Consider the following 288,358-nt stretch of genomic DNA (forward strand, 5'->3'; position numbering starts at 1 on the left):
CAATATTGTCAGGGTTTGGAGGTAATGTACTAGAGGGTATGTAGGCATAGAATCTGTTTCTGGTAACCTGAGGATATTCTGCATATTTGACCATTGCTCACAAGAGTAGAAATTATATTATATAAAAGTTATTTAATATTTCTATTGTTCTTTGTAGTTTGCAAAGCACTTTTTCCATGTGTGTGCCCTTTGTTCCTACCATAGCCCCCTGAGAAAGTAATCATTCTACCATGTTTAGATGAGGAGACTGAGGCACAGAGGGGCTGAATGTCTTATTCAAGGATTCTCAATGTGTGTCATTATTAGGCTTGGAATGAAGACTCCCAACTCTGAAGCACATGTTCTTTCAACTGTACATTGATGCAGAAATTGCCTAGCCATGGTCACAAGAAGGCTAGGAGGAAGAGTCCTATTTGTGGATGTTTCTAATTTTTTGTCATTACCAGGTACTATGCAGGGCCATAGATCTATGAAGGACTCTGTGGAAAGAACACAGGAAGATTACTATCTGAAGCCTGCATTAGTGATAAGAAAACAAAATTGCCAGTTTCTGCTTTATTAAGGTGACCTACTCCCTCCAAGCCGGGAGGGGAAGTTTGCTTTCCTTAGCAGTTGCTGTGTAAGTATAGTTAGAGGTTGTGTCCTGAAATTCTAAGGAATTATGTTAAGTAGCATACCTGCCTTTCTCCCTGATACCCCACCTCCTGCCTAAAGAAGTCAGAATTGAGGCTGGTGAGAAATATACATATGTTAAACAGAAGTTAATCCAATAAAGAAAGAGTGTTGGAGTCTAAGAGCCAAAGCTAACTAGTTAGGATTCTAGCCATGTATAGATTCCTTGAAACAGACCTTAAAAGATATTGCAAAAAAATTGAATCACAATGTTTATCTTTAAATACTTGTTAGCAGCTCCTAGATCATGTTCTTAGTTTTTCACAAAAGAAAAAAATTAAGGCCTTAATATGCATTTTAAATAATTTTCTTTAGTGACCCTGCATTTTTGCTTGTGGAAATAATTTTGTTCCAAAATGTAAATCAATCATGAGTTGATTTACCCCTGAAATCAGACTAGGAAATTGGTAAGAAATAATGTGCTGCACACTGTTCATCCTCTAAAGGCATCTGCATGAACTCTGGCATCCAGCAGTAGGATTCCATCATCCTTTAGAAGCCTAACAGAACAAAAATTCTAGGGATTAGAAATGTGTTATTTTTTTTTCAACAAGATAATATCAATGTTGAAATGACTGATACTATTAAGTGATATTTTATCTTCATTAATTAATTTTAGTAAGCCCTTATGCATTTCTGATAGTTAGATACCTTAGGTAGTATTGTTAACTATGTCTTCATTCTCCCTTACTTCCCCCTCCCTCCACTTTACCTCCCAGGACTCTCTCATTAACCAAATTTCTTCAACTACAGGGAAAAAGTGATAATAAAAAAACACTGTTGTTTATACTAAGGCCCCATGGACCAAGTGTTTAACTTTTCCCAATGATATCTGAATTTTAAAGCGATAAGAACAGAGCAGATATATGGAATGGAAGGAGAGAGAGTTTTGGACAGGGTTTGTATAAGTCTCAAATTATATGACTACTCACCATCTCTAATATTCCCAGGATACTTGACCATCAATGAAGTACTCACTGACCTTCTAGTTGATTTTGGTCAGCTGAGTGCCTTCAAAATACTTAGCCCTTCTTGTGCTATTGTGGAAACAGAGGGCTAAAGCAACAGTACTGATTTTTAGAAGATTTAATTGGAACAGGGTTATTAGATCATTGGTCCTACACTTTTTGGTAAATATAACACCACCTGTAATTAGTATCTCCTGGTTCTCATATTTTGGGTTATGTGGTTAGCAGTTGAATTTCTACATCTCAAGGAAAGTTCTCTGACAAAATGTTCAGAGAAGTTAGAGCTAAAAAGTCTTCCTGGCCTCATCCACAATAACCTCTGGTCTCTTTTGATCTTGACAGTAAGGAGTTTGAGAGCTAAAATGGGTTTGGTGTGTGCTGGGGAGTCATGGAAGTTTAACATATCTTTGTCTTCAGCCCTGAGCCAGTGACTATGCCAAGGGGAAAAGCAGGAGAACACACTGACTCATCTGAAGAAGTTAAACAGAAACAAATGGACTAAAGGTTACGGACCATAAAACATCAGGGGTTGAATGATGCTTTTTCCAAAGCAATGGGGAATCCTTCTTTCTTGTTATTTATACATACGCAATAACTGCAGCAGCAGGCCTAGGATGTGAGCCCAGGGCCTCAGATTCAGGTTAGTCCAAAAGCTAAATGATTTTAAGTCAAGTTTTAATGCTAGGCACAAGCACTCTGTAATGAATTAAATTTTAGCCCAAGTAATTAGGGAATGTTTCTGAAACATTGGACTTATATTTATGTCACTACAATTCTAACATAAATTTTAAAAACATGTCTCACTCATGTGCTGTACTAGGCTTCATGATGCATTTCTAAATTTGTGTATGATTTGAATATATGAAAGAATTTATACAAGAGTGTTATTTAAAATTATTAATAAATGTATATAATTTGTACCTATTGTAGATTTGTTGTTTTACTTTTTTATGTGGTCAAAGTTGATACAAGTCTGTATAGTTAAGATCATTTAAAGAATGTTTTCCACTTGGGGAAAAGTACCACATGAAGATTCCCTTTCTCCAAATAAACAAACACCTGAGAAGAAAATATATATTAATATACTCTTATTTGTACTTTTTCTCCCCTATTAAATCCATTGGTATTTCCATGAAAATTTTATTGAGAAAACTTATTGTCTTTGGATTTTTTTCACATCTGTAAGGAATTTCCTTTCTTTGGTAGAAATCTAAACATAAACCATGGTCTTTGTGGTCATTAGTTAAACCATAATGAGACTACTCCTTTTCATTATTTTAAGGTACCCTTGAAAGTCTTCTATTCCGAGAGTTAAACAGTGTTTAATGGCATGCCATCTAGATATCTAAGGGTGCTTTCTGGTGTGTGTGGGGAGTGGGGTACTGGAGATTAAGCCCAGGAGCCTTCTACCACAGAGCTACATCCCCAACCCTTTTTATTTATTTATTTATTTTGAGACAGATTTTGCTAAATTTCTGAGGCTAGCCTCAAATTTGCAATCCTCCTGCCTTGACCTCCCGAGTTGCTGAGGTTATAGGTATGTGTCACTAGAGCGAGTGCTAAGGGGTACTTTGAAATAGAAGAAGAAAAAAAAAGTTAAGCATTTCTTTGTGCTGAAAACTTTATGAACTTAATTTACTCTACCTCAGTTGATATTTAAATTTTAAAACTTGTATTTTCTTTCTAGTCACATAAGAAACAGATTTTGTAACTCTATTGTGGGAAGCCATCCTTATTTAGCAGAATTAGACTAGGCTGAGCCATGGGACACAGAGGCCTGATTTCTAGGAACTGCCAGGAAGTATGTGGCACTGCATGGGAGTAGTTCCCTGTCTCTTCCTGGAATTTTCCCCCTAAGAGAAAGGCTTCCCTAACTCCACCCTATCCTGTCCATCACAGAAGAAGCTCCTCTCAGTCCTTGCCCCCTTTACCTGTATGTTTTAAATAAAGGAGTTGGGCGAGTAACCTGTTGTAAGAGGTCAGAGCTGGTATGGCCACACCTGTCATGTCCCCTCTCATAGAGTCTTATGTGTTTATTGAGTAGATAAGTTTTTTGGGTAATAGAAAGAAAAACCACTAACATCCTCCTCCAGCAGTTAACCCTTTTCTCCTCGCGCCAGACGTGGCAGAGAGGACCCCGACACTCTATAACACTTTATATATTGATACGTGTAGTTCTGTGATGTATATGAATTAGAAACTACCCTAAGGGAACAGTATTAATTATGGCATAATTCTAAACAAATTAAAATTTTAGGGAAAGTAAATACACCTTTGATGAAAGTCTATCAAACCATTTACTAGACTATATCATCAAAATTAGTTGTATTCATTTTCCACAGGTGTACAAGATACATATTTTTAAACATTCCATTTGCTGCTCCATTATAATTAAATCAATAAGATCAAAGTAACCATTGTGCTCAGTTATGTTTCAAAAGTTTAACTAAATTAAAAAGACCAAAATATTTTCATGAAATGATAGTGTGAGGAGCGTTAATCAGTAGGTTGAAAATCAACATTTTAAGTGAATATTGAAATCATAGTTTCACCTATAAAATTATCAAGGCAATTTTATAAAGAAATTGTAGTAATTGTTGTAAGGCTTTCTAATACTTCTGCTTACAAAATGGAAGCCATCAGACAATATTAAATTTAAAATGTTTCTAGATTGTATTAATAAGTTGGTTTGAAACCTTGTATTCTGAATTGAACACTGCACTTTAGATAGTCGCAGAAAAAAACCAGGCAAAGTGTTTTCTTTTTATGTAATAAGAGTTGGCCTGGGTAATAAAGGAAGTGTTTTGGAGGAAATCTTGTGTGATTTCCTTTGTGTTGTCAAACCAATTGCTAAAATTGTATGTCAAAACTGTTTCTTCAGTCTCTGCCCCATGTAAGAGTCTCAGCCCAGTCCACATTCATTACCATTCTAACCCAGTCATATTAAACTCATGATAAATTTCTCATATACACCAGCCTATATGAACTATTTTGGCTGGTACTGTTTCTTTTATTTATAACATCTTTGAGAGTGTTTATTCCTTTTTTACAACCCTTTGATGAAGGAAAGTGTTTCAATCCTTACTCGTACCTGCATTTTGGCTAATGAATACCTTTCTTACTGCTATATTTTACTGTAAATGCTTTTTGGTTTCTGTTTTGCCTGGAAGACTCTGTATTGCTTGAGACCAGGAGCATTTGTTCTGTGGCATCGGCATATTGCTGGTATATTGTGGATGCTCACTAAATGGTGGTTTACAAGAAAAGGTACCAGCAAAGTGTTGGTTTGTGAACTTATTTGGTGAAGTATCATAAGAAATCTTATGTGCAGTGTGTAGGACTGCTGTGGCTTGTTCCCCAGAGAGTCGCGTGCTGGAGGCTTGTTCCCCAGTGTGGCAATGTTGAGGTGGTAGAAGCCTTAAGAGATGGGGCCTAGTGGGAGGTGATTAGGTCTGAGGATGGATTGATGCTTTTCTTGTGGGATTATGTTCTCACTCTCACAAGAAGTCCCACGAGAGCGAGTTGTTATAAGTGAGCCTTACCCTCCCCTGAATCCTCCTTCCACATATGCCATTTGACATTCTTGAATGCCATTCACCATGCAGCCCTCACCAGAGCCAAGCAGATGCTGGCACCTTGCTCTTTAATCTCCAGAACCATGAGCTAAATAGAACTAACTCTCTCTTTTCTTTTTTCTCTTCTTCTCCTTCCCCTCTTCTCCCTCCCCCTTCTCCTTTTTCTGTGTGAGTGTGGTATTGGAGTTGAACACATGGTCCTGTGCATGCTAAGCAAGTGCTCTATTACTGAGCTACATCCCCAGCCTCCCCCAGCTGTTAATTTTGTTTTGAGACAGGGTCTTATTAACTTTCCCAGAATGGCTTCTAACTTGAAATCCTCTTGCCTCAGCCTCCTGAGTCACTGGAATTATAAGCATATGCCCAATACTGGCAAACTCCTTATACAGTATCCAAGTTCAGATATTTTGTTAGAGCAACACAAAATGAACTAAGAGAAGACTAATATTTCTTATTTATTCAGAATATCTGAGAAACCCTTGAAATTATATGTTGTTTTGTCCATGAATGTAATTGTGAGGTTTTTGTTTGTTGTTTTAGAGAGAAGATCTGTACATTTAATCATAGTCTCAAAAGGATCTGTGATCCCAAAAGGATTAACAATTACTTGGATGGGGATTACTTCATGTTTTTCAGCAATAAAATATCCTCCCACTGAAGGCAAATTGGTACAATTGGTAAATTGGTCTTGATTCCAAAATTGCACTTCTGGGAATACTTCATAAGAAAATAACCTAAAAAGCAGAAACTTCTGCACAAAATTTTTATTTTCCAGAATTGTACACAGTTCCAAACACTGGGAGCAGATTTTAGATGTTTGACAAAAGGGATTTAGTCTAATGCATATACTTGGGATAATGCAAAGTTATTAAAAAAGATTGGGAATCATTATTAAAAACAGAATGAAAGTAAGTAAAGAAAAATGGGATATTTGAATATGTGCATGAAATTTCACTCTGGCATCTAATTTAGAGAAACTCTTTTGTAAGCACCCCAAAATCAAGATTTCAAAATCTTTGTTGCAGAATTTTTTGTTATAGTAACATAATTGGAAACAGCACAGATGTCTGTCAGCAGAACAATGGATAGACTATAGTCAATTCATAGACTTTGAAAAAAATTTTATGCATTAGTGGAAAATGTGTGAATTACAACTATATATGTCAATATGGATGGATCCTCAAAACAAGATGTTGAACAAGAAAATAAAGTTACAGTGAATATATACAGATAATTTCTTGTGTAGAAATACATAGGTAAGAAAATCTATGTAATAAAAACAAGGGATTGATTGATACAAAAGTAAATTTAATTTTGGAAGGGATGGGGGATACATAGATTACTTTGAAAGTCTTGATAATACTCTATTTCCTAAGCTGTATGTGGGTACATGGAATTCATTGTACAGTCATCCATTGGTATCCGTGGAGGATTGTTTCCAGAACTCCTTGAGGATACCAAAATCTGCAGATGTTCGAGTGTCTAATATGAATGGGGTAGTATTTGCATATAACCTATGCACATTCTCCTGAATGCTTTAAATCATCTTTTAAAAATGTGTTCTTTTTAGATATGTATGACAGTAGAGTGTATTTTGACATATTATACATACATGGAGTATAACTTCATATTCTCTGGTTGTACATGATGTAGAGTTACACTGGTCATGTATTCATAATGATCATAGGAAAGTTATGTCCAATTTAAATCATCTTTAGGTTTCTTATATTCCTAATAACTTGTAAGTGTAAATAGTTGTTATACTGTATTATGTACAGAATAATGACAAGGAAAAATACCTGTCCACGTTCAATTAAGACACAATTTTTATTTGAACATTTTTGATCCATGACTGCTTGAATCCATGGATGTGAAACCTATGAATGTGGAAGACTGAATGTATTCTTTTGAAAACAATGTGTATGCACACACAGGAATATATGTAATGTTTCATAGTGGAAATTTTTAATAAGGCATAAACTGGTGGATGCAATATGTTGAAAAGATATACAAAGAAAGTGTTTGGAAGGAAACACCATAACTTGGTGATATCTATGTTAAAGAACAAAGAAACAAAACATTGCATTTCACAATGGTAAAAGAATAAATTCATCAAGAGGATACAACAATCCTATATGTGTATGCAGCTAATAACAGAGCTTCAAAATACATGAAACAAACCCTGATAATACTAAAAGGAAAAATAGACAAAACTGCAATTATATTTAGAGATTACAACACCTCTCTCAATGAATAGTACAAATAGAAGATTATAAGGATACAGGATACTTGAACAACACAATTACCAACTTTACCTAATTGGCATAGAATGCTCCAACCAACAATATCAGGCTGTACATTCTTTTTGACTGCACATGGAACATTTACCAAGATAGACCATATACTAGGCCATAAAATAATATGCAACAAACTTAAAAATATTAACTGATATAAAAGTTTTCTGATCATATCAAAATTAAATTGAAAATTAATAGCATGTATCAGGAAAATTCTGAAATATTTGAAAACCTACTTCTAAATGATACATAGGTCAAATAAGAAAGGAAGAGAAATTAGAAACTATTTTGAACAGAATGAAAATAAAACCACAGCATTTCAAATTTGTGGAATGTAGCTAATAGGCACTTAGAGGAAAATTCATAGCATCACATGTCTACATTAGAAAACAGGAAATTTCTCAAATCAATGAACTAAGCTTCTGTCCTAAAAGAGTAGAAGAGGAAGAGCAAAATAAACTCAAAGGAAGCAGAAGATATGCAATAAAAAAGAGCAAGAATTAATAAAAATAAAAAACAAGAAAGACAATAGAGCTGGCAATAGAGCTAAAAGCTTGTTCTTAGAGAAATTCAACAAAATGGATAAACTTCTAGCCAAATGATCAGGCAAATCAAAAGAAGAGGGAGAAGAAATACACACACACACACACACACACACACACACACACACATCAAAACAACAACAAAACCCAATATCAGAAAAGAGAGGGGAAATCACTGTGGATCCTGCAGACACAAAAAAGTGATAAAAGGAATTTTATGCAAATAAATTTGATGACTTAGGCGAAAGGCACTGCTTCCTTTAAAAAATACAGTCTACCATCCTCACTCAAAAAGAAATAGACATCCTAAATTGTCCTATATTTAGTACAGAAATAACTTGTAGTTTAAAACCTCCCATAAAGAAAATTCCAGGTCCAGATAGCTTCACTGGTAAAATCTAGAAATATTTAAATATTTATTACATATATTAGAAATTATTTTATAGATTATATTAGAAATATTTAAATATTTATTATTACCAATTCTACACAAACTTTCTCAGAAAAACTAAAGAGGAAGCAGTATTTTCCCACTTGTTCTATAAGACTAGCATAACTAGCAAAGACATCACCAGAAAACTAGAGCCCAATATCCCTCATGAACATAGGCATAAATATGTCTAAGAAAATATAGCAAATTCAATAAAACAATATATAAAAAATAGTGCTTCATAGCAGTTGGGTCTTGTCCCAGTCAGTATAACATTTGAAAATCAATCAATGTCATTTACACAGACTGAAAAAGAAGAAGCACATGATGGTTACCTCAACAAATGCAGAGAAAGCATTGGACAGAATCCAGCATTCATTCAGGATAAAGATGACCGTGATGATGATGATACACTCTTGTGATATTGTGATACAATAAAAATATACATTTTTGTCTTTGTCTGGTTCCTAGTCACAGATCCTAAAACCCTTGAAATTTCCAAAGTGATAACTTTTATTTTAAATTTTAGTTTTCGTCCCTGGCTGTTGAAATAGCTCCAGAGTGATAAAGGTGAAAGGAACATCTTTTATTATTATGTCCACCACACTTGAGCTAATGAGATGACTTTTGGAAAAGCCCCTGAAGAAGGGGACATTGTTTGCCAAAGGAGCCAATTTCACAATTAGAGGGTTGGAACTTTCAGCCCCACCTCCCAACCTTTGGGGAGAGAAGGACTGGAGATGGTGTTTAATCACCAGTGGCCAGTGACTTAATCAATTGTGCCTATGTAATGAGGCCTACATCAAAACCCTAAGTGACGAGCTGGGGATGTGGCTCAAGGGTAGAGCACTTGCCCAGCATGTGTCAGGCCCTGGGTTTGATTCTCAGCACCACATATAAATAAATGAATAAAAAATAAATATCCACATCTAAAAAAAATTACAAAAAAAAACCCAAACAAACAAAACAAAACCTAAGTGAAGGAGTTTGGAGAGCTTCCAGGATGATGAACTCATGCAGGTTCTGGGAGGGTGGCAAGTCAGGACTGGGTGTAGGAGCTCTGTGCCCCCACACCTTGCCCTATGCATCTCTTCCATTTGGCTCTTCCGGGGTTGTGTTCTTTGCAATAAGATATAATAAATAAAGGTAAGCATAAGTAATCTGTGTTTCTGAATTCTGCAATCCATTCTAGCAAACCAGAGGATGGAGTCATGGGAACCCTGAATTTACAGTTAGTCAAGAGCACAGGAGGCCTGGACTTTGGATTGGCATCTGAAGTGGGACAGTCCTGTGGGTGGTGTCCTAAACCTGTGGGATCTGATGTCACCTCCAGGTGGACAGTGGCAGAATTACGTGAAATTGTAGGACACCCTGTTGGGGTTCACAGAGAATTGGAGAATTGTTTGGTGTGGGAAACCCACACATTTGGCGTCAGAAGTGAAGTGTGGGCGGGTAGACAGAGCTGTTCCCCTCTTTCATCTCTGCTCTCAGATTTTCTGTCCATTTGGAGGACCAGTGCTGTCTTCATCTTTGTATTTCCATTGCCAAGCACAGACCCTGGTTCCCTCCAAAAACTCAATATTATGTCAGTAAGTGAATAAGTGAATCACTGGCAAAGATGTCTATGTATACTACAGTGCACAGGATTTCAGTGAGTGCAAAGTTAAGCCCAAAACCAAATAGAGTGTTGCTTCTAGGAAGCACCAAGTCACTTGTAAGCAGGGATGTTTGTGAGTGACCCTGAGAACATATAATGCAGACTTCCCTTCAGTGGAAAAGTGCTGACGAAGCTCATTCCGACGAGCCCAGCCCTCGCTCCTGGCCTGCAGTGCACATCCACACGATACGGCTTGGTGCTGCCCTGGCAGCCGGCAAACTCCTCTGATATGTGGGTGCTTCGGGCCCCGCCCCTTCTTGCCCTTATTTTCAGTAACTTGCAGAACCAGCAGGCTACATCTCAGCTTTCTAATTCCCCCGTTTTCTAAATGAGCCATTGTTGTCTTTAATCACCATGGCTAAGGGATTATCCAGCCTCATTTTAAGAAGCTATTTTTGCCAACAGATGAAGTTCTTCCAGACAAGGATAAAGACATTAAGAATTGTCTATTAAGATTCTGTTTTAGTTGAGATAATAATTTGGGGGTAATTAAGCAAATTGTATAGACTCCAATGGGCCATTAATCCCCATAGGAATTGTCTGAGACGGAGAGGTCTGCAAATTCTGGAAAAAAAAAATTAGAGTTTGGCAACAGCTGCATTTTGAATTTCCTTGTGTTAAAATGAAAAGGTAGCAATGTTAACAGGTACCGTCTTGGGTAGTAACTTCACAGTCAGGTACAATGGTGCACACCTGTAATCCCAGTGACTCGGGAGGCCGAGGGAGAAGGATTGCAAGTTTGAGGTTAGCCTCTGCAATGTAGTAAGACCCTCTCTCAAAATAAAAAATAAAAAGGAATGTAACAGTGGTAAAGCACCAGTACCAAAAAAAAAAAAGTAACTTCATTTATTTTTAACCTGTATCTCACTTTTTTGTATTAAAACACAGAGATCACCAGGTGCAATGGCACACACCTGTAATCCCAGCATCTTGGGAGGCTGAGGCAGGAGGATTGGGAGTTCAAAGCCAGCCTCAGCAACTTAGTTAGTTAGCAACTCAGCAAGACCCTGTCTCTAGATGAAATATTAAAAAAAAAAAGGGGGGGTGTGCTAGGGATGTGGTTCAGTGGTTGAGAGCCCTTGGGTTTGATCCTGGTACAAAAAACAAAAACAAAAAAAGCAAAAAACAACAAGATCATTACACCTTTAAGCATACCAAGGAGGAAATAGAAGTATGCCAGAAAATTTAGGTTAAAGAGGCTATGTTCGCAATTGACACCCAACAGAGCTATGAGCTTCCCAGCGACCTGCAATGAACACTGAATGCCAACAGAAAATCTCTTTTTCTGGGTTGTAAAAATAACAGGTTGTAGCACAAAGAAGATCTGCTTTTGAAGCAAAGAGATATGTCTTCCAGTGGAGGCCTCACAACTCTAGGATCATGGGCGAGTCAATAGGTAGCTCTTAGCCTCATAAAAGGAGTAATTCTGCTGACCTCCAGGGTTGCAATGAAGTTAGGTGAAGTCTTACACGTGAAGCATCCAGGCACATGCAAGGCCTTCCATGAATGATAGTTCTCCTCTTCATTCCCTTTAACAGGTCCTCAACAAAACTTGACCCAAGAATGCAGTGCGATTCTTTTTCTAGTGACTGGAGAATTGGATCAGGTGCCATGCGGCTTGCTGTTTGACTAGAAACCCAATCTATAACCAGTACTGGAGTAAGGCCACTCCTAGGTTTTTGGTACATTTGCAATGAAATGAGATGCTTTTTTAGGCTGAATTGCTGCTGCTTCTGTTTTGAGCGCGTGATCTGGTGCCAGGCGGCTGAATGAGGCAATGTGGCATCTCATGGACATTCTGCGGTGCCACCGAGATCCATTAGGAGTTGCTGTGTTTGCCTCTGGGAAATGGGTGGGGAGTGGAGATTGTGAAGTGAGGGAGTCACAGCCCTGGAGTCTGCACATTTGGGGTTTAATTCATGCTCTGTTATAAGTTTACAGTGAACTTGGGCAGCCCACTGAACCCATCTGGAGCTCAGTTTTTCCACTGGTACGTCCAAGAGGTTTACTGAAATGTTCTCTGTGACAGCCTTTTCCATTCTTGTATTCCATTATGTGGGAAGGAAAGGGGATTGGGGCATACATTTGTTAATTCTGGTTAACATTTATTGATTCACTCTTTCACCAACATTTATTAAACACCTGTTATCTGCCAGGCACCATAGTAGACCCTAGGAGACAGAATTAAGAGTCCCTGTTCTTCAAAGAAGAGACACAAAAGAGGACATATGGTACAATTCCAGGTATCTGAAACTGTAGGAAAGACAAATCTACAATGACGGAAACTAGGTCAGTAACCTGCCAAGGGAAGGGAGATGGATTTAACTGGACCACCAGGAACCTTTTTGAGCTGAGGGAAACGTTTTATAGCTATGTTAATGTGGTAGCCACTCGCCTCATGGGGCTATTTAAGCTGATTACATAAAATATTTAAAAGTTCAGTTCCTCTATCATGCAGCCACATTTCCAGGGTTCAGTAGCCACATGTGGTTAGTGATTATGGGACACCAAAAATTTAAAATATTTCTGTCAACCTAGGTAGTTCTATTGGAGAGTACTATTGATTATATGGTGGCTACATGGTGTATATTTTGCCAAAACTCATCAGAATGTATACTTAAATTGAATACATTTTATTGTATATAAATTCTATCTCAATAAAAGTGACTTGAAATACAGTCTTTGCCTCAAGGAGCTTATAGTATCACAAGAGAGGTGGCCAACCTAACAGTCAGTTATGGAGCTGGTGTAATGAAGATAAGTTCAGGAAGATAAGTTCAGGGTGTTGTGGGAGTCCAGAAGTGGGGGCATCTCTCAGATGGGTTCCCAAAACTTCCTCTTGAACTGTGGTTGGGAGAACCCTGGGAATTAGGTATAGAAGGGGAAGGAATCAGCCGGGCACAGTGGAGAACGCCTGTCATCCCAGCGGCTCAGGAGGCTGAGGCAGGAGGATCGCAAGTTCAAAGCCAGCCTCAGCAAGGGCGAGGCGCTAAGCAACTCAGTGAAACCCTGTCTCTAAATAAAGTACAAAATAGAGCTGGGGATGTGGCTCAGTGGTCGAGTGCACCTGAGTTTAGTCCCCGGTACCCGCCCCCCCCCAAAAAAAAAAAAAAGAAAAAGGAGGGGAGGGAGTCATGGTGGATGACAAACCACTAGCACTCAGAGTCCTTCTGGGAGTGAGGAACAGGCAGGCCTTCTTGGAATGCACTCGGACCTTGTCAAGCAGAGCAGAGGCTGGAGTTGGCCTGCACTCATCCCTTGTCTCAAAGTACCTGTGCCGTGCACCTGCGGGTGTGCCAGGCAGAGAAGAAGGTGCCTGCAAGAGCAAAGTGGCACCCTCAAAGTTCCTCTGAGGGTTCCCAGCCTTCCTAGGTCTCGGCCTGCCCTCTGATGTGAGCGCACTACATTTAAGGGACAGGCGAAGTTTACTGTCCCCTTCTACAAGTCTCAAGGCTGTAAGTGCTTCTTTTAATCTGCAAAATGTCCAGACAATTGATTAATTCAATTATCCTTCTTCCCCGAGAGCTACTGCTGTTTTACATATTCAGATGTACAGCTGGGGAGGTGCTGGAAAGCACTCTTTGCCATCTGAGGATAATTTTTTTCAGGAGCACTTGGCTCTCTTATAGCTAGACCCTGGGTTTCCATGCCCAGAGATCTGGCCATGGTACTGAGGATCATCAATTTAGGCAGGGAGATCTTGGCCTGAGATGCATCTACGCCATCTGTAAGTTTCAAAAAGCTCAGGAGCACCAGCTTTTGGGAAACAAAACGGAAATCCAAGTTCTTTTCTCTGTCATTAGCCTGCTGTGTGACTCTGAGGAAATTGGTTTCTGTTTCTGAGCCTTAATTTCCTTATCCACAGAAGAATGACTACACACTTGTCTCAGAACTGTTCCACAGGTCTCAAGAAGTGAGACTCAAAGTAGTGTGCTCTGCTGTTCACAGGTTTTAATCCTGCTTTTTCAGGGCCTGGATCGTACCAATAAAACACCTTTCTCCATCAGAGGGATTCCATCCTTTCTCTGTGTGCCCCTAGAAGCTTACGGTTGTTTTTCTTGTATCAACAGAGTACTTAGGATGTTTCACTTTGCTGTATCATTTGTGCACTTGAGCCAACTTCTTGAGGGCAGGGATTCCAGCGATCCATGAGAGGCCCATGGCTTAGTGACTAAGAGCACCGGCTTTAGAGTGAGACGTGTGTTCACACTGCAGCTCCCCCACCTAGCTGCTTAGACGGTGTCAAGGAAGATACATTTTCTCTACCCTCTTAGGGTTAGTACTTGGAAGTCGGTGAATTAAATTGACAAAAGGCAGATTAACAGGAGGAAAGGCATACAGTTTTTATTAATAGTTATATGTACAGGAGTTCGCAGACAAGAAGTAAAAGCCAAAGCAGTGGTTAGATGTGGCTGTGGGTGCTTATATGCTGTTTTTTTTTTTTTTTTTTTTTTTTTTTTTTTTTTTTTAAATACTGGGGATTGAACCCAGGGGCTTAACCACTAAGCCACATCCTCAGCCCTTTTTTGTATTTTATTGAGAGACAGGGTCTTGCTAAGTTGCTTAGGGCCTCATTAAGTTGCTGAGGCTGGTTTTGAACACACAATCCTCCTGCCTCAGTCTCCTGAGCCACTGGGATTACCAGTGTGTGCCACTGGACCTGGCTTATGTGCTGTTTTAACAAAGGAAAGGGAGTTTAGACTTCAAGGGATGACAAGTCCTGGGACAGTGACTGGCGAATCTACAGGGGAAACTAACAGAGGGGACCAGAGATTCATAAAGGGAAACACATGCCTTGCTTTTAGGCAGAGAAAAGGGAAGGCAGAGAATTCCTCCTGTATTTTGCTGATTCTCAACTGCTTTACTTCAAAACCATCCCATGCCAAAGTAGCATATTTTAGGAGGACATGTTTGGATTTCCTCCCGTGGCCAGGCAGATCCTTCTCCTCTCTGAACCTCAGCTTTGTCAATTATAACACTGGGCATAATCAGTCCTTGTTTTATAAGACGATCGTGAGGATTGAGTGTGGTCAGTACCGTGCCTGGCACAGAGAAAGAGCTCAATACAGGGTGGCTGATTTCAGTTATTAATGGAACATCAGAGCTGAGGGGACCTTGATATTGTAGTCTGAAGCACTCAGTATACAGAGAGCTGAATTCCAAGTCTAAGGTCCTCTTCTTTTCATGTGGATTACCCTCTTTAGTGCAATAATCCACATTTTACTCCCTTGATATGCGGTATTGCTCCTTCCTCTTCCTAATCTCTCAGTTCTTTTAAATTAACACATAATAACTGTACACATATGTGCTATTTCAGTACGTGTGCCTGTGTACAGATCACATCAGAGAGATCAGCACTTCTAGTTCCTTAATGCTTTTTGTTTGGAGACTTGAGCTCCTCTCTTCTACTTGTTCTCGAACATCTTATAGGTTGCTGTGAACTATAGTCACTCTCCTCTTCCTATCTGGAGGCAAAGTCAGGCTTGGGGTTAATTTGACAAATTGGCATTGAGCACCTACTGTGTGCATAGCTTTGGGCTAGATGTTGACCCTGGAGGCATCAGTGGCTAGATGCACCAGCATGCTTTGAAGAAGACAGTGAATACTCATTGGAACTGGCCCCTAACAAAGACTGCTAATGTCAAGGTTCGGCTGGGATAAGTTCTTGAAGCAAGAGAGCAGATTGGTGTTCCAGAAACACTGCTGACCTTGAGACTAGACAGACCTGGGCTTGAACTTTGGTACAGCCATGTATTAGAAGGGCAGCTTGACAAAATCTAGATCATGCAACAAAACAAATATGATAGTAAGGAATTATAACACAGAAAATAAAACATACATCCACAAGTCCATATTGATGTGAATAAACAATCAAATATATGAATAAATGGGGGAGAAGAGACAGCTCTTCCAGACAGTAGAATTCCAATTAATAAACAGAGAAAGAATGATGGGTATAGAAAATGACCAAATGGCACATACCATTCCCAAAAATTGTTTTGGGTTAGAATTTCCCAGAGATGTTAAAATCAGTGGATGACACATGCATCTCAGCTAAAGCATTAAACTCCAGGATATATAAAGAACTCAAAAAACTTAACACCAAAAACCCAAATAACCCAATCAATAAATGGGCTAAGGAATTGAACAGACACTTCACAGAAGATATACGATCAATCAATAAATACATGAAAAAATGTTCAACATCTCTAGCAATTAGAGAAATGCGAATCAAAACTAAGATTTCATCTCACTCTAATCGGAATGACAATTATCAAGAACACAAGCAACAATAAATGTTGGCAAGGATGTGGGAAAAAGGTACACTCACACATTGCTAGTGGGACTGCAAATTATGTAACCATTGTGGAAAGCAGTGTGGAGATTCCTAAGAACACTTGGAATGTACCCACCATTTGACCCAGATATCCCACTCCTCAGTTTATACTCAAAGGACTTGAAATCAACATACTACAGTGACACAGCCACATCAATGTTTATAGCAACCCAATTTACAATAACTAAACTATGGAACCAACTTAGATGCCCTTCAACAGATGAATAGATAAAGAAAATGTGATATATATATATATATATATATATATATATAAATAAATATGAAGGATATGAAGGAATATTACTCACCTTTAAAGAAGAATGAAATTCTGGTATTTGCTGGCAAATGGATTGAGTTAGAGAATATTATGCTAAGTGAAATAAGTCAAACCCAAAAAACCAAAGGTTGAATGTTTTCTCTGATATGCAGATGTTAATTCACAATAAGGTGGGGATAGGGAAGAACAGAGTTACTTTATATTAGGTAGAGCGGAGTGAAGGGAGAGGAGGGGGTATGGGGGAAGACTGATAGAGTGAAACAGACATTATTACCTCATGTACATGTGTGACTGCATGACAAATATGATCCTGCAATATGTATAATCAGAGAAATGAGAAATTACGCTCTACGTATGATCTATCAAAACGTACGAATGCATTCTACCGTCATGTACAACTAATTAGGACAAATAAAATTTAAAAATTTAGGGAAGAGATAATGAGGGTAAAAAAAAAAATCAGTGGATGAAAGTAGGAAGAATTGAAAACAGAGTCTCATCTATCTCGTCCTATAGTCTTTTTAGTTACAAAAGAAAAAAACAGTAATTTTACCAGAAAGAAATTTGGCATAATACACTTTGGCCAAGAGATGAGAATAAATCTCACTCATTAAAGAGTCCTATCCTGATCTGTACCCCGAGAAGGGCACAGCATTGCTTCAGCAGTGTTCTTGCCCCAAAGTGCACAGCTTGAATTTAATCATCAGGAAACACCACACACAAAGATGCCTGCCAAGAACTTTTAGGAAGTGTAAATGCCATGAAAGACAAAGACAGAGCTGGGAGTGGTTGGAGGACAGGAAGGAGAGATGAGAACTCACAGCAATGTGGGATCCTGGATGGATCCTGGATCAACTCAAGGAAATTAATGAGAAAAGTGACTAAATTCAAACAAGGTCTGTAGTAAATGGTATTCTATCAATGTAGCTTCTTATTTTTGACAAGTGTGCTATGGTTATGTACGATTGATATTTTAAGAAGCTGGTGAAAGTTACATGAGGAATTCTTTGTATTATCTGTACACCCTTTTTTAATTCTTAAATTATTTATAAGTGAAAAGTTAAGAAGAGAGAAATGTGGCCTTGTGTTGGTCTGCTTTCTGTCATTGTAACAAAATACCTGAGATAATCAGTATATAAGGAGAACAGGTTTATTTCTGCACATGTTTTTGGAGTTGTGGTCCATGATTGCTTGGGCTCAGTGCCTCTGGGTCTGTGACAGCATAGTAATCATGGCAGGAGCATATGGTGTCAGCCAGAAAGCAAAGAAGAGAGAAGAGGGACCAGGTCCTAATATTCCTTCAGGAACCTGTCCCCAAAGACCTAACTTCCTCCAAATAGGCCCCGCCTCTTAAAGGTTTCACCCCCTCTCAACAGTACCATGGACTGACTGGGGGCCAAACATGTAGGACTTTGGAGGACATACGGACAGCATTCCTCATCTGTAGAGCAGGGTGGTCACCCCAATTTGCTTCATAGTGTCATGGGGAGATGAGGGAACAGTGCGAATTAACAATGTGAATGTGTTTATCTATAAAAAGTTATTCTTGCTCTTGGTAATGGCAAATGAGCTGCTAAAATTTCAGCAGGGTTCCACCCAAATAAAGAACTTTTAGATGCAAGCTCTTTCCAGCCATTCAGTGTGACCTTGTCCAAGGAAATAATAATGCCAGCTTTGTGGTTGGATGGCCGCTGTCAAGGAGATGGCTTCAGACAGTCCAAACAGCTGGCGGCAGTAATACTGCCTCCAGGCTTGGCGGAAAAAAAAAGCCATAGAGAGACAGACAGGGCAAAGGCCCCTATCTGTGATCATGAAACTCTACTGTAGAAGAAAAAACAACTTCTCACATAGACTTTCCTTTGTTCAACTGATTCTATTTTCAGTTTCCACGTTCACTAGAGGGCTTAGCACATAATCCAGGAACATGGTCTTGCTGAATAAGGCAATGGATTAATCCTAATGAAAACCCTTACAGAGTTTTTCTCCTTTATAGTTTACTAAGTATCTTATTAGAAAATGCAACCATGTGAGTTTGACGTTATCTGCGTCACTTTAACCATGGGAAATCCAAGGTGCAGCAAGGGTGAGAGATCTCCAGGTCACAGGATCGACTGGAGTCAGACTGCCCATGTCCAGTCCTGCAGTCACACTGCCCACGCTAAGATTCACCTCTTAGCCACCCTGAAGCTGTTACTCTAGGAACAGAAGCCAACACATCACTTAAATATCGTATTGTTTGGTTGTAGACCTCATGTCTGAATCCTAAATTCAAAGGCGAAGGAAAAGAAACAAATGGGAAAGACAAACTGTACTTTAAGAAAGAACCAGAATTATAGGGTGCTCTGATCCTGTTGTCAGGAGCCCCAGATCTGGTTCCATATGACAGTAAATTTACTGTTATTAATTTGGGCGAGTTTACTGATTGGGCCTGTTTACTGATTGCAGGTGCGTGTCTCAACGGTAACAAAAGATCACTAAATGAGAATTTGGAGTGGGAGTGTGGCTGACCACGTTGCCTCTGGGATGAGTTGCTTCAAACTGTGGGTGCAAATTACAGCTTGCTTTAGGATTCTGCAGGTATAAATTTTCTAAAGCGAGGCAGTACCGATTTATCTGAGTTTAACTCAAGAGGAAGACTTTTAGGTGTATTGAGCCCAAGGTTCTAGAAAAGTAAATATCGGGTAACAAACTCTGAGCTGCGGTGAGGCACTGTATCCCCATCTCCCGCTTAAATTAACGGACCAGGGCCAGCATTTACCCTCAACAAAGATGGCGTCGGGTCTGGTCTCGGCCTGAGTGCCCTAAAAAAACATGGCACCTAGCCGCTCCTTCCTTAGCTTTGAAGGGCCCGAGCGCAAGTGCTTTGCCCTTAGTTAAGATGGCGCTTGCCCACCTTTCCCTGCCCGGCATCTGGCCTGGTCAAATCGGCTTCACTGCGCGCGCCTCGCTGACCCCGCCTCATTTCCGTAGGAAGAAGCGGCCGGAAAGATGGCGGCGGCTGCGGTTTGAATTCCAGCGGCGCCGCCGGAGTCCCAACAAGAGCTGGGTTAGAGGGGGCGGGGACCTGGGGAGCCAGGCGGATCGCGACAGCCAGGGGTACCAGTGGCGCCGTCGCCACAGACACCAATGCCACCATTGCCTCTGTGCCCATGATGGACTCGGCGTTGAAAGAGGACGTCACCCTCTCTGGGACGCTCAGCGGCTGCAGGTGCGGCCGGGGCTTTGGAGGCCGGGGTCCCCACTGATGGGGGTTCTCCGTAACCGACCTTGGGGTTTGATATTGAGGGTGCTTGAGAGTGTTGGCCAGGGGCAGTGCATGGGGTGGGTTCTTTCGGGGAGGGTCTCTGGGGGCCCACCTGCTGACACTGTGGGCTCTGGGGGTCCCCACCTGCACTGCACTAGACTAGTATTTTGGGACATACTTTTGTAGAGGTGAAGGACAGACAGGTAAGGGGTTTTATAAAAGAGTGGATTGAGAGGGTACCACTTGGAGTATGCCATCAGTGGGGGCTAGAGGGAGGACAGGGGCCTTGAGGCCATTGATGATTCATTCTGGTTTGGGGGTTTGCATTCATTATGAGGAGTGTAGCCATTATGTCTATCTAGATTTTGCTTATGGGGGTCACAGAGTGGCTACCCTGGACAGAGGTAATGGAGTGTAGTGGTTGAGAACCTTGGCTGGAGATACACAGAACTGGAATCAAACCAGCCCTGTAAGCTGACTAGCTGTGTGACCTCGGTAAAGTGACTTGATCTGCTTTCCCATCTGTATAATGGGCTGGTGGTGATATCCTCCCATTATACTTGGTGTGAGGACTAAAAAAAGCAATACTTGCCCAAAATTTGCTTGACAAGTGTAGGACCTGGCACATATCAGTGCTGGAGAGATGATACTATTTTGCCTTATTATTACTACTAAGGGTTGAGTAGGCCTTATTTGAAATGCTTAGAATCAGAAATGTTAGGATTTTTTTTTTTTAAATTTCTGGAATATTTGCAATACATAATGAGATAACTTGGAGATGGAACCCAAGTCCAAACATGAAATTTATTCCTGGGTGCGGTGGAGCACACCTATAATCCCATTGGCTCAGGAGGCTGAGGCAGGAGGATCACCAGTTCAAAGCTAGTCTCAGAAATTTAGTGCAGCCCTGGGCAACTTAGTGAGACCCTGTCTCTAAATAAAATATAAAAAAAGAGGGACTGGGATTGTGGCTCAGTGGTAGAGCACTCGCCTAGCATGCGTGAGGCACTGGGTTTGATTCTCGGCACCACATATAAATAAAATGAATAAAGTAAAGGTCTGTCAACATCTAATATATATATGTGTGTATATATATATATGTGTGTGTGTGTGTGTGTGTGTGTGTATAGATATATACACACACACACAAACATAAATAAAAGGTCTGGGGATGTGGCTCAGTGGTTAAGCACCCCTGGGTTCAATCCCCAGTACAAAACTAACAAACATGGAATTTACTTATGTTTCATACACACCTTATATACATATCCTGAAGGTAATTTTGTACAGTATTTTTTTCCTTTTTTTTTTTTTTTGTACAGTATTTTTAATGTGCCTTTGTTTTGACTGGGACCTGGGACCTGAGGTCAGGTGTGGCATTTTCCTCTTTGTGGGCTGTCATGTTGGCACTCAAAAAGTTTTGAATTTTGGAGTACTTTGGATGCCGGATTTTCAGATTGGGGATGTTGAACCTGTATTATCAGTAGTGGTAGAAATCAGGAATGTTGGCTGAGAGTGACCCCAATGGACCTGCCCCTAGTGGTGCACAATCTCTCCTTCTGGTAGCAGACCTGTTGGAGCCCTAGACTGCTCCAGGCTGGGTTCCTTTGGTCGTTCTGGACTCCTGGTTGAAGAGTGGATAGGAGGAAAAGGAAGTCTCTTCCCTGAGAACCTGTAGTGTTTCTCCAGTTCTGTAGGACAGGCTGCTGTTTTTAGTCAACAGAGCCTAATTGAAAGGTGACCATGTTATTTATTGTGCAAACCAGGATGCTTTTCAGAGTGAAGTGGGCAGAGTTAATATTTATGCCTGGATAGCAAGATAGACATAAACAGGTTCTATCTTGGGCAAACTGGAAAATAGTTACTATGTTTACTTATTTGTTTATTTATTTTGTTCTTCTTAATTATACATGACAGAGTTTATTGTGATACTGTGTTTATTGAGAACCTGCTGGGTATCAGACAGGGAGCAAGGCCCTTTGCAGCTCCTGCCCAATTGGGTCCTATGAAAGTTCATCCTGTTCTGTCTCTCCATTGTATTAGCACTGGCTCTCACCAGGAGTGCCCTATCTTCCTTCACACCTCTAATAAAGTCTTTAATACTACACTTGAAGCTTTTTTTTTTTTTTAACATATTATCTGATCTTTTCATCTCAGTGTTGGTGGGTCAAACATTTGGACTTTGGGACCCAGACCTAACTGGGTTCAAGGCCATTTCTTTCACTGACAACCCTGTGACCCTCAGTTTTCATCATCTGTAAAATGGATTGATTTAAAGCTCAGGGTTGGCATAAGAATTAAAACGACTCTATAAGGGTTTAACCCATACATGACCCACAGTAGAAACTCAGTAGATCTGCAAGCACTCCTTTCCTTCCCCACCCTGCCTTCGCATGACCCAGGTGCTGCCTGCATACCTGGTAACTGCCCTTCCCCTCCACGACTCACTGCCACTTTCAGGAGTGAGCGCTTTCATAGGGCTTCTGGAGTCCCTCATACTCTGGCTCATCTGCCTCTGTAGCCCCCCTCCCTGACTTCCCAACCCCGCCTCCTCCCGAGCCCTTCTCCCAGGCCTGGCTGCCTTGTGGTGCACTGCCAGACGTGTGCACTTGTCGATCCTGCTGTCTGGATTGCCCTCCCCACTGCACTTTGCCCTTGGTCCAGTTAACACTTGTTATTTTTCAGGTCTTAATTTAGGTGTCACCGCTGGGAAACCTTTGCTGACACTTGTCCTCCTCACCTGGGCCCTCTGAATCTTTCCAACCGCCCTCACCTGTCATGACCTCTCTTAGCCCTTATTGATCTCACTGAATTTTGTTGACCAGGACTGTCAAATAGGAATACAACATAAGGCATATATGTAATTTAAAAAGAATAAAAAGTTGTTTTTTAATTTTTTTAACTTTCTTTCTTTGTGGTGCTGTGGTGGAACCCAGGACCTTGCATGTGCTCAGCAAGTCCTCAAACACTGAGTAAAGTCCCCAGTGGAAATGGGTGAATTTAATAATCTATTAATTTAGCCTAATATTTCCATATATTATCAACTAATTTGTAGTAAGTACTAACGAGATATTTTCCATTCTTTTTCATTCTTACTAAATCTTTGACATCTGTATGAATTTTGCACTTATCATACAGATACTTATCATACGGAAGGGCTTGAATCCAAGCCCTTCTGAACTTGGATGAACCACATTTCAAGTGTTAATGGGTCCCTGTGGCTGGTGAGTCCTGTATGGGACACTGCAGCCTGTTAGCTTATTTGTTGCCCAGATCAGCTGGGGACCCATTTGAGAGAAAGGACTACATTTTGTTTATCTCTGTAATGCCAGTTCCCAACCTGGTATCTGGCACATAATAGGGGCTCAGCGATTACTTGTTAAATCACTGATTAACAAATATCCCCTTGTGTCAAGTGGGATCACTGAGGCTCAGAGAGGTGAGTTGTCTGGGGCGTGCACACCCACACAGAGTACATGATCACATTAGGACCACAGAACAAGCTTACTGACTCCAAAGCTGTCCTGCTTTCCAATTAGTTCTCTGAACTAATTCAAGGTTGAGAGGATTTAGGGAGGATCTCACAGAGCTCCTGGCACTGAAATGGCTCTTGAAGAGTGGCAAAAATGTCCTTAAAATGTTCCTGAGAGAGGCAGAGTTTCCATTAGGTGGTCACATGCAGGAGGATAATCTCTAGGATAAAATCATACCTTTTTTACTCTAATATACTATTTTTGAAGGACCCTTCTGCTTGGTAATTTCCAAGGCCCAATTTTAAAATCTAAACTGGAGTCCGGTTTGTCCTTAGACTGATGTTGAATTAGGCCAGTGTACATCATTCCCTATTAAACTGTGGGTACCCCAGACCGCTCTAGCCCTGTGAAATTTAGGCCCAGAATCTGGCCACAGGGACCGTGCTCAAACCAAGACCCTTTAGTAAGTCCTGCCTGGTGGCGTGGAAAGAGCGTGGGCTTGCTATTCGGGGGACTGTATAAACCCCGTTGTGACTAGGTGCATGACCGCGTAAGCCGCTTAACTTTTCTGAGCTTCAGTTTCTCTTTGATGACAATGCCTACTTTATCGATGGCTGTGCTAATGACGTGGGAGTGCCTGGCACCTACTGGGGAGAGCGAATGTTGGCTAGTGGGTCCTACCGTTTTCTGCCAGGCTCCTCTGTGCAGGCCCGAGTTTGCCTAGTGACCGTGGACTCCTCCGGTGCATGGCCGTTCAGTGCCTGCTGCCGGGTTAGGAGCAGACCAGAAGCGTCTCGCTGTCAGCACAGTGTGTGCTTTGGGCAGAGAAACGGGACGCTAGAAGGAGGGGGTCGGGAAAGAGGCTGGTGGGTTGCAGTTTCTGGTGAGGCCTTCTGGGGAAGGCTGGAGGGTGGCAGAGGGCCACTGGCCGCGAGGCTTGAGGGCAGCACCAGCTCATCCGCGTGGTGGAGGCTCAGCACCTATTTGCTGAACACAACAAGTTTGGTTGTTTGTTTCTTTTTTTTCTAAAGATGCAGACCTTATAATATAGGTCCCATATTTAGTAGTGATATGATGCTTTGCAATCACTGAGAAAATGCACAATTTGGCATTATGTGTTAATGTAAAAAAATGCCTGTATGTTTTTTTAAGAGATTTATCAAGATATAATTTATGTGCCATAAATTTCACCCATTTAAAGTGTACTGTTTTTTTAGTATATTGACAGAGTCGTACAACTGTTTCCGCCATCCAATTTTTTTTTCTTTTGGTACTGGGGATTGAACCCTGGGGTACTGTATCACTGAGCCACATCCTCAGCCCTTTTTATTTTCAGACAGGGTCTCACTCAATTGTTTAAGGCCTCGTTAAGTTGCTGAGGCTGGCTTTGAACTTGTGGTCTTCCTGCTGCAGCCTCCCGAGTCTCTGGGATTAGAGGTGTGTGCCATCATGCCCAGTTACCGCCATCCAGTTTTAGAACCTTTTCATCATTCAAAAAAGATAGCAGTCACTCCCTCTTCCTCCACTGCTCCACTGTGCCCACCTCAGCCCATGCAACCACTGTCTGCTTTTCTTGATTCCCTGTTCTGGACATTTCATATAAGTGATGTCTTACAGTATATGATCTTTAGGGCTTGGAGTGTAGCTCAGTGGTAGAGCACTTGCCTAGCATTCCGGGTACCCTGGGTTCCATCCCCAGCAAAAAACACACGCACAGAATCTTTTGTGAGATTCATCCATGTTGTAGCATGTATCAATATTCCATTTCTTTTTATGGCTAAGTAATATTCCATTATACCCAGGTACCACACATTGTTTACTCATTCGTGTTCACGAACATTTGGGTTGCATTTTTAAAATCTGTTATGAATAGCATTGCTGTTATGTACAATTTCTTATTCTCCTCGTTACAGTGTTGGGGTGGAACCCAGGGCCTGCTGTATGTTAAGAGCTCTACCGCTGAGCCATATCCCCAGCCCTCTTTATTTTAATTTGAGACAGGGTCTGACAAGGTTGCCGAGGTTGGTTGAACTTGCAGTCCTCCTGCTTCAGCCTCCGGAGTAGCTGGGATTATAGAGTTGTACCCCCATGCCTGTGTTTGTCCACAAGTTTTCACTTCTTGGGTGTGTGCCCAGGGGCTTGCTGAGTTTTCTGGGAACTCTGAGTTTATCATTTCAGGCACTACCCAGCCACTCCAAAGTGGCCACACCATTTATCTCTTCCACGAGCAGGGTTTGAAGCATCTAGTTTTCTTTACATCCTCACCAGCACTTGTTATTTTCTGTCTTTTTGACAACCTTCATTGGCACAACCTTCAATGTTATCTCATTGTGGAATTGCTTTATATCCCATAATGACTAATCATATTAAACATTTTTTCATGTGCTTATTAGCCCTTTGTGTTTTCTTTGGTGAAATGTTTAATCAAATCCTTTGTCCAGTTTTAAAATTGTGCATATGTTTTGACCCAGCAGTTCCACTCCCTGTTATCAATCTTAGAGAAAGCCTTATGCTTGTGCACAATGAGATCTGTATAGAGATGTTCATACAGCTTGTTTGTGCAAGAAAAATGGAAACAAATTAAATTTCTGTCAGAAGGAGATTGGGTAAATACCCATCCTTTCAAAAGTGCCTTCAGACTGTTTGCAACCCTTTGGTAGCTCATGAAATTCAATTTAGTAGGTTGCAACCAGACCTTTAGAAAGTAGAAAAGAATAGAAAGTAGTTCTGGAATTAAGAATTCTTTTATGGATAGTGGTCAGTTTGAGAACAGTGTGGTGGAGTGCTGTGTAGGAGTGACAGATATTGACACAGACTCATCAGTACTGTCATCAGAGCATCTTCAGGACACGTTTTGAGTATAGGAAAAAGTTGCAGAATAATAGGTATAGTTCATCCACATGTGTTTTATTTTTAAGCCAGAAAATAAAACCATGTCTCCGTGTACGTAGATATCCAGAGAAGGGCCTCAGGGGATACGGTACGCATCTTCCTGCCATCAGCGGTTACCTCTGAAAGGAATCTGAGGTGGGAGTGAGGAACTGGCATGAGAACTTGAGGTGTAGCTATAGTTTTGTATTTTTGTCTTTCTCTAATTAAGAATGAATCATATGGAATGAAAAAGGAATTGTTAAAAGGCAAACAAAAGCGCACTTGTTAGTGTGATGCTTCCGAACGTGATGTCCCGTTCCCTCCATGGCTCTCCTCACACTGTCAATGGAATGCTTAGTCCTGGATTCCCGTGGAGTGAAAGGACGATTGTTGCTGCAAATATAAGCACAGAAGGCGAGGGCTCCCCTAGGGTGAGGATGGAGCAAGAGGAGAGGTGGTGCAGCTGGGCGGGGCGCTCGCTCACTCAGCGCCCTGTGCCAAGTGCTGGAAGCCCTCTACCTCCGCGCATTGGGTCCCCTGCCACACCCCAGCTGTTGGGGACATCAGGGCAATGTAGAGGTACAGAGCGTGGGATTCGAAGTCAGGCGAGCTTTACTTTTCTGGGCCCATGTTTTCTCATTTTAAATAAAATGGCAGCATTTTAGAAAGTTGCACCTGCTAAGCAGGCTGCAGAAGGGTTAGGCGGGAAGCTGCCTGTCCCATCTTGCGCAGGACACCTGCACAGTGAGGGCACCCTGACAGGGTGGGTTTCTTCTGACTGCTTAACTTGGCACATGAGGAAACTGGCACTCCGCCATGTGTCAGGTCCACTTAGTGACTTTGGGCAGCCCTGGCATGGATGGGGCCCCAGGAAGCAGGTCTTGGCTCATAAACCCTTTGTGATTTTGAGTAGGTAAATTCCCCTCCTTGCTGGGCCTCATTCTTCCGTCTATGCAACGATGAACTCATGTCTGAGCCCTCTTTTGATGACCTTGTTTTTATTTCCAGGGGCTCTCCACGAGGCCCCAACCGGTTCTAAGACTAAGAGTGAGTGAGTGATCAGAATGGGAAGAGGGGGTTGCCTGGGGCTGAAGGTATGGTTGGAACTGACTGGAGGGTGTAGATGACAGATAGATGGCATTTTAAAAGCGGGCAGGTAAAACCCAGGTGGAAATTTGGCAGCAGCAGCGTTTGCCTGTTGGAAGCTGAGACAACAACTTTGTCTTTATCTGCCAGGTAGTTTTCAGGTGAGATTGACCTCGGCATGAGTTACTCATGGGCCATTCTAGCCAGTGGGAGTTAATGTAATGAATGAGTGAATCTCAGACAGAGAATCTAGGACCAAAATCCAGGGTAAGTCTGCCAGAAACCTGGTATGTGACCTTGGGCTTCTGGGCCACTTTCTGCATAAGGTGGTAGTTGAACTTGATTGTAATTTTTAAAATTCAGGAAAATGTAGAAAATGTGTAGAAAATGGACTTTGTCCTCTTGGTGATGCTTATTGGAAGAAATTTAAAAAATAGAGAAAATTAAAAAGGAAGAAAGCATCTCTCATTTCCCTACAAATGATGACTTTTAATATTTCAGTATATTTCTTTTGTCTGGGTATGTATCTATGGCCTACCCATTCCAAAAGAGGATTTGGGGTGACGTTTGTGTACATGCATGTATTTAGGATTGAGTAATACGCCGAGTTTTTAAAATTTATCTGTATAGCAGACATATTTTATTTTCTTTTATTTTCCTGATGTTGGATTTGGGTTTCTATGATATTTTCAATTTTTGACTCAGTTCTGAACTTAAAGGTAGATTCCAGCTCCATAGTTTGGTGATCAGGCAAAATTATCAGAGGGCAGAATGCTTTCAGATTTAGAAGTGGGAAAGAACAGTCTGCTAAGTCAAGCTGAGCCTCCTTTAGCTCAGAGTTTTCAGACTGGGACAGGAAGCGTTATTGGGCCGTAGATACAAAAGACCCGGATTCTGCACTTGGTTTTGCACTTCATGGCCCTGTGACTTTGGCTAGGGTGCTGACATTGTCTGGGCCTCAGAGCCTTCCTCTGAAAAATGCATGAACCCTCAGGGAATTGGGCAGTTCTAATGATGGTAAATATTTCATAAATTGTAAGCACTATGTGTTTCTAGATGACAGTGATGTTTTCTCCTGTTCATGGAGGGCCCACGATATGCCAGGTACCTTGCTGGGCACTTTGTATCCTGTGTAATTGCCAATTGCTTTATGAAGTACTGCTGTTCTCCTGTCACAGCTGAAGGGCGCCAGGCTCGGAGAGGTACCTCCACAGAGGCTGTGCTGGAGCCCAGGGCGGCATCAGTTGTGTTAAATCATCCATTTATGGGCTAGTTTTCTGTCAATGTCCCTAACTCCTCACTGAACCTTTTTATATAACTCAACCAGTAAACTTCTTGGATCCGTGGATTCTGCATTTTTGTTTGACATTTTGTTTGTCTTGGTGCGGGGGATCCATGATGTTCTAACTCTACCACTGAGCTGCACCCCAGCTGTCCAGCATTCTTGAGACGTTGTATTGGAGCCTGATTCCTAGAGTTTTAAACTTTTTGATTGTATTGGCATTGTTTTTATTTGTATTTTAAAAAAAAAAATTTTAATTGTCGATGGACCTTTATTTTTATTTTTTTACACGTGGTGCTGAGAATTGAACCCAGTGCCTCACACCTGCTAGACAAGTGCTCCACCGCTGAGCCGCAACCCCCAGCTGGTAATGGCATTGTTTCAGCCAGCTTTTTCATTGCAGCGACCTGACAAGAACAATTTTAGAAAAGAAGTTTGGTGCTCGTGGTTTGAGAGTTCTCAATTCATAGACAGCTGTTTCCAGGTGAGACAGAGCATCATGGTGGAAGAGTGTGGTGGAGGAAAGCAGCCCAGGATCTGACTACCAGGAAGCAGAGTGCAGGAGAGTGCACTACCCTCACCATGGACAAAATATAAACCCCAGAGACTTGCCCTCCGTGACACACCTCCTTCAGCTACATCCTGCCTGCCTGCAGTTACATCCGGTTCATCCCTCCCAAGGGATTAATGCACAGCTTAGGTTAAGGCTCTCATAACCCAGTCAGTTCATCTCTGAACTTTCTTGTCTTGTCTCATACATGAGCTTTTGGGTGACACCTAATATCTAGACCATAGCACGCATATTTATGATAATAATGTTGATGACAAAATCAATAGCTGTCATTTATTTAGGACCTACTATGTGCTGTGTTTATGTACATGAACTGACTTAATTTTCATAGGTGGAACGTGGCAGTCTACTCAAAATCAATGTAAGTACCTCTTACTTGGCACAGTGCCTCTGCACCTGATATGCATTTGGCACACAGAACATTAGACAGGTGAAGGAAGGAATGAATGACCCTGCTAGCAGGGGTTGCACAGCTCTGAAGTTAGAACTCGAACTCAGTTCTAAGGCAGAACTCAGCTCCAGTGCCTGAGCTTCCTGTTCCTCTCAGCTGAACCTCATGATTGTCACATATAGTCTAGGCAGTTTTAAGCGTCTCTGTTATTCAGACCTGGCTTATCCCTTGTCCCGTATGTTCTTTCCTAGTAACCTTACTCCTACTTTCCCAGCTGACCTGGATGGCATCAGCACCTGCATTGGTTTGGAAAATGGAGGTAAGCATGCAGAGCAAGCATTTTTTGACTGAGAAGGAGGGAAGCAGACAGGGGCCAAGTGCTGTGAGGCCTGGGGCTGAGCTTCCATCCCCCTGGGGCCTAGAGCCTACCAGGCCTGGCATACAGTGGGTGCTCAGCGTTTTATAGTATAAATGTATTGATTTGCCCTCCTCCTCCCTTCATATATGCTGGTGAGAGGAATTCCTGTCTTAGGCTGTACTTCATGCGTGCTGTTGCCTGCTGCCACGCCTGTAGGCATCCGCTAGGGTTTGCTGAACCCGACAACTGCATGGAAGCTGGACATCGAATTGGTGACTAGCCCTGGCATGGGGTGTCTGTTGTTCTCCAGGCCAAGTGTCTGGAGGCCTGAAGAGCCGTCTGAACGTGTGCATGCCAGGGCCTTCCTGGCAGCTGCTGTGTTCCATGGACCGGCCACGGCCCAGCGTTCCTGCACTGGCCATCCTTCTCACAGCTGCTGGACCATAGGAGATGTGGCTGAGTCAAGTGGGGCCTTGTGCTTAAGTGGATTATGAGGTGCTGTGCAGTCAGGTCTTGCTAAGTGTTCTTCAGCATTTTCACTTTTGGAAAGAGTGAAGTCTATCCTCAGAGTCTGTGTGGTTAGTGCTAGTAATTTGCCTTGTTGAAATATCTTAGATTTTTTTTTTTCTATTTTGGGTACCGGAGATTGAACTTAGGGGCACTTGACCACTCAGCCACATCCCCAGCCCTATTTTGTATTTTATTTAGAGACAGGGTCTCACTGAGTTGCTAGCACCTTGCTTTTGCTGAGGCTGGCTTTGAACTTTTGATCTTTCTGCCTCAGCCTCCCCAGCCATCGGGATTACAGGCATGCGCTACTGTGCTGGCTCTTAGAGATATCTTGACTTTGATTTTTTTCCCTCCTCCAGAGTAATGAAATAGATATGTGCAACATGAAGTTTTTAGAGCAGCCAGGAAAAAAGTCACCATGTTCATTTCTGGAGAATTCTGTAACAAATAGGCCATCCTCAAGTTTTCCTTTGGAACCTGTTAACTTAAAAAAAAAAAAAAATCCCATAAACCTGGTCTCCGCTCTTCCTGCCTGTAGGTAGTTAGAAGCAGAAAATTATTAGGCCCCTTCCTTAATTCAGCCGATGGTGTACACTGGCTTCATGCCACACTCTGGGAGTGAAGCGCTGGGATTCAACCTTGAACGTCATTCCCTCAAGCTGAGAACACTGACAAACAAAAAGTTATGATGAGACATCGTATGATCCGTGTCAGGAGTGAAGAGAGATTTATGGGGTCAGAGTCAGGTGAGAGTTTCCCGAGAAACTGACACAGAGCCGAGACTTGAAGGAGTAGGATCTTGGTAGGGAAGAAGGAGGGTCAGGCATCTCCAACACAGGAGGTAGAGCGTGGCGTGTTCGAGGAACAGGAAAACAGACCTGTGTGCCTACAGCTGCCCTGGCCACTCCTCAGCCTCTTTCTGCCGAGTGGTTTCTGAACACTGTGCCCACTCCCACCTGGGGCCTTTGCCTGGGGGTTCGTCCCTCTTATCTGATCTTGGGCTCAGCTCAAAGCTTGTCACCTTTGGCTCTCCTGTGGCCTATGTAGTGTTGCTTTCACTTCAGTTCGTTTACTCCTGTTGACTACTTTTAAAATGTCCAAAATGAAACTAGTCCTCGCCCACTTCTGTCGTCCTGGACCACAGCACCAGGGCTCTGGCCTGCATTAGCCTGTGCTGTCTTGACGGTCTGGTTTCTTTCCTTAGCCCCTTGCAGTCTGTTCTCAGCACTGCAGCCAGAGGAAGCTCAGAAACCCAAGTCTGCTCTTTCGCTCCCTGGCTCACGATCCCCAGGGGCAGCTCAGTCCATAAGAGAGCCCACAAGGCCACCTGCAGCCTGTCTTCAGACCTCTCCTGTCTCTTCTGCCATGCCCTTTGTTTACTGATCTTTAGCCACTGTCTCACGGCTGGTCCTCACCTCCCAGGTGGCCCAGGTGAGGTGGCGCTCTCCACCTTAGGCTTCTCCCTGAGCTTGGAGCATCCTCCCCAGGCCACGGTGCTTCTCTTCAATCTGCCCTGAGTGGCCTTCTCAGTGAGCCTTTCTCACAGTTGCAGTCCCCACCCCACCCCTGGCCTTTCTCAGCCTCACCCACTTTGTCTTTGTGGCTTTATCACCTTTTATTCCGTAATTGCCTGATACTTTAGTTTGTGGCCTCTTTTCCTCTGAATAGCAGCTCCATTTGTTTCCTGATATGGCCACATCCAAAAACTGTCCAGCAGAAAGTCGGCTCTCGGTACCCCTTTGCTGGGAGAGTGGATTTGTTCATTTATTCCACACACTTTACTCAACACCTGCGAAGCACCAGGAACTGGCTCAGCGTGCTGTCAGTTGGTTGTCCTCTCTTGATTGGGAACTCTTTGGGTGCAGGATCTTGTCTCCTTCATATTTCCCCTAGCACACAGGATGGTGCTTGGTGCAGAGCAGGTGTTTGGTAAGTGTTTGTTGAATTAAGCTGTGTTAAGACTTGGGTGCTAGAAAAATCAGTACTCACCTAAAGCAAGGGTCGACAGTTGGCACCCACTAGCTACTTTGGAGGTAAACTTTTATTGGAACACAGCCTTGTTGTTCGAGAGTTGGCTGTGGCTGTTCTGTGCTACAGCAGAGGAGTTGAGTAGCTGTGACAGATTGTAGGCTTTGTTTGTAGCCTGCAAAGCCTAGAATGGTCATCGTCTGGCATTTTAAGGAAAAGTTGGCCAGCCCCTGCTAACAAGTCCGTTTCCATGCTTTGTTCCAGAGTCTGACTTGAGAGGGTGAGGAAGCGCGTCGTACCGTCTGCTCTGCCGTGTGCCTGCTGTGTTTTCTGGGTTCATCCTCCAATACGCACAGTTACACTGGAGATAGTTTAAGTACCTTGTCAGTGTTTGAAATAAACTGGTTTAGGGCTTTCCCTAGACTCAGATCCTTCAATCACAATAGGCAGAAAGTGCCAGCTTGGTACATGTGGAAGCTACTCATGTCTTCTCTGGGTTCTAGGCTTTAATGGGAATATTGGGCAGTTTGCATACCATGACGTTTTCCTGTGTCTGTTTTGCCTTTTTCTAGCGCTCCCGCACATGTTGGAAGAAAAGGTGTCTCCCACCAGAGTACGGAACATGAAGGACTTTGAAAATGTAAGTGGAGATGCCAAATTATTATTCCTAACAAATCATGCCTGCTGCCGCTATCCAGCCAGACCCAGGAGAGAGTCTTTCCTGGGAACCTGCATTCTCTGTAGTACTGTTCCATGCGCATGCCATCAGCCTTTCATAGGAGGGCCACATGCAGCTCCTAACGGCAGTTTCCAGCTTTGGGTATTCGGTGTATTTCTGGTGTCCTGAAGATGAGGATTTACCATACTGCACGGTTGAGGGGAGCTAACTTTTGGTGAGGGCCTTGCAGTAATCTAAGGTGCATTATTTATGGCTTCTAGGTAGTCCCGCTACAACTCTAGAGGTATTTTGTATTACCTCCACTTTACCGACAAGGAATCCTAGCAGTGGGAGAGCCTTGTTTCAGGTCGTGTGATACGTGAGGGGACACAGAGCTGGGATTGGAATCCATGGTTTCCATGCCATTATTCTTTCCGGTGTCTTGCGCTTCCCCTTGCATTTTGTAGACTTGGTTGCCCTTCAGTGGGCCGCGAGCAGCCTGCACACAGCGCCCAGGAGTGATTGTGTGCGAATGGCTTGCTCGGTGAGAGATTCGCTTTTGATGCTCAGCATCTTCCAGCGCTGTGTCATTCATTTGTTAGCAGAGGGGGTTTGTTGTCAGGCAACAGCAAAATAAGGTTATTTTCCCAATTCCAATTCTCTTTAACAAGTTACCTGCTCAACGCTCCCATTTATCATGGGAAGAATTAGACCCTTCTTCATTTGTAACCAAATGAAATCCATACTACGCAAGACACAGGAGATATTTATCAGAGAGAAGACGGAGGGCACAGAGAGAAGGACGCGCCACAATTATGTTTCTCTCTCCCAGTTGTCTTTACAGAACAGAGTGGTGCTGTCTCTGGATTTAATTTAGAATACTCATTACTGCTAATAGTTATCTGCAAACCACCAGTGACCAATTGAAGAAATGACTTGTCAGATCTCTAATGGAAACAAGTAATTTTTGAGCTTTGAGTTGTTATAATTTCAGCTATACAGTGCCATCTATGCTGTGGGTCTAGGGCCTCAAATGCATGAGATTTGATTATTCCATATTGTGTATAATTAAAATATATTCTACTTTTAAATGATCGTTCCTCTTTTATCGTGAGAGTAATAATAGCTACTGTTTATCGAGCTCTTGTTCTAAGCTGGGCATTTTAAGTGTTAAACTATATATATTACTTTACTGTTAAAGCAGCTTTGCAAGGAAGTGATTATTTATATTTGAAGGGCACTGTTAAAATTTAGCAAAATAGTAGAATTTTGGTTGCACATTTTGTTGCCTGCCTTTTGAACGGGAAGGAATCCTGAATCCAGCTCTCTTTATTACATGCAGGAGAAACTGAGGGCTGGGGAGGCAGCGTGGCAAAGCCTTTCTCAGAGGAGTTCGTGCTGCCTGAGTCTGACCACAGCTTCCAGAGCCAGGTTGCCTATTTGTGCACTCCTGCTCCGTGATTTTGGGCCTATCACTTAACCTCTCTGTTCTTCTTTCATCTTTAACATGGGCTTAATAGTAGCCCCTCCTTCACAAGGTAGTCTGGAGGATCAGTAAGCAGGCCCGTGTTCCAGCACTGTGTGCGTTCTCCATGTGGGTTGTCTGTCCTTCTCGTTATTATTATTCTTGTTATTGTCATGTTTCTCCACTCTGCCCTGTGATTGAAGTTTCACTTGCTCAGACCGTTCTTCACAGTCTGTATCCAGTTTTTCTTGAAGGTGAAAGAGCCTTCTATGCCAGTATGTTTTAGGATTTATGTTTTTTCTTTATGACTGTGGTCCTTTGGCTGCTGTTAGGTTTTTATGGCATTAATATTTTTTATTGTACATTTTCAAGAGCAAATTCTGCAGCTGAAATTGAAATGACCACACTGTTCTCAGTGTCTCCCTTTCAGGTCTTTATAGGTCACTGAAGTTTTTCCTTTGGCCTTAGCTTCATTTCGTAGCTCAGGTCATAGATGTCTGGGTGGTGGCAGTCTGAACTTTCTGTGGGATGCTTATAAAAAATACTTGTGGTATCCAAAGCTAATTTTAAAGTCAGTGCATGCTAAAGAAGGGAGTGAAATGCCTTTGATTTGAAGAGGAATTTCATGACTCTTACCTAGTTTCAGATGACTGATGCCTGAACATTAGCAGTTGCATTTAGCTAGAGTCTGGTAAGACCTAGGCCCTCTCCAGTCTTGCCTGGAGTTTATCTGTTCAGTAAACAGTGCACAAAATATCCCTGTGCCAGGCTGTCCCCAGGGGCTGGGGAGCCTGCAGTGGGTTAAGAACAGGTGAGTGTCCCTGCCAGGAGGGAGGATGGGTAGGAAACTAGTACAGTGATGAGGTGTGGAAGTGCAGGTCCCTGTGGGGCACGGGGCGGGTCTGCACCTGCTGGGGGATTCAGGGAAGCTTCCTTGAGGAGCTGCTGCCTGAGCTGGGCAGGAGGGGCAGGTAGGGACTGGACAGGTGGCAAGGGCTGGGAGATACCGGTCACGAGGACTGGTGAACGTGTGAGTGGGGCAGGCACGGTGAGTTCAGGGCGCTGCGCGTGCCCTTGGCATGTGAAGCCAGCCGGGGTTCCATCCTGCAGGCTCTTGAACGTTGTGCTGCTTTGTCTGATTTTTGTCCTGAAGGTGAAAGGGAACCGGTGATGAATTTTAATCTGGGGACAGAAAGGACCACAGTGCTTTCAGAAGATGACTGTGAGGAGCAGAGCCTGGAGCAGAAGGCTGGTGACTGGACGTGGGGTGAAGGGCTGCTGTGGTGGTGTGGACCAGACGGGGCTCAGGGCGTGGGGTCGAGCCTGGGCTGGGTCAGGATGTCAGCTGGAGGAGCTCAGGCGCCATGTCACCCAGCCAGCCCTCATGTGACACGTGGAGGCTGGAAGCCCAGAGCGGGTGGGACTTACTCAGCCTTTGAACCTGGGTCTTCTGGCATAAGAAATCCTTTCTGGTGTGTTCTCTGTGCTACACCAGTACTCGCTGATACGTGGAAACCACACTGCTCCTTTGGGTCTTTGATAGCCAAGGTCACGATAGCTGTGGGAAGGCCCTGTGGTGGGAACTTAGTGAGCCAGCTTAGTCTGCTCTGAAGCTTGTCTTATTGGCTCTTTCTAGATGAAACCTTAGGGAGCTCCCTAATGGGGGAGGCCTGGGAAACAGCATTTTGTGAAGGCCTGAGTTTTTCTGCTCTGACCCATTCTGGATACTCTTTCTTCCTTTAAAACATTGTTTTGGAACTGGGCCCAGTGGTGCATGCCTATAATTCCAGCAACTCAGGAGGCTGAGGTATAAGGATTGTAAGTTTGAGGCCAGCCTTAGCAACTTAGAGAGGCCCTAGACAACTTAGCAATACCCTATTTTGAAATTTAAAAAATAAGTAAATTTAAAAAAGGGGTTAAATGTAGCTCAGTAGTAGAGCACCCTGGGTTTCAATCCCCAATGCAAAAAAAAAAAAAAATATATATATATATATATATATATATTTTTTTTTTTGGGTAAATGGGGAAGACCCAGAATTTGGTCTTCATATATATCCAGTCCATATGACTATCCTTATCAATATGTAGAACAGTTGATTTTGGCTTTTGACAAGGGATGAAATCATTAGCTTTCCATCTCATTACTGATAGAATGCATTATTTAGTGACTGTGTAATATTTCATAAAGGCTTGTATTAAAATGGATAGATTAAATCACCATTTACATAATTGCCTACTGTGGGACATTTCAGGTTGTTTCTTGTTTCTCGCAATTACAGACAAAACTGTGAAGAAGCTTTTTATTTTGATGCCATTCCATTTATTGTTTATTGATTTTACTTCTTGCCCTTTAGGGGTCTTATTAAGGAAGTCAGTTCCTGTGCCAGAATGTTGGAGCCTACCTTTGCTTCTAGTATGTGCAGGGTCTCAGGCCTAATTCCTAGGTCTTTGATCCACTATGAGCTGAGTTTTGTGCAAGGTGAGAGATAGGGGTTGAATTTCTTCTACTACATATGGATTTCCAGTTTTCTCAGCACCATTTGTTGAAGAGACTTTCTTTTTTCCAATATATGTTATTGGCACCTTTGTCTAGTATGAGGTGCACGTGACGAGAGAGCCTACAAAATGGGAGAAAATCTTTGCCACGTGCACTTCAGATAGAGCACTAATTTCCAGGAAATTCTATAGCTCTATAAAGAACTCAAAAAACTTATCACCAAAAGAAAACCAAATAACCCAATCAATAAATGGGTGAAAGAATAGAACAAACACCTCACAGAAGAAATATGAATGGTCAACAAACATATGAAGAAATTTTCAAAATCTCTAGCAATGCAAATCAAAACTATACTGAGATTCCATCTTACTCCAGTCAGAATGGCAGTTTTCAAGAATATAAGTCACAATAAATGTTGACAAGGATTTGGGGAGAAAGGTACACTTTTACATTGCTGATGGACCTGCAAATTGGTGCAACTACTTTAGAAAACAGTATGGAGATTTCTCAAAAAACTCAGAATGGAACCACTATTTGACCCATTATCCCACTCCTTGGTTTATATCCAAAGGAGTTAAAATCAGTAACTACAGTGATGCAGCCACATCAATGTTCACAGCTGCTTAATTCACAATAGAAAAACTATGGAACGAACTTAGGTGCCCTTCAGTAGATGAATGGGTAAAGAAAATGTGGTATATATACACAATGGAGTATTACTCAGCCATAAAGAAGACCGTCTTTATGACATTTGCCAGCAAATGGATGGACATGGAGACTGTCATGCTAAGTGAAGTAAGCCAGTCCCAAAAAGCCAAAGGTGGAATGTTTTCTCTGATAGGTGGAAGCTAACTCACAATATGGGTGGGGGGTCAGGGGGAGATAGAAGTGCAGTAGACATGGGAAGTGGAGGGAAGGGAGGAGGGATAAGCAAAGGAAAGACAGTGGAATGAATCTGACATAGTTTTCCCATGTACATATGTGAAAACAACACAGTGAATCCCACCACCATGTACATCCACAAGAATGGGACTCTAACTAGAAAAAGATTTCCCATGCTTGTATAATTATATCAAAATGGATTCTGCTGTCATATAACTAAAAAGAACCAATTTAAAACAAGAACAAAAACAGGACTGATACAGGTTTGTAATTTTTTTTTTTTTTTAGGGTATATTCCTGGAAATGGGGTTTGGGGACGTCAAAGGTTCAAATATAAATCATATGCAACCAACAGTAGATTACAGAGCAGAACTGATTTCAGCGACTTCCTCTCTGAGGGAGAGGGAGAACCCTTAGCCAGGCAGGCCTGAAACCCTTGTCTGCTTCTGTTCCCACCTGGGTCTCCGTCCTTGTCCTTCGCTTGGCTTGTCTCGTATCCAGCTGCCCAGAGGTGCTGACCTTCTTGTGTTGAGACTCTTGCTCCTGCTTGTTGAGGCAGCTGGTTAACTCTGAGTCTCACCGGTGGTTTAGCAGGGAGGTGCATCTTTAGACTTGCTGCCCCATCTGTGCAGCCCCGAAGCTTTTGGAAGGACTGTGACGTGTAGGTGCAACGTGAACTTGAGATGAGGACTAGGTTTTAGGTCTGGCTCGGCCACCTAACTGACCTATGGCCTTGCCTCAGTGGCTTCCAGAACCTCATGTTAAGTAGGGCCGATGGAGTCTTTCACTCAGAGTCGTGAGAGGGTTTCACGAGCTGTGGTCTGGAGTGCCCAGTGTGAGACCTGGCCCGTAATGGGCACTCTGAGCACTGGCGTCCGCTCCCGTCTCAAGTTCAGCCTGTTGTAGCTGCTGCCTCTGGGGGCTGCCTCATCAGTTTTCATTTTGTGCTGATCCTTTTATGTTTCTTTGACTTTGGAATAAAGTCCCTAAAACTTCTTGCATGACCCCCGAGGTCCTGCCTTGAACAGTCGACAGCTCCTTGTCTGAGCTCAGCATGTTCCCCTCTCCCCTTGTAACTGCCCAGCCACGTCCAGCATGTTCCTGTTTCAGGGCCTTCAGCACGTCCTACTCTGCCAGGACACCCTCTCTCCCTTTCCTCCAGCGGCAGCTCCGGGACCCGACGCCTCAGCTCTAAGGTAGCCTGGGTAGAGAGGCCCGCCCCCGGCTCCGCTCTATTCTCTGTTGTAGCGAGCACGGCACCCCTTTTCTGCCCTGGATTTTTTGATAGTGTATCACTCTGTCTTCGTGTGCTTGCCTAATACGCGTGTCTCCTCTGCTGCACGTCTGTTCTCACCTCTGAACCTCACAAGGTGGTAGACGCTTGGTAAATATGGGTTGATTGGATGAGTACACGAGATAGTAAAGCTTTAAGTTTGATTGCTTTATCTGTCGGGTAGGGAAAATAATATTTGTCTCACAGGCCTGTGAGGTTTAAATACCATGCCAGGACAGGGCTAGACTCAGGTTTTCAGCAAATGGTGTCTGCTGTAATTAGTGTTAATTGTCAGACAGCAAAGCTGGAGGGAAGGGGTTCGTAATGAGGTCATGCATGCAGAGCGAGGTCACAGGAGGGAAGCAGTTAGGAGGGCCAGGCGAGGTGAAGAGTGGGGTGGGGCTGTTGGGAATAAGCAAGAAAGGGGGTGAGCAGAGCAGTGGAAAGTGCCGAGGAACAGGTCTGTAGCTGGCGGCGAGGGTCACAGCCCCTCTCTGGACACCCTGCACACAGGGCTTTGCAGAGTCCAGCACTCAGAATGGGTTTGGCTCGTGGCTGAGGCGGCTGCAGGTGCTGCGTAGGTCTGTGTGGGAGCACGGTCTCTGCTCACTGGATTGAACTCTGAGTCCCTGCGTGTCTGGTCATGCCCTCCAAAACCCTGGCCAGACGGCGGGCTGGCAGTGAGCATTTTTATAGTATTTTTGAAGGCCATTTGGAAACACATTTAAATAGTCATAAAAATAAAATTGCTCTTGAGCTCAGTAATCTGTTTTGGGGAAAATTTTCCTAAAGAAACAACCCAGTAGAAGGAAAAGACCTGTTCGTGAGGGTGTTTGTTGCCACGCCGTGTATATATTGCGAAACACTGGGGTCAAGGGAACTGTATTTTATGTTTGTCATCGCTGACTTCCTGTGAGAAACTTTGTTGAGGGTGTTTCACAGGTGAGGAAGCTGAGGCTGGAAAGATGAATGACTTGCCCAGGAGCTTGATTTAACTGAGAAGCTAAAAGAAGTCGAGTTCAAACCTTGTCCTTCTGCTCGTAAAGCTGTGCAGTCCCCACAAGTGCAGACTGAGTCTGTCAGTGCTGATGGAGAAATGGTTAAATAACTGTTCATCAGTTCAGTGGGCTCCAGTGCAGAAATTTTAAGTAATACTTAAGTATAATTCTGCAACAACATGAAAAGTACTTAAGATGTAATCTTAAGTGAAAGCAATGGAATATACAAATTCACTTATAATTCTACAAAAAGGCATCTTCATGATCGGAGGCTGAAAAGCTTTTGAAAAGAGTGGGTTTCATAGGCAATTATTCCAGGCATTGTTTGTGTTCCATTTTAAAATTTTGTTATTGCTACAGTGTTGTTTGTTAGTAAATAGATATTCGCCTAGTAACACTGTTCCTGATGATTTGAAGATACCAGGGACAGTGTTGGCCTCACAAACTCATTCCAGTGTCCTCATGTCACTAACTCACTTGACTGTCTTGGCAGAACTACCTTCATGCAGTATTGTTTATCAAGGTGAATTTTGGGCAGCACGAGTACGTGGTTTTGTGTGCTAGGTGAGGTCTCACAGTTTGTGTACTTGCAAAGAGAGTGAAAGAGTGTTGGCAACGCAAAGATCAGCTTACTGAGGACTTAAGTGAGACATGGATTCCTTTATAAAGACACACCATGTTTACTGCTTGCTAAGTGCTGGACTCTGCCAGGTACTTAGCTCATTAGTTGTCACAGCACCCCTGTGAGGTAATGGATTTTATCCTCATTTTACAGAAGAGGCAGCAGTGGCTCCAAGATGTTAAATAATCCTCCCAAGGTCACAGGGCTCACAAGTAGCAACACTGGGAGTTCAGTCAGTTCTGCTTCCCCAGAACCCTTGCTGCTGGCCCTGCTGTCTTGGGAAAGGTGATCTGGTAGGGGGAGCTTCTGCTTTGCAGGCTGGTGAAGATGCTGGCCAGTGTTATGGTTCAGATGTGAGGTGTCTCCCAGAAGCTCATGTGTGAGACCATGCAAGAAAGTTTAGAGGTGAAATGATTGGGTCATGATGGTTTTAACCTAATCAATGCATTATACCCCTGATAGGGATTAGCTGGATTTTAAGTGTGGGCAGACAGGTTGTGACTGGAGGAGCTGGGTCCCTGGGGTGTGCCTTTGGGGTACATATTTTGTTCTGTTGCATAGAACTCTCAGCTTCCTGGTGGCCATGGCCTGAGCTGCTTTCTTTCACCATGCCATTCCGCCATGACGTTCTGCCTCACCTCCGGCCCCAAGGAATGGAGCTGCCTATCTATGGACTGAGATCCCTGAAACCGTGAGCCCCTAAATAAACTTTTCCTCCTCGAATTGTTCTTGTCAGGCCTTTTGGTCACAGCAGTGAAAAAGCTGACTAAAACTCAAGAGTTAGGCACCTTGCTTAGATTTCATTTGAGGCAGGGCTGGGTGGAGTTGCTGTGACTCTTTTTTATGTTGCGGGTTTGAATTTTGCTTCCCTTTTGGGTGGAGCATGAGGCTAGGCTAGGTTTTTGACAGAGTGGAAGCAGGAGGAATTGGGGACAAAAGCCCGAACGAATGACCAGGAGCTCCTGCAAAATCTTTCCCTCTCTCCAGCCTCAGAAAACAGCACCCTCAGTCATGTTGGGATTGTTCCCATTTCAGATGGCTGCCGTTCCACAGTGACACTTGGGCTCCAAGGGCTGGAATGTGGCAAATGCGGCCCTTGCTTGAGCTTACTTTTGAGCATTATGTTTCTAAGTCATGCTTGGTGGGTTTTATATTTGGGGTGTTTATTCCTACTGTGTGGTAAGTTGTTTTCAGTTCTTCCACGTCAAGTATTTTTTTCCTCCCTTGTTTTCATAGAGGGAAAAATACACATGAGAAAAACCTTAATATGGTTTAAATTCTTATGCTGTGCTAGGCATTCTACTAAACATTCTGGTTCATTTTTTCTAATAGTAACTCTGTGAAATAGGTATTTTTTTAAAAATATTTTTTAGTTGTACATGGAGATAGATTTATTTACTTATTTATTTATATGTGGTGCTGAGGATTGAACCCAGGGCCTCACACATGACAGGCAAGCACTCTACCACTGAGCCACAACCCCAGCCCCAGAAATAGGTATTTGTATAATTCCATTTTTATGGATGAAGGAGCTGAGGTGCACAGTGAACTTGACTAAGGTCACATACCTAGTCTGCATTGTGTTCATTGAGTGTCTGCTGTGTTCTCCATTCTCTGCTAAAACCTCTGAGAAAACAGCCATGAAAGATGAAGTTCCTGCCCAAGGAGGGATTATATTCATTCAACAAACATGAAAATAAATAAGAAACGTGTATATAAATAAGATGAATGCAGATTGTGAACAGTTCTTGCCAGAATATAAGAATTGTGTGTTGGAGAGTGCCAGGGTGGGTGGAGGTGGCCACTCGAGGCAGGGTGGCTCGGCAGTGACATTTGAGCTGAGATGGGAGGGATGAGACCCAGCCACCTGGCTTTTATTACAGGAAGAAAATTGAAGGACAACAAGAGCTTGGTTTGTGAGAACCAGAAAGGAGGCCAGTGAGGCTGGAACACTGTGAACCTGCTGGAGAGGCAGCAGGAGCTAGATCTTGCAGCTCTTTGTGGCTGTGGCAGGGAGTTTGAGTCTGAGTGATGTGAAAAAACAATGGAAGGTTTAAGCAGGGCAGTGGTAGGAACAGAACTGACTCCGAAGCCTGCGTGGATCTCGTGACATTGTACTGCCATGACCGTCTGTCCATCCATCCACCCACTGGCTATTGTGCTGAATGCACAAGATGGCTGTGGCTCCCTGTCTCTCGGAGGGGTGGCAAGGAAGGCAGTAACCGTGGTGCAGTACACAGTGACCGTGTCTGTGCTGAGGAGAGTAGAGGGCGTGTGGAAGCATTTAGAAGGTCCCCAGCCCAGCAGAGAAGACTGCGAAACATGCTGCTTGTGTTTCATTTATTCATTTGGGCCTCTCTGGCTTTTGTGTGACCTTCTGAAGGCATATTTGCTTTTCTCTTATGTTTTTTTAAACTTCTTTACCTATAAATAGGACAAACATTCCTTCAAGTGTTAAGAAGAATTTTAGCATTATGTACAATGTGGGCATTCTAAGCAACTGCCATAAATATTTTATTGGTAGCTGAGTAATAGAATAAGTTTTCTTTATAGGAAGCATCTGGTGGGATAGACTTTTTTGTTTGAATGAATGTTTTATGTGCTGTTTCCTTAAAACATTTAAGAGGAGGCTTTAATGAGCCTACCAATTGTTTCATGTGCTGTTCTTGTTAGCCACAAAATTGAAATCATAAGCGGTGCTAACGAGAGGGCCAGGGGCAGACAGTTTGAAAATACGCTGAATGTAGAATATGCTTATCATTTGCTCCAGTCCTAAACCATGTTTATTAAAAAATATTATGTTATTCCAGTTACTTTTTAAAATGCTGAGAAGTACCCAATGAATGTATATAGGCGGAGAGGTACTAGCATCCAGTTCACATTTTGCTATATTTCATTTTAGTTATCTTCTTAAACAATTTTATTGAGATATAATTTACATAAAAGCACAATATTAAGCGGTCTGTGAATTTTGATAAATGTGTATGAACTATTGTAATCAAGGTAGTTTCTTTGTGTGCATGTGGACAGTTCTAGGCTCATGTAACAATCACCACAATCAGAATAAAGAACAGTTCCATAAAGCCAAAACATTCTCTTCTGGTGCTTCTTTGTGGTCAGACCCTCTCTTTGCCCCAAACCTCTTGGCAACTAATGTTCTGTTTTTCCATCCCTGTAATTTTACTTTTCCCAGAATGTCATTTAAATGGAATCGCACAGTGGGCAGTCTTTTGAGACTGGCTTCTTTGTCTTGGCACGTCTCTAAAATTCATTCCTGTCCCTGTGGATCATGGTTGTTGAGGACTGTTCCTATTTTGGATGCACACTGTTTGTCCGTTCACCCCGTGAAGGACATTTGGGTTCCTTCTAACTTTTGGTGATTAATAATAAAGCTGCAGTAAACATCTGTATGCAGGTTTTTGTGTGACCATAGGTTTTCATATATATTTTTAGGATAAACATCTAGTATTGCTGAGTCATATGGTAATTGTAGGTTTTTGGTAGGAAACTGCTGAAGGATTATCTGGCGTGACTGTGATTTTGCATTCCCGTGGCCAGAGGAGGGTTCCATTTGTTCCATGTTCTCATCAGAATTTGTATGGTCAATTAAAAAAAAAATCATCCATTCTGATAGGTGTGTATTGGCATTTCATTGTCATTTTAATTTGTATTTCCCTAAAAGTTGAAATGTTTAAAATCTTTTCTTGTTCCTATTTGCCATCTGTATTTCTTCTACTGTCACATTTCTGTTCAGATCTTTAGATAAAATGTTGAACAGGAATTGTGGGAGTGGATCTCCCTTTTATTACTGACCTTAGGGCAGTAGAATTCAGTTTTTCATCCTTAGTTAAGCATGTATTGTTTTTAATAGACGTATGGCGTTTTTTTTTTGTAGATGTCTTAGCAGATTAATGAAATTTCCTGTAATTACTAGTTTGCTATAATTCTGCACCCCCACCCCATGAATGGGGTTTATCCCATGCTTTTTCTGCATCTATTGATATGATTGTATTATTTTTTATTCTTTATGCTGTTGGTGTGGAGGATATTTTAGTCATTTTTTTCGCTGCTGTGACTAAAAGATCTGATCAGAACAATTTTAAAGGAGGAAAAGTTTATTTGAGAGATCTTAGTCCATAGAAGGCTGGCTCCATTCCTTGGGGCTCCAGGCGAGGCTGAACATCATGGTGGGAGAGTGGTGGAGGGAAGCAACTCACATGGTGATCAGGAAGCAGAGGGAGAGTCACCGGTCAGATACCAAGCCATGCCCCAATTTCCACCTCCTCCAGCCATACCCTACCCTTTAGTGACCACTCAGTTAATCCCTATCAGGGGATTAATTCATTGATTGGGCTAAGACTCTTGTGATCCAATCATTTCTCCTCCGAACCTACTTTCATTGTTTCATACCTGAGCTTTTGGGGGACTCCACATCCAAACCATAGTGGTGGATTACATGGGTTGACTTTCAGGTAGTGCATTAGTGAATTCGTTCTGTTTATGTTCATGAAGACTTTAGTCTGTAGTTTTCTTGTAATATTTCTGTCTAGTTTTAGTATTAGAGTAGTGCTGCCTTCATAAAAACAAGTGGGAAAGATTCTTCATTTTCTGATTTTTTTTTTGGTGGGGTGGGGACTGGGGATTGAACCCAGGGGTGCTTACCATTGAGGTATATCCTCAGCCCTTTTTATTTATTTTTTATTTTGAGACAGGGTCTCACTAAGTTGCTTAGGGTTTCACTAAGTTGCTGAGGCTGGCTTTGAACTTGTGACCCTCTTGCCTAAGCCTCTTATTACAGGTATGCGCCACTGTGCCTAGCTCTCATTTTCTGTTTTCTGGAGAAGATTGGGTGGACTTGGTATTGTTTTTCCTGTAAAGATTTGGTAAAAATCACTACTGAAATCATCTACATCTGAAGTTTTCTTTTTTGTAAGACTTTTAAGTACAAATTCAAATTTTACCAGGTTATCTTTTATTTGGTGAATCAGGTTATCTGATTCAGGTTATCTTTTATTTGGTGAATTTTGAATTGTTATTTCACTTAAGTTATCTAATTTATGTGCAGAGTTGCATACAATATTTCTTTCTTTATTAATTGTCATGGGATCTGTGTTGATGGACCCTCTTTCATTTTCTTTTGTCTTTCCTTTTCTTGGTACTGGGGATTGAATCCCAGGCCTCATGCATGCTAGGAAAGTGATCGACCACTGAACTATACCCTTAGCCCTCTTTCATTTTTTATATTAATAATTTGAGTCTTCTTTGTTCTTTGCCAGTCTTGCCAGTTATATGAGTTTCATTGATCATTTGAAAGAACCTGCTTTTAAAATTGATTTTTCTCCATTGTTTTTCTGGTTTCCATTTCACTGATTTCTGAAGTTTATTATTTCTTTCTTCTGCTCACTTTGGGTTCAGTTTGCTCTTTTTCTGGCATCTTAAGGTAGAAGCCTGGATTGATTTGAGACCTCCTTCTTTTCTAAAGCATTTGATAGTACACATTTCCCCATAGCGTTGATTTACCTACATTCCACAAATTTCAATATATTGTATTTTCATTTTTGTTTAATTCAAAATGTCTCCTAGTTTCCCTTGAGGCTTCCTCCTTGATCAATGAATTGTTTAGAAATGTGTCATTTAATGTCCAAGTATTTGGGAAATGTTCAGTTTTCTTTCTGTTATTGATTTTCAGTTTAGTTTCGTTATGGTCAGAGAACATAGTTTGGTTTCATTTCTTTTAAGTCTCTTAAGGTTTGTTTTGTGACCCAGGATATCTTATAAGCCTTCCGTGTTTGCTTGAGTTACTGGGTAGCATTTTTAAGATATAAGTCATCCTGCTGGTTGATACTATTGTTCGAATCTCATGTATTCCTACTGGTTTCTGGTCTACTTTTTTCTGTGGATTGAGAGAGGACTATTGATATCTCCAATTATACTTGAGGATTTGTCCATTTCTGCCTCCAGTTCTATTAATTTTTACTTCATGGATTTGAAGGCATGGTATTAGGTTTGTGTACGTTAGGACCTTAGGGCTTTTCATCATTATGTAATGTCCATCTTTGTCCTTGAATAATTCACTTTGCTTTGGAGTCTGCAGTTTCTGATGTTAATCACCATTTGAGGTTTCTTTTGTTTGGTGTTCACATGGTATGTATTTTTTTCCATTCTTTTACTTTTAACCTATCTCTGTCATATTTAAAGTGAGTTTCTTGTGTGTGGCATAAAACTGTTTTTAAAATCTGTTCTCATAGGCCCTGGGTTCAATCCCCAGCACCACCAAAAAAAAATCTGTTCTCACAAGCTCTGTATTTTAGTTGGTGTGTTTATTCCATTTACATTTAACATATATCAAAGCGTGCTTTGATTTAGACCTATCATTTTTAATTTGTTTTCTATTTTTCATTCTTTTGTGTCCCCTTTCAAACCTCTTTTAGGTCACTTGAATTATTTTTGTACTCCATTTAGACTTATGTGATTATTTTTGAACATATCTCTTTGTATAGTTTATTTAAAAACCATTAAAAATTTTTAGTGGGTACTTTTGAGATTATTCCACACTCCTACACACACACACATACACACGCACGCACGCACGCACGCACACGTACACGAGGAACTTTACTTTTCACCATAAGTAAGATGTGGAAATGTTACTGCTGCTCATTCCCAGTGTGTATTACGCCAGCATACCCTGAAACCCCTCCAGACTGTGTTACAGGCTTGCTTTCACCTGTCATGTGTAGAAGTTTCCAAGAGCTAGCTGCCTAGACGTTTACTACTTGCTTTTCTTTTCTCCCATTTCCAGAGTGTCATTTCCCTTCCGTCTGGAGAACTCCCTCTGTCACTTCTTTCAGAGCAGTCATGTGCTTTCCCTTCGTGTGAGAATGTCTTCATTTTACCTTCTTTTCTCAGGATATTTTTGGTGGATATAGAATTCTGCGTGGTGCGGTTTAATGTTCCCCCTGCCTCTGGCCTCCGTAGTTTTTTTAAAAAAAGTTTCAATTTGTTCTTTTTAGTTATACATCACAGTAGAATGTATTTTGACATATCATACATACATGGAGTATTTAGCCCCTGTAGTTTTTTTCTTTTTTAATAATTGTAGTTGTAGATGAACAGATCCTTTTATTTTATTTGTTTATTTTTATGTGTTGCTCAGAATGGAACCCAGTGCCTCACACATGCTAGGCAAGCACTCTACCACTGAGCCACAACCCCAGCCCCAGTCTAAAAATATCTGTTTGGCTCTTTTACGTTTCTTAACTAAGACTTTATATCTTTTTATTTATTTTTAAGACTGTTCATCCTTGTGTCTTGGATCATGGTTTTATCTGTTGCAAATATCTTAGACATTTAAGTTTAAGGTTTTTCCCTTTTGATATAGTCAAATGCATTTATTTTCTTTTCACAAAAACCTGACATTGACTTTATTATCCTTATGTTAGAATGAAGAACTCAAGGCTTAGAGAGGTAGCATGTCTAGAAGTCAGTATTAAAGAAGTATATTGAACTTATACTGTGTTGTCTCAAAGCCCCTGGTCTTTGTGGTTTGGCTGAGAACTGAGCTTGAGAAGTGACTTTGTGAATGGGAAGGGGACAACAGACACACGACTTTATGGTGTGGGCAGATACACAGGATCTAGTAAAATATCTGCTCTTTTTTCATAATACATACAGTCTTAGAAAAGAATGTATTCATTTATTATTACTTCAAATCTATTTTATTTTTTATTAAGGAATTTAAATGGTACAAAATTTAAGAGGTAAAAAGGGTAAAAAGCATGTGTTCACAGCCTCGAATATAATGTTTTAAATTATAGTCACCATTCTGTGCAGTAGCTCACTAGAGCCAATTACTTCTAACTGAAACTTTGTACCCTTTGACTAACATCTCTCCTTTCCCCATTTATACCCTCCCTCTCCTGCCTTTTATTTAAATGGTAACCTGCCATATATAATCTATGCTATAGTGTTATTTAATAATGAATCTTGATGATAATGTCCTATGAATAAGCCAGTAATCGCTCACTCTTTTTAACGACTTTATAATATTCCAACCAAGTGAATATACCATAATTTATTTAATGATGAACTAGTTGACTTTTTAAAAATTAATTTTTAAAATTTGTTCTAATTATATATGACAGTAGAATGCATTTATACATTTTGATAGATCATACATAAATGGAGTATAATTTCTCATTTTTCTGATTATACATATTGTAGGATCACATTGGTCATACATGTACTTGAGATAATAATGTCTGTTGCACTCTACTATCATTCCTACCCCCATATTCCTTCCTCTCCCTTCACTCCCCTCTACCTAATCTGAAGTAACTCTATTCTTTCTTAGCTATTCCCCGTGCCCCCCATGGTGAATTCGCATCTGCATATCAGAGAAAACATTCAGCCTTTGGTTTTTTGGGTTTGGCTTATTTCACTTAGCAACTGTTATTCTCCAACGACATCCATTTACCAGCAAATGCCATAATTTAATTCTTCTTTAAAGCTGAGTAGTATTCCATGGTGTGTATATATATACTACATTTTCTTTATCTCTTCATCTGTTGAAGGGCACCTAGGTTGGTTCCATAGTTTAGCTATTGTGAGTTGAGCTGCTATAAACATTGATGTGTCTATGTTTAAGTCCTTTGGATATAAATGAAGGGGTAGGATAGCTGGGTCAAATGGTGGGTCCATTCCAGGTGTTCTTAGGAATCTCCATACTGCTTTCCATAATGATTACAACTAGTTGACTTTTAATAATTTAAATTAACCATGAACTTTTTGACTTAAAAACATTTAGCCAGGTGCAGTGGTGCACACCTGTAATTTCTGCGACTGGGGAGTCTGAGACAGGAGGTTTGAGAGTTCAAAGCCAGCCTTAGCAAGAACAAGACCCAAAGCAACTCAGTGAGACCCTGTCTCTAAATAAAATACAAAATAGGGCTGGGGATGTTGCTCAGTGGTGAGTGCCCCTGAGTTTAAACCCCAGTAACCACCCCCACCTGCAAAAAAAAAAAAAAAAACTTTTAAAGCTGAAGTGCAACATACATATGGTAACATACACATGTGTGAACTAGTTCAGTGCGTTACCAAAAAAAGGCTGTGTACTGTAATCATCACCGATGGAAGAAATGAACCATTCAGCACCCAGACATCTCCTCCGCGGCTCCTTCCAGATGCCACCCACTTTTCCTCCCTAAAAGTGACCACTACCCTGGACTGATTTCCAGTCCCTTCCCAGCCTGTGCCTCTTTCTCTTTCTTTTTTTTTTTAAACTTGAAAGTCAAGTTTATTAAATATATTTACATATACACACTCATTAAAAACAGTGCCACAAAATACATAGGATGTTAATAGTAGTTATTGCTAAATAGTAGTATTATTGAGGATTTTTTTTTTTTAACATTGTATACACATGGGATACATCTTGTTTCTCTGTTTGTACATGGCGTCAAGGCATACCATTTGTGTAATCATAAATTTACATAGGGTAATGTTGTTTGATTCATTCTGTTATTTTTTCCCCTTCCCCCCCACCCCTCCCACCCCTCTTTTCCCTCTATACAGTCCTTCCTTCCTCCATTCTTGCCCCCTCCCTAACCCTAACTCTAACCCTAACACTAACCCCTCCCACCCCCCATTATGTGTCATCATCCACTTATTAGCAATATCATTCGTCCATTGGTTTTTTGAGATTGGCTTATCTCACTTAGCATGATATTCTCCAGTTTCATCCATTTGCCTGCAAATGCCATAATTTTATCATTCTTTATGGCTGAGTAATATTCCATTGTATATATACACCACATTTTCTTTATCCATTCATCAATTGAAGGACATCTAGGTTGGTTCCACAATATGGCTATTGTGAACTGAGCAGCTATGAACATTGATGTGGCTGTATCTCTGTAATATGCTGATTTTAAGTCCTTTGGGTATAGGCCAAGGAGTGGGATAGCTGGGTCAAATGGTGGTTCCATTCCAAGTTTTCTAAGGAGTCTCCACACTGCTTTCCAGAGTGGCTGCACTAATTTGCAGCCCCACCAGCAATGTAAGAGTGTACCTTTCTCCCCACATCCTCACCAACCCCTGTTCTTGCTTGTATTCTTGATAATTGCCATTCTAATTGGGGTGAGATGGAATCTTAGGGTGGTTTTGATTTGCATTTCTCTTATTACTAGAGATGTTGAACATTTTTCCATATGTTTGTTGATTGCTTGTAGATCTTCTTCTGTGAAGTGTCTATTCATTTCCTTAGCCCATTTGTCAATTGGATTATTTGCATTCTTGGTGTAGAGTTTTTTGAGTTCTTTATAGATTCTGGAGATTAGCGCTCTATCTGAAGTATGATTGGCAAAGATTTTCTCCCACTCTGTAGGCTCTTTCTTCGCATTGCTGATAGTTTCCTTTGCTGAGAGAAAGCTTTTTAGTTTGAATCTATCCCAGTTATTAATTCTTGCTTTTATTTCTTGTGCTATGGGAGTCCTGTTGAGGAAGTCAACATGTCAACAGCCGACATGTTGAAGCTCTGGACTTACTTTTTCTTCTATAAGATGCAAGGTCTCTGGTCTGATTCCGAGATCCTTAATCCATTTTGAGTTTAGTTTCATGCATGGTGAGAGATATGGGTTTAGTTTCATTCTGTTGCAAATGGATTTCCAGTTTTCCCAGCACCATTTGTTGAAGAGGCTATCTTTTCTCCATTGCATATTTTTGGCCCCTTTGTCTAGTATGAGAAAATTGTATTTATTTGGGTTTGTGTCCGTGTCCTCTATTCTGTACCATTGATTCACCTTTCTATTTTGGTACCAATACCATGCCGTTTTTGTTACTATTGCTTTGTAGTAGAGTTGAAGATGTGGTATTGCGATACCCCCTGCTTCACTCTTTCTGCCAAGGATTGCTTTAGCTATTCTGGGTTTTTTATTCTTCCAGATGAATTTCATGATTGCTTGCTCTATTTCTGTAAGGTACATCATTGGGATTTTAATTGGAATTGCATTGAATCTGTATAGCACTTTTGGTAGTATGGCCATTTTGACAATATTAATTCTTCCTATCCAAGAACATGGGAGATCTTTCCATCTTCTAAGGTTTTCTTTAATTTCTTTCTTTAGTGTTCTGTAGTTCTCATTGTAGAGGTCTTTCACCTCTTTTGTGAGATTGATTCCCAAGTATTTTATTTTTTTCGAAGCTATTGTGAATGGGGTAGTTATCCCGATTTCTCTTTCTGAAGATTCATCGCTTATGTATAAAAATGCCTTAGATTTATGTGCATTGATCTTATATCCCGCTACTTTACTGAATTCACTTATGAGATCTAAAAGTTTTCTGGTGGAATTTCCTGGTTCCTCTAAGTATACAATCATATCATCAGCAAATAGGGAGAGTTTGAGTTCTTTTCCTATTCGTATCCCTTTAATTTCTTTGGTCTGTCTAATTGCTCTGGCTAGAGTTTCAAGGATGATATTGAATAGAAGTGGTGAAAGAGGGCATCCCTGCCTTGTTCAGTTTTTAGAGGGAATGCTTTCAGTTTTTCACCATTTAGAATGATATTAGCCATAGGCTTAGCGTAGATGGCCTTTACAATGTTAAGGAATGTTCCCACTATCCCTATTTTTTCTAGTGTTTTGAGCATGAAGGGATGCTGTATTTTATCAAATGCTTTTTCTGCATCTATTGAAATAATCATGTGATTCTTGACTTTAAGTCTATTGATATGGTGAATTACATTTATTGATTTCCTGATGTTGAACCAACCTTGCATCCCTGGGATGAAACCCACTTGATCATGGTGCACTATCTTTTTAATATGTTTTTGTATGCAATTTGCTAAAATTTTGTTGAGAATTTTTGCGTCGATGTTCATTAAGGATATTGGTCTGAAATTTTCGTTCTTCAATGTGTCTCTGTCTGGTTTAGGTATCAGGGTAATATTGGCTTCATAGAATGAGTTTGGGAGGGTTCCCTCCTCTTCTATTTTATGGAATACTTTGAGAAGTATTGGAATGAGCTCTTCTTTAAAGGTTTTGTAGAAGTCGGCTGAGAACCCATCTGGTCCTGGACTTTTCTTTGTTGGTATGCTATTGATGACTTCTTCTATTTCATTACTTGAAATTGGTCTATTTAAATTGTGTATGTCCTCCTCGTTCAGTTTAGGCAATTCATATGTCTCTAGAAACCTGTTGATGTCTTCAAAATTTTCTATTTTGTTGGAGTATAGATTTTCAAAATAGCTTCTAATTATGTTTTGTAATTCACTCGTGTCTGTTGTGATATTTCCTTGTTCATTCCGAATTTTAGTGATTTGGGTTTTCTCTCATCTTCTCTTTGTTAGTGTGGCTAAAGGTTTATCAATTTTGTTTATTTTTTCGAAGAACCAACTATTTATTTTGTCAATTTTTTGTATTGTTTCTTTTGTTTCAATTTCGTTGATTTCAGCTCTGAGTTTGACTATTTCCTGTCTTCTACTACTTTTGGTGTTGGTCTGTTCTTCTTTTTCTAGGGCTTTGAGCTGTAGTGTCAGGTCGTTTATTTTTTGAGTTTTACTTCTTTTATTAAATGCGCTCCATGAAATAAATCTTCCTCTAAGTACTGCTTTCATAGTGTCCCAGAGATTTTGATATGATGTTTCTTTGTTCTCGTTTACCTCTAAGAATTTTTTAATTTCCTTCCTAATATCTTCTGTTATCCATTCATCATATAATAGCATATTGTTTAATCTCCAGGTGTTGGAGTAGTTTCTGTTTTTTACTCTTTCATTTATTTCTAACTTCAATCCATTATGATCTGATAGAATACAAGGTAGTGTCTCTATCTTCTTGTATTTGCTGACATTAGCTTTGTGGTATAATATATGGTCTATTTTAGAGAAGGATCCATGTGCTGCTGAGAAGAAAGTGTATTCGCTCTTGGTTGGATGGTATATTCTATAAATGTCTGTTAAGTCTAAATTATTGATTGTGTTATTGAGATCTATGGTTTCTTTGTTCAATTTTTGTTTGGAAGATCTGTCCAGTGGTGAGAGAGGCGTGTTAAAATCACCTCGTATTATTGTGTTATGGACTATTTGGTTTCTAAAATTGAGAAGGATTTGTTTAACATACATGGATGAGCCACTGTTTGGGGCATAGATGTTTATGATTGTTATATCTTGCTGATTTATGCTTCCCTTAAGCAGTATGAAATGTCTTTCTTTATCCCTTCTGACTAACATTGGCTTGAAGTCCACATTATCTGAAATGAGGATGGATACTCCAGCTTTTTTGCTGAGTCCATGTGCATGGTATGTTTTTTCCCATCCTTTCACCTTTAGTCTATGGGTATCTCTTTCTATGAGGTGAGTCTCTTGCAGGCAACATATTGTTGGATCTTTCTTTTTAATCCAATCCGCCAGTCTATGTCTTTTGATTGATGAATTCAGGCCATTAACATTCAGGGTTATTATTGAGATATGATTTGTATTCCCGGTCATTTGGTTCATATTTAAAATTTTATTTATTTATTTATTTATTTTTTGACACATCTTGGTTCCTCCTTTATTTGACAGTTCCTTTAGGGTAATTCCTCCCTTTGCTGATGATATGCTTCTTTGTTTTTTATCTCTTCCTCATGAAATACTTTGCTGAGAATGTTCTGTAATGCTGGCTTTCTTTTTGTAAATTCTTTTAGCTTTTGTTTATCATGGAATGATTTTATTTCATCGTCAAATTTGAAGGTAAGTTTTGCTGGATATAAGATTCTTGGTTGGCATCCATTTTCTTTCAGAGCTTGAAAAATGTTGTTCCAGGCCCTTCTAGCTTTTAGGGTCTGGATTGAAAAATCTGCTGATATCTGTATTGGTTTCCCCCTGAATGTAATTTGGTTCTTTTCTCTCACAGCCTTTAAAATTCTGTCTTTATTTTGTATGTGAGGTATTTTCATTATAATGTGCCTTGATGTGGGTCTGTTGTAATTTTGTGTATTTGGAGTCCTATAAGCCTCTTGGACTTGATTTTCCATTTCATTCTTCAGATTTGGGAAATTTTCTGATATTATTTCATTGAATAGGTTATTCATTCCTTTGGTTTGTTTCTCTAAGCCTTCCTCAATCCCAATAATTCTCAAATTTGGCCTTTTCATGATATCCCATAGTTCTTGCAGATTCTGTTCATGATTTCTTACCATCTTCTCTGTTTGTTCAACTTTGTTTTCGAGGTTAAATATTTTGTCTTCAATATCTGAAGTTCTGTCTTCCAGGTGTTCTATCCTATTGGTTATGCTTTCTATGGAGTTCTTAATTTGGTTTATTGTTTCCTTCATTTCAAGGATTTCTGTTTGTTTTTTTTTCAATATCTCTAACTCTTTATTGAAATGATCTTTTGCTTCCTGTATTTGCTCTTTTAACTGTTGATTGGTGCTATCATTCAATGCCTGCATTTGCTCTTTCATCTCATCATTCAATGCCTGCATTTGCTCTTTCATCTCATCGTTTGCTTCCCTAATCATTTTAATTATATACATTCTGAACTCCCTTTCTGTCATTTCTTCTGCCATGCTGTCGTTGGATTTTATTGATGTAACATCTAGATTTGTTTGGGGCATTTTCTTCCCTTGTTTTCTCATATTGTTCAGGAATCAGTGGGTCATTAAGATATTGCAGATTTCCTCTATCGACTTATAATGTCCTTGAAGATTGCTAGTATATCCCCTCTTATCCTTCAGTAGCCTGAAGTCTTGGAGGAAGTTGATAATGCGGAGCTCCACGAAGAAGCTGCCTCTCTAGGGGTGGTGACCCTCAGGTGGTGTATATTCCCTGCTAGTGGGCAGAGGTGCCTCCACTTGTTGACCAATGGTCATTCAACAGGGAACTAGGCTGCGGTCTGAGGCAAGTCCTGTTTGTGCCTGTGTCTCTGGTTTTACCGTCCCTGTGGGAAACCTCACCTGGCAGGGAAGACTCACCCAGTGGGGACGTCTTGCTGATCAGTTCCCCTCCTAGAGGTTCCCCTGAATCTACAACTACCACCTGGGTTGGGCTGTCTTCCCCTGCAACGTTCCCAGGGGCCCGGACCTACCTCCTGGGCCTGGGAGCCTCACCCTTCGCAGGCGAGTCTCCTTAGGCTGCCTCTCCCAGAGAATCTGCCCGCAGTCCTGGAAACTTCGCTCCACCCCTAGGCGTGTCTCTGTGCGGCTCTTCCAGCAAGAAGCCACCTAGCTCCTGGGACCCTGCTCTGCACCTAATCGCCTGGCTATGCGGCCCCTCCTCTGAGCCGCCACCTGGAGCCCCGTACAATAGCTCCGATACCCAGAGACCCGCCACACACCTCCTCCTCCGGACAGCGGCCGGGTTTCCGACATAGTCACTAGGAGCCCAAGCAATTCACTTCGCGTCTCCTCCTCCCACCAACCGCCCGTAGCCCTAGGCAGTCACTCCAAGTCCAAGTGACCCGCCCTGTTTCTCCTCCTCCTCCTCGGGGTAGCCCCCCAGGTGTTCAGGAGCAGTGGCTCCGAGACCAAGTGACCCACCACGCTCCTCCTCCAGGCAGGCCACCGGTGTTCAGGAGCGGTTGTTTTTAGTCCAATCAACTCACCACTTGCCTCCTCCTCTGGCAACCGCCTGTGGCTCTGATGCAGTTACTCCTAGACCAAGTGACCTGCCGAGCTCCTCCTCCAGGCAGGCCACCGGTGTTCAGGAGCTGTTGTTCTGAGTTCAAACAGCTCGCCATGCAGCTCCTCCTCTGGCAACTGCCCGTGGCTCTGATGCAGTCACTCCTAGACCAAGTGACCCGCCGCGCTCCTCCTCCAGGCAGGCCACCGGTGTTCTGGAGCGGTGGTTCTGAGTTCAAACAGCTCGCCACGCAGCTCCTCCTTTGGCAACCGCCTGTAGCTCTGACGCAGTCACTCCTAGACCAAGCGACCCGCCGCGCTTCTCCTCTTCCTCCGGGCAACCCCCCCCCGTGTTCAGACGCGGTCGTTCTGGGTCTAAACAGCTCGCCACGCAGCTCCTCCTCAGGCAGCCGCCCGGAGCCCCAGTGGTTGCTCAGAGTCCAAGCGCTGTGCTGAGCCGCCTCCTCTACGATGATCCCAGTTGTCCGTGTTTACCGCTCCAGGAGGGGGAGGGGCGTCTCGCCGGGCAACTCTACTTCACAAAGTTCCCTGTGTTCCGGGGCTACCGCCCCATCCGGGACGCCTCCCCAACAGGAGAGACTCACCCGGCGGCTTTGAGTTGGTCCCAAGTCTCTCACTATCTCCTCTTTTGAATCTTGCGTCCTGGAGCAACGTGAAATGCAGCCGCCCCCTAGTCTGCCATCTTGAAACCCTTCTGTCTTTCTCTTTCTTATGGTGCTAAGGAAGGGTATCTTTTTGTAAGGCAGAGACTCAAAGGTAAGTGAAGCAGAGAAGGAGAAGGTGGGGGACAGTGGCAGGACTTGGAAAACATTGAGCTATTTAAGCAGCAGACATGAATACTTGAGGGAGCTGGTTTGTGTGTATTCTGTTCTTGGAGTTAGGTTAGCCATCTCAGAAAATCTTGCAGACCAACCAAATCAAAGAAATCAAATATTTTCTTTGGGCAGTGAGGTTTAGTGACAGATTATAGTCACTGGAGACACCACAGGGTGGGAGTCCCGGCTCTTAGCTGGTGGTGTGGTCTTGGATCACGGGTACAGCTGGGTGTGTTTTCACCGTGTGCTTCAGGACCGAGAGACTGTGGACACCAATCTAGGCCAGTGCTTGTTGACCTAATAGGTTCTCAGGATCAGCCCTCTTCATGTGCCCCACAACCAACTTTTAATTTTGACAAATTTCAAACTTGTGGAAAAGTTGTAAAATGGTACAGCAGTCTAAAATCTTCATCCAGATTCAACAGTTAATAATTTTTACATTTGCTCTCTCCCTGTTTCCTCTCTCCCTACTCATTAGTTGCAGACATCATGACACCCCCTTAGTACTTCAGCATATGTCTCTTCCTTAGGATCTTATCCTACAAGATCATAATGCTGTAATCTGATAGCAGGTTATTACCATCATCATATAACTGTTTTTTTAGTTGAGATTCTGTTGCACTTAGTAGTCATGCTTCTTTAACCTCCATTTATTTACAGGAGTTCCTCCACCCTTTCACCTTAACTTGTCATTAGACGGTTGGAAGAGTTCAGGTCTGTTGTTTTGCAGAATGTCCTTCAACTTAAATTTGTGACTCCTCTCGATTAGATTTAGGTTAATGGCTGTAGACAGGAGCACTTTACATAGAATTAATTGCTCTCACTGATTTATTTCAGTAGAAACGTGATGTCAGTTTGTCCCATCAATGGTGATAATAGATATATTTTCTTGATTAAGCTGATATACACAAGATTTTTAAGTTGTAAAGGTACCTTTTCCTTTGTAGGTACTAATCCATCTGTGGGAGAATATCTTGGGACTGAATATCCTGTTTTCTAGTGATTTTTCACCTGATGCCTTATATTACCTGAATTAATTATTACTTTAGAAGTTGCATGATGGTGATTGTCTGCTCCTGTTGTTCTTAATTTGTTTACTGGATTCCATTTGTAGAGGAGAGCCCCTTCTTCCTTCCCTTGCTTTCCCGTCTCATTCCATCTAATGTGGGCTCATGAATTTTTTCTTTATTTAGTTGTTCTTTATTTCTGTCATTTTTCGTTTTGGTGCTCAAATTGTTCTAAATTTGGCTGCTGGGACCTACTTGATTCTTCTGGGTTGATATAACTGTAGCAAAGGTAAACTCTGGTATTTAACATTTGAATTCATTTTGTATCCTGGGAGCTGTGGGGATTAATGCAGGACCCGTCAGTTAGATGCGCTGCCTTTTGTTTGCTTTAGATAACCCTTCTGTGTTCATTTCCCAGCAAATCACCGAGTTGAAGAAAGAAAACTTTAACCTGAAGCTCCGCATCTATTTCCTGGAGGAGAGAATGCAGCAGGAACTTGATGTCCCCACTGAACATGTCTACAAAACTGTGAGTGGCCCCCTTTGCTGCCTTCTCTTCTGTCTGTTCTCACAGTCATCCCAAGCAGATATTTGATTGATGTTTGTTCTTAGAGTCAGCATGATAGATGGACCTGCTTTCACTCAATTTGGATTGATTATGGGGAGCATAAAGATGCTAGGCTGACCCTCATATTAAGCAAAGAGGCACATGATTAATTTTAAGGAAGTTCCTTACTCTCTTTTAAACGTCAGAATTTTGAGTCACTGTCTTTATTTCAGTTGCCTTTTTATAATTATTTATTTGGAAATAGGCAGTGGAATGGTAGAAAGTCCTGCTGTTACCAATTAACTGGGGTAACATCAGGCAAGTCACTTTACTCCCTGGGCCTGTTTCCAGAATTGAGTGATAATCCCTGTGTCATAGAGTTGTTTGTGTGGATTAAAAAGGGATGACAGATGAAACGCTCCAGCACACAGTCAGTGCTGGACAATAATCAGCATGGTCTTATCAAGGCTTCCTTTGGCCACCCAAAGTTAGTTTTGTCAGTTTTTCTGTGATTTGACTCTTCTGTATTCCCTTGCTCTCACTTAGAACTGTCAGGAGAAAAAAAAAAAGTCTATTCCTATTTGAAGTCTTGACCTGGAGGTCTTTATCTGAAAACAAACCTTGGCTCTGAAAGTTGAAAAAGGAACTTGGCTTTCTTGAAAAGACATGAGTATAAACAATATTTCGGTGCCCATTTTTTAGCTTTTTCTGGTAGATTAGCCCTTGGCCTGGGAATTATTCCATCTTTTCTCCTCTGAAGTTTGTACCAGTTGAAACTTTTGAGGAGGAAAAAGAACTCTCCTTGAATTTCAGTGGAGGGACTTAAATGGACTTTTTTTGAAGAGGGATTGTTCTGTCCTCAGCCTTGCAGGAATTGAAAACCTCCCTTCTCCCTGAAGGCACAGTTTTCTTCCTTCGTAGGGGTGGGGTGCACAGATGGCAAGGCTGTCCCCTTTTCCTGAAGGGAGTGGTGATGCAATCAGAATCTGAAAGAAAGAGCGGTCGTCTGAAGCGTTTTTTGTGTGAGTGTTGTGGTCACAAATCTTGGAACTCCTGGGGTGATCACGGGCCAAGCTGTAGCAGGTGCCTGTCAGGCTTGGTCCTGGCTTTTGTGCGTCCAGGACAGCCCTGTGCAGTGGCGGTTGTCCTCGTCTTATGGGGGAGGAAACAGGCTCAGGGAAGATCAGTAATTGGTCGATATCTTGAGTGCAGAGATGCTGCCTCTCTGACCCATCGTCTGTGTTGATGGGCGGATAGTTACCTTCCCCACCCCCGGTTACCTTTGTGAGTAGGTGCCCATGATTCAGAACTCAAAAAACGTAAAAGCTACATACTGCAAAGACACTCTTATCTCCTGGGCCCCTATTTCTAATCAATATTATTGATTGATTGAGTGTGTGTAAACCTGTTGTACATAAGAACACGCACGTTCTGCGCTGTGCCTTGCATTTTTTACTTAATGATATCTTAGCTATCTTTTCTTTTCTTTCCTTTTTTTTTTTTTTTGGTAGCAGGGATTAAACCCAGGGGTACTTAACCACTGAGCCACATCCCCAGCCCTTTATTTATTTTTTTAGATTTTGAGAAGGATCTCACCAAGTGCTTATGGACTTCTGTAAGTTGCTGAGGCTGAACTTGGGATCCTCTTGCCACTGGGATTTTAGGCCTGTGCCACTGTGCCCAGCACTTAGATATCTTTTCTTAATAGTATTTTAAAGACTTTACTTGTTTTTTAAATAGCTTTATAATAGTTCATTTATAAGTAAACTTATAAAGAGTCCTGACTTTTGGTTTGGAAATCATCATCTTTTGTGTAGGCTTATAACCTGAGATATTGGGCCTGGGAAGAACAGTCTCATGGCCATGTCAGGCCTCCGTGTTTAAATCTGCTGGGCTGGGGCCGTTGGCTCATCGGAAAACAAAGCTCTTAGAATATATAGTGTCCGCTCATCACTGCAGCCCTGTGTGCTGCCCTTCTGAGAGCTGGAGAAGGTGCCCTGCGTCTGGAGAGTTTCCACACTTTTCACAGAGCCACACTTCAGGCACTCAGTGTCCTAGCCTGTCGCAAAGGTCAGTGTCCTTTAGAAAACGTTGTGCCCCATAGATGACATCTTCACTTCTGTTGTGTACAGTGAAGAGAGTAATGCTTGCTTCTCTGCTGTGTGCGTCAGTCAGTCCTCGGAGCCCCTCGCGTGTGGGCTTTGTGCTTTCCACTTGACATCCAGGGTCTGAGAGGAGCTCTCTCACCCTGACCGTGTGCTGGAGAACAGGCGCAGGCCATACCTCCAGATTTGGGCCCCTGGAGAGCATGAAGGCAGGCCTGGGTCGGTCGGTTTGCTCCAGGGTCCTCAGTGTTTCTCCTGTCACAGGCACAGGGTAGGTGCCTGCAATGGGAAGGAGTGAAAAGCCAGTGTCCGCTGACCGTGGTCTCCTCCTGGGGAGTGTACAGGTGGAATTGAAAGCTGTGGCTCCTTCTGCTCCCATGTCCAGGACTTGGATTATGTCAGTACTTTCAACCTGGAGTGACAGTTTGGCAGGAAGAAGGGAGGAACATCCTCTGAGATTGTAAATTTTACTGGAAAATAATAATATTATTATTATTAATTGTTACTATTATTACTATTATTATTATTATTTGGTACTTGGGATTGAACTCAGGGATGCTTTGCCACTGAGCTATATCTCCAGTCCTTTTTTAAAAATTTGAGACAGGGTCTAAATTGCTGAGGGTGTCACTAAGTTGATGGACTTGTGATCCTCCTGCCTCAGCCTTCCTAGTCTTTGAGATTATAGGTACGTGCCGCCACACCTGGCTTGTTATTTTTATTTGAAATAATACATGTGTCATGGAGTAGAATATAAAATTGTTATTAATTATTAAAGTAAAACAGGAGAGTGAATTTAGAGAAATCTTGGATTTATGGCAGTCCTCTGCAAACTCTGCACCCTGAGCCCCTATCTCTGCTGCATGCATCATCCTGAAATTCTGTCTGGGATAGATGTGGGGATAGGTTTGGGAAGCCCACCTCTGCTCCACTGTCTCACATTGTGTTCCATCTGCCTAAGATCCTTTCTGAATCTCATGTGAGTTGTGGTGTGTGAGGATGATGTGTGACTTGCTTTGTTCCTGTCAATTAAGAGCACATTGGAGAACACTGTTCCTTAGCATCAGTCTGCTCCGTGCAGTGTGGCTTTTTTGTGAGTGCCCCAAAATCTTATATCTAAGCCAGACAGACCATGATGTGGACTCCCACTTATCCATTCACAGTTTTTATTTATTTTGTGTAAGCTCTAGCATGTTCCCACTGCTACAACCACCACATGCATGATTGTAAACAACCAGAAGTAATTGCCTTGGAATGGTAAAAGCAAACTGTAAATTTGCCTGGTGGAAGGCAAACAATTTTTAAATCAGCCTCACTTGTATGACATTTATGCCTCGATATTTGAATGCTCTGGCTGTTAGAAGCTTGCAGCATTTACATAATTGTTCCAAGTCTTGAGAAACCCAGGGCTTTTTTTTGAGACCACCAGTGTTTAATAATTCCCTTTTCCCTGTGCCTTGAGGCTAATGAGGGCTTCGGATCTAACATCTGCTGTTAAAAGCGTCACTGGGTCTGTCGCTGGGTCTGCTGTGTGAGTGGTCTGCCCACCATCGATGAGGTTGTGAATCTTACATTGCTTCTTTTCCTTCTCTCTCTTGTCTGGAAGAACATTGAGCTCAAGGTGGAAGTAGAAAGTCTGAAGCGGGAGCTCCAGGAGAGAGAGCAGCTGCTCATCAAAGCCTCGTGAGTACTGTCCTGCCGCCACGCTGGGAGGTCACAGGGCTTCTCCTGGTGGGCACTAGGCTGCTCAGTAACACAGAACCAACTGCTTTTCTAAGCCACTTGTTCTCTGACTGGCCTCCAAGGACTCCAAGGAGGAGTCCTTTATTTAATTACTGATTTTTCAATGAACTAACACAGAAAAACGAACAGGTCTTAGGTGCAGCATGATGAGTTTTCACAAAGCAGACACACCTGGGGAACCATCGGACCAGGAGGCAGAACATTACAGGCTTCAGAAGCCTCCTGGTGCTTCCCCCTAAGGTAACTACCGTTCTGGCCTCTCTTGTCACGACTGCTGAGTTCTACCCGGTTCTTAACTTTATATAATTGTAATCATACAATAATGTATTCTTTCATGTCTAGCTTATTTCCTCAGCAATATGTTTGTGAGATTCATCTGTTGGTAATTATGTCAGTGGCTCATTCATTCTCATTGCTGTAAAAGTCAAGGGGACTTGAAGGGGTCCTGGTGGGCGAGGCAGGGAGGCAGAGAGTGGGGCTTCAACTAGAGTAACTATTAAAAAAAAATATGCTATTTGTACTAGGATCATGGTAATGTTTTGTTTGAAAGGGGTTCTTTAAAAAAGATTTCAAACATTTTGGTATTTCCATTAATTAGTTCAATATTCAAACATTCCTGTATTTGTTGAACAGCAGTCACAGTTCAGAGAACACAGCCTGCAGTCGGCTGGTTCTCCATCCGTCTATCAGCATTTATTACGTAATGACTTGGGTCACATACCGAGGCTCTGAGGAGAGACACCCCACTCCCAGAACTCACTGGAGCTGGCTGAGTGGACCCTCCTGGGAACAAGTGGAGCGTGGAGGGCATTTTGGAGGGAAGTTGGGCTAAGTTGGGCTCCAAGAGAGGGGAATGGGACTTGCCATGGCTGCCTCACTGAGGCGGTGAAAGCTCAGGTGGGCACGCTCCATTTATCCTGGCAGCAGGGCTCCTGCTGGGCGTGGTGGGCTCTTCAGCTCGGGGCACAGCTGCTCTGTGCCAGGCCAGGATAATTCCTTTCATTCCACAGTCCTGTAGCTGGAGGTTGGCCTGTGTCAGCTTTGAGCAGAGTAGAGGTTCCCAGGCCCGGGCTCCTCCTCTGAGGCATGCTGAACTTGCACAGGCAGCATTTTCTGAATGTGTAAATGAATTAATAAATATAAGCAGATTGAAAGTTCTCGTTGGTATTTATTTATTTTTGGAAGCACGTCATTCTCGGCGGTGAGGCGAATCTACTTTCCTAGGCCTGAAGATCGGTAATAGAATTTGGTGTGTTTCCTGCTCACAGCTGGCCCTGCAGCCTTGACCAGGCCTTGACCAGGCCTTCTCGTTGGCTGAGTGTGTGCCCGGGGAAATCCCAACTGACAAGGGCTCCTGTGCGCGCCTCAGGGCCAGCACACAGCATGGAGTGATGGGGCCTTGCACACACGTTTGTACGCACACATTTCCAGTCTGCCTAGCCTGGTGTTCCAGGCCCTTTGTGGTCTGACCGGCAGACGCTGTGCTGGTTGTGTGGACTGTTGTGTGCTGCACTGGACAAGGTTCCTGAGGATGCAGAGGTGATGATGAGGCTTGTGTTCTAGTGGAGGCGATGGTGGTAAAGTATTTACAATAATAAATGTATGAATGCAAATTGGGAAAGAGCTAGAAGGAGAAAATAAAGGAAGCCATGAGAGTTTAGAGCTGTGGGAGTAGGTATGTAGGTACGTACCAGGTGACCCTGTGAGGTGGCACTTGAAATGAAATCTGAGGCATACGTAGGAATTCGGCAGGTGACTGGAGGGAGAAGGGTTGAAGGAGAGGGAATGCATGTCCGAGGAAATGAGAAGACCAGGACCCTAGTGATTTTGGACCCTAAGATCACATGAGCAAGTGACACAGCCAAGAGTTTTGCTCTGGAGAAGGTCACGCAGCATGCTGGGTGGGAAGCGGGTGGTGGAAGAAGTGCTAGTGGAAGCAGGGAGGCCAGTTAGGACGTGATCCAGTAGGCAAGGTGAGAACCAAGTACTGAGTGGTGGCGGCGGGGAGGACACTTAGGAAGCAAAGCCAGCCGGCCTCAGTGGATGAGGAGGCGAGGCCAAGGCTGATGCCTCCCTGGGGTTCAGAGCATGAGCTCTGCTCAGGATCGTTGCTGGGACTTCACCACTTCAGTCTCCTCTCCGCCAGCTCTGCCCTCGCGCGTTGAGGGCGCCACCGATGCTCCTGTTCTGTTGCTCTGTCCTCGCCCTGGCGGGCTCTTCCCCTTCTTCTCTCCCCAGCCCAGTGCCTTTCCTGCTGCCTCGCCCTTCATAAGGTCTGCAGCGGTCACAAGAGGCTCTTCCAGTCCGCATCAGTCTCTTCACAGACTTTCTGGCACGAAATGACAAGTCCATGTGCGTAGCACTTTTGAGGTTGAGAACACTTTCACATCCATTTATGTTCCATCGTTCTTCTGAGCTGAGCAAATCTCACGAGGTGCCCTCATTTTATAGAGGAGGGAACTGGGGCCTGGTGACGGAAGGGCTATGACCCCTGGTCAGAAAGATCAGAACTGGGGTTAGTTCCCGGACGTGGCACTCAGCCACAGGCTTCAGATTGTTGTTTTTGATTTTCATGCGTGGACACAGCATACGTGTAGCATCTCCATGGCTGTCCAGTGCCAGCATCCCCCCCATACTGCACGGCGAGCCTTCTCCAGCAGCACCATCATAGTGGAAGCCTGATGGAAGATCACCTTTACTAACATGCCTCCCTCAGCTCTCTTTTCCAGTGTATGATTTTTGGTGAGGGTGGAAGATGGGACCTACTATAGGGAAAGCCCTTGCTTTTCCCTGAGAACTATAATTAGAAGGGAAAGAATCTAGAGAGATTGTTGAGGATTCGGGATAATGAGAAGAGAGCTGGGATGTAGCTTCATGGTAGAGTGCCTGCTCAGTGTGTTCACTGGGAAAAAAAATAAGGAGGGTAGTGTTTCTAGAAAGTTCTTTCTTATGTTGGGTAGAAAGCTGGATTAAACCCATTTCCCTGTAATCTCCCTAATCTCCCTGTTAGCCCAGAGTCTATAAGAAAAGAAAGGGTAGAAGGAGGGAACTAACAAGATTTAGATTCTGCTTTGTCCCAAACCCTGTTCCTGGCACTTAACATGCTTTTTTGCTTTTGATCTTTGTAACAGTTATGTAAGGCAGCCAGTGTTCCATTTGAGTGAAGAGAAAACTGAGGCTCAGAGGAGAGGGGGAACTTGCCTGAGTTGGTCACTGAGCTGGGTCTGATCTGGCTCCAGAGCCCACTCTGCCTTGCTGTGAAATAAACATATGTGTTTGCTGGTTTTCCATTGTTATATTTATCAGTTACAATAAGGGGGCATTAAAAACAAAAGCAGTCATATTGTTGGGAGTAAATTTTATCTCTGTAGCTTTAAAACACAAACAAAAAATAATAATTCCATTAGCAGAGGAAAATTGTACCATACTGCTGAGTATAAATTTTATTGCTACAGTAACTGTAAAATACAAAGATGATAAATGAAAAGTTGGAACATTTATTATTGGGAATATATTTTATTGGTATAACTAAAACACAAACAAACTGAATAATACCAGTAGTTGTTAAAAATTGTAGTCAGCCTCTTGACAGTGTATATGATTCAGGCTGTAAAATGTCAAGGTTGGATGGAGACTGGCGGGGGGATACTGTGCTCTGGTGGGTGGGGTGAGGGCAGGGGTCGCAGAGGGGTGTGATTTTACAGTGGAGGCTCCATAAAGCCCCAGGGGTAAGATGTTTGTGAGCTGCTGGTAGCAGGAACTTGGGGCTAGAAAAACCCTCTGTCTGGGCTCAGGATGGAGGGCACATGTGGCATCCTTTCAGCCCTCTCTTGCCCCTCGAGGAGCCTTAGAAGTGATCGTGAGTCACTGTGAGTTTGAGCGAGTACTGATCCAGAAATGAGTTAAAGGAGAGGATGCTGAGGACACTTAATGGCATTAATCAGGAGGTGGAAATGATGGCCCTGGTTCTGGGGGGCGGGTGAGCTATTCTCAGCTCAGACCCCAGCAGAGGGATGGCAGCAGACCTCCCGCAGCAGCTCAGCAGGGGCCAGGGCTGCTCTGGCCTCAGAGGCAGCAGCCTCTGCCTAGTGCAGAGCACTCACATCCAGGGGGAGAGGCACCTGCACGTTAGCCATTAATTCTAAGAGGTAATCATCTCATTTTTCACATGAGGAAACTGAGGTGTAACAGGTAATTTACTGAGGCTAGGTAATGCACCCAGAGTCATGCTGGCAATAGAATAGAGCAAGCATGTGGAAGCAGATCTGTCCGGCCTTGGAGCCTGAGTTCTTTACTTCCAGTGTTCACACTGAATTCCATTAACATGATATCATGACCCGGGGCCTTCTCAAGCCTTATTGAGAAAAGGAAAAAATAGATATAAATAAGGTCCTTATTTGCCGGCAACTCCAGATTGGCCCTCTTGACTCTCTATTGTTCTTGGTAAGGAGGTCACATGGCCTGGACCTGTGAGTGCCTGATCACAGGACTCTCTGTTGGGGAAATTTTATACACCCTTAAAGTAGGGCATGGGAGGCTAGTGGTGAAGACATTTTTTTCTGTTGCAGTTTTTCTGAGAAACCAGCTTTAGGTGGAGCCATTTCCTCTGTTATCCTGCCTTCTAGAAACCTGCAATCATTTAGAAATCCGACAGAGTCTGAGTCTGAGTCTACAGATTGGTGTCTGACGCTCTTTTCTCGTGGTGTCAGTGGTTGTGGCCCAGATCTGGCGTGGGTGCCGTCCCCACACTGATTGTCCTGCAGAAAGGATATTCCCAGGGGCCGTAGCAGTGGCCTTGTGTATTTGGTGTCATCTCCTCTTTTGCTCTGAGAGGTAGCTTGAGCTCCAGCAGATGGACTGAGCTGTACTTAAGGTGCTGTTCCCTCTTGTTTGTACAGCATGACACTGCTGTCCTTAGCCCTGTAGGTGCACTTTGGTTGCATATTGCTCCTTGGCACGTTGGATGTCAGGCCAGCTTTCCTGTACCCCTGGTGGATGTGACCTCTGCTTGTCTGAGAGCTTCCTGGTGGAAAATCTGGCAGTAACTTTTCATGAGTCTTAAAAGTGTGCTTGCCCTTTGACCCACCGATTCCCTTCCTGGGAATCTACCCCCAGGAAATCACTGGATGGTAAATGTACAAGGGTGCTCCTATCCTAACACCATTGGGCATATTAAACAATGACACTAATGTTCATTGAATGCTTACTTTGTTCTAGTTGCTGTTCTCAGATTTTTATGAATATTATCAAACATGTTAAATCAGAAAGTTTAAATATTTAATATATAAGGAATTGATTTAATAAATCATAATATATTTCATACTGTGAGCTGATAGGTAGCTTTTAAAATGATGCTCTAGATTTTTATTTATTGACCCAGAAGAATGTTTATAGTGTATTAAGTAATAAGGTCAGTTTACTGATATGTATTAAATGGCTTCTTTGTATACAAAATGTCTGAAAGGCTACATACTCACATGTCGACTTAATTGACAACATTATGCACGAGTCTTACCTTTTCTTATCTTTGTTTTGAAATTACATTAAAAAAGAAGCAGCAGCTTGGCTTAGGGAGGTGGGAAAAATGACTAACAGATATTCCTCGTCTCTTGGAAGCTGCCGAAGTTCCTGTCAGACTGTCACCCTAATGTGTTTTGCCCTCTGCCTCTTTCTGCAGCAAAGCCGTTGAGAGCTTAGCAGAAGGGGGTGGCTCTGAAATTCAGCGGGTGAAAGAAGATGCTCGGAAGAAGGTGCAGCAGGTGGAAGATCTCCTCACCCAGAGGATACTCCTTCTGGAAGGGGCAAGTCTGCAGGCTGGAGGGACGGCTTCGCACTGTGGGTTGACGAGTGATGGGCTGGCAACGGTGTTGCTCCTGGACTGCCAGAGTTTCAACGGGCGCCACAGCCACCCTCACCCTTATCGAGCGTCTCCTGGGTTCCCTCCCTATTTTAGGCACTTCACATTTATAATTCATAACCATTCTACCCCGAGAGCTGGCTGCCGTTGTTTTCATTCCCACATGAGACACTGAGGTTCACCAAGAAATACAGGTCCAAGTTAAACCCTGGGTTTAGACCCGTGACTCCTGGGTTTTAAGCCTGTGCTCTTTTAACCACACCGCTCTGCTTACTGTCTAGCTTGGTCCTTGCATTATAAAGATGAGGAAGCTGAGGCCCAGAGAAGGGGAATGTCTGCCTAGCCTGAAGCTCGCTGAGCCTGAACTGGATCTCCTGGCTGTAGCCATGCCTGCCTGTCCAGCTCCTGTCGCCCCTGCCCGCCTCCTCCCAGCCACCCTGCCAGTGCTCACTGACTGTCCTTTCTCTTCGAGGCCCTGTGTGTAACTTCTCCTTCAGCTTGTTCTCAATTATATGTTCCCTGTGATGGAAGTCAGAATGCTTCCTGGCTAAAAAAGTCCTGTGTCCTGGGTCTTATAAAGTTTTCCTCCATTTTAACTAATATTGAATAATGTGGGTCAAGCATCCTTATCTGAAATGCTTGGGATCAAAAGTGATTTTGATTTGGGGTTTTCTTTGGATTTTGTAATATTTTAAGTTATATAATGAGATATCTTGGGGATGGGACTCAAGTCTAAATAGGCAGTCCATTTATATTTCACATTTACTTTATATACATAGCCTGAGGATAATTTTATACAATATTTTTAGTGTACTTGTGTTTTGACTGACCCATCACATGAGGTCAGGTGTGGAATTTTCCACTTTTGACATCATGTTGGTCCTCAGACGTTTCAATTTTGGAGCATTTCAGAGTTTGGATTTTTGGATTAGGGATTCTCAAACTGTATTACTTAATTTCTGGTCTTTGGAGTTGTCTTATTTCAGTTTTTCTGCCTGGAACTCTGGTATCTTTTTAGTGGATACAAAGAGAAATGACTCCCAAAGGCACTTCTGGATATAAAAAGCAGAGGCTGTACCTTGCAGCTCGCGGTTGTCCATTCAGGCTGTGCACATCAGCTCTTGTCCTCCCTTGGGGCACGTAGATCTTACGCTCTGCGAGAAACTAGTCTAAGCCAAAAGTGGAAGAGCGGGATCTTTGAAAGAGGGACTTTATGGAGTTTAGTGAAAATATAATGATGATGCTTTCAAGTGACGTGGCTGTTGACTTGCCACCTGGTTTCCCCATTGCATGCTTCCCAGTGTTTCCGGGTGCCAGAACCCTGGTACTTGCTGTCTTTTTCACCTTGGATGAGGCATTTTCCTTTCCCGCGCCTCTGCCTCCGTGAAGCAGGGAGAGTGACACCTGCTTTAGTGTACAAGCATAACAAGAGGGGCTGAACCAGCAGTCTGTGGAGGGCTGGCCGTTGGGCGGGGCACCCTTGCACGCTGCCTGTGTACATGGACTTGGTCAGTCCTTTCAGTAAACTGAGGGGGTAAATAGTTTCACCATCCTTTTTCTCCTTCTTTCTTTCTTTCTAAACAGAGGATGAAGCAGGCAGAGTGGCTGAGTCATGGCTCCAGTTCCTGGGCGAACACGTCCAGTGTTCTGGCTGCCAACCCGCATTCTAGAATGCTGTTCTGTACCATTTTGGTTATAACATTTTAGGGTTGCTGAGGATTAAATGTGATATAAATAAAGCTTCTTGCTCAGAGCCTGGCATTTAGTAGGCACTTAGTAAATAGCAGGCTTTGTTGTTTGTTGTCTTAGAATATGGGCGATGATTTTTGCCAGCTTTCATTGAGACTAACAGGCAAACCTCCTGGGGAGACAGGCTGGGGGAGGGAAAGGGCAGGGAGAAGGAAGCCAGCACTTTTAGAGCTTCCTGTGGTACAACAGGTTTTTAACAGAGTTTCACAGCATCTCTTTGATGGGATAGTGGTTATTCCTGTTCTGTGGATTTTTGAAAGGTGAGGCTCAGAGAGGTTAAGAGACTGTCTGAAGTCACATAGCAGATAAGTAGGAAAGCTGAGTTTTGAACCCAGTTTGAGTTGACTTTTATCTTTGCAATATAATCAGAGACCTGGGCCTGCTCCCAGGTCACTCCCGTGAGCACTGGCGCCTTTTCCCCTGACACAGACACTGCGTGGGTGATTTGTATAATTTCCTCAGTGGGTTCTCTGAATCTCAGGAAGAACATAAGAGTCTTTCACCACCTAAATCACTTTGGAGATATAGAAAATGTACTTTAGAATTGTGTGGTCATTATCCTAAAAAGAAACGGGGGCTGAGGGTGGGATGAATTTGTATGGAGATTATGGTGACTCTTTAGAATTTATGCATGTTTAGTATCGAGAGGTACATTTCTCCTTGTTCTCATTGAAGCTGTAAATATTGATCTGATTTTTCAAAACCAAAAGTACAGTTCTTGTAGAGTTGATTCTTTTCCATTGGAAAGGCCTATTACTCTTCAGGATACAAGAGGGAAAAATGGCTGGCAAATGTATTTATTACCGATTCTTTCCATGTATAGTACAATTCAGGGAGGGGAAATGTGCCGGAGAAAAAGTCATAAATATTTATATTTTAATCCAATTTCCTTTCAAAATGTTCCCAATTGTATTGAAAAATTGCATCAAATGCATTTAATTTAACTCTAGGATGTGAAAGCCGCCCAAGCAGAACTGGAAAAGGCCTTTGCAGGAACAGAAACAGAGAAGGCTCTTCGGCTGAGTTTGGAAAGCAAGCTTTCAGAGATGAAGAAGATTCACAAGGGGGACTTGGAGGTGGCCCTGGTCCTGGAAGAGAAAGACAGGTCTGGCTCTAACCCTGGTGAAATCCTAACGTCTCATTATCTGTGGCGGGAAAAAGGATTGTTCCTTTCCTTCCCTTCTTCCCTCCATTCTCTCCTTGTTCCTACGGATGTGAGTGGCTTATGGGAACATCTTCAACACAGTGAGATAGCAGACTGGGCATGACGTTGGGCAGGAAAGAAAAGGAATAGGATGGTGACATGGGGCAGAGACAGTAGATCGCTTTCATGTGGGTAAGTTCTGCTTAGATACTAAGTCTAGCATTCAGTGTTAGCTTTAGGCTTCCTGGTAACCAAAGGAGAAAAGGAAAACAGTGGTGAGCATGAGACTCACATTCCTCCCTAGGTAAAACAAGCCAGTAGCTCAGGAGAATCCCAGTTGTACTTGGCACTGTCTGAGAGAAATTTATCTTGTGGTTCTTTCGAAGGGAACAGTAAGTGACTATATCTCCATAATAAATACTGGTGAATATTGTGTGACCTGTTTTCTGTTATATCTTTTAATGCTGCCAGGAGACCTAAATTAGTACAGAAAAAGAGGCCAAAAGCAAAATAATGTAACTCAGATATGGAGTCTGCTGGAGTCCAGAGAAATGGGTGGGCAATAGGGCCTTTTAGCCATCTTTAATGCTCATCGTACCTTGCAGCCAAGCTTTTGATAAAAACTTGTTAGAAGAAAGTTCACATTTTATTCTTTGTACCTTGAGCCTTACACTTTGATACTCCTGCCCTGTGTTGGTGATCACTGAATGGAAGGTTGAGTTAGATAAAGGTCAGACTGCTGGCTAACCTGTGACCTATCTGTCAAAGAGTGGAACTTGTTTGGAATTTGATGGAAATTGTTCCAAAGTGAATGAACTAACTCCAGGGGATGCTGACTGTTCCTTTTCTTGGTCACTGATGCCCCCTGCATTGACAGCCCCCCCAAATTCCCTGCAGCCCACCCTGTGATTTGTTTAGTTCTTATGTCCAAATAGCTTTTACTTCTGTCTTGGTGTCACCTTTTGAGATTTGTGTCTGCTACTTACTTTCGTTTATAAATTGGGAAATTGGATGAGCAAACCTTTCAGGATTGCCTGTGAAAGAGGAGAGCCCCTGGTCTCCATTTTTAAGTACTCTAGCTTCTGCATTTGGAGGAACTAGCATATTGAGCATGCCGTGGCCTTTTCTTAGCTTTGATGAAGAAAATGAAATTTTGCGATGAGGAAACTGAGTTCTCTGTGGACCTCAGTGGAATAAGGATCATCTCAGTGTACCTATTCGAGTCCTTGTGTTTTTCTTGATCATACTGCTAGAAAGAGAAACTTCCCTGGAGTGGGGTTTTATCCTAAGAGCATGTGAGAAGCCACTGAAGAGTTAGGGATGAAGCTCAGGCAATGGCAGAATCAGATTTAAATTTAGAGACGCTTCCTCTGGGGGGTGGATTCCCACTGGGTCTGGTATAAGACTGGTTCTCCAGCTGGGACAGGCTTGGCAGACAGGAGATGGTGTGACCAGCACAGGGAAGAACTAAGAGTGGAGGGGAACAGGCAGAGATGGAGAAGGTGGGGTGGACGTGATGACTGAGTGGATTTGGGCTGGGGAAAAGGCTGGTTGTGCCCCTAGGGCCACTTTGGAGTTGGAGCAGCTGAGGGACAGGAGTGCAGTTTGCTGAGCTGGGGGAGAAGGAAAAGAAGACGTGTTTGGTGGGAGAATGGGCAGGTGCCTCTTTCACTCGGGACCCTGTGGGTTGAGGGCTCTGAGTGAGTGAGTGGAGCTGAGGAGGTGGGTGGTCGGTGGACGGATCAGAGCTGCGTTGGAGGACGAGCAGAGTCAGGCTTGAGCACGGCCTGGGCTGTGCATGTCCAAAGCAGAGGTGTGCACAGTCCTGTTTATCTGGAGCTCAGGGTGGAAGAGGCAAATCGAGTCTCTGTTCTGAGCGAGGGGGCAGGGAATGCTCGTCGGGAGGAATCCTGGGGGTGCTGGGCCAGGGAGTGGTGTGTGCGAAGCCTGTCACACAAGCCCGATCATGGAATCCCTGTCAGGTAGTCCCTGTCAGTCTTGCTGCAGAAGCGTGACTTCTGGGTTTTTTGGGGGAAGAGGGAATTTGGGAGGGTGAGTACTTACTTTTGTCTAGCTGGTATGTTCTCTGTGAATGTGGCTGGTCAGTCAGGGCTTTGCTAAAGGCTGCATCTTCCTGGGTTCCTGTAGGTCTGTCTAGATGGGCACAGAAGTCTGGTTTGTCAGTCCTGTGACTGTGTCTGTCTCAGGGATAGTGTCCCAGGTGCACTGCCAGAGACTGGCAGCCAGATGCCAATTCCAGATTCGTGTTCAGGGTTTGACACTTTGTGGTGAAACTCGAGATGCAGATCTGTGTGCTTCCCTCCCTGAAGGCAGTCCTGCCTACCAGGCTCAGTCAAGGTCAAAAGGTTAGCACTGCATTGGAGCAGGGGTCCCTGGTTATGGCCCTGTGAGATAGGTGCCAGGCCTGCCAGGTGGCTCGCTGTTGGGCCTGTTGGATCCTGAGGCCCCGGCCCCTCACCTGGGTGGGCACTCTCAGTGTCCCACCACCTTTTTCAGAGACACAGGTTGTAGTTTTGTCACTTTATTTCCTTCAGTCTGGCCTTTGCTCTGTTTGTATCCTGGAGGCAGTCGGCGTTGGAGAGCCCTCCAAGTTGAATGTGGCCAGCAGATACATTTCCCTTCTTGGGTCTACACAGTAGTTTTAAAAGCTTGGATTAGTTGCCAGTGTCTAACAGATTGTCACGTGAAAGTCTGGATTTCCAGCTTCTCTTGAAAATCTCCAGATGCCACCTTGATGCATTGAGACTGCCGCTCCCGGGGGATGAGCCGAGGCTTCAGTGGCCTCAGACCCCACAGGCCTGCCCCACTTTTTTCACTTCCTGTCTGAAACTTGCTTAATGGTAACTGAAAAAAAAAATCAATTTTATTGAGTTATAAATTACATACAATACAAGGCATCCATTTAGAAGTGTATTGCTGGATGACTCTCGACCTCTCTGTTGGTGATGTGATGATTCCCAGCTGGACCCCTAGAGGGCAGTCTTACTCCTCCCTCCACATTTGTGGGGGCATCATGCAGGTGCTGTCCGGTGCCCCATCCCAGTGCATTGCTAGCCGTTCCAGCTGCTGGTCTCCTCCCTCACTTTTGCTAGGGAAACTGGGTGCTTCAAGAGGCCACTCTGCTGTGTTTCTAATCCTTTACTCTTACTAAACCGAGTTGCTTTCTAGGCTTAGCTACAGAAAGCGCCTTCTGAGGTCCTCTGCCAAAATGCTAACTGTTGAATGTTGGAAAAGGTAGTCATTATAACAGCTCTTAGTTGTTGAGTTCTGCCACATGCGTAGGGTTGTTTCAAATGACTCAACTGCAGTCCACGTGAGCAAGGTGTCCCGTTTCATAGGCAAGGAAATGCAGACTCAGAGATGTCAAAAACTTGCTGTGGTCAGGGAGCAGTTGATATGGGGACTTTGGTGACTCAGTAAAGAATGTGTGCATTTCTTCCTGATGGGGGCACTCGGGCTACGAATGGGGAAGCAGCTTAACCAGTGTGACCAGATGGGACGGATGGGGGTGGGGCAGGGCTGGGAAGGACATTCTAGGAGCAGCTTATGCACAGGGATAGAAGCTCCTTAGCCTGACTTTGGAGAGAGCTGGAAGTGAGGCTCCTGCATAGCGTTGGAGGGTGATGGTTTCCTGTGAGATGAGACCGAGACTTGGATATGTTGTCCAGGAGTTTGGCCTCTAACTTGAATGTATGTCAGTATGTTTAAAAGCTTTGCCCTGAGGAGCTGTGGAGGATCACCCTTGTTTTCTCCACACTCACCAGAGCAGCTTTCGATCAGTTGTGTTTGCACGGGCTTTGGTGACAGATTTCTTTTGGAGAGAGGATTTCTTGACCAGAAAAATAGTAATCCACTGCAGTTGGTGGGGGCTGTTGAGGTCTTTGAACAGGGGTGTGATCTGACCAGTGTGGCTGCCCAGAGTTGAATCCACTGGGGCCAGGCTGGAGGCAAGGCGACCTGTTAATGTCACACAGATTCTGGCCTTTGACATCTGATCTGCAAAATGTGTTTCTGTTTCTGTTTAGTCATTGGACCTGTCTATTTTGAAGATGTCTGGCCCCATTTCCTGCCTCCTCCTGCTCCACAGAGCTAAGAGAACAGCTTAGAATTAATATTTAAATTTTGTTCTCTTTTAGACTGATTGAGGAGTTGAAGCTGTCTTTGAAGAGCAAAGAAGCTTTAATTCAGTGCCTTGAAGAGGAGAAATCTCAGATGGCATCTCCTGATGAGGTTGTGTCATCTGGAGAACTCCGAAGACTTTCTGCTGCTCTGAGGGAGGAAAAGGAGAGGGACACTGAGGTGAGGTGACCGGGCACCACGGGGGCTTTAGCAGATCCAAATCCTCTATGGGAAATGGACTGACCTTCAGTCTGGGTGCTTCATACATGGTCAGCTTCCAAATATGAGTTCCTGTGAGCAGAGACAGCCTTTGTCAGGCCCCGGCATTTTCTCCCTGCCTCACATGAAGAGTTGATTAAAAAAATAGTCCTATGCCTGCTGGCCTGTTTCACCAGGTGTTCATCTGTTGTTGCCTGGGGACTCTATTTTCATCCTTTGGGCTTTCGTAGGGTAAGACAGTGGTGCATTTTGCTTGTCTGTTTTACCTTTGTGGTTAGCGGCAGGCTTGAGGCCAGCTTTGGTCTGAAACTTCAGAGGTGGTGGGGGAAGGGAGTAACCCCCTGCTGGGCCTGGTGGCATGGGAGGGGTTTATTGGACCACCTCATTCAGTCCTCCCAGCCACCTGGCCGGGTGGAGATCCCAGTCCCCTTGTTGAGTTTAGAACCAGGCTCAGAGGAGTTGTTATATTTTTTCAGGCTCCAAGAGGTGGGTTACTGGTAGCTGACCCAAATCCTTAGACCCCTGCCCAACTCTAGGTGAAGAGGGAGTCCAGGCTAAGAAGTGCAGGCAGGTCCTGGTTTAGACCTCCCATTCTTTTATTTATTTACTTATTTATTTTTTCAGTTGTAGGTGGACAGAATACCTTTATTTTATGTATTTATTTTTATGCGGTGCTGGGGATGGAATCCAGTGCCTGACATGTGCTAGGCAAGCGCTCTACCACTGAGCCACATCCCCAGCTCCTAGACCTTCCATTCTTGCTGGAGCAAGGGTGGCTGCTGCCTGCAGGCATTCACGGTGGGCATGTTCTGGGTGCTCGTGAAGGGCTTGATTCCTTTATGGAGCAGGGCCTTTGTCTGTGGCCCAGCAGTGAGTTCTTCAGCCTCACCAGGAAATGACCTTGTCTCCTCTCCTCTTAAGCCTCCCTCCTGCTCCCTGGGCCTGTCCTTCAGAAGGCCCTTTCATTTTGCCCCACAGTCCCTTGGTTTATTGACTGTGGGCGTTGGTGATCATCCACTGTGGGTTATCTTCAGATTTTTCTTCACTCAAATCAGGTGGAACTTTGGGTGGGGCAGAAAAAAGGAGGGTACCCTTGACTTAATGAATCCCATAGCAATGGGGGAAAGTACATACACGAGGTGTTCATTCTACTTGTTCTAGGGAAGGTATTGGGGGTGGCATCTCTGGTCTAATAAATACCTTTTCTCAGGCTGCACAAATGGAGCATCAGGAGAGAAAATATTTTGAAGAGAGGATCCAGGTATGTTGATGTTTTTAAAATTTATTGAAGATTTCTCCTATTCTTGCTTCTTGTTTTATTCCAAGTGTGATAGGCAATTCTGTCATTAGCTGTCAGTTATTGAATGCTCCTGGGTGCTGTTAAATACAAGAATCTTTAGAGGGAGTTTCTCAATCTTTTTTTTTTTTTTTTAAATTTTTTTTAGTTGTAGATGGACACAATACCTGTTCTTATGTGGTGCTGAGAATCGAACCCAGTGCCTCATATGTGCTAGGCAAGTGCTCTACCACTGAACTACAACCCCAGCCCTGAGTTTCTCAGTCTTTGCAGTAACTCTGTGTAGACATTCCCATTTTACAGATGGTATCTGAGACTTGGAAAGGTGAGGTCACTTGCCCAGGATCCATAGCTGGGAAGAAGTATGGTGAGGAATCAGACCTGCCAGTCTCCATGGGCGCCCCGAGTCACAATAGCTGGATTTGTGTTGTGCCCACCAGCATAGAAAATGCTTTCATGTCCACAGCCTCATTTGATCCTCACAGCAGCCCAGGAGGGAGGCAGCAGTGATTATCTTTAGAAATAAACTCGCACTGTAAATGTGAAGTTCAGTTTTCATCAAACCAAATTCTCTGCTAGCTTTTGTAGCATTAAGGAACGAAATTAATGATCTGTTATTTCCCCCCAAATAACCTGGTAGAGTTTCAAAGCCTCTGATGTGACTGCATTCAGGTTTTGGAAGGCACTGGAGTCCTTCCCATAGGAATAGCTGTCATCATCTCAGCTGAGCTGATCCCCTTCCCTTCACCCAGCCCTGTTGCCGTGAGCAGCAGCACAGTAACTGGGAGCTGATGCCACTGCGTTCAGCTCGACTTGGAAACATTAATCACAGGTTGACAGGAATAAGATAGAATAACTGCATTTGAGCGTGCTCTTAAAGATATATTTACAGTGCATTTTGGTTGCAACGCATCAACTTAGTGAATCTTTTTCTAATCTAATTTAGGCACTTCAGAAGGACCTGAGAGAAAAGGAAAGAGAAATTGCTACAGAGAAGAAAAATAGTTTAAAGAGGGATAAAGCCATTCAGGGCCTAACCATGGCATTAAAATCAAAGGAAAAAGAGGTATGTCTGATACACTTGAAGTGAGATTTTTCTTTATTAGTTTCTGTGACTGGCCTGTTCTACCCTGAATTTTTAGCTTTAGGTAAAAAGTTCATAAGAGAGCTGAGATAGCATAACAAGTGGGGAAAGAATCCTTTATTCAATTGGAAAACCTTTTGGTGTATCTAATCCAGTTCTGCCCAAGAAAAATATTTGTTAAACATTTAATTTAAATTTTCTAATAGTCACATTAAAAGAAATATAAAGAAATAAGTAAAATTAATTTTAATAATATGTACCTCCCAAACATTATCTTTTTGACATATAATCAATAAAACAAAGGTCATAGTAAGACAGTTAGCATTTTTTTCCAGCACTAAGAGTTTGAAGTCAGTCCACACTCACCACAGTTCATGTGGCCAGTGACTACCCTACTGATTTTTTGATGGCCAACAGAAAATTGAGATAAAGGAGTTGAGGGAGGCAAGCCTGGGACTGAAGCAGTTAAAGAGCTACCTGGTTGATTGCCTTTGGGATCCAAGGAGGCGGCAGATGCTGTCTTCTTGTCATTAGAGGGAACAGTTGTGTCCCAGTGACTGTGCTAGGCCCCGCATGGAGGAGAACCCTAGCTCTGTTCGTAAATCAAGTGGGGAAGCAAGAGTGATAGGCGTTACAACTGGGAAGGGCGGCAGAGACAGAGAGGCCATTTCGGACAGAGGGAAGATGGTCAAGTCATAAAAGAGCCCACTGTAAGTGTGTGGCACCAGAATCATCTTGGGGTTGCCGGAGCTTGGAGTGGAGAACTTAGGTGAGAGAAGCAGCTGGGCCAGCCAGAGGAGGAGGAGCTGTGCGCACTCAGCTGCTCAGGTGGCGTGCCACTGAGGGCACTTGAGCAGAAGGGTATGGTCCGTTTTCATTAGAGAGACCTCTGCAATATTTGGAGAACTGTAGGAGGGAGAAAATGGAGGCAGATAGGTCAGTATCCCTGGTGAGAGTCTAGGAAGGCTGCGTTACAGCAGCGGTCATGGCTAGGAATGGAGGAAGAGGGGTATAGTCAAGAAGTAAAATTAGGAGTAATCAAAGATCAGAAAGATTAGAAATAAGGTTGAGGAAATCTGGTGTTTGGATGTTGGACTTCAGAGAAGGGACAGTCAAGGGTGACTTTAGGTTGTCTGACTCGCATATCTAGGGACATGGGGGTGCCATCAGCTCATGTCATAGTATAGAAAATGGAGTGTGACGGTGAGATGGGGCAATGGTGGAGGTGATGAGCTGTTGAGAGATTACTGACCTTGAGGAGCCCTGGGCCCTCCAGGTGAGTTGTCCGCAAGGCAGATGGATCTGCAAGTCTAAAGCTTGGAGAGTGTTATTGACCTAAAGAGTTGACCTGGAGTTCCCTGTCTGCAGGTGGACATTAAAATTCCAAGAGTTGACCTGCTTATCCAAGGAGAGAGTGGAATGGAAAAGGAGGCTGAGGGTGAGACTGCAGGGGACTGCAGAATTTCAGGGACAGGGTCAGGAGCGCACAAAACAGGCAGCAGAAATGGTTGCAGGAGCAGGAGACTGAGCAGGAAATGGGTGCTAATGAAGCTAAAGGAATGCAAGAGTTTGAGTAACCACCAGTGTCGGTTGCAGCAAAGGTTTGGCTCTAGAAATAGCAGCCACCATTCATATCGTGTTGAGAATTCAGGGCCCAGCTCAAGCTGGGGACCGTCAGTGCCTTGAGGAACAGTCCTGGGTGCTGGCAAGGTACAGTGTGTGTTTGCAGGAGTTCATGGCTGACCCTAGGGCATAGGAGGGGGTCACTGGAAGACGAGGAATTCTGAGACGAGGCAGGCCAGGTGGTTGGGTGGTCATCTCTGTGGACAGTAATAGTAGTAACACCTGCTGTGAGCTAAGCACCATTTGAGCAACAATGCATATTACCACTTAACTCTAACAGCAGTATAGTTGAGTGAATGGTGGTACCTTCATCTTATTAAATACCTGAGGCGGGATAGCTTTATCAAGAAAAGAGGTTTATTTAACTCAGTTGTAGAGCCTGAAAATCCAGAATTGGGCAGCTGCATATGTTCAGCCTGTCTTGAGGACCTAATGGTGGTTGGTAGGAGCTTGGTCCAGAGGAAGAGATCACATCTCCAAACAGGAAGTCAGAGAGACTGGGGGTCCAGAGTCCCTTCCAAGAGCATACCCCCAGTTGATGGAAGGACCTCCCACTGGGCTATACCTCTTAAAGGACCCACCTTCCAGTATTGCCACACAGAGGACCAAGTTTCCAGCACGTGAGCCTTTGAGGAACATACGCAAAACAACCGAAGTTGAGGGTATTGAGTTTCAAAGAAGTTAATTCATCCAGCTCATCAGTGGCCCAACTAGAAATCCCACCCAGGTCTTTTCTGACCACAGAGCCCTTGGACTACATGATGGAGCAGGAAGAGCATTTGGGCTGAGAAGAGAGAGGAGAGCACAGTTGTATACTCGGCTCCCATTCCTTACTTTTTGCTAGGTTGAAGACCTTAACTCTGAAATCAAAGAGCTCAGTGTTGCCTTTGCTGAGGCCAGAGAGGCCCTGCAGAAAACACAGGAAGCACAGATCCTGAAATTCCAGGTAAGTGTTTGCTTTGGTTTAAGGGGATGTTTACTCTCTCTCGCTGTTGGGAATTGAACCCAGGACTTCAGGCATGCTAGGCATGTGCTCTACCACTGAGCCACACTTCCAGCCATAGTGAATGTTTCTTTGATCCTTACTCCAGATGAGGTCAGGGCTTTGCAGCTGAAGGGAATCTGGATGATTTGAATAAGGAGAGCTGTGGGTGGTCTTTAGTGATAGAATCCGTCCAGTCTGTGTAAGGGGAAATTCTCTGCCAGCTTTGGGAGCTTCTCCAGTCCCCTCCTCAATATGATAACAGTGACAACTACTCTCAGAGTTGGAGTGCTGAGTTTACTCTGTGTCAAGTATTAGTGCAGTACATGTGGATTATCTCATTTAATCTCCCCAACCCTGTGAGGAAGGTAGTTATCCTCCCCCTTGTATTTGTGAGGTTTTTGAAACTCAGCAGGGCTGTGAAGCTTGTTTACTGCCACACAGCTGGCAAGTTGTGGGACCAGGATTTAAATGCAGTAATTGTGAATAACAGCAGGCTTTTATTGAACACATACTTTGTGCCAGGCCCTGCCAAGGGCTCGCCATAGATTATCTCAGTCATCTGTCCAGCAGCTCTGTGAGGGAGGCACTGTTAATATCTTGTTTTACTGCTGAGGAAGTCCAGGTTGACAGATGAAAGTAACTAGCTAGGGTCCTCATGCAGGTAAGTGATAAAGCGAAGGTGTGAGTTAGTCTCTTGCACAGCCTGAGCTTTTGCCTGCCATCCCGAACCTTCCCTCACCTGGCTGCTTCAGTCCTACCTGCTTCTTTCTGGGTTTGGTTCCAGGCCCTTTTCTTTTGCTAGCCCCCCATATTGTACTGGAGGAACTCCTATTTTATCCCCTTGGTCTTCCCTCCCTCTCCCCCTGATTTCAGTTCTGTGCTTTTAGTCATTCAAGGATTTTCTTCCCACGTTTCTGGTATGGTGTCCCTCAGCACAGTAGGTCTGTGCTGCCCCAACTCTTCTTCCTCTCCCTGCCCCCGTGCTGCTTCCATTCTAAGGTGGAAGTTAGAAGTTAAATCCAGGACAGTTGGATTCCTAATCTTCATATCCCACGCCTTATCTTCTGCAGAGCGTTGGTTCACAATAAGAATAATTGAAGTGATTTGGTTTAAATCACGGTATGTTAGGAGTGTAGATGACTCTCTGCTTTTGTGAATCTTGGACCTGCCCTCTCCCACTGTGTTGACAGTACTTGATGAAATGGAGCTGAAATTACATTTTACACTGTTTTTTCTCCCCTTGCTTAGAAAATAACAAGCTTTAAAAGCTGAATCCTTAGGAAAACCATCCAATTTTCCATTGCTTAAGAAAAAAATATATATGTTGGCAATTGATAGCCAGAGACCAACATTCTTATAAGCTTTGTGGTATTCTACTTATTATGTTAGGCCTTGAAGGAGAGAAAGGAGTCGTATGAATTTAAATGTTACCCAGATTTATTACATACATTTATTAATTTAATAACCCTTAGTCCTAGTTGAAAGACATTCAGAATACTTAAGTCTTACAGTGCACAGGGCTCAGGGACCGTTGTTAAGTCCTGAGGTTACGGGCTGTTTGGAGAACCTTCTTTGAATCTTTATCCAAGAAGATAGTGTGTTTGTGAATGGTAGAGAGTTTGTGTCAGGATTTGAATACAAGTCTGCCTCCAGAGTGTGTTTTTTCTACTACTCTGTGTGAATAAATGTACACAGTACCCATATATTGATTTTTTGTTTGAGGGGTGTACATGGTTTTCACAGACTTGAAAATATTTTTCCGTGTATTGGGACATTTTGGATATCATACGTTCTGAAGTAATCCAGCATGAGTAGAGGAGCCAGAGTTCACAGGGCTGGCTTCAAGCCTGACATTGAAGTGGCAGTAAGGGGGAGTTAAACTCTCGGCGTGGTTGCCCAGGCACAGACGCAGAGACATGAATTCTGATCCCAGGTATGACTCTGTGCATTGTGGGCTGCCCGGCACGCCTCCAAACCCATTTAAAAAAAATGATTTCCAAATTGGAAATAGCATCCCTCTTCCAGCTATTAAAAGTGAAATGCACAATGTAGGAAATTTATTTTTACTATTTTTACTTTTTAAAAATTTATTCATTTTTTGGGATAATGAGTATTGATCCCAGGGTTTTTTTTTTAAACCACTGAGCTATAGCCCTGGTCCTTTTAATTTTTTATTTTGAGACAGGGTCTCACTAAGTTGCCTAGGCTGGCCTTGAACTTGTGATCCTCCTGCTTTGGCTTCCCAAGTTGCTGGGATTACAGGTCTGCATGTTTTTTCTTTATCTAACATTCTTGCCAAGGTAGTATAGATAGAGCTACTGTCTTTTTTATTTTGAGATACTTGAGTCACATGTGGTGTAGATGTCTCTGAATTCTTTACTCGATTATCAAAGGTAACATCACCTCCCAGGTCACACAGCTGAAGCTGGCCTTGAACCCAGGGCTCTGACTTTCCCTTTTGTGCTCAGCATGTTTCCACACAGTTTGCAGGAGTGATTTGTTTAAGATTATATTTGACCTTCAGTTTCTGACCATGGTTAATGGGACCAAATATTTGCCATTGAACATCATTCAGAAGAAGGTAGGAAGCCTTCCAGAGAAGTAAATCAAAAAGCTGTTTAGGGAAAATTCAACATGGGCAGTGTTATGAAATGAATAGAATCAATGCACTTGAATTCTTTTGAGCTTAGATTTTTAAAGAAGCTTCACCATTGTTATTTATGTGGAAGTTCTGCAGAAGTTTCATCAGTTGATAATAACTATTAATATCAACCATGTTTAAAAAGTGCCTAACTTATGTTCCTATCTCTATCCCTGCCCCCAACTCATTCTCCTTGTTTCTGGTGTTAATTGGATTCCTCACTGGTTCCGGCAGGATAGTGTAGTATTGGGGAAAGAAGACAGTCTCTGAGTCATTTGAATCCCAGATCTAATTGCTGTGGTCTGAAGACAGACTAGTCAGTTAGTAGTTCTGAACTTGTTATTTCAATGGGCACAGAAATGTGTACTTTCACAGTGGGTATGAGAAAGATAGATAGAATATATGTAAAAGTGCTTATTTAGCTCCTCTTATAAAATCAGTGCTTAATAAAACAAAAATAAAATCAGGGCCTAATAAAGCACAAAAAGGTAACTTTTAACTTGTTCCAGAGGAACATTTTCCAATCATTGTATACTTCCTTTTATTTGTTGAGTTTAAACACTTTTTGGGGGGTGGGGTTGCTGGGGAATTGAACACCCCGGGGTATTTAACCAAGGAGACACATCCCTAGCCCTTTTTATTTTTTATTTTGAGACAGGGTTTCACTGAGTTGTTAGGACCTTGCTAATTTGCTGAGTCTGGCCTTGAGCTTGCAATCCTCCTGCCTTAGCCTCTGGAGTTACTGGGATTATAGGAGTACATTATCGTACGTGGATGTCATAGACATTTAAAATATTTTTGCCCTTATGACCTAGGTTTCCCACTCTTTATTAATTTCAAAAAAATAAAACCAGAAACTTCTATAAACTTTTATGTTGCAATTTGATTGGTACTCACTCTTATTTCATGTTGCTCTGTGTCAAATAAGCAGTTAGGGAATATAGGCCAGATGCCTGGGCTTTAGGTGGACTGCAAACAGCTGAGGTCTGAGGCCCCCAGGTTCACTGTGCTTGCAGTTTACTTCCTGCACAACTGGGTTGACAACCTGAACAGCTAAGACCTGGAAAGGCCAAGAAGCTGGGGCTATTGTTTGAGTCTGAATTGTGACTTTGAAAACTCAACTGTCATTTCCTTTTGAATTCTTAATTTCAAGTATTAGTTTAAGAACAGATTTATTAAAAACTTTTATTTTCTCCTGATTAGAAGATTATGCATGCTTGCCTCCACCCAGCAACTAGAAAGAACAAAAAAAAAAGAGAAATTTGGAAATCACCCACCCAATAATGTTTTTCTTCTAGACTTTCTTCCATATATAGATTTTTAAAGATCATTTAAAATTGGGTTTTCTTTTTTGTATAACACGGTAACTTGGAAATATTCCCATGTTATTGATTCTTTGTAAATGTAGTCTTCAGATTTCATTGTGTATATTCATCATACTTTATTTTTGCATTTTTAGGGTTTTTTAAAATTTTTTACCCAGAAGCCAGGAATCATATTGTGAGAAATGTAAATAAATATAACCCTATCTACATTGAGTACATGTATATAGTATAAACACATTCACATTCATCCCAGTAATTCCATTCTTTGAATTGAATCTCAGAAGACCCCAAAATATGGAGGGTTATATACAAAGTCATCATAGAATTGTTACTGAAAGCTCAGGGTTATATTTATTTACATTCCTCCCAATATATTTCCTGGTTTCTGGGTGTTACCAAAAGCTTGATCCTTGTCCCCAATGCCAACTCAATAATGAGGACACAGTTTTGAGAAAAAGGAAAAAGAAGTTTTATTCCTTTGCTAGCAAAGGAGAAACTCAGGGACTCCTGTCCCAGAGGCTCAGATTATGCCTATCAGGGGGAACAGAGGATTTTTAAAGAGGTGATTCAAAGGCTACATTCCACTTGTTCTCTGTCCATAGTTTTAATTCACTCGTTAATTTGGGAGACAGTCATTTCTGAGATCTTCTGGTGCCATCCCCAAAGTCTGAATTACTTTGTTCCTGTGGAGGGGGTGTGCTCAGGGACAGATAACTGCCTAGGATGGGGAAGAAAAGTAAACCTGTTTCCCCTGAGATTAGGGAGGAGGAACTATTAGGGAGGAGCAGAGAGAGGGGAAGAGAAAGAAACATGTCCTTTTAAAATAAGTCACAGTGGCAGAGCAGCAAGGGCCATATATATCAAAGCATCAAGTGGACCAATGTTCCATAGTCAAGAACGACTGTGAAGAGTCCATTCACACAAGCTCATTAGCCCCAAGTTATCTCACTAAAACAGTCTTGCCTGATATCTGAGAACTTGTTTTAATTTGCTCTTCTTGATTATTGCTGGGTTAGAACCTTTTTTTTTTCATATTTGTGATCACGAATGTGTTTTTTTCAGATGAACACTGTATTAATGAAATAAAGATGTTCTTGATACATTTAACCCTTGAACTTTGTGGAAATTATAGCCTTTCGAAGTGGCCTTGGAGGACTGGGGATAGCTCAGTTGGTAGAGTGCTTGCCTCTCATGTACAAGGCCGTGGGTTCAATCCCCAGCACCACAAAAACAAACAAACAAACTTTAAAGTGGCCTTGGAACTATCATGCTGACCACTCCTTGTCCTCCAGATGATTCTGGATTTAAGCCATCCTAACAGGGCAAGTGCATAGATCCATCACTCCTTTTCAAGTGAAGCTGTGAAGCTGCTGATTTTCTACCTTTTTAAAATGATAAATTGTTTTTTTAAGTCATTTTGAAAGTAACATGCTCAGTTACCTCAGAACATTTGAAAATACAGAGAAATGAAGAAAAAGCTAGAGTTAGTTACTGTTAACATTTTATGCTTTTCCTTCTTCTGTTTAAAAATACTTCTTTTCACAAGTATATGCTTCTCTTCATATCAGATCAAAATGTAAACATCCTGTTAGTCCAAAATCTTCATATTGTTTATGCTTTGAAACCTGAATGTTGCCTATGTTGATCTTTCTCTTTTCCTTGTTCCCCCAAGGCAAAAAAAGGAACAGATTTCCTGGTTTGTTTAATGAGGCATGAAAAGCAGCTCTTCCCCTCTCCCTCCCTTTCCAGGGCTCTGAAGACTACCAGGCTGCTCTGACCGAAAAGGAAGCCCTGTTGGCTGAGCTGCACTCAGAAAACCTCACCAAGACCTCCGACAACCACAGGCTGCGGAGGAGCATGAAGAAGGTCACCCAGGAGCTGAGCGACCTGCAGCAGGAGAAGGAGAGGCTGGAGAGGGACCTGGAGGAAGCCCGCTGCGAGGGGAGCAGGGGAGCCCGCACCATTCAGGTGAGGCGCCGGCCCGCGTGGTGCGTTGGGGCTGGGGTAGCGCGGCTGCTCTGGGTTGTAGGGAGGTATTGGGTGCAGAACACCGTGCAGAACACAGGAAAATGGGAAAAGCATGCAGAAGATACGTCACTCAGCTTCCCACCTAGAAGCCACCAGTCTTAACTGTTTGTTGTTTCAGCCCTTTTAATTCTCTCTTTGCTTCTCTCTGTTGGTATCAAGGTGAAAACAGTTTCCTATGCTCTTTTTATTCAGAGTTCATTCTTTGCAAGTTGCGATGCCCTGAATGTTCTTCAACAGTTTGTTTCCGCGTCCTAGTTCATGACCTGGATGTGCTGCGGCGAATTGAACTAGTCCCTGACTGTATAGCTTTTAGGTCGTTTTACTTTTTTGGACTTGTAACAAATGCTGCAGCAAACATCTTTCTATGTAAATATTTGCATGAATAATATTTAGCCACTGATTGTTTTTGATAAAGGTATAATTACTGGGTCAGTGAATATTTTACAGACTTTTAGAGACTCAAATTGTTCTGGAACAAAGATTGTACCAGGTTTCTCTGTGTCATCTTTTTAAAAAGCTGCATTCCATTCAGCATTGGGTATTAGCATTTAAAAATTCTCTGTAAATTTGGTAGGCTTATTAAATTTCAATTATATCAGAATGTAAGTATTCAGCATCTTTTAATTTAATTCCTCCTGAGAGTCACAGCCAGATACATAGCCTTGGTGCAGACAGGCAGGATAGGGCCTGAATCTGAGTGGTCACTGACACTCAGGTTAATTGAATTACCTGCTCCAGAGCTTGGGGCAGGCAGTCCTTAGGGCAGAGGGCTCAGAAGAGAGCCGTGGGTATCACTGGCTGGTTCTTTGGGCGTTGCTTTTGGCAGGGCTGCCAGGATTAGGTTACAATCCTAATGTTAAAACCATACAGAGAATTGAAGTATAAATGTTTCTGTATTTTAGTAACATTTTTAATAAACATTAAGAGAACAGCAATGGAAATTTAGAGAAATAAGAAAATGTTAGCCACAGTTTCACCACCTTGACAAAGCAACTGTTTCTGGTTTTACACTTCACTGGGGGTGCTCCTAGGCTCTGTCTAATCAGTGACTAAGCCCTGTTCTGTGCTTTTGGAGCACTTGTCTGTCATAGGCACCTTCTGCATTGTGCAGGCTCCAGAACGACCGCGCAGAATGGTGTATTCATTCACTGGTGGCTTTCATGTGATGACTCGATGATTTCCTCCTTTACTGGACACTTCTGCTGTTTAAATAATGCCACAGTGAAAATCTTTGGGTATAAAACTGTTTCTACTTGAAATCCTTCAGGCAGATTCTGAGGAGTGAGATTCCTAAGTCATATGGTGCAAATCTTTATGTTGATTAATTACGATGCCAGATATTAGTGCAGAGAACTGGCTCAACTCAGGCTGCCACCAGCAGTACTGGAGTATACTGGATTGTTGCCTGCCATTTGCAGGCCTGTTTCCAAATTTGTCAGTGTTCCTGAACACCAATTGCATCACGTCTGGTTTAGCTGCTTGGGAAGGCCACAGAAGGTTTTACTTTTCTAAGGAATATGAAATCTTACACATGACAAAATGTAAGGCAGTTTAACATCTAGAGCTGATTCACGTAACTTACTGTATACTTGGTGCAGGAGATCCTAGTGGGCTAGAGGAGCCAGGGAGACCTCAGAGGAAATGACAGATGAGTTGAAAGAGAAGGGCAAGCCTGGAGTAGCAGGTCTTACATATGAGGTAGAGAAAAACCTGGCCAGAGCTCCTTTATAGAGTTGAAGTTTTCATGGTTCATTCTAATATTCTTCACTGTTGGATGACATTTTTTGTTTGTTTGTTTAAAATAGCCCCCTGCCCTGTCATCATAAAAATGTTCACATAGTAAACTTTGGATGGTGGGGAGGTGGGGAGATACAAACACACGTGTATTTATACGTTCTTGTATACATTACGTGCTTCTTTTTTTACTTTATCACTTGGTCAGCATTTGAAATCTCTCTAAAACGTTGTTGGTTCCATGATTCACTTATATGCATAAACCCGGTGCTTCTAACAGAATCTCGCACTGCTGTTGTCATGAAGATGCATCCCTGCCTAACGTGCACATTTTCGTAAGGAAGTTGAAACATTTGGCAAGGACTGGGGGCAGCATGGTGTGAGAGAGGGGTTGGGGTAAGTACACACTGAGGGGGGCTCCTTGCAGGTGTCAGGGGCCCAGCGGAGCCAACTTTGGTGAAAGGGAAATGCATCGTCTTGCCTGGTGAAGCTGCTGGAAGGGCTGGCAGTATCTGAGAGCTGGCTGCTTTTTCTTGCGTTGGTTAACTCCACGTCCAAGTAGTAGGACTCCTTGCTGCCAGTCCTGCTGGAATCACAGATCGGAGGACTCTCACACTCCTCTGCCCCGCAGTCGTCCTGTCAGGATGGCCAGACAGGTGAGGTACTGAGAAGCCCAGCGTGGATCACGTGCCATCTGCTTTGGCAAGAGAGCGTGTGTGCACACGTGTGCACCGTCATTGGCAGCCTCCTCTAGAGCCACATGTTTGGAGGGGATGAGCGGATGCCCAGAGAAAGCACTACTTGGTTGCTAGGCCCTGGGCAGACCAGAGCAACAGCTGTGCACGCCGAGTGCTTTCCTCAGGTCAGTGTGCCTGGGACTCAGCTTCCTGGCTTCTCGTCGTGACTCTCACACATCAAGTCCTACACGTTTCTGACAGGATGATTTGGGCAGGGTTTCCTTCTTCTCACATATTTATTGCATCCCAATGGTCGTGTGCTTCATGTCTGGTTATGGGCTAAGAATTTGGCTGCGCCCATTTCATGAGAATGTGTTGCATCAGATTGTGGGGTGTAGATTATGGGGAGGCTTGCTAGGGTTCTGATTTTCCTTCCTGGTGGAGGATAGGCACAGGTGGAACATAAGCTTCTAGCCTTGCATATTTCATCACTATTTCTCTTTACTGGACTCTAATTAATTAACCAGACTGCCTCCCACTTGCCAGCTGCTACTGGTGTTCTTTTGGATTGAAACAATCAGACAAAAACCCAGACCTCTTAGTAGCTTCTCCTTCCCCCCTGGCAAAGCAAAGCGATCATTTATACATTTGGCAGTATTGGACACTTGTGCAGGCCCTCTCCTGGGTGTGGGCATAATTCCATAACAGAGTTAGGGACATAACAGAGTTAGACTACCCTGGGAGCACAGAGAAAGGAAGTGGCCCCCAGGACCAGAGAAGACTCCTGAGGACAGTAACTTTGGAACTGGTTCTGAAGTTTGAGTTGAAGGTCAACAGATAGGTAAGGCAAAGGGGGATTTTGTACTGAAGGCAAAGGTTCAGAGCTAGAAGAGAGTATGGTTGGTTTTGAGGAGTTGGGGCTGTAATGAAGGGCCATGGGCTCTAGGGCCATGGCAGGAGATTAACCTGGAGAAAAGTTGACTTTCAGAGGGCCTGGGATACAGAGTTTGGGAGCTTGGACTTGACCTCTAGATGTGGAGCCCTGAGGAGGGGGTTTTAAGCAGAAGATTGACAGGATTGGATCTGCAGTTAGGAAAGACCAGTGGGCTGGATGTCCACAGGATGGATTGGTGAGGGACAGCCAGGACATGAGAAGATGAGAAGAGCTCTTACCTTCACACATTAGCCAGGTCTGAGAGGCCAGAATGCCGAGGAGGAGAGCAGGAACCTGGCCCTGTGCAGTGGGGTGCACAGGTATGGCTCCTTGAGCTGGTACACATTCAAAGCTTCCCTCGTGAGGACTTCCGTGCTTAGCTTTGGGTCTCTCATGTGCTTTCTTGAACTTCACCACATCCCACAGGTAGGATGAGGAAAACATTGTTTAAAAAAATGTCCAAAGCACAGTGTTGTTCTCAATCCACATTCAGCCCAGTTTTCAACACCTTCTTCAGTAGTGGACGCTGCTGTTCGGTGCTGGAAGTGCAGTAGGCATGAGCGTTAGCTGTGAGTCACACCTTGTAGTTGATAGTCCATTTTCTCATGTGTGGCCCATAGCCTTGTGTTTGGGCACAGTGAATGCTATTTCCATTTTGCAGATTCATCTGAGCCTCATAATTTCAGTGGCGTGACCATGGAGTTTCCCTAAGATGCCATGTCATGGCGGTGGTGAGCCATCAGTTAAGAACACTGTACTTTTGGCAGAAAGGAAAAGTTTTACATATTCAGCAGACCAGCAAATTATGTTCTCAAGAACACCAACTTGATGTATTCTGATTATTTGAAGATTTGAAAATTGTAATTTATTCCTTTCTCTGTTTCAGAAACATTCGTGAAAGTTTATAGAAGGTTGTGACATTAAATGTGATTAAAAATTGAGGCCTCAGGATCAAGGAAAAACAAGGGCGACTGGTAAAACAGCAGCACAGAGCGAGTATGTGAAAACGTGTTCTGATGCTCTGTGCCGCTGAGGAGGGAACTTAAAATTCAGCTGGTGGCTCCTGGCAGGGAGAGTAAAAAGGGAAATTCTGTTACAAGGTCTCCAGTGCCTGCAAGACAAACATGTGAAGATGAAAGGGTTGCTTTTGCTGCCACTGGGGCCTGAGAGAAGAATCGCCTCTGGTGGGTTTCTGTAAGAGGACTGGCAGTGTACAGAGTCTTCCACAATCCCCACTCCATCAAAGCAGTTCTGCAGGGCCAGATCGGTGCTGTCCACATCACTGAGCTTGTACGCATTGAGGTTTTCAGTCCCCGGGACTGTATCTAGCTGTTTCCTGTTATTCTCTGTTCTCGAACAAGATCTTCAAAATCAGTTGGAAATACTGCAGCTGGGTTTACAGATGAGCTCTGACTTCAAGTCTGCACAGAAGACCATATTGGGTGGTCCTGGTCTCCATGACAGTCCACAAATTCTCTTTTGGATGTGATCAAACCATCCTTAGCTCATGCCAAAAGCATTTGTTGCCAGTCTTATTGTGCCAGGTCTTAGGCATTTGGGGGAGATAGTGCTTTTGCTGGAAGCACACTTCGGTTGGGAGGCAGATGGGTCAGTGCATCTGATCGTGCATGAAGAGGAGAAGTTGGGCCACAGGGGCTGGTCGCCATGCCTGTGATTGCAGTGACCCTGCCAGTTGGCTCCGTGTGGTTCTGGTAGAGATGCGCAGTTTGTTTAGCGCACATTCATTGAGTAATTGCAATGGTGCGGGCACATTATTGGGCATGGTGAGTGCATGCTTTCGCTTTTAATTTACAACGAGAAAGGTGGAAAAGCGAGGCTCACAGGTAGTCCCTTGCATTGTGTTGTACCTCTTTGTGCCAGAGGACCCATATTGCTTTTAGGAAATTCAGGAGGCCTTTGCAAAAAGCCAAACGAACACCCTGTATTCTCATTGTGCTCACGGTGGTGAAGTGTCCTAGCCTTGTGAAGCAGGCGGAGATGCTGCTGGGATTTTCTCTTGCCTGCTCTCTCATCTCTGACTTTGATGTATTATTTGGCCCCAGAGACTTAAGACTCTTCCTTTTAGCATGACACATTTTTTGAATGTGTATGTTTGGTGAAGGGTGAGAGAACTCTTTATCTTAGATTGCCACTTCTGGCTCAGGTGCTCGGTGTTCTGTGGTGAGGAGGAAGAGGGAGGCATAGTCTTCTTGTCTTTCTGCACTGCAGCCTCTGTGAGGCCTCAGCTGAGCTGACACCTCCACACATCTTATAATGCTCTCATCTGTTACAGGGCCTATTGTCTGCTACCCTGAGGAGTGCGTGCTTTAGTACCTGGGCAGTTGGCCCCATGGGATGCATTTGTTGGCTAAAGCCCCCAAATCTTATTAAAGTTGTACCTGCACCCAGCTGGCTATCCCATGTGCTTTCATGGAGTGGTTTAACTTCAGTGAGTTCAGCCTGAACCCCTCTAGTTCTCATATCGCTCATTGTTGGATGACTTCAAAGGACATTGGGATGGCATTTAGTACATCTCTTGGAGAACCGTGATAAAAAGTGGTGGCACCAGAGACAGTGTCTCAGGTGGTTGGTTAGGCTGAGAGTACAGAATTGTGGTGGTGTGTTACCAAGCTCAGACTCTCTCCTGTTGTTTTATAAATCAGATGTGAAGATTTTAAGTTGGCATCCTTGTAGAATAATGTGCAGTTTAAATGAACTGTGTTGGAAGAAGTTCTGTCCCTGACAATTCCAGTTTCTTATGAGACAGCCTGAATGCAGAGACACTGGAGTCATGCTGGATTTGAGTCCTGGCTCCATCACTCACACACTGCCTTTCTGAGCTGTGGCATCCATTTCTTATCAGGAGAACACGGATTAGTTGATGGGGTGTAGCCCTTAGCATAATACGTGGCACATCATAAGTGATCAATGAATGGAGAGATGCAGCAATCTTAGTAGATTTCTTTGGAGTAGTGGAAGTCAGTGTGGATTTGAGTTGGAATTGCAGCTTCACTTAGAGGTGCTTAACCTCTATGCCTGCTACTTAACCTCTCAAAATGAATGTTTACTTCCCTAAAATGTGGTTGATTTTTATCTAAGTTAGCATTAAACAAATGAGTAATACAATTTAACACATGAGAAAATGCCTGCTGTGATCCTGCCTTGTACAGAGAAGTAGACGCTCAGCTCAATCAGATTGCTTCTTTCCTGTTTTCTTGCTGTTAATTTTGTTGCAGGTGCTGGCTTGGGACTTTGAATGACAAACCACTGCCTGTGAGAATCTACTGGACACTGTTGGTTAATAAATATGGTCTGCCCTTTACCAGTCAAGTCACCAAGCTATACGTTTGTTTCCTCCTTGATCAACACTAACCTCTGCACTGAAGAAAGTGCTGTCTGTTCCTGTCTAGCCGATTGATCCCACCAGCAAGAGAGTCAGAATGCTCTTGGATTAAGAGACTTGGGAGTATCTCAGTGGCTCATGCGTGAGGCTGCTGTGATTTTAAAAGACTGTCCCCATCAGTTTTCCTGAGGAATTGCTGTAGTCTCCATGGGGTACAAACAGGGAGACCTTTCCTTATCGCTCCTTATTTTCTTGTTTTTGTGCCAAGCTCTGTCCTGGGCACTGGGAGAACTGGACTGAATCAAATAGGCAGTCTCTGAAGGTATCTAGTGGGGAAATGTAATAGAAATGTGGACAGAGAACTATTTAAAATGTAGCATGGTGAGTGCTGATAACAGGATGGACTAGATGCTTTGGGAGCTCTGAGATTGGAACTGTGCTGAGACCAGAGTGGCGAGGAAGGCTTCAGGGAGGAGGTGGGTTTGAGCTGGGACTTGAAGGATAAGGACCTGTTTTCCCCAGTGAGTGGGAGGTAGAAAGCATTCCTGGTAGAGGAAAGGCCTATGCCAAGGCTTGGGCATGAATGAACCTGGCACTTGGGGAAGAGAGGGTGGGGGCTGGAGGAGGGGCAGGTACCCCCGGTGCATCCTGCAGGTGGGTCCTGCCCAGTTTGAACTCAAGCTGCTTTGTTTCTTCTTCCCGGGAGTTCTGGGAAGTCTGCATTGAGCCACCTGCTCTGAACTTCTGCAGTCTGTGCAGGTGGCACCAGCTAGATGAGGTGGTTGCCAGCTCTCCATGACAGCAGGACTGTCTCACTCCAGTGGCTTCCATTGTGGTTTTTTAAAAAAATCATATTAATTCTTTGTTGAAATGAACTCTTATGGAGAGAGAACCTGAAAATGGAGCTGCACAGGGCGAAGTGGGGTAGGAGGCCTGGCACCCTCTGCTTCCCCTCTGGGACCATTACTGCCACAGCCCAGGAGCAATGAGGCTCCACAGAACGTGGCTTGAACACCATTTCTTGAACTGATTCTGGAAATTCTTCTCACATCATTGAGTACCTGTACCTCATTAAGATTTTGGAGAAATTTCCTTTGTATATTTAAAGGTAACCACTGAGTGCTTTGACAGGCTTTCTCACAGTGAAACCTGATAAGGTAGAAATTTGATGGATGAGAACCTTCTCATTCTCCATCTGGCCAGAGATAAAACGGACTAGCTGGCTGGAGAAGGAAGTGTGATGGCCTGCCTTTTCATTTCTAATGCAATTCTAAGATTGGAGGGATATTTTATTTTTCAAATAATCCACTTTTTAAAACCAGCTCATCTGCTGTAAGAGAGCCCTGATATGCAAAGGCAGCTCTGAGCTTAGTCTTGGCCCTGAGTGCACCTAGGAATCTTCAAGGAAAACCGCCTATTGGTGTAGAAGTTCACACCTGTCAGTCAGTGACCTCATGCAGATCTTGCCGTGGCAGCTCCTGCTGTAGAGCAGGTGGGAGTCTGATGAAGGGGAGGGATTTTCAAACTTTTTCTAGTAACCCTTGTTCATAAGCCAACAAAACAGTTGCACCCAAGGGACTCTGTAGATATCTTAGTATTAAAACCAAATGTGAATTTGTATGCTCTTCCCCATGCCCACTGTATCGATTTCTGGAGGGGCCCAGGAACATGTAGTTAGGTGATTCTGCTAGCTAGCAAGGTGTCAGAGTCCCTGATCCTTGGATTTCTTGAACTCAGTTTGAAATACCACTGGAGTGATAAAAAGAATGCATAATAGACAAGTTTTATTTTTATTTATTTTTTTATTAATTTTTGTTTTTTCTTATTAACACATATTGTGCAGATTAAAGGGATTCACTGTGATATGTCCATACTGTGCACGTCATGCACTGATCTAACATTAACCCACTGTGTCTGTCCACCCTCCCATTACCCTGTCCCTGCTCTTCACCTGCCCTTTCCCATTCCTTAGTAATCCTTGTACTTCCTCTCAAAGTTTTTATTCTTTAGTTTCCACATATGAGAGCTAGCATGTAGTACCTGTGTTTCTGTGTCAGACTTGTCTCATGATGTCTTCCAGCCTCCTCCATTCTACTGCAAATGACAGGGTTTCATTCTTTTTTTTTGGCACCAGGCATTGAACTCACATTCAACCACTGAGCCACATCCCAGCCCTTTTTTGTGTTTTATTTAGAAACAGGGTCTCATTGAGTTGCTGAGGTCCTCATTAAGTTTCTGAGGCTGACTTTGAACTCACGATCCTCCTGCCTCAGTCACCCCTGCCACCAGGATTATGGGTGTGTGCCTCTGCCTCCGGCTCAGGGTTTCATTCTTCATGCTGAGCAGTACTCCACTGTGTATTTATTGTACAGTACTTTCTTTATGCATTCATTTGTTGACAGGTACCTAGGCTGATTTCATATATTGGATACTGTGAGTAGTGCTGCAATAAACATGGATGTGCAGGTGCCTTTTTTGTACGCTGACGTTGTTTCTTTTGGATGCGTCTCCAGACATGGGATAGCTAGATCATATGATCATTCTCTTTAGTTTTTTAAAATTATAATTATCAGTACATATTAATTACAGAAAGTAATGGGTTTCATTGTGACATTTTCATAATGCATGTAACATAGCGTGATTATGTTCACCCTCCCTGTTGCCCTCTTTGACCCTGCTTCTCCCTCTCCTTGACCTCCTTTCCCTTACCTAAGAGCCCCCTTCTACTTTCATGTCATCTTTTGTCCCCCCTAGATTCCATATCTGAAAGAAAGTGTGCAGTGCTTGCTTTGAGTCTGACTCACTTGCTTAATATGATGGTCTTCACTTCCATTCATTTCCCTGCAAATGATATGATTTTGTTTTCCACTCTGACTGAATAATACTCCATTATGTGATTATACCACATTTTCCTTATCCTTACATCCATTGATGGCATCTAGATTTATTATATGAGTTGGCCATTGTAGATAGTGCCTTGATAAACATGGATGTGCAGATACCTCTTTTATATGTTGATTTTGATTTCTTCTGGTATATACCCATGAGTGTGTGGCTGGATCATATGGTAAATCTATTTTTTAGTTTTTTGAGAAACTTCCATACTGTTTTCCATGGTGGCTGTGCTGATTTACATTCTCAGCGACAGTGTGTAAGTGTTCTTTTTATCCTCATCCTCACCAGCATTTGCTATTTTTTGTTTTCTCATTGTAGTTTTGACTTGTTTCCCTGATGACTAATGATTTTGAACATTTTTTTGATGATATTTATTGGCTATTTGTATTTCTTCTTTTGGGAAGTGTCTATTCAGATCATTTCCCCATTTTTTAAAGTTGAATTACTTTTTTGTTTTTTTTTTTTTTTCAGTTCTTTATATATTCTGGATATTACTCCTCTGTCAGATGAATAACTGCCAAAGGTTTCCTCCTCTCTGTGGGCTGTCTCTTCACTCTTGTTTCCGGTGCTGTGTGGAAGCTTTCTATTTTGAGGTAATTCCATTTGTCAGTTTTTGCCTTTATTTCCTGTGCTTTTGGAGTCCTATCCGGGAAATTGCTATCTCTGCCAATATCTTAAACTGTTTCCTCTAGCAGTTTCAGATGTTACATTAAGGTCTTTGATCCCTTTTGAGTTGACTGTTTTTATGCCGCATGAGGATTAGGGGTTGAGTTTCAGTCTTCTGCATGTGGAATCCAGTTTTCCCATATCATTTGTTGAAGAGGCTGTCCTTTCTTCAATGTGTGCTTTGGGCACCTTTGTCAAGAAACACTTGGTTTCAGATGCATGGATTTATTTCTGGGTTCTCTATTCTGCTATTCTGTTCCCTTGCTGTGTCTGTCTGTCTTTTTTTTTTTTTTTTTTTTGGTGCTGGGGTATTTGCACCCAGGGCCTCTTGCATGCCAGGCAAGCACATTGCCACTGAGCCACATCCGCAGCCCAGTGTGTCTGTTTTTATACCAATACCATACTATTTTTGTTACTATGGTCCTGTAGTATGTCTCGAAATCAGGTACTGTGATGCCTTTAGCTTTATTTATTTATTTATTTATTTTGCTCAAGATTGCTTTGGTTATGTGGGTTCTTTTGTGCTTCCATATGAATTTTAGGATTTTTTTCCCTAGTTCTCTGAAGAATGTCACTGGTATCTTGATGGTGATTGCATTGAAACAGTAGATTGCTTTGGAAAGTATGGGCATTTTGATTATATTAATTCCTCCAGTCAATGAACATGGCAGATCATTTCACCCTTGAGTGTCTTCTTAAGATTCGTCTTCAGTATTTTGCAGTTTTTATTGTAGAGGTCTTTCACTTCCTTGATTAAGTTTATTCCTAGGTATTTTATTATTTTTTTGTGGTTTCTATGAATAGGATTGTTTTTGTGATTTCTTTCTCTGCAAAATCATTATTGGTTTATAGAAAAGCTACTGGTTTTTGTGCATTGATTTTTATCCTGTTACTTTGCTGAATTTATAAGTTCTGATGGTCATTTGGTGGAATCTTTGAGTTTTTCTCTGTATAGAATCTCATCATCTGCAAACAGAGATAATTTGACATCTTCATTTTGTATTTATATGACTTTTATTTCTTTCTCTTGCCTAATTTCCCTGGCTAAAATTCCTAATGCCATATTGAATAAGAGTAGAGAGTGCACTTGTCTTGTTCCTGATCTTAGGAAATGCTTTCAGTTCTTCCCCATTCAGTGTGATGTTGGCTGTGGTCTGTCATATACAGCCTTCATTATGTTGAGGTCTGATTGCTCTATACCTAATTTATTTAGGGCTTTTATCATGACGGGTACGTTGAGTTTTATCAACTGCTTTTTCTGCATCTGTGGAGATGATCATATGATTTATATTCTTCATTCTATTTATGTGATATATTATTTATTGATTCGTGTATGTTGAACCATTCTTGCATCCCTGGAATTAAACCAACTTGATCATGGTGTCTTATCTTTTTGATTTGCTGCTGAATTTGATTTGCTAGTATTTTGTTGAGGATTTTGTGACTATACTCACCAGCGACATTGGTCTATTCTTTTTTTATTGTGTCCTTGTTAGATTTTGGTACCAGGACAATGCTGGCCTTGTAAAATGAGTTTGGAAGTATTCCTTCCCTTTCAATTCCATGGAAAAGTTTGAGAAGCATTGCTGTTAGCGTTTTAAAAGTTTGGAAAAATTTGGCAGTGAAACCATCTGGTCTTAGATTTTGCTTTTGTTGGGAGGCTTTATTATTGATTTGATCTCATTATTATTATTATTTTTTTGGGTGCTGAGGATCAAACTCATATTTGTTATTGATTGTTATGGTTTAGATATTGTGTCTTCAAAAAACTCCTGTGTTAATGCAGGAATATTCAGAGGTAAAATAATTAGATCGTGGGAGCTGTAACCTAATCAGTCCATCCTAGTTCGAGTGGACTGACTGGGTGGTTACTGCAGGCGGGTGGGGCATGGATGGAGGAGGTGGGTCACTGGGGGTGTGCTGTGGAAGGGTGTGTTGTTCAGTTTCCATGTATTTATATAATTTACCACACTTCTCTTGCTGTTGATTTCTAGTTTGATTCCATTGTGATAAAAAAGGTACATGATACGATTTCAATTTTTTGAAATTGTTAAGACTTGTTTTGTACCTTAATTGTGGTCTGTTACAGTGAAAGTTTCTGGCACTGATGAAAAGAATGTGTATTTGCAGCTGTTGGATGAAATGTTCTGTAAATGTCTGTTAAGTCAGCCTTACTTGATATATATAGTAATCTCGGTTGGCACTTCTTTTCTTTAAGGACTTGAAATATATCATTTCATACCTCCTGACCTGTAGGGTTGATGTTGAGGAATCTGCCGTTAGTCTGATGGGGTTGCACTGGAATGTGAATTGGCGCTTTTCTCTAGCAGATATTAAAATTCCTTCTTTTTGTCTTACACTTTTGACAGTTTGGCTCTAACGCGTGTGGTGAGGATCTTTTCTGGTCATGCCTGTGTGAGGTTCTGTAGGCCTCCTATACCTAGATGCCCATGTCATTCCAAGATTTGGGAAGGTTTCCATTATCATTTCATTGAGTAGGTTTTTTGTGGCCTTAACCTTCATTTCTTCCCCTTAGGGTAGCTAATGATGCAGATGTTTGATTTTTAGTGTTATCCCAAAGATTTTGAATGTTCCCTTTACCCCTTCTTATTTTTTCTTTTATTTCCGTCTGAATGTGTTACCTCAAAAGACCTGTCTTCAAGCTCTGATATTTTTTCTTCTGCTTGGTATAGTCTGTTGTTGAGACTTTCAACTGAATTTTTGAATTCTTCATTTCCAAGATTTCTGATTGGTTCTTTTTCAGAATCACTATGTCTGCTGAATTTCTCATTTATATTATCTTGCATTATCTTCCTATATTCACTTAACTGTTTATCTGTGTTCTCTTGGATCTCTTCGTTTTAAGAATCATTCTTTTGGATTTTTTTAACTGGAAGTCAGACATTTTGATAACTTTGGAATCTGTTACTAGAGACTTATGATCTTTTAGCGGTTAGACTGGGTTTTAAATCCTTATTCCACCACCTTTTACCTGATAATTAGGTTAAGTGGCTTGAACTCTTTGAACTTCAGCACTATGCTTGATAAAATGGGTATAACCAGAATATCTGCTTCTCAGGGGTGTTGTGTGAGTTGAATGAGATCCTGGGTAAGTGCCCTGCACTCTTCTGAATGCTGTAGAGTTTTGCAGACCACATTGGTGGATGGTGTTTTGGGAGGATGCTGGCCAGGGCCAGACTACTCAGGGAGGGCTTTGTGGAAGAGATGGCCCTTGGGTTGGGCCTTGAAAATAGTATGCCACCATCTCTAGGTGTAATTGGTGAGAAATTAATGACATTTTTTTCCAGGTGGAGGGGACTGAATGGACACAGAACCTGAAAAGTGTGTGAATAAGTGCAGGTGAAGGGACTGGTTGGAGATGAGGCTTAAAGATAAACTGGAGCCTCTGCAGGAGTCTGGAAGGAGCTGCCCACTATGAGGGCTTTGTTTTACAGTTATCTGGAGTCACTGAAGGGTTCTGAGCAGACACGAGGATCAGAAGTCACAAGTGGTTTGGTGGGATAAACCCGAGGCAGGGAGACAGTTAGAAGCTGCATGTCTCCTGGTGAGCTGATATCTGAAGAAGGCAGTGGCAGCTGGATGCAGGGAGAGAAGGGACCCAGTGAGTGACGGGGAGGGGCGCTTTGTCTCCCGATACTGCAGCTTCTACTCTTTCTCCATTTGGATGCAGCCTGAAGTGGGGAGCTACTAATCATATTCAGAGTCCAGGATATTCATTGGGCCATCCTTATTAATGAGGGGTGCAGGTGTTAACTGTATATTCAGGCAAGAACCTAGGTTCTAGATTTGTTTCTTCCTCTTCAGGAATGTGGCAGGCTGACTTCCTCATTCCTCAGTCTTCCTCTTCTATCCAATTTCATAATCCAATTAGGAAGCCCCATTAAGGTGCACACACTCCTCCAGGAACAGTAGCAATAGCAGCAACGCCTCAAATCTTAAATTTTATAAGAAAGTTCAGCTTTGGATTTGAAATTGTCAGAGTTGTACTTCAACTTCCGTTCTGCTGTTGCTTCTTAGGTATGGCCCCTTTGGGAACTCTGGGATGGTAGGAGGGGTGATAGGGCAGGTCTGAGGCTCTTGGACGTGAAGAGCTCTGAATCCTCACTCTTCCTCTCTCATGTGCTCTCTACCCAGCGTGTGCTGTGCTGAGGTCTGGGTGACCCATTGGATGATAAGGTGTGTGTGAGGGGGAGACCCAAGCACTGAACCCTGTGGCCTTTGGAGGCAACCAGGGTGGGGAGAGAGGGGGTGAGACAGCACCATTTGCCCTGCCCTGCCGCTGTGCTGGGCACCTGTCCTGCATTCTCCCGTTTGACCTTCAGGACCCTAGGAGCCCGCATCACCATCATTTCTGGAAAGGAAATACTCTTAGAAATTTAAGTTCCCTACCTGTGGTCACACAGCTGGTTAGCAGGAGAGCTACGATTCAAGGCCAGGTCTGTCTGCCTTCACAACCCAGGAATATTGAAGTAGAGTTGGGGAAACAACCTGAGATCATCAGTTTTCAGTTCTGATTGTTTTGCTCAGGTAAGACATGCCGTGTCCATGCCTCCCCAAAACATTTATTATGATTCCATGGGTTGCGAGTGCAGGAGCCCTCGGCTGTCTTTGTGTTGCCATGGCAGCCGCGCCTCCTCAAGGCCACCTCTGCGCACACCTCCTCCCTTCCCAGTGGCCTCTTTGCATTGAGCCTTGTCTGACTGCTGTTCATAAGAGGTGCAGCATCCTTGTCCTGCCTCTTTCATTTGGAGGAGGGCCTCAATGTCAGTCTGGATATTCCATCAGCCCAAGTCCTTGAGAAATTAAAAAGTTCGCTTGGGATATTGGAATTGTTGACCATGAAAGCCCAGGTCACAGGCTGGTCTTATACTTCCTTCAGTCTTAGCAATAGTGCAGTTGGATGGAAAGAACACAGAATTTGGGGTCATGCTAGTTTGGTTTTGAATTTTAGCATTAGAAATCATTTGTAAAGTTTTGGCAAAATCCCTCAATCTCTGTGAGTATCAGTTTCCTTTCTGTAAAAGCAGCATTAATGGTACTTACCACACAGCATTCATTGAGGTTTGAGTGATTTCATGGAAAAAGCCTTGGCGCAAGCTGGGCTGTCACTGGTGCTCAGAAAATGGTGGTTTCTATTACAACGATTTAAAAGGAGAGATGGTTTGTATTCATGGGTGTATTGAATTTCCTCAAGACTGATGATGTGTGGGTCCTGTCCCCAGAAGTATATGCATGGACAAATTTGCATAGGATCCCAGGGTCCAGTCAGTGGACCTGGGGTTAAGAACCCTTAATCTTGGGGAGTGGCAGAGCTACCGGTCCTTTGTGGAATTCTGTTGCAGGTCATTTCCATGTCCTCTGTTATGTTTGGAGGACACATGGGAGAAATGTGGCACAATACAGGTAGCCTTTTATTACCAGGTTAAGAAGTGCTTAGCCTAGGTAGCTGAATTAAAAATTTAAATGCAAATGAAAAGGAGAATAGAGTAAAAATTACTGAGTTCACACATATATGCTAGAATTTGAATTAGACATTAAAGTATGGATCTGACAAGTGTATGTAAAATGGAAGGAACGGAGTGTGGAAGATGATGTAAATGGACTTAACTGAGCATGGGAATAGTGCACACTCTATAGGGTATGATACCTGAACATTTTAAAACTAAGAGGAAGACTACAAAGCTTTCACAATCAAAATACCGTAGTAGTGGCATAAAAATGGATAGATAGTGTCCTCAATAAATGGTACTGGGACAACTGAATATTCACATGCAGAATGATATTGGATCCTTGTCTCACACTACATAAAAACATCAACTTAAAACGTAAGACCTGAAACCAAAACCACCAGAGGAAAACACAGGAAGAGCTTCACAACATTGGTCTGGGCAGTGGCTTTTTGGATATTATCCTGGAAGCACCAGAGACAAAGGCAGAAACAGACCAATGGGACTCAGCAAACTGAACAGCCCACTGGGAGGGAACAGGTAACGGTGGAGAGACGGCCTGCAGGCTGGAAGGAAGTATTTGCAAACCCTAAATGAATAGGGAACTCAACTCAATAGCAAGAAAACAAATAACCTGAGGAAAAAGGGGGAGGGATTAGTAGACTTTTCTCAAGTGAAGACATACAAGTAGCCAACTAGTTTATTAAAAAATGCTCAACATCCTAATCATCATGGAGATACAAATTAAAATCACAGTGAGATGCTCCTCACATCTGTTAGAATGGCCATGACTAAGAAGATGAACGATAACAGTTTTCATGGAGGATTGGAGTAAAGGAACTGTTGTACACCATTGTAGGAGTGCGAATTGACCTAGCCTTATGGAGAACAGCATGGAGGTTCCTCAGGCACCAAACAGCACTGTCATGTGATCCGGGAATTTACTTCTGAATATACACTGGAAAGGACTGAATTGAAGATGTTGGACAGTCCACTTGCCTATTCATTGCAGCGTCATTCATAGTAGTCAAGAGTATCTGTTACCTATTGATGCATGGATAAGGAAAATGTAGTCTGTTTTTAAAGTAGAATACTATTTAGTTACCAGAAAGCATGAAATCTTTAATTTGTGATAGTGGATGAACCTGGAGTCTCTACAGGAGTAGCAAGAATGGTGGTGACCAGAGGCTGGGCCTGGGGGTGGAGGTTGGGGGCTACTGACCAAGGGGCATGACGTTTCTTAGGAGAAGTAAGTTCTCTAGATCTGTTGCACAACATGCTAAGCATAATTAATAATTATTTATTAGCATGATTAATAATTATATTTCAAAGTTGCTAAAAGGACATATTTGCATTGTCCTTACAAAAAGTACTTGAAGTGATGGATATACTAATTAGTGATATAATCATCTCCCACCATGTATACATATATCAAAACATAACGTTTTACCTCCAAATATAATTATTATTTGCCAATTAAAAATAAAGACTTAAAACAATGTGATTAAAATAAAATTTAAAAGAAGGCATGATCTCTCTAGGATGGCATGCAAATTCATTGTGACTTTAAAGAGATATACCTAAAAGGCTATCTTAACATAAGATCTTATAGATAGCCTTCATAGTAGTTTTCAGAGGGAATTTTCTGAAATCAAGTGTCAGATGAGATCATTGCAGTGGATGGGATCACTGTATTAGTGGGTGATGCCAGAGACGCCAACCTGTGCCGTGGCCTCGGGTGAACTGAGAGGCTTTGGGATCAGAGAGCTGGGGTCAGGCAGGTGTTGTTCCTCACTTACAGACTAGAAGCAGGGCTGGGGTGTGACTTGGTGGTAGAATACTTGCTGAGCATGCGCAAAGCCTGGGTTCATTGGATTCAATCCCTAGCACTGCAGAAAAAGAAAAAGAAAAAGAAAAAGCAATCTCATCTACCTCATTCATTTATTCATCCAGTAGATGTTTATTTAGGGGTGTTATGGTTATTTTTTACTATGTAAAAGTTATCCCAGATCCTATTGAATAATAACTTTCTTATGTTTCATTTCATTGGTCAAGGATTTGTGCAGGGCTCAGCTGTGTATTTTTCTGCTTGTTGTGGCTCAGGTCACTAATGGTGTTCAGCTGGTGGGTGGGCTGGTCTGGAGAGTCCATGAATCTTCACTCACGTGTCTGGTGTCTTGTTGGAATGACTGGAGATGACTGAAAACTAAGCATAACTGGGGTTGTCGGCTGGGGCACTTGTGTGAGGCTCTCCAGCAGAGCAGCATCAGGGTTCGTCATCCTCTTGGATGAGGACTCACAGGGCTCCAAGAGACAGGAGTTGGAAGCTACCAGTTTTCTAAGGCCTGGGCCCAAAATCTGGCAGTGTCCCTTCTGCTGTATGGTTTTGGTTGCCCCAGTTACTGTGCTGCCAAGATACGATAGGAGGGAACACAGGCTCCACACCTCTCCGTGGGGGGAAACGTGGGGGGAAAGGGAAGTTTGTGGCACCTTTAATCTGCCACAGTGCCTCCAGTGTGCATGGTACCATTCTCGGGACTGGCGATAGAGGGGCAAACAAAATACACAAATGTTTCTGTGCTCATGGCACTTACAGAATTTGCACATAAACTAAATCCTAAATTGGAAGCTGTTGTGGGGAGAGTGAAGGAAGCAGTCGGAGAGTGAGGCTGAGGTGGGGTACCCAGGGAAGACTGAACTGATAAGGTGACAGTGGGGCACAGACCTGAAGGAGTGAGGGGCAGCTTGAACTGCAGGCAGAGAGCAGCATGCATGGGGTGTGAGTTGGTGTATCTGTGTTGTGTAAGAGCAGCAGTAAGAAAGCCAGGGTTGCCAGAGCAGGGACAGTGGGGTGAGCAGCAGGAGAGGACAGTGAGGTGTGACCGGGCAGCCCGGGGGAGGGCCTCGTAGGCCGTCCCGGCTTGTGAAGATGCAGTTGGCAACTGTGAAAGTGTCTGGCACATGGTCTAGAACATCATAGGTCTTGCACACAGTAGCTTCTGCTCTCAGTGGGCCTGGATCTGGCCCATCCATGCCACACTCAGCCACTCAGCTTCTGGCACTGGGGGATTGGTAACATGACCGCACAACATAGTCATGAAGGCAGAAATATATTGAAGTACATTTATTGAAAGGTGAGTCCTTATTCCTCTTCTCTAATAGCTTTAGTAAGATAGATGGACTTTGCCTTGGTAGATTTTCTGATGTGGGGGGAAAATGAGTTTGTGTAGGTTTGTGTCCGTATACCTTAGGCCATTTATTCTTGAGAGATCAACATTTTGTTAGAACTGTCCTTGAAAATATTGTCATCTTTGGCCAGCAAGGACATTTGGCCCAAGAGGAAATACAAAGAGCAGTCAGATACATAGAAACATGGTTGGCAATCAAGGAAGGGAAATGCAAATTCAAATACTTGAAGAACCATTATATCAACTACATTAGCAAACATTTAAGAAAATGTTCCTGGCCAGGATATGATGAGATAAAAACTTATACTTTGGGGTGGTATTTTAGCCACTGCCTTTTTGGAAGATAGTTTGTCAGTTTGTAGAAAGAATCCTCAGAACATGTTCTCTCTTGACCTAGTAGTTCCGCTCTTGGGGATTTAACTGAGAAATTACATAAAAAGTTAGATAAGGACTGTAATAATAAAAACCCCAAGGAGGCATAATAGCACATTGCTGTTTGTTATATGTAAGAGCAAATGGTTAGACACATGGTGACTTATTTGCTAAAACTAGTAAATCTGAAGATGATGTGGAATCTCGCCAAGTAACCTGCCTTCCCTTTCTCTTGGACTCAAAGGATAGCGGAGCCACATGGCAGTGCTGGGGCACTTTTGTGGACCTCCCTCATCTAGAAACTTAAATTTCAAAGAACTTTTCTTGGCTTCATGCTCTCTTTTTGTTTTTAATTGTTCCTTTTATGTCCTCATTATTTAATTTCTGCATTTTCTTTGTAGGTCATGGTATAATGTAATAAATAAAAATGGGAAAAGGTCCAATCCAAAGTTAAATCTATGTAAAAATTCTGGCTGCAGATGGATGAGGACTGAAAGGAGCATTCACACCTTGAAAACGGCTTATTTTGTCGATGTGACTGTATTAAGGGAGAACATTTTAATTCTATAATTTTAGAATTCTCTTGTGCTTTGGTATTATAGTCAGCCCTCTGTATCTGTGGGTTCTGCATCCATGACTTCAACCAACCTTGGATGGAAAATGTTTGGAAAAAAAGTTGTGTGTGTACTGAACACATATAGACTTCCTTGAACACATACAGACTTCCCCAAACAACAAAGTGCAACAGCTGTTTACATAGCATTTGCATTGTATTAGGTACCGTAGGTAATCCAGAAATGATTTGAAGTGTACAGGACGATGTATGTGTTATATGCAAATAGTTTGCCATTTTACACCAGGGACTTCAGTGTTCACTTCTGGTGTCTGTTGGGGGTCCCTGGGATCCTCCAGTGTAATAAAATACCCCTTCTTTCCCCATTAGAATTGAATTCTCTTTACTGTTTACAATTCATGTTAGGTTCTTGGTGAGTTGTTTTGCACTAAACATTTAGGGCAATCATATCATTTTTACCCAAGGAAAAAAATTAACATTTAATTTTTCAAATTAAAAAATTTTTAAAAAATTAACACTTTATTTTTAAAGCATTTTCTTTGTTTCTTCCAAACATTTGATAGTCCCTGATTTTGTGATGTTACTAGCCATTGATGAATATTTGCAAAATGGTGATAATCTAATTTCATTATTCCTTCTTTTGTTTATAGCCGAATACTTCTATTAAGAGATACTTATTTTTCATCATTTATTTAGTTCCCCTTAGGTGCATTTCCTCCAGAGGCTGTTGTGTTAGCTTTGTATTGCTGCCGCAGCAGACTATCACAAACTTGGTGACTTAGCAATACAAATTTAAAATCTTACAGTTCTGGAAGTCAGGTCTGAATGAGGTTTCTCTAAGTAAGGTGGCACTGGGGCTGGGCTCCTCCTGAGGGCTTCAGTGCACCCCTGGCCTTGTTGGTCTTGTCTGGGCGCTAGAGCTGCCTGGTTTCTAGTCCCACAACCCCTCTATGTCTTCATGGCCAGCAGTGGTTGGCAGGGTCTTTTCTGCTTCCTTCTTCCACTTTTAAGGATCCTTGTGTTTCCATTCAACCACCGGGGCAATCCATGGTAGCATTTCCATTTTAAGGTCAACAGACTAGAAACCTTATTTTCACTCATTACCGTATTCCCTTTTTCCATGTGGGGGTTATGATGTGGACATCTTTGCGGGGGTCTGCTATTCTGCCTATCAGATTGAGGAAAGCCCTTTTTAAAAAAAATCATAAATTCATGGATTTTTTGATTTTTTTTTTTTTTTTTTTTTTTTTTTAATAAATTCTGGAGTTTGAACCCAGAGCCTAGTGTAAGCTAAACAGGTGCTCTGCCACTGAGCTACAACCCCAGCCCCTGGATTTTTGATGTATTTTAATTGTAATTATCTGTATTAACATTCTAATTTTTCTATCCTTGGACAATAGAAAAAACTTCTTCTAGTTGGTTCCTGAGTTTCTTGGATGGGAATCCTGTAGTTTTGAGAGTGTGTATAAGAATTACCTAGAGGGCTTGTGAAAACACAGATTGGTAGTCCTGCCTACTTCAGAGGTTTTGGTCTAATAGATCTGAAGTGGGACCCTCAAATTTGCATATTTGTTGTCTGGTGATACTAATTATGCTGTTTTAGGGACTTAATTTTGAGAATTTCTCCTTTAAGGAACTGGTGGCGATTATAGTCTGGATACCAGGGAGGACACTGACGCTGGCCTTATTCAGTGGAAGGAAGGAAGTAAAATATAAGTTTACTGAGATTTCAAATTCAAATTTAGGCTTACAGATTTTAGTTTCTAAGTTTGCATTCTTTCTTATGCTTCTTATGAGATTAATAGTTACTTACTTAATAAATTTATATTATATATATACACAAATTTCAGCATACCAGTACCAATATTATTACTTACAACACGATTAATGAAAATAGTTTAAGACTTTTTTTACAGTCCCTTTTGTCTTTAGAGAAGTATCCCACTAGGGATATACAAATTACTCTTTCTTCAAGTTATTAAAATAATTCCTATATGTTTGTGTAGCTAATCAACTCAATACCAAATTAGGTTGGTTTGTTTGCTGTTTTTAGTTTAGGGGATTTTTATTTTAACATAATTATGTAAACATTGAAATGGTTCCAATGTCACATCTGTAAAATGAGTTGTAACTTATATTTCTGTTTCTTCTACTTTGTTCTCTCTCTCTGAACCTTACAGGCAACCACCATTTAATTTGTTTTATAGTTAAATAAATGGTAGTGTGCTGTCCATACTTATTTCTCTGGGGTTCCCCTCTCTCCCCTCACCCCCACTTAATGTATTCTGAAGGTTTCTTTAGGGCAGTATATTTGTAGAGAGTGTTCTCATTCCTTTTCCTTTATAACTCAAGAGTGCCCCATTGTGAGAACACGCCATAGTTGATTCCTCTGTTGGTGAAGGTTTGGGTTTCACAGCCTTTTGCTATTATGAATTGTGCTTCAATATTACAAATTATACATATTTTAAGGTAATCAAGATTGTATATATACTGTTTTTTTCCTCATTTTTTAACATTATAACACTATCATTTCCCATTTTATAGTCTTTATAAATAGTTCCATATTCCAAATTCTTTGTAAATAGTATCTAGAAACTTTTTTTCTGATTATGAAAGTAATATGAGATTACTTGGAGATTTTAGGAACTCAGAAGAATAAAAAGATAAAACTAAAAAACACCCCCTCCCTCTGTGTAGGCACACAGTGATTATTTTAATGTGTTCCCTGAGGACCTTGCAACTTTTGTGTAAGCATTTAGGAGGCAGCCAGCCTCATATTGTATATACAGTTTGGAATCCTGGTTTGATTTTATAATTGTGCTTTTTTTATTCCATACTATTGGAATAAATTGTGCTTTTTTACTCCATACTATTATAATTTTCTCTTTATTATGTTTTTGTTGTTGACTCTAGTTTCTGGTTTTTCAGCATTGTAAATAATATTGTGATAAATATGGGTGCACAAAACTTTTTCTAAATTTCAGATATTCTTCATGTTGGCTTTTTCTTTTTTAAATTCTTAGTTGTAGATAGACACAATACCTTTATTTTGTTTATTTAGTTTTTTTATGTGATGCTGGGGATTGAACTCAGTGCCTCAAGTGTGCTAGGTAAGTGCTCTACCACTGACCCACAACCCCAGCCCTCAAGTTGGCTTTTGTAAGATTCTAAATGAGCCGGAAACGCATTGATTTAGTACATCAAAAACTTTTTCTCTTATAGTGATAATTTGGCAAGTAAGAGATTGTTACCTTGAAATTTTTGTGAAATAAATTTTATTTTTTCTTTTTTTCCTGATAGGACCTGAGAAATGAAGTTGAAAAATTATGCAGTGAAGTCAATGAAAGAGAGAAAGCAGTGGAGAATCGTTACAAGAGTCTTTTAAATGAAAGCAATAAAAAATTGCATGATCAAGAGCAAGTAATCAGACATCTGATAGAAAGTGCCAATCAAAAGGACCTGATGCTTCAGGTACCATAACTTTTTTTTTTCTTTTGTTTTTAAATCTTTAGATTTAGCATGGTTTTTAGAAACTGTTTTCTAGGAACTGTTATGATTATAATCTTCATTGCTGTGTCTCAGAGAACTTTGGATGTCATTTATGTCATTTGTGTCTCAGCCATGAGGGAAGTAAGAGAAACAGGAAGCTCAGAGAGCGGAAGAACTTGTCCTTGGTCATCTGATGAGTGGCAGAGCCCTAAGCCATTTTGCTCTAGAGTCCACTCACGAGGTACCTGTGGGTACTTGCTGTTCCTTATTTGGGCCATGCCCTTCACTCCTCTGGACAACTTCTTTAATTGCTCCTTTTGGTCTTGGAATATCTTTCTTTGGTAATGTAGTGAATCTTTGAAGCACAACTAGACTTATAGCTCTAGTTATGGGTTGAAAATGTGTTCAATTTTGCTTCCTACTGAAGTCTCACTAAAATAACGTGAGCGAATAAGAAGGTATAAAACCCACAAGAACTAACATGGACAATGGGAGCAGGTACACTAGCCAGCGTGAGTTGGCACCAAAAGTTTGGATGAGAAATGGATGGACATGTACCTGCAGAGGATTCAGCTATTGCCACTCTGGGATGGAAAGCCAAGAGGAGCAAAGTGACTTCTATCATGGCCCCAGGAAGGCTTAGTAGGTGCTGGATGTAGTTGGTACTTTTGAAACAGTAGATCATGCTGAAATTCTGAGCAGTTCTAGGTGACCCTCCTCTTCTCAGCAGCAGCAGATGTGTGGAGACCTTAAACCAGAGAGACTCTGGCCCTGGGTCACCAGATGCAACTGAGAGCAGGAGTGGGCCCTTGGGATCAGAGTGGGAGGAGGAGAAGTGTACACACCAAGCCTGGAGGTTCCTCTCGGGAGAAGTGACCCAGCTGCTGGCAGTCGAAGGTCCTCTATCCAGAGAGCCGGTTCCCAACCTGAGCATCCCAGCGAGGCCACCGTTGATATGTCCTTTCCACACTCGTAGAGCTCTGAGCACTTTTATTTATGAAAAGTAGGTGGATGACCTGAATTCGGCAGATAGGCATAAGTGTTTCAGAAGAAAGACAAAGGCACAGAGGAAGTGTAAACAGGGCAAAGGTAGATAGCTTTGAAAACTCCAAAAAATTAACTCTGTAACTGGAGTATGTACAGCTCAGTGGTAGAGTGCTTGCCTAGCATGAGTGAGGCCCTGGGTTTGATCCGCAGCACTACAAAACAACAACAAAAAATCAGCCCACCAAACAAAAGACTACCCCTGTTAAATCATTAGATAAGAAATAAGACCAGGATCTGATATAAAAGATATCTAAAAAAGAAGAACTACCTATTGGAAATGCAAAGTATGATTGTAGATATAAAACATTTAACAGAAAAGTTAGTTATATTACTTATGAATTTCTTATGGAAAAAAAAATAGTAGAGTTAGAAAAGTTGGAAGATAAAGTTAAGTCTTCCAGAAAATAGAATCAAACAAACAAAAACCTGGACAAAAGGGTGAGAAAAGTTAGGAAAATTGGAGGCATGGTTCAAGGGGTCCAAAATATGACTAACTGAAGTTCCAGGAAGACACAACAAGAAAAGCTGAGGGAGGGAGATTTCCGAGAAATTGGAGACCATGTCCTAGAATGGAGCCAGCTGTTCTGCATCGCAAGGGGATGAGAGAGGACCCACACTCCAGGGCAGGTCATTGTGAAATTTCAGAACACAGGGATAAAGAGAGGATCCGAAAGGCTTCCAGAGAGAGGAGAACACAGGGCACACACCAAGGATGGGCTCAGATGGCAGCAGAATTCCCAGCAGCACCCCTGGACGGCAGAACAGGGAGTAATGCTTTCAGACTTTGAGGAACCACGGCTGTCAGAAGTCTAAGTGCAGAAGAAAGTGTTCTCAGATGTTCAGTGTCATGAGTTGTCTACCAACTGTGTGCTCTTTGCAGAAAGTTCTTGGAGGCCGGTTCTGCACAAAGAAGGGAATAACCCCAAAGAAAGAGATGTGGGACCCAGAAAGGAGGAAGTCCACCTGGAATGTTGTCAAGGGGAGCCCCAGGGTGACAGCTGAGCTCCCTGTGTGGAGAGCTCAGGTTTGGCTGTTGAGGAGCTAGAGTTTCAGCTGGGATTTCTCCAGAAGCTTACAAGGAACCCATCAGTTACCTGATGTCTTTGACTCCACTGAGCAGAATTTTCATGTTCTTTTAGAAAGTTTGGAAATAAATTTACATTTAGCATATGATTTAGTTTTATGGATCAAGTAAACAAATAGAATAAAATAGTTTTTAATTCCAAGATAGCAAAGAATTGAACATGAGTGGAAAAGTAATCATGGAGTGCTGTATACTGAACAGTATTTACATGGCTGTAATAAGTGGGGCTGGGCACAGTGGCGCGTGCCTGTAAGCCCAGCAGCTTGGGAGGCTGAGGCAGGAGGATCATGAGTTCAAAGCCAGACTCAGCAGTGAGACCTAAAGCAACCCATTGAGACCCTGTCTCTAAATAAAATAAAAAAAGGGGTGCAAATGTGGCTTGGTGGTTAAGTGCCCCTGAGTTCAATTCCTGGTACCAAAAATAAATAAATGTGGAATATTGATTTAATTAATGATATAATTGAGGTGCAGATGATGTGAGAGCCAGATCTTTAGACTTCTATGATAGGAACCAATAGAGAATCAACTTAAGAAGTCAAGAAACATGAAGGTGAATGTAATCTAGAAATGCGGAAGTACATAGGAGAAGGAGATGAGGAGGTGTTTTTCTTTCTGGGCGTGGGGCTTCAAGGAGAGAAGTAGGGAGGGCAGAGATTGCTCTTTTCCAGTTAAGCCTTCCAGTGCTGTTTGAGTATCAAACTACATGTGTCAAAGGGACTTAAAAATGAAAGTGGAAACTGTGGTTCAAGCACAGCTGTGTTAAGGCAGTTCTAGAAAGTCAGCACTCGTGGTTTGATTCCTGGTTCTTCCTAGTACAGTTCAGTGGATTCTCAGAAGACTTGCCTCCTCTTTCTTCTGTGTGTTCACCTACTGTCTCTGAATGTTTGGCATAAGTTAGTTCTAGGAGCTTAGGGACAAGATGTGGTTCCTGCCCTTGATTTCCCACAGAGAAGGAACAGAGCCCTAGTTCTGGAGTCACCCGTCTTTAAATGCTTCGTAATAGGTTCTATGCTTGAACTTGGCCAAAGATCAGAGTAATGTCCTGTCCTGTTGTTGGGTTCAGGTCTCTGAAGGGGTCAGGGAGAGGAATTTATTGTGTGTCATCAAGAAAGAGCCTTTTGGGACTGGAGTTGTGACTTGGTGGTAGCGTGCTTGGCTAGCATGTGTGAGGCCCTGGTTTCCATCCTCGGCACCACATAAAAATAAAATAAAGGTATTGTGTCTACCTACAACTAAAAAAAAAATAAATAAATATATATAAAAAAAAGAGCCTTTTGAGTATGACCAGACCCTAATGCTATATTTAGAGTCTTGTTTTTCTCTTCCTGAAAGTCAGATCTCCTTGTGGATGTGATCAGCTTGTTTTGTCATGTTTATTATGTTTCAAGATAAACTTGGTTGGGTTTTAATATACAAGCCCTCTGTTCATCCCAGTAGGCTGGCAGGATAGGAAGCAGACTTGGGATCACACCCTGAGCAGGGCAGGCCCAGGACTGGCCCTGTTTCTCTCGGGCAGAGCCTGGGCATTGTCTTCCACACCCACCAAAGGATAGAGTCACTACGGTGGCAAGTCAGGAAGGCTCCGAACGACTGGAGCCATCCTCTACTCAGCCTTGCCGACAGGCAGCTTTTCTCCGAGTTGTAATAATGTGGAAATGGAGTTGCATTACAGTTTTATAATTGCCTAATATTTTGAGATGATGGAAATTATTTAGGGGACGTGTGGGTATTGTGACAAAATAAAAAGTCTTCCCCTCCAGGGTTTAGGACAATCTCTTAATATTTTTTCTTGATGAAAACTTTCTTATGATTTGTTTCATTTCCTTAGAAATTCAATGAAAAAGATTTGGAAGCAGTACAGCAGAACCAGTATTTAATGACTGCGGAGGATCTCGAGTTCGGGAGCGAAGGCTTAATAACAGAAAAGTGCTCTTCTCAACAGTCACCAGGCAGCAAGCTCATCTTCTCTCAGGTAAGCTTGACTGAAATTGGATGTTCACATGCGAATGTATTCATATTCTCTTCTGAAATGTATTTGATAACTCCTCGGATCTAGCGATCCTCAGATGTCTTCTTGCTGATAATTGAGCTTACAACAGGCAGAACAAGGAGTTCTCCGTCTAGCCACCTCAGATTAGCATCCTCCAACTGAGCGTTTGTATTTGCACTGCACACAAAACTGAGAAATCACAGCTTGTTAACAGAGGAGCCTCCTGTTGGCTCTCCCAGGGGTCACCTCTCAAGAACTGTGTGGTCCCAAACCGTTGGGGAATTCTCCTGGTGAGATGAAGTGAGGAGTCGCCCGGCAGGTCCTTCCTTACCTAGCCCCAGCTCACCTCTCCTGTCTCATGTTCTCATCTCCAGCAGCAGCATATACTGTAGATTCCTGCGGACACCCTCTTTGTGCCTCTGCGCGGCCTGCTCTCTGCCCTCTGCCCCGGGTTGCTTTTCCCTCCCTGCTCACCCGCTGACTCCTGAGCAATCCTGCAGGTGCCACTCTGCTGTCACCCTCCCTGGGGAGCTGTTGCTGACCCTGTTGAGTGGTGAGGCCTCTTCTGTCTGACCCACAGCCCTGCACAGGGCCCTGCTCCTCATGTTGGTGTTGTAGATCCCACCTTTCTGCTCTCTCTCCCACCCCTGAACCCCAGGGCAGCACCGGGGTTCTCTCATCCCTGACTCCCAGCACAGCCCAGTGCCCGGCTCTGTAAATGTCGGTTGAGTGAGTGAATAATGCAGCTAGGCAGCCAGATAGGGGAAAGGAAAGGAGTTCGCTGTAGCCAAGGTTTGTTTTTATAACCTGCCTCTAATTAAGTTCATATGTGCAGAAGACGGAGGACTCTTATGCAAATGAGTTCTCTGATGAATGACTCTGATTGTGACTTGTGGTTTTGTGAAGGGTGATTCTCAAAATAATTAGCAACTGGAGCAGCATGTGCACCAGGCCTCAGAACAGACTCAGGCAGGGCTGGAGGAGTGGGGAGCTCAAGGCCTGCCCTTTGCCAGGCACCCCGCTGAGGTTCCTGGATCAAGGGCAGGCCCCAGGGAGGGGCCAGGGCAGTGGGGTGAATGGAGCGGATAGGCCAGGGCTCATTGTCCAAAGTGTCCAAGTATTTCCGTATTTTAGCAGCCAGTACCAGCTGTGGCACCATGTGCCAGTTGTGGCAGATGTGGTCTAGGGCGTCATTGGCCGAGCACTTGGAGTGCTTTCTCAATGTGTGTTTGTCCTTTGCTACTATCCTTGAGAGTGTCAGCATAGGGTAGTGGAGCCTTGGGCTGGACTGGGAATCTGGGACCTGGATTTCCCTCTGGACTCTGTCATTCCACGTAGGTAACTGTGTGCAAGTCTCATGACTGAGTCTCAGAGGGCTAGTATTTTATGCTTATATCTTGCATTTAGTTATTGGATTTTGACCAAAGTTAGTTGGGCTGTTAAGATGCACATGAACTTGTAATAAGGCAGTCTGTTTTGAAACAGGTAGCTGCCTGTCTAGTGTTTTGGAGGGACATATCTTCACTAATATGAATTCATTTTGATTAGTTAAACTCTTACTAGTTTGAACCTCATTTTAGTCATGTAAAAAAAAGTTGAACAAAATGTTTATAAATTTACTGAACAATTGAATATTTTCCAACTTAATACCACTAATTTTGTCATCTATACCATTTTGTTTTTATTTTGTGCTGGTTGATATCTGTACCTTGCTAATATCAGATCCAAGTGACATTTAAATTGCTGTGCAAAATACCTAAGAATTTTAGTAAAGGCTTTAATTCTGTGCTTCAAAACTAATTGCAAAATGTGGATAAAGAATTTAAATTATCACCTAAGAATTGTCAGTCTCTATAATTCAAGATATCCAACTTCTGCAGTCTTTATTTTTCTTTCCTCCCAAGAAAAGTATGCTTTTTAGATTATAGTCCTTTCTTTGCAGAAAACTTGAATTTTTCCTGTAATGCCCTTGACTGTTTTGTGTTGATTTAGGATTTATCCTCTGCCCATTTCTACCTAGAGCTTGAAGCTGTGATGTTGTCTCCATAGACTCTGGGCAGTCTGTTTTCCTTCTAATCATTGTGTGATCCTGAGAATTAATGCTAGATGATCAGGGAATTGAAGAAGAGAGAGTAAAACACACTGACCATATTTGACTTGCTACAGCTAGAGATTTATAGCTTGGTTATTGACGTGGTTGGAACATTGGTGGTGAATTTTCTAAGTATTAAAATAAATGTCTTTGTTGCAGGGCTGTGACATAGCTACTGAAATAGAGACCATTTATGTACGAGGCCACTAAATTGCCCTGATTACCAAGCAGTGATCCATTAAGCTTCCTTTACGTGTCTGCTGCCTCAGAGTTTGGTCTGCACATTATATGTGTTTCCTTCAGATCTTTAAGAAAATATTAGCAGAGAAGAAAGTGCCCACTTTGGTGTCAGAATACCAGTGCTGCCACTTACTAGCTCTGTGACTCTGGGCGGGTTGCTTAGTGTTTCTGAAATGTACCTACGTAATCTGTGAAGTGGGGAATTACGTGCCTTCCTTCTGAGGAGTAGAGTGATGTAAGAGTAGTAGGTAAAGTTCTTTGGGTTACGAGCAGGAGTTGAGCAGCCGCAGCTGGGGAGGGTAAGAACCGTGACAGCCCCTTGGACCTCGGCTGCAGAAGTCATGGGCTCTGGAGCTCTGCTTTTGACTTGGACCCTGTGACTCCAGATGTCTGGTGTCTTGGAATTCCTGGGAGAGAAGTGTACTGGGTGAGCCTGGGCCCAGGACCTGGCTCACAATGGAGCTGTGTCTTCCTGGGACTTGCTTCTGGGTTTGAGGAACATTCCAGGGCAAGGCAGGGGAGTGTGCCATCACTCCAGGGCTCTGGAGGATGTGCAGAGGGTCAGACACAGCAGCCGCGAGGTGGCGACAAGGCCTCTCTGTGAAGAGGGCCTGGTGAGGGGCAGCTCCCCTGGTGGCCTGGCCCTGCCTCTGAGCTGAGGAACTCTGCTGAGGGAACCGAATGACTTCATTCTAATGGGGCATGATTCAACGCGGGGAACGGGTGATTGATGAAATGGGACCCAAATGGCTCCGAAGAGTTCATTTATTTAACACGGGTGAGCAATTTGCTTCTAGGAAGACGTTGACTCACCCTGACTTCCATTATGCAAAATATCCACAGGAACCTCTGCTCTTAAGATTCACATCAGTCCCTGTGTTCCTCTCTTACCTTTTTAATCATCAGCTCAGCAAGTATTTGTGATAGCATTTGATTTGGACCAGACACTGTGCCTGGCTTGGGACAGCGCTGCTGGCAGGTTGCCCTGACAGTGAGCAGGTGGTGGCACGCTAGCTCTGGGTTGCAGGTGAGCTGGCTGCGCTGTGACACGTGAGGGCGTCTCTCGCAGTTGGAGGGTTTCCTGGTGAGATTGGCCGGGGTCGATCATGTGAGATGCCCTGGAGTGTCAGTGGGCAGTGGTGATGAATGGCACTGTCTGTCCTCTGCCCCGGATGGAGGGATTTCCCAGTGTCCCTGAGAAGGAAAAGCAGGAGGGAGATGAGGCCAGGAGCTGAGGAGAGTGGTGGTCTGGGCACCCTGGTGAGGGTTTGGAGTAGCCTCCAGGAAGAAGGGAGGGGGAGCTGAACGGGCACTCGGGCCCTGCTAGGGCAGTGGCTGGTCCTCCTCTGTGGCTTAGAGCCCAGCTTGCAGATGTTGAGGTAAGAGACGGCCCAGCGCTCGGGAGTCCTTCACTGGGCACCTGTGTGCCAGGTGTGTGCATTCCTGAAGCCTCCATCCCATCCACCGGAAACCACGTCACCTGGTTTTTCCTAGCCCTTCTTGGTTAGCTTTGAAGTCACATACATACACAGACTCGAATTTGACCAATTATTAGCTCAGTGGACTCGAACAAGTCACCTTTGCTCCCTGAGAAGCATTCCATCATCCAGAAAATGGGAAGATGAATGTAGCTCTTTCAGTGCTGTGACAAGAGATAAGAACTCGGAAGTACGGAGCGCAGCACTTGGGGTCTTAGGACTAGTGGGCATTTATGAAGTGTTGACTGCATGCCGGCGTCACTCTGCGAGCTTCATATAGATTGACTCATGTGGTCTTCTTAACAACCCATGAGTTTCATAGAACTATCCCTTTATTTGTAAGAGAACATTGAAGCACAGAGAGGTTGAGAAACTTGTTCAAGGTCACACGTTCCTAACCATCACTGCTTCTCTTGTTAGGTGCTCAGGAAGCAGTGGGTTTTCTTATTTTGTCACTGTATTTTCTTTTTCTTTGCTTGGCCTTTGTGTGGCCTACAGTAAGGACGGGGCAGTGAAGGGTGGGCTGAAGAGCCCTGGCTCACGACCCTAACCTTGGGCATCACGTTAGTCGGCTTTCCTTGGTGAAAGAGTTCCACCTGATACTGTTGTGTTCAGAAGGCGTTAGGAGCCCCTGGCCCTGGCATACTGTGTGATTTACAAAAGGGCCTGGCATCTCTGTCAGGTGGTGACTGACTTGTCAGGACCAGCCTGGTGGCTTAGCCTTGCAGACCCTCAATGGGCAGGGCCCCCTTGGCCTTGTGTGGTGGGCTGGAAGCACGGTAGTGTTCTCCTGGGCCCAGGTTCTCTTCTCTTTGGCCCTCTGCATCCCTTTGGTGGCCTAACTGAAGCTGAGGACCCCCTCCCTGAGGATGCTTAATGCACAAAATATACGCAGACAATTAAGAAGGGAACCACATGTTTTGAAATTTGGTCATCAGAATATCAAGAATTATGCTATGGAAGTGGTCCTTTTATTTGTGTGTTAAATCACATGGTCTGGTGGTGAGGACGGTGCTGTAGCTTTGAAGTAGGGATGATGATTTTCTTTCAGTTCAGGGAATGGAAGCCAGGGCCTCCTGCATGCTGAGGATGCGCTCCCCCACTGAGCCACACCCTGTCCCAAGAATGAGTATTTTGAGGTATCAGCAATGTGTACAAAACAACTGTATTAACTGTGGTTTTTTTGTTTGTTTGTTTTTAATGACAAAGTTGTAGGAATGACACCAGTACTGTCATTGTTTGGAGCATTAACAGTGTTCCTTAGCTCATAATTGAATTTTAACTCAAGGTTCATGGAAATGAAGATAGAATTTTTTTTTTCCTGATCACGTTCGTGCAACCTGTGAATTTTGATCAGGAGTGATCTGCTATCCTGGGTGGTGTCTTGACTTCAGGAGAAAACCTAGATCAAGGTGATCTACAAGGCTGTGGGCAGCCTGTTTCTCTGTTGGCTGAGAGCTCTTGTCAGCACTTGGAGGGCACCAGCTTGTCCCTAGCGCTGTGCTAGGTATGCTGTACCCTTTAACTTTATTTATTTCAACATTCATTCTTTTTTGTGTGTGTGGTGGAGTCTTGGCGTGTTGTCCAGGCTGGCCTCAAACTTGGGATCCTCCTGCCTTGACCTCCTGAGTAGCCGACTTTATAGGTGTGCAGCACGCACCTGACTGAAATATTTTCAAATTGATAGAAAAGTAACAAGATTAAAGGATTGTATTTTTTCTGAGTCATCTGAGAGAAAGTTGCCCATTGGAGTCTTGTCACCTCTGACGACTTCAGTGTGCATTTCCTGTAGACGGGGACATTCCGCCTGCCCACTTTGGCCAGGAAGTCAGCCCAGGCCCATCGCTCTGTTCGTCCTCGGCTGTCTCAGTAGCTCCCTTTGCAGCAAACGGGTGTGTACAGTTCCGTGTCACTATGTCACGCCTGAGTCTTGCAGCCGTCATTCTCTAGTCTGTCTTCTGCTTCTTCGGTCTCTCCTTGGCTCATGACCTTGATGCCCGGAACTGTCCAGGTCGGTCCTGTTGTAGGACACCCTTCAGTTTGGGTGTCTGATGTCTCCGTGGCGACTGGGTTCAGGCTGTGCATCTTTGGCAGGGACGTCACAGTGGCCATGCTGTGCTCTGCTGGTGTCCTGTCCCGTGGTATGTGATTTCAGTTTGTCCTTTGTTAGCCAGGCTGATTTTGATGAGTTTGTGAAGATGGTGTTTGCCAGTGGTCATGACTGGCAGTTGCTCTTTTTTACTTTTATTAAATAGGTGTTTTGCATCTGTGTAAGTATCCTAATCTTCAAACTTTGACCTACTGGTTTTAGCATCCTTTTTTTTTTCCTTAGTTGAATTATTTAGTACCACGATGGCGGCCAAAGGGTGATTTTTCTAATACCATCATTCTTTCTACACATATTATCATTTTACTGGAATGAACAGTCTTCTCCTATATTCATTCATGTTAGTGTGGATTCATGAATTCATATTTTATTCAGTGAGTTCTAATCTATCACCGTCATCATTTATTTTAATGTTCAAATTATCCCAGGCTTGGCTGACTGGTGGGAGCCTCTTCTCTCTTCTCTGTATCTTCTTTTTGATACTAGGGATTTGACCCAGGGGTGCTCCATCACTGAGCTACATCGCCCTGTCCTTTTTACTTTTTATTTTGAGACAGGGTCTTGCTGAGTTGCCGAGCTTGGCCTTGAACTTGCCATCCTCCTGCCAAGTCACTGGATTACAGGCGTGTGCCACTGTGACTGGCCGTGAGAACCTTTTCAGATGGGCCTCTGTTTCCTTTTGACAGCTCACAATACTATTTAAGCATTTCTTTTTTTAAAGTTTCTTTTGGTAAGCCTTATTGAAGTATAATTGACAAATTAAAGTGATATGTTTAAAGGTAGACTCCCAAGTGCTGCTCAGTTGACCTCTTCTACTCTACTCTAAGCTCCTTGTCCTGTACTTAGTATTTGTTAGACTTGGGTTTGTGAATTTCTCTTCTTTGAAGCAAGAGCAAATGTGGCAAGGCATTCTTGTAGTGTTTTGAAAACAATGACCAGCAGCCCTGAGGAGTGACAGTTTGAGGATGGGTGAATCAAGTGACTGAGGAGTCTTCATAGTAGCTTTTGGGTGTTGAAAGCACAACTTTCAGCTTTGGGCTAGGTAAGTATGTTAGTCAGATTCACATCGCTGTGATGAAACACCTGAGATGACTGACTTACAAAGATAAAAGGTTCATTTTGGTTCAGAGGTTTAGAGATTCCAGGCTAAGAGTGGACACGTTGCATTGGGCCTCTGATGGGTATGCTGGTGGGCAATGCAGGGTGCGTGTGGTGGAACAAACTGCCCACCTCATGGCCAGGAAGCAAAAGAGAGAAAGAAGAGAGGGTCGAGCTTCCACATTTCCCCTCATGGGCACAGCCACAAGAACCTAAGGACCCGCCAGGCACCACTTCTCAAGGTTCCATTCCCTCCGAGTAGCACCACACCGGGACCAAGCCTCTAGCACACCGGGCTTTTGGGGTACATTGCAGATGCCTGCTGCAGCCGGCAGTGAGAGGCAGGCGTTCCCTACTCCTCCTGCAGGTGGTGCTGTCTGACTGGTCTGAGCCAGAGTCTGGCCCAGGGCTTCACCTTGGTGTGGTTTGCAGATGCCAGACCTAGCCACATATGTTTGCACATGTAAGGCTGTCCTCTTAAGATTCTTCCCCTAATGTCAGATGTCCACCATCTTTTCCAGGAAAAGCAGCAGTCAGATTATGAAGAGCTGATGCAGGTCTTAAAGAAGGAGCAGGACATCTATACTCACTTGGTGAAGTCTCTGCAGGATGCGGACAGGTAAGGCCTCCTCTTTGGGCGTCACATGCCTGTGAGGGTGGACGAACATGCACACACTTCGCAGCGAAGCTCTTCTAACGTGCTTAGGAAGCGGACTCAGTAGTCGAGTGGTGACTGCTCCTTATCAATACCTGTAATATCTGTTTTCTATCAAGAATTGTCTGATCTTTGACAACCAAATTAGGTTTAAAATAGTATTTACTCATTTTTCTACATACTTTATCACATGTTTAGAAAGTGCTTCCCTGTGTGTTTTCTCACATGACCTTCACAGCTGTACTGTGAGGTACATGAGCCCACTGAAGCTAAGGGAGGTTAAGTGGCGTGTCCAAAGTCACCTGGGTGTTGTGAGAACTCCGGGACCCAAACACACCTGTGTCTTAGAGCGATTGTGTCTGCAGGATTGCTGAAATGATATGGTGCCAGTGAGGTGTGGTGAAGAGAGCCAGTTAGGGGCCAGAGGTCTCCGTCTAGTCCCGGCTGTCTTGCTCTCTGGCTCTGTGTCCCCAGGCAAGTGGCCTTCTCTGGGCCTCTGTTTGCAGAGCTGGCCTCAGGGATTTCTTGCATTAAAAACCATTCCTCTACACATGGGGTGGTTCAGTTGAAAGGATATGACGTCTGGGATTTGTTTCAGAACAGTACTGCAGCAGAGGAAGGTGGCAGGGATGTCCGTGGATGGAACAGGGTCAGCCCAAAAAAGTCCCTGCTTTTTGGGACAGGGGTGTGGGCGGATGGGGGAGGGCTCACACCATTACTTTGTCTTTTTTGTATGTGTCCCAAGTTTCCCATAATACAAAAACCAAAGCCATCACCCCTCCTCCTCCCTCACGATGCCCTTTGCTCTCGCCCTGGTGAGCTCCTCTTCGGCGGCTGGGCTGTCTTCCTGCCTCTGCTCTCCCAGCCATTCTTCCAGCTTTGTCTCCCACTCCTCCTTCCGAAGCAGCCTTGGTGGCAGTCTGTCAGGTGCCCGCTCACCCCAGTTCTGCTGCGCCTCTGTTCCTTCCTTCCCTCTCGTGTGGGCGTCTGCACTGCTCCGCTTGCTCCTGGTCCAGGAGCTTCCAAGGGACTAGGGTTTGCCATCTGCAACTCCCAGGGCCTGGAAGGGCGGACTCTGGGGAACTGCTCTGTGCAGGAGTGTCTGTCCCCAGCACTGATCTTCTGAGATAATGTCCAGATTTTAAAATCTGAACTGAGTTAAAAAAAAAAAAACCAAAAACATACTGACGAAGTTTGGAGGGTAGGCATCTCTGAAAGTGAGCTTTTTCAGGAAGCCTCAGCTGCTGGTCTCTTTCGCTGGAGGAGGGTCCAGTCACTGGGGAAGCTCAAACAGGGACTGCACAAAGTTCACTTAATTGCGCAGCTTCTGGGCTTGGGTCCTGCTCTCAAGCCCTCTCAACAGGAAGGGCTCTGAGTTTCGCAGGCTCTTCCTAATGGGTAGAAATGTGGGTGGGACTGCAGAGGGTCCGGGCAGTGGGTAAACTGCTCTAAAGGTCCTGCTCGTCTTCAGACTTTGTTTTGGGGTGGTCAGACCAGGGTCCACATTTAGCCCAGCCACTCAGCCGCTCTGGGTAAGGTGTTTCTCTCCGAGACTCAGCGTGTTGGCAGAGTGGAGATGGTGGAGCTCACCTGTCTGCTTACCTGCGTGTGCCTGTGTGTCTGCCTTCTGCTTCCCTCCCACTCACCACCCTCTCTTCCTATCCTCCTACTGATTACCTGCCCACCTGCCTTACAGGGTAGATAGGATACAAAGGGTGATAGTGTGTAAATTCCTCACACTGCCTGACACATAGTAAGTGTTCAATAAATGACAACACTTGTTAAGAATAACAACACGGAAAGCTTCCACACACCTCAGCTTCCACACACCTCGGCTTACACACACCTCGCAGTACCCCACATGCATAAGCTTAGCTTACAGGGGTTTTTGGATCCTCAGCCCTGGGCATATCCAGAGGGCAGAACTGCAGAAGGCCAGCGGAGCCCCCATTTCTAACCTTGCACTGCTCACCCTCTGGAAACGGGCAGTGGGGTGGTGGCTGCAGACCCAGGATGTGCTTGGGATTCGCACAGGACAGGGAGGAGGGAGGCTCATGGGTGACTGAGAGTCTGGTCCTTTCACCTTTGCTTTTTATTTTTCCTGGCAGCGCTCAGAAGTGGGTGCTTTAGCCCTGTGTGACAGGAGTGCTCCCTAAGAGGTGAAGGTTGATCAGAGCCCGCCCCCTCGCCTGGAGGCTAGTTCAGTGTGCGCTTCCTGTAGCTCAGGGCTCTCAACCTCAGCCGCAGTGGGACTCAGTGCTGGATGGTTTTTTGTCATGAGGAGCTACCCTGTGCATTTTAGGATGATTAGCAATATCCCTGGCTCTGTCCATGTGCTACGAGCATATTTGCCCCCTCAACCTCTGTTGTGACAACCAAACATGACACCAGGTATCACCAAGTGTCTCCCAGGAGGGCAGATGAGAATCCCTCTTGTAACTTATGAGAACCAGAAATTTTGGCTCATAAATGCCATCTTTTTTTGTGGGAATTGTTGGGTATGCAGAAGGAAGAAAATGGTGTTTGTTGAGCATCTAGAATGTTTTAGGCACTGTGCCAAGCTCTTTCCCATGTAATATCTCATTTAATCTTCAGAACCGTTTGAAGGAAAGGTATTATCCCCATTTTACAGATGAGGTGTTTGACTGACATGACTGGAGGTGAGGTCAGGGTTAGTAGTGGCTTGCCGTTTTGAGCTCGGTTCTCTGACTCATCCTTTTTGCTCCTGCCTGCCCGCCGCCTCCTGTACTAACCCCCAAATCCAGGAGGAAGATTGCTTGGGCTTTTGTTTTTTTCTGAGCAAAACTCTTTTTGTTTAGCACCTGGAAGAGCTTCTGGAGTTGGGGATGACGGACTCCAGGGTGGCAGCTGTGTACTTTCCACCCTGTCAGAAGATGGGAGGGCAATGTGGCAGTTAGCTCTCCAGCCCTGATGGCAGGAGTCTCGCTGAAACAATCTCCCTTTTTCCCCTGGTTAAATGCCTCAGCAGCACAGCCGCGTCCAAGCGAGTGCTGTGCTCCCCTGGAAGGGTTCCCATCAGCCGCACAAATTGATCATTGTGATTGTCTTGAGACGGAGCTAGCTACAAGCTGCCAGTAGGGCCCTTGCCATACGTGGAGGGTGCCTTGCAGCGAACCGTCTTCAAAGCAGCACGCATAGAAGATTGGACCGAGTGGGTTGCTTTCCTTCCAGGTTGTCTTGATTTGTGTGTAGTTCAAGATGGAACTGGAAAACAGTCTCTGAAGGAGCAATGGGGTGTGAGCCTGGCACACACATTCAGAACCACTGTGGGAAGATCACATGGAGGCTTGCCAGCCCTCTCCCTAGAACAATCTATATAGTCATCAGTTTCGATGCATAGTTTCAAGGTGCTGATGGACCCTCTTAGGGAACCATAAGTTGGACACTGGATGAGGAGTGATATATTTATCAATGGTTATAAAAGGAGGCTTTCAGATTTGTTAAGGTGTTTAAAAAAATTTTTTTTTTAGTTGTAGATAGACACAGTACCTTTATTTCATTTATTTTTATGTGGTGCTGAGGATCACACCCAGTGCCTCACACATGCTAGGCAGGTGCTGTACCACTGAGCTACAGCCGCAGCCCATGTTAAGTTGTTTTAGTAACCTTAAAATGCTCATGTGCTTTGACCTGCTGGTAGTACTGCTGGGAATCCTTCTTAAGAAAGCAGCCTGGAGGCCAGGCCACACCCAGGCACGGGGTGGACAGTGAGACAGGGCCCAGGCTGTGCAGTTGTCAGATGGGTTTGAGCATTCAAATCTGTGCCAGTTCACATCTGTTGAAGTTCAAGTCCTGTCATATGGATCTGCACCATCCAATAGAATACCCATGAGCCATTTGGTCTTTTAAATTTAAACTTACTTTAAATGTAATGACATTACAAACATTAATTTCCTTGGTGTGTTAAACCACATTTCACATGTAATGCAGTAGTGCATTAGCTCGTAGGCTCCTGTATTAGACCCTGCAGGTAGACACTGTTTCCATCATCAGAGGAAGTTCTGTTAGCCAGGGCTCCCCAAGAGGAGTGCAGACTCTGGGACTCTGGGAGGTGTGCATCTGTGTGGCCTCCACTGGCTCATTTGCACAAGCTGTCTACACAACTCAGCACTGCATGATGCTGATCTGCAGGGAAACCTGACCCTCCCTGTCCCAGAATAAAAATCCAAGCACACTGTGCAGCTTCGAGTGGTTGACCCACCATGTGGAGTTCTGTTGGCCCCTGGATTGGTCATTTTCACTGTCAACTCCCTCTTCTTCCTCGGTTTTTTCTTCCTTCCTGCCCCTCCCCTTTTCCCCCTGGGATGACTTCTTTGATGGGCACATGATAGGAATTCCTCTTTCTCTGAAGCCTGGGTGCCAGGTGACACTCAGACCTGGAGAGTCTCCCCTTCTGTCCAGCCCTCTCAAGGAGTTATTCCAAACAGAAGAACATGCTGGAGAAGCACCTAGTTACATCTGTAGCAAAACTTGGAAGTGATCCAAGTGCCCTCTAATGGGGAATGAGTTAGAATAAATGGAGGGACATTCACCCAACTTAATTTATATAGTCATTAAAAATGATGTTACAAATAATTTTCAGAAATGTGGGGAAATATTTAAGCAAGGAATGCACAACTCAGCATTGTATTTTATCAACTTTGTGAAAATTTTCATAGAAAAATAGGTTGAGGGGAAATGGTCTGCCATGTTTTAATTGGTAGTGGGGATCATGACAATTTTTGTTTTCTTTAAACTTTTATATTTTAAATTTTCTGTGAATATTTATTTCTGTAAACATATACTTAACTTTTGTAACCAGTTAAAAAACAAGTAACATAAAAATCGTAGAAGGGCTTGCTGCTCTTTGCTTGTTAAAGCACAACTAGGTCTATTTTAATATTTCTGGTGTCTTTGTTGTGCCAAGTATGGACGACCTGCAGGCAGAGTTGAACAACATTTTCGCCTTGCGGAAGCAACTGGAACGGGATGTGCTAATGTATCGAAATTTGCAGAAGAGCCTGATGGAGCAGATGAGCGAAATTCGGAGGCGGGAAGGTACACACTCTCTTCTTTGTATTTCCCTTTGGTTTGTCTACCTAGAGGGCCTTGGTTGAACTTAAGAGAACCCTAGATCTTCATGAGGAGATGGAGCAGCTGAAGGATTTCCTCTGGAGGTCTTTTGTGTGGTGAGGGTGTTGATGTTGGCTTGCCCAGTCTCACCCATCTTACTTTGGCCTTCCTAGCAGAAGAGCCCAGTAAACTGTGTTAACATTGCAGAAGATCCATTGCAGGATGGTGTCCCTGCTGCTTATACTACGTTCTGCATCGTTTGATACTCCCAGTTCTAGTTAACCTCGGGGACTTTCAGGCCCTCCCTCCCTCCTTCCCTCCCTCCATGCTCGTCCCCCTTCCCTGCTCACCCCCTCGTTGACTGGCTCTGCTTCCCCTGGAACATGCAGAGAGCCCAGAACAGCAGAATGAAACCTGCTTGGCATTGTAGGGAGGCTTCATTCAGGCAGGGCTACGAGAAGAGAGCCTGTGGGGCCCTGCTGAATTCCCATCCCATGCTAAATGGAAGCCTGCTGCCTGGGTGGTGGTTATTCCTTTCTGAATCTCTAGCCCAGTGCCTGGCACATATGGTAAGAACTGGTAATGGGGTGGGAGGTTCACATTTCTCAGACTCCTGCTGTGTACTAGGCTCTAACCTTCTCACCGGATGCTCACAGTTGTCCCATTAGGTACAGGTGAAGAAGCTGAGCTGAGCTGGGAGTGGGAGTTGGTTGATCTGCCTGGATGAGAGCCAGGGTGTCCACAGGTCTAGCTCTTCCTCGCCTTCCCACTGTCGTGGGCTCCAGCACTTAGCCATGTGTATTTTTTGAATGAGCTATTGTTTGTACTTGTGGCTTGCTCAGCTAATGTCTTGCCCCTCCTTTGCTTCTGCGCCCTCTGTTAGAATGTGCCCTTTGCTGCAGAGGAAGCAGACCCTGACACAGGTGACCGAGGTGCTTTGGTCTCGGCTCTAGCAGGCTGTTTCTGCACTTGGTGTGCTCACTTCCACGAGGGCTCTGGGGCCAGTAAAAATACATCAGGCACTTTTATTTCCCTTGAGTTCTACCCTTGGGGTCACATCTCATTTTCCAGTATTCTCGCCTAAACAGAATCACTCTCTCATTTAAACTGAAATCACTGTTTGCTTGTGCCATTTAGAATGGTCTCCAGACACAGCATTTGGTATGCAGATTATAATTCAGAATTGGCCACAGCTAAAGCCTACAGCCCCAGATGAAGCCCTGCACTGAGATATCAGCCTGTGGAGCAAGGGAAGATTACTTTTGCTCCAAAGGTGGTGCTGTGAACGCCCATGTGCTTCTGTGCGCTGGCCTGCCCAGAGTGCTTGGGTGGATGGCGCTGGGATCCATCTGGAAAGGTCTGCTCTGATGTTCTCCCCCTCACTTCTTGTTTTTGGACAGAAGAACAGTTTTCATTTTATAGTGATCAAACGTCTTATCTAAGTATTTGTCTTGAAGAAAACAGTCAGTTTCAAGTGGAGCATTTTTCTCAAGAAGAACTTAAGAAAAAGGTATTGACTTATTAACTTTCAGTACTTTTTTTTTTTTTTTTTTTTTAATTTGTCATCTCTTGGGTTCCTGATAACAGAGGTATGATTCTGAAAGCCCCTTTCCTCCTGTCGTCCAGGGACAGCACTCAGTCCCTCCACAAAGTGTGAACCTCCTTCCCCTCAGGCCTTCACCTGTGCTGTGTACCCAGTCCAAATTGATGTCCTTCCCATGCTGGGCTATAATTATTTGTCCCTAGGCTATGAGCATCTCAACCTTATTGATGATGTCTTATTTATTTCTGATGTCCTGGTGCCTGGCACACAATAGCAGGAGCCAATAGATGGCTTTTGAATGAATATGATTCCAATTTGACCCATGCCATTTTTTTTTTTTTTAAACAGGAAAGTTTTTTCCATTTGCTGATGGTTGGCATGATTGAGTGTGGTTTCAAGGTTCTGAGAATCATGGTTAAGAATAGGTCAAGTGAGCACAGAAGAGACTATCAGAATACATTGTGAAATTATCACACGTGGGACTGAGATTCAGTTTCTGTCATGGAATAATGCACATTCTGATGGAGAGGACAGAAATGTAAACAAATACTTGAAATATGGAGTGCAGAGGGTGCTTTAGGGGCAGCTGCTCAGGGTGCAGAGACAGCAGAGGAGAGGTAATTGCTGCTTGCCTGATCAGGGGAAGCTTCCTGACAGAAGTGAGACTGGAAGTGGGTTTTGAAGGATGAATAGGAGTGTATCCAGATGGAGGGTTTTCTCAACAGAGAGAAAGCAGAACATGCACGGCAGAGATATAAGTAATAGCAAGGAGAACCATAAGAATTTGGGTATTTTGGGAGCAGTGGGGCAAGGAGTCTTGAGTCGGCCGTCTTTCTGAAGACGAGGAGAATAGGGTGGTGGTAGCTGCTGCCAGGCCTCCTTCTGTGGTTGGGCAGCACGTGGTGCACACAGGACGTCTTACTCTTCCCACCATATCCTCCCTGAGGATTGGATCCAACTTTTGTTCATGTTCAAAATATATCAGAGTATAATCTACCATGTGTAGTGAGGGTGGGGTGTTCCACTTTATTCGAAGAGCTAATGACCACTTCCAGTAAGAACAGTTTAAAATGATCACATGAGGAATTGAAACTTGCAGGGAATGAAGGTGGTGCCTGCTCAGTTACCCCTGCACCTGACCTGGCGAGACCTGTACCTGCAGGGGGAGCCCTGGACTGGGAACCTGGGGGTCTCCGTTCTGGGCCTGGTTCCCTCTGGAGACAGTCGCCCTTCCCCACGTGAGATGGCACTTTGACCATTCTTTTCCATGTGGTTCCCTAGACACTGCAGCGCTGGACCCTGGGAAGTCAGCTTCTTTGCATCTCTGGTTCCTCACTGTAAGATGGGGGTACACACGCTATCCTGTCCACTGCCTCCAGATCTTTGAGGAACTGATTGACTAATTTGTAGAAGTATTTCAGTAGCCATGAACATTTCTTCATAATGGACAGCTGTCATTATTGCTGATACTGCTAGATAGGGGTGAAAGGAAGATGGGGTGCTATAAAATGGCTGTGGCACAGTTGTGGAAACTGTGCCCTGGGTATTTTTCCTTCAGAGGGCTCCAGTGCAAGGCAGAGATAGCATTGACTGTCTTTGACTGAGGCAGTGTCAGGGACGTGTTAGCGTACCCTGACCATGAATTCTCACCATGAATTCTCACAGTAACCCATTTGACAGATGAGGACACCGAAGCTTAGATTAGGCAGCTTGCTGAGGATCACTTTTCCTCCATCTCCCTACTCTTATCTCTTAGGTCAGTGGCCTTATACAACTGGTGAAGGAACTGTATACAGACAACCAGCATCTGAAGAAAACCCTCTTTGATCTCTCCCATGTGGGTTTCCAGGGAAATGCTAGACTTGAGTCAACAGAACAAACAGAGGTAAGAAGAAACATTCTCATTTTCATGTGCTAATTTGCAGAAATTGAATAACCCAAAAGATCTTTCAAGATTGCATCTGTTCTGGGGAGGTCCCTAACTGAAATTCTTTTTGCTGTGGGCGGGTTTTGAGGACCTTGTTAGGTCACCAGGTGTGTCCACAGGTGTCCTACAGTTCAGGTCCTATCTCCATAAATGTCTTTGTTATTGGGATGCTTTTGACAATTGTCCAGCTCTGGGATCTGTGCTGCAGATGGCACAACTGGATGAGCAGTGTTGTCTCAGAGGGATCTAGAGTTTCTAAATCACCCAGACGCAGCCTTAGTGAATCCCTTAACATTGAAAACCATGTGCATGTACATACCTGCCCTGGGAATTCACCTGGATGACATCTGGGTCTCAGTGCTGATCTTTGTGCTGTGGTGTTTCTGGTTTTCTCTACTCTGAACCCCTGCTGTGCAGTGGGAGGACCCTGAAGTTGTGCTGGCGGGAGGAGGATGTGGTTTCCTTCCTTCAGCCCCTGGCTTGCCCCGCTCTCCCCAGGAGAGTTGCTCCATGCGCAGAAGACTGGAACTGCTGCCATCATGGTGCAGAAGGACCTTTTTGTACTTGGTCCCCCAGGAGCAAAAACAGAGTCTTGTCAGTTGGGGTTGTCTGGAACGCAGCCTGGAGCCTCAGGAAAGCGCAGGCCTCGCGTTCGTTGTCACGTCATTTCTTGGGAAAGATTTGTCAGCCTTAAGCTGTCTCCTTCCGCCTTCGGAGTGTGAGCTGCTCACAGGTATTTATGCTGCGCTTTGGCCATCTGCTTTCTTTGAGACAGGGAATATTATTGATCTTGGCCTCCAGGGCTCAGATAATTTTGAAAACCAAAAGTAACTGCAATCCATTTAGGGGAAACAAGTCTCCTCGTTCACTTCCTCTAAGGTGGCATGTTTAATAAGCAGCTCGTTCTTCACCAACTCCATTTGAGCCATAAACGGCGAGTTTTGTTTGTTCATTTGTCCTTTGAAAAAAATCTGTTAAATGTCCCATTATGTCCTTTGGAGAACAGAGGCTTTTTCCTCTGCCCACTCTAAGATCTTAATACCAGCCGATTCAGATTTGAGTCATTTGTCAGATTGCACTTCAATTTGATGTTCCCTGTGAATAGCCCTGTCCTTTATAGCACAGCTCCCAACTCCCCCCGGAAGGGGATGGGGAGATCAGCATGGGGACAATGGTGTGCCCACTATAATCTGGAACTGAGGGAGCAGAGGGAGTTGGGTGAGGCAGGACGGCAGGGGGAGCCTTCTGTTCTTCGGGAGGCTGTGTGGGGCTCCTTCCATGAGGAATAAGGCAGGAATGCTTACAAGGTCCACAGTGTTTTCTGAGCAGCAGGACTTGTAGGGTGGGGGCTGGGCACCGTCCTGCTCCCCGGGAGCCTATAAATCAAAAGAGGAGAGGAGGGAAAGAGCAAATATATTTTGTGTCTTTAAATTTCAGAAAACAGAGAAAAGAAATGACCCCTAATCCTGGCCCTTTGAGAGAGGCCTAATTAATTCCCATTTGGAATTGTTCCTTCCGTATTTGTGTACATGCACACACTTAGACTCTAATACGGTTTTGTATCTTGTTTTTTCCAATTGCTGTTAAGTCATAGCTCTTCTTCCATCTTATGAAGGCATTGAAATTTAACTGCCTCACTCTTGTTGGACATGTAGATTGTTTCAAGTGATTCACTGTTTTAAATTACATATTGATTGTCTTTGTATAAAATCTTTTTCTGTGTTTAGGATTTTTTTCCTTGGACTATATTCCCAGATATGTAATTTCAGGGTCAAAGGACAGCTATAGCTATATAGTGAGCATAAAAAAAATTATTTTGATGTACCCTCCTCCTTCAATCCCGCCCCCCGCAGTGCTGGGGATTGAACCCAGGGCCTTGTACTTGCAAGGGAAACAGTCTACCAACTGAGCTATATCCCCTGCCTCCCGCAGTTTTTGATTTGAAGAAGGGTAGAAATGTTTGGAGGCCTGACAGTTGGTCAGTGCCCCTTCCCGACTCCCCGTGTGGACGTACAGCAGCTGGGAGGTCACACACCTTCCCTGCCTGCGAGGGTTCACAGAGAAGCCACCAGACAGAGCCAAGAGGAGACGCCTGCTCATGGGCATTTAAAAATCTCTAGTGAGCTGGTCCCTCTTCTCTTATATTTATTTGCTAATCACTAACTGATGTAACATCAGGAGAATTTGGTGGAGAGTTGCTGTACGTGAGCAGTTTCAGCAGGTTTAGCCAGGGAAGTGAGGGTCCAACGCCACGACCGTGCAGCACATGGAACGCCATCTCTGGGTGGCAGGATGGCAAGTGAGTCAAAAGGATGTCACTCGTGTTATTTACTTGTGTGGCTGTATTGTCATTCTTAGGTGTGGTTAGAGAACTAAAGCTTTTTTGTTTGTTTTGCATGGAGAGGAAACATGAATAAAGGTCAGAATTTAATTGAGCTCAAGTGTTTGTAGGGTTGTCACGTTGAAGTGGGACGAAAGGCTGGATACCTGAGGAATTTTCAGGAAGCAGGTTTATTGGCTGTAGCTGGCTGGTCCAGAGTGTGGCTCCTGCCTGAAAGAGTCTCTGGACCAAGATTCTAGAAATCCTTTGAACTCTATACCCAGTAGGAGGAGGGGTTTGGAGGTTTACATAAAAGTTCCATCCTCTAGATCAGATTTCACAAGTTTTTTCCCTTTGCAAACCTGGCATTTGCCAAAAGAGGAAACTACCGACCACAATGCCCTTCTGCAGAAGTTTTTGCTGATAAAAGCTTTCTAACAAGCTAAGGGGAGTTTCCATGCCACAAATATGGTGGGGGTTTCTACTTAATTATGGTAAGGGCCTTCTGGGTGTGTGTGTGGAGTCCCTTGCCTGCTTCAGTATTGAACAGGAAGTAGATGTGTGACTCTAAAGTGCATAGAGATCAGAAGTAGAAGGTGGTTGTTAAATATCCAATAATAGGGTACATTTTGGTGAGTTGAAGTGGATTTATTTATTAAAAGGAGGAACTTTTATAACATTTCACCTTTATAAGTTACTGTGAGTTTTACATGCTTTATAAAGTTCTCAGAACTGTGCCTGGCATGTAGTAGGCACTCAATAAAACACAGCTAATTCTATATTATTTTTTAGTAAGTTACAGCAGATAGGAATTAGTAACCCTCTTCTGGCTATGTTTAGAGTTGTCTTAACACCACAGGACAGTGCATCTGAAGTTTAGTGGGCACATGAGTTTCCTGGAGATCTTGTTAAGATGCAGATTCTGGTCCTGTAAGTCAGGCATGGGGTCTGGAAGTCTCCATTTTTGACAAGCTTCTGGGTGGTGATGCTCTGTTACTGAGGAGCACATTGAGTAGCCAGAGCAGACGTAATTCTGAAAACTACTTGGTTCCAGCTCCCATTTCCCAGGGACTTTATTCATTCCTTTGTCCCTTCAGCAGTGTTTGATTGAGCACCAGGCATTGATGTTGAAGCCATGAACACAAGTGTGGCCCCTGCGTAGCGTGACAGTGACGAGCAGAGGGGCAGCTGGAGCAGTGTGGTCAGAGCCGTGATGAGGTGAACGCGAATCCCAGGGAGCATGTAGCTGGTGCCTACAAAGGAAGCTCTTCCTGGAGGAGGAAGGGGAGGAGGAGGAAGGGGAGCTCAGAGTCACCAGGAAAGAAGAGCAAGGCGGGCAGGAGCCAGGACCAGGAGAGCAGAGTTCCAGAGTGGTGCTCCTTGAGGAGCGAGTGTGCAGACTCCTCAGACAAGGAAGAGCAGCAGCAGGGGGCTTCCAGTGAGTCACAGGACCTGGGCTGACCTGGGCCTTGGTCAGAGTGACGGGGACAGGCAGCTTCAGTGTGTGGAGTGAGTGGGGCCGGGTGGTAGTGAGGAGAACCTGCTGACTCCGGGAGACCTGGCGGTGGGGCTGGAGGCAGAGCCCGGTAGAGTGACTCGGTTCTTCCTGATGTCTTCTATGTTTTCGAAAATCGCTGAGGCACGCATGGCATTTAGGCCATTTCTCTTTGTCCCCAACATTTAATTTTCTGATCATTGTGGAACAATGAGTGTCTATTTTTAATTTTGATCAAGTCAAGCTGAAGTGAAGAGAAGGGAAAGTTAGCATTTGTCTAGGCATCTTGAGTAACAGCACGGTTGTGGTTCTAGAAATGCAGACTGGCTTCAAAGCTGTTGACATCTCATCTTGGAATGGTGAATGTTAAAGGCACTTTGCCCAGCTGGATTAGGGGAACTCTTCTCCTGGCCACAGGTGGCAGGGAGGGACTTCTCTGTGCTTTGTCCCTCACCCTGTGTGGATTTTGCCTCCTGTGCCAGAAGGTCTTTGGGGAACTTTGATGGGCAGGCAGTTTCTGGAGGCAGCAAAGCCACATTCAGGAGGTAAGCTTTCCAGAAGCTTGGTGAGCTACAGAAGGACTTTCTTTTTTTCGTTTAAGAGGAGAGAGGCTATTTCCCAACTTTATATCCTAAAAAAAAACCTCAGACATAAGCTGGGTGCTCGCCTGTGATTCCAGCAGCTCGGGAGACTGAGGCAGGAGGATCAGGAGTTGAAAGCCAGCCTCAGCAACTTAGTGAGGCCATAAGCAACTCAGTGAGACCCTGTTTCTAAATAAAATACACAAAAAGGCTGGGGATGTGGCCCAGTGGTTAAGCACCCCTGGGATTCAATCCCTGGTGTCCACCCTTCAAAAAAACCCCACTCAGACACAGCAAAATGAAAAGAATATTAACAGTGAACACCCATAGGCTTACCTCCTATCATATTAACATTTCCTACCTGCCCGTCATCTGTTTTATCTCTTTTTAAAGTTAAATTTATTTTAATTGATGCCTAAAGACAAAAACTGTAGATGTTGATGAGTACCTTGTGATGTTTTGGTAAATATATACATTGCATAATGTTTGAGTCAGGTTGTACATATCCATTTCTTCAAATACTTAATATTTCTTCATGGTGAAAACTTGCACAATCCTTGCTTCTAACTTTATGATGTACATATGTCTAGTCACGCTCACCAGAGTTTTCTGGCTCCTGCAGTATCCATCCATGAATCTTTTCCCTCCCTCCTCCCCTCTGCTCTCCAAGACTCTGGTAACTGCCTTCTACTCTTAGTTTCTGTGAAATCATCTTTTTAATATTCTGCATGAGTGAGATCATGGAACACTTGATTCACCACCTGAATGATATTAATGCTTCCCACCTGTCCATTATCACTCCATTATCTTTTTGATAAGGTGTTTTTTGAAATTGCAAATGTCAATATAAATACTTCAGCATGCATATCTTTAACTCCAATATGTTGATAGTTTCTTTTTCTTTTAAGGTCATATTTGCATACAATGACATACAGAATTGTAAGCTCACTATATTTGCTCTCTTACAAATGTATGTACCTGTGTGACCCAAACCCTTGTAAAGATTCCTTGTTTCTGCAACCTCTTGTCGGCCCCGCCTCCACCCAACCCTAGCTGCAGCTCTGATTTTGTACCAGTTTAATTTTGTCTTGTCTATACTAGGCCTTCATATAAATGGAATCACACATCTTTTGTGCCCACTTTTGGTGAGCATGTTTTGGAGATTCATCCATGTTCTTATGTGAGTCAGTGTTTCTTTTGTGTGGCAAAGTGGTGTTCCACTGTATGAATACATGACACATTTGTTTATTCATTCTGCTCTGAATAGACATTTGGGTAAAAGGTAGTGTGAACATTTATGTACAAGTTTTTGTGCAGACATGCTTCTCTCTCTCTCTGTCTCTCTCAATGAGTACCTGTGAGTAGAATTCCTGGGTTACAGTTTTATAAGGAATTGCCAGTGCTTTTTCCAAAGTGGGTTAACATTTTATGCTCTCACCAACAAGTTTGATAGTCCCATTTGGTCTATATCACTTGAGAATGTTTTCATAACAAGGGAAGAAGCCAGTATGGAGAGTGTTCCTCACCTGCATCTGTGGACTTCTATGCCTTAACGAGCACCTTGGCTCTGTGATGCTTCACAAGGTGACAGATGATTGCATGTTTGGATGTGGGTGTGTGGCTGCGTTCTAACCCTGAGAAGTTTCTGTAAAGTGACATTCTAAAGTCTGTTTGCTTTGTTTTCATGTTCTTCTTCCAAAACAAGGTTTTTCTTTCAAAAAGGGAAGGTTGGAAGAATGGGAGTTGGACGGGGAGAGTTATGGGTATAATGGGATGAATGTAGGATGCATAAAATAAAATTGTGGAGATGGAACCATAGTATCTCGTATGTGCCCACATGTGACCCGGCCCTCAGTGGTTTTAACACCTTCCATGCAGAACCAGCTGCTTCATCCACGAGACGAGGGTTTTGTGTGCATTTGAAACAGCTTTGGCTGACTCCTTCCTGGACATGGCTGCCTCTCCTCTTACTTTTATCTGGTTAATGCCACTGTTCCATGGCTGGGATTTTTGCTTTCCCAGACACCTGAGGTCTGACTTTCTGGAGAACTTTGTCCTGTCCTTTCTAGAAGATGCTATTGCAGAAACTTTGGGTTTTGTACTTCTTTAAAGCATTTGAGATTTATAAATGGATTCTTTATAAATGTCTATCCTTTATTTCCACAAGCATATGGTTATCATCAGGCAAGCTTGGAGCACTTCTCATTAGTGATGAGGACTTTTTGTCAGCAAACTGACAGTATTGTCCATGTCAGATGTGTGACAATCTAACAAGAGCTTTATGCCCTGTGCTAAATGGGAGACGTGATGCATAAATTTGGCACGCCATAAATTTCATTTATTGCTTTTTTGCTATTTGATATGTTCAATTCTATCAATAGCCATTTTCCAAAATCTTGTTACTTTTATATAATCCGAAAGTGGCTTTAGCAAAGGCAGAAATGGTAGCAGCACAACAGACAGCATATTCAATTTACAGCAGTGCAGACAGACCGTGCGAGGGCAGGGGAAAGCCTTTAGTGATTTCTTGGGGAATTTGTCTTTAAATTATGCTGATCCTAGGCAGCTGCATGTGATTGACAGAACTAGCACCTCTAACTTTGGCTAATTTTTATTTCATGGCTTTGGCATTTGTTTCTGCCCCTTTTTTTGTTTGTTTTTTTGTTCTGCATTTTTAAAAACAGACGTCACCAAGCTATTTGTGCATATTCATGCTGCACACTTTTTTGGGTTGCATTTTAAAACCATCCCATGCTCCATGTAGCTTCTAGCTAGCAAGGAGGACAAGGACACGATCAAAATTGGAGAGGATGACAAGAATAATTTCCAGAATGACCAGCATTTGGAGCAGAGTAATGAGGTAGGAACGTGGCAGTTAACTCCTTATGCCATCTGCCCCACTCTGTGCCCAAGCCAGTCTTGGTCTGGAGTGAGTCCAGTGGGTTTTCTGTTCATCCCTCCCATGTTGGGTGCCTGCCGTGCTGGTGGTGAGCAACTCTCTTTTCTATTCGAAGTTATAGCCTGAATGATAGGGCCCTTCGAGAATCACCAGGACTGTTATATAGTTGCAAATAAAAATGAGGTGGTTATGGAATAGTAGGGCTTGGGTGGTGGACCTCGAGAGATGTTTGGAGAGCTAACCTAATCCATTAATTTCATGCATTGGCTATTGACCTATGAGGGGAAGTGCTTTATGAAGGACATGGAGTAACTAAATGACAGAGTCGTGTCTAGATCACCATGAACTCTCAGATCATCTGATTGCAGTGTGAGGGTCACCAGTGGAGCGGAGTGGCCCTCTGCAGCCTCTTGGAACCCAGAGTGTTATCATCTGGGCATTGTGAGAATCTGACCTCCATCCACAAAGAACGCTCTTCTAGCCACATTGCTCCCTAGTATTTGGAGTAGGCAGTATCCAAGGTCGAAAGACCCCCAGAGGCTGAGATGTATGGGCGATAGCAGGCTGCAGGTTTGGCCTTTTTGGTCTTCTCAGTTTTCAAGTTCATGGAGTCATGACTGGGAGAAACTGAATTATAGATAGTTTTGGAGAGCAGAGCTTTGGGTTTGCCCTTATCTTGAGTCTGCCTGTGGCTCCGTTGTCTCTGTGACCTTGGCTAGCCCTTGCGTGGCTTGTAAGCCTGAGTTTCCTCAGCAATGAGGATATAACCCTTCCTTTTAGGATTGTCGTGATACTTAAATAGGCATGTAATAAATGCTCAGTAAATGACAATAACTGCTATTTTTATTATTGCATTCTAGACTTTTCCTTCTTTAGATTTTGCTTATTTGATAGACTTAATAACTAAAATGGTGGCAAACAAGACCTATAAATAACAGCTCATTTGTGTGGGTCTTGTCTTCCACTTAAAAAACCTTAATCATTTTTCCAGTGTGGAGAGATGGGGGTGATGGCTAATGTGTATTTCACTAACAGTAATGAAGTCAAGAGGAGTTATTTATAGACTGTAGAAGAAATTTACAGCTTTGACAAGGGGAGAAAGAATGCTAATTGTAGTACCTCGAGACATGCCCGGAACAGGCTCCAACTGGATGCCTCCTTGGTACTGCTCTCCTGGGACCCCCCACTGACCAAGAAGGTGGTTCTCTCTGTAAATGACATCTCCGGGGGAATTAGGAACTCTCCACCTTCATAATGAGACCCTTCAGTGCCATGTTCATTAGTATGTGTCTGTAAAGAGGAAGTTGTGTTTCTGGCATATAATAAGGGAAATGCGTCTCAAGAAGACTCTAATAAACATCCAGAGTGTTGTTGAGGACACGGGTTCTGTGTCCTTAGGAAGCACTTCTAAGGAGGGGGCCATGGGGCGGGAGGATACTCATCCATGTGCACCTGTAGTGAGAGGACCTTTAACCTGCCTGGGTCATCTCATTTCATTCTCCAGACCACTTTGGGAGGCAGCATGACGGCCCCCAGTTTATAGATGAGGAAACCAAGCCTGAGAAGTGATGTGACTAGCTCCCGCCCGTCTGCATCTCCTCCTCTCCTCCCTTGTCCCGTTCACTTTCTCTCCGCTCACTTGCACTCACATGTGTGCTCTCATCTCCAGGTTTTCTCCTCCACATGCCTCCTTCTCCTCCTCCATATTCCATTATTTGACTAAGTACTTGTATCTGCAGATCACTGAGGACTATGCCAAATTGGGCGGCAAAAATGGATATTTAAGACACACAGATTCCAATATTTCAGACTACGAGGGAGCCCACAAGCCTGGCCACCCTGGAGACCAGAGCCGAGAAGCAGGGGAGCTCTTAGGTCTGCTTGCCCCTCTCCTACACGAGAAGGCCGCATTGTCCCTGGAATCCAGGTAGGACACGGCCCAGGCGTGGTTGAGGGGAGAAGGCGTTCGTTTTGTTGGGTGGGCCTGGGTGGTGGAGCTCCTGAGATGGCTGGGAGGACTCTCGCCAGCCATGCGATGAAGGAATTAGGCTGGTGGGTGGGAGGGGACTTCACAGAGCCTCCTGCAAGCCCATTGTGAAGAGGCGAGGGACAGCTTTCCTTGAGAAGGCAAGGGGACGCTTGACTGTCGGGATAGGAATCAGCCTATTGAAATCTGCAGTCTACAACAGCTTGGAAAACACGTTGTGGTTGTGAGTCTGCTGTTTTATGTTGAGCTTGAACTAAATTCCCCTCTCACTGTATCTGCTGGGAGTCATCCCTATGTGAGGAGATATGACTGGTAGTTTTCCTAAAGACAGAAAGGAGAAGCTGAGTGCAGTGGCACACTCATTCCTGTGACCCCAGTGATCAGCAGGTGGAGGTGGGAGGATCACAAGTTCGAGGCCAGTCCCAGCAACTTAGCAAGACCCTGTCTCCAAATAAAGATTTTTGTTTTAAAGACTGGGAACATAGCTCAGTGATAGAGCACCCCGGGTTTATTCCCAGGCATTCCATCCCTGCCCCCCAAATAAACAGACAAACAAACAAACAAACACAAAAAGAGAAACATTCAATACTTTGTATTTTTAAATTTTCAGTTAATTCTTTCTGGGCCATTTTCCCTATTTCATATTTCTTATTCATCTGTGACAGCTGCCTGGGCGTTGGAGTCAGGAAGGGCCGTGCCTTTATTGCTCCGTGCCTCAGTTTCTCTGCCTGCCTCTTAAGGTTGCTTGAGGAGTAAGAAAGAAAATGTCCAAGCGAGGTGGCTGGCATGTAGCGTGTTCAGTGAAGGTCTCTAGTCCTCTTCTGGTGCAGAGAGAGACATGGGGTCAGTCACTGTTGCCTGCGACCCTCGGCCAGAGCCAGGCACCCTCGTAGTTCTTCTGTCATGGTGAGCTGAGCTTCGTGGACTTTCCTCCGCTGAGAGAGGATGGCGTGTTCTGGTTTTGTGCTCGGCAAGGCTGGCCCTCTCCGCTCACTGACATCTAACATTTTCTAGCATGAGGCCTCTTGGGGGACATGCCCAGTGACTCTTCTTGTTTATTATCACAGGGAATGAGGTGACCAGAGTTGTTACTTGAGAAATAGAGCATTTTATAAGCATTAGGGTCCCAGGGTTGACATCAGTACTAAAAGCTACTGCTGTCTCTGAAGACCACACAGGAAAGCTCTTGGGGTGTGTGAACTGGGAAGCACGGGGGGCTATGGTAGGGGTGAGGCAGATGGGAGGGGTGCTCTCCAGCCTCAGCCAGAGATCAGGTGAGCACAGGGGCCTGCACTTGGCCAAGTGGCCCTGTGAGCAGGCTTGCTGCGCCTGTGCTCAGGTTCTGCTCCTTCCCTGGCACCCTTGTGGGTCTGTCTGTTCCGTGGGCTTCCAGGCCCTTGCTGGTCAGTGCTCTGTTAAAGGCTTTCTTTGTGCCAGTGCAAACCTGCTGCCCTACCCATTGTTTTTGCGCACTGTCCTTCACTGCACCACTGACCCTGTGGCAATAGAGTCATGGTTCCAAGGGCCCTGCTGAAGCCCTGACCTGCACACACACTCTGCCGGGCCCCTCTTGACTGCTGTGTGTGCTGCTGTCAGTGAGCTTTTTATAAAGACCAGAGCTGGTTCCTGGGGACTTGACATTCCCCTAGCTAGTCAAGGCAGAGCCATTAAAGCATTTTCAGGGAGTAATCAGTATTCTTATTGGTAGGGAAACGCCAGTCTTCTGCTCAGAAGTTCCTTCCAACCGGGAAGTGTGTTCATCGCACTGGAAAAAGCAGCTGTGGGAGCGGATGGCCCAGCTGCACCTTCGGACCTTGTGCCATCTCCCAACCTCGGTTTCTTCTTCCGTGCAGTCGGGGGGATGGTGCTTATTTATCCCATAGGGCTGAAGGCACACTGCTGGCTGCTGCCCCCATTCCCCACCCTGAGACCTCGGCTCACATTCAATTGGTGCATCCCGCCCTCCTCACGGGCTCAACTGGCCAGGTCCTCGTGTTACACGCTTAGCACGTTCACAGGATGTGCCATGTTCTGTATTCATTCTCATTCATTCCAGGGCGAGTGCTCAGCACACACAGTGCTCTCTTCCCCTGCTCCTTCCCTTCCCTGACTTATGTCCTTGCCGTTTAGTCGGGAGAAGATGGCAACAGTCTAATTCAAACCTTTGCTTGCCTCTGAACCTGCAAACTGTCTCCCTGCTCCCGTCCCTGACCAGCCCTCCCCTGGTGGTTTAGCTCCTGCCCCGCTCAGACCTCTCTCTTTTCTACATCATTCATTGGTTTTCCTCTTATTGAGCCATTTTCCATAAGCGTAAGACATGCCTTGATATCAGGCGTTTGGGAGAGATACCCCACGTCCTGGTTTTATGTCCATTCTAGCGACTGTACCATCTCCTTTCCGTGTTTCATTCGAGGCGAGGTATCTGAGAGGACCGTCTGTAGTCACCACATGTGCGCTCTTCCTTCGGTCGCTCTGTCCCATCCTAAGTGCCTTCACACCTCTGCTCCACTTGTCGAGGTTGGTGACATTTCCAGGTTGTGAGGTTGGGCCAGTGCTTGCTTGCAGCGGGAGCTGGCCCCTCTCCCTGGCCTTCTGTTTCCCTCCGCCCACAGCACCTCCTCAGTCTCCTGTGCTGGAGAACATCGGTGTGTCCCAGAGCTGCGGTCGCAGCCCTTTCTTTTCTCACCATCTCTTCTGCCGTGACTGTAGAGTGTGCTTTGTGACTCCCAGATTTATGCCTGCAGCCTGGAACGTGCAGGGGCACTGCATTGGCATCTCCACCTGGATGTTTAATAGACACTGCAACATTCATTTGTCCAAGACCCAATCATGTTCCAATCTGCTTCTTTCCTGTTCTTTCTCATGTCTGTTAATAGCTTTGCTAGCTGCTTAATTGCTGTTGGCAAGAGTGTGGCTTCCTCCATCCCCACATCCATCAGCAAATCCTCCTGAGTCCACGTTTAAAACTGGTCGTGTGCCTAATTCGGCCTCTTCACATCTCCACGCCTGCCTTCATCCAAGCCGCTGTCACCCCTGCCTGGACTCCTCCAACAGCAGAGCCTCCTTACCTGTCTCTCTGCTTCCACAGTCCTTCTCCACAGAGCAGCCAAAGTGACCTTTTAAAAACTTAGATCAGATCATGTCTCTTCCATTCTTTGAACTCTCCAGTGGGTTTCTATGGCCCTTGGAGTCAGATACGAGATACGAGATTCTCCTCCGCCTCTCCGTTACTGTGTCTTCTTCACTCACTCTCATTCACTGGGCCTAGACACATGAACCTTCATCCAGGCTTGTTCTCACCAACAGGCCTTGTGACAGCTGTTCCCTCTCCCTGGAGTGCACTGTGACCAGGTGTGTAGGCCTGGCCGTGTCTCAGCTGGGTGTCAGTTCTGTAGAGACCTTTCCTGACCAATCTGTCCAAAGGACTGCTCTGCTTCTCCACACTCTGCCTCCCTTCTGTTTGTCATACTTATCATCCCTTACGTTGGGTTCTTTAGTTATCTGTGTGTGTATCAGAGTATGTCTGACTTGTCCTTAATGACACCTAAGCTCCATTACTTTTTCACCATGTGTGACTGCTGCCTTATATGTCAAATGAAGAGTACTTGATGATTATTCGAATAAACATGCAGACAACTAAAAGCTTAACATCATGGCAAGAAGGTGAGTTTAGAGAACTGGAGACGGTTGGTGCTCCTTGGGAGTCAGAAAGGTTTGTGTTTTTTTTGTTGTTGTTGTTTTTGGGGTGCTGGGGATTGAACCCAGGGCCTTGCACATGCTAAGCAGGTCTCCACCACTGAACTGCGATCCCAGCGAGGATCAGAGTGTTTAATGGCTCTGTGCATGGCAAGTGCTTGGTGAAGGCAGTGCTGTGCTTTACGCCTTCTGCATGGCTCTGCTGCTCCGGAAGGCAGAGCAACGTGGACCTCTGACGGGACCCTTGGACCAACTATTCCAGAGGTCCTGATTCCAGTGACAGCTTAATGAATCTGCTGTTCAGATTCACAGCAAAGTAACACTTGAAATGTTTTATCTAATGGCAGCACCGCTTTAGTATATTGTAACGGCCTCTTTGTACCTTTTACTACCCATTTGTAAAGTCTTCTTTTGGGTTTTATTGCCTGTTGTTTGTGGTGAGTAATGGTCCTCCTTTGGCTAGCTGAATTGCAGTCGTCATTATTTCTTGTTTGTATTAAAGGAGAGGAAAGGAAAATTAGTTTAACATCTCCTGATGCTTGGAGTACCAGAAGTACTTTTAAAGTCTGGCTTTACTACGGTTTAAGATGGTTTGTGTAATTTAGATACTTCATGTTAGAAAAGAATGATGTGTTGTACGTTTTAGTTCTGTTTTATTTATTTATTTATTTATTTTTACCCATTTTAGTGTGCTGTTTAATTTTAATTCATTCAACTCGGCTCCTGATCTGGATCATAGGAATCTGGGTGTGAGGAGGGCCTTATCCCTGCCCTTAGAGAACCCAGTGAGGAACATAAACGGGTGCCTATCATTTCTAGTGGTAGCAAAGGTCAGAGGGAGTGAAGACCAGCAAGCTGTAAAGGCATTGGTAGAGTCTGGTGTGTCTCATGAGGTTTCTTGAAATAGGCAGGAAGGAGAAAGCAAGGAAGAAGAAATGATAAGTAGCATAGCAAGGGCCCCTCCTGTCCCCTCCTCCCTGCCAGCTGCAGGCCCTCACCTCGACCTGGGCCTTCTGACCCGGCCTCTCCAGTCCCTTTGTTCATAGTTCTCTAACTTAATTTCATCCCTTCTTCTTCTCTTAGGAATCTCTTTTCTTTCTCATTTTGTAGATGATTTGCACATTCTTATTTTGTAGTCTTCAGATTGCTTTGTGATTTCGATCTTCTTGAATGTGAATTCTCTCTCTTGGGTCTCTCTTAGTGACGGCTTTTATGTGCAAGCTCAGGTTACCTGTGCAGACAGTGCCCATCCTTCCTCTTCCTGTGTGTGGGCTAGAGGGGCCTCGGCTTGGTCTCAGAGTCTGTGAAGGGCCCTGGACACTTGCCTGGTTCTTACTCTCCCCTGCAGTTTGCATTTCTGGCTTCTTGCTTTCTGTACCCATTCCAGCCCCCTTCTCACGCTGTGTTCCTCAGTTTCTGACCTCCATTTTTTTATCCTGATTTTGAGCCCTGAATTATACCTTGAAATAATCTTTTGTTACATATTTTTGCTGTTGGTTCTGCGATTACACTGGAGTAGAAGGAGCTCCTACGTGCCCACTCCACCATCTTCTCCTTGAGGCGACTCAACAACCAGCCGCCTTTCCAAAGCGCACGTGTGAGCAGGCCTCCGCATTGCAGGCCTTTCAGAGGCCCTCTTTTGCTTAATGCTGCATGCAAGGCTCTTCGCCTCTCCCCTGCTGCCTTTCCAGCCCCACCTCCTCTTCTCCACACTGTGGCTTGCCTGTTCATCTTGCCTGTGCCTGGACTGCTCCAGTCCCCTCCCTGGATGGCTTCTTCGGACTTCAGAAGCCCTGCCCTTGCCCCTGCACCCGGGAGGACTCTCCAGCGCCTCTCCCTTGCTACCTCACGGAATAGTGGTCTGTTTATCTACCTGCCTGTAATGCCAGTCTGAGTCCCTGCTGGCAATTTTGTATCCCTAGTGCCTACTATAGTGGCTGGCACAGGAAACACTCAGGAAGGGGCGTCTTGAACCCCCGCATGCCAGCACCACCCCCAGTGTTCTACAGGCTAGTTTAACTTTGGTTCCCTGGACAGCAGAGTCTGAGATGTGGACTTGGGTACAGCTGATTTATTTGGGAATGGCAGCAGGGAGCAGGAATGAGAGCTCAGGGAGAGTAGGACAGGAGTGAAAGCTGAGCCAGGAAAGGTACGGTATTGATCTGACTGCTGGGCAGCGGGGGCCCATCCTGCTGGGTATCCTCTGAGGGACAGTAGGACCTGTGTGGTGCCTCTGAAGGATAGAGCCTGGGACCTTGACTCCCAGCTCTCTGCCCCGTAGGTTGAGGGTTTCCCAGGGGTGACAGCCGTCCCACGCTCCCACACCACCTTGCTGGCTGGTTCAGAGGCTTTGGAAGAGCCTTGGATGGTGCTTGAGGTGGGACTGCCTGTGTCCACAGGAACCGCTCACACAGCTGCTGCTGAATCAGAGGTGGGCCAAGGATGCTGGCAAGGGCTGTGAAAAGCATCTGCCGCCCAGACACTACCCTGCTTTGTCCTCATAGCTGTCCTTGGAGAGAGACTCAGTCTTCTTTTCAAAGAATCATGAAGTTAGAATTTGAAACCATTTTATTTTATATTTTGTGATTCTGGAGATTGAACCTGGGGCCTCATCCATGCTAAGCAAATGTTCTACCACTGAGCTATGCCCCAAGCCCCCAGAGCCATTTTTATCTACCTTTGAAGCCAGGGTGCTTTCTACCTATACCTTTACCTGTATGCATGTTGTGAAACATCCCTTCATTAACACCTGTTTCTTGAATACCTATCTGCCCCGAGAATTATCAGGTCACCCATGGACCAGCCAGCTTGGTGAGATTCATCAAAAGCCACATTTGCCTCTGGGTGTAGGAATGGGGCCAGGGCTGTGGGGTGGGGTGCCCTGTAATTGCTGTGGCATCTCATGGTCACTTGTTCCTTCCTGGACCCAGCATGCATTGGCATATCCACATGGTCTGCTCACTTGCTGTGTGCCTCTTGTCATACCCATGAGTTAGGTGTGGTAGTGTCAGCCTCATTTGGCTGTTGTGAGGTTATACGGGATAAAATGCTCGGCATAGTTCCTGGCATATTTGGGGACTCACTGTGTTTAGTGTAGGAAGAATCTGGGCAGGAGTCAGTAGGGAAAACTTGGGAAGCTGGGTAGGGCCAAGGCTGTAGCAGGAAGCTTATTTCTCCTACTTCCTTTCCTTTGGAGAAACAGGCCAGACCTTCTGAAAATGCTAGGTGACCTGCTTCTGGAACGAATATGCTTGGCAGAACAGGGAGTTTCTGGAAAACTTCTTGATGGTAAAACTGAGAAGACTCTTCAGCAAATGGCTGTTCAGCAAAGAGGTGAACGTGGACGTTTCCTCCAAGCCAACTCATTCTCCAAGCCACCTGACGAACAGAAGTTGAGTTGGGGTCAGCTGTCAAAGATGGGCCAAGTGGCCAAGGTGGAGCTCAAGGATGCCTCAGTGCAGACTGTGGCCGAGGATGGCGACCCGCTCAGGTTCAGACACGGAGGAGAGAAGCCAGCAGGCACCATGTTCAGCACTGAGCCTCAGCCAGAGACCTGGTGCAGGACACCAGGGCAGCAGGCCTCTCCCCTCTCCTGCCCCCGGGCAACCCACAAAGTAAGTTTGTGCAAACAAAAACTTTAAAACTTACTTCCATTGCCACCACATTTTTCTGTTTATGTGAAGAGAAGGTCTGGGATCTCCCCATCTGGGCTGCTCCTGGCCCACTCCTGGAGGCCTGTGTCCTCCCTGGCATCCTCCCTCCCTCTCTCCCAGTAACCCCATCCCACCTGTCCTGCACCCCAGCACTCTCATTTATCTACGTATGATGGCATTTTTGCGTTTTCCTCAGAAAAATCACACATGGAATCACAGGCATACATCTGTCCCTGGCTTTCTCTTCCACGCTGGCTCACATGTTTTCTTAGAATGGCTGCATGAGAATCCATTGTGAGGCTACTTCCCCCCAACGGACATTTCCTTTTACAGGGTGCAGTGAAGTTGTTTTGTAGGAAAGGTACTGTCTATTGAAACGAGATCCTGAGTGCCTGCCTTGGCCCGTACGTAAGGGGCTGAGCTGGGGCTTGCACAGTGTCTGACTGCACAGCCGCACCCTCTCCCTGGTCAAGCTACCTGGCAGCCATGGTGGCTTGAGATGGTGGGATCTGGTTTGATGAGTGAATGTTGTCTGCGTGTTGATTTCCCATCCATCTAGGGACTCTTTCTGGGCTCTCTGCAGATGTGATCAGATATGCCAGATTGTTAAAAACCAAACTTTCTTGGCAATGTTTGATTGGACCTTTACCGCAGCCCTTGTGGGAGTGAGGTTAGGGTTGGGAATCCCTGTAGCAGGGAGGTGTGTTCTAGTAAAGAGGGAGATGGGCCGTGTTTCCAGTAGAGCTCCAGTGAAGACTGCTGGATTCTTATTTTTGACGAATATTTTGTAGCAGAGAAATCCACTGTAGCAGTGCTTCATAGCATCAGAATGGAGAATTAAGTTTATTTTCTGACCACTAAATTACTGCTTTTGTGCACACCAAAGAGAGTTAGATATATCATTAGCAAAATTGCTTTTGATTGTTTTAAATTATGCACCAAAACTGTAATTTCTAGAAAAGGGTTTTCTAAAGATATCAGTAGAGACCCAAAAAAAAAAAAAAACCCCCCACACACCACTGCCATTATATTAATGGTACTCAAAATGCAAATTTGTGCAATTTGGCCAGAATAGAAATGCTCTTACCTGCCCTAGCTCCTTCAGTTTGTACCTGCATATTTAGGAAAATGAGGTGGTTTTTTGTTGTTATTGTTGTTTATTTTGTTTGTTTTTCATTTGCTTTCTTTCTGTTGTGTGTGAGATGCCATCCGGTGTTCAGGAAAATTGGATAATTAAATAGACTTAATTTCCCCAAATATATTAAATATTTTTTTTTAGTTTGAAATTATGCTTCTTGCTTTTATTTTCCAAAGGAGAGAAACTGCCTTTTTTTTTTTTTGTCATCTGCTATATATACCAGGGATTGTGCTAAATTCTGTTTCATCTTGTTTTATCTACTCTGTAAGGGTGTGAGTTTGGTAAGTATTACATACATTTTACTTGAAGAAATGTAGGCACTAAAAGGTCCAAAAACTGTCCTGAGTGACTCAGCTGGCAGGTGGGGTGAGAGCATGTGAGCTGGTCTGGCCGTGGAGGCAGCACAGACCCATATCACACACCTGCCTTCCTGTCACCATCGAGGCTCCAGGGTATGCACAGAAATGGTGACTTTATTTGTGACTTTGGTGGTCACGGAATTGATAATCCCCTGACTTAGGCCAAACTCTGTTTTCCTGTTCAGAGGAGCTTCACGGCATCCGAGGCTGACGGACACTGAGTGTCCTCCTGGTTCAGTGAGGGGCGAGAGGTGTGCTTTACAGACATGCCTCCCTGTGTTTGAGTTGGGCTTGGCCACTTACCTCGGTGAATTCTTGGGTGGGAAGTTACCTGACCTCTCAGTGACTGGAATGGGACCGTGTGAACTAGACCCTGGGGCTGTCATGGTGGCATGGCACAGTGAGGCAAGGTGTGGAGTGTACCCAGGGCTGCACCTTGGATGTGGTAGGAGCCCACAGTGCCTGGGCTCCTGTCCCCTTCCCATTCCCAAGTAAGCAGTTCCAGTATGTTGTGGCTACTAAGGTGGTAGGTGGGACAGTGTTGGGAGCCCATAGGTAGCATTCTGTGTGGCGCTCCTTTAGACCTGGCATTAAGTTGACTGATCCCTTTTCCCGTCTGAGGGTGGCTCTGGCATTTGTGACCTTGTAGATGTCTTTTCTGCTGCCACATGACACACAGATTTAGATTCAAGAATAAAGTTTGGCAGAGACCCAGGACAAGCAAATGACTGGTATTTTCTGACCACCTTTGTTGAGGCAGCAACCTCCTCCCAAGTGGTTCCCTCACTTCCTCTCTCTTTCCTGGAATGCCAGGGTGGAAAGCGTCTTGCTTTTCCTGAGCACTGGAGACTGAGGAGCTGATTTCAGTCTGACCCTTGCGACTTCTTGTGGTTTGACATTGGACTAGTGGTTTGACATCTCAACTGTTCATCTGGAAAACAGGCAGAATGCCTTCTATTCCCCCATGAGCTCTGAGAATGCAGCATCTACTTGAGGGGCATGGGAGACTGCTTGAAGGCATTTACCCCAGAATATGCAAGAGGGGCCCCTACTTTTCTTTCTTCCTGGAGGGGCGTTGGTGATCTCTTCATAGCTCAGGTGCCAGGTAGTTCCTGTTTTGATCTTACATACCTTCTTTTGCACTATTTAAAAACATTTAACAACTTTATTAAGATATAATTCACATATCATACAATTTACATATCATCCATTTAAAGTATATATTTCAGTGGGTTTTTTACAAGGGCAGTGTATTAATTAAATGAGAGTATCAATGATTTGTAAGTATATTCAGAGTTGTACAACCATTACCAATCAATGCTAGATTTTTGTCAACCTAAAAAGAAACCATGCCCAATCCCACCCACCCCCAGTCCTAAGCAACCACTGACTGATCTGAACATTTCATATGGATAGAATCATACATTATATGGTCTTGACAACTGACTTCTTCCACTTAGCATAATGTTTTCGGGGTCATTCATGCTGTAGTGTGGATCAGCACTTCATTTATTTTTATTGCCGGGTTGTATTCTGATGTATGGATATGCCACATTTTATTAATCTGTTTATCGGTTAATGTAATTTGAGCTGTTTCTGCTTTCTGGATCTTAGGAATGACGTTGCTCATCATGTACGGATTCTTGTGTACGTACGTTTTCATTTCTCCTGGGTGTCTGTCTGGTGGTAGAACTGATGGTCACATGGCTTCTCCTTGTTAAAATTCTTGAGGAACTGCTGGCCGTTTTCTGAGCAGCCACACCCATTTTATATTCCTCCCGGCGGCGTGTGAGGGCTCCAGTTTTTCCAGGTTCTCACCAACACTTGTTATCGTTTTAACAATATCGTTTATAGCCATCCTAATGGATATAAAGTGATAGTATTTTATTGTGATATCATTTGTTTCTCTGGTGACTTAGGATGTTGAGAATCTTTTCATGAGCTTGTTAGCCATATGACATTTTTGGAGAAATGTCTGTTGAGTCTTTTGCCCATCTTTTAATTGGAGCATTTGTTTTTTATTACCAAGTTGTGATCGATCTCCATATATTTAGATTCAAGTCCCTCTTGGCTCTGGGAATGTTTAAAATTCCCCACTTGAAAGGGCCTGTGTGGATACCGTTTGTAGGTGTAGTGCGCATAGTGTTGACAGCTTACCGTGTACTAGTTCTTGTGCTGGAAGCTGTGGATAGAGTGTGACCAAGGTATGTGCAGCCTGGAGCTCATAGGCTGGTGCAGAAGATAGTGTCATACTATCATGCATATCACACATATTGTACTATGCAATCGTGATGAGACTCCTCTTGTCCTCTGAGGAGAATTGTAGGGGACAGTGAGTGTTTGGTCTTGGAAATCGAGGTCTGTTCTCCTGAGGAAGGCACGTTGAACTGAGTGCTGATGAATGCTTTAGGGGAAGTGGGGAAGTGGATGAGCAAGCATGGGCGTTCTAGACAAAGGAGGCATTATAGGCCAAGGCCCTGCGGTGCGAGGGAACGTGCATTTTGAACAACTGACAGAGGTCAGTATGGCTGGAAAGTGGGGGAAAGTGGGAGAGGGGCAATGATGCAGACTATGGTATGGACTTGGACCTTTGTTGTAAGAGAACCAAGAAGCAGTTAAAATAGTTTGAAGCAGAAGAGAAGACTAGCGGACACCTTTTGCTGCAATGTGAAGAGAGGATAGAGAGAGCAAAGGTGAATGCCTGAGACCAGTCAGGAGACCCATGCTGTGGGCCGAGGGAGAGCTAGTGGTGGGGGTTGGTGGAAGTGGAGGCTGAGAAGAGTTGAAAGAATTGAGAGAAAAGGAGTTGCTAGGATTTTCTGAACCCTGTGTGACAGAAGTATATGAGGGGAATAAAGGGTGCTTCAAAATGACGCCAGGTTTCTGGATTGTGAAGTAAGTGGACGGTCATGTGATTTACCAAGATACATAGTAGGACAATGGCGTAGACTTGTGCGACAGTGTGGTGGAAGCGGAGAGTTGAATTTTCAGGTGACCTCGGAGTGCCTATGAGCCATCGCAAATGAAGATGCCCAGGATGGGTAGTTTGGGAACTCTGGTTTGTGAAATCCGCTGGGCTGGAGACCCAGTAGCCACTGATGTAAGGGGTGATTCTGGTGGCCCAGCAGTGGGGGAAGGCAGATTGGCTACACTAGGAGTGGACGAGAGAGGAAATAGAGTTAAAAAAATGTTTTACAGAAGATTGTGTTGGAAAAAGAACTGCCACATGTGAAGCATCTGGATCATCCCTAGAGACAGTGGGCCAGGGCTGCCTGGACATCGGGGAAGCGTGGCCCTGACAGCCACGGAGGGGCTGGAACATAGATACTATGACAGGAGCCAGAAGTCTGGGTCAGCACGAGGATGTCAACCAGGTAACCAAAGGAAGTGTGTTTGACGTGTGCTCATTGTTGTGTGTGTGTTTTCAGGATGCTAAGAAGTCCCGCTTGCCCATCCTCATGAAGACATCCCGGTCATTAGGAAGTATGTATCATCTCCCCACCACCCAGGGGGTGACGTCTCAGCTACAGGGCCAGGTCCTAGAGCTGCAGAGGGAGCTGAAGGAGTTTAAAACTCGCAATAAGCAACTGCACCAAAAGTTGATTCTGGCTGAGGCAATAATGGAAGGGCGGCCAGCGCCCGACCCAACGCTGCTGAACGGTAAGCACCTTCAGCAAGAAAAAAGTGCCTTCTCCAAGAACTAGACAGCCTGGGAGAGCTGCGTGAGGGGACCACCTTATTGTTTAGGATTGCAGAAGGTTCGAGTATGAATTTCATGAATTGCAGTGACTGATCTTAACTCTTGACAAATGTAAAGTGGAGGAAAACAATACGGAAAGTGAATCTATTGCTTTCTTTTTATTTTGGAATCTGGGTAAACAGGATTTGTGGTACTCTCAGGCCTTGAGGGTTTCTGCTACCTTCAATTGGAGTTGTATACAGGTGCCCAGTTGTGTTATGTCTTGAATCTGTGCCTGTTGGCCTGACTGTCTGTGGAAGCCACAGGCATATGGCATCAGAAGTAGGAGTGTGTCTTCTTTGAAGGGTTCTCTGGAATGTCTGGGCCATCTTGGAGCAGATTTTGAACCCTACTGACCTTGTGTCCTCGAGAAGAGACCTACCTCCTCACCCACTTTGAATCTGCTGCCTCTGGCCTCATGGGTGCCATGAAAAAAAAAAAAAAAAAGACTCCCTGGCTTAAAATTGTGCCTAATGGTTAGCATTCAGAGACTTGCAGGAAGCACCTCGGGTGCCCTTTGAGTATCCGAAGAATGCGGGGAGCCCTCTTGCAGAATAGTCAGGTAGCACATCATGGTCCACATAAGTACCCAGTGAGAGGGAACCAAGAGCGATTGACACCTCAGAAACTGGATAGAGAAAAGTTAGCTGTGTCAGATGTTGGTGGTAAGATGCCTCAGACAAGGATGGAGGGTGGGCCTTGGGATTTGACACCATGGGCTTTAAAGAGCTGTTTCCATGGAATGTGTGGAGCTCAGTTGGCCTGAATTACCACGTATAACAGAGGAGAAGTGTTGGAGACAGCAAGAATAGAAACCTCGGAGGGATTGCACTGTCAAGAGACATAGGGAGATATGTCTCCTAATATCTCATCAAGAAAGGAAAAGATCCTTCCTCTCCAAAGCCCCACAGCCCTGCACAGGATTATCTGCAGCTGCCCCCACCCCAACTAGACGGACCTCCCAGAGGGCAGAGGCTGCATCTGAGTCACGACTCCTACCAGTGTGAGGGGACACAGCCAAATTATCAGTGAATCTCCAGGGATCTAGTGAATTAGGGGATGATTGTTGGTGACTGCAATAAGGTAGGGTTAGCAGCATAGTCTGGCAACATGAGCTTCAGAGTTTGAGTTTTGGGCAAAGAGAGAGAATGATCTGGAAGTGACAGTAAAGAGTGAAGGTACTTATGCACTTCTAGATCCACATTAATTCTAGATGTGAGAATAAATCACTACTGGGGAACCTGTAGGAGAAGCAGTGTCCTCAGGGACAGCCCAGGCCACTTATGAGGGGTGAGATGAATGTTCAGAGAAAAGATTGATTGTCTTTGCCAAGAAGGGTGTGAGTACTGGGGAAGATGTGTCTGATGAGGGGATTTTCAGAGATGAGTTGGAGATGATGCTGGAGGCTTGGATTTCCTGTGGTGCTAATAAAATAAGCACCTGCTACTTGTTGAGCCCTACCATGCATAATAAACACACAAGCCAACAGAATCCTCCCAACAGTCCTTGGAGGCAGGTACCGTACTTGTCTTTATCTTCAGTGGACGCAGCAGTTTCAGAGAGAAGGGCCTTGTGTACAGTCACAGTTACTAGCTTTCAGAACTGGATGCCAAGCAGCCTGCCTGAGTTCAAAGTCTGTATTCTTCCCTGTTTCTTGAAGCCTAGTATCTGACACTTCTGTGAATTTTATAATCTGTAGCCGGAGGTGGCTTATGTTAGGTTCTCTCTTGGGTCTACCAGAGTTGAGGTTTCAAGGTAGGTTGGCTTGGGCAGAATCGTTCTCCCCGCCTTCCTTCCCCACCTTCTGTCAGTCCGTTCTTTCACCATATAGGTGTCTGTTCATGCACGCAGTGAATAGTCCTCGAGCACCTGCTGTGTCCCCTCACACTGGTAGGAGCCGTGACTCAGATGCAGCCTCTGCCCTCTGGGAGGTCCGTCTAGTTGGGGTGGGGGCAGCTGCAGATAATCCTGTGCAGGGCTGTGGGGCTTTGGAGAGGAAGGATCTTTTCCTTTCTTGCTGAGATATTAGGGGATCTCAACCAGGTGCTGCTCCAGTCCTTTCCCAGAAGATCCTGGGGCCTCTCTGTTTGGGAAAAGTGGGCATAAGTTGATGGAATTCATTTTCTCACTCATAGTTTTTTGAGAGCCTGGACTTAAACCATTTCAGACAAGCTGCAGTATATTTATGCTTTTTATGTCCTGTTATGGCAGCTCGATAGATTAATTTTATCTTTTAAATTGCATTTTGCCTCCCCAGTGTTTTTATTTTCCCTGTTGTATCTTTGTGTTCTTCTCAGTTGCTTGGCCAAGCTTCAAGTCTGTGGTTTCATTTTTCCTTCTCTTTGCCAGTGCCTGCAGCTCAGCCCCTTCTGGGAGCAGCCTACCAGCAGAGCCCAGAAGAGCAGCTGGGAACTGCAGCCACGCCCTCTGCCCAGAAAGACAAGGAGGTGGACACCAGCCAACAAGCAAGCTACAGGACCGGTCAGAACTCAGCCCTGGGTGCAAGAAGGATGGGGTGCCAGGCTAGGCCCACTACAGGCCTCCCAGTGCATCAGCATCACTCCGTCTAACACAGGGGAAGCTGACCCAGGTCACCTAGCTGCCAAGGGGGTGGAAGAGCTGATGGTCCATATGACAGGCCCTGTGCCAGGCAGTGGGTGGTTTCTGGTGGTTGATGAGCAGACCCACGGCTTGTTCTCAAGGTGCCTCACACACCGGATTTGGTCGACACAGCAGCCTATTAGCGTTTCAGTGTGGTGCTGGCTGTTTTGAGGTGTGCACAGAGTTGGTCAGTGGGGAACTTGTAGAGATGTATGCCATTGACAAGTTGTATGCCTTTTATAAAAAATCACAAAGTATTACAAGTATACCAGTAAATACAAAGGATCATATAGCAAATATCCACATTCCCATTCAACCAGAATAAGCGAAGCCTTACTTTTTTTCTTTTTAACTTAGATCTTTTTCTCCCTTTGTTAAAAAACAAATAGTATTATTCTGGCTCTCCTTTTTGGAGAAGTAATGACCATGAGGAATAATAAATCTGTCATAGGATGGCCATGAGAACACCAGTCTCTGGAGAAAGACTGTGCTGTGGCCCTGGTCTGTTGGACAGAAGTCAGTGCTGTGAATGAATGGTCACACGCTCCTGGGTGTCCTGGACTTTGAGGAGAAAACTACTCTACTGGGCAGTATTACTGCTAGTTAGTTCAGTGGAAAGTTCTAGAACTGCAGTAATTTTATTACACATATAAATGTTTCTGGGGACATCTTTGGCATTCTTGTTCATGGTTAGTGACTAATGGAAACTTCTTGACACTTTCCTCTTCCTTTTAATACAGTCTTCCTGTACTTTTCTGAATGTGCATCTAGGACTTCACACTGCTGTTGTCTCTGGCTGAACTGCCTCTGTAACCGCTTCCGAGCGGAAGCTCCATCCTATAGATCCCCTGCTGCACTTCTGTTTTCATGGGAACGCTGCCTTTAGCCCCATATCTCCCCCACCAGCTGGTGTTGAATTGACTTGCTCGTCGACTGCCCTCAGGACTGGGTGCTGTGTGGGACACTTTGCCTGCTGTGTCTTCGTCAGGAACCCTGTTGCAAACACTTGGGGTATGAATGACGGCTTGTACAGGCGTGATTGGCCTTCCACTGGGGGTGCAGAGCTGTCTCTTTGCTTGTGCACCCAGTGCAGGAGACCCCTACTGTGGGAGCTCTGTGTAGGAGGCCGCATTTGGAATGTCATGGGCAGGTGGTCAGGCTTTGACAGGCTTCCACTTACTCATCATGAACCTTGGGCAAATTCTCAAGCTCTCAGACTGAACTTCCTCTTCTGTAAAATGGGGATATTAGTGATGCTTCACAGGGTTGTGGTAAATAGACAGCCTAGGTGAGGTGCTGGGTGCCTAGGCCAGGTCCTGGCATATAGCTGTGGGTCCTGAGACCTTCCAGGTTCACATGTATGCCACAGCCTGTGAGCTCCCCGTGCCCCGTGCCTTTTGTGAGGTGATATTTAACTGAGCAATGGAAGTAGCTCCTTTGGCCCTTTATTGAGGGTTGCTAAGCAGAGAACAGCAAAGCCTTGTTGTCATGCTGGTGCCAGTTGTGAGACTTGCCTATATACTGTCTTTGGGGCCAGGAAATCAAATCCTTGCCTCTGCTAAATCACAAATCACTACAGATTATGGACTTTTGGGGGGTCTTTTTGAAGTCAAAAGTATTGAGTGTAAAGTGTCTGAAAATTATGTTTGTTTCATTGTTAGGAACAAAGTTTAAAGTGGAGGTCTCAGTCTGAGTAGAGAGGTCACCCCCCAGACATTCTTGGGATATAGACAGGCATCAGAGCTGACCACAGGATATCATAAAGGGACATTCCTATGGGACTTGAATTTGTCTTTGTCTCATGATTGCTTATTGAAAGTCATTGGAACTAAAGGTTAGTTCTGTGAGCAAACATTGCTTCTTGTCATGAACAAAATTCCATTATTATGAGGTGTTGTAGCACAGGTATACATCCTTATCTTGTGGGGTGATGCACTGGAACAGCCTGGTTGAGAGGTTTGTCCCTCGTGCTCACATGCGTGCTCTTAAACTCTTCAACCGGAAGTATTTACTGAACACTTTCTCCATCTCCCCTGTGCCAGACAGTGGAGAAACAGATGAATGACATGGGCTCCACCCTCCAGGACCTCATGCACTTGTGATCCTAATAACTTTTATACAGCAAAAATGGCTATATGATTTCCTTTAGGTCACATGGTAACTATTGTCCAAAATGAAGTTTACTTTACAGTATTTGCACTGTGAGCAGAGACACGAGTGGACCTGAACTTACAAGGGGCAGATTTTGAACCAGTGGTTGGAACATGAAGTCTCACAAGGCTGCACTATGATTTTCCCAGAGGCCTCCTGCGTTGCCTGCTGCAGCACTTCCCTGGGCCAGCCTTGGCTCGCATGCCTCCCTCCATGGGCGTGTCCTTCCATCTTTGAATGATTCTGGGGATGTTCATATTGGCTGGTCTCCATGGCTCGGTCCCAGACACCATGCCAGCCTTTTTACAGACATTTCCATAGAATCCTAAAAAGCAGACAGACACAACTCTTCACAGTGAGTGAAGTTCTTTGCATTTTATAGATGAAGTTCCTGAGGCTCAGAGAGGTTAATTTGCCTACAACTGAAGTCATGCAACTTTTCTAGCAGTGGCAGAACCAATACTGGGAAACAGATCTGTTGGGTTTCAAAGATGGGTTTTCCCTATTATCTCCAGCTGACTCAAGTACTTAATTTCTTGATCTTTCCTGAGTGGCAGGCAGCATGGTGCAGTGATTAAGGACAGAGGCTGTGAATGAGGCCTGAGCTTAAACCTCACACAGCCATAGTAGGCATCTCTCCTCATTTTCCATTGTAGGGTAAACTGAGACTCTGGGATTATAATTTCCTGTTTAAGGCTGTGCAGCCAGCAGGTGGCAAGTCTGTGTGTGATTCTACTGCTCTTTGGCTCCAGAGTTCTTCATTCTCGCTGTTCTACAGTCCACCTCTCAAACCAGTTGGGCTGCACCTCTGGGTATTGAACTAGCTATTAGGTCGAGACTCGACCAGGGGTGAGTCAGTGAAACAGCTCACTGAAGGGGACATCAGGGTTTCTCCTGGAAATTCACTGATGTGGAAGGGAGAAAGGAGCACTCTCCTGTTATGGATGTGTAAAGTACTACTCTTTAAATGCTGAGTCCCTCAGTATTTCTCAGATTGTTAGTGACCTCTGGCCTGTGCTGAGTCCTATATTTGGCACTGAGAATGTGAGGATGGAAGGACCCAGCCCCTCTGTAAAGGAGCTTGCAGACGGGTGAGCAAGAGAGGCATCAGGTCACTAGTTGCTGTGTAAATGAATACATAAGCTGACTGTAAGGCCTGCATTGGCCCCGGCTTGCAGTGCTCTCGTCTTGGTAATGAGTGTAAGATGCCATGGAAGCCCAGAGGGGAGTAGCTTTTGCATAGTTGGGAAGTGGGACTTGCAGGGGAAGAAAAGGAGAGCTGGCACTGAAGGACAAGTAGGGTTCACCGAGTAGGAGTGGGGTGGAGGGCTGAGGGTAGGCTACTCCAGGCAGAGGGCACAGCGCCTGTGAAAGTGCTGGAGGCGTGTGTCCCCACACTGTGCACTGGGATCATGGTCGGTTTGTAGAAAATCTCCTAGCTGCTCTGGGGGGATGTTCCTGGAAAGGTTGCCTGGAAGCAGATCATGGAAGGTCTCAGGTAGGGAGGGGGATACTGAGGAGTTTTAGGTATATAGCTGGTTTATTATGGGTGAATTCATTCTTTGAACATTTCTTTTAAGAAAGAGGTTGGATTGAGAGGTGACAGGGTATGTTAGTTTTCTATTGCTGTGACTAAATACCTGAGATCAACTTAGAAGAAGGAAAAGTTTATTTTAGCTTCAGGTTTCAGAGGTTTCAGTGTGTGGTTGCTTGGCCTTGTTGCTTTGGGCCTTTGGTGAGGCAGATTATCATGGCAGGGAGCAGAGGTGGAGCCAAGCTGCTCACCTCATGGCATCCAGGAATCACAGGGTGGGAAGGAGCCTGTGTCCCAGAATCTCCTTCAAAGGCAGTCCCCAATGACGGGACTTCCTTCCATTAGGCTCCATCTCCTAAAGGTTTGACCTCCTTCCAATAGAGCCACAGATGTGCAACCAAGACTTTAGCTTATGGGCCTTTGGGAGAATATTTAAGATCCAAAACCCAAACAGAATGAAGTACCAGGGACAGGTAGCTTGTCAGGAGGCTGTTGCTTGGTCTTAGTTCTGCTACAACAATAACATGTGGAGGTGGACCGCGGTAGATTGTAACAGAAGGAGATGTTGACTAACATATTTGATTTTCAGATCCTGAAATTTGTCTGCCTGATGACCTTGCCATGTTACCAACATGCAAGGAGAATCCTGAAGATTTTCTGGGCCCAGCATCAGTAGCTACTTACTTGCGTTCTAAGAGTCAACTTTCTGTTAAAGTTAATGTGACTGAGACTGACCAGTCTGAGAACATCAGTTCCTCAAATAATATGGAAAACTTAAAACAGAAAATCCGTGACTTGGAAGCTGAGCTGGAGGGCTACCGGAATTTCATATTTCAGCTTCAAAAGCACTCCCAGTGCAGCGAGGCCATTATTACAGTTTTGTGTGGGACAGAAGGGGCCCCAGATGGCTTGAACAAGCCCAAGGGCAGTGCTGATGAAGAAGAAATGACCTTTTCCAGTTTGCACCAAGTACGATATGTGAAGCACATGAAAATCCTCTGTCCTCTGGCCCCAGAGATGATTGATGGCAGGATGCTAGAGAGCCTCAAGCGGCAGCTACTGGACCAGGGGGATGAGTTGCAGAAGGAGCAGAATTTGAACTTGGAACTGTTCAGTGAAATCCATAACCTGCAGAATAAGTTCAGAGATCTCTCACCCTCAAGGTACACTCCACCTCCATCTTCTCCCCATTTAAGCCTGCAGTCCACGCATATTGCCACTAGGCAGAAGCCCATGAGCTACGGAGACAGTGCTGTGTGACAGGTGGTGGCTGTGGCATGGAATGCTTCACAGTGGGGCTGAAGCAGCCAGACTCTGGGGAGAAGTGAGATGTGAGGCCACAAAGCATGGTGCCCACGCATGCCAACATTATTTATGAGTCGTGCATCCTCTGAAGTTGGCAGGGCAAATTTAGCCCTCCTCAGGTCGGGGCTGGGGAGGTTTCATACCAATCACTCGGTGAATTATAGCACGATGGCTGAACTGCAGTGTTTATTCTTGGACTCTGTTATTGGCTTTTGCCATGATGTGGAACTAAAACTGATGTCCTAGGCAGGGTGGGAGGAATATAAATGTTTTCCATATCTTTACCCTTTAAGGTCATCTGAGAGAAATAAGCTTGTGTTGAAAGAGAAGAATTCTTAGGTCATGAAGATAATGCTTTATGAGTATAAATAGATAGAGTTTTGCTTCATGAGATATGGCAAAAATGGGATCATTTGTAAAGTTGACCTTCATTCGTCACTAATTTGAGATGAACACATTGTTCTGAATTGTCAGGAGCCAGAGTGAGTTTTTCAAGACTTTCTAAGCAGTGAGATTGAAGGAGGCTTGTATTTTTTTGACTGGCTGTTATGTCAGGCCTCTGGTTAGGAACTTCTCTTATTTAATTCTCAAAAGTTCCCTGGGTGAGAGTTGTTCTAAACTTGTTTTGATAGGTAAGAAGCAGTCCCGCGTAGGTTGCCATGATTTGCCTGTGAGTGTTCACAACTGCTCAGAATTGTCGCCAGGGTTCAGGCCCACACAGTCCCACTCTGGTGCCCATTTTCCTCCTGGTCCCCATCTTCAATACTAGTGTGTCACATGGTCTGTATGTCCATTCGTGGCCTTGAAGGTGCTTGCATGAGGGAAGGGGGTGCATATGAATAGAAGTGTTGACCAGGCTTCTCTGGAGCCAGGCTGCTGTGGCCACAGTGTATATGGGCCACTTTGCTGTCACCTGTGTTTTTGTCAGTGCCTGCTGATACGGTGGGCCCACTTGGGAAAGACGGCACCTGGTGGCCAGAAGGGAGGCAATGTTGCATGTGAGAGCTTTGCAGTTAGAGGTGGTTGGAATCCTGCAAGTTCACCACATTTCTAACTTTTTAATCAGTTGCCTTTTCTATAAAAGGCGACATTCATACATTTGTTGGAAGATGGAGAGGATCAGGAAACACATATAATACCTCATAGTGACTGACAGACCCTAGACACTCAGTGAATGGTGGTTCTGAGCATGATTATTCCCTGGCTTTTTGTTGGCAGGAGGATCCTGACTTTTTCCCCTGCTGTACACTTTCTTTTTTGTACTTCTTGAAGATTTTTGGTGGTTCCGCTGACCCTTGGGGCACTTGTTTCTGCAATTCCTGAATAGTGTTTTTGAAGAGTGTATGGAAACTAATTGTTCTTCAGAGTCTTTGCCAATTTCTACTTTAATTGGGGGCTTTAAAAGGTTAAAAATATTGCAGAAGGATCTCAGTTCTAGCATTTATTGGCTGTTTGAACTCAAAGGAGTGACCTTGTATGGTTTCATTTTTTTCCTAAAAGTAGATATACTTGTACAGCTGCAGGCTTTTAAAAATTTTGCTCTGTCATTTTTCCAATTAGTGCTAAGGTCACAAAAATTCAATTCTGAAATGGCAAAAGCATTTTCTTTCCCCTTTTTATCAGATACGATTCATTAGTTCAGTCCCAAGCCAGGGAGCTGTCCCTTCAGCGGCAGCAGATTAAGGACAGCCACGGCATCTGTGTCATGTACCGTCAACACGTGAACACCATGATTAAGGCATTTGAGGAGTTGCTGCAGGCCAGCGACGTGGATCACTGTGTGGCCGAGGGCTTCCAGGAGCAGTTGAATCAATGTGCTGAACTGCTGGAGAAATTGGAAATGCTGTTTCTCAACGGTAAGTGGGGTGAGTGACGCGAATCCTGCGACACAGTAATTGATCTGGGACTTCTTCGGTGGGCATGGAAGGAATTGACTCCTTACTCTAAGTTACCTCCCACAGAGCTTGACCAGGTGGCAGCAAAACCACACTGGCCACTTCTTCCTTCAGTGGCCATTTCCTTGTGGCTGTGATCTTCACTGTTCGAAGCCAGGGGTCCAGTTTCTGTGCCCCCAGTGCCATGCTGCGGAGGTACATTGGTGAAGCCAGCCAGCAGGTGCTGTTCTCAACCCTGGCCACATGGTTGCCTGTTCTTATGGATTTTCTAGAGAAGATGAGAATTGGTCTTCCCTTCCCTGTCCTTCATTATGTGTCTTTCTTTTTTTGCTGAAAACTCATGATTTTTAAATGTTGGGAACCAAAAAACAAACAAACAAGCAAAAACCCATCCAAGCAAACAAAACCTTTATCAGTTAAGAAATATATCCAAGGGTCCAAGTGGCCAGAGGAAGGGTGAAAGGAAACCTTTACCTGTCCTTTGCTATTTGCTAGGTATTTTAATAACGTTATTATTGCAATAAAACATTTTTTTTTCTGAGACCATAACAAAGAACTTCACGTAGCCTCACCTGGCTTCATCAGTTGAGTTGTTGGCATTTTGTGCATTTGTTTTACCATTCTCTCTCTCTTCCCCGCCCCCCCACACACACATGCACGCATGTGGGTAATCATCTTTCTGAACCCTGGGGGTGTGTTGACTGCCTCATATCCCTTCCTGTCTACTTTAGTGTGTAGTTATTCAGGTCAAGGAGCTTCTCCTCCATACCCATGGTACAGTTATCAGAGTCAGAAGTAGCATTATCTGATATACCAGCATATGATATGTAGTAGAGGTTCAGATTTTTATGTTTCATTGTTGTTTATTATGAAAATTTTTATTCGTGACCTGATCCAGGTTCTAGTCCCCACGTTACTTTTCCTTTGTTTCGTAGTTCTAGGGATCTAACCTAGGGCCTTGCACATGCTAGGGAAGCGCTCTACCTCTGAACCCCACCCCACCCCCATGGTACCTTTAGTCGACATGTCTCTGCGGTCTCTCTTCATCTGGAATTGTTCCTGACACACTTGATGGGTTTAAACTGGTCCCTAACTTTGGGATTGCCTACTGTTTCCTCATGACTTGATTCATGGTTGGACTGGATTAGTTATGCAGCTTTGGCAAGAATGCTACATAGGTGGCATTTTGTTCTCATGATATCATGAGAAGGAGGCACAGGATCAGTTTGTCCCATTTCGTTGACATCTTCCATGGGCCAAGGTGGTGTCTGTCTGGTTTCTTCACTGTAAATTATATTTCCCTGTGTAGCAGCTAATTGGTGGTGATACTTTGTGACTGTAAATAGTTTCATCTTCAAACTTTTGCCTGGGAATTTAGACCATCCATTGAGTCTTGCTCCAGTCAAGATGGCAGCAACATGGTCTTGTTTTTCTCTAACATCAGCATTCCTCTTCCTTTATATCAGGTGACAGCCAGTGAAAGGATGCATTCTACATTAGTTTCCACTTATTTCTGTATTTGTTATTTGTTAATTATCAATATAGACTTATAGATTATTTTATTCAGTGAACTGTTTCCCATTCTTGTCATTCACATTGATGCTCAAATTGATCCAGATTTGTAAGTTGAGTGTTCCAAAGATGGATACGTCTCCCTCTTCAGGGTCACTTTCTTCCTTTCAGCCACAACGAAGATGTTTAGCCTTTTCTTACACTGCCTGTTCCCACGTCAGTCATTTCTCCAAGTAGGCTTGGTTCCTTGCAGTGGAGAATGCTACTTAAAAACCAAGACTCAGTGAAGAGTGTGTTCCTGGCCACTGGAGTGTGTTTCTAGACCCACAAGCAGGCAGAACTGTGTGTGTGTGTGTGTGTGTGTGTGTGTGTATAATTTATGTTAGAAGTCATTGTTTCACATGCCGTCCCAGTCTTTGCAAACCCGAGTTCATTCTTGTCTTTCCCGCCTCCATATTTGTGTTTCTCCTCCCCAGCAGTAAGAACCCTGCTCCAGTAGCATCAGTCTCTGCTGATCTGCTCATTTCTGTGATATATGCAGATGGTTCCAGAATTGTTTCAACCATACAACAAAAATCTACTAGAAGAATTCACTTGTAATTCTTTTTGTTTTTAGGCTAAGGACTTATAATCAGGTATTGAATTAAAGTTACTTGGTTTCATTTTTTTCCACAGCATTCTTATGTTACTCATTTGAAATACAATTATATTTGTTTCTACTTGTATTTAATTTTAGGGTTTTTGTTTTTTACCCTGTATCCTTGTTAACTTAATTTTATTGTTCACAAATGAACCATGTTAACATGATTGCAAAGTCAAAACTTTTATCCTTCCACGTTTCCTTTATGAAGTCTTTTGTGTGTGTGTGGTACTGGGGATGGAGCCCAGGGCCTCAGGCATGCTAAGTGGGTGCTCTTCCACTGAGCCGCAGCCCTCGAAGTCATTATCCTTGTCCCTCTTCCTTACACCTCTTAGTATTACTCTCTCATCCCCCCTTTTCTCTTAATCCCATTGGGCTTGGGCTTTCAACTATTCTAGCCTCTCCACAGAAAGGGCTTGCCCAAGTCCCTGACAACTTCTGCTGTGCCAAGTTCAGTGATCAGTGTCTTCTCTCAGACTACAGCAAGCTCGATAGCTCCCTCCTTGGAGAAAGGCCTTGCTCACTTGGCCTCTAAGAGGACCCTTTGGAGTTCCAGCTCCTCTGACCTTCTGCTGCTCTGTGTTTGGCCAGTCTTCATCTTGCTGCAGTTTGCACTTGCGTCCCTGCGGGTTGTTGCCCCCACCCCACTTCTGTGCCTCCACCCTGCCCAGCACAGTTCATGTTCCACACAGTGGTCAGAGTGACCTTTAAAAAATATCAGGCAGATCATGTCCCTTCTCTGCTCACAAATGAGAGGCTCCTTTCAGTCAGCAGGAAAGTGCAGATGTGGGCCTCCAAGCTGGGTGCCATGTCTGCCCAGCTTTGTCCCTTTCTCCTCCCAGCCCAGCCAGCTTGCCCACCTGCTCTGGCCTTGCAGTTGCCCCATCTGCCCAGGAGTTGCTTTCCCAGGCCAACTCGGTTTCTCTTCTCCCTGATGCCCCTCAGCTCTTCATGCCTTTTCTCAGTTGTTCCCTTTCCAGGGAGGGCCTCTTTGACGACTCTGTAAATCAGCCAGCACCCTGCCTGGCTGCCAGCATTTCTTTCCCCTGCCCTGCTCTGTTTCCTCTCTCCTACTTGCCACCACCTCGAGTATCTGCTGTGGGCCTGGGAGCCATGTCTTGTCCCTCACCTGTGAGCATTTATGGAGTGAACGGCAGAGCTGGCATTTCAAGTCAGATCTCTGGACAAAATCCTCTTTCCTCGAGATCGCGTGCATTCCTCTTCGTATGGTACATGTTATTTGATTGACACTTCCCAGTGACCTTGGAGGTGAGGAATGAATCCAGTTTTACTGAAGCTGAACCGAGCTTCAGGAACTTTCTTGCACATCAAGCATGTGGGTCTCACAGTGAAGAACACAGTCCCTGGGGTGGCTGAGAGCTCTGGCTCCCCACCTGTGGGCTGTGGACCTTCAGCCCTTCATGAGAAAATGAAGTTTTTCACCTGTGAACTTGGCATTCTAATACCCAATTCACAGTGTGTTTTAAGGGTTGAATTAAATCACAGAGGCAGAGCCATGGCCCAGTGCTCCGTGGGCAGCTCTGCTGGACGGAGGGCTTCTGGTACGCAGCCTGTTTCATAGGGGAATTTAGCCATAGCAGAGGGGAGTGTGGCACTCCGAGGCACAGCTGGCCTGGGGGAACCAGGATTGGACTCCGTTCTTCTGTCTTCTTACATAGAAAACACGTGGTCCACGAGGGTCTGCATTTGCTGTTTCATTCTTAGATAACCGGAGGGGTGGTTTGCCATCTGGGCAGTCAGGGCGTTTCCTGGAGCCGTCAAGGCTGATTTTTCTAGTACTCGTTCCCCAGTACCTTCGAGCACAGGGTATAAGAGCACTTTGCTTTTCCTAGCTTTATAAGAATGCACCTTCTTTTGACTGCTTTCAGATAAGCTGGTTTTCATTTTATTAGAGGGGATATAACTGGGCGACTAAAGCTGTGTCTCGCAGACGCAAGGTGTGTCCCTGTCTCTTTTCTTCCTGCAATCCTCAGGTGCTGGCAGTGCAAGGCTGAGAGGGAGAGCACCCCTGGCACCAGCGGGGCGCCCCCGCCCCACCACCCAGCTGCTCCTGGTTTATATTTCAGTTATTGGCTTTGACCAGCCCAAGGAAATCCCACTTCTTGTTTGCTGTGGGTTCTGGAGGCAGGAGCATTTCAGGCTTAGTAGACAGCATGAACATAAAACTTTGTACAGAAGACCTAAAAATTCCAGAAACCTCACTACATCTCCTTTTGGTAAAGAGTAAAAAGTAGCATGGAGGTGGGTTTTCTTAGATGCCATGTAAGCGTTCTGGTTCCTGAATTATGAAGTAGTTTTATATTGAGGTAGTTGCATGGCATGGCTTCTTAAAAATTTAAACATCAACTTTTAAAAATCAATACAAAACGTTACATGTTTATTGTGGAGTAACAGATAAACACTCATAATTGCATCATTTACACAATAATGCATGAACACCCTGGAGCTTATGCATTTCCATCTTTTTAACATATGTGTATTTTTTATGGAAATGCAACTATTTGCACCTTCTCACTTTGTTTAGTAATTGTAAATTTTAATGTACACTTTGCAGCTTAGTGGGCACAGCGTTTTTGTGTGTAAAAGTACCATAATTTATTTAGTCCTTCCCCATTAGATGGACATACAGGTTATGTCTGGTTTGGGGCTCTTGTAAAGAACACTGAATTGAAATCTTTGTGCACATCCTTGGTATTTTTTTCATAATGTTTAGTTGGTAGAATCTAAGAGATAGGATGATAGTGTCTTTTCTTATGCTCATAAGGGATAGATCTGGAATTCCTCTTTAGCTCCATTAAAGTAGGATTCCTCTAGGAGTCTGGAACTCTGCAAGATTTTGTGGATATGTACCCTTTTTCTGGGGTAAAGGTCTGTAACTTTTAGATGCCTCAAGAGGCCTGGGACACAAAGTAGATCAGTAACAATTGTTACAACTGGTTTCCCACCCATCCTTGTTCTTGGTGCCTCCCCAGACCAGCTGCATAGATGAGGAAGGCAATGTTTTGTCTTCAAATGTTTTTGAGTAAGGTACAAAGAAGACTGTGAGGTGGTCCCTTAGTGAGCTCATCGTGGGTGTCAGGGTCTGACCAGGTGAACAGAAGACAGCTGTGGGGATCCCTTGTCTCAGCACTCCTTTGCTGTAAGAGATGAACCCCAGCCCTTTCTTCTTGAGGCCCTGCATCGTCTGCCTTTTCTAGGCTTCTGCCCTCTATTGAGGACGATGAAGGTGAAGAAAAAGACGAGGGGGAGGAGAAGGGGGAGGGGGAGGAGGAGAAAGATGATAAAGATGAGAAAATGAGGAAGGTTTACCTTTGTTGATTGTTTGCTGTATGCTAACCTATGAGGAAGCATTATATGTTATCCTCATTTAATATGAGGACCAGAGAGGTAATTCACATTTGGATCTGAGTCCCGGCAGTTTACTTCCACAGCCCATCCTCCTAACCACCGCGAGGCTGCCCTCTCCCAGTCCCATCAAGCTGCCTGTGTGGGGGCCTCCCTGGTCGGATCTTCCGTGGGCCAGGCCTTGCATCTGCCCACTGTCACGGCTCACCCCAGGCCCTTTCCACCAAGGCTCCCCTCCTTCTCCACTTATGGAAGTGATACCCATCCTCCAGAAGGCTTTCTTTGTTCACCCCAAGGAAACAGACTGTTGGTTTTCTCCACTTCTGGGTTGTTGGCAGCTCACATATGACACCTTCATGTCTGGCCTGGGACGGAGGCCCTCACAAGGGTGGAAATAACGGGACCTTTGGTCTCAGAGGTTTGAGTTCAAACCGCAGCTGTATGTGTCACTTACCCCTTAAGGGTCAGATTTCCTCTGTGGGGATAGTACCACCTGACTTAACAAAGTTGTTTCTAAGGATTAAATGAGGTCAACATATTTGGTGTCCTGCTTGGAAACAGGAGGACTGCAGTGACCCGGGCTGTCAGATCAAATGGATGGTTTGGCTTCTAATTACCCCTGCAATCTGCCCTCCCCAGAGCCCCTTAACTTTTTCTTCTTTATAAAGTAGTTCTTCCTGCCTCAAAGATATACTCCACTGTCCCTCCCCTAAATGTCCTCAGCAGCCTGCTGGTTGTGCTTGCCTCCTGTCTGGCCCCCACGGTCACATGCTGCCCTTTATCACAACATTGTCATGTAGTTGTCTTCTGGGTCCATCGTTCCCACTCAGATGTGAACTCCTCAGGAGCAGGATGGCTGCTTGTCATCTCTGTATCCTGCATCTATCTGGGCACCTGTGTGCAGTTCCTAGTGAGAAGGAAAGGGAGAAATATTTGTGGAGACGCCTGTGGTGTGTGAACTACACCCTGTGTGACCAATGGGGGCTTCTTCAATGGCAGCTGTGTACAGGATGAATTAGTGTGCAGAGGAGACTGGAGGGGGTTAACTCATCAGTCTGTCCTGCATAACTTTCCCCTTGCTTGTTTGGAAATGAAGGGGACAACTAGATGTTTTTTATTTGTAAAGACAAAGTCCCCCCGCTGCCACGGACTACACAGCTTTAGGTGTAGCAACAGGATTTGCCTGAGAGATGGCAGCAGTGTTTTCATGACATGCATCCTAAGCATTTGGAATAGCCTAACAGATGGTTCCCTGTCACCTGTGTGAAGGCAGTTTCCACCAAGAAATTCAATGCATCAGTTGTTATGATCTCCCTATGAATCCCACAATAACCATTTGTCATTGAGTTTTAAAAGAACCCTGTTGTGATAGGGGAACATGTGGGATACTGTTGTTCTTGAGTTATAAGTTCCCCAGAGTCTTTATTTGAAAAAGAGGGAACTCATGCTGCTGGTGGCCATTGGGGCACTTCCTTCCGTGGCCATAGGTTTTGTTAGGAATGGAGGAGAGGTCTTTGATGGGTTTATGGTCAGGAGACTCAGGGTGCTTAAAGCCTGCCTCAAACCAAGGGTACCCACTCTGTGAGGTTCCTGAGGGAGGGGTGTGCTGAAGAACACTCCTGCATGTGGAGAAGGGTCTCCTTGCTGATTGCCTGTAACTCTTAAGCTCTAGGGAAGGCTGGGCTGGGACAGATGGCCCATTCTCAGTGTCGATCGGGTCAACGTCTATCATCAGCTGAATGTTGAAAGCAGCCCTAGTGCAAGCATGGGATGAAAAATGCTGCTTGTCAAAATAAAGATATTTTAAAATATTTATTTATTTATTTATTTATAACAGGCAAGCAGGAAATCATAGGGACAGATGTGACTTAGATGGTGGAGACCAAAATTTGTTAGATGCTAGGATGTTGCTTTGAAGAGAGAAGAGAACACGAGCCAAGGAAGGCAATGAATGCAGCTCTCCAACTTCAAAAGACAGGGAACAGATTTTTTTTTTTTAATTATTTACCTATTTTGTGGTTCTGGGGATGGAATCCAGGGTCTCCCATACATTAGGTGAGTGCTCTATCACTGAGCTATACATACCACAGACCTAAGGAACAAATTCTTAAATTATTGAGGGAGTGTGACTCCACTAATTCTTTGGTTTCAACCCATTGAAACTCTTTACAGACTTCTGAATGGCAAAATAATAAATTTGTGTTGTTTGAAACTGCTAAAAAAAAAAAAAAAAAAAGAAAAGAAAAGAAAGGAAAATGCTGCTTGAGATGTTCCGTAGCATACAGTTGTCCCTCCCCATTAGGGATGGTCTTCCGATCTGGAACTTAGGGTCAAGGTCCTGAAGTCTGACCACATCAGTTGTGGCCCTCCCCCTTGAGAAGGCACTAGATGACAGGCAGGCGGAGGCCTCAGGGTTGTCCACTGTGCTGGAGGTCTGCCAGCCTCTCCCTGCCTTGCAAGAAATCAAAGTATCTTTACACACTTTGTCTGGGCACTTTGCAATGGCACTAGCTATGAGGCTGTCCCCACCTCCTTCGCAGATGAACTGGAAAACTCAGTAATGCGAGAGTGAGAACGGGTGCGTGAGAGAGCCGACGTCGGCCTCCTGCGCTGGGCTCTTGTCTCTCCAGTGGAGTTGCTAACAGTGCACTTGTGGGGCTGTTGGGAGGCCCAGTCACACACTTGGGCCCGTCGGATTCCTTTCTGGAGGTGCAGTGCCCCAAGTGCCCTGCAGTGGAAGGTGACTCTCAAGCCCTTATGTGGCACTGGCTCTTGGTGCCCAGGCAGCTGGCCTGCAAGGGTGGAGAGAGAGTCGGGTTGGCCATGCTGGTGCCTGCGAGTTGTAGGTGGGAACCGTGAGCCGTGAAGCAAACAGGCAAGCTCCAGTGATCTCCCTCCGCTGCGGCGTTTGAGAACTTTTCCTTTTAGGAGTAGTTTTGAAAATTGTATGTGTGGGTGCAGTTTAATTATAGTCTCATTTTTCAAGTGCCGCTGTAGAAGGGTTTGTTTTTTTCTTTAGCCACGCGTCAGTTTCTTCAAAGAGCTCATCCCGGTCTGCAATTTCCAGAGTTCTGAAGTATTTTAAAAATAAAGTTGTTAGCCTCTTTGAAATCTGGCTCATGCTTCCTTTCAAACAGCAATGATGACATGCAGGAACAGAGCAGCACATCTTTTGCCCAACAACATCCTGAGCTTTATTTTGTTTTCTTTTGTCGTCCCTTTTGGTCATCTCGCCTGCTGTAGACAGTGGTGTTTTCAGCTGCACTCGAGTACTTCTTTCCCCAGTAATCCTAGTTCTGAGAGTCTTTCCTAAGGAAATAATTCAAATGCAGATAAAGCTGCTGCACAAAGATGTTTATTTCATTTATTTATTAAAATGAAAATCTGGAGATGACCTAAATGTAGAATAGGGAACTGGCAAAAATGCCAGACTGTGACATGTGGACCTACAATGGAGTATTAGCGTGGCCATTAGAACTGAGGTTTCTAAAGCAAACTTCATTGGAAAAATGCTTATAATAAAGTAGAAAGTGAAAAAATTAAGTCACTACAACATCTTCTCTGCGCGCAAAGGCCTTGAAGAAAGAAGCAAAAGCAACACAGTCGTGGGTCTGCAGGTACTAGGAGGACCAAGCACTTTCTTGATTCTGTTACACATTTCCTATAACGAGCGTATATTCTGTTAGCATCAGAATTTTAGAGAAGGAAAAAGAATTACACCCAGTGATGCTGTTGTGATTGCCTTTTGGATTCAGTGCTGTCGTCTGGAACTAGAGCCAGACCAGCGATAAAGCAGGAGTCTCTCGTCTGAACTGTGCTCTTGCTAATCCCACTTTTAACATCTGGGCTTGTTGTAAAGGGTGTTTAAACCAGTGGAACAGTGCCCCTGCACATATGTGAGCAAGACCGTATTAGGAAGCACTTTTAAAAAAAAAATGCTTTCCTTCTTTCTTGATGATATTTCTGCTTTCAGGAAAATCATCTGGAGTGGAGACGAGTCCCCAGATTGAGCCGATGGAGAGGTGAGTGTAGCGTTAGTTGTGAAGGCTTTCTGGGACCTCCTGGTTTGGGTTTGACTCCAGCTTTTTGTAATGTTCCAGCTCCCTCCCATCACCTCTAGGACTAACCACAGCTGTGCGAATCAGAGGCCACGGGGGTGTCCTGCAGCCTCCTTTCACTTATTCCAGCCCCTACTGGTGTTTCTGTCAGGGATTTGAACCAGGAGACATGTTGCTTCTGTTGGCTCTTGGGCCCTGCAGGATAAAATTTCCAGACTCCTTAGCCTGGCATCTGAGCCCTCCCCAGGCCAACTGGTCCTCCCCCTGTACCCCTCCACACCTTCCTCTTCCTGTCGTGGGCCCCACACCCATCTTATCTTGCTCTTCCTTTGTCCCCTGACCATGGCTGTGCGTGCGCTGTGCACCCTGCCTCCCTCCTCGAGTTTCAGAGTGGGTGGAATGGAGATGAAGGGGCCCTCCCGTACCCTTCTCCACCACATCTGGGCTAGTTATTCTTGCTGTCGTACTTGGCACATAATTACATTATAGCACTTGCGGCGTGGTGTCGTAATACTCCGCCTTACCTTTCCACTCCCAGAGTCCTTGGAACAGGACAGGAGCTGGCTAGCCTTTCTGGGCGTTGGTGTGTGTCAGCTGCCGCCTTGGGTGTTTCACACTTATTACTTTTGACCCTACAAAGCGAGCATTTTTATTCCCATTTTAGGGTGAGGAAGCTGTGCGTGAGAGTTGCATGTTTGCCATTGAGAGGCAGACTTAGGATTTGAACTTGGGTCTGTCACCATCAACACCTGTGCTCTTATTGTTATTCTACATTGCTTTTTTGGGGGTGGGGGTGAGGGCGGGTACCAGGGATTGAACTCAGAGGTACTTAACCACTGAGCCACATCCCCAGCCCTGTTTTATATTTTCTTTAGAGACAGGTCTCTCTGAGTTGCTTAGTGCCTCACCCTTGATGAGGCTGTCTTTGAACTTACGATCCTTCTGCCTCAGCCTCCCGAGCCACTGGGATTACAGGTGTGCACCACTGTACCTGGCTTACAGTCTTTTGGGGGCAGTGACAACATGTGAATTGTAGTCCTTCTTAGCTTGCCTTTATGGCCATCAGCAAATGCCACAGTCTCATCCTCCTGTAACTTGTTAAAGGTTCTGAATGTTATTGACACTGTAGGGTTCCTTCCTTCTCTTTAAAGGATGTGGCCCTTTGGACTCCCGGGGCTAAAATAAAGAAATAGAGAGCAGTCTGGAATGCTGAAATTTAGATTTTATTGTTATTACGAAGGCTGCCAGCATCATTACAGCAAGCAAGAGGTTTGTAACTCACTGGAAGACATTTTACTCAAGTCTTCCATGAGTTTAGAAGACACACTTCTTCTCCTGCAGTAGCGCCAGGGACCCCCCAGTTCCCCTCACTCTCCCTTCCTTAGGATGGCAGACCACACCCCGCTGTCAGGCCGTGGGGAGGGCATGGGCGCCTCTGGTCTGCTGAGGTCTGAGGATGAGTGAAGGGCCCAGGGCTGTTGGATGAGGGCAGCATGGCCCCTCTGAGCAGGGATCCTGGGTCAAGGCCAGAGGCAGGCTGGACCTGTCGGTCCTCATGCTGTGATGAGAGTCCCATCTCTCTTCTGTGGGAGGCAGGGACTCTGTGAGCAGGGCAGGCTGGGCCTAGACATGGCCAGACTCGTCATTTTGGGAGGCTGATGAGTTTGGAGAGACTTTTAGCCCTCCTCAGCCAGTGCTCGCCCCTCGCCATTTCAGGCAGATTCCTCTTTTCCTTCTGTCCTCTTTGTCAGCTGCAGGCTCAGCCCTCACACGGGTCACTCCTAAGCTAATTAAGCGGCTGCCCTTGGCCCACTCTGCACTCCTGCAGGCCGCGGCGAGCCTGTGCATCCGTCAGGCTGTCCGGGCAGAGCTGCATCTGGTGTTTACCTGCTAATGAATGCGTTGCAGCTTCGGAGTCCTCTGCTCTTGTCTGAGCTCGTGAATAATGAGACTGTGGCCACCGACAAGAAGTAATGGGAAAGTGGGAGAGTAAGGAGCGTAAATCAAGGAGCTTCTCTATAATGGAGATTCACGGGAGCTTTTCACAGCATTCCGGTCGCTTTTCCTTGTGGCTCAGGTGGTCCTTGGCAAGTACAGGTTAATAACCACATGATGGCCGGGACCTGCTTGGGGACCTCAAGGATTTAGAGATTTTTTAATCCAAAAGGCCATTTCATGGTTTGGTCCAGAATCCCACCTTCTCTGGGAGTCTTGGAGCCAGACAGGCCTGGTTCAGGTCTGGGAGGTGCCACTTACAAATGGACATGGTGGGCTGGTTTACGCTGAGCCACGGGCTTTCCGGCTCTATGGAGGACCACACTCCCTTCCTCATAGGGGCCAGGAGGCCCAGGTCAGACCCGGGATGCCTCTTCCGAGTGGGCACTTGGTAAGCAGCTGCTGTGGACCCCGTTCCTCTCTTGGAGTTATTCTGCTGTACGCCAGGCTGTGGGACAGGCACAGTCCCTCACTCCCCTTCTTCCTTGGTTTCAAACTCAAGCACACCGAGCCCTTCTTGTTTTTAGAATGTCATTCCTTAACGCGGTAAGGAAATGAAAGGCTGACGGAAGTCAGCACATGGGGCCGTTAGGAAGGGAAAGTAACCTCGAGGGTGCTTACGTCCCGGCCCTGGCTTGGGATCTTGGTGTGGAGAATGATTTGTCTTTCAATCCCAACGGTTAAGGACTGAGGAAGACAACATAGACTACCAACGGATTCTGCCCGAGTCTCCTGAGCCTTTCTCCTCTCGTGCGCTGTCTGATGATGAAATGTCCGATAAGTCCTTCCTCTCTCGAGACCAGAAGCAAGACAGTGAGTCTCTGCGGACCTCAGTCATGGCCGACCGTTTTTCTCAAGGTAAGCTGACTTTATTAGGCATCGTAAACTCAGCTGTGTTTAAACACTGACCCGCTGTCTAGCCCTACCGAGTGGAGTGTGGTGACATTTGACTGTTTCTTAGGTGAAAGGGGATCCCTCCAGGGCCCGAGCTGGTCACCGAGTGTCATTTATCATCGGAGAAAACCATGGTGGTGAAAGTGTGGGTGACTGGGAAAGGGCACACGACTCCCCGCTTCCTTGATCCTCTCATGGTGGGGCTGGGAGCCCTGGAACTGCAGCAGTGGGAGTGCTTAGGCCCAGGGGTTTCCGTCACTCCTCACTCTGAAGACTCTTCTGCTTTGCGTTGTAGGAAGGCCCACGAGCACCTAGCCCCTGTTCTGGTAGTTCTCTGTAGTAGAGTTTGGTCATATGGATCCACATGTTTCTCTTTGGTGTGACCCGCGGCCCGTGGGGTCAGGTGGTCTGTCTTAGTGCATCCAGGCTGCCGCAGCAGAACACCGCAGACTGAGCGGCTGACACACAGCAGAAGCTTACTTCTCTCAGTTCTGGAAGCTGGAAGTCTGAGAACGGGGTTCCAGCCAGCATGGAGGGTCCTCTCCCAGGTTGCAGACTGCTGTCTTCCCACTGTGTCCTCACATGGAGGAAACAGGGCGAGAGAGCTGTCTGGGGTCTGTTGTGGGGCACTGTTCTCATTCATGAGGGTTCCAGCCTCTCGATGTCATCACCTCCCAAAGGCCACACCTCCTAATGCCATCACTTCCGAGCCTCAGCAGGAGACCTCTGGAGACACAGACGTTCAGCCCCGAACACTCTTGTTCTGCCTCAGACCGTGGGCGGAGTTCAGTCAGCCTCCCCAGGAACCTACCTGATCTCCCCTTTGCTTTTTCTGTACTTGCAGTCCCTCTCATTGGGGTGAGAAGTAGACCTTTGTACTTGTAATTCAGTTTGCTTCAGAGATTTGAAGGGTTATATAGGCCAGACCAGATAGACTGGGAGGTCATCAAACTTCCTGCTAAGGGGCAGATAGAAAACGTTCTAGGCTTTGTGGGGTCAAGGGTCCTGTGGCAGTTGCTCAGCTCTGCTGTCACAGCACACAGCAGCCACTGATGTGAGTGCACAGCTATGTGCCTGTGAAACCGTGTTGACAGAATGGAGATGGGCCAGCTTTGGCCACAGTCTGTGGTTCCAGCCCTTTGGTGGTGTAGTTTCTAGTTGTCTCTCCCTTCTTCCCTGAGGGTTGGTCACAGTACCACCACACAAACCAGACACTGGCATCTTCTTGCTAAAAACTTCACTGATACTTGGTCACATAGGTTATTGTTAAAAAAAAAAAAAAAAAAAAATTTGAAGCCATTTTAAACAATGAACTCTTTTTTTAAGATGCAATTTTACAAGGTGGCTCCATCCAATATGTCAAAGAAAGCCAGTGGGGCCTTCGCGCAGCGGTGCCTCTGAGGCTGCGTGGGTACTGGCAGGGCCTGGAGGAACGCGGTGTAGGCACACCTGTCGATGAAGTGTACCTTCTCAGTGTTTCAGAGGTCCGCGGAGTCTAAAGCAGCATTATCTGCACCTCATTTCTCGGGATTTCTGCAGTATCCCTCTATAGTTTTCTGAGTAGCTGATTCCCCCTGGTCGTGTCTGGCTCTAGGTTTTGCCTTTCCCTAGGTTTTAGGTCAGACCACAAAGTGTTGGCCTGTCCCTAGTGTACCTTCTTCTGGGCTGTGTCAACCCACTGGGGGGCTCAGTTCCTTGCCGAGAACCCCAGGACCACTCCCACGAGCGCTTTGTGCAGACTTGATTGAGAGGGAGGAACCAGAAGGAGGGAGGTGGTTGCCACGCAACCCAAATAATGTCGCGTGGACTCTGAGGCCCCACTTCATAGCCCTCCTGCTGCGTCCTGGAAGGCGCCCGCCTCCTCCTGCCCCTTCTCTCCCCTCACCTCATCCCCCCTGCCTTGCTTTCTTCTCAGTGTGGGACTGTTCAGGCCTCGCTTCTGTTTCTCTTCCTCTGGGGACTCGCAATCTGGGCTCTCAGGTGCCCTCTTGGTGGACTACCAGCTGGTGCCTTGAATGGGGACCATGCCTCTGGAGCCGTGCTCATGTGCCACTCTTGTCTTCGTGCTCGCTTCTTTTAGCCTCTTATTCTCTGCGTGTTTTTCATTCTGTCATGCTCATGATCTGTGTAAAGAGATGATCTACTGCCCCTTCTTTTCTCACCTAATGTTGCATCCTGACATGCCGTTACATAATGTCATTTTTCATGGCTTTAGAATAGTCCATTGAATGACCGAACTGCAGTTTTCCGTATGTTCCCGTTGCTGAACGTTTCAGCCATTTCCAGGATTTCACAATTGTGAACAGTGCTGCGGGGAGTATCTTTGAACATGAAGCTTTCCCCTCATTTGGGGCTTTTTTTTTTTTTTTTAATATTGATTCTCTAAACTGGAACTACCAGGCAAAATGATATATGTATTTATTTATCTATTTTTGGCAGTAGCTCCTTACAGGATTTATGGTTTTAAAGAGGTAACATTTGTCAGAAGGATTTACTGTAAGGAATACTTTTCTCCCCTTTCATAAAGGCTAGTGTAGTATTTCCTTCTACCTTGGCTGCATAATTAACAAATGGTGTCCAATTCAACTGGTCGTGTTTCCTTAAGCCCCAGTGTTGCTTCCAGCTCCTGGCCAGACTCAGGGAAAGCCGACTTGTATCCATGACTGCAGAGCATTTACCAGCCCAGAGCCAGCAGTGAGCTTGGGTAAACCAACAAAGAAGGTTGCAGTCAAAGCTGATACGATCCTGGCCGACCCTGCCTGACTGGCCCCTGGAAGAAGACTGGGGACAGGAGGTACAGTGCTGGGATGTGCCCGAGTGTGGCGCACGTGGAGTCCCTGAGAGCTGGGCTGCCGAGGGAGCAGCAGACAGCCACCAAATTACTTGCCACACTTCTGGCATTAATAGGAGATAGCTGAAGGTCTGGGAATTAAGTCATCTCATAAACATTCAAATTCATGGCAAAATTACTATTTAATTAGGAAAAGATCTGTAACATTGTGCTACTTTTAAATGAAAGCCATTTTGGAGGAATTAAAACTGGGTCATAACATTAGTATAATGTTTTAAAACAAACATTACTAAGACATACTGAGTGTACCCTAATTGATGAATTAAAGACATTAGTTTTGCCTTTGGATACTTAATGTGATTACGTTTTAAACTGGCTCTAGAAACCTATCTCTAGATTGAAACTGGATTTCCTTCTTTCTTTGTTAAAGTGAAATGTTTCAGAGGATGAAAACATAATACAGGCCCATTTTAGGAAGTTCAGGAAACTTTTTTATCTATTATTAAGTATTATATTAAAATGTAATATAGAATTTTTAGAAAATCTAAATTGCTTGCCCTACAGTAACTGCTTTCAATATTTAGTATATCACCTTCTTTTGTATATTTGTCTTTTCTGTTTGGGTAAGATTTTATGTGGAGCTGTGATTATATTGAATAACCAATTTTGTGTCTGTTTTAAATTTTAATATAATATGATAACAATAACCTTTTCATTATATAGTATTATATAGTTTTCATAACAGTTTTAAATACTGCATCATAACAAATATACTACAGTTTATTCAACAATTTTAGTCATTTCAGTTTTTACTATTACATACTGCCAAGATGAATATTTTTGTGTATTCTGGCAAACACTTGTCAGCATCTCAGGCAATTTCTTGAAATCAAGCCCTAGAAGTAGGATTATTTGGTAAAAGACATTGGAAAAGAACTTTTCTGAGGCTAATGATATAAATAGCCCGAAAAGGTCATATGCATTTATTCTTGTGGTAACAGGGTGTATTCTTGAGATTACCCTTATTAGTCATTCTCACTAGCATTGTTTTGCTTTATTTTTCAGACTTAAATTAATAAGTGATAACTAGATAAACACATTCCTTTAAAAAATTAGTCTCAAAAATATCTGGATTCATTATGAAGGTGGTTCAATCAACTCTCAGGCAATCTAAGCAGACTTGAAAATGATCTGTTGGTTTCACCATAAGGAAGATTTTAAATTAATATTTGATATTGAGAAGAATAAAAGGCTACATTAGAGTTAGCATTAAAATTGTATGGAATATAATTTTTCCGTGTGATGTAAAATAGCATCCTAGTGGAAGGCCACAAAGAACCAGCACAGAGCTATGTCTGTGGACCTTGGACAATAGCCCAGCCTCCCTAGGCCTAGGACAGGATTGCCAGTTGCTTTCTTAACACCTCTGATACTGTTTGGAATTTCAAGATCCCTGCATAGTCTATAAATTATTCAATTTGTTGGGAGCTTCAGACTTTAAATTAAAAATGCCCTTCCTTCCTCTAGACTTACTAATGGAACACATACAGGAAATTCGAACTTTGAGAAAACGTTTAGAAGAATCTATTAAAACAAATGAGAAGCTACGGAAACAGCTGGAACGGCAGGGGTCTGAGTTTGATCAAGGTAAGGAAGGACTTTCCCACAGGGCAGTGCAAACTCTGAGTGCTTCATTGGGATACAATTGCCGATGGAACAGTCTGTGGACAAGGCAGGTGTCTGATAAATGTTGACTTCTCCTTCACTGCCAAAGCCTGCCACCCCTGCCATCCTTCTGGACTTTGGAAGCTGTAGAGATATAGATAGGTATGCAAGGGTAGGACAAAGCCATATTTTGTCTTTTTGTCAATAATGGATCATAAAAATGTCAGCATTTTAGCAGTCTGGTAACTCTCACATGCCAATCAAAAGGATCACCAGTATTCCTGCATAACCATGGCTAGCTCTGAATGAAATGATCTTCCATGAACACTAAACATATTTTTCCGATAGGTAAGAGTTTCACAGAGGTCAAAAATCAGACCCTCCATCCTACCTGTTAACACTGTCCTCTCTGCCCTACTCCACACTTTAGTTGTTTTCTTCTGTATCTTTCTAGTGATTTTTAAAATACAAGTACAAATATGTATTCTTAGTCCCCCTCTCATCCAAAAGTTAACATACCTGCATCCACTCTTCTGACCCACTTTCATTGAACAGTGTATGTTGGACTTCTGTCATTATTGCTGCAGGAAGTGCCCTCGCTTCATGAAGAATGCCCCCTCAGCAGCTGGTGTGCTGGGAAAGGCCTGGCTTTGTTTGGGTGTGGGACTGACCTGGGTGTGGATCCTGGCTCCTCTCTCTATTGCTTTCGTGGCTTTGGGCAGCTCACCACCTCTCCCAGGCTCAATTATTTCCTAAAACTGGGTCATTGAAGGTGAGATGAGGCAGTGCCGTGAAGAGGCTCAGCTTGTGCCTCGCTCGCCACGTGGCTGCTTCCATCGTCGCTATCAGTCTTGTTTTACTATTTTATTTATTTTAGAACATGACCAGTTTAACATTAAAACACTACAGTGGGCGAGGACCCTAATGTCATTTCCATTTTTAGAGGTGGGATTACTGACTTCTAGAACAAGTCCTTCCTCCGACCCCTAGTCTACTCCTCATTCCTCTCTAACCCCATCAGTGTAGAAGAACATCTTTTCAGAAGCACTGTGTACGCTCCAGTTCACAAGGTAAACAGGGGCTCCTTTACTTCTCCCCCTCCTCCCCCATTCCCTCCACCCTGCCCCTCCCCCTCTCGCCCCCAGGGAAATGGATTAATCTGAGTTATTAGTCATATCAAACACAGGAGAGAAATACACGCCTGGGCCCTTCACATTTACTCTTGGTAATGCCTGAATTAGATTCATTTTGTTTTACATTTTCCCTGGCAAATCCAATTATAGAATTATTTGGGGGCTCAAATGGCCACCGGCTACAATGGAGCAGGCAATTGCTCTGGAGAGTAATTCCCTCTGACGGGAAGGTTCACAAAAATGCATTCATAAAGTATTTACGCTGGTGGGAAGACATGCTGTTCTCACCATATTGTCACAGACTCTGAAAAGACAAAGAAATAAAAGGGGCCCTGCCTCCCCCTGCTGTGAAACGTTCATCTCGGGAGTAGGTTTGAGAAAGACAGGAGTCCTTACCACCTTGAGGGGGAATATTGGTAAACACTGTCATGCCCTGCGTTAGAATTTCCAGGTGCTGACAGCTGTCCAGGTTTACTGTAGTGGTGGCATTCAGAGGAAGAAGTGGCCTCCCAGCCTCAAAGCATGCCTTGCTAGCTCAGGTTTAACTCTCAGAGTTAGACTGTCGGGACCTGGTCCTTGGCCTGGCATTCCTTTGGAAGGCGACTCCTTGGCTTGGGTCACTGTAGGCCTGGATAGTTTTTCCTGCTCACTCGGATTACTCTTCAGTCCTGATTTGGCTCCAGCCGCCATCAATCGTGCTATTACTACAAATGGTAATAGCAGTAACGGTAACAGCATTCGTCATTTTTATTGCACTAATGAAGACTGAGGGACGTTATATGTCTTGCCTCAGGTCTTGTGGCTATTAAGAAGCCAGAGCCATGGTTCAATCCAGGTGTCTCTGAAACAGCACCAGAGTTCCTGGGTAAGGGGGATGGTGGAGGAGGATGGTGGGGAGACATTTGTGAATTAAAAAACTGTATGATAATGTGATCAGTGAACAGTTAGCAGGAAGAGCAGTCGTACTGCAGAGAGGGGTGGGCGCACGCCTCTGAAGAGCTCAGTGTCCCACCTTATGAGGAGCAAGCACGTTAGAGGTCATCATTCTCGCACCAGGATGTTTGCAGCTGCAGATAACGAACTATGAGTACGAACTGTTAGAAACAATGGCGCTTGTTTTCTTACACGAGATCCAGAGGCAGGTGGTTCTGAGGCAGGTTTCATGACTCAGTGACATCAGAGCTGGGGATGGTGTCTGTGATAACTGTGGTGTCTATGAGGATCCCATTCTCTGTGGATGGTGTCTGAAGCATGGAAAGAAAGAGGCTCAGTCTTTTGTAGTTGTCCTCCTTTTGTAGTTGTGGGAAGTCCTCCTTGTAGCCTCAGCAGACTTCATTGCAGGTCTCACTGGCCGCAGTGGCCCATGACCACGTTCTGGCTGTGTGGTGGCTGGGCAAGCAGGAGCTGGCATTGGGTTGTGGTGTAGTAAGTGGACTCAGTAGGAAAGCCACGTGGATGAGGCACCTTGCATACAGCAGGTGCTCTCCAAGGAAGCTGAGAACGGGAGCACTATAATGGTGCAGACGAGGAAGCTCAGAGGGTGGGAGTGTCATCGGAGCTGGATTTAGAAGAGGAGGTAGGGTTTCAGCAGTGGACAGCAGCATAGTGAAGTCTTCACAGTGAGGAGTGGCCTCCGCTCCACTTGACCCTGACCTGTACAGTTCACACTCAGAGACTATGCACTTAGCCAAGAATTGAAGGTGGTTTTGTCAGATGAAGAGGGTGGTGGGCATCCAGGCAAAGAGGGAACCTCATTCTGCAAAGTCAGCAAGGGGTGTGACCATATTGTATGCCTGGGGACCAGAAGTGGCCCTGTTTGACTGCATTTAGGGACATGGGTTCTGAAAAGAGAGGGGTGTGGTGTGCCATGAGTTGGAGCTAAACCCTGGGGATCCCTGCCTTCTAGGCTAGGAAGTTGGGACCTTGTGTTTTGTTTGTTTGATTGTCTCTTGCAGTGCTGGGCCATCAGATGTTTTTGAGCAGAGAATTACAAGAAAAGATTGTATTTAGGATAACTACCCCGTGGGCAGAAGGGCAGGGAGGCCAGGTCAGAGCGAGGCCACAGGCCTGAAGCGTGGGGACAGGAGAGACTCCCAGGTCCTTGGCATCTTGAGGAAGAAGCAGCAGCGTGGTTGCCTGACTGGGCTGTGGGAGAGGGAGTGTAGGACTGGTCCAGGTGCTGGCTGAGGCAGGGCTTGCGGTGGTACTGTCCCCTGAGGGTTGTGGAGGGGGCGGTTCATCAGGTTGGAGGCCGGCAGACTCTGGTGTGTGAGTTTGCACTTCAGGAGGTTGAGGCTGTCATCTACTCAGCCACCCTGGCCCCATCTCCTGCCGTGTTCACCTCGGGCAGGGAAGGCCTGGGTCCCCTCTTGCCACCTTCTCAGGCTCACTCTCGTTTCCCCTTGGACTCTGGAAATCACTTGGATGGTCCCCAGGGCTGATTTTTCACTGCATGTTGTATTTCCTCATTGTTCAAACCTGTTTTCCAGGAAGTTCCATCCATACTAAGCTGGAGACTGTCCATACAGTGCTGTTTGCTTGTGTTTTTAATAGGGTCTACAAACATTTTTTGTGGTTCAGACCTGCACAGTTCTCTCACCTCAGAGATTCATTTCCTGAGGAAGCAGAATCAGGTGCTCAATATGATGCTCCTGAAAGGGTCTCGAAGTAAGAAACAGAGGAGCTGCCGGCAGCCAGGGCCCCAGAGCCCCCGTGTCAGGCAAAGAACGCAGGGACTGGAGTCGGAGCAATCTAGGTTGAATACTGGGCCCCATGACAGCTTTACCCATGTCGTTCTCACAACAGTCCTATGAGGTATTCCCATATCGTAGCTGAGAAAAGTGGGGTACAGAGAGGTTAGGGGATACCTCATAGGGCTGTTGTGACAATTAAATGGTGTAAAGCTCTCAGCATGGTGTCTCTAAGGGTCTCAGCATATGTTACTGTTTCCTTGTCACTTGTCCCCTCTACACAGCCACCTCTCATTTGTCTTGGTTCCCAGTGGAAGAGAGAAGGGCTCCACCAGAGATTTCTAACAGCCAGCAGAGTTTCATCCAGCTGGTTGGTTAAAAAGACCCTTCCTTAATTCTTCTTATTTGGAGCTTAGCTCTAAAGAACTTTCCCTCATGCTTTCTTTTAGTACTTAAAACAATTCTGGAATGAGGTATTATCATCTCTGTTTTCCACATGAGAAACGAAGGCCTTGGGAATTGTTGTGCCCGCGGTCACAGCTAGACGGTGGTGGGGCTGGAGCTTGGGCCAACTTACCCACTTTCTCTGGAGGATATTGATGTGATTGGGGCTTTAGAAATGAAGTTGGGGCTTCTGGAGATCATTCACTCAGCAAGCATCCTCCAGCTCCAGTTCTGAGTCAGAGCCTGTGGAGACTGTGTTACAGAAGTCAGTGAGTCCTGGTCCTCCTCTCAGGGGCTTGGGTCTGATGGGGGAGACATCCAACATCCCACAGCAGGCCAGCACGAGGACTGGCCGTGATGAAGGCAGGCCGGGGAGCGCAGGACCCTGGAGAAGCTGGTAGCCGAGAGCCCAGTCTCGAAGGATGAGGAGGGGTTAGCCAGAGTAGCTCAGGGTAGAGAACCAGATCTTTGAAATGGAAGGGAGCAAGCAGGTCCAGCCTCCCTCGGAGGTGAGGAGCACACAGCCAGCCAGGAGTGGGGGACAGCGGTGCCTGCCGTCCGAGGGATCACCCGAGTCTAAGTTGCCCTCTATGTGCTTTTGTTGTGTGATGAAGAGTGGCATCGAAACCCTGGGTCTGACCCCTCCCTCCGCCACTCACTGGCAATGTCCCTGCAGGGAAGTTTTAGCCTCGCTGATCCCCAGTTTCCTACTTGTAAGTCGGGCCTTGGAGGTGTGCTGTGGAGGTTGAGTACCGCAGAACCTGTGTGGGGCTTTACATAATGCTTGCATGGTTAGTGTCAGGTGCCGCGGACATCTCACCACCCACCCTGCTACCCCTCACCCATGTGAGTTCTTTCAGCCCCTACCCTGCATACCACCCCCTGGGCTAACCCTTTCCTTCCACAGCACGTGTGAACAAACTGAGACACACAGAAGTAGAGACCCATGCTCAGGGTCATGGAGTCAGTAAGTGGAGAAGCCACCCTTGAGCCCGCCACCCTGTCCCCAGCACTCTGCTCTGAGCATCTTTGTCTCCTGCACCTCGGGGAGGGTGAGGCCCTCATGGGAGGCTTAGTTCTGCCAGCCCTGCCGGCCTGTGGGAGGGGAGGCCTGCACGGTCACCGCTGGCTGCTGGCCTTCGGGGCCCTGCTTCCTGTCTCCACCTGTAGTTTCTACACACTCTGCTCTGTGAAGGCAAAGTAACCAGGCTTGCAGGGCCCATTATTTAATAGAAAATTAAACAGGCCCATTTCCTGCCAGTGACGTTTAATCTGCAGCCTTGATGTTGACAGATTTATCTGCCCAAAATGCATAAGATAATTAGAACACCAAAATCATCAGTGTCAGATTAAATCTCATTCCTTTTTGTATTCTTGGAGTGCTCGAGCTGAAGTGCTCTATCTGCGTAATAAGGTTGGAAAAAAAAAATGGTATCCCTTCTCAGTGGCACTTCTTGGTGTTTGCAGATAAACAGAAAGAGAATGAAAAATTACGAGAGTCCCTCTCCAGGAACGTGGCGAGCCTGGAGCACCTGCGGCAGGAGCACGCGGCTGCGAGGGGAGAAAACGAGAGGCTGAGGAAGGAAGTCAGCGAGAGGGACGTGCTCAACCAGCAGCTGAGCCAGGAGCTGGGCAGGTGGGCCCAGGCCCCTCCCCCACAGCCCTTGCAGCCAGCACTGGGGGTGCAGTCCCGGGGTGAGGCATGCTAGCCTCTGCCCCGGTGTGCAGGGATGGACAGAAATGCGCCGTGTGTCTGGTGGGCCTGAAATACAGGGCATGATCATTCAAGGGAGGTGGGGGCGGGCTGCTGTGTTCCATCTTTCCATCTCTATGAAGATGCCCTTTGGATAGAGAACCGCGCGGAGGGCATGATGCTGTGGCCCTCTGGGAAAGCCAGCAGAGTGCACTCTGCCCTAGGCGTCGGGGAGCCCGTGCACCTGGACAAGAGGGTGCAGGAGGGTGTGGTAGGGCGGAGCGCACGAGGTGTCCAGATGTGGAGTCAACGTCAGGCCTCGGAGCTGTAGGAGGACGTTGGTTTTCACTCTGAGTGGCACAGGGAGCCACTGGGAGGTTCCCAGTGGAGGAGAGGCGATCCCTGTCTTGCGGCGTCCCCTTAGACTAGCCCCGCATTTCAGTTGTTGGTGTCAGCACTCACCAGTGCCCTGCTCCTCCAGAGTTCCCATCGCCGCCCCGGCTGCCCGGGCGTGGTGGTGTAGACCAATCGCTGTCTTTGCTGTCTCTGCTCCCGAGCTGTGCACCCCTCTGTAAGAGACACAACCTTTTGGACTTGGCTTCCTCTTGTCCCTGAATTGAGGATTAGAGAGCACATTCCTTTTCAGGTGTCTGTGAAGCCTATAGGAGAAAGGGTAGAGGCCCTTGGGAAATGGAGGCTGTGGTGGAGTTCTCAACCATGCGTATGCTGTTTTTGTTCCCTCTTCTGACCGAGCGGCGTGGGCCTGTCCTGTGGGGCGAGTAAGCCACCTGGGTTGGAGTTAACCTCTCTTCCCCACTGGGGACGTTGCAGGGCACAGGAGGAGGTGAAATGGAGGCAGCAGCTGCTCTGGCAGAACCACAAGTTGCTCCAGTCCCTCCGTGTGGAGCTGAAGGTGTACGTGAAGCTGGATGAAGAGCACCAGAGGCTGCGGCGAGGTACTGGGCCCTGGGACCCGGCTCGTCACATCCCAGGGCTGCGAGCCCGCTGGCACCGCCTGCAGCAGGAGCAGGAGGGCAGGGCTCTGGCTCCGTGCCCTCTCCCCACATGCTGTCATCAAACCTGCGTGACCCTGAGGGTAGATGTGGTTTATCTGAAGCCAGCTCTTTGGCCTACTTCCGTTAGATAGCAGCAGGAAACATGGAAGGAAGGACTAGGCTTAGGTATCATGCCAACTCAGGTCTGGAGTGTCACTCCCTCCATGTGGCTGTGTGGCCTTCAGGTCACTTCGCCCTTTGGGCTTGTTCCTGCCTTGGGAAACATGTCTGTAAAAACCCAGTGTGGAGTTGTAAAAGTTGAATGGGTCACGTGTTAAAGCACCCTAGCGTATTTCCCAACACACAGTAGGCATTCAAGAAATAACTTTCCTGTTATTTCCTGCTAGTTTGTGTTTCTTTCTGCCCATTCATTCAGCAAATACCCATGGTGCCTACCAGGTGTTGGACCATGTTGGCCCTGGTCCTGTCTATTTCAAGAGAGATACCAGATCAGAGTGACTCAACTATAAGGACTAATGTTTCAGAATCAATTTTGAGGTGTAGTGGGATTTTTTCAAACTAATTTTCCAGATGGTTTCTCCCTATTGAAAGTTTATCTAGAAAAGGGTCATCTCACAGCTTTCATTTCTCCTCAAGTTGCTTCTCTTATTCGTGCTGTTGTGTCTTTTTAATATACTGTGGCTCTTAAAATCATCCCCTTTCATTCTATAATTCCAGCCCAAATAGATTTTATTACTACTAGACATAATTTCAGGGTTTGGTGTGCAATTTGCTAGGCTTTTATGGCCAGAAGTGAAAATTAATTTCCAGCTCTTATTTAGCCTGTGGAATAGCAGCAATTAAGTCAGCCAATATTTTTGTTTTTAAAGTCGAGTTGTTATTTTAAATTGTACCTAGTTCTCAGTAAGGGGGAGGTGGATGGTGGTGGCGGGTTGAAAATGCCGTTGAGTTCCTTTGATGGCTGACCCTTTGTTTGTGGAAGATGTCAAGACTTCCCTTTGCACATGTCCACAGAGGCTGGAGCAGAGGCAGCAGAAAGCTGGAAGGGGCAGGAGCCTCTCAGTGACCTGCATGAGCTCCTGAAAGAGATCCAGGCTCTGCGGGCACAGTTGGAAATGGGCATCAAAACCAACAGCACCTTGCAGAGCAAGCTGGAGGAGCAGCTGGCACAGGGGCTGAAGAAGGCCCAGGAAGGAGCCCTCACTGTGGCTGTCCAAGCCCTGTGTGTCCCTGAGTGGTCCCTTCAGCTAGACAGACACGGTATGGCATCTGCCTCTCGGTGGTTTTTGAAGATGCAGCTGATATGTCTGTGTGTGATGTGTGAGCTTCTGAGTGATGCCCCTGCCCAGGGAGGTGTCCTTCCATTGATGGAGTCGGCACTACCCTGCGAGCCAGGGCACCTGACCGCTAATTACCAGTTACCTCTGGACGATGGCACACCTCTCTGGATGTCTTGGTTCTGTGGGAAGTGGAGTCTCGGCTTCCAGCCACCCTCATTGCCTCCAGTCTTGTTCTCTCTTACCCAGTTCATCCTACCCATGACTCTCCAAGGTTGAGAAGCCTTTTTAGTCATCTTACTGCCCTTCAAAGAGAACCCAGCCTCTTACTCTGATTTTCAGTGTCCTATAGGTCTAGAAAACCTCCTGGTAAAGAACACACGGCCCTCTTTTGCTTTTGGAGGGGATGTGGAGGGAGCAGAGAGAGGGCCAGACATCCCTGCCCCAACCCAACAGAACCCAGGACAAGCCAGCAAATGATCAGCTCAGTGCAGTTGACCAGGCCATCCCTTTTACTGTGTGGGTGAAGGAATTGGAGCTGTGAATGAATGACATGGCACTGTTCTTTTCCCTCTCAGTCCAGAGCTATTCCTGACCCCACCTGACCCTAAGCTTTAGGTGTCTGGGTATTGTCATCCTGGTGCCCATAAGGTGGCTGTGTGCATCCAGTGGGGCGAGGACCATTGACAAGCTTTAGAGACAAGGATTGTGCAAAAGTTTATCATCACTTGGATTGAGAATTAAGTCTTTTCCCTTAATTTTAAAAGTTCATGTGTCTTAAGGAGCACCCAGTGAGTCTGCTTTAGTGCCCACACTGGGTCATTGATTTCTCTGTGATAAGGATCTTAAAACTTTAACCAGAAAGATAATGTAACAATGGGGGGGGGGGATTCTTCATGATTCTGTATTATTTTTTTAACCTCTGCTTACTTTTTTTCATTTGTTAATGAGATACAGGCTTGAGTTTATGTTGTTCAGGTTGGTTTTTGTACCATTTTATGTGCTTTTTTGTACATTCTGGATTTTGTCTTTTTGCAGCGCTGGGTGTGTGGAATCCCGGGCCCACACACCTAGCTAGGCAAGCAGTCTACCCCTGAGCCACACCCCAGCCCCACTTCCTTTGTTTTTACCCAGTGTTACATCATAAATGTTCCCATTTTCAGGTGGGCTTCCTAATAATTTTTTGCGGATTATCATTAGTCACCAAACCATTACCCTGTTGATTGTTCAGGTATCTGATTTGGGGTTTTGGTGATTTCGATGTTTACGTGCTTTTTCTGTTAAACTGTATTCTCAGGATAAGATCCTACTAGGGAATCGCAAGGGTTGGGGCGACGCCATGTCGCTGTCTTCTACATGGTCTCTATGCCAGCAGAGTCCAGAAGCAGCAGTGTTAGCCTGACTCCGTCAGCAGGGGTACTACCTTTTAATTATAGGTCTGTTTCTGGCCCTTTTCAGGGCTCCCAGAAGCCAGGACCCAAGAGGTGTGGTCACGGTCCAGGGGAGGTGCAGATAGGGAGAATGGTTCTGGGCTGGAGCCCCCCGGGAAGGAGAGCAGCCAGGGCAGCTGCAGCAGGGCTGCCTGTGAGCGCATCCTTGCGTCTGAAGTCTGTCCAGAGGCGCCTGGTGTGCCTGGCTGGGGCCATCCAGGGTACCCACAGCTCACAGTGCGGCCTCAGCGGGCAAGTTCTGTCTCCATGAGTACAAGGCAGGCTTCCATCCTGGGCAACAGCATTTCTTCCTCTGCAAAGATGTTTCCGGACTATATTTAAGTGCAGCCCTTGAGTGTTCAGTTCGAAAGGCTGTGATCTTTGGCTTAAAGTGCCTCCTCTCAGGGGCTGACTTCATGGAGCTGACCTCCTGGCTCCCTAGGGTGGAAGGAGCGGATGGGGGATTCTGAGACCTGGACACCATCCTTGCTGGGTTATGCTGCCCCTTGGCCTCTCTTTCCCTGAAATCTAAATTACAGTGCCATTCTGCCTACTGGGCTTTTGAGAGCTTAATAGCTTTTCAGATGTGAAAGTGCTTTCCAAGTTATGGAGGTTGCTCGGTCATCTTGAGCAACTGTTGATTTTTGCCTTCTTAGGGTGACTCAAATGTGTCACCCCCATATTCTACTGTAGGTCACTTCCCTTGCCCTTAGGTTACTCCGTCACCCTCAGACTCACTCCTGCAGTCCCAAACTGAGATCTCAACAGGTACTGCCCAACCTAACACCCATGAGTGGGTCCCTCTGTCTTCCTGGTTCCGGCCTTGCACCCTCCTGTGTCCTCTGGCATCAGGGCCTTGGCCTCAGGACCTGCTTATTTCTCCCTGAATGAGGGTTCACACCTCTTGACCTTGCACCTGCTCCTTCCCTCCTTCCCAGGGTTTAGTCACTGTGGTCTTAACACAGCCCAGCACCAGTCTTCGGAAGCCACCTTTGGGTCGGCATCCTCCCCCGGCTCCCACAGCCCTGTGCTTCCCCTCTGTCCTGAGCAACGGAGACAAACTTCTCGTTTCCTGTCTGACGAGGTTTTCCAGGAAGGGACTGGGCCCAGTTGCTCCTTTTCTCTTGTCCTAAACAGGTCTAGCAGGACTGACGTCCAGGGAGAATGTGAACGAATGCTGTGTTTCTGAATGAATGTGTGTGTGAGAGAGAGACTGTACTCTCATTCACGTCTTTCTCAAACACTGATGGCAGTGTTTTGCACATTACAGGTGGTGACAAATGTCCCATGGCAAGCAGTCATTCCTTTGACCTGTTTGATTCCACCCTGGCTATGATGCCAAAGTCAGGTACAACACTGAAGTCTGCGTAACTGAAGCAGCATTGGGTATAGCAGTGGGACTTTTAAATTGAAGCAAGGGGGTCCCTTATCCCAACTAGGTGTTTGGCAGGGGTTTGGGGTTCAGCATGTAATCTCTGAACACAGGGTGCTACCAAGTAGGTCTGATGTTCTGCCTCTCATTTTGCAGCTTCAGAGACTCCTCTGTTCTCTGAAAAGGACACAGACTCCCTCTCCTGCAACAGTGGTAGCTCTGTAACCAGCACCCCTTGCCTGCCCCACCTGGCTGCTCGCCATTGCCTGTGGGCCAGCAGGAGTGGCCACCACATCCTGGGCCTGATCGAGGACTATGACGCGCTGTGTGAGCAGATCCACCAGGGACAGAGGCTCCTTGCTGAGATGGACATGCAAACCCAAGAGGTTTCTAGCCCCTCAAGTCCAGAGCTGGAGACAAAGGTAACCTGACGGCCAGAGTTGGGGAAAGAGGCGCTCACTGGGGCAGTGAGTGGGAGGGAATGACTGAGGGTGCTAGGAGGCAAGTGGCACAGTTGTCCTCAGTAGGGCCCTAAGTAGGAGGAACCAGAAAGCGTAGGCCAGGAGAGGTCAGAGTCAGGTCCAGTGTGGAAACCGTGGAAGGGTTGGGGGCGCAGCTTGTCGAGGTCCGTACCTGCATGATTGTGGCTACTTCACAGGGATCCGCTGCTCTGTGCCCGTGTCGGCCTGTCTGTCCAGTCTTTCATCCAGTCTTCCGTCCCTCCGTCCCTCTGTGTGTCCTGCCGTTCATCTAGCTAGTTTGCCTCCCTTCTGTCCAGCCGCCCAGTGTGCTCGGACTCTGAGGATCCTGTGGAGAAGATAGAGGCCCTGACCCTCACAAGGCAGCAGGTCCTTACCATGCCGTGTGGGACCAGGCCAGACTCACTGTACTTACGCACCACGTGGGCCACGCCACGCCTTCCCATCCACACCATGCCACACCTCCCCAATGTCACCATGCCACCCCCCAGTGTCATGCCATGCCACACCATGCCATCCCCAATGTCACACCACTCCATCCCCCAATGTCACACCACACCACCCCCCAGTGTCACACCATGACATGCCATCACCCAGTGTCACACCATGCCACACCACCCCCCAGTATCATGCCATGCCACACCATGCCATCCCCAATGTCACACCACTCCATCCCCCAATGTCACACCACTCCATCCCCCAATGTCGCATCATGCCATGCCACCCCCCAGTGTCACATCATGCCACACCACCCCCCAGTGTCACACCATGCCACACCACCCCCCAGTGTCACACCATGCCATCCCCCAGAGTCACACCATGCCATGTCATCCCCAGTGTCACACCATGCCACACCACCCCCCAGTGTCACACCATGCCACACCACCCCCTAGTGTCACACCATGCCATCCCCCAGAGTCACACCATGCCATGCCATCCCCAGTGTCACACCATGCCACGCCATGGCACGCTGCACTGGGCATCATCCACGCCATACTGCACCACCCACGCAGCATGCCACCTCATACTGTGCCTACGCCAGGCCACGCCGTGCCACACACACCAGCGCACACCATAATTCCTGCATCGGCCTGTGAGGAGCTTGACCATGTGAGACCCTACATCCCACTCGAGGTGGTCGTGGCTCCATCTCTTCCACAGAGCTCTCTGTGACATTTCGTTCCCTCCTCACCGCAACCTGTGAAGCAGTGATTCCGTGCCCATTTTAGAGGTGCTGAGAAGTGGCTTGGAGCGGTCCGCATCCGAACTCTGTCCTGCAAGGTGCTCTCCTCCCATGTTGTGACCCTGCTTCCACCTCACAGGACGGCGCTAGTCATCTGACTCACCTGTGCAGAAGCTGCCGCTGCTGCCTGGGTAGAGGCTCTGAGGAGCTCTGGTCGGGGCTGACTTCCGCCTGCCTCCCCGCCAGCATCTCCCCCTCCTGCCACGCATCCTACTCTGAACAGGCTGGGCTTCATGCTGCCATCCCTGCCTGCCTTCTGCGTGCTGTCGCCAGCCCAGGTTCCTCCCTGTTCCCTCTGTCCCGGAACCCCTGGCCCCTTTTACCTCTCTCTTCCCCCAACCCATCCTGCTGGACTCCTCCCCGTCTCGTTGCCTTTTGTCCAGGCCCAGCTCCTGGGCATGCGCTTGCTCACTTGCTTCCTCCAAGACTTGGGGTCAGGTCTACGCCCGCCCCCAAGGCTGACCAGACCCCTCAAGCTTCCATGAGCCACATTTCCTGATCCCTCTTCTCAGGTCTTTACTGGAGATGTCTGAGCCCCCTGCTTTGCCATACCCGATTTGACTTTTTGTTTTTACTTAATAAAAAATCAATTCTACCATTTATGTTCCACTAGACAGAAACGCTAGGAGAGCAGGGAGAGGGTCTGCTTTATTCAACTTTGTATGTCCACCACCTGGCACAGGGCCAAGTGTGGATTAGGTGCTTGCTGAATATTTGTTGAATAAATTAATAAATATTAATAAGATGCTTGTTCTTTTCTGATTAAAATTTTTATTGCACAAAAACCAGAAATTATAGAAAAGCATAAAAACAGCATACTACCTCTAGAAGTCAGCACTTAAAATTTTGATGTGTACTTTTAGGACATTCAAAAGTTTATCGAACCTACACCCAAATATGTGAGTTCCACATGTTTCAACTAACACAATGTTGATTGGTTTTTCCTCACCCTTCACTTTTAGTGACTGCCAAATCGGCTCACATGTGGATGGACCCTCACTTACTCTCTCTTTCACTGTTTGTTGAACATAAGAATTGTGATGGGCAAGCATCATCACACATACATGTTTTTTAAATTGTATTTTTAAAAAATCAGGTACGAAATGAAGTTATGAGCAAAACTTGTGGACTTTTTAGGGCTCTTGATGATAACCTCTGCTGCATTACTGCCCAGAGAATAGCACCTGTTTATGAGTACCCATCTCACCACAAACCTTTGTCTTCGTTGAGTATTTTTATTCATGATGATTTTTTGTTAATTTAATAAGTAAAAAAGTATATGTGGTTTTATTTTTATATTTATTACTTGTAAAGACAAATGCTGTTCCTTTCTGTTTTGTGTTTCTCCATCTGAGTCCTTGTTTTCTCATGCCTTGACTCTTCCCCACCCCCGTGTGTTTCCTTCTGCTGACAGTGAGGGTGAGTGACTTTAAAAGGCCCCAGGACTGTTCACAGAAAGGAACCGCTGTTGCCAACCGTCCCTGTCGCTGCTCTTGCTGTTGCTGCGTTTGCTCTGGAGCATCTCCGGGCACTGCAGCACACAGTGCAAGCCCTGCAGTCTGGAGATCTATGCTGCCTGTCGAAGCTGGCTGTCCATGGTCTCAGGACCACACATAACCGCTCTCTCATCCCCCGGCCCCGTGTAGGGTCTGCACTCGCCGCCTCTGAGCAAGTTTGTCTGCAGCGTGACCACGGCCAGGCTGATCCTGGAAGAGGCCTCAAGGTTGCTGAAGCTCCTCTGGAGAGTTTCGCTCCCCACGGATGGCCAGTGTACCCTTCACTGTGGGCAGGTAGGTGGTGACACATGCTTCAGAGATTCAAGGATGCCCCCGGGCCTGTGTCTCAGTCCCTTCCTTTTCCCAGCCCAGGAATGACCCCCAGTGGCTGTCACTGAGTGTGGGGGGATGTGTCAGAGGGAGGGAAAGACACCAGGTTGGTTACAGCTCTCTTACCCGACTGACCTCCAGCACCCAAGAGCTCAGCCTGTAACCCTGGTGCAGCTGCCCACGCAGGCAGGTAGAACCCTGCCCTGTTTCCATCTGTGGGGTGCACATGTACTGTGTGTGACAGGGTGAGCGCCCAGCTTGGCTAACCGGGGGGACCTCCCCAGGTGAAGGAGGTTGGGATTGGGTGGTCTGAAGCTATCTCCTCCTGTCCTGCGAATGTGCTACGGACTAGCAAGGAGGCGCGAGGAGCCAGTGGAGCAGCCCCCTTCCTGAAGGTCCTCATGAGGAGCCTGTCCTGAGATTTCCTTTTAAGGATCCCTGCCTTTTAAGGGAGGTTGGGTGTGCTAAGCTCATAGCCACCCATTGTTCCATTAAAATCTTTTTTTTTTTTTTTGGCCTACTTTAGCTGATGGAGAGTTGTGTGTGGAAGGCGAGTGTCAGGAGGGTGGGTGGGACTCACTGGTTCCAGCCCCATGGCCTTTCCTTGCTTCTGACTGCCTGGGATGTCCTGTGCTGCCCTGCGGGCTCCTTCCCACCTTCATGTCTCAGCTTAAATGTTGGCTCTGAGTGAGAGCGGGCTCCCCAGTCACTCAGTGGTAGCATCTTCCTCTTCCATCGTAGCTCTCGTCACAAAAGATAACTACTTGTTGGTTTGTTTTAATGTCTGCCTTCCTCTGCTTTCCTTCAGGGGAACATGTGTTTTTGAATAAATGTATGATTGGGTGATTTTTTTCCCCATATGACCAAACTATTTCCTTTCCCTTAGGGATTTTAAAGCAAACATATCTGAACTTAACAATTGACTTTCAATACAATGGTCTTGTCCTTAGTACAAGTAGTGCTTACTTGTTAAATAGAATGCAGTTCTTACCGTGTATGTAACACACACAAAATTGTAGCTGTGTCGATTCTCCCCGTCTTCCAGATCAGTCCAGTGACTGGTTGGTGCTCGAGGTGTTTTGCCCTCTTTCTGAGGGTTTCTCAGATAACTGATTATGTTCACTTTAGTGTCACAATTTTAGAGCGAGGACAGAGACTTGGAGATGCTGCAATGTAGCTGCTGGCTGCTAGTACAGACCCCTGTGTGGTGTTAAATTGCTTCTCGCCACTGCTCTGTCACTGCCTGTGTTTTATACAGTGGCTTTTGCCTGGTGTGAAGCATGTGTGTAAAGCAGACTTCCACATCTTCAGCAGCCTGGTGGCTTTTTGCTCCATGCTATTTTCTCTGAGAATCATTGACTTACCTTTTGCATTTAACATACCATCCCATAGTCCTTTGGGCCGCTCTGGAAAGCATGCATCATGGACATCAGTTGACCTAAAAAAGTCATTGGAGGAATATAAATATATAGACACATATATGCTTATAATTTTTAAATGAAGAATAAGCAATAACAGGCTTCGTGTCAGCATGTAAGGAGAGAGATTGGAGGGCAGGGATAAAGGTAGATTTCTCTGAATAGAACTTGTTTTATACAGTTGGCTTCAGAACTATATAAATAGTTAACAATTATAAATAAAACTTATCAAAATGGGAAAATAACAATTTCTAAAAATGAAACAATCAGCCTTACTATGGATGGCACTGGAGGCATGGTCACACAAAGATGGGACATTTCAGTGACTGCAACGGTGATTTGACCATACATTCCTAGTAAAAGTACTCTACAGGTAAGAAAATTTGCCGAAAACATTTTTTAAAATATAAACTATTTTCAGTGGTTGATAATAATATTGGTATTAATATTATGAAACTATTATATTTCTATTGTAAGATAAAACAACTCTTAATTTCATTAGAAACAAAGATTTTTACTATGAATTAAAAGATATAAAATCAAAGAAATGAAGACCCTGTAATTTTTTTTAAGACCCTGTAATTTTAAATTTAAATTGTAAACATCAGTATGAACTCATGATGTGTTTTCTGTTAAAAAAACAAAAAACAAAAAACAAAAAACTTGACTAACTCTCTCCATGTAGAAGACTGAAGTAATAAAATCTGACCCAGTTCCAGCAAGCACCTCTTATGCCCATATTGTGGTATCTAAATGCCTTTTCCCCTGAAAGGAGCATGGGCTCTTTGGAGAAATGACTTGATTCTAGATCTGGTCAGGAAATGTACAATAGGAGCTTAGAACCTATTTTATCCTGGTAAGAAAGGAAAAGGTGTGGGTAAAAAACCCAAAGATTTATAGTAGCTCTCAAAGTGCAGACCCTGAACCTGCAGCATCAGCATCACCTGGAAATTTATCAGAATTGCAGATTCTTGGGCCTCATCCAGACCAGCTGAATCTGCCACCTTGGGAGCAGCCCCAATCGTTTGTTTCAGCAACCCTTTTAGGAGCTTTGAGAACCCCTTGAGTTAAATGTAAGAAATAACAAATTCAAAATATGGATCTTACTTGAATCCTGAATCAAACCAATTATTAAAAAGTACAGTTATGCAGGACTCAGGGAAATGCGTCCACTAACTCCATATTTGGTGATACCTATTGGGCATCTGTTACTTGAAATGCTTAGGACCAGAAGTGTTTCTGATTTTGGATTTTTTTCAGATTTGAAGTATTTGCATAGACTTTGTGAGTTGAGCATCCCTAATCTGAAGATCAAAATGCTCAAAATGCATGGACTCAAGAGTTCTGGACTTTGGAGCATTTTGGATTTTGGATTTTTATTTTAGGGATGCTCAAGCTGTACTAAGGAATTATGTTCATTTTTTAGGTGAACTTATGATATTATGGTGTTTTAAAACCTTTTTTTCCTAGAGATACATACTAATATATTTTATAGATGATATGATGAGTTCCTGAGATTGGTTTCGGATTAATTTTGGAGAGAGAAGGGGCAGGGGTGTAGGCAAAAGAAGTTTTGTCTTGAATTGGTAATTGTTAAACCGAACTGGTTCCTGGGGGGTCATTATCAAATTCCTTCTACTGGCATAAATATTTGAAATGTTCCTCATAAAAGAAAGCAAACAAGCAAAACCCCTTTCCAGAAGCCAGGCTGCAAGACACTGATGGAGAATATTATGGCCTCCTGGGAAGCGGGCGGCTCACTGAGAGCTGTTCTGTTGATATTGTCACTAGTGGGCTTACTTATATAAGCATTTCCTAATTCCTCTATTATCAATAAATAGATATTGTACTTTATTATGCTCTGAAATTTTCAGTATTGTGAAATTTTTTAAAAATGCTATTCAGTTTTTTTATGTATATTGTTACATTTTGAAAAATTTCTTTAGATTTTTATTGGTTTTCAGTAAAGTTGTCTGTTATTAACTAAAAAGAAAGAAAAGTAAAAAGGAAAAAAGAGAGAAAACAAGAATTCTTCTGTTGAGTGACTACTGGGTACCAGGCACCACTCATACACAGCATCTTATTTTACCCCTTTTCCAAGATCTTGGGGAATTAGATTTTTTGTTTTCTATTTTAAAGTCCTAAGTGGAATTACAAGATTCAGATGTTCTTATTTTTTTCATTATTTATTTAGTTTTTTATTTTTTACAGACTGCATTTTGATTCATTGTACACAAATGGAGTACATTTCATGTCTGTGGTTGTGCACGATGTAGATTCACACCATTTGTGTAATCATACATGTACATGGGGTAATGATGACTGTCTCTTTCCACCATTTTTCATACCACCCTCCCTCTCATTTCTTTCTACATAATCTAAAGTTTCTCCATTCTTCTCACTCCCCATCCCCTACCCCCATTATATATATTTTTAATTTAATTTTTATTTTAAAATGTTTTTATTTTTAATTGATTCATAGTAATTTTACATATTTATGGGGTACAGTGTGACATTTCAGTACACATGTCTTATGCATAATGGTTAGATCAGGGTCATTGGCATATCCATTGCCCCAGACATTTCTCATTTCTTTTGTGATCATTCAAAATCCACCCTCCTATCTGGAGTTAGGGTTTTTGTTGTTGTTTGGTTTGGTTTTGGGGGACTGAACCCGGGGACACTTAACCACTGAGCCATATTCCCAGCCCTATTTTATATTTTATTTAGAGACAGATCTCACTGAGTTACTCAGGGCCTCATTAAGTTGCTGAGGCTGGCTTCGAACTCGAGGTCCTCCCTCCTCGCCTCCCAGGTTGCTGGGATTATAGACTTGCATCACTGTGCCCAGCTTGGAGTTAGGTATTCTTGTTCATATTTTCCAGAAGTTGAAGCTGAAACTCGAGGGAGGTAAATGATTTGCTTCAGTATCACAGCTAGGAAGTGGCCAAGCTGTGTTTTGGAGCCCTTGCGGTTTTTACTGTAGTATGTTCATGCTGTAAAAATGAAGGTTTGAATCCAGTAAACAGCAGACATGTAAATTATTAAAACCCATGGTTTTATGTGCTGGACAGGATGTGTACAGGGTGTTAGGAGAGTGCCAATGAGAGTCAACCCTGCCAGTTGGCAGGCATGTCCCAGCACCTGCTCTGCATCAGGCAGAGGTGATCGGGGAAGGAGCTGGTAGTGGGTAGGGGATGCAGGCCTGCAATGGCCAGTTGCTGTAGTCCACCAGATGTAGGCAGTTATGGGGAGCCTCCACTCCTGGTGCAGAAGGGGTGTCAGGTGAAGCGTCCTGGAGGAACTGTAGAAAGAGGAACAGTTTAGCCAGGCCAGGAGTGAAGTGGCCATCCCCGGCTTCCACGGACTCCTCTGAACTCATCCTCCTGCAGTGTGTGGCTGGGTCAGGGATGGTTATTCCAGTGTCACGGGTGTGGAACTAAGGCTCTGACTTTGGGGTAGTTTATCCTAGGATGTGGAACTGTGATCCCAGCCCAGATCTTTTTGGGCCCTGGATTGTGGGAGAGAACCATGCAAACCTGATGTCTGCATTAGGGTCTGCTGGGAGAACCATTGAAGGCCCTTTACCTGACATGATTGGCTAATCCTAAAAGTAGGTTAGGGAATCAAAAAATGATACATACCTTAAACATTTTAGTTTGACTTAAAACAGATAAATGTACATACATTCGCCATTCTTTTGATGGAGGGCCAGGGCCTTTTCTTTAAATATGGGTCTGCTGATTAGAGTTCCACATGTCCTTTCTTTCATGAGCCATATCCATAATGTATGTCTGTCACTTCCAATTTCTGTTTCTTTAAGATGAAGAGAAACTTAGACACTTGTGAAGCAATCTGAATTTAGAATTCTTCTAGACTGTGTTCCTCCCACATCTCATATAGTTGTCTCACCCACACCTAATTTGCCAGAATGTGTTTTTCAGTGACTCGCCTTTCTCTGGTCTTCCAGAAGCATATGTTAGTTTTCATACAGCCCGTTCTCTCTGTCCAGACGTAGACTTCATAGGTTCACTTAATATTTAATTAGATTCTGTAATTCTGTTACAACTGTTACATAAATAAGTTTGGGAACAAACTAAAGGGACTCTTTATAAGCTGATGGCTCAGCAGAGCAGAGGTGTTTCAGCGCAGGTGGGAGTAGCGGGTCCGGGCTCACTTGCCTCGAGGAAGGGAGCTGATGAGGAGGGTCTCTGTTTCACCTCCCAGGACTGGGGACCCAGCGTGGCCTCCCATCCATACTCTACTCTGAAAAATCAAAGGATGCCCTCCTAATGGATCACACTCACCAGCTAATACTTTTGTATTATTATTTTTCAAGATCTAAACACAAAATTTTAAAATCAGCATAATAGTTTTTATTTAAAAAAAATGAACACACCTCAGTTTGAAGTTGTATCTCTTGGAGACACTTCACATTTTGTTGCTGTCTGGTGTCCGGCTTTGTGGAAGGAGATGTGTGTTCAGTTTCATGAAGTGATATGTGGAAGCAGTGTGCAATCTCTGTTGTTCTGGGCTCTTTTTGTCTCTCTTTACGATCTTTTATGTATATTGATATTTATATCAATAAATAGAGCTCTACAACATCATTTTTAATAGCTGCAGAATTATTTGTTTCTGTGTAAGTACCGTAATTTATTCAGATCCATATTAAGCAAATCAGATTGTTTATTTTCTCCTACCACTAACAATGCTGAAGTGAATATCCATGGAGAATCATGAACCTTCTTGTGCTTTTGAGGTAAATGCTGTGGGCTAGATTGCTGGTTCAAAGATGTCTGCATTCACAGTGGACCTCACCGGCTGTTACAGCAGGACCTTGCCAATTTTTAGTTCACCAGTGGTCACAAGACTGCTTTCTCCCACCCTGGATTTTATCCGGTTTTGCCAATGTGATGGACAGAACAAGCCTTCTAGTTTTTATTTAAACATCTTTGCTAGTGAAGTTGGGATCTTTTTATCTGATTTGTAATTGTTCCTATGTGATATGACATTTTATATTCTTAGTTCAGTTTTCTGATTCCTTTTCTCTTTAGATTGGAGAAATGAAAGCAGAGATCACCAAACTACATAAAAAATTGTTTGGACAAGAAAAGAAGTTGCAGGACACCATGAGTCTTTTGCAGCAGAGCAAGCATCAGGAAAAAGTCATCTTTGACCAGTGTGAGTGAGCAGTGCGGGTGGCCGCCATGCCTGACCACTTCCTGCCTCTCAGGGCGGAGTCCTGCCCTGGCTTAGCCACGCTGGAGCCCAGACCAGTGGAGATCAGGCCTCCTGGGTGGGGTGTCTTTTTGTACTGTGTTCTTTCCGACCTGCACAGGTGCATCTGTTCACTTAGCTCCTCCCACTAGGGAGGTGGGGGTGTGGCACATGCATCATGGAAACTTGGAGGTGGCAGTGGGGCGGGTGTCACTGTTCTGGAAGATAAGCATCCTGAATGAAGTGACCCTTGAGCCAGATCTAGAGGAATGGGTGTCATCAGGTAAGAGAGGGAGTGACAGTCCAGGCCAGGAACAGCAGGGACAAAGGCAAGAAATAAGATCTTCTGTGATAAACCAGAAGCATTCCTGCTGGTTGCCTATGACAGGCGGGAGGGGCCCAGGGACTGGGCCCTGTGCTGTGACAGGCTTGGGGTGGCTTTCATGCAGTGCAAAAGATTGACCTGCCACACCTGTCAGTGAAGAGGCTTGCTGCTCTACCAGTGAGCAGGAAAGAACAGGCAAGGACGGTGGAGCCAGAGTAGAGCATGGATTTGAGGAATCCTTCTCAAGGCAGGTGCAGAACCCAGAGTCAGAGAGCCAGTGAGTCCCAGCTCTGGTCTGGCTGTTCACCTGGTCCCCTGGTTTAAACCTTCAGCACTGCTCACTGTAGCTTCCTTCAGCACCTCCTGGTGACCGTGCCCTGGCTGGTCCGCGCTGCCTGCGTGTTGGTTTGCCTATCCTGGGAGACCTTCTGCCTGGAGCACCTTCCTCTCCGAGGTGCTCGCCAGCCTTGGACACTCCGTTAGCAAAGTCCCGTTTCCTTGGGGTCATGCTGGGAGGCACAGAACATAGATTGTTGTCAAGCAGGAATTTCCCTGACACTGCCTCCCTCCAAACCTTCTGAAAGTGAACTCTGAGACTGACAGAGTGAACGGCAGTTCGAGAAACTCACTCGTGAGCAGGCACAGGCTCCGAGGACAGACACCGTTCCTGTTAGTGAGCTCAGGCTTAACTGAGGGGTCAGCTGTGGAGGTTGCTGAGTGCATCCAGGGAGCCTGGTCAAGGCCCTGGACAAGGTCTGGTTCAGGATTGCCTGGGCCTTGAAGGATGAGCAGGTTAGACAGGCAGCAAGGGGGCAGGAACAGGATTCTGGTGACTACCTTGCGACCTCATACCACAGCCCAGGAGGCAAGAGAGTAGAGCTTTCCGGAATATGCTTAGGATGTGCCAGGGCCTTTGGGGAACCTCATGGACTGGACTGAAGGTACCTCAGGGATTGATACTGTCCTCTGTGTGTCAGAAGACCCCATGGCTGAGCACGGAGGGACCGTGCAGCAGGAGAGGTCTCTGTGGGGTTGTGCCAGTCCCCATGTGGGCAGTGGGGAGCCCTCTAGGGGCCAGGGTGAGGCTGTGGAGGAGAGGGGGAGGTTTGGAAAGATAGTGAGGGTCGGGCCAGCAGAGAGGCGGGTGTCATGAAGTTCTGGCTGAGGTGTTCATGTCACTTCTAGGCAAGAGGTGCACTGTGGGAAACAGTGCCAGTCTGGTCAGATGGAGGGAGCCATGGGACATTTGGGTCAGACTCTTGGGCAGCAGGGGGCAGAAGTGATGCTCTCTGTGGCTCCCGAGGTTGGGAAAAGCAGAACTCTGCCCTGGCACCCTCTTCTCTGTACCCTGGCCAGGATAGTCGCAGGGCACAAGGAGGTTTCGAAGTAGGCAAGAGGTTCGGATGAGTTTAGTGACCACAGCAGACCATGCCACACCCTGTGTCCTGGGTCATTGAGCAAGGAATCATGAATAGGCACAGTGCAAAGCTCTGAGCTTCAGTTGCCTTATCCCCAGTGGTGACAGTAATTCCAAAGGACTAAGACTGTCCACGCACCACAGGCCTGGCTTCATGCTATATAAACAGTACCCCGTTTCTCATCTGTAGAGGTATGTGAAACTCCTGAAACTGGACTGTCCTTAGCACAGTGCAGGGACAGAGCTGCTTCCTTCTTTCACTTAGTACAGATGAACTGCTGGGCACAGAGGTGGCAGGTCACTCATAGCAAGCCTGCAAACATCTCTCAGCATCTCCCCACCTGACGAGCTGTCGCCATCTCTGTATCTCATCCCGGCTGGGTGACTCAGCTGCAGCTGACCAGGCTGAGCCTCTTCCTGTCCAGGCTCTGCAGCTGGTCCTGACCAGCCAGGTCCTTGGGAATTCCCCCAATCCTGCCGGCCTCACGGGCCTGCTTCTCGCTCTGAAGTGACTAAATGAAGACTGGATAGCGTTCCCTCCTCCTTCCCCACATGGTGACAAGGAGGAGCGAGGGCTCGAGCTGGTCTCTGCCTGTGTCCTCCTAGAGTTCACAGGGAAAAGTAGGGAAAGAGTGACCTGGCGAGACCTAAGGACCCTGTCGCTCACTAGGCCTGTGACCTGGAACCACCAGCTTCACTTCTGAGCCTCAGGTCCTCTCTTGTGGAGTGGAGGTACTTAGTGAACTAGTTGGTTCCTGGCCAGGTGGGGCACTCTCAGGTAGGCATCTTCCTTGTCAGCCTCCCCTGAGTTGGGAGGGGCCCTGGACTGACTCGTGTGACCCTGGGGTATGAGCCTCCTCTTTATGCTGGGACAAGCCTTGATGTGGGACACATTCTTTACCACTTTGTCCCTCTGTCTTCTCGTCACAGTGGGAACGTGGGTGGTGCTGTTTAGATGTAAGGGCTACATCAAAACTTGGGTAAGGTAACCCTTTGCTCTTATGGTGAGTTTTGTTCTCAGTACATTCAGAACTCTTTCAGGATTATTTTTAACCTCAATATCATGACACTTAATCTTTTCTGGGTCACAGGCCCCTTGGTGAATTTTGAGAAAGCTGTGGTCTCTTTCCCCAGAAAAAGTGCACACATCCATACCCACACACAAACCTGCACACCATGTCCAGGATTTCGGGCTCTCCAGAGCACATCCATGGCCCCAGCTGCAAACTTCTGCCCTGCAGCCTGTGGTGGGGGTGGAGGTACAGAGAAGCAGTAGCCACCCCTGAAGTTTATTTTGTTCAGTTAAAGCCCACACTGTCCCTTCCCCTGATTTTGCAGATTGCAAATAGATTTTATTGCCTCTAGGTGGAATTTTTTGTGAAGGACAAAAAATATTTTCTCCAGGTCCCCACAGAGCACCTGCTCTGAACAGGCCATTGGGAAGCGGGCTGTCGTGTTTGTTTCAGTCTGTTTTAGCCGCAGGCACTGCTGGCCAAAGGCCCGGATCCAGAGCTCGTGTGTGTGCCACTGGGCAGTGGCTGATTCCCTGACCCTCACCAAGCCCTATTTAGAACAGGTTCCCGATAAACTCAGAAATCCGCTCAGCGGTGCCATTCCTGCCATTGCCGGAGTTTGTGTTGGAGAAGAAAAGATGGCGGAAGGAAGTGGCGTCCCTTCATAGCTGTTCCCCACTCTTCTGGAGTTCCAGGTCTGCGTGTCTGCTCCAACACAGCTCAGGTGTCAGTGGGCAGCATCCTGAGATCCCCACCAGTCCACTCCTGCCTGGGCAGAATGCAGCTTCCCCAGGGAGACCGTGGGGGCCGTTCTGCCAGCTGAAGGGTGGGTGAAGACAGAAATGCTACCGTTTTCTTCACCCCAGGCCTTTAGGAACTTGGCCTTGTGAAAACCCAGCTCTGCTTAACTTCCCTTGGCACTTGATGTGGACCGCCACACCTGCTTCCCCTCTGCTTCCCAGAGGGCTCAGGACACCACGAATGCCTGGCCTGCACCATCGCCGTCCCGTCCCCCCCCCCCACCCCCCCCCCGGCCCACAGAGACAAGCCCTGGGGTTGCCCGGGCAGCCAGGTGCCTTGCACAGCCTTGGTATTGCCTCTAACAACAGCATGGTGTGCTCCACCCTGTGTGTCCCTGTGGGAGTGAGAGTGGCAGTGGTCCCCTTTCCGATGTGTTACTTGTGCTGGGCCCTGTGAGGGGACAGGCAGAGCCTTCAGCTTCTCTCTGTTCTGGATGCTTCTGGGTGGTTCTCGTGTCTGAACCCTCGGGTTCCGGCTCCTCCCCTGCGGTCCTGACACCGGCATCTCTGATGGTCTTGTTCTTTGCTTTCTTCCCAGTGCTTGTAACCCACAAAGTCCTTCGGAAGGCCAGAGGAAACCTAGAGGTAACTATGTCCCTTTGAGTTTTTTTGTACTAAAAGCCATGTTGTGGGTAGGGATGGGTGCAGGACCAGAGATGACCTCTTGAAAAATGGAGCTGGAAGTGGAACCAGGGGTCATGTTCTCCACAAAGAGTTGTATTTTTCTGCCAAAAAAGCATGAGAAGTTCCATGCCTGTCTTCAGTATTTGTTCTGGTTTTTAGATTTCTATTCTGTTTTTACCAGTGAGAAAAGCAGCAGCCAGTGACTGGCACATAGTAGGACTTTGTTAAATCTTTCTGAAATGAATCAATACAGCATGATCTCATTGCCATTTTGTTCTGTAAATATTTACTGATTAAACAATATGTCTTTGAAAGCAATTTCAGAACAATATCTTGCCTTTAACTCTGTCAGGGATCTTCCAAAACCCTCCCCTGGACCTAAATCTCTCCTTTTTCCCCCCCTCCTTTTCCCTAGCTGAGGCCCGGGGGTGTCCATCCAGGAACGTCCAGTCCCAGCAGACCCGGCTCCTGAGGACTTGAAGCCAATAAAGCTTGTGGCCCCAAGATCACGCGTCTCTGTTCCAGCTGAGGCTTCTGGCGACTGAGGGAGGAGGGGAGAAAGGGCTGCGTGGCTGAGGAAATCTCTTTCCCTCGGTGTTTTCCATTCGCGCTGGCTCATGGTTGTTGCCACAGGGGTTCAGGTGCTCTGCAGTGAGCGAGAGGCCTTGAGCTCCCGGAGGCTGGGCGCAGTGCTGGGCTCCTGTCCGCCACAGCGTGCTTAGCTCTCGCTGGCTCTGCTGTTCCAAGAGTCTCCTTAAATGATTCATTTCATTCCAAGGGGATGATTCAGTCATTTTGTGTGGAGCCTCAAAGCCTGGGCCCCCAGCTCCCAGGTCTCGGGAGTCGTTGGTCATCAGGTCTCGTGCTGAACCACTCAGGTCTCGAGAGAGGAGTGCTCCATGCAGCGTGGCTGTGGAACTGTGCCCGCTTCCTGCAGGCGCTCAGCTTCTCGGTCACCTGAGGAACAGCCTCCGAGGTGGTGCTGTTCCGACTTAGGAAGGAGCAAAGTAAGACTGGGACTGGGCATTTGCACTGCCCTGGTGATGACAGGGACCTGTCTACCCAGCTGTCCTCATTGCTGCCTGGGGTCCTTGCTTGCTGCAGCCCTGTCATTGACCCTCATGCTTAGGAACAGGCCTGAGCAGCACGGTGTCCCTGAGAAGTAAACGAAGCCGGGCCCAAGCCTGGCCCTGGGCATCTCCTGGAGACTGTGGCAGACTCGGCCTCCAGCCGTGCTTTGACGTGTTTCTCTGACGCCTGGCCTTGCTCTTCCTGTCTCAGAGCCCCTGCCAGTGGGAGCCCAGGCAGGAAGCACCTCTACCCCTGCTCGCGCCATTGCTCTGGGCACTTGAGTGTCCGTTTGGATGACCTGCAGTTTGCTTGCCTTCTGAAGGCACTCATGCTGACATTCAGCCTCTGGCCATAGCTTCCTGTGCCTCCAGCTCCCAGCTGCCTCATCCCCCTTGTGTCCTGACCTCTTGGAGTTTCTCATCTCTGGTCCTCGACCTCTTCTCCTGTCTCTTGGCCCCTTTCTAGCCTTCAGTTCCTTTTCTGTCCAGTTTCTTGAATCTTGTCCCCATGCCCAGATTCCTTCTCTGCCCTGCAGCAGCTGAGGTGCTGAGAAAGTAGTGCCTCCTCCCACTCAGTACCCATGGGTGGCCTCCCACCACCCTCTGGTCCAAGCCCAGGTCCCTGAAGCATTCACCCGGGCCCACGTCTGACCCCTGCTGATGCCCCTGGCCCCTTTCGTTCCACTTCCTTGCATTCCCGCCAGGCCCAGGTGTAGCCAACCATCTCCAGCTCCCTGGTGGGGTCTTGCCACTCCACCCAGCCCGACCAGGGTGCTCTTTTTGAAGTGCCCCTCCTACCCTTTCTCTTTCCATCTAGCTGTGAGTGGTCTTTCAGAACTCTTTCCCCCTTTGGGGAGCCTCTCCTGACCACCGATGCTCCTGACGCCCCTCCTCTCTGCTCCTGCAGCCCCCACAGCTGTTGCTCCCTGTTCGAGAACCTCCCTGAGCTCCTGCAGGCCTGGTACACAGCCGAGCAGGTGAGACCAGTCCCTGGGAGAGACTGGATCTGAAGAGGCTGCCTTACTGACTCCACTGCTCAGTCCAGGGCAGCTTCAGACACCCCCAGCAGTCCTGCCCTGGAGTCCTTGGAGCCACGGGGGGCTGTGGTGGTCTGGATCACTCTGCCTTCACAGAACAGCTAAGCGCATTAGCTTATGAGTGGTGGAGTTGGACCTTGATCCCTCCTGTCCTTCCAAACCCCAGACTGGCTTCTGCTACCCGCCCAGCTGCTCAGATGCAGTGATGCTCAGCTGGAGGCAGAGGGAGCAGAGCCCAGGGGAGCCCAGGAGTGGGCCTTACCCCAGGCCCCCTGCTCTCCACTGAGTGAGGGGCTGGGGCAAGAGGTGGGAGAGCACCCTTCCTGCGGGGTTCCTGTCATCTGCTCTTCCTGCACAGCCACACCATTTTCATACTTGCCCGTGTGTGAAGACTCAGGTTTAGGCATAGTGTCACGTGGAGTTTCTTTTCCAAGAAGTCACACCATGGACTTGCCGTGCAGAAGCTTGGTCAGCAGGAGAGCAGGCGGCTGGGTCCTGTCCCCAGCCTCCACACCTGTCAGATGGGGCTTACCCTTCTGCCCAGTCCTGATGGCAGAGTTGATGAGAGCCTCAGAATTTAGAAGTGACCGAACAGTAACATCCTTGTCAAAAGTTAATGACTCTTCAGTATCTCTCCGTGGCTGGGCCCAAGCAAGTTTTTAAAGTATTATTTGAAGTTTCTGTGTCAGGTGTGCACAAAGGCAGTGTGTGTGTGTGTGAATGGGCAGAGGCGGGGTTGTACCAGTGTAGTGGTTAGCGCTCAGGCCAGGCTTGATGTCAGACCTGGCTTCAGATTTACCCATGGGGAACAGTACCACCTTGCCTAGCTCGTGGTTAGTGCACAGCCCATGGGGCCTGAGCTGGGCTGCTCTGAGGAAGGAACCTCTGGTGTGTCCTGCCTGGATGCTGACCCAGGGTGCCAGGAGCACGGCCTGCAGGGCAACCTGTAGGAGCCCAGTGGCCCTCTCTTCAGCTCACCACGGGTTTTCAGGATGTGGTGATCAAAGCAAACGTGCTTTTATTCCTTAGCTTAAAATAGTCCCAGCCTTGTTCCAGGGAAGGCCCGCCCTCTTCTAGGAGGTAGTGGAGCAGACGGTTTGGGCTGGATTAGGGCCAAGAACAAATTCTGCAAATAAGGACAATTTGGACCTTGGGAAAAGCTCCATTGTCCCTGGTGAGTTAATTTCACCAGCAGCTGAATTCAGGAGACTCCTGAGCAGCAATCAGAAAATGCGTCAATTTCACGTCCTCAGCAAAATTAATTACCACGTGTGCAGCACACCTGAGAGAAACAGCTGCAGGGGCTAAATATGGAGAGGAGAGGAGAAGGAGAGGTGGAGGCTCCACTTGGCCCACCTTGGGAGTGGTGCTGTGACCTCGCTTCTGAACCTTCCCTGCCAAGAGGTAAAGGGCAAGCTCCTGGCCCCCCAGGCGGCCTCAGCCTGGATAGCAGTGGCCACCTCCCCCTGCCCTGTGATCAGCTCTTTAGTCTGCTCGCCGCCTCCACCATTTCACAGACGAGGAAACTGTCACTCAGAACCTGTTCTCTGAATCTTCCTGCCCTCTAGATTATTGTCTGTTTGAAACACTGCAGCCCTGCCCTACATTACAAAGGGCAGTGTCCCCACCTGCCCTTTCCCGCTCGGTGTCTCTGATAACCAGAGCAGGCACCCAGAAACCCACAGGTGAATTCCCCCACACAGTAGCCTGGGAACTGCTTGTGAATAGCCCGAGGACAGAAAAAGAGTGATCTTGTTACTATGTTCTCAGCCTCGCAGAGGCCAAGAAACCTGCCCGGGGATCCTAGCCTGCCAAATAGCCTCTCCAATCTTGGCCATATTTTATGTCTAACTCAAAAATTCAGTTATCAAGATGACTCATCCCATCTCCTGAGGAGCAGGCTCTGTCTCAGGGGCCAGATGTGTTTACCTCTGGCCTCAGTGGAGCCTTCCCAGCTGGATCTGCTTGTTGCCAGAGGGCCGGCCATGGGCAGATCCACAGACCCAGGGGTCTGTCCTGGGCCTCAGGAGGTGCCTGAAAAGACCAAGCCTCAGTTTCCTCATTTGCAAAGTCATGAGATAGGGAAAGATAAGGACATGTAATGGCCCAAGGTGAGGCCTAAGCTTCAGCCCAGGCCCAGGGCTTCGTTCATGTCTGTGAGAGCCCTGCCTCCAGCCAGCAGCTCGTCCCTCACCCTCTGTGTTCTGTCTGCCTTCAGGGCCACTTTATCTCCCAAAGCCATTGCTTCATCCAGATTGCCATCAGCTCCCACCTGGACTACTTCCTGCAATATGGGAACTCCCCACTTCCACCCAACCCCTCTCCAGATATCCCCAGGCCACGGGTAGAGTGGCCTACAATGCAGAGCCAACCTCGTAGCCCCAGGGTCGGCACGGAAAGCCTGCTCACCAGGCTGGTTCAGGCCCCGCTGCTGCCCTCAGCCTTCCTCCCCGGCCCCGGCCTCTGCACGCTGCCCCCGGCCCGCACCTCTCACCCTGCTCTCGTGCTGGTGGCTCCTACTCATGTTCCAGAGCCCAGTCATTGGTCTCCCCCATCAGAAGGGGCCCTAATGCTGACATTTGGTGCCGGCTGAGTTGGCCTCACTGGCATTTGGCCACCATGGGTATGATTTGGGGCAGCGATGCCTCTTCCTGTCACTAGCCTGAAGCTCTGTGAGTGCCCAGCCCTGGCACCTGGCACAGGGCCAGCCAATACATCATTCAGCCAGCTTTCTCAGCCACTCGCACCTCCCACAAGAGCAGAAGAGACAAACCATGGTGCTAAGAGGGAACACTTGCCTGGGGTCCTGTGAGCAGGTGGCGTTGGGAACCTTACCACGTGGTGGTCCTCGTGCCAGCTCGGTGGGGATGGAACTGCCATTTTCAGATGAAAGATGGAAGCAGAGCCACCCGCCCTGAATCACAGGGCCAGGAGCTGGGAGTGGTGTTCCAGCGGAGCCTGCAGGTGCCCCGGGCCCAGGTGGGGCCGCCCTCAGTGCAGCTCGGCCTGGTCAGTGCTGGAGTGCTGGGCTGTGCAGGTGCACGGTTTGCAGTGGCGGAGCGTCTACTTTGGCATGCTGCCTGCCCAGCAGGGTTGTGCCAGGGACCCGAAGCCTGGCCCTGTCCTGCTTGGCCCATCTCTGCTCCTCTCTCGGCCTCCATCTCCACCTTCAGTGGAAGGCCGAGTTGGAACCGCCTTTAGCTCATCATTTTCAGCCTGTCCGCGCCTTCCCTGCTCTTCAGCAGTGTCCACGTTGACTCCTCCGTGGGGAGGCCTCTGCCGTGGCCTGGCCCAGAGGCAGCACTGGTGTGGCGAGTCCGTGCCCCTGGGTCTGTTGACAGCTGCACGGTGGTCCCCAGCACCTTCCCCCGCGCCCCTCGAGTGCTGTCATCAGCGTGGCTGTTAGCTGGCGTTCACGCTGGAGCTTAATTACATGTTTGCAGGCTTGAAAAGACACTCTATTTGTATTAACGCCACTTCCTCGTAAACAGAACAATGTGGTCCCAGCTCAGTTGGGGCAGGGGACGACGGGCTGGCAGGCACAGGGAAGCCGAACAGGGTCACCCTGGACTCCTCCTCCTCAGCTGAAATGACAGTGGGGTCGGAGGCCAAAGATAGGTGACCAGGCCACAAGGTTCCCTGGGGGCGGGGCCAATGGCCAGGAGTCCAGCGGGAACCCGTGTGAGAGAGGCCTGAGCAGGTGGGCGGTGGCTCAGTACTGAGCGCAGGAAGGGGTCTGAAGACTCACGGGTGCCAGATCCACTTCCAGCACCTGCATGCCCCTGAGTCGATCCCAGGCGGATGTTGGGGCAGCCCACAGGTGATTGCTCCGTCGGGCTCCGGGAAGAGGGGCTCCTAACAGCCTTGGAGGTGAACGGAGGGTGTCCTGTGGTGACCCTGGGTGAGTGGTAAAGGCCACCTGGGCATTCGTGGGGAGAGCAGGTGAAGAGGAGGGGGCGCCAGGCAGAGGATGGAGCTGGTAAAGGTCTGCATCTGTGCCCTGGATCTGGCTGGGGTTAGAATCCACTCAGCCATGCTGGCAGGGCCTTCGGTGGCACCATGGGGCAAGCAGGCTTCATCCAGGGATGCAGGGAAGAGCCTAGAAAGATGGCGTTGGGCAAGGGGCAGGCCTGGAGGCAAGGCTGTGGTGGGTTCGAGACACCCAGGAGGACATGCCCTGGGGTGGGGATGAGATCGGGGTGGGGTCGGGCTGCTGCTTCTGGCTCAGGCAGTGGTGTGACGGCATTCACGGGGAGAGAGCAGGAGAGGCGGCCACTCAGCCAGCCTCGTCTTTCAGTGGGCAGGTGGAAGGGCCCTCCAGGAGGAGGGCGCAGCCTGTGCAAAGGCTGCAGAGGGACCCGCGACTGTGAAGTGCAGCCACCGTGTCAAACATGAGGCTGGGGACAAAGCTCAGTATTTGTGCCTTTTTGGGAGGTCACTGGGAAGCCAATGGTGATTGTGTCTGTGAGATGGAGAGAGGTCAGAGAGGAGGCAGAAGAGGCCGAATGTGAGGCCTGCTGGGCTGGGTGAAGGACTCAGGGCGTCCAAGGTGGGTGAGCTGGTGGCTGTGGGCTCACTGGGGTCCCAGTGGGCTGCAGGGAGGAACACCAGCCTGGAGGTGGCCTCCGGGGACTTGACCGCAGGACTCCTGTTAAGACGTGGCCTCTGGGCCCTGCCCTAGAGTGACAGGGTGACGCCCAGAGACAGGATGGTGTCCGCGTAGCTCCTGGACAGCTGCTGCTTCTGCCCTCCAGGAGTGATCTGAGTGCTCCCAGCCACCGTTTCACCTTTGTCGGGGATGGGGGATGACAGCCCTGCTCTTCCACCCCACCTCCTCCCCCTGAAAGTCCCCCGTCTACCTCAGGGTTGCCTGCTCATGCCCCGGAGGCCAGCCTCCCGCTCGCTCCTCTCACAGCCACTGAGTTCCACTTCCTTCCTGGCTTCTCTCCCCTCTGCCCTCTCGCCCCCACACCACCTCCTCACAGCCACCTTCGCATCCAGGTTTGGGGGCCTGCGGTCTCCCTGCCCCGCCCCTGCCTGCTCTCTGCACAGCCAGGGTACGCTCCAGCACCTAAGCCCAACTCCGTCACTCCCCTGCATGCGGACCCTCCTGGGACCAGTTCCCACTCCTCCTGCACATCCTGGCCTTTCCGTGTCCGACCCAGCCTTCACTGCCCACCCATCTGGCCTTGTTCTTGGTGGTGTCCCCCTCCCCTGTACATGTGGACCTTGCCTTTCTCCTCACAGGCCCCCGGAGTCATCTTCTGCATCCCTGGGCTTCGCACATGTGTCTCCGGGTCTGAAATGCCCACTTCTCATCCTCATCCTGATACCTACTGGTCCTAAAGACTCACCCCAGGCATCATCTCTGAGTCTCCATTCTCTAAACCTCACTTTATTCCCATATAAAATGGGCATGATCCCACTTTCCCCCTTGTTACTGGAAATAGACTTGGAGTTTCAGTCTACTACAAGCAGCTAAGTTAGTTGAGACTAAAGAAGAGATTTTAAATAGTACCTCAACTTCATTAATAGATATATGATCAGTTTTTTGCCACTGTGACCAAAATACCTGACAAGAACAACTTATAGGAGGAAAAATTTATTTTGGCTCATGGTTTCAGAGGTTTATTCCACGGTCAACCTAGTCCATTGCTCTGGGCCCAAGGTGAGGCAGAACATCATGGCAGAAGGGTGTGGTGTGCTCCATGCATGGTGACCCGGGCTGCAGAGAAGATGCCCCTTCCACGGCACACCCCAGCGACCCACCTCCTCCAGCCATGCCCCACCTGCCTGCAGTTACCACCGGTCAGTCCATTCAAACGAGGATGCACCAGTTAGGTTACAGCTTCCACAGTCCAGCCATTTCACCCCTGAATATTCCTGCATGAATACAGGAACTTTTGGGGGACACCTCATGTCCAAACCATAGTAAATTCAAATAAGAGAAGTGGATCATCTCATTCTACCCGTGACCTGTCAGACTACTCCAGAAACCTGTGATCCTTTCTGGTGACTTGCTTTAGGCTGGTGACAGCAAAGTTGATTATATCATTGATGATTTTATCCCAGTTCATTAATTTGTTTTCCATTCATTAAACAGGGGTGCCAGAAACTACGCATATATTGTCACATTTAATCCTATAAAAGTATTATGTCCTATGTAATTGATGAAGAGGAATTCACAGTCTATTTGGTATTACAGTAAGGCACCCATGGCAGGCAGAACAGTGGACCCCAAAGATGTCCATGCTTGGATCCCCAGGACCTGCGAATATAGTACTTCATTTGGCAAAAGGGAGTTTACATAGGTAATGAAAGTTACTGATGGGAGATTTTCCTCAACCCAGGTGGGTCCATTCTAGACCTTTCCCAGTTTTGGTCAGAGAATAGCAGCTTTCAGGTTAGAGCAAGGAGCCAAGAGTCGGGGACACAGGTGACCTTGGGAAGCTGGGAAAGACTGAAAGATGTTCCCCTGGAGACCCCAGAAAAGAACACAGTCCTGCTGACTCCTTGATTTTAGCCCAGGGAGATCCAGGTCAGACTTCCGCTGTAGAACTGTGGAAGTAAACTTATGTCATCTTAAGCCACTAAGCTTGTGGTAATTTGTTATGACAGCAAAGTGCCTTAAATAGTCACTATAAGAATGAATTTTATGATCCCTTGAATTCAGAGATTGTGTGTCCCATGTTTGTAGAAGTATAATTTCTTAATGACAGGGGACCATTCAATAGACAGCCTGGGGGGCAGTGAGCCTCCTGTCCCTGGAGGCATGCCACAGAGATGGTTGACCTCACAGAGGTCACCTAGATGGGCAGGTCGTGGACAAGGGGACCCTCCAAGAGCCTCCAGAGATGATAATCGAAGCCACGTGCCCAGGGCTGGAGGAGCCAGTGGTTCTCCCTGCCAGGTGGGAGTCCTCTGTCACCACCCGCAGCGTCCACCCCTCGGGAGGGTTATTATGTATGGTAACAGGACTCCATTACTTCAGAACGCTTCCATGTAACGCATTGAAGGAATTATTGAAATGTGTAATTACAGTGTGCATTGTAATATAAAACAAGTCCATTATATTCATTTGATGGAACTGTGCTCCATAATGTCTGTTCTAATATAAAAGATTCCGCCATTAGAGTGTTATATTGTGCGATGATGATTGTCCTACAGACCTCGTCTCCCGTCTTCACCTGCTTGGTTCTGTGCTTTCTCATGACGTTTCTGCTGCCATGAGACAGGAATACCTGAGCGTCCCAGGTGGGAAGGCACCGAGGGGTCATTCCGTCCAACCTCCCAGTAGACAGATGGAGAAGGGATGAGGCCAGTTGCCCAGGGCCAGAGTTGGCCTCACCAGTGCTTCCCAAGTGCTAGCCAGCTTCTGACCCGTGGTTCCCAAACATCCTTGGGAATTGGAACCCTTTGTTAAACAAGACTCTCAAGGCAGACTGAGGGATCAACTCTGGGGGAAGCCAAGAGAGGCTGAGGGTCCTGACCACTCAGGAGCCTGCTAGGCCTCTGTTTCCTCTGAGTCCCCTCCACGAAACACTAGGGCTCCAGGGGACATCCTCTGAAAACCAGTGACCCAGTGCCTTTGTCCTTATGGGAAGACGGAGACTGAGTGGGCCAGCACTCCCCCGGATGGCCCACGATGCAGGCAGAGCTGGATGTGCCCTCGCTTCCTGTTGGCTTGCCCCCTCCCTCAGGGCTAATAGGAAAGTCGCGTTTCTCCTGGCTGCTGGAATCACGGGGACTTGTTAATCACAGGATTGGAGGACCCTAGAGTTGGAGAGGGGTGGGTCTGTGTGGCGAGGCACAGGAAACCCTGGGGATCCTGCCACAGAGGAGAGTTGGGAACCTCTGCCTCTCAGGTCTGGGCCCCCTGCACCTCCCTGCCCTGCCCTGAGCCAGAACAAAGCTGCAACTAGGTAGCAGGCACGGTCCTGGTGCTGGGACCCAGGTGGCAAAATGGCCTCTTGATCCCCAAAGCTCTCTTGGCCTGTGATTAACTCATGAAATAAATGCCCAGGTTCCTGGGGGAGGGGCATTGGCAAAGCCCTGCACACACAGGCTCCGCTTGCGCAATGTTCCTCTGCAGCGGGTCAAATTCTCCCATTTTGCAGAAGAAATGAAACTCGGTGGGCTTAATGCATTTGCTCTGTCATGAGCCGGTAAACCAAGGAGCCGGCAGCGGGGCCGGGTCTGTTTCCACTAGGCCCCGTCACCTTGTAACGGTTTGCTGAACTGTTGGACAGAGGCGTGGAGTATTATTAGGCTGCCTGAGTTAGAACCCCCGAATGGCAATTTAGAGCATGTTATTCAGATCCAGCTGACTCCTGTTTTACACTAACCATCATCAAAGGCCACTGTGACCAGGAGCCTGCATCTTCCTTTGTGCATTTGAAAAAATTCCATCTCAAAGCCATCACGGCGTGCAGTGACCGTGGAGGAGTCAGTGGGAATTAAATCGGAAGCCAGGAATGGGAAGGAGGGAGAGGAAGGTCATCTTTTGAAATGACAAAGAGGTGCTGTTTTCTCAGTCGGGTAGGCGAGGCTTCAACTGGGCTGCGAATTTTAATTCCAATCTCTGCAGCTGCTAATGTGCTTGTCACTTGGAGAATAGACACTAATTGACACGCAACTAAATAAATAACGTGTAACATGAAAGCAAACACAAGCTTTAAAGGAGGAAAAAAAAAAGAGCAGAAAGGAAGAAATTTAAAATGTGGGGGGTTGAATAGTGTTTTCCGCACGCCATTAAAATAACATCAAAGGACTTTTCAAAATATTTGTTTTGTGGGGAAGATACAGTGTGGAATCATCTGGGCTTCTGTCCCCGTGTCACTTTCGCTGCAGATCAGAGGCAGCAGTGAGAAGAGGGCAGCAGAGTCTTCAGAAGGGACTGGAGAACTGTAAGCAGGGCCTGAGGGACGACGCGCCAGCCTCATCTCGCAGGGGGACAGACTGGCCTGGCGAGGGACAGTGGCGCGTCCACAGTCATTCATCAGGTCCCTGGAGCTGAAGCCTCTGTTCTGCCGTTAAGACGGGGTCATACTGCAGTAGGGTGGCCCCTCAGCCAGTGGGCCTGGAGTCCTAATGAGAAGGGAGAGGCAGGAAGAGGAGCACCGCGTGACGGTGCAGGTCACAGAGAGACAACGACCCTGCGACAGCGGAGGCAGAGATGGCGGTGATGCAGTGGCAAGCCAAGGCAGGCCCAGGACTGCTGCTGCCACCCGGAGCCCAGGGCTTGGGAGGATTGTCCCCAGAGTCCCCAGTGGAGCAGGGCCAGCCGACACCTTGATTTCAGACTTCCCCTCCAGAACCGGGCAAGGAGAGATTTCCGTTGTGCTGAGCCTCCCGGCTGGTGGCACCTTGTTCCCAGACCCGGCCTCTCTTCATGCTCCACACTCCACCTGCCCAAAGGGGTCCTGAGTCCCACGTCTCAGCCTGAGACGTTGCTTCCGAGAATGTCCCTGACTTACTCCAGCCAGTTACTCTCTGATCACCACGTAGTCATAAAACGTCATTTGTGTTTGCCGATTTCAATTATGTATGGAGTCTTTCTACCTAGACTGTCAGCATCTTCTCAAATTTCAGTTCGATTTGTCTAAAAAACTCTTCTCAAGCTTCCTGAGAAAATACATCCCCCCCTCGTCTCCTCCCCTGCTCTCTCCCTCCAGACCCACCTCCCCAGCCCTCTTGCTTGTCCCCTGGGGAACTCCCTCTGCTTGGAATGCCCTTCCCCCACATATCCATGTGGCCTACTCTGTCCCCTCGCGGATGTCACTTGCAGTCAGGCCTAGGCTGATCCCCTAGGTTCAGTGGCCCCCTTCCCTGCATGCCGAGATTCCACCTGGCTGGCTTCATGCCATGTCATTTGCGTCTTATGCTCATCATTTCTCATCTGTTTTCCCTCCACAGACTGAGCATCGCAAGACCAGGGACGTCCTCTGTCCTGTTCACCTGGAATGGCATCTGGCCCCACTAAGCACTCAGTCACTACTAGTTGAGTGACACTCCCCCTGTACAGGGCCTGGAGCTGGGCCCTGGGGAGACCAATGTGTGGTCCTTAAATAGCTCACAATAGTTGGCGAGGATGTGGGGAGAAAGGTACACTCATACATTGCTGGTGGGGCTGCAAATTAGTGCAGCCACTCTGGAAAGCACTATGGAGACTCCTTAGAAAACTTGGAATGGAACCACCATTTGATCCAGCTATCCCACTCCTTGGCCTATACCCAAAGGATTTAAAATCAGCATATTATAGAGATACAGCCACATCAATGTTCATAGCTGCTCAGTTCACAATAGCCAGATTGTGGAACCAACCTAGATGCCCTTCAATTGATGAATGGATAAAGAAACGGTGGTATATATATACAATGGACTATTACTCTGCCATAAAGAATGATAAAATTATGGCATTTGCAGGCAAATGGATGAAACTGGAGAATATCATGCTAAGTGAGATAAGCCAATCTCAAAAAACCAAAGGAAGAATGATATCGCTAATAAGTGGATGAGGACACATAATGTGGGGTGGGAAGAGTTAGTGTTAGGGTTAGAGTTAAGTTTAGGGAGGGGGGCAAGAATGGAGGAAGGAAGGACTGTATAGAGGGAAAAGAGGGGTGGGAGGAGTGGGGGGGAAGGGAAAAAAATAACAATGAATCAAACATTACCCTATGTAAATTTATGATTACACAAATGGTATGCCTTTACTCTATGTACAAACACAGAAACAACATGTATCCCATTGTGTACAATAATAAAAAAAATAAATTAAAAAAAAAATAACTCACAATAGCACTGGGGACCAACATGAGCGGACAGCTCCAGCCCAGGAGCCAGGAGCCACCATGGGCTCCAGAGAGAGGGGGCGAGCGTCCCTCTTCCTGGGGCGGCCAGAAGGCCTTCCAGAGGGAGCGTGGTCTGAAATGAGTGGGCGTGGGCGGTAGGAAGGTCTGGCTGAAGGGCCTCTTGTGAGAAGTGCAGTGACCAGAATAGGCTTGGGAGAACTGGTCCCCGCTGGGCACCAGTGCTGGGTGGGCGTGGGGCCAGGACAGCAGTAGAACCTGAGTCCAGAGGTCTTGGACATCAGCCTCCGACTCGTGGCATCCTTGGGAAGAGGGGGCAGAGGACCGAGGCGGAAGGCACGTCCTTGCTGGGTTTCAGAACGCGCCTTGGAGACCCCCTGCCCCCTTTGCTTGGTGTTGCTCGATTGGAGACAGCCCTGGACACCTCAGGTAGAGCTCCTGTTCTTCCAGCTGTGCCAGCCCACCTGGATCACTCCGAGTCCTGGGGTGGTGACAGAAACCTCATTCAACCAGTGTAGTCCACCACGGAATCGGAGTGTCTTGGTAGCCAATAGGGAAGGAGCCAGAACCTCTCCTTGTCTCTGGCTGGCTTCCTGTTGGCTGAGGCGGCTGGGCGTGGGGGACACACATCTGCAGCAGCTTCCATCTCCCATCCTCTCAACCTCATAACCAGAGAGAACAAGGCTCTATCCCTGCAGTTGTGGTGGGAAGATTCCAGAAAGTGTGACTCCAATTGAGTCCTAAGCCCACCCTGCAAGCAACCCCTGGGACCAAGGGCGGGCTCCAGAGAAGGCCAGCGTCTCTATTCGGATTCCTGGCTAGAGGCGGGTGTGGGAGGTGGGCTGAGAGCAGCAAGGGAAGGGTGGCACCTGCCAGAAGGGAGCAGGCTTGATGTCCTGTCGGCACCTGGGTCTAAGTCAAAGGCCTTCAAGTCGCAATTTAGAAAGCCCCATCTGGGTACCCGGGCGGGGGGTCAGAGTCTGGGTTAGGATTCCTCTTCCATGTCCTAGCAATTTCCTCTCTGTGAGCCTCATGCTCCTTGCCTGTCAAACAGGGAGGACAGACTTTGCTTCCAAAGGGTCATTTGTGAGATCAGTAAGGCGACCCATGACCCTTGACCCACCCCAGTGGCTCTGCGTTGGAGGCCACACCCTCGGCATCCCCCTCCGTCCTCCCTGGGACAGCTGACTGGGGCCCGAGCCCGCACGCGGCAGGTGTGAGCCTTCATCAGGAGGCACTCATTGCTCAGTGGGGGACCGAGGCCTTGGGGAGCGGGCAGCTCCTGAGGCCCCCAGGGCCCGTCTGCCAGGTCTGACGCAGCCCCCTGAAGTGAGAGCCAAGGTGACAAAGTGGCATCGAGGTGGGTGCCTGGGATAAAATGAAATTGCTTATCAGAGAAATAATGCTGAAAGTAAAATAAATTAGACTTTGCACTGACGTCGTAATTTTAAAAATTAATTAAGAATAAAAAGAAGATGCATCTCGAAGGAAGAGAGAAGTCTAATTTCCACAGACAGTAATTAATTCCTTCATTCAGGGATTCATTAACGAGCCCAAAGTACAAATTGCTCCTTTGCAGGCCTGAATCCCCTAGGGACTTGGACAAGGCACTGCTGGGCCCCGTGGTAGGGAAGACACTTCTGGGGATCAGGGTTTAGGGCCCCCAGGCCGACACCTAGTCTTAGGGCTCTGGACTCTGACTTCCAGAGAGGGTGGTCCTCACGGGGTGTGGTGTGGGCCTTCCGGCCCAGCCCTGCCTTGGTCAGGCCTGGGACTGAGCCCCCACTGTGTGCCGTGGATGGAGCTGTAGCCTCCTCTGGGCTCAGAGTCAGATGCTGCGAGCGGTGCTGTGGCTGAGGAAGAAGAGGGAGCTGGGGCGCACGCCAGAGGTCACTCAGCGCGTCTTCCAGGACTGTTGGGCAGGAAAGGAGGGAGCAGCCGACCAGCCTCTGGGAGCTGCTAGCCAGTGCGCTAGCAGCAGAGTGGGTTGCAGAGATGCGAGAGGCAGGGCGGAGTGTGGCCAGGGAGGTTCCTGTGGCCTTGGGGGCAGGCACTTGAGCTTGAACTGGGGCCTCAGGACTCACAGAAGGGTCTAAGGCATTTTAGAGAAAGGCCACAGTGTCTGGAACTGACCATCACTTCACTTTTTTCAACTGAGTATGGACCTTCCAGGGTTCCCTTCCCTCCTCCATGGGAACATTATTTCATTTTTAAAAAATTATTTTATTTTTAAGCCAATACATAAAACATGAATGACTCTTTAATAGGGTACCGTGGGATACATGTTAATACCATGCGATTAACAAATTGTACAGTTTAAATCAGGAACATGTCCATTTCCTCAAACATCTATCATTTCTCCATGGTGGAAACATTCGTAATCCTTTCTTGTCACTTTCTGATGTGCACAGGACCTAATTGTTTTCTGTGGTCACCCCACAGTGCAGTGGCTCACCAGAGCTTCCGGCTCTCCTCCAGCTATAACTTAGAACCCATTGAGCAACCTTTTCCAGCCCCCGGCCCCCAGCCCCCAGCCTGGGCAAATGAATTATTTTTAAAATAAATGTCTTCCTTTGGAAACAATCCTAAACTTACGGAAAAGTTGAGATATGATGCAAAGCGCTTTTTATTCCTGAACTATTTAAGAATAATGCCCGTTCTGAATCCCCAACACAACTGACTCGATCCAAACACTGGGCATTCTCCTATGTCACACTGACAACTGTGTTGGTTACTATGGAACAAATTACCCCCAAAGATGACAGCTTAAAACAACCACCATTTACTGTCCCACAGGCTCAGCCTTGCAGGATACCTGTGGCTCCAGGTCTTCATCTAGGACTTACAGTTAAACTGTCAGCCAGGGACTTGGACTTGGTTGGGGCTGAGGGATCCGCCTGCAGGCTCGCTCAGTGGTCAGTGGGAGGCTAAGGTTCCCCATGGGCTGCTGGACTTAGGCCACCATATGTCACCACAAGAGGAAAACCTCCCATGGGAACTCACAACATGGCTGCTGGTCCTTCAGAGTGGGTCATGACCTCACCTGGGGAGTGCCACTCCATCTCTTCTGCCACGTTCTCACTCAAGGGAATGGACACAGGAGGTGACAGTCGTGAAGGGGCATCTGGGAGGCTGTCGACTTCGACAGCCATCACTTCCCATCAGGAAATCCCCAGAGGCATGGCTGCCATCTAACCTTCAGATCCCACTCAAGATTCTCCAAGTGTCATAATGGCAAAAAGATCCAGGACCAGGTGGTGTGTGTGGCATTTGTGGCCCTGTCTCTTATTCTCCTTTTGACCTGGAACAGTTCCTCCGTCTTTCTCAACTGTCTTGACCTTGCTGGTTTCACAGGTATTTTTGAGCCGTCCCTCAGCGTGCGTTTGTCTGGTGATTCCTCAGGACTGGATCCAGGAGATGTGTCTTGGGAAAAGTGTCCCAGGAGCCTGCTGCCTTGGCCTCAGTGTACCCTTTCAGGTCCCCGGGTTTCACTGGTCACTTACTAGGGGATATTCATTTTGCTCTTTTGATCTCAGTGGCATCTAAGTTGTGGTCACTGTAAAGTCACTTCTTGTACCTTTTTAATGAATTATTGTTTTGTGGAGGAAGCACTTTGGAATAATGTGAATACCTCATTCCTCATCAGATTTTCAATTAATTCCATCCTTCATTTCGACCTGTGTAGATTCTCAGTTTCCTGCTTTATTTGGTGGACTGCAGTCTGTTCCACCACACCTCACACTGTCCAGGGGTGGCCGGTGGGAGCCCTTTCCAGCTGGAGGCTGGAAACACGTTTACTTCCACCGCCCCGCAGGAGGCCCACGGCAGCCCTGTCGCTGTGATTACCGTCATGTGAGGAAATGGAAATATTCTCTCCTCCCTGGCTACTGTCCTCCAGCTGCCCCTTTGCCAAGGTGCCTCCTGCTCCTGATGGAAAGACTGAGGAGGAGGAGCTAGTGAGCCCCTGAGCTCAGCCTCACCTCGTGAAGCCTGAGAAGAGGGCTCGTTCCTTATGGTGCGTCCTTGCTGAGCGTGATCTTGGTGGGACTGAAGCTCAGCTACCTTCCCAAGAGGACCTTGGAGATCATCTGTTCAGGCCCCAAGAGGGGAAGGCACTTGCCCCCCGTCACACAGCATGTTTGGGGCAGAGGGGCATCGAGAGGGGCTCCCTCTTTCCCAGTTCAGACCCTGGAGTAATAGGATCTGGTGGATACCTTGCTGGATACGGGGGCAGAGGTCACAGGAAAAGGAAAAGTGAGTGAGGAGCAGTGCCATCCTTCCTGCAGTGAGGATGGGATGCTGGCTCCAGGACCCCTCTGGCGGGTTCTCCCTGGCCCCCCACCCTCCTCTGGTGTCTCCTATAATAGGGAGGAAGCTGGAGAGGGACTCCATTAGGCAGAGTCCGCAGGCACCTACTGCTCTGCAGGCCTGGCTGTAAGACCTGATTTTGAGGGTTTTGAAATTGAAGATTACACTCTGGGACTGGGGGCTTGGAGGAGGGACTTATTTGCATAAGGAGTCCAGAAACTTCTAGAAGGACATGGCTGAGACCATAACCTCTGCTGCCAGAGATACAAAACAGGAAAGATGGATCAGGGAGAACTGGAGGGCCCTTCAGTGAGGGTCAGAAGCAAGGAAGGGCAGGGAGATGTGGAAAACAGCATTGCCTTGGGAAGGGGGACGGTCCAGTGTGTGGGAGGTACTGACGGCCCAGGGTCAGTCCACCCTGCATCCGGGATGTGTTGCTTCCAACCAAGAAGCTGTAAGGATAACGCATCCCTGTGACAAGGCACACAAAGGCCAAAGTCTTTTACTGAACAGATGAAAAAGTTTAGGCTGAGTGCTTAGTCGTGAAAAACTACAAGACCTAAAATATTCAATGATGGGATTTGATTAAATAAATAGACTTTGGTACTCTGGAGTATGCTGCTAGCCAAAAAAGAAATCTTAAAGAACTGTTAATGAAATGGAGATCTACTCACAGCCTAACACTAACTGGAGGGAGCAGGGCACAATATGTGATGTGATTCCACGCTGTTAGAGAAACAGTGGGGAATTGTCCACCGAAAGTTATCAGGGTTTAAATCTGGATTTAGGAATATGGGTGATTTTATTTCCTTCTTTATCTTTCTGTTTCCTGCAGTAAACGACATTACTTATATTACTTACAATAAAAATATTATAAGAAACAATATTACTTTTAGAATGAGGAAGAAAGTGCATAAAAGTTTACAAAAGGAACCCAGCACCACATCATTCGTAAGTGACACTATCTTAACAGAGCGACATTTCCATTCCTCTTATTGTATCCAGATGCGTGGGTCAGCTGACTCACATCCTGCTCCACTCAACCCCCCACCCCCCATGCTTCTGCATGCAGAAGGCATTTATAAATGCACCACAGAGTTAAAGAAGAACCGCCAGGGGAGGGAGGTGCTGGTAGCACAGGAGTGAGTGGCGGGTAGTCGTATCCTCTCCTGTCGTTGAAGGGGCTGCAGCCCACACACCCTCAGCACCTGGAGCTGTAGCATACATTTGTGGGGTGCTGGGCAGAACTTGGGGCACAGTCTGTAGCCAGAAAACAGATCCGTTTACCTGACCAAGCCAGGGACTGAGCTGGTCATCATAAAACATAAAACCTGGCATGGTTTATACCTGTCCCTCCACTATTTCACCATCTCAGCAAACCATGAGACAGATATTATCTCCTTCTGGGTAACAAGAAAACTAAGGCCAAAGAGGTTAAGAATGTTGTCCATGTTGCGCTGCTGGGGCCGGATTTAGACATTAGTCTGACTGTTCAAATGTCAAGTTCCAGCCACACCCTCGTGATCACGAGACCCACCAAGGGTGATGTTTTCATCACTGAAAATAATCTGTGACTCCATTCTGAGAGATCAGGGTCATTATGTGGGCTGTTATTCTAACTCCTTTCAATGCTGGTAAGCTCCCCTTCCTTCTGGAAGGTTCTCTGGGTTAGTATCACACATTATTATCACAGTGTATGAGTCACATAGCTTCCCCAGGCATTTTTTTTGCAGGGGGTACTGGGGATGGAACTCAGGGGCACTCGACCACTGAGCCACATCCCCAGCCCTATTTTGTATTTTATTTAGAGACAGGGTCTCACTGAGTTGCTTAGTGCCTCACTTTTGCTGAGGCTGGCTTTGAACTCTCGATCCTCCTGGCATTTTGAAAGTATTGTGCAAAGTAAAAAATGCTTCACTCGTCAAGATTACTGAAATCTGAAGGGTGATGCGAGCTTCAGGCACCTCCAGGGACTCAATAAAGTTAACTCTGATGTTTCTTTTGTGCACAGACTTCTGCCAGTAGCATAAAGATGGACACAGAAAGATCAAGATCCACTTAGGATCTTCCTCAATAGCATAAAATCTCAAGGAAGGTTTTGATTGGCCAGGCAAGGTCATGTGACCATTCCCGTGTCCAGAGGGACATGAGTGGGCATCCCCAAAGAAAGAGGGGTTCTGGTACCAGAACAAAAAGATGGCCACAACAATTGAAGTTTTAAAGACTACAATTCTGTTTCTTGACTTAACTCCTTTGCCAGTATCTGTGATCTCCCTGCTAGTAGAGTTGAGAACTGGCCACTCACCGCCCTCACCTCACCTGTCTCTTTGTGAGTCTTAGTAATAGGTTTTTTTCTTGGTTCTTCTACTGATTGCCTTTGTAAGTTTCAATAACATGCAAAGTCTCTGTTTCTTGATTTATTCCTTTTGGATCGTAAGTATTGATCTCTGCTGTGAAAAACAAAGAACTAAATGAACTTACATTTTCTTCTGTGTCTCTTGTCCACACCCAATTCTTCTTAAATAGTTATTCTTACATTGTCAAAATTCATAGCATTTATATTCAAAGTTCATAACATTTATATTCGTTCTGTTACCATAATGGTCTTCCATGATTTCTCTATAGGTTGGTTCTAAAATTTAAAACCCAATGAAAATATCATTTATACACTTTAGATTATGGAGCTATTCACTGCAGAACCAAGCAAGACGTATGGGTCCATGGTGGAGGATGGAATCCTACATCTTAAAACCTCACTGCTCAAAGGGACGTTCTAAACACCAGGGTTGGTGGATTCTCTTATAATTAGGTTTGTACTTTCCTTGATCCTAACTTATTTTTAGATGCCATTGTTTTGTGTACTATTTTAATGATTTTAAGTATACAATTCAGTGGCATTAAGTATGTTCATAATGTTGTGCATGCATCACCACTAACTAGCTCCAGAATTTTTCATTTCTCTAAAAGGAAACCCTGTACTGCCACTCCTGAGCTGCCACTCCTCATGCCTGCCTTCCTCCAGCCGCTGGATACTACTAATCTTCTCTCTGTCTCTGGGAATTTGCTTATTATGGACATTTAATGTAAATGGAAGTATTTGGTGTGTGGCCTATTATGTCTGGCTTCTTTCGTGTGCCAGCTGTTTTCAAGGTTCATTCACTTGGTGGTGTGCATCAGCTCCTTATTCCCTGTTTATGGCTAAATAGTATTCCATTGCATGAACATACCATAGTTTATTTATCTGTTGACAGATATTTGGTTTTTCCCCCACTTATTGGCTACTATGAATAGTGCTGCTATAAACATTAGTATTCAAGTATCTGTTTGAGTCCTTGCTTTCTATTCTTTTGGATATATACCTAGGAGTGAAGTTGTTGGTTCTTATAGTAATTCTATGTGTAATTTACTGATGAATCCTCAAACTCTTTTCCATAGTGGCCATGCTTCCACCAGCTCTGTGTGTAGTTTCCAATTTCTCCTCCTCTAGTCTCTCTGCCACCTATTATTTTCCATTTTAAAAATCATAGCTATCGGGCTGAGATTGTGGCTCAGTGGTAGAACACTTGCCTAGCATGTGTGAAGCACTGGGTTCGATCCTCAGCACCACATAAAAAACTAAATCCATCAATAAAATAAAGGTATTCCGTCCATCTACAACTAAAAAAAAATTTAGAAAAATCATAGCTCTCCTTGTTGACGTGAAGTGGTAGCTCTGATTTTGAGGTGCATCTCCCTAATGATTAATGATGCTCGGCATCTCTTCCTGGGCTTGTTGGTCATCATGCATCTTATGTGTCTATTCAAGTCCTTTACCCAATTTTTAGTGGGTTGTTTATCTTTTAATTGTTGAAAATATTTTTTTAAATTATTATTTTGTTCTAGAAACTTCTCTGTGTGCATGGTTTGAAATCTGGGTGCGGAAGTTAGAAGTAATCTGTATTACTGAGGATTAGAGTATATTTATTTTGCCCCTTCCCCTGGGTTGACGGTTTAGCCTGGGATAAAACCACTTTCCCCCAGATCTCAGAAATTGTGGTAGGCTGGATAAAGACCCCTGAAAAAATCCAGGTCCCAATACCTGGAACCTTTGAGTGTTTCCTTATGTGGTAAAAGGGACCTTGCCATGTAAGGCATGTGATTAAGGATCTTGAGTTGGGCAGGTGATCCTGGAGGATCCAGGTGGGCCCTAAATATAATCACACATGTTCTTATGAGAGGGAGGGAGAGGGAGACTTGTCTACAGGGGAAGAATGGCATCTGTAGCAAGAAGCAGCGGCTGGCTTTGAAGTCAAGGGAGGTCAGGAGCCAAGACAGGAAAAGAACGCTGCCCTAGAGGCTGGAAAGCTGCAGAAGCTTTTACCCTACAGCCTCTGGATGCAGCCGTGGTTCACCTTGATTTCCACCTAATGAACTGATTTCAAATTTCTTAACTCCAAATTGTAAGCGAATAAATCTGTGTTGTTTTAAGCCACTGAGTTTGGGGTAATTTGTTACAGCAGCAGTAGGAAGCGAACCCAAAGCCTTGCTCTGTGCCCACAGCATCCAGTGGGTGAGTAGCCTTTGCAATTTCCCCTGGATCTTTGGAATACCTGATCTCACCCAGGGGGTGTTCTTCCTCCGTCCTGCCTGGCATGGCTGCTTTCTGTTCTTTGCGGCCACAGCTAGGCCCAGCATCCTGAACGCAGCCTCCTCACAAATCACCCGAGGCTGTCGTCGGAGCTTCTCTCAGCCTCCCTGGAGGCCCAGCTTTGACCTCTGCGGCCTCAGGCCATGGCTGGCTCTGCTTTTCTCCTGTTAATCTGTTGGTTCATTTTTTAAAAAACTTCAAACATTTGCAAACAGATGCAAACATACACACTAGTGGAGTGAACTCCCGTGTAGCCGTGATTCGGGCGCAACGTGGTCACTCTTCTCTCTATGCTTCCCCTTTCCTCTTTGTTAAAGCAGTGCTTTCCCCTCTTAATATTTAATATGCTAAGGAGCCACCTGGGGATTGTGTGGAGTTGCAGACTGTGACTCATAGTAGTGGGGTGGGCCCGGAGCAGCCTCTGCCTGACATGCCACCCGGGTGCTCTCAGTGTCCCCTCCCCATGGCAGGGCCCAGGCTGACCACCCTTTCTTTGGCCTCTGCGTCAATGGGTAAGGTGGGAGAGGGCTCAGGAAACCAGCTGCCTCCTTCCCAAGGGGGTGCAAACTCTCCTGGGGACTGGCTGTGCAAACTCAAACGACCAAGGGACAGGAAATGTCTCCCTCTCTCTCCCTTGCATGATTGGCACATCCAGTTAGGTCTTGTCCAGGATTCAGTGGCTGCAGAGGACTGACCTGTCCCCTGCCCTCACAGGGCTTCCCCTGGGCTGTCTTAATTTGCTCAGGTGGCGACACCCAAACCTTATAAAATGGGTGGCTTAAACAACAGGCATTCAGACACTTCTCAGAAAGGCTAGGGAATCCAAATCAAAGTGCTGCTGATGAGGTTTCCTGGTGAGGACCCTCTTCCTGCCCTGCAGATGGCCATCTTCTTGCTGTATCCCCACAGGGTGGAGAGAAAGAAAGATGATGGATGGGTGGATAGATAGACAGATAGGCAGGAATAGACAGGGGGCATCTCTGGTCTCGTCCTTTTTTTTTATAAGGATACTAATCCTATCATGGGGATCCAACCTCGTGATCTCATATAAACCCCGAACCCCTTTCTCCAAATCCCTTTGCAATGGGGATTAGGGTGTCAACACAGGAATTTGAGAGAGACTCAAACATTCAGTTCATAGCAGAGACAAACAAAAATTTCAAATTTCTCTGGACTAGTGGGTAGCCAGAGCTCCTGATGATGAACACCCAGGATCAGGTTAAGGGCAGCCTAGGGACTGTGGTTTGGATGACATCAGTAGTTTTAAGAGTGTCAAGAGCCAGGTAAATATTCTGTCTGGAAGCTGCGTGAGAGGAAGGTCTATGGGCCGCTGGGAACGGTGTGGGAGCCACCTCCTCAGGAGCTCTCTGGAGGACAGAGTCAGAGAACATCTGTGAGCAGGAGCCAGGTGTGGCCGGGCCTCTCTGGCACCCTGCTTGGTGCTTAGGACATAATGTTTAGTACATATGGATAAATATGTGTTATGTTCTTCTCTGAAAAATGGTTTGGGACCTGTGGAAAAATACTGTCAAGTAAGTGAATGAGAATATTGTTCAAGATGCAGAAGATGGCTAGCCCTTTGAGAAGAGTTTTCTCTGGATCCAGAAGAAAAATCTAGAGCCATGTGTGGACTCTCACTGGAATGCCAGAAGATGGCAGCTTTCATGAAGCTTTTATGACGGTGGAACAGAAAGCAACAGAGAGAAAAGCAGAGATGAACAGATATTTGATAAAAGCATCGATGAGGGACGGATGAGCTCAGGAAGATTAGCAAGGCGCCTGAAAGACGATGGGACCATGGCGAATCCCTGGAAGATTCCATGGTAGAATCAGCTTTATATGAAATCAAATCAGTGGTGTCTAAGGACGATCTTGAAAACTCCCTGAGAAGGCAGGGGAAAAAAAAAAAAAGATAAAGATGGGGAAAGAACAGATACCGCGGCTATTGTTGAGGAAAGAGCTAGAGACTTGGAACCAAAACAAACTAAAGATACATCCTGCAGGGCAAAAGCATCCTCTTTCCTGATGAAGAGACCTTCCCTTGGATAAATCCTGGACAACGTGTTGAAATACAAGGAGAAAAGGTAAAAAAAATAAATAACTTACAAGGATTTAGGCAGGGAAAGGGAAAAAAGAAAAAGAATCCCATCATCTATTAGGTGACCCAGCAAGGAGCAAGTTGGGATGGCCTCAGACTTCTTTGCAGTAAGAGACCAAGGTCTTTCCAGCTGTTTTTCTAGTCTTCTGATGAAACATATGGAAAGAGGCAGAATTTCTTCCACTGTAGAATGGGACAATTAACAATCATTCCTCGTAGGAAGAAATGAACAAAATAGCCATGTGAAAACAGCACAGTGCCTGGCATGTGTGACCCCTCTGACGTGACCTCAGCCCGGCCATGTTGAAGTAGCGGCATCTTGGACGTTCAGGTGGAGATGCCCGGCGGGGTTGGAGCTCAAGAGGGAAATCTGGGCGGAAGGTGGTAATCCAAGCAGAGGGGACAGAGGGCCTGCCGAGGGGCGTTGGGGAGAGGAGAGTAATAAGAAGCACAACCATCGGCTGGGCAGAGGGGGACTGTGGGGTTTCGGGTGCCACCTAATTGGGTCTCTGCTCTTGGCTGTGATGACCACCTGGCCACTTGCAGTCAAGTATTCTTGACCCACAACAAATAGATCCTCGCAGATGTGCTTTTACCAGCTTCAAAGAGCCAGTCCCAGGATCCTGCCCCAAATCATGGGGGCACCAAATGGCTCACTGCAGAAGGACCTCCCTTGGTACATCCCCTGCCCAGGATGCTCGTCTCCTGGTCCCTGGGAAGGTCCTGGATCTTTACTCAGGACCCAGCCCATTGATTGCCAATAACTCTAGGTTCTGAGTTTTTAGGGCTCTGGTCGATAAGATATCTCCTCCCTCCTTGCAGGTCAGAGAAGACTAATTGAGACTAAAACACTGAGCGTTTGAAGATTGTATGATTAGGGAAATGTACAAATTCAATTTCACCTGTCCAGATTCAATTCTCTTCTAATCAGAGAGATGGAAAACTCCAGCGTAATAATGGCGGGGAAAATGACTTTGTTTCTTGGCCATTTAAATGTCTCCTGCTTCGGGTCAGGAGAGTCGCTGGACTTGCCTTGTGGGCTGCGAAATGGGGGTGGGTTTGGGGAGCTTCACCTCAATTCATCAATACCCTCTTTTCCTGTAGAGCCCAGGCGAGGCCTTGGCAGGAGGCCGCAGGAGGCCCTGGGAACGTGGCGGGAAGGGCGACGTTGGAGGAACGCACCCTGTGCCTGGCCCTGGGCTGGGGCCAGCTTTGCATCCTCAGTCTCTCTGGATCCAGGGGAGAAGCTGATCACCTGGTGCCTAAGCTCAGAGGAGCTTGGGGACAGAAACCATGACCTGAGCAGTGACCAGGGGCTGTTCCCCATGTCCCAGCACGTCCTCCACACGCCTGCTTCCCTTCGCTTCTGCTGCTCCCTCCATTGGAGGCCCTCCTCCCTGCTCCACAGGACACCTCTTACTCGTCCTTCAAAGCCAGCCCCGAGAGTCCCTCTGAGGCCTTGCCGGCCCCAGAAGAGCAGGTCACTGTGCTCTGTCGCGGCACCGCCCTTCCCGCTGCTCTCTTCTTGTTCTTCCCTCCAAGTGTCTGCAAGTTGCCTTCAGACTCCAGCCACCTTTGTCCCCTCTGGCCCAGCCTTAGGAGGAAACTGAGAGGGAGCCGTCCTACAACTGATGGAGCAGGGGACCAGGCAGATCCGGGTCAGCCCCTTCATGTCACATACACATGGCCCTCTGGAGATGGAGGCCTGGCCCAGGGGACACTGGGACATCTGCCATAGCATGCGGATGGGCATAAAGGCCTTTGATCTTGGAGAGGAGGGAGTTCCTGTCTTGATATCCACAAAGAGAGGAGCAGGAGGCCATGGTGGTCTGGTCTCTTGGAAGGTGTGCCTGTGGATTCAGCGGGTGAGGCTTGGTGCTGAGGCTCCAGGGATTTCCTTCCTCCCTGGGTCTCAGTTTCCTCATCTGCAAAATGGGGGTAAGAGCAGCAGTCCTTCCTTATACGATTGCTAGAGGACTAAATGAAATGTCCACAGAGCCCTTCGCACAGCGTGCAGGTGCGGGTGAGCCCTCCGTCTTAGCCATTAGTAGCAATGGTGGTCTGGCCGTCTTTGTGGAGGGGGATGAGGGCCAGAAGCTGCAGGGACAGTCTCCAGGGAGGATTCTGTGAAATTCTAGACCTCGGCAGTGGGATGCTCTGGGATGGACAGGAAGCCCAGGTGCCCCGTCACTCTCCGTGTGGGAGGTGGGGCGGCAGCTTGTCACTCTGAGACAGAGGCGAGCCTCTGCCAGGCACCCGGCAAGCCCTCTCTCACTCAATCTTCACGGGACCTGGGGATAGCGCCCGTGCCACAGGCCCTTTTTACAGATTGCGAAGCTCCAGAAACGGGGTCGTCCGCAAGGGGACAGGAACGTGAAGTCTGACGTGCGCACTGAGAATCCGGGCCCTCATCTCACGTTCTCCGGGGCGGCTGGCGGTGCTGATGCAGGGTCTCCTTCCCCGCTGCCTGGGGGCCAGGAACCTGACTCAGAGGCGACAGGAGCCTGGGATCTTCAGTGCTACAGCCACAGGGACCTCGTCACCCTCTTTTGACATTTAATGACCTATGAATGGTAACACATAATTTTCAAATTTGACATAATCAGAGCTGGCCCATTTTCATTCAATTATTTGTTAATAAACACTAGGACCCCTGGCTGGGGTTTTACTCTGCCAAATTAGAAATGAAAGGCCCTGAGTTGGCATAGAGTAGAATACCTGCTTCATTTCTAGCTGAATATTTATAAAGAACTTGATTTTGGCAGCACCCAGAAACACCCAAGGTTTACTTGGTGTTCATCTGCATTGTGAATATTTTAAAATAGTAATTATCTACAAAAGGTCAAATATTTGCTTTATCTATATAATTCAATTTCCCAAAGGCCTTTGGGATTCAAATTAACACCCTTGTAATATCTTCATTGAAAAAGAAGATTAATTATGCTTACATGGAACCTAATTTGGCTTATCAGACCTTTAATGTGGCTGCGATGGTGAGTGCATTTAAATTTAGGATTACGCGGGTGATCCCGGGCCCTTATTTGGGAGACTTTTAATATTTGTCATTATTTTTATGCATATCATTTTTCCCGCCTGCTCAGGAAAATTAAAATGTCGGTTCTGAAAGAAATAAACATTATGTATTGACACTGGTAATTATGTTTTGGTATTTAAAGATGCATAAAAACTGCACACAGGGCCTCAAATATAAATTTGCAGTTAATGTCCTCAGATGGAAGCCAGCACTGTTCCACCGACTCACTAAATTGAGGAAAAGCTCTCTCTGGGGGCGCTGTCCTGCAAAGTGGGCACCAGGGCATTTCAGGATTCTCAAGGATGCTTGAGGTTTTGAGCAGCCGCTGGAACTCTGGGTTTAGATCAGGAGGCCTGGCGTTTCTCTTCATCACTAAAGGGCTGTGTGATCATGACCTACGAGGAGCCCTTCTGAGCCTGGCTTCCTATGGACATCATCCTCCGTTTAAGTTCTTTCTCCATGAATGGTCAGTTCCTCAGTAAAGGGGCCACATCTTAGTCTGTCTTGAATGTCCACATTCAACACACAGAGTGTTCTGTGTGGCTATGTGTCAGGTTCTGATCCTTAACTAAGACCGTGGGATCTCAGAGATAATAGAGATCGTGAGTCAGATTTGATTTTGTATGAGTTAGCTATCACTGCATAACAAATCATACCCAAACTTAGTGGTTTAATAAGAACCACTTGTTATTTATTATTTTATTACTTAATGTATATTGTTTATTATGTTTTTTAGTCTATGGGTCACCTAAGTTAGTCTGCTGACCTAGGCTGGATTGATTAAACTTGGCGGGGCTTATTCATGTATCTTAGCTGGCAGGTGGGCTGGGGGTTGGCTGGCCTCAGATGGCCCTGGATGGGATGCCGCATGTATTTTCGCGTTCTTAGCTCGCTTGCCTGGATTTCTCCTGGCTGAACCGGGATTTGAAAGAGGAAGCTCCCAGGCAGACGTGCAAATGCTTTCTCAAGTTTCTGCTTCCATCTGGTTTGCTGCTGTCTTATTGGCTAAAGCAAATGATATGGCCATACCCAGAGTCAGATCAGGAGGGGCAGGGGTATGTGAGACCTTCAATGTGATCCCCGGTGGCAGGCCTTGCTGTGCCCTGCCACTTCCCGACTCTAAGAGCAGAGGCTTAAAACTCCATGCCAGTCCTTTCACCTGTCAGATCTGGCAGAGCTGTGGTGAGGTTTAAATGAGACGAATGCGTTTGAAGTGTTTGGTAGCAGGTACATGGTAGCTGCCTGAGAGTGCTTACCCAAGGATGCAAAGACGGATGTCCAAGAAGGGCATTTCAGGGTTGTTTATAAGAGTGAAAAATCAGAAGCCACCTAAATGCCTGTCAGAAGAGGCCTGGTTAATGAATCATGGTGTGTCTGTGTAACGGAACATTGTTTAGCCTCTTAGGCCAGTGGATCAATATGCTGGCGAGGAAGGGTGTCTGCCACAGATTGTTGAGGAGAAAAAATAAGCAAGTTTTAACCCAATCTGTAAAATGCAATGCCATTTGTGTGTGTGTGTGTGTGTGTGTGTGTGCGTGTGTGTGTGCGTGTGTGTGTGTGCGTGTGTGTTTCCATGTGTGGACATTTTGTTGAAGACCCCTTACATGCTGAGCACTTTGCATCCTTAAGCTATCACACCTGAAAGACAGGTGGAATCCCCGTGTTCCAGATGAGGAAACTGAGATTCAGAGTGCGGAAATAACTTGGCCCCGTTGAGAGCTGTTCCCAGGCTGGATCAGCACCAGCTGATTACCGGGCCCCACCCTCACATGAGAGCCCTTGCACGCTGGCTGGTAAAGCAGAGCCTCTCCATGCCTGGCCACACACTGGAAGTACTAGAAAGGCTTTTGTTTTAAATACAGATTCCTGGACCTCTGTCCCTATCCATTGAGACCTTCCTCTCTGGGGTGGGGGCCCAGGAGTCTGCATTTAACATGCATCCGCAGGGATTCTGGGGCAGTCAACCTGGCATCCAGGGACTAGTACCCTAAGTCCTCTTAGCTTGTTTAGTGGTTCTCTTGATCTTCACAACACCTAGCAAAATACACAATGTAGATTGCAGCCGTCACCCTCACTTTACAGATGAGGAAACTGAGGCTGAGGGAGGAGGGTCACTTGCTCAGGGTCCTGGAGCTATGGAGAGGGTGGGGGCCCTGCCTGACCCTAGGCCCACACATCAGTCCAGCCACTGAGAGGACAGGCTGTGGGGAAGCCTCTCGAAGGTGGCAGAGATTCCTGGGGTGTCAGGGGCCACCCCGTAACTTGTGGCTGCCGACTGTCCTCTGCCCCCTACCTCCAGTGGTGGAGGCCCATGGTGGAACCCCGTGGCCCTTTCTCTGCCAGGAACTAGGTCGTGATGCCAGCTGGAGCGGAGGGTGGGATGGCTGGCCCTGCTCACTCTCCAGTGCGGGGACCTCTATGTGGTCCCACAGACCCAGCCCAGTAAATCAGGGTTGAGAAATCAGGACTGAGCTGCTTCCGCCTCTCACCATCGCCGGCTGCGGGGACTGGGCTTCCTCTGCTCTTCAGCCTGTTGCTTCTTGGCTTTTACTGGCGACTTTCAGGGACCCCATACAGAGAGCTTGGAACCATCACGGGCTGAGAAAGTGAGCGCCAGAGCAGCTCCCTGCCTTCAGCCTCCAGAGCTGGGGAGCCCAGTGCCAGGAAGGGGGCAGCTGGCGGGGTGGCAGGAGGCCCTGCAGGCCTGGGGAGGCTCAGACGCTGCCTTCCGGTGTGTCCCCCACCGGGCTCGCTGTGCCACAGCCCTTCCCCCTGGCCTCCTGCTGCTATCAGGCGCCGGGGCATTTGTCAAGGTTTTATTTTATTTTTTCATGACAACTTTATTAAGATAAAGTTCACATGCCATGCAGTTCACCCACTTAGCGTGTGCAAGTCAATGGTACGATTGACTTCAGAGTCGTGCAACCTTCCCCCATGAAATGGGGAACATTTTACTCTCCCCAGAAGAAAACCCGATACCCTTTACTTGTCACTCCGTAAACCCCCAGTCACCCCAGCCCTGGGACACCCCAGTCTATTTTCTGTTGCTAGCTATAGGTTTGTGTATTCTGGACATTTCATATAAATAAAACAGACAACCTGTGGTCCTTGGTGGTGGGCTTGTTCCCCTTAGTATATTTCCAAATTTCCCATATTGTAGCATGGATCAGTACATCATTCAATCTCTAAGAATATATTTTTTTGTAAGAGTATCACACAAATTGGAAAAATGATCGTACCAGGAATTCCACGGCTGCTTGCTTTATAATTACCAAAAATGAAAAAGAGTCTAAATGCATGGAAATAAGGATCTGGCTCAATTCATTATGGTAATCCATATTCTAGAACACTGTGCAGTCATGTGGATTTATATTCATCGACATGAAAAGTCTTCCATGATACAAAGTTGAGTCAATTATGTGATCTCATTTTTATAAAGTTATCCGTTCATTTTATCCTTTCCCCCTTGGGAATGATGCTCGCCAAAATCTTCTGGAAAAGTTATTTCTGAGAGATGAAATTTCAAGGGGTTATGTATATGTTTTTGTTCTGGAGGGGGTAGGAGCACAATAAGAGGTACCCAAGGGAGTTTGGTCCCCTGAATATGTATGAGGAAGTCATCTGTATGTGTGTAGAAGGAACTTCCACATTGTTTCCTCTCAGTGGGGACTGGGAAACTGATAGGGCTGGATGATCAAATTTGTGCTTGACTCTGAGCTCCCCAGCAGCCAAAGCAAAACAGGAAAGGAGCACCTACAACTTGTAGAGGAGCCATAGCTGTTCCTGAGAGAGGCTGAGAAAGCTCCTCCCAGTTGTGATGAACAATATCCCTCACAATGTCCTCTTGGCACACACCAAAGCAAGATTTCAGGGCTCTTTATAAACGATGGCTGTGGTGTCCTCCCTGTTGACCCTGTGAGTGGATAGAGAAGGCATCCCTGCCCCGTAGGGCTCTTCTGCCAGCCGCATGCTCTTCTCTTGCTCAGCTCCCATTGGTCTTGAGGTCTCAGTTGAGATGTCGCCTCCTCCATGAAGCCCTCCCTGACCCAGCCCCACCAACCTGAGCGGCAGCCCTTGGGGTCTGTCTCCTTCATCAACGTAGGGCTTTCCCAGGCATCACGGTCTCTCTAACAGAGCTGGACCTCAGGAGTCCAGGCCGGTCTCTGCCACCCCTGCCTCGATGGCTTAGTCAAGTGTGTGAAAGCAAACCTCTCTGTGACAGGCAGGGAACAGACCAGTCTGATGGGTGGCAACATGGGTAGCACTAAGTCTCCGTCACCTCACCGTCACCTCAGCACGCTCGTGACGGCCTCTGGGCGAGGCTGGGCCAGGGCTGTAGTTTCCACTCTCCACCTGAGGGAACTGAGGCTCCCAGCAGGGAAGCGACAGACGCACGTCAGGGAAGAGGCAGGAGCTGGCTTGGCCCAGGTTTTCGGCCCCTTCCGTTGTCAGCAGCGTGGGTGATTAGGGACACCCGTGGGTGGAGGTGGCGTTTTTGCCGTGCTCACAAGAAGGGTGAGACTGGCAGGCCTCCAGGCAGAGGGACGGCAACGGCCTAGCAGGATGTGGGGACAGTTCTTCGCTCCTGGCCTCTCCTGGAGAGAGGCAGGAGAGGCGTTTCGGGCTGGACCCCGGCGGCCCTGGAAGTCAGAAGCAGGATCAGGATGGAGGACCTGATGTCCCCAGTAGGCTCCAGGGAGCCAGCAAAAAAGCTTTTAGGGAGAAAGATTTGCCCCAAAGGAGGAGGACTCTGAGGGTTGGGGGGCACTGAGAAGGTGGCAGCCACGTCCTGGTGGGAGGGTGGTCCCCTGGTGAGTGACAGCAGCTGGAACAGAGGGCGAGGCCCTCCCTTTGTCCTTCTCTGACCTTGGCAGAGGTTCTCTGGGAGGTGGGCAGAGCCTCCCAGCAGCTTCTGCCTCAGAGGAGGCAGCTGGAGTGTGGGCTTCCCGGGGAGGGTCAGCTCGCCGTCAGGATGGGGTGGGGCGAGGAGGGGTCCTGAGGTGGGAGCTGCGGCCACCTCTGACTTCCACAGGGGGTCAGTGTAACATTAAAGTTCCTCCCAGCTGCTCTGTCCTGGGCAACCGTGATGGAGGCGCCTGGGTTCAGCAGTGGGGACCAGCTGGTCTTGTTGGGAACACCTGGTGGGCAGGACAAGGCCAGGTAGGCTGGGGGATTCAGAGCATCCTGAGAATCTAACAAAAATTTTTTTGTCTTAGTTTTAGAATTTCAGAAAAACTTACTGAGAAAGCCACAGAAGCTGATTCGGACACTCATGACTGAAACGGGGAGGACCCATCTTCTCCTTCCAAAGCCCCCATCGGCCCAGAGTCGCCTTGCCGGAGCCTCTCCTGCCTCTCGCCGGCTTTCACCTGGGCAGGTGATTTCCACCGCCAGGGAAGTTCTTAGCAAGTGACAGAGTCCAGGCCTGAGGAAGTCACAGAGACCGCCTCCATGTCCAGCGACCCTGCACATTTACAGTTTTCTGCTTGGCTGCTGAGAGAGCCGAGACATGGAGCCCAGAGATTTGCCCAGGGCCTGCAGCCAGTCAGTGGTGAGGCCAGGTTCGAGTCTCAGTCCGCCAGCCCCAGCCGGCTCTCAGCTTTACGTAGCTCGGTGTCCTCCCAGAGCAGCTCCCGTCCCTCTGCCAGCCGACTGGAAGCTCCCAAGGTTGGGCTCTGCCTTCTTCATTTCACAGGTGAGGAGACTGCAGCCAAGAAGCTGAGGGGCTCCCCCCGTGGGCGGCGCCAGCCTTCCTGACCTCTAGTGTGGGGCTCCGTAGTGCTCCCCAACCCCAGGCCCCGAGCGTCACTCTGAGGTTCCGATTCCCTGGGTTTGGGCTGGGATCTGGGGATCTACTCTCAGAAGCTACTCGCCAGGGAATCTGAAGCAGCCCATTGGCAGATCAGGCTTGGAGAGGACCATGGCCAGCCCAGGGCTTCTCCGTCTTTACCTCAGCACCTGGGCTTCAGGTTCAAGTGCCCATTCAGGTTGGTCCTGTCCTGTATTTCTGACGAGCTTCCAGGTGAGGCTGATGCTAAAGGGACTGTGGCCCCTTCTCAGGGAATCTCCTCCTCATCTCCTAGGGCACATATTAGGGGTAGGTACCTTGCAGAGCAAGCGGACATACACTCTGCAGGCCCTCCCAGAAGAGAGGCTAATTTAAGGTATCTTATCACTTTGTGAGATTTCCTGCGACCCTCGAATCTAACCACTCCCCTCAGAGATGGGAAGTCCTAAAAGCAGAGGAAGGAAAAGGCAGAACTCTCAGCAGAGCACTCTCCCTCTGAGCTACTATTGGCGAAGTCTGTCCTCAGTGTCCCCAGGGTTCAGTGAGGACCAGGAACTGCTGAATGCTTTGGGAAATGTAGGCGACTCTCACTGCTCAAAGACACCTTTCCACACCTTTCCAACGCTGTTTCTAACCCCCTCCTGAATCTTGTGTTATGTTGATAGTTCCCTAAGTATTTTTAATTAGATTTTCCAAGCAAAAAAAGTTTCCAAAGTTAATTAAAAGTTGCCTCACTGTAATTGTATAAAAGCAGCTTTCGCTTCTGAAAATTAAATTATTATAATTAAACTCTATCCATTTAAAGATTTCAGGGGAATGTTTATTACTCATTTATTATGAAGAGACCTTGGAAGGGGTGTTGCTCCCACAGCCAGGAATGGGTCCAGCTGATGCTGGCTCGTGGCCTCGGTTTTCCCTTCTGGCGGTCCTGTGAGGTGCAGGCTTTGAGCCCGGCCACACAGCCCGGCTCCTGTTTTACTGCATTGTATCTCATTACTCAGATCGGCTGCTCCTCCCTGCTGTGCCCTATTTTCACTGGACTTGGTCACGTATTTCTTCTGGCCAATGAAATACAGAGAGAAGTGATCCATTCCACCAACTGCAGGAGTGAGTCTGTGCTTTGCCACGATCTTCTGTCTTGTCTCTGCTGTTATGACTGACAGTGTCCCAGACAAACAGAGGCCGCTCTAGCTGCCTGAGCCCTGAAGGAAAGACTTTGTGAGCTGAGATGCAGCTAATCAACAATGACATGTAGCCTGTGAAAACAAACCCGCCTCATTGTTGTTTCTGCAGCCGAACCTAGCCTTTCCCTGACTAGGACTCTGTTCATAGTGAGGCACAGGGTTTTTTTCTTTTCGTTGTTGGAAGATGGAGATTGCTTTTAAGGTTTTATCTGAAGCAGGACAATTGACAAACTATGTTCCCAGTGTGACTTGCAGGACCTTCAACAGAACCCTCAGCTATCTTTTGAGCCACCTTTCCTGTCTTTTGCTGGATAGTCTGTGGCCCTCCCTATATTTTTATTTGGTCTAAACCAGAGCTTCTTGAACTCAAGAGCTCTCCAACTCTCATAAACATATCTCTAGACCTCAGCATTAGAAATGACGTGCTGTCACTTGCTCTGCATTGTGTGGCTAACTTAATGAATCCAAGCAGGCCAGAGGACACCATGGGCCCTGAGACCAGGTGGCCATTCAGATGATACAGGAGATGTGTTTTTTTGGGGAGGGGAGTACCAGAGATTGCACTCAGGTGTACTCAACCACTGAGCCACATCCCCAGCCCTTTTTTGTATTTTATTTAGAGACAGGGTCTCAGTCGCTTAGCGCTTTGCTGTTGCTGAGGCTGGCTTTGAACTCATGATCCTCCTGCCTCAGCCTCCTGAGCCGCTGGAATTACACATATGCACCACCCTGCCTGACCAGGAGATGTATTTTTAAAAAAATTCGTAAAATTAATATTGCTATCAAAATATCATTTAAAGGTTTATTGTACAAATGAATTACTGAAAAGATCAAATTAAAATATCATTGTAAGAGTTGAGAGACCCCCCCAGGAATTCATCTTGGGATCTCTGCCTTTGGAAAGTATGTGTGAACCATGTCCTCGATATTGACCATTCCCAATTTTTCACACTTTGGTAGGGAGTCAATACTATTTCATTTTTCTACAGAACCTCTTTCCATGTTCATTTGCCCAAATCCTACTGTTTCTTCTAAGTCTACCTCAGATGCAACCTACTCCTTGAACTCTTCCCTGACTATCTTAACAGGAATGTCTCTGACCTCCTATGACCTCGATTTGCTTTTCTCTTACAGCATTGTTCTAACTTCTCTGAGGCTTATTATATACCTGTTTTGGATACCAATTAGCACAGGTAGACTTTGCCCAGCCCCAGTGGCTCCCTTACACATTCCTCATTTCTCTCTCACACTCTGTAACCATCACAGATCAGGTCAGCTCTGCCCTGGGCCATTGGGTCTGGCTGAAGAAGACGTTGCTATCTGGACCCGTTTTGGTGTCCCAGGAGGAGAGGATTCGGGTCGTGGGTTACCCAGCGGCCCTCAGAGCTTCTGCCTGAAGAGGCGCATGCCACTTCTGCTCACGTTTCATCGACCACCGCAGATCACGAGCCAAGCCTGGTGGCAAGAGCAGAGCCTGGGATAACTCTCCTTCAGGGAGGGACGGAGAATATTTTGAGTGATGATAAGCCTACCAAGATCTTCCATCTTGGTCATGAACTTTCATGTGCTTCCCTTTTGAATCCACTCCTTCCCTTCCAATCACAGCACCTCGCCCCCAGTCTGGGTCATGAGATTGCCTCTGTATCAGGTCTGAATGTGGCTCCTTTTGATCTGGTGGCCTCTGGGCTAAAACAAAGCCTCTGTTCTTCACACCTCTAATTAACACAGTGAAGGGTCAGGGACAGGAAAACTTCAATAAATGCTCCTTTCCAGAAAGGAGAAGCAGGGAGGCACTCAGCAGGTATGGGTCCATAAAGATTCTCTGTCTTGCTGGACCAAGGTCATGAGGGCTCATTACCTTGCCCATGGGGACTGTTCCTCGACCAAGGATCCGGCTGTCCCCTGGGAACTGCTTCCCACCTGTGTTCCTTTTGGGCTTTGTTCTCTGTGGCTTTCTATTTTTTTGCATATGGGAGGGGGGTTCCCTTTCCTTTCCATTGTTCTCTTTGGCTACTTTTGAGAAAGGCATAGGGAAATCATTTTTGTAAGCCTGCTTCTTGCCCTTGGAAGGTTGTCTACTCAAGGATTATTTCACATTTTAAACCATTTTTAGTATCTTTTAGTATAAAGTGATAGCTCTTATGCTCAGGATTTTAGGTGGCCCTAGGTACCATTAGCCATACTTACAGCTCGTTTTTAGACAAACCTCTCTTTTGGCTTAATTGCAGGTATTTTGAGAGTTTCAAGCTTCTGTAGAAGATCCACATTCTTAATCTCATTTCTGTAACCATTTTGTTCAGCAGGAAGGAATGACTAGGTGCCATGTTAGTCCATTCAGAGACTTTCCTAGAATCCATGATGATCCCAGTCTTGATTTGGTCTTTACCAGTAAACTCAGTTTTAACCAGTCTTTGCCACACAGAGGACTTCTATCCATTACCAGCTGGAAATGAAAGACACTTTAATCTTCTGCTTATAAATGCTAGAATTTCTAGTCTCTATTTTCTTTCCTTTCTGGTTTTAATCTGGCTAAATATTTTCTGAGCTCATCTCTTTATTGAACCAATTTGCCCAGTGTAACTAATAGCATCTAAAGAATGCTACTAACACTGCATTTCCCAAACTGTTCACCTAAATCCACAAGCTCATTTGGAATATTTTATGCCTTCCAATTTACTGTAGAAACAGTTTTACCAAATGTTGCACCACTTTGTATCACTGATACCTTCTTTCCAGTCCCCAGTGAGTTTTTCCTGCTGCCTCTGTGTAGCTCTGAAGTTAATGCCATATATTCTTAGTGCTTTTTTCCCATCACACCACTTCTAGGACCAATTTCTGTATCAGTCAGGAGAGGTTGTGTTATGCTTCAGTAAACAAATAATCCCCAAATCTCAGTGTCTTATAATAAAGGTTACTTTATTGGTTGTGCATTATGTTTATCACAGGCCAGCTGTGACTCTATCTCATGCTAATTTTATAGCCTTTCTACCTAAGACATCACCAGTCATGGGGAAGAGGGAAAGACAGGAAAACCACATAGTAATTTTTTAAAGTTTCTTCTTCAAAGAGATATTTTGGTGATATTTTATTGGAAAAGTGAGTCAATATGCCCAAGCTCTATCTTGCAGGCTGGAGGGGCAGCAATTTTGAACAACGCAATTTTATCATGCATCGCCTTTTGCACTAGACTGGAAACTTCTGGAGCATAGAACCCAAGAGTCAGTTAATCATTAGAGTCTCGGTGCTGAAGAAGACGGTGCATATGCAGGTGGCAATAAGCACATACTGGATGAGTTGACCTTGGGAGGATCAAAGTCACATAGACCAATTGCTCTTGGGACAATGCTGTTATCATCTTTTCAAAGCCAGGCCTAGTCTGTCATGCTGTCCATGCGTGATAGAGTTGGCACCATGTCCCAAGTCTTTTTATTCTCAGGCTAAAGCACGAGTGTTAGACAGAGTCCCGGTACCTGCAGAGCAAGCAGAGCCCAGGCTTTGGGGGGAGAAGTGCTCTCTGGAGAGCTCCCATTACCCCTTCTTCCCTCGGAGAAATATCCTCTCCTTTGTAATTAGCTGAACCATGGTTGTTTTATTGCCCTGGCAGGGGGCATGAGCTGAATTGTTCAATGGACCACGAGTGCCTCCCCAGAGGTCTCTGGGCTTCAGGGGAAAAATAACTCTTCTTTAGGGCTATTGAGTGCTGGAGTTGTTTGCTTGAGATTGTAGATAAGTAGGAAACGAGGGCTCTGCACCACCACTACCACCAGGTTCAAAGGTTTCCTTCTGCCCAAAGTTTTTTTTCTTTTTCCTTAAAATGATTTCAGTTAACAAATTCATATTGAGGGCTGGTTATGTGTTAGTCACTGCATTAGATTCTTTATATATATCCTATTATTTAACTCTCAAATGACTCTGTGGTAAGTGTGCTTATGTCCGTTTTACAGATGGGGAAACCTCAGGCCCAGTGAGGTGAGGTGTCCTGCTCAAGTTCAGACAGGCAGGAAGAAGCAGATTTGGACCTTGAACACAAAGACTCTTTTCCTTCCAGCATGATTCCCCTCTTTGCGGGTGCCCTTCCTCCTACTCCTTTTGTGGCACTTTGGAATAGTTCTAGCACAGTGCCTGACACAAATGTTGGAATGTAATAAAAAGTTGAAGGAATGGATACAGAGGAAAGAGAAGAGCAGGCTAGGAACCCACAGTCCCAGATTCAAGGCTGAGCTTTGTGACCGTTTGTCTCTGTGATTTTGGCAAAGTCATTTCCTTCTCTGAGTTTGTTCTCTATTCTGTAAATTGGGACTGAGGAGCCCAGTCCTTGGACGGCAGTGGACAGAAGTGAACTTTAGTGCGGTGGCCTAACAGCTATGCTGAATGTCATCACCTGGTGGGACTCTACTTTTGTCTTGGGCATTGCCTAGGGGGATCTGGATGTGGGGAGCAAAAGCGAACTTTGGTGTGGTGGTCTGAGGGCTGACAAATTTCTCCGTCATTTTTTGTGTTAACATCAGTCTTTCCCGCCATCAAAGTTCATTCCTTTGACTATGCACTTGAGCGAAAGGCGCCTGGAGTGCACCAGGCAGGGGGCTGGGCCACAGTGACATTGTAGACCATTATGCAGTTTCTTGAATGTGTCAGAAGCCAAATCTCTCACCAACCCAGGGAGACAGTGGAAGGTGTGGGGCACAAAGGCAGGGTCTCTCTCCAAGGTGCTGAACCTCTTGGCGACATCCTGGGAGGCTCTCGTCCAGATAAGAAGATTGTCTAGCAAAGAAGGAAGACCAGAGGAGGGACAAGACTTCCATTCACGTGGCTGGATTGAATGGACTCTTCACCTTCTAGCCTTTTCCTCATTACTCTAGAGTCTATGGAAAGAGTTGTCCCTCACCATTTCCTTCGATCTACAAAGAACTCCAGAAACATTATTTCTGTTTCTGGACTGAGGAAATTGGAACGTGGAGAGGTTAAGTGACATGTTCAAGATCACAGAGAAAAGTAAGTGCTTTTCTACAATGACCTCACATTAAACTCATTCTAAATTTCCCCTAACATCTTTTGTCTTTAGGGTCTCAGTGATTGGCACCTCCTTCAATCCAAGCCAAAAGTACACGTCACCCCAGATGTCTTTGTCTCCCTCTCCCTCACTTTTAACTAGACCCCATGTGTGACCATCTTTCCATACTTAATATATTGCCAGTCTCTCCTCTCTACCCATCACCCCTCACCACATCTTAAATCCAGGTCCTCATCTTCTCTCAAGAGAAGTCACACACACTTAAGCTTGCTCTTCAGTCCAACTCTGATCTTTAGAAAAATGGACTGGAATGGATTATTCCACTTGCCTTCCATGCTTTCAGACATTAAGGCAAATCTACCTAGCTTTCTAGGTGCTCGGGGACCCGATACCTGGCTCCTGCCTTCTTCTCTCTTTCCCCCCATCCCTCTTTCCCCCCTCCCTTTACTTTACCACATTCTCTGGCCTCAGCACCCCTAGTGGTTTCTCATTTACACTGTGATCTCTCTTACATCTTTGTCTGCCCAAGTTGTTTCCTCTCCTCAGGACGCCTTTCCTTGCATTTCCATCTGGATGATGGCTCAGCTTCGGTATCCCTTTCTATAGAAACTATTCCCTGACCAACAGGTCAAGGTTAGTTGTCATTCCTCTGAGCTCCAACAGCTTCCCAGGCTTTCTGGTCCACGGACACCTACGTTGCAGTATCTAATTGTCTGAATACATGTCAGTGTCTCTTTTAAATTGAAATAGTTCCTGAGTCTTAGATCTGTGTGCAACCCAGATATAATGGCCAACTCATAATAAACTTTTAAGTACTTACTGGTTGAACAACTAAGATTTGAACCCTGCACAGATCTGGACTCCAATCTCAATTTCACTGCTTATGAGACAACTGATTGTGGATAATTTCTCTGTGCTTTAGTTTCTTCATCTTTAGTTAGAAAGGGTCTATAATGAAAGTTACTGTTCATTCCTGGCCTACTCCCCACCTATTGATGACCCAATCTCCAGGGTGATGATAAAGACAGGGATAATTGTCCCCACCTCCTATGTGGAGCCCTGCGGGGGGGTGGTGGTGAGCATTTACTCTTCTTCAAAACTTGCTAAAGGGAACTTGGGGTTTTCTTCCAGGCAGTAATACTGATGGGTCAACCTGCCTAGGTGACTTGGATATATAGCCACATGGTTTATTGATCAACAGGACTCTTACTAGAACTTGGGGGAAACACAACAGATTGACAGGACTTAGGTGAATCTTTTCCCCGGGCTGGAGACTCAATTTAGACACAAGATGTGATTAGTCTTTCTTTAAGGCCATCTGATTAGCAGCATCAGTTCCATCTGGAGCTGTATCTCCCCTTTGCCATGTGACATAACATATTCATGAACTTGTGGGATTCAGGTGTGGATATGTATGGGGAGGGTCATTATTCTGGTCCCCATAAGGGCACTACATGTGGTCTATTTAACACCATCCTAAGTTCTTCAGAACTTTTCTAGAAGTGGGAGAAGACGAGGCAGAGGGTTGACCTCAGAATCTTTCTTGTAGAAAGGGGTCCTGAAAACACCTTGGTTTTGGTTTAGTGAGACCCATTTCACTTTTTTTGGATATCATAGATTGAACTCAGGGACACTCGACCACTGAGCCCCATCCCCAGCCCTTTTTGTATTTTATTTAGAGAAAAGGTCTCACTGAGTTGCTTAGCACCTTACTGTTGACGGTTGCTGAGGCTGGCTTTGAACTTGAGATCCTTCTGCCTCAGCCTCCCAAGCCACTGGCATTATAGGCATGTGCCATTGCACCCATCTGTATATCACTTTTGTCTGTGGCACAGCTTCAGCCCCCAACTACTCTTCAGAGCTTTTCTTAGTATGGTGCTCAATGGACCACTTGTAGTTCCCTTATGGGGACCAGAATAGTGACCTTCCCCACACATATCCACACCCAAATCCCACAAGTCCATGAATATGTTATGTCACGTGGCAAAGGGGAGATACAGTTCCAGATGGAACTGGTGCTGCTAATCAGATGGCCTTGGAGCAGGGAGACTATCCTGGATTGTTTGGCCACAGAGTCCTTAACAGTGGGGAAGAGGAGGGATGAGGCAGAAGAGAAGTCGAGTTGGGGACATTTGAAGATGCCTAGCTACTGGCTTGGAAGATGAAGGGACCACGGGCCAAGGAATGCTGCTGGTTTCTAGAAGGGGAAGAAGACAAGGCAGAGGGTTGACCTCAGAATCTTTCTCTTTTGTAGAAAGGGGTCCTGAAAACACCTTGATTTTGGTTTAGTGAGACCCATTTCAGATTTCTGACCTCTAGAACTGTGAAATAATAAATCTGTAATGTTTGAAGTCATTCAAGTTTTGGTAACTTGTTATCATGGCAAAAGGAAATGAATATGCTCTATATTTACTGTTTTTTTTTTTTTTTAATTCTTCATGTCTTTCCCCTCTTATAAAGTCATTGCTATAAAATAGGTTTTCTATTTTCAGGGCACTTGGGAATGAAATATTAGCAGGTGGCTTTGATAGACATTTTTGTGTCTCCAAGTGGGCTTCCCTTGTGAGATTCAAAAAAATAACTCTTCCATAATTCCGCTTCCCCTCCTTGTCTCATGCTTCTCCTTACTGAGTCTGATCTGCAGACTACTCCTGAGCTTACCGATCAGTTCCTTCCTGGCCTCCCGGTGCCCTTCACGTCCTGACTCAGGGCTCCTCCTGACCAGCTCTTCCACTTTTCCCAAGTGCCCTTTGTGCAGCACGTTGACCTACAAAACAGCTTGCTCGTGATTTTCTCTTCCACCTTTCTTGCTTTTCCTTCCCTTCCCTTTTACTTGAGGACCTTCCTTCTTCTTATTCTCCCACCATTATGGATGGGCAACTTTGAAGTCATGCTACTCTGGAATGTTCTAATTCTGTAACAAAGCAACGGGCAGTCTGAGCTGCTGCTCCCTCCCTGCAGGCCCAGGAACAGCACCCCATGGCTGCTGTGAGTGGCCTCACGTTCTAGGTGTTGCCAGCTCAGTTTATTTCTCACTGGAGCGTCATGTCCTCTAAACTTTCTCACCGCTGGCCTTCCCCTGGGGCGGACAGGTGCCTTGGTTTCTACTGCATTCCAGTGCGCTCCGCAAGATCACCAAGAGTAAAGTTCTGACCAGAATCATGAAAAAGGGCCTGTGGGCTGGGGATGTAGCTCAGTGACAGAGCGCTTGCCTGGCATGCGCGCGCGAGGCCCTGGATTTTGTGCTTTTGGCAAAGCACAAAAACAAGCAAACAAGAAACCCAAAAGGGTCTGCGTGCTTGGAGGGAGGAGAAACTACCTGCCTGGGTCCTCGGATTCTGAATTCGGCTGGTTCTCCTGTACTAAGTAAAGGCTCCCATAGGGCGATCTTTACAGGTGTGACACTCCGTGGGGCAGGCTGTGGTGGCAATTTGCCCTCAGGCTGAGGTTGAGACGTGGGTCAGGCAGTCTCACTATCACAGGTGAACTCATGACAACTGACACCTGAACTCAGGCCAATGAGAGGCTTTGTTTAAAATCTTCCTCTAGTTTTCTCCTCTGGAGACTCACTGTTCTTTTTCTTTTTAGAGAGTTGATTAAAAAAAAAAAAGCCCTTAATGCTGTAACAGGACAGAAATTGATACTCTATAGTCACTAATGTTATTTATATTCCATGAACATATTGCAAAGCACAGGCAGTTTAACAATGAAATAAATCAAGTATCCCCAAACATTTTCCAGTCAGCCCACAGATAGCTATTTTGGTTGTTTGCGTTCTCCTCTTCTTCTCTGTTCACAAATTTTATTTTGAATCGTGGTAATATATATATCATAAAAAATGCCAGTTAAACCATTTTTAGTGCACAGTGGTATTAATTACGTTCACGATGTTGTACAAACACTAGCATTCTCTTTTTTCTGAGATGTCTTTATCATCTTGAATAGAAACTGTATCATTAAGCAATAATTCCCCATTCCCCCTCCTTTCAGCCTTCTGGTAATTTCTAATCTACTTTCTGTCTCTATAAATTTGCTTATTCTAGCTATTTCAGGTACATGGAATCATATAATATTGTTTATTTTAATGGCTGGATAATATTTCACTGTATGCACATAGCATTATATTTCATTCCTTTTTATGACTCAATAATATTCCATCACACACACATACACACACACACTCACCCACCCATACCCATGCACACCTATACAGGCATTTTATTGATTCATATATTGGTTGATGGATACTTGAGCTTTTTCCATCTTTTGGTCGTTGTGGTTGATGCTGTAATGGACACTGTCTGAGCATCTGTTTGGATCTCTATTTTCAGTTCTTCTAAGTGTATACCTAGGAGTGGAACTACTGTGTAACAGAAATTTTATGTTTACCATCCATCAAACTGTTTTTCCCAGTGTGGTGCCATTTTACATTTCCACCAGCAATGTATGTGGTGGACACTCACTCTCTTAATCTATTTCTTTCCCCCTTATTTTTGTCCTTTTATTAGCACCTTTGGGGACTCTGTTACCCACACAATTTTATAGAGTCCCACAGGTCATATTTTAAAAAATCAGACTTCTATATTCTCATTTTTCCCATAATTATTCACAACATTAGTCCAGACACGAAACATACAAAATTCCATCTAGAAAGAGTAATGTCCCTGATTCCACAAAGCTCCGTGCTATTGGTTGAGCTGGGCTCCGTGTGAACCTGCTACAGAAGACTAACGTCTAACTGATCACAGCATACTCCAGGGTCCAATTGCATCTTCCCATCATATCGAGTTATCCCAAAGCCCAAATAATTCCTCTTTGGCTCATTCCTAGAATTTTTATTCTAACATAAAACATAAGGATTCAACAAGTGATCGTCATAGAAAAATTGAGTGCAAACAATCCCTAGTTTGGCATGAGCTAGCACATGACAGACCTGCCCCCTCAATTTTATATTCTAAGGTACTAAGGAAATTACCAGAGAGGAAAACCACAGAGCAATATTTGAAAAGAATTGAAGCTCATATACAACAAGCAAAAAATAAAGAAATTTGCCTCAAAGAGATTTCTCTTTCTTCCAGTATGGAGGAATTCTGCTGGAAAAGAAGGGAGGGGATGAGAGAAGGGTGGCTTGGATCTAGGCGATGGAGGACGGAGGACCTTGGATCTGGCTCTGCAGGAGGAAGATGTTGCCATGGTGAGACCACTGAGTTGGAGAAGTCACCCCGGCTGCAGCGTGGTGAGCTGGAGGAGAGCAAGATTTGGGGGTTGGAAAACCAGTTTTTGTAGTTCTAGAGAAAGATGGTAGTGAGTTGAACAAAAGAGAAAATGGGGAAGAGTTTTAATAAGCTGAGCGACCGATTGAATGTAGGGAAAAGAGTACCTCTCTGGGAGACCCCAGGACCTGGAGAAGCAGGGGGATACAGCTGAGAACCTGGGACCAGAGCCGCTTTACCAGGGTAGTGCTGCTGGCCTCAGGGGTCCTGGTCCCTGGGGGAGGTCCAGGTGGTGAGGCCCAGAAGATGGAGGTGCTACAAGATGGCGGGAGGCTAAATGCAGGGCCACAGCTTGGAGAGAGGCAAGATCCCTTGGCAAGCCTGCAGTTGAGGCTTGGACTATGGAGGAGAGACTCGAGGTCCTGAGGGTGATCCACGGATTCCAACTCCACCGCTTGGGTCCACTGGGGGATCATCGCTGGACAAGGGTTCTCTATCACCCAGGCAAACGTGTGGACTGTGCTCACTGGTGTGTGTGTTGGAGGAGGGAGAACAGAGCCAACAATGAGGAAAATCAGGTTCTGAGCTTAGAGATAGCAAAACACATCAAGATAGAGTTTTGTAGCCCTTGACTTCCCGAAAACTCTCAGCACATCCTGGCCTCAGTGCCCCATGGAGGAGAGGGGTCAGGTCCCCCCATCACCTAGAAATTAGGCCTGGCATGATTGCAGCCTAAGATGAGAGGAATCGTCTCTAACGGCCATCTGTTTCCTATTAAATGCCTGCCTTCCTTCCTCTCTTCTTTCTACAAGCTTTAGTTGAGCATTTCTTCAGTTTGAGACCATCTGCTGGTCACTCGGTTTCCAAAACACAATGGGGTACTCTCCAGAGCATCCCTGGCCTGAGTGGGGGGCAGGTAAAAACGCAGCCCTCCTCACGGCACTGTTGAAAGTACTGGGATCCAGGAAACCCAGGGCCATCTGCGACCCCACTGAGGCCCAGGGGAGGCATTTATACCATCTGTCAGTGTCCTCCAATTTAGTGGCCCATCTTTCTGACTCCCTGTCCTCAGGTAAAATCTGGGCAACAGCTCTCCTTTTAGAGAACAATAGAGAGGTCTAAGCTTGGGACCAGCCAACGGCATTGACAGAGCCCCCATCGCAAGCCCTGGCGTGCAGCCCAGAACGGAGGAATAAACTTCGCACCTGGCCAGTCTCGGACAGGCAGCAGTTGGTTGGTTCTTGGATTGATATTCTGTGTGGAGCATTGGTTTCATTTACGTTCTCCCGAAACTGGGGCCATTTTCTTCCTTTTCTCTTTGGCAAAAATGACTTTATCTTATGTCGTGCTTAGGACAACTCAGGGCCCCTTTGGTCCCCGCAGTCCTACCTTCCCCTGGGTGAAGGGACAGAGAGAACTTGCAGCTTGGCTGGAAGGGAGAGTAGCAATGGGAATCACCAGAGAGGCTGATGCTCAGGTCTGCCCCTCTCTTTCCTGCTTTCCCCCTAAATCAAGGTGAAATTCATGTAATGTAAAATGAACCATGTAAAGTTCATGATTCAATGCCATTTAGTACATTCATAGTGCTATGCCATCATTACCTCTTTCTAGCTTGAAACATTTTTTTTTTTTTTTTTGTACTGGGGATTGAACCTAGGGGCCTTAACCACTGAGCAACATCACCAGTCCTTTTTATGTTTTGAGACAGGATTTGCTAAGTTGCATAAGGCCTCGCTAAGTTGCTGAGGTTGGCTTTGAACCTGCAATTCTTCTGCCTCAGCTTCCCAAGTTGCTGGGATTACAGACCTGCACTACCATGCTCGACTGAAAACATTTTCATCAACCTAGAAAGAACCCCTCCATCTATTAAGTCGTCCTTCCCCTTGCCCCTTGTGATCACGCATCTGCCTCCCATCTCAATGGAGTTGGCTGTTCTGGCCATTTCATTTAAAAGGAATCATATAGTATGTGTCTGTAATGGACTGAATTGTGTCCTCTCAAATTCACATGTTGCAGTTCAAACCTCCAGTGCCTGGGAATGTGATTGTAATCAGAGACAGTGACTTCACAGAGGTGACTCAGTTAAACTGAGGTCAGCAGAGTGGGCCCTAATTCAGTAGGACTCGTGTTCTTTCATTTATCTTTTGCAGTGCTAAGGATTGAACCCAGGGCCTCAAGCATGTCTGGCAAGTGCTCTACTACTGAGCCACATCCCAGTCTGACTGGGTGTTTTTTGTTTTTATTTTTAGAAGAAGGGATTAGGACACACACACACACACACACACACACACACACACAGACCATGTGAAGACCTATGGAGAAGACAGTCATTTACAAGCCCAGAAAAGGACTCAGGAGAAACCAACCCTGCAGACACACCTCCATCTTGGTTTTCTAGCTTTGAAATGGTAAGAAAATAAATCTCTATTGTTTAAGTCACCCAGCCTGCAGGTCTTTGTCATGGTAAACCTGTAGACCAGTGACTTAAAAAAAGACTTTTTTTTTTTTTAAGAGCAGTTTAAAGTTCATAGCAAAATCAAGGGGAAGGTGCAGAGATTTCCCATCTGCCCCTGGCCCTGTTTTTGAAGTTCATTCATGTCACAGCCCGTACCATTACTGTGTTCCTGTTTATGGCCCGATATTATTTCACTGCATGTATATTCTACAATTTGTTATTCATTCACCAGTTGATGGGCATTTGGGTTGTTTCCACTTTGAGACTGTTGTGGACCTGTGTCTGTGTGGACACAGGCTGTCACTTCTCTTGGACGTGTTCCCAGGAGTGGGATTGCTGAGCTGCATGGTACTTCCACACCTAGCTTTTTGAGGTACTTACAGCCCTTTTCCATGACAGCAATTATTAATGATGTACTTGTCACCTCCCCAGCAGTCCACGCGCTGTCATGGTGCAGAGTCTGATTCTGGTGATCAACAGCTAGACTGCGAGCATGGCTTCACTCCTCGCTCCCCGGGGGACCTCAGGAAAGGTGCTGACTCTCCTTCATTTCCTGAGGTGACCCTTATAAAATGGTTGTGCAGGCTGGACGCAAGCCGAGGTAAAGGACTTGATACACGTCAGTCATTCAGTAGGTGTGGGCTCCTTTAAAATCCCTGGAGGTCTGCTCGGGCGTGCGGTAAAATGCTCAGACATACGGCAAATGCTCGAGTTTTGTCCAATTTTATTATTGTCGCTCACCCCGAAGGCTCTGGACACGTGAGGCGGTCTGGGGGCGGCATTTTAGCAGGAGGGAGCCGGGAGAAAAAAGGCACCAGGTAGGGACGCACAGGACACGTGCGTGCGTCTGCAGCGGAGCCAGCAAGAGAAGTTTCCAAAAGCAGGTAGGGGCCAGACTTCCGGGGAGTGGAGGGGTGTGGTCTGCTCTCCGCGGACCGCGCAGGTCAACCCGAGTCTCCGCCCCGGAAGTTCCTGAGCAGAGGGTGGGCGGTCAGCACGGTGTGGCAGGATCCCTCCGCGGCAGCTGCGCTGGCCCTGTGTCCGGGTGGTGCAGCTGGACGACCGCGGTGCGCGTCCTCAAATTGTGGGGAAGAAGAAATCTGTTCCGTGCAGAGTTAGTTCCTCGGCCCAGAGCCAGAAGAACGTGCCCTAAACTTCATGAGACGAGAAGGAAAGGCCATGCACCAGCATTTCGCCAAGTCTTGCAAAAGTAACAAAGCAGAGAGCGAGAAGAAGAAGGGACATCACCTCGTCATTGCGGACTGGCTTAAAGAGTCACAAGGCTATAGCTGGCAGAAGATAAAGCGGGTGTTTTTTCTTTTTTCATTTTAAATCCTGGAAAAGATAAAGGAAGAGTGAAGTTATCTGCATAGCAGACATTTTTAAAATTAATTTTTAAAATTCGTTCTAATGGTCGTACATGACTGTAGAATGCACTTACACATTTTGATAGATCATACATAGAGTGTAATCTCCCATTCTTATGATTATACATGTTGCAGGATCACATCAGTCAAGCAGTTATACATGCACATGAGGTAATAATGTCCGTTTCATTCTACTATCCTTCCTACCCCAAACCCTTCTCCTCCCTTCACTCCCCTCTACCTGATATAAAGTATTTTTCCCTATTCATCCCCCGTATTGTGAATTAGCATTTGCATATCAGAGAAGACATTCGGCCTTTGGTTTTTTAGGTTTGGCTTATTTCATTTAGTATGATATTCTCCAACTCCATTCATTTACCACCAAAAGACATAATTTCATTCTTCTTTAAAACTGAGTAATATTCCATCATATATATATACCACATTTTCTTTATCTATTCATCTGTTGAAAGGTACCTAGGTTGCTTCCATAGTTTAACTATTGTGAGTTGAGCTGCTATAAACATTGACGTGACTGTGTCACTGTAGTATGCTGATTTTAAGTCCTTTGGGTATAAACCCAGGAGTGGGATAACTGGGTCAAATGGTGGGTCCATTCAACTCAAAGCAGGCATTTTTTCATAAAACCAAATGTATTCAATTTATTTAACTATTTATTTTCAAATACATATATATGTACATACATGTATGACATGATATATACATTTTGAAGTATATTATGTAGTTTGTAATCCTTTATATCTTAGATATTATAATAATTAAATATTGCTTAATAAAAATAACATGTTTTGTGTATCATTATTGTACCTATACAGTAATTGCAATTGTAAAATTATCCATGTATGATGATTAGGAAATGTGCATGCCCTAAAAATCAAGTGATATGATTAAAAAAGAAAAACAACAGGCCTGTTTTACTCACTAGAGGAAGACACTTTTCATCTCCACTGAGATGGTTTGTCCTGACATGTCTTGTTAGTTTTGAAGCATGTATCTTCTAGAACTTGTTTTTTCTGTTTTTAAACCATATTTCAGACTTTCATAGATTTCTCCAATGTTGTCCTATTTTTGGTCCAGGCAAGAGTGGGGCTCTTCATGTGGGTAACCTGGGACTGGCAGGGGGTTATAGAGAAGAGGAGATAGTGTTGGGCCTAACATCTTTCTTGGGCAGTGACAACTTAGGCAACTTTTTTCCAAGTTGAGAACAGATGCCTTGAGACCACAGAATCACTGGCTGTGGCGACTCCTGAATCAGGACTCTTGGGGTCTTGCCATAATAACCTCCCCCCCCCCCCCACTTTCCTTCTCTGTTTCTTGGAAGCAAAGTACAAAGAAGTGGAGTCAGAAGGCCTGGGACAGACGGCTCCTGGGGAGCCTGGCTGTGTTGTGTCCCTTGCTTTCTCTGGATCTGTTTGGACTAAGGGGCTTAGGAGAGGCATTTGCTTTTGTTTTGTCTGGGGATTCAGTCACAACATCACCAAAGGTCTTAGCTCAGAGGATGACCTCACTTACAGATCTGTGGGGACACTGCAGAAACAGATGCTAGATTAAAACTGGAGGTGCACCCCCAAACTGTACACATAATGGGGTCCCCAGGGAGCTGCTGCTGCTGCTGCTGCTAAGATTAGGAAGCTGTGGCATCAGGAAGGTGCCTGCCAAGTTGAGAAGGCCCTGCCACAGCCACACGCCACCTCTCCAGGCATCAAACTGGCAGAATGGATTCCTGAGTCCTGCTTTGCGCAGCCACGGAGTGAGGGCTCAACCTCGGGAACGTCTGCTACAGCTGCCTCAGGGACACCTGTGCCCAGGCTCACTGCAGAAGGGGTGAAGCATTTCCTCTCCCGTGATGCTCTTCTTCTGCCCTCCAAGCCTCACACAGGAGTGCCTGTTCTGCAGAACCTTGTCACATCTGGAACCCCAGCTGCAAGGGAGCCGGGAAGTGCAGCCGATGGATTCCCACTCTGGCGTCCAAAAACATTCAAAGAACCAGCCTGCTGGGAGCAGTGGCACACGCCGTGTTCCCAGACACTCAGGAGTCTGAAGCAGGAGGATCACAAGTTCGAGGCCATCTGGGGTAACTTAGTGAGACCCTGTGTCAAAATACAATGAAAACGAACTGGGTATGTAGCTTAGAGCATGAAGCCCTCTGTTCAATTCCCAGTACCATAAAAAGAAGAGAGAAAAGTAAAAAACAAAACAAAACAACAACAACAACAAAACCAGCCAGAGGAAGCTGAATGGGTCAGGATTCAAACTCTGGGTCTAGAACTCAAAATCCTGGATGCGAATCCTGTCTTCTTTTCTTGATAGCTGTGTGACTTCTCTAAGCCAATTTTCCTCCCTGAGTCTAGTTTCCTCAGTTGTGAAATGTGAATAATAAAATCGGCTACTTCTGGAATCTGTGTAAAGGCTGCTGTGGTTTGGATGTGTTCTGTCCCCACCAAAACTCATGATGTAGCTTGGTACTGGTGTAATGATGGTGTTGAAGGTAGAGGACCTTTAGCAGTGGAGCGGGGAGAGGTGATTAGCCCTTGTGAAGGGGTTAATGCTGGTCTCCAGGAGTGGTTCATTCTCATGAGAGCAGGCTCATAACAATTGAGTCTGGCCCTTCCTCACTCTCTCACTTCCTCTCTCAATATCTGACCTCTCTCACAAGTGTTCCCACCATGTGATGCTATTTACTATGAGACCCTCACCAGAAGCCAATTGACAGTACCATGCTCTTGACCTTCTAGAACTGTGAGCTAAGTAAACCTCTTTATAAAGTAGCCAGCCTCAGGTGTTTTGTTACAGCAACACAAGACTAAGACAGGCATAATATAGTGCCTGGTACTTGGTGAATGCTCTATAAATACAAACTTACATGACCACATTCTATGTGTTTTACAGATGAGAAAACAGGCTTAAAGAGGTGAAGATTTCAAATTCACCTCCTTTATCTTTTCCCCCTCTCCATCTTGGGGCAAGAAGAACCCTGTACCTTACCTCCACTCCTAGGTTCACTCAAGCTGACTAATTCCTAAACAGGCAACAAGAGGCTGCCTAAATCTTCTTGTCATTTTCTTTCTCCACCATTGAAAACCACATTGGTGTTAAGGTTGAGGATATATTTAATATGACAGAGACTGATGGTTTGAGTATAGGAAGAGGGGATATTAATAGTACTACTACTAATACTATTACACTACAAATAATAAACCCACCCGAATCAAAGACAGAGCATTGTGCCAGAAAATGAGATCATTTTAAGAAGGAACATCTGAACCCCTTTCTCTTATGACCACATTGTCCCAGACCCATTCAGCTCTACCGCTGGGTGTTTGGGAGCTGTGGTTCTGTGTTGTGGTGGGAGGGAAGATGAAGGAGTTTGAGCAGTACTTTAAAGCTTAGAGACAGGACCAGGAGCCAGCAAGAGCCAGAGGAATGGGTTGCCTGGCTGGGGAGGGAGGAACCGTGGGTGGGTCTTGGGTTCACCACGCTATGCTACGTGCCCTGAACCTTTTACCAGTCCTCAGCACCCACGTCTGCTCCCTTCTTTGTACCTCCCTGGAAAGCTAAAGATGGCATTCCTGATTCCCTTGCACTTAGGCCTGGGTGTAAATCAGGTTCCCTAATGAGATGCACGTATGAGATTTGGAAGGTACAAGTGAGGAGGAAGAAGAGGAGAAGAGGAGGAGGAGGCCATCTGCACCGTGCTATTGCTGCCCACAAGCAAAGGCATAGAGGCCTGAGTGATGGCAGCACAGGCTTTGGGTCCCAGGTCCTAGTCCACCCGCAGTGGTGGGGGCAGTGACTTTCTGCTCTTGGGATGCCAGATCCGCGCCGTGCCCAGCAAATCCCCTGTGTGAAATCCCTTCTTGCATGTGAAATACCTAGAGTGGTCTCTGTTTTCTTTCTGGAAACTTTCGGCCTTGGGCAAATCTCTGCTTCTCTGGAGTTCATGTAAAGAGGGGTGTGGGTGGGAGGGTAATGGGCTCTCTCCCTTCTGCAGGAGAACTTTTTCTTCATTCAACGTGGTAGCTCTGTTCTCCTGGTAACCAGATAAAAAGAACATGTCAACTTTGTTACTTGGCAACACTGCTTGTGGCAGAAATGATGCTCACCCGCTCACGAATGGGGTGAACTGTGAACAACCCACAGGAAGCGGAATCTTTGCCCTTCTCTGGGCGCTGTGGCCTGGTAACTGAGGATGTTACCTTTTGGGGAGTCCTAGGAGTTGTTGCTAGAGACCTTGGCCCCTGGCAGGTACGGAGGTTTTGCAGCTTCCTGATGTGGGTCTTGTCTCCCTGTGCCTGGCTGTACTGTTTTGTGTACCCCTTTAAGGACACCGGCAGTTTAGAAACCCTCGATGATGCCCTGCCAGCAGGTAGCATTCTTGTCCTGTATCCTTTTTAGTGACTAGGGCTGAGGGTGGCCCAGTATAGTTTTTAGGAGTGAAAGTTGGACCTAAGAAGACCCCCGGGTAGGCTTTGCAAGGGAGAGCTCAGTGAGAGGAAGCCTTGGCTCCTTACAGTTCTGGAGTTTCATCCTTCGAGGGATAAGAGCTCATTGGCTGAGTTGTTATGAATTAGCTGAAGTTCCTTAGAAAACCCAACTGTAGTCAAAAGTACCTGTTATTACGCTGGCGGCTCTTATGTGTTGCTGTTGCCGAAGGCCACTTTGTAAAGGGAAGGGGTCATTCATAAAGGGAAGGAGTTTACTTGGCTCATGGTCTGGAGGTTGGAAAGTCCAGTATTAAGGAGCTGGAATTTGGTGAGGCCTCATGCCACTTCCTTCCATGGTGAATGCAGAAGTGCAAGAAAGCACATGAGATTGAGCTTGCAGCCCCGAACTCGTATAATCCGCACTGCCCCCGCCACCTGATCGCCTTTCTACGGGTCTCAGTTCCTAACGCTGTTGCGCTGGAGGTCTGGGGTTCCCTGGCAGGCATGAGGCCCTGGGTTCCGTCCCCAGCTCCCCAAATGAAGCACCAAGTAACACCAAGAGAACCCTGAAACCATTCAGGGGATCATTTCTAACACGTGTGTTTTGGGGGACACATTAAAACGTGGGAAAAGTCACCCCAGAAAGGAAGAACGGGGCTAAGGGCAGAGAGGCAAGAGAGTTCTGCAGATCCAGGAACACACCGCTAACCTAAGGCTGGCGCCGCTCGGAGCAGCTTCATGAGGCGTGGTCAGAGGCCTGGACGGGGCACTGGATCTCCAAACAGCCTGTGGAGGGAGGAAGTGAAGAAATTCTCTGCTGGCTCTCTCTTTATTTATTTATTTTTAAATTTTGTTTATTTATTTATTTTTATTGTAAACAAATGGGATACATGTTGATTCTCTGTACATGGCTCTCTTCTCGCGCAGCTCAGACGTCTCTTTCGTAGGATACTGACTCCTGTGCCCTTCCCAAGAGCACGCTTGACCCCTTCAGCAGCCACTGGGGGCGCTAATCCTAACATGTCCAGAGTGGGCCCCAAGCCACCGTGCAGCCACCTGCCTGTGGCTGCGCCTTGGGTCCTGCTTGGGTGAGCCCGTGCCAGGTCTCATGGTGTATCATACACTGATGGCCACAGGGAGGGGCTGGGAGGCTCGAGATGCTGGCCACTCAGGCCCACGAGCAATGCAGAGCCTGGGGGGCTGTCAGCAGGTCCATCCAGCTACGCTGACGCCAGGACCCCAGGACCTGGGTGGAGATGAAGCTCAACCAAACTCCCTCCAGTCAAGACCCCTGGCTTCTCCCCTGGCTTAAAGGGGTGCAGTCATGGCCAAGCGGTCTTCCCAGAGGACCGCAGCAACGCTGAGCAGAGCTCTGTAGCCGGAGACCCTGGGGGTGGGTCTGGAGTGACATCTGCACTCTCAGTCTCCCCCTTCCTGGTGCCCATGGGTCACCTTGATGGGGCAGAGGGGACCCAGTCTTTGGGCACAGAGAAAGGGAGGCCCGGGAGGACGGGGTTCAGAGGGATGAGTGGCTCCTGGTGCCTGGCACCGTGTATGGCACGCAGCTGAGACCACAGCGGGGAGTGTGAGCTGAGATGCCGCTGTCACTCTCTGGGCCTTGGGTTTCTGCGACGTGAGACTGGAAACCCAGAGGGGACTCCGCTTGGGAATTTGAAAGTCTAGAATGGAAGGGTCAGAGGGGCCTCAGGACTCACCAGCTCAGCTGCTTCTTCAGGAGTTGGATTTTCGGGCTGGGCTGGGGCTCGGTGGCAGAGGCTTGCCTGGCACGTGAGGCACTGGTTCCCTCCTGGACACCACAGGAAGTTAACACATAAAGGCTGCTGTCCATCCACGACTACAAAAAGTGATTAAACAAAGGTTTGGGTTTTCTCTGGAGCCACGTCTTCTACACCTCACCACCAGGTCCGCTGGCTCCCTGGCCTGGGGCAGGTTCCTGGCAGCTGTGACATTCTCCCCACGCAAGCACCTGGTTCTTTTCCGACCACTCATGGACCACAGAATCTGAGCCTCGACGGGCAGCCTTCCGGGGTCTACGTCCCCCCGCGGGCCAGCACGTGGGGTGAAAATCCAGGCCGCTGAAGCTCCGCCACGTGCCCGTGAGGACACAGCGCTCAGACTGCCGGGCTTCAGGGCCACAGAGCGGCGGCCTCCGGCAGCCCAGCCCGGCCCGGCCCTGTGAGCCCTGGTTACAGGCTGCGGGCTGCGGGCCTGGCGTCTCATTAGTGCCAGCCGTCAGAGGGTGACCGGAGCGAGGCCCAGGCACGGCGATGGGGAGAACAGGCTCCTTCCGGCTCCTCTCGCCTCCGCATCTGACCGCGGACTGCTCTCCTCCCTTCCGCCTCGGAGCGGAGGCTGCCTGTCAGGGCTGGAAGGAGCCAGGCAGCCACCCCAGCCCCTCCCGGGTCCTTTCGCCCACGCGCTTGGCTCCACCTGCCACCTCTGGCACCGCAGGCCTGGCACACAGATCCGGAGGTGCCGTGGACTTTTCCATCTGGATGACCCTGGGCACCTCCCACGTCACATTCCCCACCCAGTCATCCATTTCTCCCTAGCGCCTGTCCTCCAGGTGACCCCACTGGGCACACTCCCTGCCACCCTGTCACCCACGGCCTGACCACAGCAAGAGCCAGCCCAGCCCCTCCCCTGTGTCACCAAGTACTGATTCTGAGGTCATGTTGGTGACATCACTCTGCTCAGCTCTGCTCGGCTCCTCACCGGCTCTCCATTTCCTAGACACCAGTTCTAACTTGTCTCTGGCCTGTCTTTCCAGCCCCTTCCAGACCTACTTTCTCTTGCATTTGGTGCCCAGCCAGCCCAAGTCCTGGGTGACTCTCCCCAACCCCTTCCAGGCCGGGCTCAGACTGCCCTCTCTCCAGAGGCCAGCCCCAGTTCTCTGATCCGAGCCCTCTGGGGAGCACCTGTGCCTCAGAACCCTCCTCAGGGATTGCTCTCTCTCCAGCCTCCAGGGGACAGGGCCCACTGTCATTCATTCATTCAACAAATTCTGCTGACTGTCCACTAGACCTTTGATTCCTACCCATATAAGGCTTGCAGTTTGGTAAGGGAGACAGACATTTAACACACACACACACACACACACACACACACACAGAAGTTGTGGTATGTGATAACATAATGAGGTAATAGAATACACCGGTGGAAGATATCATTTAGCTTTGGGGATCATGAAGGTCCTCACTGAATAAATGGCATTTGTGTTGCGATCTGGCAGAAATCTTCTAGGGAAAAGCAGAAAGAGCATTGCAGGCAAAGCAAATGTCTTGTGCAAAGGCCCTGGGGCAGGAAGGATTGTGGCATACTCAAGAAAGTAGAGACTCTCTGAGTGGATGGGCCTCAGGGTGCAAGAGAGTAGGGGCGTGAGATGAGGCTGGAGGGAGGGGGGGCAGACCACAGGGAAGAGAGGAGGGTGTCTGAGCCTAGCATGGGGTCTAGGTAGAGATGTGTGCAGGAGGGTGCTGGGAATTCTGTCACTTGCTGACACTAGAGCAAAGTCTGCCTCCTATGATCTGGGGACAGGAGTGCAGGTAGAGAGGGAGAGGAGTCAGGATGTGTCCCGTGTGGGTGACACAGCGTGGCAAAGGGACGGTGTGTGCCGCCTGCCAGCAGGGCCGGGTGGCCTGGGAGAACCCTGCACCCCACACCCAGGAGGCCTAGAGGGAGGCCAGAGGTGGCTCTGGGCTTCTAACCTGCATGGTGAGTGAGGGGTCAGAGCTAAAATGCCACTCGCTTCTCAAAGTCAGGAGGTGATCCTGGCAGCCATCTGAGTGACCTTGACAACAAGCTGCGTCAATGCTGCGGATGTGACTTGAACTCCGTTGGCCCCTTTGACCTGGGAGCCCTTGGAAACATCTTAATCACGGGCGAAACGAGCTCTGGGTTTCTTCCACAATCCCCTTCTTCTCTCCTCGCTGAGTTCGGTTTGCTCCTGCCCAGATCCCGTTCCCCGCCCTGGCCACCCCTCTCCATTGGGGCTTGCGAAGATGGTCTGGTGCTATGCTTTTTAGCAAGGCACGTAAGCACGGCCGCCCCAGCCCTGCCCAAGAGCTGGAGATGGGGTCCTGAGCTCCCTCCCGGTCCTCCCCGCTCTCCAGCACTTGGAGCAACCCCTGCGGAGTCAGCGGGAACTGATCCCTTGGAGCAGGAAGCACACACTTCAGCATTTAGCTGGCTTGGAGGGACTTGTTCAGCGAGCCCAGGACAGGAGTGGGGTGGGGAGGGCGCTGGGGCTGGGAGCCCAGGACTTGGAGTGATTTGCTTCCTTTTGATGAACTCAGCAGCTGGAACGCGTGTGTCTAGCCCAGGATCCTTTCCAGAGCCAGTGTGGGGGCAGAATTCCTCCTGGGAAGGGCCCAGGAGGGCAAGTGGGAAGGAGCGAGGCCACCATCAGTCTTGGTCTCTCAGGAGGGTGACAGAGATGCCTGTGGTTCCCTGGAGGGCTGCTGTGGGGGAGGGGCAGGGACAGCTTCAACTTACTGCCCTCCCTGGGCCCGCCTGCCGCCTGCACAGGGGGAGAGTCACGCTGGCTTTGCAGTGTGGACACTAGGGACCTGGCATAGTAACTGCTCAATAAACGGGTTGCATCAGAATCGTGACCATGACAGCCAGTGTCCTGGCTGCCATCTTCCTCCCAGGCCTTCCTCCCTCGAGCCTCCCAAGTTCATCCCTTAAACACTAATCGGAACCTGTCCCCTTGGTGGCCTCCCACTGCCTGCAGGGCAAAGTCTCATTTCCTTAGTTGCCATTCAGTGTCCTTCAGATGCTAACCCAGCTTCTCTCCAACCTCATTTCCCACCACCTTCCCACGATGCAGACCTTTGCGCTGCCGCACTTGACCTCCCCTGGATACTACTGAGTGCATGGAACACCCTCTCCCTCCATCTCTGCATTCGAAATGCCTTCTCCCCAAAGCCTCGCCTAACCCTCATCACTGCGGGGAAGCAATTTCCTTTGTGCTCTCTGGCTCCCTGACACACTCTGGGGCAGTGAGAGTGAGTAGAGGAGGCAGAGAAACGTGATGGCTAAGGATGAGTGTGCTCTGCCCCTTGCCAGCTGTGTGACTTTGGACAAGTTACTCAACCTCTCTGAAACCCAGTGCCCTCATCTGTAGATGAAGATAGTAATCTCTTTCCCAGAGGGCTGTTGCCTGGCGTAGTGAGTGGAACTTAGTAAGGTGGTTAATGCTAGTTGCTACTATTATTTAATAGGAGTAAATAAATAAAATAACAGTGATTTATTATTAATTAATATTAAGTATTAAATCATGCCTCGCGTTGGCCATTTCTCTTTCTGCCTGCACCGTCAGGCTTGGAGACGTGGGCTTCTTAGGTCTCCGTGGTTCCTACATGCAATGGGTGCTTAATAGCTGTTCCCTGAGGACCTGACCTGGGCAGAGGGCCTCGCTCAGTGCCTGCTCAAGAGAAGGCGGCACCAGGCTCTGGCTGCACCCCTCTCTCCACCAGGGCTGGGCATCTGGCACTCAGGGGGTGTCCCTGTCTCTTCAGTGGTTGTCCTAAAACCCAGTGCAGGTCACGCTCCTGTTCCCGGCTCCCTGAGACCTCAGTGTCTCCCCAGGACCCTCATGTGAACCCCACCTCCTACCTGGCCCCCTGAGATCTACCCTCAGGTCTTTCTGCAGCTTTCCAAGCTGCAGCCACAGCTTGGGTTACCCTGGAATCGGGGCTTCTGCTTGTGTTCTTTCCTCTCCTTGAACGGCTCTCCAGGCCTGTCCCCTGCCCCAGCCTGGGCGGTGCACTGGTGGCCTGCACAAGGTGGCCTCAGCCTCCACTGCCCACCTAGGTGTGTGTGAGGCTGCGCAGGGAGAGCTGAGCCAGTCCCCAGGTGAGAGCTCGGGTCAGAATCCTGCCCCGCCCTGAGCTGACCGGCCTGGGGCAAGCTTACCTGACCTCTCTGACCCTCGGTTTCCTCATCTGTAGAGTGGCGATGGTCACAGGGCACCCACAGGTTTTGGCGCCTGCTCGGCAGGGTGTGGGTGTCAGCCCTGGCTGCGGTGGGGCGCGTTTCCCTTTAAGACCAGAAATGCTTCCCGGAGGATGTCAGGTAAACATTCCCTCCCTAAATGCTCGATTTAAGGGCTGGACTTGGAGGACAAAATAAAACGAAGCTGCGGCTTTTCGTCATGTATTATTAATATTCATAAACGGGCGAAGGCGCGGGCTCCCTGTCCGAAGACGCCGTTGCTCGGAGCCGCGAGCCTTTAAACAAGTTTCACTTATTGAAAATTGGGCCATAAAGGGGGAAAATGAAATCTCTCTCCAGGTGGGATGATAAGGACACGCAGCAGGCGTCCTGCCACCTGGGCCAGAGGAGGATGGCCGGACCTGGAGCCGGCAGGAGGCGGGCTCATCCTTTCACCTGCTCACTCCTCGCCCTCCTCCCAGGGTAGCCCGGGGTTCACACCGCCCTTTCCCCTTCCTCTCTGCTCCCTCCCTCCCTCCCTCCCTCCTTCCTTCCTTCCTTCCTTCCTTCCTTCCTTCCTTCCTTCCTATCCATCCTTCCTTCCTTCTTCCTTTTTTCCTTCTTTCCTGTTGATCCTCCCTCCCTCCCTCCCTCCCTTCCTTCCTCCCTCCCTCCCTCCCTCCCTTCCTTCCTTCCTTCCTTCCTTCCTTCCTTCCTTCCTTCCTTCCTCTCTCCCTCCCTTCCTTCCTGTTAATCCTCCCTCCCTCCCTTCCTTCCTTCTTTCCTGTCCATCCTCCCTTCCTTCCTGTCCATCCTTCCTTCCTCCCTTCCTTTCTTCTTCCTTTCTTCCTTCTTTCCTGTCCATCCTTCCTCCCTCCCTTCCTTTCTTCTTCCTTTCTTCCTTCTTTCCTGTCCATCCTTCCTTCCTCCTTTCCTTCCTTCCTGTCCATCCTTCCTCCCTCCCTTCCTTCCTTCCTGTCCTTCCTTCCTTCCTGTCCCCCTGTCCTTCCTTCCTGTCCCCCTGTCCTTCCTTCCTATCCACCTTTTCCCATGCTCTGTACCACCAGCAGAGGCAAGGCACACAATCTCTGTTGCATGGTGACAAACCAGAGCCTGGAACAACACTGTCCCTGGCTAACTTCAGAGAGAAGAAGGGCTGGGCGGGACTCACTCACCTGAAGGTAGGAGTTGTGTGGAGGTCATCTCTGTCCCCCGGCTCCTGCCTGGGCTCGTGGGTCAGTGGAGATGCCAGCTCTTTATCAGGTGGCCAGGGCAGAAGTTATCCAAGACGGCTTCTGGGCGGAGGGCGCCTGGAGACAGCCCTTCAAGACTGGAAGGACTTGGAATTCAACACAGAGGGATAACTGCTCACCAGCTGCCTGTTGGCCTGGGTGCGTGTGCAGATAGAATTGCGCTTAATCTTCACACGGCCCTACAGAGTGGGGGCACCCATCCCATCTCACTAATGAGAAAACGGAGGCGTGGACAGGTGGAACGGGGTCTGAGGCCACACGGTGAGTAAGCGTGGAACAGGGTTGGCCCAGGGCTGTCCAACACCCAGCCTGTGTGCCCTCAACCTCCGCACTCAGCTGGTCTAGCCTGGACTAGGCGGGCATCGAACCCTGAGCCATCCTCGTGAAAAAAATGCAGGGGTTTAGGAGGCAGTGTCCTCTCCGGTGCCCTCCTGCCCCCGACTACAGAGTGCTGGTGCTGAAATGTTTGCAGCCATGTCGTGTGCCACATATGTTCCTCCTCAGGGGTACCTTCTGGGTCCTCGTAAATGAAGAAAGAGCAAAACCTCAGGCTGTGTCTCTTGTTGCTTCACGGGAGATGGAGATCACATGAGGCTCCTGGAACCCTCCTGGGAGCCTACCAGCTGGAGGCTACAACAGAAGGCTGCTCTGCAGGTTTTCTCAAAGTCAGAGAGCATCCCGGGCGAGGGTCCCCTCCTGCAGAGTCTGGGGAGCTGGTCTGGAAACACTTAGTGGTGGAGTCAGTCCTACTGGGTGATCTTTGCCGACCTGGGGGAAAGTGACTTTCGTAACCGGCATTCTGAGGAGTGTCCCAGTCAGGAGTCACTCTACCCAAACAAAAGTGTAGACTCTTACTAGAGTGCATCTTCATGGATGTGGAGAGATGGTCTGGGGGAGTGGAAGGTGCCTGCTGGGCCTCGAGGTGGGGCAGCTGGGGCAGTGGCAGCGTCATGGCTGAAACGAGGAACCCAGGAGGGGGAGGGACAGCTGCGAAGCTCCACTTAGGCTGAAGCTGAGACGCGGGTGGATGTCCTCAAGAGGTCTGGAACTCTGGGCGTGGAGCCCTGGGGTATGCGCTGGGCTGTAGACGGAGATCTGGACTCTGGGCCTCCAGCATGGGAGGAACGTGCCTGATGACCGTGGACAGGATGAGCAAAAGTGAGCCTGGGCTTAGGGACCCACCCAGAGGTCATGGACTGCGTGAGAGAGACCACGAAACAGAAGTCCCCTGTGCCCGGAGCTGTTGCTCCAGCATATCCTCGCAGGCGGCAGAGGCTAGACTTCAGACTTGACCTTGGTGTTCATCTCAGATAAACAGATAGCAGTGGTCCCCGCACTAAAAATTGGAACACAGGCCTCCAGAACAAATCTGCCCTCAAACTGGCCACACTCTGGGTTCCGAAGGTTGCGTACCAGCCCACCCAGAGGCACGACCGCTGGAGAAAGCAGCGCTGGCCAGATTGCCGGCCAAGGGAAGACCGTTCAATGCACTGACAACACTGCCCACCCGCAGGGAGACTCCCCCCAAGATCAAATTGATAACAACAGGTTCCTTCACAGGACCTGATTTATCTGCCAAGCAGCTCTCTCCCCCACGTGACCAGCTGCAATACTTGTCACCCCCGATACAGGAACTAGACAAATGCCCTCTCCAGACTTCAGGTGCGGCTAGGAGAATGAAATCATAACTCACTTTAGAAACCAGTGATACATATTTATACTGCGACTGGTGCGGACCTGGACGAGCTCTTCACTTTGTGCGTTCCCTGGCCTCCGACGGGCATCAATCTGCTCTCCGGTTTATTAACACGGCTGCCACTCAAGCCAGATTTACCGGCGCATGACTGATTGTGCAGAGACAGTTCATCATGGGAACATTCGCTTCATTTGCCCCATCTGAATTGTTCCCTGCCACGCCGGTGTCTGATATTGCTCCGTAAATGACATTTCTTTTCTGTTGGAAAAAGCTTTCTGGTCCACTTCTTGTGTTCTCCCCAACTTCTTATTTAAAGAAAGCAATACATGTCAAAACCACCCATAACTCAACAGAAGGGAAGTCGACTCACAAGGCCAAACAAAACCGTCAACCATCCTTGGCCTGAGTGGAATCGGCCCCGTGTGCTGAACTGGGCTGATTTCTTTTAGGAGAGTTAGCTTAGAAGTTTAGCTAACCTGAAGAAAGCTCCCGCGGAGTTTAATAGCTTTCAGTTCCATCCAGAGACGATGTGCCTCTCTTCATAGTTCTTAAACTTCTTTCTGCTCTCTCCTCAAACCGATTCAGATTTCAGTTGTGAGCACTTAATCTGTGCCAGACGGTGAAGTAGACGTGACCGTTCATTATCCAGTTTAACCATGGGATGTATTATGACTGCCCCAGAGAAGTGAAGAGATATCAAAACTTGCAAGGTGGAGTTGAACTTACTTGGATTTTTTTTTTTTAAATTCTAAGCTCTGAACATTCCTTCTACTGTCAAGGTTAAATTCCATCTTCCCAAGGTCAAGGGAGCCTTCAAATTGCGTCTGTGAAGTGAGGGGTGGGCTACAGAGACTCACCCCCAAACCTTTAGAGATGTAACAGATAATTAAAGCTTACCCGGAACTTCCTGTAGGCTGAGTGCTTTGGTTATATCATTTAATCCCAGTGACAATCTTAAGTGGAAAGTTCAACTTTAGTTCTTGATTTTACAAATCAAGAAATTGAGGTCTGGAGAGGGGAGTTAACTGGCTCCAAGTCACAAGTGAAATGAGAGAGACAGGTCACCAGGCACAGTGGCACATGCCTGTAATCCCAGCAGCTCGGGAGGCTGAGGCAGGAAGATCCCAGGTTCAAAGCCAGCCTCAGTAATGTAGCGAGGACCTAAGCAACTCAGTGAGACCCTGTCTCAAAACAAAAAATAAAAAGGGCTGGGGATGTTGATCAGTGGTTAAGCCCCCCTGGGTTCAATGCGTGTTACTAAATGAATACTTGAAAGAATGAATGAATGAATGAATGAATGAATGAATGAATGAATAAATGAATAAATAAAAGAAAACGAGAGAGCTGGGGTTTAAACTCTGGGCTCCCTGACCCCCAGGACTGTGCTCTTAATCTCTTTGCTGGGCTGCCTCTCACTTGGCTCTGTGGTTCAAATCCCCCTGCTGCATCCACAGATGTGCTTGGTCAGGAGCCATCCAGGTTGAAGGCGAGACTTCTTGGTTCAAGGGGTGGGGGTGGAGGAGATGAGGATTTGAAGTGGAAACGAGTCTGGGTTCTTCTTTGAGGGAGAAGACCGAAGAGCCTGTGCAAGGGTATATTGCCAGTGGCCTTCAGCATTTCTGGCTGGAGGAATGTTGGCTTATTTTAAAGGAGGTTCGTGGGAGAGCCACTAAGGAGAGATGGGTCAGCCCTTGGGGGTAGGTATTGGTCAAACTGACGCAAGCGTGCTAGAGGCCTTGACATTGAGCTTGCTAGAGGCTGGAAGAAAGCATTAGGAAGGTGGACGAGAGAGGCCGACTTGACCAACAAGGTCCAGCTCCTCGACTCTTTACAGGCATTTGTAGGCAGCTGTGGTTACGATGCCTGCTCCCTCAAGCCCTGTAAAATGAGGAAGCACCCCAGGACGTATTCCGCCAGCTGGGCTCCTCAGGGGTCCCGGCAGTACTGGCGGCCCCAGGACCCTGCCCTTTTCCTTCTGGTCACTTCTGATACTCCCCTCCAAGGGCCTCATCCACTCCCATGGAGTCAGCTCTCCCACTGTCTCCAGACCAGATCTCCACTCAGCTGCCCTTCTGGAAAGTTCCGCCATGCCCCACAAGTCCTTCAGTATTAGAATGCCTGACGCTGATCTCATCATCTCCTCTGGGTCCCTTGTCTTATGGAATGGCATCACTGTCCACTAACTCACCCAGGACAACATTCTGGGGTCCTCCTTTTCCTCCCCCCGTCCCCCGTCACTAAGTCCCACTGACTTATGTCTTTCCTACCTTACCTCATTTAATGACCACTCCCATAGGTCAGATGAAGACACCGAGGCACAGAGTAAGCGACTTAATCACACAGCTAGTAGAAGGAAGATTTTGGCTTTGAACCCAATCCTGCCAATCCTATCTGCTTTTTCTGGCGTTGTTATTATTGAGCTGAGGTGGAGGAGATATTGAAAAGCTGTAATCTGCTGGGCCTGGTGGCACTCACCTGTAATCCCAGCGACTTGGGAGACTGAAGCTGGAGGATCCAAAGTTTGAGGGCTACCTGGGCAATGTAGTGAGATTCTGTCTCAAAAGTTAAAAAACAAAAAGGGCTGGGGATGTAGTATCGTACCTATGGGACCAATCCCCAGTACAAAAAAAATAAGAAGAAAAGAAAAATTTAGCCATATGGCCATAGTTTTCTGGGGCTATTATAACGAACACTCCAGACTGGGTATTTAAAACAACAGATGTTCCTTGTCTCATGGTTCTGGAAGCTGGAAGTCCTTGACCAAGGTGTCATAAGGTTCGATTCTTTGGGGACCTGTTCCCCCATCCCTTAGCTCCTAGATGTTTCCTTCTCTGTCTTCACCCTTATCACCTCTGTAAAATTCTGTCTCCAAAAACAGTTGCACTTCAAGGTGCCAGAGGTCAGGAATTCAATACACAGATGTTGGGAAGGACAAAATCAAGTCCCACACAACCACCAACTAAAAGAAAATGGAAAGGTACCCTTTGTTTGGAATAGGAAAGACCAGTATTGTGAACCTGGAAATTCTCTTTAAATTTATTTATGAATTCAACATGATACCAATGTAATTACTAATAGGTAATGACTATTATTCTAAGACTTGTATGGAAATAACAACATCTGAGAAAAGACAGGAAAAATCTGAAGATAAGGGATAAGGCCTTGAGAGAGCTAAGTGACATCAGGGCACCCTTTAAAATGATAATGGAGCCCATCATACCATGCCGGGCACAGAGGCCAGAGCAGACCCAGAACGTGGGGAAATTTTATGTTTAATAAGGTGGCATTGGAAGCAGAGCGGACGAGGTAGATAGATGACGTTTTAGTCAGCCTTGTGTCGCCGTGATCAAAATACTTGACAGGAACAACTTGGAGGAGGATAAGTTTATATTTGGGGCTCATGGTTTGAGAGATCTCCGTTCACAGATGGTCGATGCCATTGCTTTGGGCCCAGGGCGAGGCAGCGGAACATCACAGTGGAAGGACCCGGTGGAGGAAAGCTGCTCACCTCACCGTGGGGTCAGGAAGCAGAGAGCGGGAGAGGGAAGGGGACACTGGGAAGATACCCCTTCCAGGACACACCCCCAGTGACCCACCTCCTCCCGCCACGCCCCACCTGCCTGCAGTTAGCACCCAGTCAGTCCATTCAGACTAGGACGGCCTGATTAGGTTAAGCTCTCATAATCTCAGAACTTACCTCCAAACATTCCTGCATTAACTCAGGAGATTTGGGGGACACCTCATATCCAAACTATAGCGGGTGGTTATGGGGTCTACTGGCTGGCCATTGGTGGCAGAGGATGGAGAAAGCCATGTTTCTCTTTCTCTTATTATGCCAAAAGAAATCACAGTTCAGTGAAGATGTAAATGTAAATTATGAAATCATAAAGTACTAGACACAAACAGGAGTGAGAGAAAAAAAGAATAGTGGAGAGGCAAAGATTCCTCTAGGCATGGCTTAAAGCCATGAAGCCAAAAAAAGAGGAGAAGCACATGTATCACATGCAATTTAAAACATTTTTGCATGGCAAAAGTGCCATGGATAAGTCAAAAGAAACTCTGAAAGAGTGAAAATATTTGCAATAAATGGCAGAGAGAATACTTCCTTATTAATACATGTATTTAGAAATTCTAAGAGACGAGTGCTTCAGTCATCTTTGTGTTGCTGTGATCAAAATAATAAGAACAACTTAGAAGAGGAAAAAAGTATTTCAGCTCATGGTTTCAAAGGTCTCAGTCCATAGATGGCCAAGTCCATTGCTCTGGGCAGAAGGTGAGGCAGCAAATCATGGTGGAGGGCCCAGCAGAGGAAAGCTCAGCTAATGGGGGAGTTAGGAAGCAGAGAGAGAGAGAGAGGGGGAAAGGGCCATAGAAAAGATGCACGCTTCCAGGGCATGTCCCCTAGGACCCACGTCCCCCTGCCTATAGTCACCACCCAGTTTGTCCATTCAAACCAGGATGGACTGATTAGGTGACAGCCCTCACAAGCTCAGATCTTTACCTCCGAACATTCCGGCATTAACAACAAGAGCTTTTGAGGGGCACCTCATATCCAAACCATAACAAAGAGCAAAAGAGAAAAATGGGTCTCTAAATAGGCCCTTTCCAGAAAAAAGGAGTACAAATGTACAGTCAATGTTTGCAAAGATGTACACCCTCACTCAGAAATAAATGAGATTTAAAATAAAAATGAATTTGCTTTCTACCTATTGCAGATGGGCATGGAAGGGCATAGGGAAACTGGAAAATGCAAATGTTTTTGGCGGCATAATGGCACATTGGTTTAGGTGGAAAATCTGGCCACATCCAGCAGATGTAAGCCTTTCTATTTCTTGGTGTAGTTTAGAGATCACCTTAGTTTTGCATTCCAGGGCCCCACAAGTGAGCACAAGCAGAATTGCTGGGGTGCAAGGCCTCCCATTTTTGAACTTACTGGATAATGCCACATTCCTCTCCAGAGTTGTACCAATTTAAAATTCCATGAGACGTGCCTGAGAGTTATTTCTCTACTCCTCAGCCATACCCAGTATTATCAAAATTTAAAATTTTTGCTGATTTGTTGTGTGGAAATCTTACTTTATTTTGCATTTGCTAATCGATAATGTAATTTATTATCTGTTCACAGGTTTATCTTAGCCATCGGGCTTCCCCTTTACAGTATGTTTCATAACATCTTTTGCCACTTTTTCTATTGGGCTGTTTTCTCTGGCTTGTGTGAGTTCTTAATATATTTTGCGTAGTATTCTTTTGTCAGCTAGCTATGCTATACTATTTCTTCCCAGTCTGTGGTGCATCTTTTACCTTTATTTAAGACATTCTTTGTCATACATTGGTTTAAAAGTTTAATCTAATCAAATTTATCGATTCCCCCCCCTTTGTGATTTGTGCTTTTTCTATCTTGTTCAAGAATTCCCTTGTTACCCAAGGTCAGAAAGATACTTTCAAATATCTAAAACTTACGAAAACAATTTTTATGGAAAATTTAAAATACCACTCAAGAGTAGACGGAATATGAATCCCCACATACCTCTCCCTTGGTTTTAAAGAACAACTTTTTGACCCTTGTGCTTCATCAGTTTTCTTCCTGCCTTACCATATTTTTCTGGGGCATTTAAAATAAATATGAGACATAATATCATCAATGCAACATTAGTTTAGAGGTAGCAGGTGAGAACTATTTTTGAAAGAACATTGCTTTTCACATTTAAAAATTCATTTTCTTCCATTGATTGAAATGTCAACAATGATGTATGTGAATGTGTATGCATATATATGCATGTATGTAAGTATGCATGTATGTAAGCGTGTATATTTGGGGTCTCCATTGCTGGCTATTACTTTATTCATTTATCCATTGGAGAATAGTATGCCCTTTAAAATAAAAGCTTTATTGTAAATCCTGACACCTGGCCCAAGTCTTTCTCATTATTCTTTTTCAAAATTATCTTGACCATTCTTGACTTTCTACTGACCTATGTAAACATTAGGGTCAGATTGTCAAGTGCTGTGAAAAATTCCAATTTTTGTTGTCATTGGAAGTTCTTTGAATTAGTTGATTTATTTGAGAACAATTCTGAGCTAATGTCTTTGCTTCTAAACACGCTGTATTTCTTCATCAACGTAGGTATTTTTGTGCTAACAACAGTTTATATATTTTTCTTAAAAACCCAGGAATGTTATATTTTTTGTTACTATTGTGAACACAATTTAAAATTCACATTTCTCATCCAGGTGTGGGGTGCATGCCAATAGTCCCCATACTAGGGAACAGCCTCCCTAGTAGGAGGATCACTTGAACCTAGGAGTTCAAGACTATCCTGGGCAACAGAGCAAGACCCTGCCTCAAAAAAATATATTTCTCATTTGTTGTTGCTCGTGTTTTTCTATCTTGTTCAAGAATTGCTGCTGATATTTATATATTCATATTTATATACTGATCTTGTGTTCTTGTGTCCAGTATCCTTTATTGTCTCTTCTTAATATTTATGTGTAGGTTTTCTAGAATTTTCTGTGTAGAAAAATGTATTAATTGTGAATAATGACAATTGTGCTGCTTCTTTGCTGATCTGCATGCTTGGGTCTGTTTCTTACCACATTGGCTATGCCCTCCAGTACAACAGAAACAGAAGTTAGGATGGTGGACATTTCTGTTTGGTTCCTAACTTTAAAGAGGCTGTTTCTAATGCTTTACCATGTGTGATACTTGCCATAGGTTTTTTTTTTTTTAGGTTTAAACTATTATTGGTGCCTTATAATTATATATAATAGAGGGATTCATTGTGACATATTCATACAAGCATGTAACATAATTTGGTCAGTTTCATTTGTCAGTGTGATGTAGGTTTTTCATAGACATTTGAACAGATTAAAGAAGTTTCATTTTATTTCTAGTTGGCTCATTTTTTTCTCCATCTTGAACATGCTTTATTTCATAAAATACTTTTCTTCTCCATCTATCAAGTTACCATATAGCTGTTCTTCTTTAATTTATTGATGGGATAAATTATCTTTATAGATTTTAAAGGTTAAATCATTCTTAAATAATGAGGATAAATACTACTTGACTAAATCATATTAGAAGAAAATTGCTAGTTTAGTTAATATTTCGCTTAAGCTTTTGGCATTAATGTAAATGATATTTGACCTAAGTTTTCTTTTCTGATGTGTTCATGTGTTGCACTTTTGTGGAGTGAATTTTTGTAATGTGTGTAGTTTTTCTAGAAGACTGTCGATTTTTCATCAACTTTATTGGTATAAAATGATCACTACTAAGGTTTTTATTAAATCTCTATTCTATGTAGTCATCTTCTCCTTCCCTAATTTGTTCAGCTCTTGTCTACTCTTTCTAGTTTTTTGTCTACTTGATTTATCAGTTTCTGAGAGAGATGCATTAACATTTCTGAGCAAGCTTGGGGATTTATCAATTTTGTCTCATTTTTCTGTCAATGTATGCTTCGTATATGCTGAGGCTATTTGTTAGGGAGATGTGCATTCAGGTTGCTAAATCTTCAAGGTGAATTGCTCCTTTTAAAAAAAGAATCCATAATACACTTTTAACCTGAATGACTATTTTGTCAGAAGATAGAATTCCTCAAAATTTTTACTTCAGTGAGTATTTTCCTGGTATAACTTTACCCACCTCTTTACTTTTTATGTTTTAGTTACATTTTAGGTGTGGTTCATAACATATCTAGGCAGGTTCAAGTAAGTCTAATTTGAGAATTTCTGTCCTTTTATAAGCAGTCTTTTATATTGTGTGATTTATAATATTTGAACTTATTGCTACTCACGTCTTCTATTTTCCATCTTTTCCCCACTTTGCTTCTCTTTCTGTTTCCTCCACTGTCCGCCATTTGGATGACAGTTTTCCTTGGCTCTATGTTCCTCTGCTGGCTTGGAAGTCACTCACCGCATTGCTCTATCTTAGCGGTTACCTTGAAACATTTAACGTGTACCCTGCAGCCACTCCTGGCCCACCGGCTGCATGGGAAAACACCCCAACCCCGACACCTCACTGTGCCGGTGTCTGCACCCAAACTTCAGGCTCTCTGAAGACTTTTTTCTCAGCTGTGATGCTCATTGCTGATTCTGGCAAAACGGGAAAGATTCTGCCCTTTACCATCTGCTCTGCAAGTGATTATTATTAATCAATTGGTTTCCTGTTCAAACCAGGCGAGGCCATACACAAAGCTAATGGGTTGAAAGTTTAATATGACCCATACTCATTTTTTCTTGCTGTGTAACAAATTACCACAAGCAGTAGCTTGAAACGGCATCCAATTTATTAACTCACAGTTCCACAAGGAAGAGGTCTGGGAGACCTGACGGGTCCTTTGCTTAGGGCTTCGCGGGGCTAAAATTGGGATGCAGGAAGAATGGTTCTTAGCTGGAGGCTCTGAGGAGGACCCTGCTTCCCAGTTTCTGCAGGTTGCTGGCAGGATCCGGATTCTTGTGGTTGTAGGACTGAGGTCCACACCTTCTTGTTGGAGGTCAGCCAAAGGTCACTCTGCTCCTGCATGTGGCCCTGCAAACCAGCAATAGTGCCTCAGATCCCCTACAACTCCCCCTTAAATGAGCCACTCCTGTGATAACACCATGAATCTATTCATTCCACTGTCATGGCCTGCTCAGCTCTGTCTGGGGTCCACCACTTAAAAATGTTGCACTGCCGACTAAGTTTCCAACATGTGTTCTTTAGGGGACACATTCAAATCATTGTACCCCATCTGTGGAAAAATGGTGACTTTAGGACATACAGTACTTTCCTTATCTGAGATTCTGTGGTCCACTGTTTTAGTTACCTGTGATCAAGCATGCTCTGAACCATTGTAAACAGAAAATTTCAGAATTAAACGATTTGTAATTTTTTTTTTTATTATAAAATTGTAAACAAATGGGATACATGTTGGATTTGTAAGTTTTAAACTGCATGTGATTCTAAGCGGCATGATACGCTGTCATGCCTTTCCTCTTCATCCCACTTTCGTCCAGTGGATCCACACTGTATATGCTGCCAGCCTGGCAGCACTTAGAGGCCGTCTCAGTTTAGGATCAACTATTCAGTGCTTATGTTTAAGTAACCCTTAGTGTACTTAGTAATGGCCCTAAATGCAGGAGTAGTGATGCTGGCAGTTTTATTATACTATATTGTTATAATTGTTCTATTTTTATTACAAGTTATTAGTTTCTTGCTGAGACTAATTTATCAACTTTATCATGGGTGTGTATATATAGGAAAAAATAGTACGTCCAGGGTTTGGTACTATCCATGAGTTTGGGCATCCAGTGATGTATCCCCTGCAGATAAGGGGCAACTGCTCTATTCCAAAGGCCATGCACTTGGCTCAGTGCCCAGGATGTAAGAACAAAAGGATGCTAATCGTTGTTATCCTTCTCATTCCTTTTCTCTACCCCGGCTCCTCCAACTGTTTTTCATGGACCGCCACCAACCAGGCGGCTCCTAACATTCTCCAGTGTTTTTTCAAAAAAACCTATTTACCTTGTACCTTCAAGGAATTTGTAGTCTGGTGGTGGGAGGTGGGCACGTGCGTGACTTACCAGCGCGCTGGGTGGGAAGCTCTGTAAAGGTCATGGGTGGTGGGAGAAAGGAAAAGGGGGTTAGCTTTGCTAGGTTTGGAGTGATCATGTTGACCGTCGTGGAAAGATGGAGTGTGGGGAAGAGACACAGTGGAATGCCATCCCAGTTACAGGGAGCAGAGGGAGAAGAAGTCAGGAGCTTCCACTGTGACTCGGGGGCTCTGAGGAAAGGGAAGCACCTAGGAAGGCCACCACTCTTAGCGGCCCAGTGAGAGAATGTCGTTCCTAGGCCTGGCTCGTGGTAGCTGCTCAAAGATGTCAGGCCCTGAGGTCCAAACTCCACTTCTGAAGCCTGCCTTTCCCTGGTGCGAGGAGTGAACTGAGTTGTCTTCCCTGCGATGGTGGCTGAGATTTTTCTCCTGTGAATCCTGCTTGGTTTTTTGCTTCATTGGATTTTAATCAAAGGCCATTCTGAGAAGTGTTTGTAACCTTGGGGACAACCTGATAAGTAAAAATGACCAAAGGGGAGGGCAGAGCAGCCCCAGGGGATGCAGGAAGCCACACCGGGGATGCTTCGCCCTGTCTGGCCAGGAGGCTGGATGGTTTTGCCCAGGTCTGAGGAAGTAGGAAGGAGCTGACCTTGGGGGGTCTTCCTGTGGAGACCTGGTCTCCCCGCCTGGCTTTCTGACTGAAAGACTGAGCTTGGAAGTCTTGTAGGGCTATACTTGCCCTTGGTCTTGGTCTGGGGGCCACCCTGGGGCCAGAACTCTGGTCCAGAGAGACCTTCAGTCTGAGTTCTTGCTGGACTTACCTTGGACATTCAGATTCCTTCATCTTTGAGATCCCACAGAGGGGCTGTCCCTGAGGCTGCTGGGACAATGAGAAGATCAGGGTTCCAGTCCCAGGGATCTCCTCCAGGTAAAGACTGGTCTAAGGACCCTGCCATTTACGGAGCATCTACGATGTGCCAGGTGCTTTACCAGAGTATCGTAATGCCCATTTTATAGATGAAGAAATTGAGGTTCCAAGAGCTGGTGTGGCTTGCCAGATGTCACAGCCCCATGTACATAGCGAAGATGTACACTTAAAAAAATGGTTTCATCTGTAAATATTTTTGATGCGATTTCTAAAAGATAAGGACTTAAAAGAAAGCAAGCACTATCCCTACACCTAAAAGAAATGAACACGAATTCTGCATTATACTCAATACTTAGTGTTCACATTTCCACACTTCTTTCAAGTTTGGCATTTGGATGGGGATCAGATATTGCCATAGGGTGATAACCTGGCTTTCTTTCCATCTGTAGTTTCCTCTCCATCTCTGTTTTCTCTCATTGCAATATTTTACCTATGAGGCCAGGGAATGGTCCTGTCAGAATTTTATCAGCCTGGACTTGGCTGATTTGAAGCTGAAAATTTGAACCCAGAAGAAGCCCTTCCTGCTTGTGGGTGTGGGGGTCCAGCTGCCACCTCCAGCTCTCAGCAGTCCCCACCCGCCCCACGTTGGCTCCTGGACCCTGGAACTGTTCAGACTCTTCTCCACTGTACCTCGAGTCAGGTCAGGGTGCGCAGGATGGAGCCGACTGCCACCCAACCTGCTGCTGCATCTTCAGAGCTGTCCCCAACCCAACCTGAGGCCCTCACTCCTTTGGGGACAATGACTATTTGTCTCTGGTCACTCCTTCTCAGATGCCATATCTCAGCTCTGGCTATTATCATCTTCTGTAGCCTCTGCACTTTCATTCATTCATTCATCCAACAAACCTAGCAGGTCCCGCTCATCCTGGGCAGCGTGCCGCACTCTGGAACACAGTGGGCGGCTGGACAGATGATGACCCGTGCTTGTGCTATCAGGGCACCCAAGCAGAGGCCCTGCAGGGTGACAGGTGCTACCGTACAAGGATGGGGTGCTTCAGGAGTGGAGGGTTCAGGCCTCCGCCCACATTGGAGGCTAAGGAGGTCAGGAAAGACTGGCTTTTGGGAGTAAGTCATCCAAGCCCAGCTCTGCTGGGTGATGTGGACTTGATGGGATGCGTGAGTTGGCTAGGGCTGCCTTAACAAAGTCCCACAAACTGAATGTCTTAAAAGACAGACGCTCATGATCTCACAGTTCTGGAGGCCGGGGGTCCTAAATCAAGGTGTCCCCAGGGCCGGTTCTTTCTGAGGGCTGCGAGGGAGGATCTGTTCTGGGCCTCTCCTCTGCTGGTGGTTTGCTGGTGACCATTGGCATCCCTGGCCTTGTAAACACATCACTTCCATCTCTGTTTTGGTATTCACATGGCATTATCCTGGTTGCAAGTCCATCTACAGACTTCCTCTTTCATAAGGACACCAGTAAAGGACACTGATATTGCATTAAGATCCACACCCATAGCCTTGTTTAAACTTGACAGCCTCTGTAAAGACCCCAGCTCCAAATAAGGTCACATTTCCATGTACTGGCGGTTAGGACTTCACCATATGACCCTCGAGGGAACACAGTTCAGCGCGTAACACTGGAGAAGGCAAATGTGCAGGGTGAGGAGAGGGAAAGGGGTCCCAGGGCAGGGGACCACATGGACAAAGTGTAGTGCTGAGAGAGGACACAGTACATCCAGGACTAAAAGTTGTCAGCTCTGCAAGCCCACGTAAATACACTCATCACACTGGACGAAGGTGCCAAAGACATGCATTGGAGAAAAGGCAGCCTCTTCAACAAATGGTGCTGGGAAAACTGGAAATCCATATGTAGAGGAATGAAACTTGACCCCTATCTCTCACTCTGCAAAAAAGTCAGCTCACAGTGGATCAAAGACCTAGGAATTGGACCACAGACCCTGCACCTGCTAGAGGAAAATGCAGGCCCAACACTTCAACATATTGGTCCAGGAGTTGACTTCCTTAACAAGACTCTAAGAGTGCAAGGAACAAAACCAAAAATAAATAAATGGGATGGCATCAAATCAAAAAGTTTCTGCACAGCAAAGGAAACAAGAGCATGAAGAAAGAGCCCACAGAACGGGAGAAGACCTTTTCCACTTGCTCCTCAGATAGGGCATTAATATCCAGAGTACATGAAGAACTCAAAAGGCTCAACACACAACAAATAACCCAATTAATAAATTGGCAAAAGAACACAACAGACATATCTCAAAAGAAGAAATACAAATGACCAACAATTACATGAAAATGCTCACCATCCCCGGTAATTAGGGAAATGCAAAGCAAACCACATGGGAATCTCATCTCACTCCAGTCAGAGTGTATACAAATAATACAGAACACCAAATACAAGCATACAAATAATAATGAGTGTCGGCGAGGATGTGGGGGAAAAGGTACACTCATACATTGGTGGAGGAACTGCAAATCAGTGCATCCACTCTGGAAAGAAGACGGAGATTCCTCAGAGAACTAGGAAAGGAACCACCGTATGACCTGGTTATCCCATTCCTTGGTATATATCCAGAAGATCTAAAATCAGCATACTACAGGGACGCAGCCACATCAGTGTTCATACCAGCACAATTCACAATAGCCAAGCTATGGAACCAACCTAGGTGCCCTTCAACAGATGAGTGAAGAAAGAAAATGTGATATAGGGGCTGGGGAGATAGCTCAGTTGGTAGAGTGCTTGCCTTACAAGCACAAGGCCCTGGGTTCAATCCCCAGCACCGCAAAAAGAAAAAAGAAAAGAAAATGTGATATATATACAGAACGGAATAATACTCAGAATAAAGAAAAATGAAATGATGGTATTTGTCAGTAAATGGATGGAACTGGAGACTATCTTGCTAAGTGAAATAAACCAAAGGTTTATTTGGAAACAGAAACAGAAAGTCAAAGGTTGAATGTTCTCTGTGATATGTAAAACTATCCCAAAATAAGGAAAAGAAAAGAAAAGAAAAGGAGGGGGAGCTGGGATTCCATTAAAATGAAAGAAAGGTCAGTGGAGTGGAGGAAGGAGATTAAGTGGGAGGGAGGAGGGACGGAATGAGGCAAGGACGGTGGAATGAATCTGACTGAACCTTTCTGTGTACATATATGAATATACCACAGTGAAACGCACCATTGTGTATATCCACAAGACACTAATTAAAAAAACTATAAGTAAATAACAGAAAGACAATAGAGGAGGGAGAAGGGGACAGGGGATGGAGGAGGGAGGGAAGGGGCAGTACTGGAGACTGAACTAGAGCGGGCATAATTTTGTTAAAATGAATCCCAATGTTATGCATAACTAAGAAGAACCAATTAAAAAAGAAGAGTTTGTAGACCAGGACCTAACTTTTAGTACTTAATCAAATATAAGTTCCTTTTTAAAAATTCATATTGCCTTTCTTTTCTAGAGTATATGAGCGTCTGAATAACTTTTCATTTTTGTGAAACCTTATTAAATGAAAGGTTAAAATTGATTTTCAGAGGTTATGTTTCTGTCAATAATATTACATATTTAGGACATAAAAAGTAGCTACTATGCAAAAAAAAAAAAAAAAAAAATTGTCCACTCTGGCTGGATGGCAATGGGGTGGGATGGGGAGTGGTGGGTGAGGCCGCAGACCCCGGCAGGGGCCAGAGGGAGCGCCTTGCAGGCCGTGGCGGACTCTGCAGTTTGTCCCCGCACAGTGGAGGCCAGGGAAGTGTGCGTGGGTGCACCGTGATCTGAGCTGTGGTTGAACCCTCTGGCTGAGGGGCTGGGGTGGAGCCAGCAGGGACGCAGTGGCCCTGGAGAGAGGCAGATGGAATTCAGAGGGAAGCCCGCCCAGGACTGGCTGGAGACGAGGAGAGGAAAGGGGGGGGGGGCTGCAGGCTGATGCTTGGTTTTCCTTTTGTCTGCGTCACTGGGAGCAAGCCCCCGGTGTCCCCGACCCCAGACTCAGACCACTTTTGTGGGCGGCCTACAGCAGTGAGTAAGTTACTCTGGGAAACTGAGGCACCTGGGAAGGGTAGGTGGGCTAGCGATGGGCAGGGAGGTGGGGCAATAGCGTGCCCCCTGCACTTGGCCCTGGGAGGATCTCTCCTTTAGGTCCATCCTAAAGACTCACTTAGTCGCGCATCCTGAGTGACCCCCATCACTTCTCTTGCATGTCATGGTTTACCCAGAATGAGGCCCAAACCTGAGACCTCCCGGATCCTTCAGAATCTGGTCCAAAGGCTTCCCGGCATCATTGACGGGGCCTCTGATGTACAGGTCTCCCAGGGTCCCTCCCCTGCTCACTCCCTCCCTGGACATCCCTTCCCCCACACCTTGGCCTGGGTGATCTGGGCACCAGCCCTTCCATCCCTGATGCCAAACCCAGCCCCACCTTTAAGCTGTGGGATCAGTTGTCAGGTGCTTGGAGACTCGGCTCTGGGTGAAACAGCTGTCCCCTCCCTCCTGGGCATTCTGGCACTGGAGTAGTTCGTGCGACTCTTCACTCTCTTTCTTTGAGGTGTTATAATCCCCCTTGTATATATTTTTATCTTCCTTATTATATTATGAGCTTCTTGATGTCGGACAAAGCGTCGGATTCACCTTTGTGATCACAGTGCCCGCGCAGAGGGAAGAAAGAGATGAGCGAGCATCGAACCAATTAAACGCGGGTCGTCGCCGGGCAGGCTCTGTGCGTGCGGCCCCGGGGATTTTCAAGTAAGCCCCATTGACAGTGGAGGGTCTGGAGCTCAGAAGACGGGGCGGCTTGCCTCAGAGACTCGAAGAGAAGTGGAGCCCTAAAGTTGGGACCTTCCACTTTGGCAAGCTGGGGAACTGGCTCAACGGACGAGTGTCGAGTGACCGAAAACTTAGGACTGGGGAGGCTCAGAAGACCACTCACGCCTCCCTCACCCCCAGACCATCTGTCTGTCTGATCACCATCCAGCTCCTTGGAGAGCAGCCAGCCAGAGGACCAGAAAAGCCCTGGGTCTTTTGTTCCTGGGTGACTTTGAGCCAATCACTCCCAGGGGGAAAAGAGGAGTCTGCATTTTAGAAGCGCCCCCCCCCCCCCATGTCCACTGCAGTCTCTTGGTGACAGCATATGCCAGTCTCCCTGAGAGCTCAGAGCAGAGGTGTGGGGTGGGGGGCGGATCAGCCCACGCCCCCCGCTTCTTTCCAGCAGGGCCCTGATTATCTCAGTAGTTGACCCAATGGAGAGGGGATAGGACCATTTTATTCTAATCCGAGGTGAGCGGGCGCGTCCACTCGCCTCGAGTGAAACTCTGCCGAGTCTGCTGTGGGAAGCGGCCTTGTGCTTGTTCGGTGGAGAGAACAGAGGCGAGTGAGCACAGGGCATCCCATGACTCCGCTGATGTTCTCAGTCCACCGTCAGCCCTGGAATGCCGAACTCTGACGACTTCCCCACACCCTTCTCGGCTCCCCACCGTCTTTTAAGCTCCCAGAGAGCTGTGAGATCAGCTTTTACCCTGTCCTTTCTTGCTGCTCCCCTCTCTGGGGCGGAGTTCAAGCACATGCAGGTGGCTGGCCTGGGACACCGTCCCTGTACGGCCCCCTCCCATAAAATTCTCGGTGTTCCTCTGAGTAGTCACAGATATCCCTGATGGCATCCCTGACCTAGGCCCCACTTCCTGGTTGAAAAAGGGAGCTCAGTTCACCTCTGATGCTAATTGAGGATTGCACCAGCAACTTTGTGCTAAGCTGCTTGAAAGAGGGATAATTCTGTTTGTTATTTTGTTGAGAATTTTTATACCTGGGTTTGTGAGAGAGATTAGTCTGTATTTTTAAAAATATAATGTGTCCCATTTAGTGCTCAAGGATATGCCAGCCTTTTGAAATGAATTGAGTAGGGAGGGAAGTTTCTATAATCTGGAGAGTTTGTGTAGGCTTGGCATTATTCCTGAAGTACTGGGTAGAAGGCACCCCTTGTCCAGCGCTGGAGCTTTCTTTGTGAAACGATTTCTATTATGAACTCAATTTCTTTAATAGATATGAGATAGTCGTCAGATTATTTAGATCCCTTTCTGTCAATTTTAGTAAATTGTGTTTTTTTTTAGGGATTTGTCAACTCCAAGTATGTTTTTAAATTCCTTGGCATAAAATTGTTCATAATATTCTCTTTTTAAAAATTATGTATGTTTGACATTTATGCTATGGCATTCATATAGATAGGAAAATGGTTACTACGGTGAAGCAAATTAACACATCTATCATCTCACATAGCTACTTTTTTGTGATAAGAACAGCTAAAAGTCACTTACTGAACAAAAATCCCTATTATGATATAATTTTATTAGCTATAGTCCTCATGTTGTACATTACAGTGCTGAATGTGATCATCCTCCATATCTGCTACTTTGTATCCTTTGAACTGCATAATATACTCTTAATATTTTTAGAATGTCCATAGATTCTTGCAGTGATGTCCCTTGTCACTACTGACATTAGATGTTGGTTATTAATGCTTCTCTTTCTTTTTCTTATTCTCTATGAACAGGTTTGCAAGGAATTTATCAGTATTAGTAGTCTTCAAAGAATCCATCTTTACTTTTGTTAATCAATGTTATTATACTTGTTTTCCCTGTCATTAGTTTCTGCTTTTTTTTTTTTTTTTTTTTTCTTTTTACTTCCCTCAGTTTTATTTTGCTGTCTTTTTCTAGCTTCTTGAAATGGAGGCTTAGATAATTGATTTGAAATCCTTTTCTTTTTGGCTGTAAGTAATTAAGGCTATAATTTTCCCTCTATGAGTTCTCTTAGCTGCATCTGATAAGTTTTTGCATGTAATATTTTCATCATCATTCAGTTAAAATAGTTCCTAATTTCTGAGGTTAGTTCTCCTTTCATCCAAGCATTATTTAAAAATGTATTTCTTTATTTCAAAATATATGTCCAAAGAGAAGGGAAGGTTCACCCTCGAAGACTCACTTAGCAGCAGATCCCTGGATACATGTGTTGTCCCTCATCACCTGAATATGTGTGGGTTCTTTTGCTATAAAATTTGAAGGTGAAGACCATATTTGTGTGCCTTCCCTGGGTCTTAGCGTCAACCTGGTCACCAAGTAGATACTAAATCCTGCTGAATTAACTGACACTTTGGTGGATGTACTGTGGGAAGATGCTGTCCCCAAATATGCATGAGTTCATCACACATGAACATCTGGAGCCAGGAGAAAGCTGGTACCTCCATGTCAAGACTTGGGTGATAGCAGTCATGCCTGAGCCTTGGTTTGCTAGAAGGGGGAAGAGAAGGTGACATTTAGTTAGCAGTTACTATGGTGGCAGGGAATTAGTGAAAAGCTTTCCAATATGTATCATCTCATCCAACTCTTAGAAACCCTACAGGGGAATTAGCTGGGGTTAAGAGAGATGGAGTGATTTGTTCATGGTTACACAGCTGATAAGTCTCAGTGCTGGGATCTAACTCCAGGTCTGAAACCAGGGCTGTTTGCACAATTCTGTCTCATATTATCCATCCACCCATCCACCCATCCACCCATCCACCTATCCACCCATGCATCCATCCATCCACTCATCCATCATTCCATCTGTCCATTCAAGAGCTATTTATTGAGCACCTACATGTATATCAGTAGACATGGTCTATGTCCTCATGGGGGAGATACACACAATAAATAAAGAAGCAAAGAAAGATGCTTTGTGTTTCCCAGAGCTGAGGTCACTGAGTCCCAGGGAAAGGGAGTCCTGGGAAAGAGAGGGGATAGAGCAGCCAGCCTCAGGGGACCTGGTTTTAGTCCCCAAATCTGCACTGACTCATTGGCTGACCTTGAAGAAAGCACTTCACCTCTCTGTACTTCTGTATCTCATTAATAAAACCAAGCTTTGGACTAGACATATGACCTTGAAAGTCCCCTCCAGCCCTAAGATTCTGTAATTTAAGTTCTGTTCTCTCCTTCTTTTCTTTATAAATAACACTGTGTGAAATAGCCACAAAAAGTCCCAAACAGGAGTCCAAGGAGCTACAGAAGAGGATCCCTAGTGTCTGAAATTCAAGGACTCTGTCACTTTGAGTCTGAGGACAGTTTGCCTGGACGCTGACCTATTCTCTTGTGCTTCAGTGGACTTCGGTTTCTCATTCCCGGCAGGTCCCATGCGGGAGCTCCCAGCTACATCCTGGAATGAGGTGGGGTTTGTGCGCCACATCAAGCCCTGCTGTGGAAGCAGGCTGCGTTTACACCATTCATGCACTCAGCAAATATTGTTACTATCACAGGCAAGGACAAAAGTAAACTCCGCACTGAAAGGTCTGTATTCCCACAGGTTTTCAATCCTAGGGACTTCTAAAGTCCTTCCAACACCATGGCTCTCAACTTGGACAGATTTACCTCTGTTGACCATCCTTCAGATTGCAGAAGTAATGCATTCCAATGTTGAAAATACAGCAAAGAATAAATAAGAAAAACAACCACCCACAATCCCACCTCCCACAGTAAACACTATTAGCATTTTATCGTATTTCCTTCCAGTCTTTTTATGCTTTTCAAAGTAGTTGGAATCATACTTTATAACCTTTTTCCTATCTTGCTCTTTTACTTAATGTTGTATCATTAACCATTTTTCCACGTCGTTAAGAACACTTCGTAAGCATCATTTATAATGGTAGCGCACTATTCCATCTTAGGGAAGCAGTTCAATTTACTCAGCCATTCCCTGAAATCCCACATTTAAGTATTTTTTTAACCCATAATATTTTACTATTATGAATGATACTGTGATTAACATATTTTGTGCATAAATCTTTGTTCACAAGTCAGATTATTTTTCTAGGGGAGATACCCATATTTAAAACTTACCAGTCAATTTGTTTTCCAGAAATATTGGATCCAATTTTTTTTTTTATCTCTTTTGTCAAATAATGTGGGTTTTCAGTGCCTCACCTCCTCCCTTCACCAGGATCGGCAATTTTCATTAAAAATACACTTTTCCAATTGATAGGTGAAAGAATGTCCATTCTTGTTTCAGTTTGAATTTCTTTCATTACTGGGAAGGCCAAATAAATATAATAATGCTTACTAGCTATTTTCATTTACTCTTCTTAAACTGGTCTGTGCTTTTCTTCCCCTTCTTTCTCTGTCCTCTCTTTTTGTCTATAGATGTAGTTTTTCCAAATCAACAACAAACAAGAAGAGCTCAAGAGCTCTTTAAAACAAGACTTCAGATGGGATCCACTCCACCCCCTCAAATGCTCCCTGTAGAAAAGACGTTTTGATAATCTATTTCTATTTAGCAAGCTACTTCAGCCCTCAGTGGCTTAAAACAACTATTTTATTTTGCTCATAATTTTGGGTCAGGAATTTGGGAGAAGCTCAGCTGGGTGGTCGGGCACTGGCCAACGTGGCATCTGCAGGGGCAGCTGGGGAGGGAGGATTCACTTCCAAGGTGGCTCCTTCACTCACATGTCTGGTGCCCTGGTGGGGATGGAGGTTGGGCTCCCATGAGACTGTCCACAAGAACACCTGCAGGCATCCTCACCAGCATGGTGGCCTCAGGCAAGCTGGACTTCTTTCAAGGCTATTCAGAGCTTCCAGAGAGAGTGGACCTGGACACAGGGAATAGAAGCTGCTGATTTTTAAAACCTGGCATGAGAACTGGCATAGCACCACTTTTGCTATTTCCTCTTGGTCAGGGGAGCCACAGGGTATGCCCAGATTCAGAGGGTGCATGTAGCCCATCTCCAGATTGGAGGAAGGTCAAAGAATCAGCAGCCATCTTTAATCTGCTGCGTAAGAGCATTTCTAAATTCCAGTAGGAAGTTAACATGGGTGAAGAGAGTGGGTGAAGGAATAAATGAATACATAAATGGACACCGAGGAATAACAATCTGCAGAAAGTCACACAGAAGATCACTAGGAGAACCCAGATTCAAACTTAAGAATATTATTGCTCACCTGTAGTTCCAGAGACATTGTTTCCTCTGGGGAAGGGGCTTATCTTGGCAATAGACTGGGAAACGAGCTCTACATGGAATAACAGAAAAGTTCTCGAATGCAACCACATAGCAATCATCCCTTTCCATTAACGTCTCCTGAAATAGTGTGTTCTCAGAGGGCAACTGGGGGGAGCGAATTAAAATATGTCACTCTCAGAGTCAACAAGGTTGGGTGGTAGATTATACATGCTAATATGTGAAATTTGAAAATTCTTATCTTTCCTCCCCAGACAGGTGACCTGGAGTTATTACCAGGGCTTACAATGTTAAGTATTAGATGCTGAAATTATGTGACATAACCACTCATATCCCGAGAATTTAGCCATTTTCCTGACATGGTGACTTGGCCCAGTAAATTCCTAGACGAAGATTGTCTTGCATTTGGATTCCTTAGCTCTGTTTCAGTGCTTCTTCTATGTCCACAAAGGTCACCACACAATGTAACATGAGCCATTAATGTCCCAGCACACTCCAAGGGAGAACTTCTCATTTGTGCATTCATTCCTTTACCATCTACTCGGGAGTGATCAAGCCCCTGCCGTACCTCCCGCACTGAATGGAGATCCAGTAGTGAGCAAGAGAGACCTGAATCAGGGCTCACGGGATTCCCTGTAGCATGGACTCTCAGGAAGAAAGCAGGCAAGGAAGGTGGGCTTACCGAGGACTTCCTATGTGCACATGGTCTGCTTTCCTCCTCACACATGGGGCTCAGGGGATAATACCTGCCTTTTAGAGGGGAGGATGCTGAGACTCAGGGAGACGTGATTGCTGAAGGTCACCCAGCTAATCAGTGCCAGAGCTAGGAAGGGAATCTCAATCTGTCTGACTCAGCTAATGCCATGGTGACAGGAGGAAGATGGCAGTGATTTTCTGACTTCCCAGGTATCTGCTCCATCGCGGATTCACAACTAGAGCCAAAAAGTGACCCGCTCTGGGAAACCTGCATTCATAGGTGTCCTCTGAAAGCACCATAAAGCAGGACAGAGCATCTGGTTTCAGAATCAGGAGATCTGGGGTTCTCGCCCTGGTGCTGTGTGGCCACAGTAATTCCTTCCTTCTCCGAATTTGGTGTGGTTTAGGCAAGTATTGCAACCATGAGATCCCATGATAGGACTTAGCAGGCAAACTGGGGATAGGGGGATGGTGGGAGGAGGATCAGATTCCTGATCTGGACCTTTGGACCTGGGAGGCTTTTACTTGTGATTGGCATGGTGCTGGGTAAGGAGGCTGAATCCAGTCATGGGGGGAGGGTATTGACCGCACTTAGGTGGAATGCAGGGTTCCAGCCGTAGAGGGAGACTGGGGCACAGAGTGGCCAGTGGGCAGGAGTCATGTATGGAACATTGCTGAAGTGAACCAAACAACTCCCATTTTGCTTTCTGACCCCATTTTGTGAAACTTATAAAAAACATGTTGTTTGCTGTGATAGATCAAAACAAAATGTGTGTGTAGCGTTAAGATAAGTAAAGTCACGAGCAGTGACGCACACAGTGACTATGCAGTCACTGAGAAAAACATTTGGCAGTTTGTTTACACCAAATTTACATTAGTTTTAATGGTAAAACTGGTAAAAATATTTACTAGATGAATTTGCAGAATTCAGGACTTGAAAAACAAATGAGGTAATGTGTGAACTTGTTTTGATGTGACTATATAAACTGCAGACTGATCAGGAGCGAGTGGGCACTACTCCACCCACAGAGTCTGTCACTATGTCCCGCTGACAAGTGACAAGATAGTGCTCCCCAGCTCGAGGCCCCTGGTCGCTGCATGCTGTTACTCCGATGACTGATTGCCGTTTGCTGTGAACCGAGCATCAATAAAACCTCATCTGAGGACCAATGACCGGCTACGTGAGTGTTATCTTATTCCTACCCGGTTCCCGATCCAGTACAGGCCGCAAGTGTTACGACGTGCTCGTGACAAGTCACTCAGCAGGTAGATGAATTGGTATGTTCAGCAAACAGCTGTTCAGTGGCTGCTGTGTGTTCCATTCACTCCGGGGAGTAGAGAGGTGGTTTTGCCTTCATGATGCCTTAGAGGGAGGAAGAGACATGCATCTAATGATCACCTGAAGAAACCAGCATGGCAAACTGGCTTGGATGAACCTCCTGTGGACCACGAGTCAGGGCGGGCGTGGTGCTCTCCAGCTGGCCCAGGCTCGGGTTTGGACCCAGGACTGTTCCCTCATCTCCTTCCAGCACATCTTGGCTTCTTCCCATGCTCTCCTTGTCTGGAACACATCTCATCAGGAGCTGTCTGGGTGTGACTTTTCCTGCCTCTTCTCTTTGCTTCTCTCTCACTCCTTCTAGGTGAGAGGTGAATTCTTTCACCCTTTGAAAACTGCTAGACACTTAGCTTCCATTATTATCTCAACTATTGTTTTATCTCCATTTTCTTTTTTATTTGTTCTTTTTAGACAT

At 46.0% G+C, this 288,358-nt stretch overlaps 1 protein-coding gene across 3 annotated transcripts; it reads left to right on the top strand.

Annotated features, from left to right (window-relative positions):
* The first annotated feature begins 19,742 nt into the window (after positions 1 to 19,742).
* Cdk5rap2 (CDK5 regulatory subunit associated protein 2) lies at positions 19,743 to 210,481 on the top strand. 3 transcript variants are annotated; one of them, XM_047524618.1, is made up of 37 exons: positions 19,743 to 19,963; positions 29,925 to 29,992; positions 33,082 to 33,149; positions 58,757 to 58,867; positions 62,597 to 62,673; positions 68,411 to 68,534; positions 71,290 to 71,444; positions 75,641 to 75,803; positions 77,053 to 77,103; positions 78,086 to 78,205; positions 80,691 to 80,792; positions 86,547 to 86,765; positions 109,977 to 110,147; positions 114,125 to 114,268; positions 121,823 to 121,920; positions 126,884 to 127,014; positions 128,430 to 128,539; positions 130,329 to 130,457; positions 137,660 to 137,755; positions 139,534 to 139,721; positions 146,680 to 147,091; positions 152,056 to 152,287; positions 154,716 to 154,847; positions 159,242 to 159,815; positions 161,581 to 161,813; positions 171,344 to 171,392; positions 174,109 to 174,281; positions 178,636 to 178,755; positions 184,508 to 184,676; positions 185,565 to 185,689; positions 186,764 to 187,009; positions 189,727 to 189,804; positions 189,985 to 190,250; positions 193,197 to 193,340; positions 199,849 to 199,975; positions 204,105 to 204,151; positions 204,606 to 210,481. In XM_047524618.1, exons 1-37 carry the CDS (start codon positions 19,905 to 19,907, stop codon positions 204,660 to 204,662), a joined length of 5,568 nt encoding a protein of 1,855 aa, XP_047380574.1. In that variant the 5' UTR covers positions 19,743 to 19,904; the 3' UTR covers positions 204,663 to 210,481. The 3 variants fall into 3 exon arrangements, with proteins under 3 accessions (XP_047380574.1, XP_047380572.1, XP_047380573.1); XM_047524616.1 differs by lacking the exon at positions 137,660 to 137,755 and having other exon boundaries at positions 146,674 to 147,091; XM_047524617.1 differs by lacking the exon at positions 137,660 to 137,755.
* Positions 210,482 to 288,358: the final 77,877 nt, after the last annotated feature.

Source organism: Sciurus carolinensis, chromosome 14, assembly GCF_902686445.1.
Source record: "Sciurus carolinensis chromosome 14, mSciCar1.2, whole genome shotgun sequence".
Lineage (NCBI taxonomy): Eukaryota > Metazoa > Chordata > Mammalia > Rodentia > Sciuridae > Sciurus > Sciurus carolinensis.

Coding starts and splice junctions, on each gene's coding strand:
- Cdk5rap2 (XM_047524618.1), top strand. CDS start 19,905: ATGATGGACTCGGCGTTGAAAGAGGACGTCACCCTCTCTGGGACGCTC. Junction 114,269..121,822: donor GCAAGCTCATCTTCTCTCAG/GTAAGCTTGACT, acceptor CATCTTTTCCAG/GAAAAGCAGCAGTCAGATTA. Junction 171,393..174,108: donor CAGATTGAGCCGATGGAGAG/GTGAGTGTAGCG, acceptor CCAACGGTTAAG/GACTGAGGAAGACAACATAG.